The 248,226-nt window shown below is 26.3% G+C and overlaps 1 protein-coding gene and 64 non-coding genes across 65 annotated transcripts; 27 read left to right on the top strand and 38 right to left on the bottom strand.

The window, feature by feature from the left end:
- The first annotated feature begins 80 nt into the window (after positions 1–80).
- On the top strand, positions 81–162 carry Trnas-cga (transfer RNA serine (anticodon CGA)). Its single transcript has one exon. It is a non-coding gene; the product is annotated as a tRNA-Ser (tRNA).
- Positions 163–6,799: 6,637 nt separating this feature from the next.
- On the top strand, positions 6,800–6,871 carry Trnah-gug (transfer RNA histidin (anticodon GUG)). Its single transcript has one exon. It is a non-coding gene; the product is annotated as a tRNA-His (tRNA).
- A 9,452-nt stretch (positions 6,872–16,323) lies between these two features.
- Positions 16,324–16,395, bottom strand: Trnae-cuc (transfer RNA glutamic acid (anticodon CUC)). The gene has a single exon. It is a non-coding gene; the product is annotated as a tRNA-Glu (tRNA).
- Positions 16,396–17,334: 939 nt separating this feature from the next.
- On the bottom strand, positions 17,335–17,406 carry Trnah-gug (transfer RNA histidin (anticodon GUG)). Its single transcript has one exon. It is a non-coding gene; the product is annotated as a tRNA-His (tRNA).
- Positions 17,407–26,518: 9,112 nt separating this feature from the next.
- On the top strand, positions 26,519–26,589 carry Trnag-gcc (transfer RNA glycine (anticodon GCC)). Its single transcript has one exon. It is a non-coding gene; the product is annotated as a tRNA-Gly (tRNA).
- A 1,545-nt stretch (positions 26,590–28,134) lies between these two features.
- On the bottom strand, positions 28,135–28,220 carry Trnay-gua (transfer RNA tyrosine (anticodon GUA)). The gene is given in 2 exon segments: positions 28,135–28,170; positions 28,184–28,220. It is a non-coding gene; the product is annotated as a tRNA-Tyr (tRNA).
- Positions 28,221–31,372: 3,152 nt separating this feature from the next.
- Positions 31,373–31,445, top strand: Trnaf-gaa (transfer RNA phenylalanine (anticodon GAA)). The gene has a single exon. It is a non-coding gene; the product is annotated as a tRNA-Phe (tRNA).
- Positions 31,446–32,744: 1,299 nt separating this feature from the next.
- On the top strand, positions 32,745–32,816 carry Trnae-uuc (transfer RNA glutamic acid (anticodon UUC)). Its single transcript has one exon. It is a non-coding gene; the product is annotated as a tRNA-Glu (tRNA).
- A 727-nt stretch (positions 32,817–33,543) lies between these two features.
- Positions 33,544–33,615, top strand: Trnac-gca (transfer RNA cysteine (anticodon GCA)). The gene has a single exon. It is a non-coding gene; the product is annotated as a tRNA-Cys (tRNA).
- A 3,308-nt stretch (positions 33,616–36,923) lies between these two features.
- Positions 36,924–36,995, bottom strand: Trnac-gca (transfer RNA cysteine (anticodon GCA)). Its single transcript has one exon. It is a non-coding gene; the product is annotated as a tRNA-Cys (tRNA).
- A 727-nt stretch (positions 36,996–37,722) lies between these two features.
- On the bottom strand, positions 37,723–37,794 carry Trnae-uuc (transfer RNA glutamic acid (anticodon UUC)). Its single transcript has one exon. It is a non-coding gene; the product is annotated as a tRNA-Glu (tRNA).
- A 1,327-nt stretch (positions 37,795–39,121) lies between these two features.
- Trnaf-gaa (transfer RNA phenylalanine (anticodon GAA)) lies at positions 39,122–39,194 on the bottom strand. Its single transcript has one exon. It is a non-coding gene; the product is annotated as a tRNA-Phe (tRNA).
- A 3,812-nt stretch (positions 39,195–43,006) lies between these two features.
- Trnay-gua (transfer RNA tyrosine (anticodon GUA)) lies at positions 43,007–43,093 on the top strand. The gene is given in 2 exon segments: positions 43,007–43,043; positions 43,058–43,093. It is a non-coding gene; the product is annotated as a tRNA-Tyr (tRNA).
- Positions 43,094–44,926: 1,833 nt separating this feature from the next.
- Positions 44,927–44,999, top strand: Trnak-uuu (transfer RNA lysine (anticodon UUU)). The gene has a single exon. It is a non-coding gene; the product is annotated as a tRNA-Lys (tRNA).
- A 385-nt stretch (positions 45,000–45,384) lies between these two features.
- On the top strand, positions 45,385–45,466 carry Trnas-cga (transfer RNA serine (anticodon CGA)). The gene has a single exon. It is a non-coding gene; the product is annotated as a tRNA-Ser (tRNA).
- A 6,026-nt stretch (positions 45,467–51,492) lies between these two features.
- Trnal-uaa (transfer RNA leucine (anticodon UAA)) lies at positions 51,493–51,575 on the bottom strand. The gene has a single exon. It is a non-coding gene; the product is annotated as a tRNA-Leu (tRNA).
- A 2,181-nt stretch (positions 51,576–53,756) lies between these two features.
- Trnav-cac (transfer RNA valine (anticodon CAC)) lies at positions 53,757–53,829 on the top strand. Its single transcript has one exon. It is a non-coding gene; the product is annotated as a tRNA-Val (tRNA).
- A 309-nt stretch (positions 53,830–54,138) lies between these two features.
- On the bottom strand, positions 54,139–54,210 carry Trnac-gca (transfer RNA cysteine (anticodon GCA)). The gene has a single exon. It is a non-coding gene; the product is annotated as a tRNA-Cys (tRNA).
- A 725-nt stretch (positions 54,211–54,935) lies between these two features.
- Positions 54,936–55,007, bottom strand: Trnae-uuc (transfer RNA glutamic acid (anticodon UUC)). The gene has a single exon. It is a non-coding gene; the product is annotated as a tRNA-Glu (tRNA).
- Positions 55,008–64,175: 9,168 nt separating this feature from the next.
- Trnaf-gaa (transfer RNA phenylalanine (anticodon GAA)) lies at positions 64,176–64,248 on the bottom strand. Its single transcript has one exon. It is a non-coding gene; the product is annotated as a tRNA-Phe (tRNA).
- Positions 64,249–66,705: 2,457 nt separating this feature from the next.
- Positions 66,706–66,791, top strand: Trnay-gua (transfer RNA tyrosine (anticodon GUA)). The gene is given in 2 exon segments: positions 66,706–66,742; positions 66,756–66,791. It is a non-coding gene; the product is annotated as a tRNA-Tyr (tRNA).
- Positions 66,792–68,317: 1,526 nt separating this feature from the next.
- On the bottom strand, positions 68,318–68,388 carry Trnag-gcc (transfer RNA glycine (anticodon GCC)). The gene has a single exon. It is a non-coding gene; the product is annotated as a tRNA-Gly (tRNA).
- Positions 68,389–70,850: 2,462 nt separating this feature from the next.
- Trnaa-cgc (transfer RNA alanine (anticodon CGC)) lies at positions 70,851–70,923 on the bottom strand. Its single transcript has one exon. It is a non-coding gene; the product is annotated as a tRNA-Ala (tRNA).
- A 5,025-nt stretch (positions 70,924–75,948) lies between these two features.
- On the bottom strand, positions 75,949–76,021 carry Trnav-cac (transfer RNA valine (anticodon CAC)). Its single transcript has one exon. It is a non-coding gene; the product is annotated as a tRNA-Val (tRNA).
- Positions 76,022–78,196: 2,175 nt separating this feature from the next.
- Trnal-uaa (transfer RNA leucine (anticodon UAA)) lies at positions 78,197–78,279 on the top strand. The gene has a single exon. It is a non-coding gene; the product is annotated as a tRNA-Leu (tRNA).
- A 6,039-nt stretch (positions 78,280–84,318) lies between these two features.
- Positions 84,319–84,400, bottom strand: Trnas-cga (transfer RNA serine (anticodon CGA)). Its single transcript has one exon. It is a non-coding gene; the product is annotated as a tRNA-Ser (tRNA).
- Positions 84,401–91,377: 6,977 nt separating this feature from the next.
- On the top strand, positions 91,378–91,451 carry Trnai-aau (transfer RNA isoleucine (anticodon AAU)). Its single transcript has one exon. It is a non-coding gene; the product is annotated as a tRNA-Ile (tRNA).
- A 7-nt stretch (positions 91,452–91,458) lies between these two features.
- Positions 91,459–91,530, top strand: Trnad-guc (transfer RNA aspartic acid (anticodon GUC)). The gene has a single exon. It is a non-coding gene; the product is annotated as a tRNA-Asp (tRNA).
- Positions 91,531–93,841: 2,311 nt separating this feature from the next.
- On the bottom strand, positions 93,842–93,914 carry Trnar-acg (transfer RNA arginine (anticodon ACG)). The gene has a single exon. It is a non-coding gene; the product is annotated as a tRNA-Arg (tRNA).
- Positions 93,915–96,978: 3,064 nt separating this feature from the next.
- On the bottom strand, positions 96,979–97,050 carry Trnad-guc (transfer RNA aspartic acid (anticodon GUC)). The gene has a single exon. It is a non-coding gene; the product is annotated as a tRNA-Asp (tRNA).
- A 7-nt stretch (positions 97,051–97,057) lies between these two features.
- Positions 97,058–97,131, bottom strand: Trnai-aau (transfer RNA isoleucine (anticodon AAU)). The gene has a single exon. It is a non-coding gene; the product is annotated as a tRNA-Ile (tRNA).
- Positions 97,132–100,333: 3,202 nt separating this feature from the next.
- Trnac-gca (transfer RNA cysteine (anticodon GCA)) lies at positions 100,334–100,405 on the bottom strand. Its single transcript has one exon. It is a non-coding gene; the product is annotated as a tRNA-Cys (tRNA).
- Positions 100,406–101,121: 716 nt separating this feature from the next.
- Trnae-uuc (transfer RNA glutamic acid (anticodon UUC)) lies at positions 101,122–101,193 on the bottom strand. The gene has a single exon. It is a non-coding gene; the product is annotated as a tRNA-Glu (tRNA).
- A 1,288-nt stretch (positions 101,194–102,481) lies between these two features.
- Trnaf-gaa (transfer RNA phenylalanine (anticodon GAA)) lies at positions 102,482–102,554 on the bottom strand. Its single transcript has one exon. It is a non-coding gene; the product is annotated as a tRNA-Phe (tRNA).
- A 2,456-nt stretch (positions 102,555–105,010) lies between these two features.
- Trnay-gua (transfer RNA tyrosine (anticodon GUA)) lies at positions 105,011–105,096 on the top strand. The gene is given in 2 exon segments: positions 105,011–105,047; positions 105,061–105,096. It is a non-coding gene; the product is annotated as a tRNA-Tyr (tRNA).
- Positions 105,097–111,807: 6,711 nt separating this feature from the next.
- Positions 111,808–111,880, bottom strand: Trnaa-cgc (transfer RNA alanine (anticodon CGC)). The gene has a single exon. It is a non-coding gene; the product is annotated as a tRNA-Ala (tRNA).
- Positions 111,881–118,137: 6,257 nt separating this feature from the next.
- On the bottom strand, positions 118,138–118,210 carry Trnav-cac (transfer RNA valine (anticodon CAC)). Its single transcript has one exon. It is a non-coding gene; the product is annotated as a tRNA-Val (tRNA).
- A 2,945-nt stretch (positions 118,211–121,155) lies between these two features.
- On the bottom strand, positions 121,156–121,238 carry Trnal-uaa (transfer RNA leucine (anticodon UAA)). Its single transcript has one exon. It is a non-coding gene; the product is annotated as a tRNA-Leu (tRNA).
- Positions 121,239–125,877: 4,639 nt separating this feature from the next.
- On the bottom strand, positions 125,878–125,959 carry Trnas-cga (transfer RNA serine (anticodon CGA)). The gene has a single exon. It is a non-coding gene; the product is annotated as a tRNA-Ser (tRNA).
- Positions 125,960–126,344: 385 nt separating this feature from the next.
- Trnak-uuu (transfer RNA lysine (anticodon UUU)) lies at positions 126,345–126,417 on the bottom strand. Its single transcript has one exon. It is a non-coding gene; the product is annotated as a tRNA-Lys (tRNA).
- Positions 126,418–129,431: 3,014 nt separating this feature from the next.
- Positions 129,432–129,503, top strand: Trnag-ucc (transfer RNA glycine (anticodon UCC)). Its single transcript has one exon. It is a non-coding gene; the product is annotated as a tRNA-Gly (tRNA).
- A 1,192-nt stretch (positions 129,504–130,695) lies between these two features.
- On the top strand, positions 130,696–130,767 carry Trnam-cau (transfer RNA methionine (anticodon CAU)). The gene has a single exon. It is a non-coding gene; the product is annotated as a tRNA-Met (tRNA).
- A 1,178-nt stretch (positions 130,768–131,945) lies between these two features.
- On the top strand, positions 131,946–132,017 carry Trnae-cuc (transfer RNA glutamic acid (anticodon CUC)). Its single transcript has one exon. It is a non-coding gene; the product is annotated as a tRNA-Glu (tRNA).
- Positions 132,018–138,631: 6,614 nt separating this feature from the next.
- Positions 138,632–138,703, bottom strand: Trnae-cuc (transfer RNA glutamic acid (anticodon CUC)). The gene has a single exon. It is a non-coding gene; the product is annotated as a tRNA-Glu (tRNA).
- Positions 138,704–141,453: 2,750 nt separating this feature from the next.
- On the bottom strand, positions 141,454–141,525 carry Trnam-cau (transfer RNA methionine (anticodon CAU)). Its single transcript has one exon. It is a non-coding gene; the product is annotated as a tRNA-Met (tRNA).
- A 1,175-nt stretch (positions 141,526–142,700) lies between these two features.
- Positions 142,701–142,772, bottom strand: Trnag-acc (transfer RNA glycine (anticodon ACC)). The gene has a single exon. It is a non-coding gene; the product is annotated as a tRNA-Gly (tRNA).
- A 3,580-nt stretch (positions 142,773–146,352) lies between these two features.
- Positions 146,353–146,425, top strand: Trnak-uuu (transfer RNA lysine (anticodon UUU)). Its single transcript has one exon. It is a non-coding gene; the product is annotated as a tRNA-Lys (tRNA).
- An 11,385-nt stretch (positions 146,426–157,810) lies between these two features.
- Positions 157,811–157,893, bottom strand: Trnal-uaa (transfer RNA leucine (anticodon UAA)). The gene has a single exon. It is a non-coding gene; the product is annotated as a tRNA-Leu (tRNA).
- A 2,184-nt stretch (positions 157,894–160,077) lies between these two features.
- On the top strand, positions 160,078–160,150 carry Trnav-cac (transfer RNA valine (anticodon CAC)). Its single transcript has one exon. It is a non-coding gene; the product is annotated as a tRNA-Val (tRNA).
- Positions 160,151–170,215: 10,065 nt separating this feature from the next.
- Trnag-ccc (transfer RNA glycine (anticodon CCC)) lies at positions 170,216–170,288 on the top strand. Its single transcript has one exon. It is a non-coding gene; the product is annotated as a tRNA-Gly (tRNA).
- Positions 170,289–172,755: 2,467 nt separating this feature from the next.
- Positions 172,756–172,826, top strand: Trnag-gcc (transfer RNA glycine (anticodon GCC)). The gene has a single exon. It is a non-coding gene; the product is annotated as a tRNA-Gly (tRNA).
- A 1,546-nt stretch (positions 172,827–174,372) lies between these two features.
- Positions 174,373–174,458, bottom strand: Trnay-gua (transfer RNA tyrosine (anticodon GUA)). The gene is given in 2 exon segments: positions 174,373–174,408; positions 174,422–174,458. It is a non-coding gene; the product is annotated as a tRNA-Tyr (tRNA).
- A 2,365-nt stretch (positions 174,459–176,823) lies between these two features.
- On the top strand, positions 176,824–176,896 carry Trnaf-gaa (transfer RNA phenylalanine (anticodon GAA)). Its single transcript has one exon. It is a non-coding gene; the product is annotated as a tRNA-Phe (tRNA).
- Positions 176,897–178,175: 1,279 nt separating this feature from the next.
- Positions 178,176–178,247, top strand: Trnae-uuc (transfer RNA glutamic acid (anticodon UUC)). The gene has a single exon. It is a non-coding gene; the product is annotated as a tRNA-Glu (tRNA).
- A 726-nt stretch (positions 178,248–178,973) lies between these two features.
- On the top strand, positions 178,974–179,045 carry Trnac-gca (transfer RNA cysteine (anticodon GCA)). Its single transcript has one exon. It is a non-coding gene; the product is annotated as a tRNA-Cys (tRNA).
- Positions 179,046–182,375: 3,330 nt separating this feature from the next.
- Trnaf-gaa (transfer RNA phenylalanine (anticodon GAA)) lies at positions 182,376–182,447 on the bottom strand. The gene has a single exon. It is a non-coding gene; the product is annotated as a tRNA-Phe (tRNA).
- Positions 182,448–183,173: 726 nt separating this feature from the next.
- Positions 183,174–183,245, bottom strand: Trnae-uuc (transfer RNA glutamic acid (anticodon UUC)). Its single transcript has one exon. It is a non-coding gene; the product is annotated as a tRNA-Glu (tRNA).
- A 1,278-nt stretch (positions 183,246–184,523) lies between these two features.
- Trnaf-gaa (transfer RNA phenylalanine (anticodon GAA)) lies at positions 184,524–184,596 on the bottom strand. The gene has a single exon. It is a non-coding gene; the product is annotated as a tRNA-Phe (tRNA).
- A 2,365-nt stretch (positions 184,597–186,961) lies between these two features.
- Trnay-gua (transfer RNA tyrosine (anticodon GUA)) lies at positions 186,962–187,047 on the top strand. Its single transcript is given in 2 exon segments — positions 186,962–186,998; positions 187,012–187,047. It is a non-coding gene; the product is annotated as a tRNA-Tyr (tRNA).
- Positions 187,048–191,995: 4,948 nt separating this feature from the next.
- On the bottom strand, positions 191,996–192,066 carry Trnag-gcc (transfer RNA glycine (anticodon GCC)). Its single transcript has one exon. It is a non-coding gene; the product is annotated as a tRNA-Gly (tRNA).
- Positions 192,067–194,533: 2,467 nt separating this feature from the next.
- On the bottom strand, positions 194,534–194,606 carry Trnag-ccc (transfer RNA glycine (anticodon CCC)). The gene has a single exon. It is a non-coding gene; the product is annotated as a tRNA-Gly (tRNA).
- Positions 194,607–199,612: 5,006 nt separating this feature from the next.
- Trnav-cac (transfer RNA valine (anticodon CAC)) lies at positions 199,613–199,685 on the bottom strand. Its single transcript has one exon. It is a non-coding gene; the product is annotated as a tRNA-Val (tRNA).
- A 9,376-nt stretch (positions 199,686–209,061) lies between these two features.
- Trnas-cga (transfer RNA serine (anticodon CGA)) lies at positions 209,062–209,143 on the bottom strand. Its single transcript has one exon. It is a non-coding gene; the product is annotated as a tRNA-Ser (tRNA).
- Positions 209,144–209,529: 386 nt separating this feature from the next.
- Trnak-uuu (transfer RNA lysine (anticodon UUU)) lies at positions 209,530–209,602 on the bottom strand. The gene has a single exon. It is a non-coding gene; the product is annotated as a tRNA-Lys (tRNA).
- Positions 209,603–244,095: 34,493 nt separating this feature from the next.
- On the top strand, positions 244,096–246,153 carry LOC145850092 (translation initiation factor eIF2B subunit epsilon-like). The gene has a single exon (XM_082955238.1). The coding sequence runs from the start codon at positions 244,096–244,098 to the stop codon at positions 246,151–246,153; it is 2,058 nt and encodes a 685-aa protein (XP_082811364.1).
- The last annotated feature ends 2,073 nt before the right edge of the window (positions 246,154–248,226 follow it).

The raw sequence follows: 248,226 nt of genomic DNA, 5'->3' as shown, positions 1-248,226 counted from the left end.
TACTTAGTTTCTTAATATGATTTGTTTTGTATTGAAAACTACTTAACTTTATAAGCTAAAAATGTATGTTTTAATCACGAGCTGCGATGGCCGAGTGGTTAAGGCGTTGGACTCGAAATCCAATGGGCATTGCCCGCGCAGGTTCAAATCCTGCTCGCAGCGTACTATATTGTTCTGGAATTGCTGTAGTATATAATTTATGTAAATATAAATAGGGCTTTTTTAATTGATAAAAGGTGTATAGATTTTTTTCCTTTTACTTTTAGTATTTTAAAGTGGGATGACTTTTCACTTAACTTAAATACAAACTTGCGTCTAAAATCATTTCAAAAATTTTTTAGATATAGTTTTTAAATTCACGACGACCTACATAAATTTTTTTCTACAAAATTTGAATTTTTCTTTTAAATAGTTTCTTTATAAAAATTGCCGGTTTAAACAAAAAAACTACTTGATGTTTATCAAAACAATCGGCTTTATAGTTATTTAATGTTTTAAAGTTATACGAAAACTACGTAACCAAAGTGTTGTTTATTCAAAGGTTTAATAGATTCTTACAGTATTCTAATAAAAACTAAATTTTAAGTTTTGGAATATTCTAATATCTTTAATTTTATATCTAATAAAAAACTAAACAAATCAAAAAAACCAATAAGCTAAAAAAAAATTATAAATTTTTACAGTTGTTGTGGTCTAAAAGTTCTAAAATTTTAGAGAATAAAAAAATAGTTTTTTTATTTTTCCAAACTTTTATTGATAAATGGCGAATCAACTGAAAGTTGTTATGGAGTGATTAGATAGCACTGATGCTCACCGTTACATCATCGACGCTTGTGAAAGTAAGTTACAACTCGAGCATATAAAATTAATTTTATGCATTATATCGGTATGTATTTCAATTACAAAATTTTTAATTTAAAGAAATACTTAAAGAAAAAAACGCAATAAACACTTTTTAAAGTTTGCGATGATAAAACGTAATTTCTTAAACTTTTTCGTGTGTGTTGTGGTTATTTAAAATAATTAATATCAGTGACATTTTAAATACTCACAGTACTACGTTTTTACAATATAATACGTAAATAAAATTTATTGAAATTTAATACAAATAATTGATATTCATTTGAAAAATTGTTCTTTAAGCCTTGGTTTACCACTGGCTGTCAATAAATTTTATTCAAAAAACTTTAAACATAATCCTTAGTCGAGTATAATACTTTATTGATCATAAATAAAGTACAAAATTCAAAGTATTTCATTACAACTAGCATTTATTAGTCAGGTATTAATGTTTTTTACTATATTTCGCTCAATTTTGTTGTAATAATTTATCTTATTTGTTTTCATTACTTAAAAAAAACGTTTTATTTTTTTCTTAATTTTATGTTTTGTTTTTCTGAAAGGATTAAAAAATATTTTTTCATGTTTCTTTTTTTTTTGTAAGTTTTCAGTTGATAAAGTGTTTGAACTTTGAAATATTTAATTAAGCTTTCAGTGCTCATGAATTTGGCTTATACTGAGTTCAAACAAATTAAAAATTTGAAAAAATGATTCAATACTAAATTCTGTAAAACTATGTTTCAAACAATTATTTAAATACAAACATAACAGACATACTGCGAGTAAGCACGCATTAATATTTTTTAGTTCAATTACTTTTCAACTTAGTTTTTATCGGCTCTACATGTTGTCGTATTAATGCATGAGTAATATAAAAATGTTAGTTCAAGAACATTTTAAAAAGACTTCAAATAATATAGAAAAAACTGAAATCACTAGCACAGAAAAATCACTTTGCAATTGCAGAAACAAAAACCTATGCCCACTCAAAAACAAATGCCTCAATAAAAACGTAATTTATAAAGCTACGGTTACCACAAAATATTAAATACAGCAACACGTAGGAAGCACTGGGGGGCTTTTAAAACAAGGTGGTATGGCCATATTAGAAATTTTAAAGTCCACAAGGAAAGCGGTGAACTGTCGAAATATATTTGAAAGTTTAAAAACAAAAATACTGATTACTTCATTAACTGGAAAATTTTACATCACATTGGAGAAATAAGGAATCCGTAGAGAATCTGATGACTTGTACTGATGAGAAGATTGAAATAGCGAACGCTTATGGGGAAACTTGATTAAATAAAAATAAAGAGTTAATACGTTTATGTTTTCATTTTAAAAAGCTTTATTTCTGAACTTAAGAAAATTTGATAAATACTTCACTATTTTCTATTTAGTGTAGCTTTCAAATTTGCACGAGAGTACAAAATTGCACGAGGGTACAAAATTGCACGAAGATACTTTTGCACGAAGACACTTTTACACGACAGGATGAAATTGCACGTAATAAATTTGCACAAAGACACTTTTGAACGAAGGGTAACTTTTGCACGAAGAAATTTTTGCACTTAATACTTATTAAGCATTAATGCAAAGTAAGACTTGAATTACCATTTTAAATTATATATTAAAAATGCAGTAATGTTAACGCGCTGATCTTTGAATCCAAAGGTTCCGGGTTCGAATCCTGGCAGAGATGCATGTTTTAAGTGATAATAATTCTTATTAGTTGTAACTTATACTTATATGTTCTACTTAAGATGAAAAATATCATTATATACGTAAAAATGATTTTAAAAAATAACTAATTCAAATTATGCATTATAAATATATAAATTATTTATCATTAGCTTTAAAATCTACTAACTTTACAGTAGTAAACGGATTATCAAACTACAAAGCAATATAATTAAGAGTTTGATAATACGTTTAACGGTGTAGCTGCTAAAGTGTTAAAATAATTTTAAAAACTTAACAGCATCAAAAAGTTTAAAATATATATATATAGCACTAAATCTTCAAGTAATAAGTTTTAAGTGACATAAACGTGCTTTAATAGTTACGTCTTAAGGCTTACTTATATGTTTATATATGCAAAGTAACGTCTGATAACATAGCTCTACATGGTCTAGTGGTTAGGATTCCTGGCTTTCACCCAGGCGGCCCGTGTTCGATTTTCGGTAAGGGAACCTTTTTGTTTAAATAGAAAATTAGAAATTGGTTTTTAAACGGTATTGTATATTTCGTTTTTAAACTAAAAAAATATATGAACACATTTATATAGTTGTTCGTACCTTAAATACATGAAATTAAATACAATAACAAATTAAAAATCCTGATTAAACGTTAAATTTAAACAAATTTCAAACTGTTTTTTTTTAATTTTATACAAGTTTATTCGAGCAGGAAAAATTCAAGCAGGAACAACTCGAGAGGGAACAACTCGAGCAGGAGCAAATCGAGAGGGAACAACTCGAGCAGTAAAAACTCGAGCAGGGGCAAGCTCGTTTTTAAGTTACTTGCGTGTTTTTCTTTTTTTTTTATATTACTAGTTAGACAAGTCCTAAAATCAAGTTGGTAAATTAAATAATTAAGTTAGTAAATTTATGGTTAGGTAAATACCAGGGGCGTAGCGTGGGGAGGGACACTGGCGCATGCGTGCTACCCAAAAAAAGAAAAATATAAAAAAAAAGAATGTAATATCTTTATCCTTTATAGTTTATTTTTTCTGCTTAATTTGCCTTTTTTCAACTATTTTTATCTAGTATTCAAAAAATTAAACGAAATTTTGAATACCGATTAGTGATAAGTTAGGAAAGTATATGTTAATACTCAATATACTGATTCGGTGCGTAATTGCAAATGCGCACCGATGTTGATGAAAAACTACATAAGGAAATATTTTATAAGTTTATTAACTTCATAAGAATTTAGACTCAAAAAGCACGCAATTAATATAGCGCACCGCTGTAGTATAACCTTATGGCAGATTATTTTTCTACAAAAAAGTTTACAAAAATACGTCACGCAAAAAGAAAAATTAAACAATTTTACAAATTTTATTTTATGCTTTATTGTTAAGACTACTGCTAGTTTTCTGAACTTTATTTTTGTAAACATACAAGAAAAAGCGTGTCGGCCTATGAGAAATAAACTTTGTTTGTGATTTTTATTTTAAACAAATATAATTAAATAAATTAAATTTAAAAACTATACCTTTAACTATTTTACAAAGTTGTAATAAACTGTAATAACAGTTATAAAGTTGGTCTATTTTAACTTCTGTGTAACTTTATTAAAATTATGTGCAATGAGGCGTTATTATCACTGTTGTATTGTATATTAAAGAGATTGATATTTTTTTCGTAAATAAAACAGATACTTTAGTTTTATTGAATATATTAATTTTTAAAGATATAAAGTTTACTATAAGTAATAAAAAATAATTTATTTAGTAAGTTTACATTTTTGCAAGTATAAGTAATTCTAATGAAATTTATACGTTTATTTAATTGTTTAATTTTGTAATATATAAATATTTTTTAAAACAGTTAACGAACTTATTTTACTTAATAAATTTATTTCAATTATATTACTTATAAAAAGTTTTTTTATATCTAATTACAAAAGTTTTAGTTTAGAGGATTTTATGAGAAATAAATTTGCGCACCCCCTGACCAAAATACCACGCTACGCCACTGGTAAATACATAAACTTACATGTACATAAATAAAAATAAAAGTAGCTACAGTTGTTAAGAAACGGTTTTAATATACAAAGGTATGAGATATGTGTTTTTTTTAAATCAAAAAATTACTTAGATAAACTAGCATATTAATTTTTTTTTTCTGAAAAATTTGCTATTTTTTCGTATTACCTTTATAGTTTTAATATAAAAGTTTCAAACTAGGGGATTTTTTAACCACGCGACGCCAATGGAACATAGCATACTAAGTAAATTTCATCAAATTAATTGCAATGTTAATTCTAACTAATTTAATTTAACTGAAAAAAAATCAAAAAAAGATTGTTAAACTTTTGTAAGACAAGTGTTTTACAGTTTTGAAGTAATAAACATAAGTTTAATGTATGCGATATATATTGTCAACATAATTATGTCAACTATAGATAAAATAGGATTTAAACTTTTATAACAAAGTTAGCTATAAACTGTGTTTTAACAATTACAAATAAACTGAAACTAATTTCAAATCGATAGTTTTTATAAACTTTAGCAAATTTAAAAGACCTGATACCAAGCTTAAATTTGTAAATTGTATTTTAAAATTAAAAAAAGTTAGTTTTGAAATTTATTAAACTAAGTTAAATGTACGCTTATTGTGTTAAAGTTTAATTTATAAAAATTTCTATATAAAAAACATTTCAGCTGTTTAAGTTTTTACCTTATGTAGCTGGTTTACATTTTAGTATGTAGTAACCTTAACTGCTTAAAAAAAATCTTATAGTTGTTATGAAAATTAGGTAAATAAAAAGGCAACAAATTAGCTAAGTTTTAAAACTTTGTTTGAATAGACCAATTCAAAAGATAAATACAAAACAATACTTTTGCATGTTCAGTTTACTAATAGTTACGTTTGCGTTTATAAACTATTTATTCAACGAATTCTACAAGCGTCGATGGTGTAACGGTTAGCATTCGTGCCTTCCAAGCACTAGTTCCTGGTTCGACTCCCGGTCGACGCACTTCTACTTTTGTTTTTAATGGACTATTTCAAATGATAACTACTTTATCTTTTTTTAATTAGTGAATACAACTTCGAAAAATTTCAAACATATACCTTTAGTATTATTATTTTACTCCATTTTATAAAGATCTTGTTTTAGGCCTAAAACTTTTTCAATATAGTTTCTTATGGTTTAGATTTAGATAGTTTTAACTTATTAATCAAAAAATTTCTAACATTGAAAAGATATTTTAAAATATACAAACTAGAAATAAGCTTTAGTGGTTAATGTTTAAAGTTGTAACTTAGTTACTAAAGTTATAGATATTTGCAATTTATTTTAGTAATCAAGTAAATTAACTGACAAAACGCTAATGTTGTTTTCAAAACTTAGAAAAAAGTTAATTTAGTTTACTGAAATTACAAGTTTAAATGTGTATTAGGCTAATACAGTAAGATTAAGCTAAAAGTTTAAACTCAATTATGGTATAAAAGTTGTAATTATCCTTTTTCTAAGCACATAATTATAAGTTTTTTAACCCTTAATAGTACTTTGCAATCAGTACTTATTATAACATATACATGAAAACATTTATTTGTATGAATTAAAACTAACAAAAAGTTTACAACACTTGAATTAGTTCAGTTGATTAGCAAAGTTAAAAGCTTATTTATCATTTAGTAACAACATTAATTTTTATGATGTTTACTGCTGTTTAAAATTAGAAAAACCTCTCAGTTTCATTAAAAAAAGTTAAAGTTTTATTTAAGATTATTTTTTTTTTGTATAACGTAAGCTGAAATATATTTTGGCTGTTTTCAAAGAGTAAAAAACAAGAATAAAAATAAAATAATATATAGATGTATGATATTAGATAGTTAAAAATCAACTTCAGTTTAGGAAACTGATAAATATATAAGACTAAAATAGCTTTTGGTCATAACATGTTGCAATTTAAGTTATTTTAAATTTTACCATAAAAATAATAAATATAAAGCTTAAAAAGCTTTATAACAAACTAAAATTTAAGCTCAAACAGTTTTACAACATAAGTTTAAATTAAAGTTTAAATAGCAAGGCAAATAAGTAAATTTTAAGTAAGTTTAATTGCATCAACAAAAGTATATAAGTAAGCATTAAGCTTAGAGCAAATCTTCAAGTATACATACGCTATATGAAGCAGTTACAAACAGCAGAGTGGCGCAGCGGATGCGTGCTGGGCCCATAACCCATAGGTCGATGGATCGAAACCATCCTCTACTACCTTCTTGCTGTAATCGTATAGTGGTTAGTACTTCACGTTGTGGCCGTGACAACCCAGGTTCGAATCCTGGTTACAGCATTTTTTGTTACTGCAATATAAAATTTTATTATTATTAGTTTATACGAATATATATATAATAAATTTGGTCAACATAAGAAAAAATTATAATAATAATATTTATTTACATAGTTATGAGACTTATTCAAAAAATTTCAATTTGTTATAGTTTTATAAGTAATAAAAAGCTCTTGTCTTAAAAAATAGTTTTAGATTAAAACTCTGCTTCACTTTAACTCCTTATATTATATTTGCTTTAACATATTTTGTTATAGAATTTTTTTTTGTATCTTTAAAACGCTTGTTCATAAATAACATACATAAGTTAGCTTAAAATAATAACAAAGAGCATAAAGGTTTACCACATACATGATTTAGTAGTTTTGATTACTAATATATGCACTAAAGTTTAAATGTAATCAACAGTAATATGTTATATTTTTTCGAATTGAATAAGGGTAGATCATGTTTTAGTTTAAATAGTTTTCTAGTTGAAGAGAGTGATTTTTTAAGGTAGATTAGTAATATATGTTTTACTCTAGCTAAATAAAATAAAACGTTACTATGCAAACAAACATTATTTGAAAAGCAAGTTTAAATGTTTCAGAAAAATTAAGTAATACACATAGTTTAAGACAATTCAAAACACAAATACAGTATTTCAATTATTGAGCAAAATAGAGTAATAATGAAATAAAAACTTTTACACATTAAATATGTATTAGACCAGGGGTCAGCAGGCAGTTGGTGCTCGCGGGCCAAATTTCAAGTTTCAAAAAACTTCGCAGGCCGCAGTTTTAGTTTTAGTTATATTTAAATAATCTTCTGGTTTTAGTTTTAGTCAAACTTTTAGTTAACTTTTAGTAAGTTTATTATTTAGATTTGCTTTTATTTTTACATAGACTATTTATAAAAAAAAAAGGATTTACATTTACATTGACTAATATATTTAATTCTTAATATACTATGTACTATTTTTTTCAGTTAATAGTTTAACTTAATATTTACTTAACTTTTTATAAAAACCAAGCTTGAATTACTTTATGATTGACTTTTATACATTCTTTTATGTTATCAACTAATTTTTCATATAAAAAACTGTTAATTATTGAAAATAAATTTTAAGTTTTTAAAAATTTGCACTCTTTTAAAAATTCAGTAATTAGTTTACATAAAAATAAAACCTATTTGTATTGAAGAAACCTAAAACTTTTTTTTTACATAATTATTGCTCGAATTATTTATTACTAATTAACTAGTCTTTTACATAGTTGTCACTTTAACAACTAAAAATGTTTGAGTAATATAAAACCAGTCTAAGTTTACTAAAAGTTAAAAAAGCTTAAAAATTGCTGTTGGTCAAGCTTAAATAACTAACTAAAATATTATCATTATTAAAAAGTACAAAATATGTACGTAGCCTAGAATAAATTACAATAATTAAATTACACTACAATCATAAAACTATTATGAGTACTGATAGATTTACTTAAAGTACTTGAAAAATAAGTTTCACACAGACCTGAAATTTCAACAATGTCTTAAACAGGTTTAATTTAGTCTGAGTACACAAAATTCTAAACTAGGCATTTTTTTTTGCAATCCTGTTTATATCAAAGTTTACAAAAATAACGAAGTTTATTAAAAGATTAAATATGAACAAAAAAATAAACGTTATAAGTCAGCTTGAATGTATATTTAAGTTTTTAAAATATTTATAACGAAAAAATGAAAAATTATTAACCCTTTAATAAAAGGAAGTTTTTTTTTAGCATTATAACAAATCTTTATCGCAATAAGAATTTTGCATTTATAAATAGTAAATGTGAAATATAAGACGAACTATAAAAATATAAAAACGTTGGTTAGGAGTTATTGCAAGAAACGAAAAAATGCTTACGTCAGTTTTACATGGTTGCCATTGATCAAGCTGAGAAAAAATTCCTGACTTTTCCTGACTTTTTCCTGACTTTTTACCAAAATTTTTTTGACTTTTCTAAATCAAACTCTTAAATTAAATTTATTCTAAAATACATAATCTAACACCTGAAACTATATAAAGCTTTCAATCTAATTTTAATACAGGTTATAAACAACAGTTTTTTGCTGAATTCTATCATCAAACTTCCAGTACATCACTTAAACCATCTGTGTATGATTGATGTTTGTAATAAACAGCTTTATTAGCAAAATACTTGTATTTTTACCTTATTCACACAGCTTGTCTAAAAAAAGACACAATTTTTTAGCATTTCCTAGCATAAATGTATCTAGATAAACAAACGACATATAAGGAACTTTTACAATTAAAACCTTGATTCTAAAATTATGCTAGATAAACTTTTGTGTATATATCACAGTTTCACTATGGAAGTGTCCTTGCTACAGATCATCAATACTAAAAAGCTCTACAAAATCTGCTTGTTCAAGTAGGGTACTTGTTCAATATGTTGATAGAAAAAATTTGCAGTTTTATAAAGGATATTTTACTAACTTATACCAGATAAAGGCATTGGAAATAAAATTAAATATTTTTGTAAATTTCTAGGAAAATTTTGGAATTTTTTTCTGACTTTAATGGATTTTTAATTAATTTTTACCATTTGAAGGCTTTGGAAAAGAAGGAATTTCGTAAATTTAAACTGAAAAAATCTGACTTTTTTTTTATTTTATCAAATTTCCTGACTTTTCCTGACTTTTTTTCAAAACCCCCCATGTTTTCCTTACTTTTCCTGAATTTTGTCATTTTTTAAAATTTTTCCTGACTTTTCCTGATTTCCTGACTTTTCCTGACCGAGTGGCAACCCTGGTTTTAACAAAGCGCATGATTATCTTCAGTAACTACAGACTGATCAGAAAATTTTTTCAAGGCATTTATAAAGTAGCAAAAGTAATTAATTAAAAGGAGATACCGTTTGAACTGAAAACATTTTAAAACATTTGTCTTAGTAACTTAATTTGGTACTACAAAAAAAACAAGTTATCTATGAAATGTGGTGCCATATAATGACACTTGAAACAAAGTCAAAACTTTTGGAGTTTCAGATAAACGAACCTTTGAAACATAAAACTAATAACAGATTTTGACTTTTTAGATGCAAATAAAACCCACATACAATTTTTTTTTTCTACAATTTTTTGACCTTCAATAGTTATAAATTAAATTTAGATTCTAAAAAACTTACACAAAAAAATTTAAGTTAAAGTCTAACGCACATTTACAATCAAAGTTTTCTGCGTGCAATAGCTTGATTGGAGTTGTTTTTTTTTTTTTTGTAAATTAAGTTGTATCCTAAGTTATCAAATAACGCAAAAAATGACAAAAGAATTAATAATGAAATTAATGAAGGGAAGGATCATTTGAATCACATACGAAAAAATTATATTGTTCATTTCTGCATCTGTAGCTATAAAAGAAAAAAAACATTACTGTGCATTACATGGAAAGCATTTGCGTTTAGTTTGTTATATAAATAATTAAATAAATGTTATATAAACAACCTACTGCATCCAAGCACTTCCTTTTTCAGCTAAAAATTTACAGATGCAATAAGAAAGTTATTGTGAAACTGATACAAAATCACTTATCAGATGCTAATCTGTCTTTTTAACAATTTCAAGTCAAAGCAATATAGTTTTTTAGTTGTTTTAAAGTGTTATTCAGGGACTTAAAACGATATTAATCAATCTAAACCAAATTCCCGAAAAAAAATTCACCAAAATTTATTTTTGCTCAGCGGGCCATATTTAGTAGCTCGCGGGCCACAGAAATTTCTCTCGCGGGCCGCATTCCATTCAAAAAAACAACGTGCTCGCGGGCCGCAGATTTACCCTTCGCGGGCCGCATTTGGCCCGCGGGCCGCAGTTTGCCGACCCCTGTATTAGACCGTGAAAGTGGTTAGAACTTCAAAAACTTTATCTTGATGTATTTGAGAAAAGTTTAATTATATTAAACAAAAGTTCTTTAGAAGCCATTTAAATAAAAATAATCTTTGCTAAAATGTTTTAATTAAAGCTTACTTTTTTCAGTTCAAAGTATCGTATAAAACAATTCACTTAAAACACTCTGCATGCAAAAAAACATAGGATTATAAACGTGAAAAGTTGTTTGTAGACGTCCTCCCAGGTGGTCTATTGGTTAGGATTCGTGGCTCTCACCCACGCGGCCCGGCTTCGATTCCCAGTCTGGGAACATTTTTTAATATGTTGAAATAGCCTAAGTTAAAATTAATTTCTTTAATATTTTCTACCTTATAATGAAAACTTGTGAACTTAATTATAAAAGTTGCGGATGCTTTCGTTAATATATTTCATTAAGAACTTTAACATAGCGGTTCATTAATTAATACGTGACTAATTGGACTTATGTGAACGCAAAAAATATATACTTAAACTGTTTTGAGCAGTATAGAATTTTAAAAAAGAAGACAGTAATACTTAAACAAATTAGACAATTTAAAATAGTGACTTATGTTTTACTATTTTAAGCACAAAGTTTTAGAAAATTAAAAAAAAACAGCTTTAATGCTAAGTATTAATAAAACAAAAAGTCTTATTATCAAAAGTAAAGGAAAACACACTTTATTAAAAGTTAATAACAAAACTCGTCCTCGGGTGGGCTCGAACCAGCAACCTTTCGATTAACAGTCGAACGCGCTAACCGATTGCGCCACGAAGACTTGTTTGATCTACACTTATACTGTATATAAATTAAAGTTTTCTCGCTTAACATGTGCGTTATTTAATTACAATTATGTACTCAGTTGCTGAATTTAAAACAAATCTGAATTCTTTAATATGAAGTTTTCGAGCATATTTTGAATAATTCAGTAAACTAACCGTTTTGTTAAAATTAGTAATTTTGAAAAAAAATCTTTTTTAATATATAAAATAAGTATTTATTTTTTACAACTACAGTAAAATTACATAACTCTACTTGATATGAAATTAGATTTGAAAATTGTTTTATCTTACTACTTATCTACTACTTATCTTACTTAAGACTATCTTAAATGTTTAATCTAAATAAAAACTACTTTGAAATTTTAATATCAATATGTCAATTACTATAAAACACGAGCTTAAACATTTTTTGAATACTGCGGTTTGTGTGTATATAAATTGTTTTTTTGATATATATTTAATGTTGTGAAGTTTAATATTCTTATTTTAGATAGAGATTTTCGTTTTAGAATTTAAATTTTGACACTAAAGTTTTTAAATTTGTAGATTATTATAACTTTGATTAAGTTGGGTATGCGACTCGATTACCGAGAGGTTTTTTTGCGTATCCAGGTCCTTGAACCAAAAAAAATTGAGCAATTTTTCGTTTTTGTTCAATAAACCAATAATTAAGACCATCTGGAAAATATTTTACACTTGCATGAACAACATTAAGAAAAAATTTAAAAGTATAACCATAAATACATAAAAATAAAATCAATGAGGAAAAAAAAAACTTTACAAACAAAATGCAAGTTTGAAAAACATTATGAGTAAATGATAATAGTTAAATACAAGGCACTAAACATTCCGCCAGAAACGATTGAACTGTCGACTGCTGGTTTGTAAGACCAGCACTCTGCCACTGAGCTATGGCGGCTGCAAGTAAAACTACTTTTTAGTATTTCTAAACCGTACAGTTTTATTACGTGACAATGTAAATGATTTATTTTTCTCATCTTGCAGACAAATTTTTAAGTTTTGTAGCAACAATTTACGTAGTAATTTAGGTTTCAGCAATTTATTTATAATGCTGCTAGTTGAAATTTTCTTGACCTATTTGATCGCAACTAACAAATAATCTGAATTATATTTTTCATTATTCACATTATAACACAGATAAAGTGCTTCAATAATTAATTTAAATTTTCATTTGATAGTTAATTAAAAAAATATTTAAACAAAAACAATATAAAATTAAGCTACAGCTGCATGTCAAACATTGAAACAATAATAAAAAACCACAACAAAAAAGCAATAAACAACAATAAAGTAAATAAAGATGAATCATGTAACTGCAGAAAGAAAGAAACTTGCCCGCTAGAAGGAGAGAATGTAGGGCAGAAAATGTAGCTTACCAGGCAACAATAGAAACAGATAATTTAAGAAAAGTATACATTGGACTAAGTGCTAATCAACTAAAAAAACGTATATCTACACAAAACAATAAAAAGCAATCCAAATGACAAAAACTACCTCCAGTATAAACAAGCAACTGAACTCTCAAAATTAACCCATCAATTAAAAAGTGAAAATAAGAAATACAATATAAGTTGGAAAATATTACAAAGGGAAAAAAAATCTAAACTAGGAATTATGACACGCAGATTGTGCTAAAAAGAAGCTTTATTAATACTAAAATATGGTACAAATTGCATCAACAAAAGAACGGAATTAATGAACTCATGCAGAGACAGAAACAAATTTTAAATAATAAACTGGAAAGCAGACAAAACTTAAACCAAAGTATAATTATAGTACTAAATAGGTTATTTTTCTTGATTTTTTTATTGATTTTTTGTTGACAATCGGCTTAAATTAAAAAAAAAAGTTTTTTTAGATAGTTCAAAATTCAACTAAGATAAAATTTTAGACTTTTTTTAGATAGTTCTTAAATCCGTTTAAATTTTTACTGTTATGTTAACTTAACACAAATTAGATTTTGAAATCTTCAGTGACTTAGAGTTTTATTAATATTTTGTTGACTATTGACTTAAAATCACAATTTTAGACAATTCTTAATTTCATTTAGATAAATTTCAAGGTATAAATATTAAATAAATAAATAAATAAATAAATAAAACTCTGAACTAAGTTTTTTTCTTTGACTCATTATATTAATATTAATTCAATTCGTTTAAAGAAAAACTAGTACTAATTTTACCTAAATATACTCTGACATACTTGAATTTTCAAATATGCAACATTTTAGATTTTGTTATGTTTATATTCTTCACGCATGAATAAGTTTTTAAATAACAGTATAAATAACTAACATTGTTATATGCAGTTTAATATTTTATTTTTTGCTTGAAAAGGTCGCAATCTCTTGCCACCGAAACCGGTCGCGATTAAAATATACAATTTGCATAAATCTATTTGAAAGACATTACTATAAACACAAGTGAACAAGCTCATGTTTTATAGTATTTGACATATTGATATTAAAATTTCAAAGTAATTGGTACTTAGATAAAACATTTATGATAGTCTAAAACAGTGGTCGTCAAGGTGTACACTAAATTTATTTTGGGGTGCACGAAACTTTTAGGGTACACAAAACTAATTTAGGGATACACAAAATTTTTAGACTACAAAAAAAAATCCAGTTTTTATTATAATATTTATTTAGTTTAAGCGACATTAAAGTATTAAATAAAACATTTTAAGAGTACTGGTATTTATTAAATAATTGCAGAGATGTGTTCAATTAATAAGTATGTAAGATATAACCATATAAATAAATTATCATTGTGCAAACAAGGTAAACCAAATAGAAAGGTTCATTAAAAACAGGATTTAATGATAAATTAGCGTTTTAGTTGTTAGAAGGTTTGCATGTAAATATAAGCTGAGTTAACACTTTAAAGGAAAAATGCATTGGTAAAAGTTTTTACGCAGTGACACCACTAGTAGCATTTATTAAAATCATGTCTTGGGGTTCACCGATTTTATTTTTTGCATTTTGGTGTACACAGACTTTGATTAGCTTGATTTTAAAACTGTACGGTTTAAAAATACTAAAAAGTAGTTCTACTTGCAGCCACCATAGCTCAGTGGCAGAGTGCTGGTCTTATCCTCTCTGGCGGAATGTTTAGTGCTTTGTATTTAACTATTATCATTTACTCATAATGTTTTTCAAACTTGCATTTTGTTTGTAAAGTTTTTTGTTTCTTCATTGATTTTATTTTTAAGTATTTATGGTTATACTTTTAAATTTTTTCTTAAAGTTGTTCATGCAAGTGTAAAATATTTTCCAGATGGTCTTAATTATTGGTTTATTGAACAAAAACGAAAAATTGCTCAAATTTTTTTGGTTCAAGGACCTGGATACGCAAAAAAACCTCTCGGTAATCGAGTCGCATACCAAACTTAATCAAAGTTATAATAATCTACAAATTTAAAAACTTTAGTGTCAAAATTTAAATTCTAAAACGAAAATCTCTATCTAAAATAAGAATATTAAACTTCACAAAATTAAATATTTTTTCAAAAAAAAAATATATATCAAAAAAAATTATTTATATACACACATGTATCTAACATTATAGACATATTAAATTTATTTTGAACTTTACGTCAAAAGGTAGATTTTATATCTGAAATGATTTTAATTTTAAAATTCATCAATAGTTCAAGCAAATATTTTAAGCTTTTATATGATTTAAAAATGAGAAAAAAAAATTAATAAATTTGAAATTTTTCTCTTTTTTAAAAGTATGCTTAAGAATTTATACTCTATTATCAACTTATTTCAATTTATTATAAAACAAGCAAAAATAAATCAAAGCTATAACGTTAAAAAAATTAATAAATAACAAAGTATATAAAAAATAATACTGCAGTATTCAAAAAATGTTTAAGCTCGTGTTTTATAGTAATTGACATATTGATATTAAAATTTCAAAGTAGTTTTTATTTAGATTAAACATTTAAGATAGTCTTAAGTAAGATAAGTAGTAGATAAGTAGTAAGATAAAACAATTTTCAAATCTAATTTCATATCAAGTAGAGTTATGTAATTTTACTGTAGTTGTAAAAAATAAATACTTATTTTATATATTAAAAAAGATTTTTTTTCAAAATTACTAATTTTAACAAAACGGTTAGTTTACTGAATTATTCAAAATATGCTCGAAAACTTCATATTAAAGAATTCAGAATTGTTTTAAATTCAGCAACTGAGTACATAATTGTAATTAAATAACGCACATGTTAAGCGAGAAAACTTTAATATGTAAACTGTATAAGTGTAAATCAAGCAAGTCTTCGTGGCGCAATCGGTTAGCGCGTTCGACTGTTAATCGAAAGGTTGCTGGTTCGAGCCCACCCGAGGACGACTTTTGTTATTAACTTTTAATGAAGAGTGTTTCCTTTACTTTTGATAATAAGACTTTTTGTTTTATTAATACTTAGCACTAAAGCTGTTTTTTTTTAATTTTCTTAAACTTTGTGCTTAAAATAGTAAAAAATAAGTCACTATTTTAAATTGTCTAATTTGTTTAAGTATTACTGTCTTCTTTTTTGAAATTCTATACTGCTCAAAACAGTTTAAGTATATATTTTTTGCGTTCACATAAGTCCAATTAGTCACGTAGTAATTAATGAACCGCTATATTAAAGTTCTTAATGAAATATGTTAACGAAAGCATCCGCAACTTTTATTTTATTTTATTTTTAAGATTATTTTATATTATTTATTTTAAAGAAATTAATTTTAAACTTAGGCAATTTCAACATATTAAAAAATGTTCCCAGACCGGGAATCGAACCCGGGCCGCGTGGGTGAGAGCCACGAATCCTAACCACTAGACCACCTGGGAGGACGTCTACAAACAACTTTTTACCCTTATAAACCTATGTTTTTTTGCATGCAGAGTGTTTTAAGTAAAATGTTTTATACGATACTTTGAACTGAAAAAAGTAAGCTTTAATTAAAACATTTTAGCAAAGATTATTTTTATATGAATGGCTTCTAAAGAACTTTTGTTTAATATAGTTAAACTTTTCTCAAATACATCAAGATAAAGTTTTTGAAGTTCTAACCACTTTCACTGTCTAATACATATCTAATGTGTAAAAGTTTTTATTTCATTATTACTCTATTATGCTCAATAATTGAAATACTGTATTTGTGTTTTGAATTTTCTTAAACTTTGTGTATTACTTAATTTTTCTGAAACATTTAAACTTGCTTTTCAAATAATGTTTGTTTGCATAGTAACGTTTTATTTTATTTAGCTAGAGTAAAACATATACTACTAATCTACTTTTAGAATTCACTCTCTTCAACTAGAAAACTATTTAAACTAAAACATGATCTACCTTCATACAATTCGAAAAAATATAACATATTACTGTTGATGACATTTAAACTTTAGTGCATATATTAGTAATCAAAACTACTAAATCATGTATGTGGTAAACCTTTATGCTCTTTGTTATTATTTTAAGCTAACTTATGTATGTTATTTATGAACATGCGTTTTAAAGATACAAAAATATTTTCTATAACAAAATATGTTTAAGCAAATATAATATAAGGAGATAAAGTGAAGCAGAGTTTTAATCTAGAACTATTTTTTAAGATAAGAGCTTTTTATTGCTTATAAAACTATAATAAATTGAAATCTTTTGACTAAGTATCAAAACTATGTAAATAAATATTATTATTATAAATTTTTCTTATGTTGACCAAATTTATTATATATATATTCGTGAAAACTAATAATAATAAATTTTTATATTGCAGTAATAAAAAATGCTGTAACCAGGATTCGAACCTGGGTTGTCACGGCCACAACGTGAAGTACTAACCACTATACGATTACAGCGAGAAGGTAACAGAGGATGGTTTCGATCTATTGACCACTGGGTTATGGGCCCAGCACGCTTCCGCTGCGCCACTCTGCTGTTTGAAAATGCTGCATATAGCGTATATATACTTGAAAATTTGCTCTAAGCTTAATGCTTACTTATATACTTTTGTTGATGCAATTAAACCTACTTAAAATTTACTTATTTGCCTTTCTATTTAAACTTATGTTGTAAAACTGTTTGAGCTTAAATTTTTTGTTTGTTATAAAGCTTTTTAAGCTTTATATTTATTATTTTTATTTTCAGACCTATTTACAACAACTGAGGATCTCCTATAATCAAGTATAGGAGTGAAACATTGTTTTGATTGTAATAAACTGTTGAAATAAATATTGGTTATTATTTTTATGGTAAAATTCAAAATAACTTAAATTGCAACATGTTATGACCAAAAGCTATTTTAGTTTCAATATTTATCAGTTTCCTAAACTAAAACTTGTTGATTTTTAACTATCTAATATCATACATCTATATATTATTTTATTTTTATTTTTGTTTTTTACTCTTTGAAAACAGCCAAAATATATTTTAGCTTACGTTATACAAAAAAAAATTAATCTTAAATAAAACTTTAACTTTTTTTAATGAAACTGAGAGGTTTTTCTAATTTTAAACAGCAGTAAACATCATAAAAATTAATGTTTTTACTAAATGATAAATAAGCTTTTAACTTTGCTAAGCAACTGAACTAATTCAAGTGTTGTAAACTTTTTGTTAGTTTTAATTCATACAAATAAATGTTTTCATGTATATGTTATAATAAGTACTGATTGCAAAGTGCTATTAAGGGTTAAAAACCTTATAACTATGTGCTTAAAAAAAGGATAATTACAACTGTTATACCATAATTGAGTTTAAACTTTTAGCTTTACCTTACTGTATTAGCCTAATACACATTTAAACTTGTAATTTCAGTAAAATAAATTAACTTTTTTCTGATAAGTTTTGAAAACAACATTAGCGTTTTGTCAGTTAATTTACTTGATTACTAAAATAAATTGCAACTATCTATAACTTTAGTAACTAAGTTACAACTTTAAACATTAACCACTAAAGCTTATTTCTAGTTTGTATATTTTGAAATATATTTTCGATATTAGAAATTTTTTGATTAATAAGTTAAAACTATCTAAATCTAAACCATAAGAAACTATATTGAAAAAGTTTTAGGCCTAAAACAAGATCTTTATAAAATAATAATACTAAAGTTTTATGTTTGAAATTTTTCGAAATTGTATTCACTAATTAAAAAAAGATAAGGTAGTTATCATTTGAAATAGTCCATTAAAAACAAAAGCAAAAGTGCGTCGACCGGGAGTCGAACCCGGAACAACTGCTTGGAAGACACCAATGCTAACCGTTACGCCATCGACGCTTGTAGAAATTGTTGAATAAAAAAATTATAAACGCAAGCGTAACTATTAGTAAACTGAACATGCAAAAGTATTGTTTTGTATTTATCTTTTGAATTGGTCTATTTAAACAGTGTTTTAAAACCTAGCTAAATTGTTGCCTTTTTATTTACCTAATTTTCATAACAACTATAAGAGTTTTTTTTAAGCAGTTAAGGTTACTACATACTGAAATGTAAACCAGCTACATAAGATAAAAACTTAAACTGCTGAAATGTTTTTTGTATAGAAATTTTTATAAATTAAACTTTAACACAATAAGCGTACTTTTAACTTTGTTTAATAAATTTCAAAACCTAACTTTTTTTAATTTTAAAATACAATTTACAAATTTAAGCTTGGTATCAGGTCTTTTAAATTTGCTAAAGTTTATAAAAACTATCGATTTGAAATTAGTTTCAGTTTATTTGTAATTGTTGAAACACAGTTTATAGCTAACTTTGTTATTAAAGTTTTAAATCCTGTTTTATCTATAGTTGACATAATTATTTTAAATACCACATAAGTTAAACTCATATTTATTACTTCAAAACTGTAGAACACTTGGTTACAAAAGTTTAACAATCTACATTGATTTTTTTTTTAGTTAAATTATTTAAATTATAATTAATATTGCAATTAATTTGATGAAATTTACTTTAGTATGCTATGTTCTAGTGGCGTCGCGTGGTCTTTTGGTTAGGTGGTGCTGCAGATTGAAATTGTCAAATTAAAAAAACCCGTAATTTGAAACATTTAGATTAAAATTACAAATATAGTATGTAAAAGTAGCAAATTTTTCAGAAAAAAAGTTGAATATGGTTGGTTAAATAATAATAATGTAATTAAATAAAAAAAAACCACATATCGCATACTTTTGTATATCATAACTGTTCTTTACAACTGTAGCTACTTTTATTTTTATTTATGTCCATGTAAGTTTATGTATTTGCACAATCATAAATTAACTAACTTTATTATTTAATTTACTAACTTGATTTTAGGACTTGTCTAACTAGTGATAAAAAACAAAAAAAAAATGCAAGTAACTTAAAAACGACGTTGCCCCTGCTCAAGTTTTTACTGCTCGAGTTTTCCCTGCTCGATTTGCCCCTGTTCGAGTTATTCCTGCTCGAGTTGCTCCTGCTCGAGTTTATTCCTTCTCTAGTTGTCCATGCTCGAATTGTTCCTGCACGAGTTGCTCCTGCTCGCATAAACTTGTATAGAATTTTTTTAGATTGAAGTTTGTTTAAATTTAACGTTTAATCCAGCTTTTTAATTTGTTATAGTATTTAAGTTTATGTATTTAAGGTACAAACAACTATATAAATGTGTTCATATATTTTTTTAGTTTAAAAACGAAATATACAATACTGTTTAAAAAACAATTTCTAATTTTCTTTTCAAACAAAAGATTGCTTCACCGGAAATCGAACCCGGGCCGCCTGAGTAAAAGCCAGGAATCCTAACCATTAGACCATGTAGGACTATTTTGTCAAACGTTACTTTGCATATAGAAACTTATAAGTAAGCGTTATGACGTAACTATTAAAGCACGTTTATGTCATTTAAAATTTATTACTTGAAGATTTAGTGCTATATGTATATATTTTAAACTATTTGATGCTGTTAAGTTTTTAAAATTATTTTAACACTTTAGCAGCTACACCGTTAAACGTATTATCAAATACAATTATATTGCTTTGTAGTTTGATAACCCGTTTACTACTGTAAAGCTAGTAGATTTTAAAGCTAATGATAAATAATTTTTATATTTATAATGCTTAATTTGAATTAATTATTTTTAAAAATCATTTTTACGTATATAATGATAATTTTCATCTAAAGTAGAACATATCAGTATAAGTTACAACTAATAAGAGTTATTATTACTTAAAACATGCATCTCTGCCAGGATTCGAACCCGGAACCTCTGGATTCAAAGATCAGCGCGTTAACGATTACTGTATTCTTAATATATAATTTAAAATGGTAATTCAAGTCTTACTTTGCATTAATGCTTTATAAGTATTAAGTGCAAAAATTTCTTCGTGCAAAAGTTACCCTTCGTTCAAAAGTGTCTTTGTGCAAATTTATTACGTGAAATTTTATCCTCTCGTGCAAAAGTGTCTTCGTGCAAAAGTATCTTCGTGCAATTTTGTACTTTCGTGCAAACTTGAAAGCTACACTAAATAGAAAATAGTGAAGAATTTATCAAATTTTCTTAAGGTTAGAAATAAAGCTTTTTAAAATGAAAACATAAACGTATTAACTCTTTCTTTTTATTTAATCAAGTTCCCCCATAAGCGTTCGCTATTTCAATCTTCTCATCAGTACAAGTCATCAGATTCTCTACGGATTCCTTATTTCTCCAATGTGATGTAAAATTTTCATATTAAAATTTAAAATTTTTATATTACTCATGCAACAATACGACAACATGTAGAGCCGATAAAAACTAACTTGAAGAGTAATTGAACTAAAAAATATTAACGCGTGCTTACTTGCAGTATGTCTGTTATGTTCCTATAAAAAATAATTGTTTGAAACATAGTTTTGCAGAATTTAGTATTGATTCATTTTTTCAAATTTTTAATTTGTTTGAACTCAGTATAAGCCAAATTCATGAGCACTGAAAGCTTAATTAAATATTTCAAAGTTTAAACACTTTATCAACTGAAAACTTACAAAAAAAAAAGAAACATGAAAAATTTTTTTTTAATCCTTTCAGAAAAACAAAACATAAAACTAAGAAAAAAATAAAACGTTTGTTTTCAAGTAATGAAAACAAATAAGATAAATTATTACAACAAAATTGAGCTAAATGTAGTATAAAACATTAATACCTGTCTAATATATGCTAACTGTAATGAATTATTTTGAATTTTGTACTTTATTTATGATCAATAAAGTATTATACTCGACTAAGGATTATGTTTAAAGTTTTTTGAATAAAATTTATTGACTGCCAGTGGTAAACCAAAGCTTAAAGAACAATTTTTCAAATGAATATCAATTATTTGTATTAAATTTCATTAAATTTTATTTACGTATTATATTGTAAAAACGTAGTACTGTAAGTATTTAAAATGTCACTGATATTAATTATTTTAAATAACCACAACACACACGAAAAAGTTTAAGAAATTACGTTTTATTATCGCAAACTTTAAAAAGTGTTTATTGCGTCTTTTTCTTTAAGTATTTCTTTATATTAAAAATTTTGTAAGTGAAATACATACCGATATAATGCATAAAATTAATTTTATATGCTCGAGTTGTAACTTACTTTCACAAGCGTCGATGGTGTAACGGTGAGCATCAGTGCTTTATGACCCTACGTCCAAAATTGACCCTTGGTGCAAAAGTATCTCCGCGCAGTTTTGTGCCATCGTGCAATTTTGTCTTCGTATAATTTTGACCCTTTTCCACTATTTTAACTTATACAAGCAAATTTTTAAACCAACAAAAGTAACTAATTTAAAAACTTCAAATTAATAGAGCTATAAGATTTTATATGCCTAAGTAATAATTACGTCACAATACAACAATTGAATTTTAAACAGTAAAAGCAGTAATTAACCTAGTGTTTTAGTTACAAGAGTTTTTTTTCTTGTTGTTCACGAATCTTATAAGCATGCTAATTGTAAGTATATTTTTTGTTTATGTTTTAAAATTATATTATTATTAAGTAGCTTACATTTTACTAACCTTAACATAAACTAACCTGGCGATATACTGATTTTCCGAAGTTGACAACTAGTTTTCGATACTTATACTATGTTTGAATAAGTAACCATATAGCATCTGAAAAATTTAACTGTTAACATAATGTTAATATTACAATCATTAATTTAAACAAATTTAAATTTAAACAAACAGGTTAAAACAAATAAGCTTAAGATTTGAAAAGAAAGTTTTTTTTTTCTGTTTTAGTTAAAAATATTTGGCTTACGCTGAGTTATATTTTGAGCGAACGTTCAAATTTTATAATTACATCAAAAGAGCCTTAAGTTCTAAGGTATAAATATAAATTGAATTTTAAAGTATTATTTTACTTTTCTTAAAAAAGTAAGAAACTCAAAAATCGTATGTTGTACATAGAATATATCAGTGCTATATAAAACATGAACCAAAGATAAGTTGGTGTAGTAAACAATTTGAATTATACATTCTTGGAAGTCACTAAAAACAACATCACTATAAACCACAATGTTTTATATACGTACAAAATATAGTCTACATGAGTGGCCGGTTAACTCAGTTGGTTAGAGCGTCGTGCTAATAACGCGTTTCGATCCCCGTACTGGCCATATATTTTTTATCAAAATGAATTAATTATTATGATTAATTGTTATTTTTAATCGTCATTAAACTATTTATTTAGTAAACAATTTTAGCTGCTTTAATTTTACTTAATCATAAATTATTAATTTAATTTTTGTGTTTTTCACTCTAGCTATAAAATATTACAGTTTTTATAATTTCACTATATATCATATGAATTGAACGTTACAAAAAATTTATAAAAATAAAAATTGTTAAAAAAATGTGAAGTTCTAAATAAACAAGCAACTTCTTTTTGACTATAAAAGTTTTATTGGAGTAAAATTAAAATCTTAGTATTAAAATTAATTAAAATCTTGCAAAAGTGTCTTCGTGCATATTTGACCCGTTCACATACTTGTTAGCTATATACAAAGCTTCAAGAATTAAGTTGGTTATGTTTATAAATATATTAGGAAAAATAAATTATAAAGAATATGACACTACCAATAAAACTTATCAATATAAAAGTATATAAAAAAGAAAAACAATTCATATACTAAACTTCATGACTAAAATTTAATACCGTTATTTATGCATAATAATGTATCTATAAAATATATTTTAATTAGTAGACCAGAATGTGTGAATAAAAATGAATTTTATTTTTAGGAAACTATCTAACAACTACTTACATAAATTAAAAAAAAATATTACTTTAACGTAACTTTAAAAGCATTATTTATAAATAAATTGATAACAATTGTTAACTGGTAATACACAATAAAAGAAATCAATGAGAGCTGGAATTGAAATTTATCAAATATATAGCTGTAACAAGACTTTACTGCAAGTGCCCGGCTAGCTCAGTTGGTAGAGCGTTGGACTCTTAATCCAACGGTCGTGGGCTCGAGCCCTACGTTGGGTGTGGTTTCTTTTTGTTTTTTGGTGAATGAACTATCTTTTGATAATAACATTGTTTTAATACAGCTGATTTTGTGTTTTTAATTTATTTTTTTTAATATCAAACAGAATCTAAAACAACATATTGTTTAAGCAGGGTCAACAGAACAATATTTATGAATGTATATTAAAAAGAAAATAGGTACAATTTATGACCTGTTTTTTAACGATATGTTCTAGTAAATATAACTACTAGTTAACTTTAAATGGTAGTACATAATTAAGTAGGTGAGCTTGATTTTTGATTTTTGACTTGACTACTAAACCATGAAAAAAATGCAGTTATGTAAAAATTAAAAACAAGAGTATTAGTACATTCCAACAAATAACTAGCTAATCGATTTTTTTTTTTGGATATCTGATCAAGACTCTTGTATCTAGTCATGAAAATAATTACTGAATTAATTGCTTACTACTTGATTCAAACTTTATAATTTCAAAATAAAGTACAGTTAAAAATTGTATATTTACATCAGTAGTCATTCTACTATTTTTATTAAAGTTTCATAAAGCTTGCTAAAATTAGTTTGAAATTATTCATTTCTACTTAAAAAATTTACATCATTCCATTCTTACATGCAAAATATTTCACTACTGTACCAAAAATACAAAAGTGCGTCGACCGGGAGTCAAACCCGGACTAGTGCTTGGAAGGCACCAATGCTAACCGTTTCACCATCGACGCTTGTTTCAAGTCGAAAAATTACTGTATATAAACCCAAATGTCGAGGCAAGTAAATCTGTAGCGCACTCGAATGCTAGCATATGTTCGTTCAAGCGTTAATTTTTTTGCCCTTAGCTCGACAGAATGTGCTATTATATTTCGCTGCAAATTTTAAACGTGTTTTTGCACGATAGCTTTGACGCTCGTTGAAAATAATCACGTGGTTTAGTAAACTGCAAACTTATAGAGAAATTTTGCTTGTCGGTCGTTGAATTTTAATTTACGTTGTTCGTTAGCTGTTGTTTAAAACTAATTAGTGAATTTCTTGACGTCGTATTTAAGTTTTAGCTACTATGGTTTTTTAAAAAATTGTTTATAATATAGAACTAACGATGAAGGGTGTTAATAACTAATCAAAAATTAAATATTTTCCTACAGCTTTCTTTAGGTGAAAAAGAATACCTTAATAGCTTACGCTAGCAAGAATAATTATTATATACTACATTTCAGATGAATCATAAACAAATACTTGTTGAATTTTTTTTTTCAAATATAAGTACCAAATTCTCATTAGCTACAAAAATTACTAATTTCATTAAGTTATGTTAATTTTAAAGCTATGGCTTAAATTTTCTTAATTTAGTAAAGTATAAATAAAAGTCTCATTCTCATAGGCACTATTTAATTTATAATCTAATAAAATAGCTTTATATGAATTAAATGTTAATTAAAGATTAATCGTACTTATGAAAGGATTCTATCAAATATTTTTTATTATAAAATTTCAACTACCATAACCTTACGATTTTTAATGGGATCAGAAGATTAAACTAGGCTAAATAATTTTATCAAAGTATAGTCTTGAGCAATTTGTAGAATAGTTTACTGAACGACAAAAAATAAAATACCAAAAGTGTTTGGTCCTAGGACCTGGTGCACGAAAAAACGTTTCTGTTATCGAGTCGTTCACTACAAATAGAATACAATTAAGGACCTTTCCAAATAAATACATTTAATAAAAAAGAAATAATTCCCTGGTTTTATTGGTCATCATCGTGCTTACACAAACGTAAAAAAAGGATATACCTATTAATGTTTCATTCACAAGTTTTACTTACTGCTTATGGTATGTTTGAATGCAAACATTTTAATTGTCTAAATTGACACGTTTAAAAACATTATCAATTTTTAGTTTTGTTTTTTTTAACAACCGGCTTCTAAAATGTTTGACAAAGTTCGATATCAAAGTGACAACTTGGTTTTAACAAAATTTAAGTAAATTTAATATTTTTACAAAATTTCTCAACTTTTTTCTACTAAGCTTAAGTAGTTGCAACTGTAAATTTGTTTCAGTTTTTAACCAAATAATGTCTATTATTATTTAAATAAACGAAAATAAAATGGTAAATTAGTTTTATAAATAAATAAGCTAGTTTTAAATTGTGATATACAAATTTTGGTTAGTGTTACTATCAAAATTTTCTAGTTTGTACATGAATTGTTTTACTGTAATAAAGATAAAATAACATTTTTAAAATAAATATTCTATTTAAAAATGGTTATAATTTAAAAATGAACAAAAACTAAATATTTAGCCGCTAATAAAATAGTTAAAAAAAAGTAAATACTAAAATGCACTAATATTCAAGTCGCATAAAATCAAAGCTAAATGAACACTTGATTGTTTATATCATCACAACAGTTGCTACTTTTGATAAGCAAATGCAGATACGCTGCATTTGATAACCACTTGGATTATATACCATAAATTTTGAAGTCGAACAAGCATTGTTGGTTCAGTGGTAGAATTCTCGCCTGCCACGCGGGAGGCCCGGGTTCGATACCCGGACAATGCACTTTTGCTTATTTGATTGAATATTGTCTTAATTTAGTTTGTTTTATTTTTTCTTATCACATCCGAGATACTGAATTATTTAAAAAAGATTTTCTTTAAATTTATTTTTAACAAAAAAAAGGAAAATTTTATAATTTACTTTTTTAAGTTTTTTAACGAGTTTCCCCTAAAAATTTAAAATTTATTATTTTGGTTTTTTATTAAAAATAACGAGTTGTTTTATACAACAATAATAACCAGCTTAACAGTTTTGTTTATTTTTAATTACTTACTGCTTAATTTTTCAAACTATAAACCAGAGAACAAATTATAATTGTATGCTTTTTGAGCTCGTACTTTAAACACAGCCAAAAAAGTGCAAATTTATCTGAATTATTGTCCTTCATACTAAAGCTAAATCTAAATTACTAGTTATTTAATATATAAACCAGAGTCTCTGTAGTCTATTAAGTTTTTAAATGACTTTCGATTTGGCATAGAAATTATTGAAAGTCATGATTTTAGTTTTTCTTCCTGGTCTTATTATATCACCTCCAGTTGTAAACTATGCCATAAATAATTTTCTATGATAACTTTATATAAACTAAAATGTGATCCAAGTTTAAGTGTTTTTGAATCTAAATAAATCACAGTTTCACTGTTTTTTATTTTCTTTTAACAACTAAAATTTAGTCCGGCTTTTTTAAAATAATTTTTATTAATTTTTCAACTGTGTTGTACATGATTAAGAAAATCATGTTTTATTTAATGCATTTGAATAACTTGCTTGGTGTGTTTATTAACTTTGTACTAATTCGTATTAGTTTTTATATATTTTAACTAAAAATGTTTAAAACTAAACTTCTTAACACTTATTTAAAGAAAAAAGTTTTTCTTAAGAATAAGTTACACTTTCTACACAAACTTTTTACTTAATCAAAAAGTTCGAACTTAAGCGGCAGAATTTTTACATTTAAAATTAAGTATCAAGGTTATTTGTTATTTTTAGCATTGCCTTTTTGTTTTTGTAATCATAAAACAATGATAGATCAATCGGCTTTTGTTGGTTACCATTAATATATAAATGGTGCAAGTTTCAATATTAACGACAGAACTAACTTAAAAGTATAACAATTATTTCAATAAATTCTTCTAGATATTTGTTTTTTGAAAATAAAAGATGACAACAATTAAATGAATTATTTTTATAATACTGCCTTTAAATACTTCATTAATAATTTTTAACAGTAATGTAAGTTTTATCACTAAAAATTTATTTCGTTAAAGAAAAAACTGGTATAAAATAAAGAGTTTGCCTGTTTTGAAAAAAAAAATTGAACTACTAATTATTATTGTGTTTAGATATTTGATGTTTTATATATTTATCTAGAAATTCAGTTGTTAACAAACTATTTAAATTATAACATTATTTTTTAGTAAAATAATTCTTTATAAAATGATATTTCAAGAAATAGTTAAATTTGTTGATTTTAAAAATAAAAAATGTCAAATAAAACATTATTTATACTAATCACGAAAAACATAAAGTTTGATGAAACTAAGTAAATCCTTCGAGCCGGAGTCGAACCAGCGACCTATGGATTTCTAACAACTGGCTACAGTCCACCGCTCTACCAACTGAGCTATCGAAGGCGCTGAAATAAAGCACAAATTTGTGTTTATTAACGTTAGTGTTTGAAGCACTTGTGCACTTAACAATTGATTTTGTTTATAAGGTACATCAACACGGCATATTTTAACATAAGTATGCTTTTAAAGTTGACATTTTTTTGATTGCTTTTATCAACTCACTAGTATGGCCTTATGCGCTTCTACTGTTAAGTTAATATATGCGTACCAATTGAAGTCTTTAAAGCTTAAAAATTTCTAAATACCAATTTACAAACAATATTTTTGAAGTAGACTTTTATAATAATTTTTAATGCGTACCAACTGAGCTACCGAAGGTTGTTATAGTAACCATGATTGTTTTTTCTATATACTTAAATAATAAATGCATACCTTTACAATTTTTTTTAAAGAAGCTTGTAAAAACCGAGAATAATATAAAATTAAATTAGCTTGTTTACATGTGGTTTAAATTGTAATTGTAACCTATCATAGTTCTTAAATCTAAGTTTTTGCACAATTTTATTTGTAAACAGATAAATCTGTTTTATATGCTTTTATGACTAAACAAAAATTAAATAAAAATTTTAAAATTGTAAAATAAATATTTTATAGATACATTCTAAACTTATGTAAAACAAGTATTACTTTTAATTTAGATTAAAAATATCAAATTTAATAAAAGCTACCATAAAATGTAGGAAAAAGTGTTTACAATAAAATTGAAATTGTTTACACTTTTGAATTTTTTTTATAAAAAATGAACTAATAAATGTTTATAAGTTAATAAATAAATGTTGCAGTGTTAAAATTTACATATATTACAATTAACAAGTCATATTTTTAAACGGTTTAAAAAAAGTTAAATTTAAATAAAACAGTAACTGATTTTATAAACAAAAAGTAAAGTAAGACTTATTTTCGTAATAAACAAATACAAATAAAACTATATAAATGTATTAAAGTATTAGTAAATAAATTTACACTAAACCTTCAAAGTACAGTAGACTACCGCTTAAGTACGCAAATTGAACCCGACCAAAAAGTGCGTACTTAGCAGGGGTAGTGCGTACTTTTTGACGACATAGTATAATATGAAATTTAGTTGTTTGTTTTTTTTCTTACAACTAGCCACCAAATAATTAAGCCAAATAAACAAGTCTTTTTATTTTAATTAACAGTTAATACATAATTCTAATCTGGAAAACTTTTTAATAATTTTAAAATGATTTATTTTTTCTATAAAAAAATTCTACATATTTAATACATACATTTAATATAGAAAGTTAATTTCAGTCAATGATATAAAAAAGAATATTAAGCCATATTTTCCATATTTTGTTTTGTTAGAGGGAAAGTACCAAACTACATTGTGTTTACCAAACATTTTCAAAACATCAACGTGTGTACATTTAAATTAAATTTTGACTTTACTATGCAAAGGAGGTAGATGTTGAAGACCTTGTACACCTGTTCAACGAAATGAAAGTTGAAATAAATCATCAACTAATTGAGCAGTTCGTGCGAATTGACGACAAAAACAGCCCAGAGTATGCTGAAGCAATTGCGATTTAAAATCAACAGGCAATTGATGATATATAAAAAAATTAGAATTTTTTTGTCTTTCTGGATACGTGCGTACTTAAGGTGGGGTGCGTACCAAAAAAAGTGCGTACTTAATTGGTAGTATACTGTATAATACGACTTTTTGGAATTAATTTCAAATAAAAATACGGAGATGGGTTTGAACCCACGCGTGCAGATCACAAACTGTTATGACGTAATTATAGAGTAGTTTTTTTTTAAAGAATTCCACACAATGAAAACTAGAAATTTTAAAATACAATTTAAATTATAAACATACCCTAAAGAGTTAGTATGTCACAAACTGCATATGTCACAACAGTTTTGTGACGTAATAATGGAAACGTTAATTAATGCATTATAAACGCTACGAATCGCTTGTAATCACATGGGGGTCTGGCTCAGATTGTAGAGCGCTCGCTTAGCATGCGAGAGGTACCAGAACTATGCCCGGCTCCTACACATTTAAATAATGGTTACAATATATACTTTTATCTTATTTGATTTTTTTTTAACAATTTAGCTAAAATAAATGAGAGCACAACACTCTTTATTATTTTACTTGTTTATTTTTTTTGTTTAATATGTAAAAAATACTAATCATTAGTAATAAAACAAGACCTTACTTTTAATACACAGCTTATTGCAGATCTTATTAGAAAAAAATCAGCTCATTGTTTTAATTATACATAATTTTTAAGAACTTATATTTGTCTGAACAAGTTTAATAAAGTTTTTAATAACTTATGATTACTTAATTCATTTTTAATTTTGCAAAGTCAAACATGATTTATTTAATAAAAAATGATTTAGTAAAATTAAATATGATTTAAGATATTCAAAGTGTAATAAAAACCGAAAGGTTTTTTCGTACACTAGGTCCTTTGATTAAATATTTTTGAGTGCTTTTTTTGCCGTTCCATAAACTATATAGTAAAATCAAACATGACTTAATTTAGTCCAGCATTATTTAGTAAAACTAAACGGATTTAATTGAGTCATACATGATTCAGTAAATTTATACATGACTTGGTTTAAAAAAATTCTGATTTAGTTGATTACAACATATTTTAGTTAGGTCAAACATGATTTAGTAAATCAAACAAGATTAAGTAAAGTATAAGTCATACAAAGGTTAGTGAAATCAAACATGATTTCGTAAAATAAAACTTGATTTAGTAAAATTTAACCTGATTTAGTTAAGTCAAATTTGATTTGATAAATTCAAACATGATTTAATAAAATTTAACCTGATTTAGTAAAGTCAAAACTTTAGTAAAGTGAAAAAATATTTTTTAAAGTCTGACACGATTAAGTAAAGTCATACATTATTTAGTTTAAAACATTTGTTAGATTCTGATTTAGATAATTGAAATATTTTCTAGTATAGTTAAACACAGTTTAGCAAAGTCGAACAAAATTTGTTCCTTTTCTACTTATGTTTTTATAATAAACAAATTGTCTGAAAATAATTTAGTTTATGTAAAGCAAATACTTTTCATGGGTGAATTGAAATAGCGAAAAGGTTGATGTAATTCAGTATTTGAATTTGTATGATGAATATAGACGTTACAAAATGTAATTTTCCACAAGCCTCGATAGCTCAGTCGGGAGAGCGTCAGACTGAAGATCTGAACGTCCCTGGTTCAATCCCGGGTCGAGGCATGCCTTTTACCTACTTAATATGTACTTACCTTTTGTTCATGTTAAAATCACTTTACTTTATATAATGATTTATTTAACATAGTTGTTTTGTTTCTTAACGTATATATTTTTTCAACGTTATGTAGTTGTGCTTTTTTATGATTTATGTTACAATGGTTGTGCTTTATGCATTACAATCCCCAAGGTCTGAGTTAGGAGATTACTTTTACTAACTAAATATAAATTAAATGCTAAATATAAGGAGTTGTAAACTTTTTAATACTATATATCATATTAAAGTTAGAGTCCAGAACACCTTAGTAACAACTATCTTAAAAACTAAGTATGTATAAGTATCAGAGTGATTAGTTATTATGCACTGCTAAATATATATAATACAAGTAAAAACTGTGATAACAAAGTTTATTCTAAGAAAAGCAATCAAATAAACTCACTAAAGAAGCAACTGAACAACATAAGAGTAACAAGAAAACAATAATACTCTCTGGCGCTAATGTGTGTGGCAAGAATATAGGCAAAAAATAACAAAAATAATTTTTTGTAGCATAAGTTACTTAAGTAAGTTTTAGTTATTTGTAAATTACATTTGTTTATTTTATCAAGTTAAGTTTTACTAAGTTTGAAATATGTTCAACATTAACTGTAAGTTTTAAGAGACTGAAATAAAATTTAAAAGTTGTTGAGTTAGAATTTAAAATGTTTAAGCGACTTTAAAAGTAGAAAAAGCTTAAATATTATAAAACTTTTTCTAAATGTAGTTTGAACAGATAAAAAAAAGCTTTATGATAATCTTTTTGAATAATCACTCAGTTTATAAACAGAAAGGTTGTAATTATTTTATTAAAAGTAAGAGGGACTTAACATTTATTTTCTTGAAAAGTATAAAGTAAAGTGTATAAGTATTTATACAAATAAACTGCAATGCGCTTTAGTAAGACTTTAAAACATATATGTATACATATATTGTTAGGAATGATTTTTTTAAACGAAAAATTTTGTCAAAACTTTTTTTTAAGTTTATGTTTCAATAATTTACAAAACTAAACTAAGTTAAGTTAGCAACATATAATAAATAACTTACTGTTTATAAAAAAGAACATTTTGATTGTTATGAGTACTTAAAAATATTTAAAAAATTTTAAAACTTAACATACAAATAGTTTGAAATATAAAGATATAGCACAAAAGTTTCAAGTAATAAAGCTCACAGAAGTTTAAGTTACATAAACGTGCTTTAATTGACACGTCATAACGCTTACGTATACATATATAAATGCAAAATATTTCTCTTCACCGTAGTCCTACATGGTCTAGTGGTTAGGATTCCTGGCTTTCACCCAGGCGGCCCGGGTTCGATTCCCGGTGTAGGAACCTTTTATTTGAATAGAAAATTATAAGTTAGGTTTTAAGCTGTGTAACAAATTTCGTTTATAAACTACACAAATCTATGAACACCTTTATGTAACTTTTTGTACTTAAAATACATGAAATTAGATAAATTAAGAAATTAATAAGTTGGATTAAACGTTAGCTTTAATCACATTTTAAATAAAATAGGTTCTTAAAAAAAAATCTATTTAAGTTTTACATATATACATCATAAAATAAACTTAATTAAACTAATTAGTAAGTAAGCATTCTTGAAAAAAATATATAGTGCTAAAGAAGTGTTATGTTCGATACTTTAGATGTTTAAGTTCTTATAAAGTTAAATTATAGTTCAATAAACCTAAAACGTATACAAAAGAGTGATTGTTTTTATTTAGTATTGTAAACTACATTAACGTTACTACCTTTCAAAATGTTATTCATTCATTGTTGTAAAATAAAAAAATTCGAAAAATTATTTCAAATATAGTGTTTAAATAACTGAAACTAAATAAAAGTTAACTTTTTTTTTGTTAAATATTGATTTTTTAGTGAAAGGAAAAAGTTTTAAAGTGTTTTAGTAAGAGTTTGTCGTAAAGGTTTAAAAACTATTGCAAAAGGATTATTCAGCTACAAAAAAATAAGTCGAATTCAATCAGTTGTTAACAGTTTTGCTTTAGGCAACGCTGACAAACTGTTTATAATTTGTTCTGTATTAATATGGATGTGAGGGGATATAGCTCAGTGGTAGAGCAATCGACTGCAGATCGATAGGCCCTTGGTTCAAATCCGAGTGTCCCCTCCTCTTCAACTAAAACAAAATAATAATTTTGATGTCGAATAGTTAAGCTTGATGACTAATAGTTTTGCTTCATTCTTAATTTTTTTTATGATGTTGAATAATTTTGCTTGATGCTTAATAGTTTTGGTTGATAATTAACAGTTTATGCTTTACGCAAGAAAACTTTGCTTGATGTTGAACAGTTAGGCGGTGTGTCTATACGACTATAAATTAGTAATATATTAATCAACAGCCGTACAACATTTGCAATAGGCTTACAGAAAAGCCTCTAGACTGTAATATTAAGATCTTTTAAAGTGTTTGTATTTTAACATATTAAATAATTTTTTTCGATTAACTATTCATTTCTTCTAGTATTTAAACTTTTATGTTATGCTTTTAATACTCCGAGTATGTTATAGTATGTACTCCGAAGTTATCTAAAACTTTTAAAGATAATTAAGTTATTACAAAAATAAAATAAAAGACCTTTCTGATTGCTTAACTAGTCAAAAAAAAAACGTAAACAAGGTTTTGATTTAGTTTCAAAAAATAAGTGTTAAAAAATAAAACTGAAACCAATTGCTTTAGTGTATGCAACTTTAGTAATATTGTAATAGTAGTGCTACAATGGTTAACTCAAAGGTTACAAAAAGTGTTGTAATATCAGTAATTTATATTACCTTACAAGAATAATTTAAAAAGTATTTTCTACTGTTGCAACTTTAGGTTCAATAACTACGTCAGAAAAATTATGTATGACTGTTTTATTTATAAACGCTACAATTTCAATATTGACATGAGCCTGGCTAGCTCAGTCGGTAAAGCTTAGGACATTTTATCCAACGGTCAAGGGTTCAAATTTCTGTCAGACTAGTTGATAAATATTTTTTTAGAAAATAAATTAAGTTTACAATTGCAATTTTTATTAACTATTTATGTTTGCCTACGCATTGTTTGTTATAGAAATTGATCATTTTCTTCTACTTACTAAATAAATATATCTTTCTTTGTTGAGTTTATTCACAAACTAGTTAAAAGAATGATAAAGTCTGTAATATAAAACATAACTAAAACTAGGTAAATACTTCTACATCTCCCCCAAGATTTTATCTACTAAGGAGATAAAACGATAAATTTACCTAGTGAAACAAAAAAAAATTTAACACAATTTGTTACAACTTAAAAACATTTTTCAGGTCTAAAATTCAACGAAATCAAACTCAGAAAGACAAAAATCATTTCAAAATTTACGATTAACTTAGTTCACTAGTAAATGATTTGTTAAAACAAACTACAACTTAAACAAACAAACTTTAACAAAAAATTTGAAGCTTAATCTTTACTTTTCTTAACTCAGTTGCTGAATACAAGCATTCAAAAACTTAATTGCTTCACCGATTTGAACTTTTCAGCTTTTAAGAACGAAACCACACGTCATTCATCTAACCATCTTGAAACTTCACTTAATTTGCTGATAAACATGTTTATCATATTTTGACTTTAAACAAAGTAGAAGGTGCATTACTGATAGCAATTAACACTGACGAGATACTGCTACACTTAATTTCCAAATACTCGATACCAATCAACAGTTCGAATTTTTGAAAGTCAATCTCTACGTCCTCATCCAAGATCACTTTGAATAGATGGCTGTTAGACTAGTCTGCTGCAAAGTCAACTACAAACTTTAGGTAGTCACCATTGGACTGAAACTCATTCATTAGACCATAAAACATTAATTTACAGTGAACATTCCAACTTTACAATAAATGAATATTAGCATCATCGGTGTCACGAAACTCTTGAAAAGCATCGTAAAGTCTTACAAGGAAACGCTGCAAATGATCCGATAATTTCACACACTCATCCCGGACACATTGTTGTTCGCAGTAAACTTTGGCGGTCTGTTTTCTTTCTGTAGAAAATATAAGTCAAGAAATTATAGATTAAAGCAAATCCGAGCAATTCCAGTTCAACATCAATTTTGAAGAAAACCATTAGTACAGAGGGAAATTACACAATGCTTATTCAAAAAAAATCTTTTTTCTATAAAAACACAGAACATTAAAACTTTTATTGAAATCTTTTTCTCAACCTAACAGAAAAGACAAACTTTTACAGTGGTATGTTTGCTTTTCGCAGATAAGGGATATTACTTAGAGATTTGCAAACAGGAGGGGTAAATCTTCTTAGAAACTTACGATTTTGAACAGTTAAGCGACCTGATCCATCAACCTTGACAACACACTGATGGCAGTCCTTCATTTTAACCACCACTTCACTATTCCCCCACTTGCTAGGAAAGTTACCTGTTTGATTTAGTATCACGACATGATCACCGCAATTCAGTGGTGGCAACGGTTTTGTGTTCTCACTTATATTTTCAATAGACTTAACAAAACAAATACTGAGAGATTCTTCCTTTTTATTCCAAACGTCACGCCACATTTTTGATATCTGCGGGTTTTTGTAAGTCATAACACTTTTTCTGACGTGAGGTAATGATTTCTTTAAATTTCGTCCCGATCCAGTGTGTAAAAGTACGTTTTTGTGTCCCTGTACCTCCTTTTTCTTCTTTGTGACGTAACTATTCAAACTTTCTGACGTAGTTATTGAACCTAAAGTTGCAACAGTAGAAAATACTTTTTAAATTATTCTTGTAAGGTAATATAAATTACTGATATTACAACACTTTTTGTAACCTTTGAGTTAACCATTGTAGCACTACTATTACAATATTACTAAAGTTGCATACACTAAAGCAATTGGTTTCAATTTTATTTTTAACACTTATTTTTTTGAAAATAAATCAAAACCTTGTTTACGTTTTTTTTTTGACTAGTTAAGCAATCAGAAAGGTCTTTTATTTTATTTTTGTAATAACTTAATTATCTTTAAAAGTTTTAGATAACTTCGGAGTACATACTATAACATACTCGGAGTATTAAAAGCATAACATAAAAGTTTAAATACTAGAAGAAATGAATAGTTAATCGAAAAAAATTATTTAATATGTTAAAATACAAACACTTTAAAAGATCTTAATATTACAGTCTAGAGGCTTTTCTGTAAGCCTATTGCAAATGTTGTACGGCTGTTGATTAATATATTACTAATTTATAGTCGTATAGACACACCGCCTAACTGTTCAACATCAAGCAAAGTTTTCTTGCGTAAAGCATAAACTGTTAATTATCAACCAAAACTATTAAGCATCAAGCAAAATTATTCAACATCATAAAAAAAATTAAGAATGAAGCAAAACTATTAGTCATCAAGCTTAACTATTCGACATCAAAATTATTATTTTGTTTTAGTTGAAGAGGAGGGGACACTCGGATTTGAACCAAGGGCCTATCGATCTGCAGTCGATTGCTCTACCACTGAGCTATATCCCCTCACATCCATATTAATACAGAACAAATTATAAACAGTTTGTCAGCGTTGCCTAAAGCAAAACTGTTAACAACTGATTGAATTCGACTTATTTTTTTGTAGCTGAATAATCCTTTTGCAATAGTTTTTAAACCTTTACGACAAACTCTTACTAAAACACTTTAAAACTTTTTCCTTTCACTAAAAAATCAATATTTAACAAAAAAAAAGTTAACTTTTATTTAGTTTCAGTTATTTAAACACTATATTTGAAATAATTTTTCGAATTTTTTTATTTTACAACAATGAATGAATAACATTTTGAAAGGTAGTAACGTTAATGTAGTTTACAATACTAAATAAAAACAATCACTCTTTTGTATACGTTTTAGGTTTATTGAACTATAATTTAACTTTATAAGAACTTAAACATCTAAAGTATCGAACATAACACTTCTTTAGCACTATATATTTTTTTCAAGAATGCTTACTTACTAATTAGTTTAATTAAGTTTATTTTATGATGTATATATGTAAAACTTAAATAGATTTTTTTTTAAGAACCTATTTTATTTAAAATGTGATTAAAGCTAACGTTTAATCCATCTTATTAATTTCTTAATTTATCTAATTTCATGTATTTTAAGTACAAAAAGTTACATAAAGGTGTTCATAGATTTGTGTAGTTTATAAACGAAATTTGTTACACAGCTTAAAACCTAACTTATAATTTTCTATTCAAATAAAAAGTTCCTACACCGGGAATCGAACCCGGGCCGCCTGGGTGAAAGCCAGGAATCCTAACCACTAGACCATGTAGGACTACGGTGAAAAGAAATATTTTGCATTTATATATGTATACGTAAGCGTTATGACGTGTCAATTAAAGCACGTTTATGTAACTTAAACTTCTGTGAGCTTTATTACTTGAAACTTTTGTGCTATATCTTTATATTTCAAACTATTTGTATGTTAAGTTTTAAAATTTTTTAAATATTTTTAAGTACTCATAACAATCAAAATGTTCTTTTTTATAAACAGTAAGTTATTTATTATATGTTGCTAACTTAACTTAGTTTAGTTTTGTAAATTATTGAAACATAAACTTAAAAAAAAGTTTTGACAAAATTTTTCGTTTAAAAAAATCATTCCTAACAATATATGTATACATATATGTTTTAAAGTCTTACTAAAGCGCATTGCAGTTTATTTGTATAAATACTTATACACTTTACTTTATACTTTTCAAGAAAATAAATGTTAAGTCCCTCTTACTTTTAATAAAATAATTACAACCTTTCTGTTTATAAACTGAGTGATTATTCGAAAAGATTATCATAAAGCTTTTTTTTATCTGTTCAAACTACATTTAGAAAAAGTTTTATAATATTTAAGCTTTTTCTACTTTTAAAGTCGCTTAAACATTTTAAATTCTAACTCAACAACTTTTAAATTTTATTTCAGTCTCTTAAAACTTACAGTTAATGTTGAACATATTTCAAACTTAGTAAAACTTAACTTGATAAAATAAACAAATGTAATTTACAAATAACTAAAACTTACTTAAGTAACTTATGCTACAAAAAATTATTTTTGTTATTTTTTGCCTATATTCTTGCCACACACATTAGCGCCAGAGAGTATTATTGTTTTCTTGTTACTCTTATGTTGTTCAGTTGCTTCTTTAGTGAGTTTATTTGATAGCTTTTCTTAGAATAAACTTTGTTATCATAGTTTTTACTTGTATTATATATATTTAGCAGTGCATAATAACTAATCACTCTGATACTTATACATACTTAGTTTTTAAGATAGTTGTTACTAAGGTGTTCTGGACTCTAACTTAAATATGATAATTATAGTATTAAATATTAAATAATAATTATAGTATTAAAAAGTTTACAACTCCTTATATTTAGCATTTAATTTATATTTAGTTAGTAAAAGTAATCTCCTAACTCAGACCTTGGGGATTGTAATGCATAAAGCACAACCATTGTAACATAAATCATAAAAAAGCACAACTACATAACGTTGAAAAAATATATACGTTAAGAAACAAAACAACTATGTTAAATAAATCACTATATAAAGTAAAGTGATTTTAACATGAACAAAAGATAAGTACATTTTAAGTAGGTAAAAGGCATGCCTCGACCCGGGATTGAACCAGGGACCTTCAGATCTTCAGTCTGACGCTCTCCCGACTGAGCTATCGAGGCTTGTGGAAAATTACATTTTGTAACGTCTATATTCATCATACAAATTCAAATACTGAATTACATCAACCTTTTCGCTATTTCAATTCACCCATGAAAAGTATTTGCTTTACATAAACTAAATTATTTTCAGACAATTTGTTTATTATAAAAACATAAGTAGAAAAGGAACAAATTTCGTTCGACTTTACTAAACTGTGTTTAACTATACTAGAAAATATTTCTATTATCTAAATCAGAATCTAACAAATGTTTTAAACTAAATAATGTATGACTTTACTTAATCGTGTCAGACTTTAAAAAATAATTTTTCACTTTACTAAAGTTTTTGACTTTACTAAATCAGGTTAAATTTTATTAAATCATGTTTGAATTTATCAAATCAAATTTGACTTAACTAAATCAGGTTAAATTTTACTAAATCAAGTTTTATTTTACGAAATCATGTTTTATTACACAAACCTTTGTATGACTTATACTTTACTTAATCTTGTTTGATTTACTAAATCATGTTTGACCTAACTAAAATATGTTGTAATCAACTAAATCAGAATTTTTTAAATTAAGTCATGTATAAATTTACTGAATCATGTATGACTCAATTAAATCCGTTTAGTTTTACTAAATCATGCTGGACTAAATTAAGTCATGTTTGATTTTACTATATAGTTTATGGAACGGCAAAAAAAGCACTCAAAAATATTTAATCAAAGGACCTAGTGTACGAAAAAACCTTTCGGTTTTTATTACACTTTGAATATCTTAAATCATATTTAATTTTACTAAATCATTTTTTATTAAATAAATCATGTTTGACTTTGCAAAATTAAAAATGAATTAAGTAATCATAAGTTATTAAAAACTTTATTAAACTTGTTCAGACAAATATAAGTTCTTAAAAATTATGTATAATTAAAACAATGAGCTGATTTTTTTCTAATAAGATCTGCAATAAGCTGTGTATTAAAAGTAAGGTCTAGTTTTATTACTAATGATTAGTATTTTTTACATATTAAACAAAAAAAATAAACAAGTAAAATAATAAAGAGTGTTGTGCTCTCATTTATTTTAGCTAAATTGTTAAAAAAAATCAAATAAGATAAAAGTATATATTGTAACCATTATTTAAATGTGTAGGGGCCGGGCATGGTTCTGGTACCTTTCGCATGCTAAGCGAGCGCTCTACAATCTGAGCCAGACCCCCATGTGATTATGTAGGACACTTATGCAAAATCTATTTTCCCTTATGTGTCCAAATTTTGATAATTTAAAGAAATTAATGTTTTTCACTTGATAATATGTTTTTCCTTTAAAAAACAACAAATAAATATAGTAAAACTAATTTCCTAAAAAACTATTTTTCACAAACAAAATAAGTGCTAGTTAAAATGATTTTTGTCTTTGATTTCTTGATTGAACTGGAAATAGCTTGTTTATGGGTGTGGCTAAGGGAAAATGAGAGAATAAAATGATAGATCAAGTGATCTACAGTCCAAAGTCCAGGAAAATGAGAGAATCAAATGAGAGATCGCGTGATTATCGGAAATTCTAGAAAAAGATTCGAAAAACTATAAATACGCCCAATCAGAGCGTGAAGCAGGTCATTTACCTCGAAACAAGCACGAAGCGACACTCTGCTGCTCGCAAATTTGAGCGTTAGCCGCCATCTTGGAAAATCTAGCTAAACTTTGGAAAAACTTTCTCTTGGCGCTCTGAACATTAGTCGCCATCTTGGAAAAGCTAGATGACACCCGAGAAAACCTTCTTATTCAACAACGTCGACGGGGCGAACAACTCGATTTGAGTTGTTAACGTGCCATACTCATAAGCCTACGCATACTGTAGCAGACAACTTCTTTGGATCAATTTGAACACTGAATTCCACGATTGAGTCCTCAGCGTTCAAGGAAACAAACTTGAACATTTATCTTATCGAGCAAGCCCACACAGTCTGTGGCGTCAACCTTAGCTACACTTCTACGAACAAGTTGTTTTCGTACTTTTAAATAATTCTGTCGTAATATTTATACATATTTATACTATCGTATCTACTTACTATTGTACTTGTATTGTAATATTCATACATATTTATATCATCGTGCCTATTTATATTGTATTTTATCGCCACGCTCCGATTACGCAAAGGAAACGAAAGAAGATCAAGCCACGTTCATCAAGACTCTGTAAACGAGATCTACCAACGTCGAGTGCTAGAAACTGAGTGACCAGAGACCAGTGACACGTCAAGAAGGGAATCCAGAGCACGTTTTCCTTCTTATTGTTAACTTTAAGTGTTTAGACTTATTGTGAGCTGTCATTGCGTTTATTTGTACATAATAAAACAACATTACTTAGTTTTATTATATTTAGTTACATAAATTATATAGTTATGTCCATAAAACCCCTAAAAAAGGCATTAGTTTTGAAAGTGCCACGCACACATTCGTGCACCGAAATGAGTTGTTCCGAGACTACTGCTAACCTGGAATCTGATGAGATTGTCGAGCCTGAGACCGAGGCAATTTCGAAGGAAATCAGTGAGGCTCCAAGTCCGGGTAACAATAATTACAAGCGATTCGTAGCGTTTATAATGCATTAATTAACGTTTCCATTATTACGTCACAAAACTGTTGTGACATATGCAGTTTGTGACATACTAACTCTTTGGGGTATGTTTATAATTTAAATTGTATTTTAAAATTTCTAGTTTTCATTGTGTGGAATTCTTTAAAAAAAACTACTCTATAATTACGTCATAACAGTTTGTGATCTGCACGCGTGGGTTCAAACCCATCTCCGTATTTTTCTTTGAAATTAATTCCAAAAAGTCGTATTATGCTTTGAAGGTTTAGTGTAAATTTATTTACTAATACTTTAATACATTTATATAGTTTTATTTGTATTTGTTTATTACGAAAATAAGTCTTACTTTACTTTTCGTTTATAAAATCAGTTACTGTTTTATTTAAATTTAATTTTTTTTTTAAACCGTTTAAAAATATGACTTGTTAATTGTAATTTATGTAAATTTTAACACTGCAACATTTATTTATTAACTTATAAACATTTATTAGTTCATTTTTTATAAAAAAATTTCAAAAGTGTAAACAATTTCAATTTTATTGTAAACACTATTTCCTACATTTTATGGTAGCTTTTATTAAATTTGATATTTTTAATCTAAATTAAAAGTAATACTTGTTTTACATAAGTTTAGAATGTATCTATAAAATATTCTTTTTACAATTTTAAAATTTTTATTTAATTTTTGTTTAGTTATAAAAACATATAAAACATATTTATCTGTTTACAAATAAAATTGTGCAAAAACTTAGATTTAAGAACTATGATAGGTTACAATTACAATTTAAACCACATGTAAACAAGCCAATTTAGCTTTATATTATTCTCGGTGTTTACAAGCTTCTTTAAAAAAAATTGTTAAGATATGCATTTATTATTTAAGTATATAGAAAAAACAATCATGGTTACTATAACAACCTTCGGTAGCTCAGTTGGTACGCATTAAAAACTATTATAAAAGTCTACTTCCAAAATATTGTTTGTAAATTGGTATTTAGAAATTTTTAAGCTTTAAAGACTTCAATTGGTACGCATATATTAACTTAACAGTAGAAGCGCATAATGCCATACTAGTGAGTTGATAAAAGCAATCAAAACAATTTCAACTTTAAAAGCATACTTATGTTAAAATATGCCGTGTTGATGTACTTAATAAACAAAATCAATTGTTAAGTGCACAAGTGCTTCAAACACTAACGTTTATAAACACAAATTTGTGCATTATTCCAGCGCCTTCGATAGCTCAGTCGGTAGAGCGGTGGACAGTAGACCAGTTGTTAGAAATCCATAGGTCGCTGGTTCGACTCCGGCTCGAAGGACTATTTTAGTTTCTTCAAACTTTATGTTTTTCGTGATTAATATAAATAATGTTTTAATTGACATTTTTTATTTTTAAAATCAACAAATTTAACTATTTCTTGAAATATCATTTTATAAAGAAGTATTTTACTAAAAAAACATGTTATAATTTAAATAGTTTGTTAACAACTAAATTTTAGATAAATATACAAAACATCAAATATTTAAACACAATAATAATTAGTAGTTTAATTTTTTTTTTTCAAAACAGGCAAACTCCTTGTTTTATATTAGTTTTTTCTTTAACAAAATAAATTTTTAGTGATAAAACTTACATTACTGTTAAAAATTATTAATGAAGTATTTAAAGGCAGTATTTTAAAAATAATTCATTTAATTGTTGTCATCTTTTATTTTCAAAAAACAAATATCTAGAAGACTTTATTGAAATAATTGTTATACTTTTAAGTTAGTTCTGTCGTTAATATTGAAACTTGCACCATTTATATATTAATGGTAACCAACAAAAGCCGATTGATCTATCATTGTTTTATGATTACAAAAACAAAAAGGCAATGCTAAGAATAACAAATAACCTTGATACTTAATTTTAAATGTAAAAATTCTGCCGCTTAAGTTCGAACTTTTTGATTAAGTAAAAAGTTTGTGTAGAAAGTGTAACTTATTCTTAAGAAAAACTTGTTCCTTTAAATAAGTGTTAAGAAGTTTAGTTTTAAACATGTTTAGTTAAAATATATAAAAACTAATACGAATTAGTACAAAGTTAATAAACACACCAAGCAAGTTATTCAAATGCATTAAACAAAACATGATTTTCTTAATCATGTACAACACAGTTGAAACATTAATAAAAATTATTTCAAAAAAGCCGGACTAAGTTTTAGTTGTTAAAAGAAAATAAAAAACAGTGAAACTGTGATTTATTTAGATTCAAAAACACTTAAACTTGGATCACATTTTAGTTTATATAAAGTTATCATAGAAAAGTATTTATGGCATAGTTTACAATTAGAGGTGATATAATAAGACCAGGAAGAAAAACTAAAATCATGACTTTCAATAATTTCTAAACCAAATCAAAAGTCATTTAAAAACTTAATAGACTACAGAGACTCTGGTTTATATATTAAATAACTAGTAATTTAGATTTAGCTTTAGTATGAAGGACAATAATTTAGATAAATTTGCACTTTTTTGGCTGTGTTTAAAGTACGAGCTCAAAAAGCATACAATTATAATTTGTTCTCTGGTTCTCTGGTTAGTTATCAGATCTCTGAATTCTGTGATCCGAGTTCAAGTCTCGGTAGAACATAATTTTGCAATGAAACTTTATTTTGTTTTGGTACTTAATATAATGTTTTTTTTTCACTATATTATTGATTTCCGTGTGAAATATTTTTATTTAAACTTATTTAATGATTTCTTTGAATTAAACATTTAAATAAAACTGGAAAGTATTTTCTGCTAAAAGTGTTATTTTTCTTTTTTGAACAGCAGAAATAGTTTCACACTTGAACAGATAAATAACCTGTTGTACAATTTTCTACCAGAACTAAACTTAACTTATATAAATTAAAATATAAAGATAATTAGTAATAGTACTATTAATAGATAGTAATAGTGCTAGTATTACTACAATTCCTAATTCAAAGATTACTAACAATTTCGTATTACCATTAATTTGTAACAGCCTAAATACTAAATAAAAAATTTGAAAAGTATTTTCCATTTTGCAACATTAGTTTCAATAACTACGTCACAAAGTTTGAATTACTACGTCACAATGTATAACGATTTTAATTATAAACGCTATAATTTCAGTGTCGATGTGAGCCTGGCTAGCTCAGTCGGTAGAGCGTTGGACTTTTAATCCAACGGTCAGGGGTTCAAGTCCCCTGTCAGGCTCCTTTATGAACTATTTTTTAGAAAATTATTTAATTTTATCATCACAATTTAAAAAAAAATAGTTATGTTTGCCTATGCATTGTTTATTTTTTAAATTAATCATTTTTCATCTACTTACGAAGAATATACTTTGTTGAATATAATTACGAGTAAATTAGTATTGATATAAATTTATTGGTAGTTATTGTTGGATATAAGAACTAAATAACAAAACTAAAACATAACTAAATAACATTTAAATAACAAATTTTTGAAAAGTTTAGTCTTTTGTAACTATAAACTATATATACTTAAAAAAGCTTATTTACTTAGTTTCTTAATATGATTTGTTTTGTATTGACAACTACTTAACTATATAAACAAGAAAAGTATATTTCCAACGGGAGCTGCGATGGCCGAGTGGTTAAGACGTTGGACTCGAAATCTAATGGGCATTGCCCGCTCAGATTTAAATCCTGCTCGCAGCGAATTATTTTGTTCTTGAATTGCTGTAGTATATAATTTATACAAATACAGAAGTCACCTTTTTAATTAATAGAAGATGTACAGATTTTTATCATTAATCATTTTAGTATTTTAAAGTGGGATGAATTTTCACTTAACTTATATACAAACTTGAGTCTAAAAAAATTTCAGAAATTTTTTAAATAGAGTTTTAAAAGTCACGACGACCTCCAAAAAATTATTTCTACAAAATTTTACATTTCTCTTAAATATCTTCTTTGTAAAAACTACTTAGTGTTTATTAAAAAAATCGGCTTTAAAATTATTTAATGTGTTAAACGTATACAAAAACTGCGTAACCAAAGTGTTGTTTATTCAAGATTAAGAAATACTTATTTTTTTCTTGTTTTCGTGGTTATTATCATTTACCTTCTTTATATTTTTTTCAAGTGCCAAAGTGCACAATTTTAAACAAAAAATGCAGTTTATCTAAGACGCCAACACACGAAAAAGTGCACATTGCAATTGTTTTTTTATAAAAGTATAGGGAGGAACTTTTTAAACCACGAAAACATTTAGCAGCAAAAAATGAGCCCGATGAATAGGATTCTTGTTGACTTTTACTCTCTACATCTACAAAAAGCTTCTAACTAATGTTTCGCATTTTGCTCAAAGTAAGCTACAAATGTTTATATCGTGGATATACTGAATCTGTAGCCATTCTTATATTTACCTTTGTGTAAGAAAATGAAAATCTATCTTATGAAAAAGATTATTTTAAACAACTGCAGACAGCAAAAAACTTTCTTATAAGTTATGAGCAAGTAATTCTTTGAATTTATGTTGCGAATAAGTTGCTATGTGTAATGATACCGCAAAATTTCGATTTAAAAAACTAAGTTTAGTCAAAAAGAAAGTGATATTTCTTAAAATTTTTAGCAAATACTCTATACTAGAGGTTAAGAATAAATGAATAGTCTAAGGAAGCAGCTAATGTACTAGCAAATCATTTAAGGACTTTTTATTGCTTCGAAAAAAAAAAGCATTTTAATAAGGAAAGTAGAAAAATATTTGTTGAAAAACTGTTCAATTTGTTTTCACATTAAAATAACTCGTAATTGTTAAATTTTTTAAAACTAGCTACTAAACGTCAGTGTGTTATTGTGAAGATTGAAATAAAAAGTTTATTTTGTTAAAAAAAAGCTTCTTAAGTAGTCTTTAAACAAATGTATGTTTTAGCAAATAGGCATTTACAGCTGATTTTTCACTGAAACTTAATGTACTTGTGTAAAGGGAGTTAAGTTTTGCACATTTCTTATGACGTCATTTTCATTCACTTAAAAGTAACACTTAATTTCGTTTTGGCTATTTTAAGATGATTTTAAAATATTATCTTAGAAATTAAAATAATTTTTATCGATGCAGATATTTGATAAATACTTTAAAAATGTTTATAGGAGTAACTCTCATAGTTAATTTTAACAATTGTTTTAAAAACAAAATCGTTATTTATTTACGAAATGTGATTGTTATTTCCTTAAAGCTTTTTCAAGCCATTTGTTTTTAAATTGTGTAGCGAAAAGGAGTAATTGATTATTTTAAACATATTTTAAAACATCTCCTTCCTCTATTTGTTTACGAATTTAAATTATTTTATTCATTTGGGGTTTATTAAAAAACTTAATAGTTTTGTGATAATATTATTACAATTTAATTGTTTCTAAAACATTACACTTATTAAAAGTTACTTTACGAAAACAAAGTTTCTTTCTTAATATTATTAGTAAAACACTTGTTTTAATTATTGAAAAGTTTTAAAAGTTAAAGCATTTAAAATGTCTTTTAATCTTGAGTGACTAAATATAACATTTATTTTAAAAATATAAAACTAAATACATCTTAAAATATCAATGGACAACTACAACGAACAATCTAGTTCATGTCAGCCTATTATGACGTCACAGCCGTAAGTTTGATGAAGATCATCAAGTTCGATGTAATTAGATGAATTGATTCGTCACCAACTTAAACTTTTACTAAAGGTCATCGTCTGACTTAGCGGATGTTCGGACTCATTCATTCGGCGACAACTACCTTCCTATTTTTAACAAACACAAAAGTTATATGGACATTACACGTTAGTTTTTCGACAAGATGATAGGAAAAGAAGTGGACTTCAGTATACTGACTTTATAAAAATTTGAACTAACACAAACATATTAAGTGTTTTAGTTGTTGTAAAAAGTTTTAAAATATAATTCACTTATAACTTTGCATGTGCACTTATGTTATGTATATAAGTATTTTTTCAAGTCTTTTGATACTTTCTATAAAGTTTTTATTGTTTTAAATAGCAATATAAAAATAACTTAACTGGTGAAATGATTTTTTTAGTTTTTTTAGGAGGGGGAAAGAACCTAATATGAACTAAATTTCATAAATTATGTTTTAATTTTAAAATCTAAGAAACAAATTTTAACTTTAAAAAAAAAACAGGTTAAGCGAGTGTAGCAGTAATGCATGCTTCACTGCTTTCTTAATTGTATAAGAGAAGAGATTGCAAAAAAAAAGAATAATTTCTCAATGCTTAAATATGATAACTTTGAATAAACGTTGCTTTTGGTAGAATGGTGAGCCAACCAAAGCCACCTGTAATTCTTATTTAAGCTGAGTATTATTTAATCGACTATTATGTTATGTATTTTTTATAGTGTGTGTTTACTTTGTTTATATTATAATGTGTAATAAATTGTAAAACTAATTGAACAGTACTTAGGTAAATATCACATAGAGGTCCTATTTAGAATGTATTAGCAAGGTTAGCTTTTTATGGTAATACTTAGTTTATATGATGAGCCTTCAGGTCCTCTATCACTATACAGTTGTTGTAGTCTAAATGTTCTAAAATTTTAGAGAATAGAAACTAGTTTTTGTATTTTTCCAAAGTTTTATTGGTAAATGGTGAATCAACCGGAAGTTGTTATGGAGTGACTAGAAAGCACTGATGCTAACCGTTACACCATCGACGCTTGTGAAAGTAAGTTACAACTCGAGCATATGAAATTAATTTCATGGATTATATCGGTATGTATTTTATTAACAATGATTTAATATCAACAAATACTTAAAGAAAGAAACGTAATAAACACTTTTCAAACTTTGCAACTATAAAACGTAATTTCTTCAACTTTTTCTTAATATACGTGTGTTTTGTGGTTATTTAAAACAATTAAAATCAGTAACATTTTATATACTTACAGACTACAGTACTACGTTTTTACAAAAACAACAGAATAAAATTTATTAAAATTTTATAGAAATAATTGATATTCATTTGAAAAATTGTTCTTTAAGTTTTTGTTTACCACTGGCTGTCAATAAATTTTATTCAAAAAACTTTAAACATAAACCTTAGTCGAGTATAATACTTTAATGATCATAAATAAAGTACAAAATTCAAAGTATTTCATTACAACTAACATTTATTAATCAGGTATTAATGTTTTTTACTATATTTCGCTCAATTTCGTTGTAATAATTTATCTTATTTGTTTTCATTACGTGAGAACAATTTTTTTTTTCTTAATTTTATGTTCTGTTTTGTTAAAAGGATTTAAAAATGTTTTTTCATGTTTTTTTTTTAAATAATTTCTCAGTTGATAAAGTGTTTAAACTTTGAAATATTTAATTAAGCTTTCAGTGCTGATAAACTTGGCTTATACTGAGTTCAAACAAATCAAAAATTCAAAAATATGTTTCAAGACTAAGTTCTGATAAACTATGCTTCAAACAATTATTTTTAATAGGAACATCACAGACATACTGCGAGTAAGAACGCGTTAATATTTTTTAATTCAATCACCTTTAAAGTTAGTTTTTATTTATAATTGCAAGTTGTCGTATTGTTGCATGAGTAATGATGAGAAGATGAATATAGCGAATGCTGACGGGAGAACTTCTTTAAATAAAGGGAACGAGTTAATACGTTCATGTTTTGATTTAAATGATTTATTTCTAACCTTAAAAAAATTTGATATATACATCACTATTTTCTATTTAGTGTAGCGTTAAAGTTTGCACGAGCGTACAAAATTGCACGAGGGCACAAAATTGCACGAAGATACTTTTGCACGAAGAAACTTTTGCACGAGAGGATAAAATTGCACGTAATAAACTTGCAAAAAGACACTTTTGAACGAAGGGTCACTTTTGCAAGAAGAAATTTTTGCACGGGTTGAATTTTTTTTTTTTGTATTAAAATGATTTTTTTTTTATTATTATTTTATTTTACTTAATTTTTGTTTTATTATTTTTTTATTTTTATAACAACTTTTATTAGTAGTTTTTTTATTTTAATTTTTGCTATTACTTATACATTTATGTATAAGTACTTATATACTTACAAATATATAATTTATAATATATTATATTTATAATATAATATATATTTTAAGTTATATACTTATACATATAAAATAAGTATTACTTTATGCATTAATTTTTTTTTTGGTATTATGTTAATTTATCTTATAGTTTTCTTTTGCTTTATTTAACTCTCGTGCAAAAATGACCCTACGTCCAAAACTGACCCTTGGTGCGAAAGTATCTTCGTGCAGTTTTGTGCCCTCGTGCAATTTTGTCTTCGTGTAATTTTGACCTGTTCCCCACTATTTCAACTTGTACAAGCAAATATTAAAACCAACAAAAGTAACTAATTTCAAAATTTCTAATAAATAGAGCTTTAAGATTTTATATGCCTAAGTTATAATTACGTCACAATACAATAATTGAATTTTAAACACTAAAAGCAGTAATTAACCTAGTGTTTTAGTTACAAGAGTTGTTTTTTCTTGTTGTTCACGAATCTTATAGGCATGCTAATTGTAAGTATATTTTTTATTTATGTTTTAAAATTATATTATTATTAAGTAGCTTACATTTTTCTAACCTTTACATAAACTAACCTGGCGATATACTGATTTTCCGAAGTTGATAACTTTAAGCTATAAGTTTCATTTTGTTTTTGTTTTCTTACACATAAACGCAAGTTTTGAATAAAGTATAGCCTAATGTCTTCTTACATGTTTATATTGAAAAAAAATTACAGTTTTTTTCGAGTGATGATCTCGTTTGATTTAGTTCAAACAGGTGAAACATTACTAAATTTAAATTTTGAGTTGAAGATATTTATCAAAAAGAAATATTAGGAAACAATTTATTCGGTCGAATTTTACAAATAGATTATTTCCAAGCCAACCAATTACCTCTAATGCAGTTGTAATAAGAAGTCCACGCCGACACACGAACCCGTAATCTTCTGATTAGGACTCAGACGCCTTATCCATTAGGCCACGCAGTCGGTTACGTGGTATCCAACTATCGCGTTCATATAAGTAAAACTTTGTAGCCTGTCGGCCCAATGTAGGTTAAATAACAAATAATTAGAGCAAGATGTAATAAAACTATTTATCAACAAATGTAGAAAACCGTAGATTCAATTAGCAAAAAATATTTTATTTATACTCTATTTATTTTTGAAACTTATCTATTGTTTAAACTGCATTTAGTTTAATTATGTATTACTACGCTTAGTTTTTTGTAAAATCACTCAAGTTATTCCATGCATTATAAACTAAATATACTATAAAAATTATCTATGATTAATAAAGTTTTTTTTTTTTAACTTTCATACGTATTCAACCCTCTAAATATGGTGTTTTAGTTTTTAAAATGTTAATTAAAATCACTACTATAACTTAAGGTAACAGTCAAAAGAAAACGAGCTTAAACTTTTTAGTTTACTTTTAGAAACGTCTTTATAGTAAGTTAATAGCATAAAACACGTTATGATGCGTAAAATAGGATAAAAACTTAAAAACTTTCTCAACTAAACATAAAAACTACAAGCTTCTAAAACTATGAACTTATAAAGTAAATTGTAAACACTTAAGTTAAATAAATAAAATTTATAAGGCTTTTAAGCCAAATGTTTTTTTAGTTCAAAACTTACAGTTATAAAAAGAAAAATAATAATACTACATGTAATAAATACTGGATGTGGGGTTCGAACCCACGCGGACAATCGTCCATTGGAACTTAAGTCCAACGCCTTAACCACTCGGCCAACCCAGTAGTCGAAGATAAACTGAGTATTCAAATTATATACTACACTATACGTAGCTTTTTTGAATTATAACAGGTAGATTTAAATTCAATTAGAATTCAAATAGAGTTCTGTAGATTATCTTGAAGTTTTTGATTTTACAAAACTGAATAAATACACTTTTTAAATATAGTAATTTTAATTCAGTTTATAATACTTAAATAAAAACAATCACTCTTTTGTGTATGTTTTAGGTTTATTGATTTATAACTTATTTTTTAATGAGTTTAACAACTAAACTATCGAACACTACTTAAAACACTTTTTTTTTTTCGTTGATCCTTACTTACTGTTTTATCTAATTAAGATTATATTATGTTGAATACATGTCCACCGGAAGTCGAAACCGAAACTAGTGCTTGGAAGGCACCAAAGCTAACCGTTACACCATCGATGCTTGTATTGAAATGGAGAAATTACTGTATACAATCTCAAATGAAAATGCAGCTAGCTCTGTACTGCAGTCAAATGCTAGCATATGTGCGTTCAAGCGTTAATTTTTTTGCCGTTAGCTCGACAAAATGATCTATAATAATGCGTTGCAAATTTTCAACGCGTTTTCGCTCGCTAGCAGAATTATACACAGTTTATCTGCTAGTTTAAGCGGTAAACTCTCACGTGGTTAAACGCTTATGGCTATAAACTTGATGTTTATTTGTAAAAAATGTTTATTTCAAGTCGTGCAATTTATTTTGTAATTGCATTTGTTTTTATTTGTATGTATCCATACGTGTGACCAAAGAATATTAAGTTTATGATTTTATTAAAATTAATATTTTTAAATCTAAGTATGTTTTGATTAAATGATGACTGAGAAAATAAATTGAGGTGTTTATAAATGATAAAACTAACTGTAGAAATAAACTGCTAAATATACTATAAAATTTTCTAGCTAATGAAAATTTGTTATATAAATTTATAAACTGATTTAAGTCGTGGATAAGTAATAAATTTACATATCACTATACTACAACTAAACAAAGTATGACAATAAATAAATAACTAAAACTCAATAGTCACTTGCTTGTCCTAAAAGTTAAACTAAAAAGTTTTACTGATTGTAATATAAATAAAGTTTTAAGTTTTATAAACTAAGTCTTCTTTTGATTAAAATTAATACTAGTTTGAGTACTACTTGATGTTTACAACAACTTTCAATTAATTAAATACTTCTGTTTTGTCACATAGTTGTACATTTATGTTTTGCTAGCTAGTAAAAAGTTGGAATATTTTGTCAAAGCTCATAAGTATATATTTTACACTAATACCAAAATTCTAAATTAATTAAACAGAGAACGTTTATTCTAACAAAGTTTGCACTCTTAAAAATACTACATGATTGAAAATTTAAAAACCTTTCAAATTATTTAAACATTTTTTTCATTTCCTAGTTGTCAGCATAATAATAAAACTTCTATATTTTTTGAAACAATATTGTTAAAAACGAAAAAATGTATATTTATAGCTAAGTGAGATTCAAATGTTAAAACATATAAATCTAGTTTTAACTATTTCTAAGGGTAGACCTTCAGCTAATTTAATTTAAATTAAAACCAATCTTGTAGCAATTACTTCTATATATCAATATAAGTTTCATTTAGGCTAATAATTTGCTAAGTATATTTAATTAAAGTCAAATTTTTAACTTAAGCAACACAATTGTATTGTACAGCATTTTTTACTTTGTACTATTGAATATGTTCATAAGCTTTCAAAGATAATCAGACCATATGCTTTCGGTAAACTGAAAACGGATTCGTCCTTATTAGGACTCATCAGTCAGTCACAACCGAAAAACCTATAGCCTTCTATCTACAAACGGTTTATCATGTTTTCACATGAAGCAACCATTTGATGGCATTGATCAGTAACTTCAGCATTGTTTTTTGCTGTACAACGTTCAATACATTGTCCACTAGGCAAGACATCTGGTACGCTCGTATCAATCAACAAAAACTGATGATCAGATGGAATGACTGAAGTCTGATGATCAACTCTTTTGTTAAACTTGAGCTTTTCTCACGGCACACGATAGTCCAGGCTTCTGCACTGCAGACTTTCGCCGATATTTTCGTCGTTTGAAGCTTTCAAAGAGAGTCAATTCAAGGTACAAAAAGTTTATATACGCAATATTACGCTTACTGCCAAGTGTTTCAGTAGTGTAGTGGTCATCACGTTCGCCTCACACGCGAAAGGTCCCCGGTTCGAGCCCGGGCTGAAACATTTTTACTTTCATTGTACAAAAAGGTTTCATTTTTGTCAAACTTTTTTATTAAGTGTTTCGCTTATATTGCATGTAATTAAAAAGTATATTTTTGTTTGTAAGCTGGAAGTTTAGTAAAATTTTCTATCTTTTTGGTTCTGGTTTTATTTGTTTTCAACTTTTTAAGTGATTTATTTATTGATTATTGTGAATTTGATTTTATATAATTTTAGATCTTCTAGTTTTATTTAATAAGTGAACAGCTTAATTATTCGACATCAAGCTTAATTATTCGACATCAAAAAATCTATTTTGTTTTATTTGAGGGGAGGGGACACTCGGATTTGAACCAAGGGCCTATCGATCTGCAGTCGATTGCTCTACCACTGAGCTATATCCCCTCGCATCCATATAAATACAGAACAAATTATAAACAGTTTGTCAGCGTTGCCTAAAGCAAAACTGTTAACAACTGATTGAATTCGACTTATTTTTTTGTAGCTGAATAATCCTTTTGCAATAGTTTTTAAACCTTTACGACAAACTCTTACTAAAACACTTTAAAACTTTTTCCTTTCACTAAAAAATCAATATTTAACAAAAAAAAGTTAACTTTTATTTAGTTTCAGTTATTTAAACACTATATTTGAAATAATTTTTCGATTTTTTTTATTTTACAACAATGAATGAATAACATTTTAAAGGTAGTAACGTTAATGTAGTTTACAATACTAAATAAAAACAATCACTCTTTTGTATACGTTTTAGGTTTATTGAATTATAATTTAACTTTATAAGAACTTAAACATCTAAAGTATCGAACATAACACTTCTTTAGCACTATATATTTTTTTCAAGAATGCTTACTTACTAATTAGTTTAATTAAGTTTATTTTATGATGTATATATGTAAAACTTAAATAGATTTTTTTTAAAGAACCTTTTTTATTTAAAATGTGATTAAAGCTAACGTTTAATCCAACTTATTAATTTCTTAATTTATTTAATTTCATGTATTTTAAGTACAAAAAGTTACATAAAGGTGTTCATAGATTTGTGTAGTTTATAAACGAAATTTGTTACACAGCTTAAAAACTAACTTCTAATTTTCTATTCAAATAAAAGGTTCCTACACCGGGAATCGAACTCGGGCCGCCAGGGTGAAAGCCAGGAATCCTAACCACTAGACCATGTAGGACTCGGTGTAAAAAATATTTTGCATTTATATATGTATACGTAAGCGTTAAGACATGTCAATTAAAGCACGTTTATGTAACTTAAACTTCTGTGAGCTTTATTACTTGAAACTTTTGTGCTATATCTTTATATTTCAAACTATTTGTATGTTAAGTTTAAAAAATTTTTAAGTACTCATAACAATCAAAATGTTCTTTTTTATAAACAGTAAGTTATTTATTATATGTTGTTAACTTAACTTAGTTTAGTTTTGTAAATTATTAAAACATAAACTTATAAAAAGTTTTGACAAAATTTTTCGTTTAAAAAAATTAAAAAAATCATTCCTAACAATATATGTATACATATATGTTTTAAAGTCTTACTAAAGCGCATTGCAGTTTATTTGTATAAATACTTATACACTTTACTTTATACTTTTCAAGAAAATAAATGTTAAGTCCCTCTTACTTTTAATTAAATAATTACAACCTTTCTGTTTATAAACTGAGTGATTATTCGAAAAGATTATCATAAAGCTTTTTTTATCTGTTCAAACTACATTTAGAAAAAGTTTTATAACATTTAAGCTTTTTCTACTTTTAAAGTCGCTTAAACATTTTAAATTCTAACTCAACAACTTTTAAATTTTATTTCAGTCTCTTAAAACTTACAGTTAATGGTGAACATATTTCAAACTTAGTAAAACTTAACTTGATAAAATAAACAAATGTAATTTACAAATAACTAAAACTTACTTAAGTAACTTATGCTATAAAAAATTATTTTTGTTATTTTTTGCCTATATTCTTGCCACACACATTAGCGCCAGAGAGTATTATTGTTTTCTTGTTACTCTTATGTTGTTCAGTTGCTTCTTTAGTGAGTTTATTTGATTGCTTTTCTTAGAATAAACTTTGTTAGCACAGTTTTTACTTGTATTATATATATTTAGCAGTACATAATAACTAATCACTCTGATACTTATACACACAGTTGCCAGAATTTTATAGCTATTTTTGCCCTTATATAATTTTCAATGAAAACTTGACATACAAAATATTTTAACCGTTTGGTATCTCCCAAGAGCTAAGTTTGACTTACTTCGAATATCAATGAATGCTTAGCTTACTATTAAAAAGTTATAGTATAGTGATTTTCTCACAAATTTAAAGTATATGAAAGTAATCTTTTTCATGACTAAATACTTAAACTAAAGCCTTTGCATCAGAGCAGAGCAAATTCCTATACTGTTTTTTAGGTGATTGAAAAGCTATTTTCAAAAATTATAATTTTTAGTTTATAAAACTAATAATTATTTCTAAATGGAGAATTTTGTGAGTTAGCACATTCGGTTAAATGTGCAAGTTATGAGTTTGCACTGCTGCTTAAGTTTGCATTTTAAGAAATTGTGTTAATACTATTTTTCTATTTTTTGCTAAGTAAATTAAACTTGAAAACTGTTTTTTTTAAATGTAGTTATTTTTAATTCATTAACTTCTATTTAATATACTTGAACGAAATATATCAAAAAATATTATGATACAATGCTAAAATTACATTAACATTAAATGGTCTAATCAACAAAAAACATTCGCTAGTTTGCAATTTTAGCGATATTTTAAAACTAAATTTATATAAGTAATCAATACTTATGCTTTTAAAAACAAAAAAATCCCTAAATACTTTTGTTTCTTTATTAAAAACTTACTTTATTTGTAAAAAATATTGCAATCAATGTTTACATTTTTATCAATACCTAAACTTTTTACATTACCTTTAACATTTATAAGCTCTCAGTAAAAAAAATAAGGCTTTTTCATAATTAACATTTTTATAACATGTGAAAGTCATGTAAAAGTTTTAAATGCTTAACTTAAAAAAAAAATTGTAAATTAACCCTATAGACAGTAAAATATATTTAAAAACATCAGTATACATAGAAGAATTTTTATTAAAATTTAAGCTGGTCTTATAATATTTTTTGTTCATCATAACAATGAAAAATATAAGGATTAAAGCTATTGAAAATAGATACTTTTATTGGTACTTATTAAAACTGAATCATAGAAAATAGAATTTTCGATTATAGGTTATTTTTTATTGATTATTTTTTAGATTTGAAAAAAAAATTCAAATGGTATAAGTTAATCTATAAAAAACGCTTTAAAAAAGACTAGTAAAAACTAAAGCTTTTTTACAAATAAAAATCAAAGAAAAACTAAATGTCAATATATATACTGAAAAAGTTAAGAAACAATTTATTATTTGTAACTTAGCAAAACTAAAAGTGTGAATACACCCTAAAAACAGTAAAACCTATTAAACAATGAAAGATACATAAAAGCTTTATTTTTAATTTGAAGCTGGTCTTATAATCCTTTATGTTCATCATAAAAATGAGAAAACATTTGGATTAAAGCTATTTTAAAAATTACTTATATTAGTATTTATTAAAATTATTAATAAAATATATGTTATTTACATTCTTGTTCTAATAGTTTTATGTCATTAACTTAGTGAAAATGAAAAAAATATCAAACAACATCAGTAAATATACTTTGAATTGTAAAAAAGTTGATTAAGAATAGTATCTACACTGGTATTCATAACAGTTAAATTTTAACCAAAATGTATAGCTTAAAATTATAGTTTTAAAAATTCAATTAAAAACTTTCGGTGTGTAATAAAAAAAGCTAACTTTTATCCATACTTTTAAAAATAAATAAAATCGATGGGAAGATATAGCTTAAAATACTTTTTACACTCATATAAAATTGAATATCAAAAACTAAAACATTAATTGAAAGATTACACACTTAACCTCCAATGTACGAGGTAAAAAGTGTAATTAGTTTAAAGCATTCATATATTACCAATGATGTAACAAAAAAAACAGAGATTTAAAAAAAAAAAATTAATATTAAATGTTTTAAAACATTACATGAGCTTCCTTATGTACAAAAACTAACAATAAGGTATGTTCCTTTAATCTAATTAATTTAAAATTTACTACACAACATTTTTGATCATATAGTATATATGAATTCTGTCTTAAAAGTTTTTTTCTGAGATTAAAAAAATTAAACTATATGTTTCAAATAACTTACTACAATACAACTCTCAAATAAGTTTTAAATAACTAAGCTTTAAAAAGCATTTTATATTGCAAGCTTGAGTAATTTTGTTTGTTCTACATAAATATGAAAATCAATTAAAACAAAGCATTTTGAAATCAATTTTAAACATAAACTTTGTCAAATGTAGTTTTATAAAAATAAGAATAAAAAAACACTAAATAATAACCTTTTTGTCGATATTAAAGTTGACTTAAAAAGTAAAGAAACTTTTAATGCAATCAAAAACTAAATTGCTTTAAACAGTTACTTTTTTTAGAGTCACCTACTTCTTTAAAAAAGCTTAAAGTAGCATCAAAGTTAAAAGAAAATTCACACAAGAAGGAACTTTCTTTTGAAAATTTTACCTTTTCAACATAAAACTCGTTTAAATTTTTTATGTTTGATTTGTTATTAACATGTACAAAACAAAAACAGCAAAATTATATCTTTTTGTTCAATTTAAAGTAGATTAACACACTCTTATAGTTTAATACAACAAAAAAATAGATTTAAACAGGATATTTTAAGCACTTTTTAAGTTAAAAAACAATACTTTATCTAATTGTTAAGATTTTTACACAAATCAGTGATTCATAAAACTATAATTCTAATAAAATGATAAAACAATAGAAGAACATGTTCTTTGTTAAAAATAAATTAAGTTTAAATTTTTAGAAAAAAAACTGTGTGTTATAAAACTACAAATATGTACTAAACTAATTAATACAAACATCTCTAAAAAGTTTCCATTTCCTAAAAACTCAGATGAATAAAACATTAAGAACAAACTATTTCAATATATCAAGTATACCTAGCTCTGAAGTTTGTGATTTTACACTTAAATCTTAATAACGATTTCAAAACCTCTAGGAAACACAACAACTTGTTCATAATAATACATACTGTTATCTTTAATTACAAGACATGTATAAAGGTAATTTAAACTTTTTTACAGAGTTTAAAATTTTAGCTTAACTTTAAAAATACTTTTAGCATTGAAACATATTTTAAAAAACAAGTTTCAAACCTCTTGAATTATATTATTGGGTAGTTGAAGCATCTACTGTGGGTCTGCTGTTTTTTGAATTGAACTTTTTAATTTTGGACAAAGAAGCTAATTTGAGGTTTCTATCCAACCACTTTCATTGGTAGTATTTTTCATATCAACCTACAGAATATAAAAAGTAATTATGCTCCCGTTAATATATATATATATATTGGTTATGAAAAGTGCATGAACAAGGGCATTTTAAGTAGACCAACTAAAGTCAAAAATTAAAGTCAAGCTATATACAATTTATTCATATAATTTTTGAATTTGTGATTAAAGAGATTTTGATAATAATGTTTAAATGTTCGAGATGATCAACAGAACTAGAATTGACTATTTTCTAAAATTGTTTCATAAGAAAAGCGTTACAATTTATACGTATAATTGTTGTAGCTTGTTTTTACTTAATTTGCTTTAAACAACTTTTACTACTTTTTAATTTAGGGTAAATTTACAATTTATAATAACAAGGTTTTTTTGTAAAAAAAACTGTTACTTGGTTAAACCCATTCATATTACATAAGACTCTAAAGATAATTTTCAAAATGATTACAAATAAATAATAATTATATATAATATCATTACAAATTTAGAAATTAAATACTGAAAAATTAAATAAGAAATTAAAATCTTTCTACTAAGAAACTAGAAGAACTTGATTAAATTCTAAAAAAAATAACTCTTTACAAGCAGAACCAATATTACATAATGTTAATAAATTTGGTGTATAAAAAATAGTTACAACTTTTGGATGCTTACCAAAATAGCTGATTTCGCCAGCCTTAACAGTGGCCTTGTCAACAAAAAGGGAACTATAAGTCATCTCCAATTTTCTTTTTGAGTATTCCTTGCACATGGGCCAAAGGTCATGTTTCATTACAGCTGTTTGCAAACACTGTGTAACTGATGTTGAAGAAGTAGAAGGAACCTATTATAGATGTATTAAGTTTTTTTTAAGCAGAAACTTAAAGTATATAAAGACTTTTTATTAACTGGGTCAATTTTTTTTCTCCTTGCAACACAGAAATTTAAAGTATACAGTTTTTGTATTTAAAAAACAGCAAACGTCAATTTTTATGATTTAAGAACTGGACTTTTAAACGCCTTAATGAAAAAGATATATTGTTAATTTAATATTAAAATATTGTAACAATTTGTTAAAAACTTTCACTTAAAATTTTATATTAGAACTCTAACAAAAAAAAACTTTTTTTTATAAGTGATAAACATTAATTAATGAATTTTTTTTTTCAAAAAGTGTTCCTGATATTTAAATATTTAATTATGTTTTTAGCTGTGTACAAAGTGGAACAAAAATTATATAACATCTAGGTACATCATCTAATCAACTAACATTTGCTAAATGCTTGGCAGATTTTGCATGAGTTTTTAAGCAATGTGATTTTGCTCTAAGGCGTTTCATGCAAAAATTACATTTTGCAAAATAAATGCTTGTGGGATCCGGTAAAATCCAACCTAGGATGTAAAATAAGAAGAATATGTATATAAAATTTTAATAGAGTCAATAATTAAAATTACTTTCAAACTCTGGATTACTATTCCATTTATTGGAAAATTTTTGCTTTTTAATCCAGCTAGGATCACTTATTTGTACAGATATCATTTTACAACTGAAATGAGCTAAAAAAATAACACTGTAGTTAGTACAAAAATCTTTAAATTTATATTTTATTTAATCATGATTATTATGTGTTTAAAAGTATTAAATATTTAATTCTACAAATGGGTGGGTCACTAGTTTTTGAGAAATTTCATCCAGATATTGAAAGTACACAGTCTATTTTTAGACTGAAGTTAAGGTTAAAAACTGTGTTAAGTTATATAACCAACATTAAAAGTATACTGTTAAGCTACTTCAAATGTGTTAAAAAAAAATATGAGAGATTCTTCATGTCAAACCAAAATTTTACTACTTAATATGTAAAAATTGTTAACATTACAGGTTTTCTAGTAATTTGTTTTGAATATTCAAGGTTTTTCCAGGATTCTAGATTTTTTTACCACTCTGTCAAAAGTTTATCTTTATGTTTTACATAATTTCTATAATAGTTCATTAGTTGGGTATGTTGTACATTCCATACCACTTGTTAAAATATTTTTAATAAACAGGGTAGCCAGTGATTTAAAAAAAATTTCTTCCTGGTTATCTGATTTCGTTCTACATTTTAATTTTTAAGTACAAGTTTAGTTGTTTTTTTAAGTATAAAATTAAACTAAAGGTAAAAAAATAATGAAAAGATACTATACAGCTACTTGATATAAATGGGTTTTTTATTAAACAAAAATATGAAAAATATCTAAACATATTATCAGTATATAATAGTTCATTTTATAAAGAACTTGTTTAAATTTTTAATTTAAAATTCATGGTAAAATGGGGAACTGAATAAGTTTTCTTTTAAAAAAATTTGAGAAAATTTTATAAAGTGTGTTGTACCTTTATAATCAAATTGAAAAGTATTTTTAAAAACAGTGTAAAATTAAGTGCAGGAGCACAAATTTAGAAAATCAATATAGTATGACAAAGTGTTAGTAGCCTCCTAAAACAGATCAAACTTATTTTTAAACTGGAAGTATTTTAAAAATCAAAGTAAATTGTATGTATAAAAATATAACAACTAATCCAACACTATGCAAAATAATTAAATCTATTGTTTCAATCAATATTTTCCAACCACCATACAAAACAACAAACCGAACAAAACAGTTGCAAATGTTTCAAAATGACATTAAAAATTCAAGAAGTGATTTTTGTAATTTTTTTGAAAATAATTTAAGGGCATGGGGCATATAATCATAAAACACTTTTTTTCACAATTTTATCTTACTTTATATATTTTTACTAAGCTACAAAATGCTTTTTACAGCTTTTAAAAATTCAAAATAATTTTTGAGATATAGCCAGTCAAAGTAAGAGGCAAAAATAGGTTCCTTACAGGAGTTGCAGACTAAAACTGCAAAAATAGACTATTTCACTAAAAATTTATCTTCTCCTACGTTTTTTGAGATTAGTTATTTTGAAAATCTGGGCCAGAGAGAACCTTGAACCCACTAAACACATTTAACTTTGATTATAAAAACTAAAATGTGCAATATTGTATCTATAGGTAGAATTTAAAAAACAAATTTACCACTTGTGTATCAAAGCAGATCCTTTCTATCTTTTTTTATAAAAATATCATTTAAAGACTATCCTTTTGAAACAGTTAGTATTTTATAATCTTAAACTAATATATCTACCAAAAATTCAACTTCCAAACTTCATACAAATTTTATCTTAAATATAAGTCCATTAGCAACCAGAGAAAAATCACATTTTCAATTTATAACTTAAAATTTATTAAAAAAAGAAAAAGAAAACATGTGAGGCTCACAACTAAGGTCGATGGATCGGTGTGCAGAAGGACCTTTCAGTCATGGGCTGCGCACTATTTGCTTGTGACTAATACTTTGAGCTAAATTTAAAAGCAATAATAAGTAAAAAATAAACAAAAACCTTAACAACTATTTATAAATTCAATAAAAACAATGGTAAGCACTTCTTTTAACCCATTACTGCCAATATTGACCATGGAAACTATAGTCTACCATGGGCTCCACCCACACTGTGTCCTACCCTAGATTTTGATTTTTACATCATTTAAATTTTACTTTTCCCTTTCTACAAGAGCAACCAAAAAAATGCATAAAATAACTCAAAAATTAATAAAAGGAAAGAGTTGGTAAATTCACTACAATAGAATATTTAGTATAATCATAATACTTAAGAGCACCATGTATTTTAAATATTGTCTATAAAAATTTTGTATATGTATGTAGGTAAAAATTTTAAATATTTGCTTAACTTTTTATTGATTTGTAAACTTGTTTTATTGAATAAAACAATTAACATGTCCAACCAGCATAAAGTTTGTTTTAATTTAAGTAAATTAAATGAAAAACGTAAAAAAATATCTAAGTGCAAAAAAGAGTTAAAAAATTTTCTTTTTCACGTTGTTTATGTTTACTTATAGACTAATATTCAAGGAGTTTTAGTTTGAAGTTAATAAAGTTAATTTTTAAGATATAATACGTATAAAATGAAGTGATAAAATACTTTCTATCAAAAGGAACAGACATTTTTTAACTAATATACTATGAATTGAGCTGTTTGATTTTTTTCTATAAGGTGAATAAACATCAGTCTCAAACTCTACTCCTTATTTTATTCAAACAATGAAATTATTTTAATTATTTTAAACTAACAAACAAGATTATTATTAACTTAACCTTTTTAATGACAGTTTTTAATTAGATTTTTAAATATTTTTTTAAGGAAAGAACTGATTGTAATAATTTTACTTTTATCATTCAACAAGAGTTTGTAAACAAAATTTAGAGCTAAAAATTAAGTTAATTTAAAACTCATTTTGGTAAAAAAATTCATTATCATACATGAATTTCATTTTACTAATTATTTATGCTGTTTTACTCTTTATAAAAGGTAACTTTAGAGCAAAAAGCTATTACTAGATGAGCTAAATGTTAGAGTCATCAGAAACAAAAAATTTTAAAGCTTTAAAAAAAGGGGGTTTTATTAATTCTAAAGGCAATTTTTTTATCAAAATGGCAATATTTTTTTCCATAAGCTTATAGTTTAAAATCACTAATCGCAATTATTTAAGGGCTAAAAGCTAATTTATTACCACCTTCCAAAAAAGCTATTTTTTTACTAAGATTTATAGCTTTATAGCTACTTATGGTAACTGTGCTTATACATACTTAGTTTTTAAGATAGTTGTTACTAAGGTGTTCTGGACTCTAACTTAAATAAGATATATAGTATTAAAAAGTTTACAACTCCTTATATTTAGCATTTAATTTATATTTAATTAGTAAAAGTACTTGAAAAAATATATACGTTAAGAAACAAAACAACTATGTTAAATAAATCACTATATAAAGTAAAGTGATTTTAACATGAACAAAAGATAAGTACATTTAAAGTAGGTAAAAGGCATGCCTCGACCCGGGAATGAACCAGGGACCTTCAGATCTTCAGTCTGACGCTCTCCCGACTGAGCTATCGAGGCTTGTGGACAAAATATTTTGTAACGTTTATATACATCATACAAATTTAAATACTGAATTACATCAACATTTTCGCTATTTCAATTCACCCATGAAAAGTATTTGCTTTACATAAACTAAATTATTTTCAGACAACTTGTTTATTATAAAAACATAAGTAGAAAAGGAACAAATTTTGTTCGACTTTACTAAACTGTGTTTAACTATACTAGAAAATATTTCAATTATCTAAATCAGAATCTAACAAATGTTTTAAACTAAATAATGTATGACTTTACTTAATCGTGTCAGACTTTAAAAAATAATTTTTCACTTTACTAAAGTTTTTGACTTTACTAAATCAGGTTAAATTTTATTAAATCATGTTTGAATTTATCAAATCAAATTTGACTTAACTAAATCAGGTTAAATTTTACTAAATCAAGTTTTATTTTACGAAATCATGTTTGATTTCACTAACCTTTGTATGACTTATACTTTAATTAATCTTGTTTGATTTACTAAATCATGTTTGACCTAACTAAAATATGTTTTAATCAACTAAATCAGAATTTTTTTAAACTAAGTCATGTATAAATTTACTGAATCATGTATGACTCAATTAAATCCGTTTAGTTTTACTAAATCATGCCGGACTAAATTAAGTCATGTTTGATTTTACTATATAGTTTATGGAACGGCAAAAAAAGCACTCAAAAATATTTATTCAAAGGACCTAGTGTACGAAAAAACCTTTCGGTTTTTATTACACTTTGAATATCTTAAATCATATTTAATTTTACTAAATCATTTTTTATTAACTAAATCATGTTTGACTTTGCAAAATTAAAAATGAATTAAGTAATCATAAGTTATTAAAAACTTTATTAAACTTGTTCAGACAAATATAAGTTCTTAAAAATTATGTATAATTAAAACAATGAGCTGATTTTTTTCTAATAAGATCTGCAATAAGCTGTGTATTAAAAGTAAGGTCTTGTTTTATTACTAATGATTAGTATTTTTTACATATTAAACAAAAAAAAATAAACAAGTAAAATAATAAAGAGTGTTGTGCTCTCATTTATTTTAGCTAAATTGTTAAAAAAAATCAAATAAGATAAAAGTATATATTGTAACTATTATTTAAATGTGTAGGAGCCGGGCATAGTTCTGGTACCTCTCGCATGCTAAGCGAGCGCTCTACAATCTGAGCCAGACCCCCATGTGATTACAAGCGATTCGTAGCGTTTATAATGCATTAATTAACGTTTCCATTATTACGTCACAAAACTGTTGTGACATATGCAGTTTGTGACATACTAACTCTTTAGGGTATGTTTATAATTTAAATTGTATTTTAAAATTTCTAGTTTTCATTGTGTGGAATTCTTAAAAAAAAACTACTCTATATTTACGTCATAACAGTTTGTGATCTGCACGCTTGGGTTCAAACCCATCTCCGTATTTTTCTTTGAAATTAATTCCAAAAAGTCGTATTATACTTTGAAGGTTTAGTGTAAATTTATTTACTAATACTTTAATACATTTATATAGTTTTGTTTGTATTTGTTTATTACGAAAATAAGTCTTATTTTACTTTTCGTTTATAAAATCAGTTACTGTTTTATTTAAATTTAACTTTTTTTTAAACCGTTTAAAAATATGACTTGTTAATTGTAATTTATGTAAATTTTAACACTGCAACATTTATTTATTAACTTATAAACATTTATTAGTTCATTTTTTATAAAAAAAATTCAAAAGTGTAAACAATTTCAATTTTATTGTAAACACTATTTCCTACATTTTATGGTAGCTTTTATTAAATTTGAAATTTTTAATCTAAATTAAAAGTAATACTTGTTTTACATAAGTTTAGAATGTATCTATAAAATGTTTATTTTACAATTTTAAAATTTTTATTTAATTTTTGTTTAGTTATAAAAGCATATAAAACATATTTATCTGTTTACAAATAAAATTGTGCAAAAACTTAGATTTAAGAACTATGATAGGTTACAATTACAATTTAAACCACATGTAAACAAGCTAATTTAATTTAATATTATTCTCGGTGTTTACAAGCTTCTTTAAAAAAAATTGTAAAGGTATGCATTTATTACTTAAGTATGTAGAAAAAACAATCATGGTTACTATAACAACCTTCGGTAGCTCAGTTGGTACGCATTAAAAACTATTATAAAAGTCTACTTCCAAAATATTGTTTGTAAATTGGTTTTTAGAAATTTTTAAGCTTTAAAGACTTCAATTGGTACGCATATATTAACTTAACAGTAGAAGCGCATAAGGCCATACTAGTGAGTTGATAAAAGCAATCAAAAAATTTTCAACTTTAAAAGCATACTTATGTTAAAATATGCCGTGTTGATGTACTAAATAAACAAAATCAATTGTTAAGTGCACAAGTGCTTCAAACACTAACGTTTATAAACACAAATTTGTGCATTACTCCAGCGCCTTCGATAGCTCAGTTGGTAGAGCGGTGGACTGTAGCCAGCTGTTAGAAATCCATAGGTCGCTGGTTCGACTCCGGCTCGAAGGACTTTATGTCTTTCGTGATTAATATAAATAATGTTTTATTTGACATTTTTATTTTTAAAATCAAAAAATTTAACTATTTCTTGAAATATCATTTTATAAAGAAGTATTTTACTAAAAAAACATGTTATAATTTAAATAGTTTGTTAACAACTAAATTTCTAGATAAATATACAAAACATCAAATATTTAAACACAATAATAAATAGTAGTTTTTTTTTTTTTTTTCAAAACAGGCAAACTCCTTATTTTATATTAGTTTTTTCTTTAACGAAATAAATTTTTAGTGATAAAACTTACATTACTGTTAAAAATTATTAATGAAGTATTTAAAGGCAGTATTTTAAAAATAATTCATTTAATTGTTGTCATCTTTTATTTTCAAAAAACAAATATCTAGAAGACTTTATTGAAATAATTGTTATACTTTTAAGTTAGTTCTGTCGTTAATATTGAAACTTGCACCATTTATATATTAATGGTAACCAACAAAAGCCGATTGATCTATCATTGTTTTATGATTACAAAAACAAAAAGGCAATGCTAAGAATAACAAATAACCTTGATACTTAATTTTAAATGTAAAAATTCTGCCGCTTAAGTTCGAACTTTTTGATTAAGTAAAAAGTTTGTGTAGAAAGTGTAACTTATTCTTAAGAAAAACTTGTTCCTTTAAATAAGTGTTAAGAAGTTTAGTTTTAAACATGTTTAGTTAAAATATATAAAAACTAATACGAATTAGTACAAAGTTAATAAACACACCAAGCAAGTTATTCAAATGCATTAAACAAAACATGATTTTATTAATCATGTACAACACAGTTGAAACATTAATAAAAATTATTTCAAAAAAGCCGGACTAAGTTTTAGTTGTTAAAAGAAAATAAAAAACATTGAAACTGTGATTTATTTAGATTCAAAAACACTTAAACTTCGATCTCATTTTAGTTTATATAAAGTTATCATAGAAAAGTATTTATGGCATAGTTTACAATTAGAGGTGATATAATAAGATCAGGAAGAAAAACTAAAATCATGACTTTCAACAATTTCTAAACCAAATAAAAAGTCATTTAAAAACTTAATAGACTACAGAGACTCTGGTTTATATAATAAATAACTAGTAATTTAGATTTAGCTTTAGTATGAAGGACAATAATTTAGACAAATTTGCACTTTTTTGGCTGTGTTTAAAGTACGAGCTCAAAAAGCATACAATTATAACTTGTTCTCTGGTTTATAGTTTGAAAAGTTAAGCAGTAAGTAATGAAAAATAAACAAAACTGTTAAGCTGGTTATTATTGTTGTATAAAACAACTCGTTATCTTTAATAAAGAACCAAAATAATAAATTTTAAGTTTTTAGGGAAAACTCGTTAAAAAATTTAAAAAAGTAAATTATAAAATTTTCCTTTTTTTTGTTGAAAAGAAATTAAAAAAAAATCTTTTTTAAATAATTCAGTCTCTCGGATGTGATAAGAAAAAATAAAACAAACTAAATTAAGACAATATTCAATCAAATAAGCAAAAGTGCATTGTCCGGGAATCGAACCCGGGCCTCCCGCGTGGCAGGCGAGAATTCTACCACTGAACCAACAATGCTTGTTCGACTTCAAAATTTATAGTATATAAACCAAGTGATTATCAAATGCAGCGTATCTGCATTTGCTTATCAAAAGTAGCAACTGTTGTGATGATATAAACAATCAAATGTTCATTTAGCTTTGATTTTATGCGACTTGAATATTAGTGTATTTTAGTATTTACTTTTTTTTAACTATTTTATTAGCGGCTAAATATTTAGTTTTTGTTCATTTTTAAATTATAACCATTTTTAAATAGAATATTTATTTTAAAAATGTTATTTTATCTTTATTACAGTAAAACAATTCATGTACAAACTAGAAAATTTTGATAGTAACACTAACCAAAATTTGTATATCACAATTTAAAACTAGCTTATTTATTTATAAAACTAATTTACCACTTTATTTTCGTTTATTTAAATAATAACAGACATTATTTTGTTGAAAACTGAAACAAGTTTACAGTTGCAACTACTTAAGCTTAGTAGAAAAAAGTTGAGAAATTTTGTAAAAATATCAAAATTTACTTAAATTTTGTTAAAACCAAGTTGTCACTTTGATATCTAACTTTGTCAAACATTTTAGAAGCCGGTTGTTAAAAAAACAAAACTAAAAATTAATAATGTTTTTAGACGTGTCAATTTAGACAATTAAAATGTTTGCATACAAACATACCATAAGCAGTAGGTAAAATTTGTGAATGAAACATTAATAGGTATATCCTTTTTTTACGTTTGTGTAAGCACGATGATGACCAATAAAACCAGGGAACTATTTCTTTCTTATTAAATGTATTTATTTGGAAAGGTCCTTAATTATATTCTATTTGTAGTGTACGACTCGATAACAGAAACGTTTTTTCGTGCACCAGGTCCTAGGACCAAACACTTTTGGTATTTTATTTTTGTCGTTCAGTAAACTATTCTACAAATTGTTCAAGACTATACTTTGATAAAAATATTTAGCCTAGTTTAATCTTCTGATCCCATTAAAAATCGTAAGGTTATGGTAGTTGAAATTGTATAATAAAAAATAGTTGATAGAATCCTTTCATAAGTACGATTAATCTTTAATTAACATTTAATTCATACAAAGCTATTTTATTAGATTATAAATTAAATAGTGGCTATGAGAATGAGAATTTTATTTATACTTTACTAAATTAAGAAAATTTAAGCCATAGCTTTAAAATTAACATAACTTAATGAAATTAGTAATTTTAGTAGCTAATGAGAATTTGGTATTTATATTTGAAAAAAAAAATTCAACAAGTATTTGTTTATGATTCATCTGAAATGTAGTATATAATAATTATTCTTGATAGCGCAAGCTATTAAGGTATTCTTTTTCACCTAAAGAAAGCTGTAGGAAAATACTTAATTTTTGATTAGACTATTAACACCATTCATCGTTAGTTCTATATTATAAACAAGTTTTTTAAAAACTATAGTAGCTAAAACTTAAATATGACGTCAAGAAATTCACTAATTAGTTTTAAACAACAGCTAACGAACAACGTAAATTAAAATTCAACGACCGACAAGCAAAATTTCTCTATAAGTTTGCAGTTTACTAAACCACGTGATTATTTTCAACGAGCGTCAAAGCTATCGAGCAAAAACACGTTTAAAATTTGCAGCGAAATATTATAGCACATTCTGTCGAGCTAAGGGCAAAAAAATTAACGCTTGAACGAACATATGCTAGCATTTGAGTGCGCTACAGATTTACTTGCCTTGACATTTGGGTTTATATACAGTAATTTTTCGACTTGAGACAAGCGTCGATGGTGTAACGGTTAGCATTGGTTAGCCTTCCAAGCACTAGTTCCGGGTTCGACGCACTTTTGTATTTTTGGTACAGTAGTGAAATATTTTGCATGTAAGAATGGAATGATGTAAATGTTTTAAGTAGAAATGAATAATTTCAAACTAATTTTAGCAAGCTTTATGAAACTTTAATAAAAATTGTAGAATGACTACTGATGTAAATATACAATTTTTAACTGTACCTTATTTTGAAATTATAAAGTTTGAATCAAGTAGTAAGCAAGTAATTCAGTAATTATTTTCATGACTAGATACAAGATATTGAAAAAAAAATTCGAGTAGCTAGTTATTTGTTGGAATGTACTAATACTCTTGTTTTTAATTTTTACATAACTATATTTTTTTCATGGTTTAGTAGTCAAGTCAAAAATCAAAAGTCAAGCTCACCTACTTAATTATGTACTACCATTTAAAGTTAACTAGTAGTTATATTTACTAGAAAATATCGTTAAAAAACAGGTCATAAATTGTACCTATTTTCTTTTTAATATACATTCATAAATATTGTTCTGTTGACCCTGCTTAAACAATATGTTGTTTTAGATTCTGTTTGATATTAAAAAAAATAAATAAAAAACACAAATCAGCTGTAATAAAACAATGTTATTATCAAAAGATAGTTCATTCACCAAAAAACAAAAAGAAACCACGCCCAACGTGGGGCTCGAACCCACGACCGTTGGATTGCGAGTCTAACGCTCTACCGACTGAGCTAGCCGGGCACTTGCAGTAAAGTCTTGTTACAGCTACATATTTGATAAATTTAAATTCAAACTCTCATTGATTTCTTTTATTGTGTATTACCGGTTAACAATTTTACAGTTCGGTTCATGTTTTATATAATACTGATATATTCTATGTACAACATACGATTTTTGAGTTTCTTACTTTTTTAAGAAAAGTAAAATAATACTTTAAAATTCAATTTATATTTATACCTTAGAACTTAAGGCACTTTTGATGTAATTATAAAATTTGAACGTTCGCTCAAAATATAACTCAGCGTAAGCCAAATATTTTTAACTAAAACAGAAAAAAAAACTTTCTTTTCAAATCTTAATCTTATTTGTTTTAATCTGTTTGTTTGAATTTAAATTTGTTTAAATTAATTATTGTAATATTAACAATATGTTAACAGTTAAATTTTTCAGATGCTATATGGTTACTTATTCAAACATAGTATAAGTATCGAAAACTAGTTGTGATTAAAATTAAGAAACTTAATAGTTAACCTTAATTAATTATTTTATAAAAGTACTTAGCTTTACTTAAATAAGCAACAACACATACTGCAATTTTTTTATTATCTCTAAATTATGTTTTAAAGTAGTTTCTGTGTAGTCTAGCAACAATAACAGTCTAATTTAAACTAGTAAATAAGTTACTTGTTTGAATTACTTTGTTTTTGTTGTCAGTTACAAAAACAAAAATATTTACAAATTTTTTTATACCTCCACATATTTTTGTTCTGTTATAAATTGTTCAGTTAAAATTTTATTAAAGCTTATTACACACATTTTCTAGTCTAGTAGTAGCACAAAAGTTTAATGATTTTCGAGTAATCTTATAAAAATAAATTAATACTAAAACAATTTACGTTTCATAAAATGGTATATTATTTAAATGCATGATGAAACTTGTATACTAAATTGATAAATAAATGCTATTTTAAGTATAAAATAATTTTTATTTAATATAAATAACAAATGTTTTTCAGACTTCAAGTAAAGCTTTCAAGCTGTAACACTTTAAACACATGAAAGTTAAGTTAAGTATGTAAGTTGTTAATACACAATCATGTAAACTTGTTTACTAAAATCACCTGTAGGTTAAAGAAGTCAACGTGTAGTATTTTTGAAAATTTTGTTGTTTTTTAAATGTTGATAAATAATAAAACCTTTTTAATTAGGTTATGCTTATATTTGATATATGTATTATTTTCTTACCTAAGTTACAAAACTAAAGTGGTATAAAATGTAATAGTGTTTATAGTTATTTTAAATAAATTATCTATTTTAAAGCTTTTTAGTAAGCTTTTAAAAACTGCTTAAATTAATATTTTCAGATAAGTGCAAAATTACATTTATTTTTAATACTTCTTAAGTATTTTAAAGACTGTGAAGCGATTATCTTACTTGTAAAAAATATAATTAGAATAGTTTAAGGTATCTTGAAGTGCAGTGTTCTAACTTATAGTTGGTAACAGGGGCGTAGCGTGGGGAGGGACACTGGCGCATGCGTGCCACCCAAAAAACGAAAAGAAGTAAAAAAAAAGAATGTAATATCTTTATCCTTCATTGTTTTTTATTTCTGCTTAATTTGCCTTTTTCAACTATGTTTATCCAGTATTCGAAAAGTTAAGCGAAATTTTGAATACCCATAAAAACAAGTTAAAGAAATTACCCAATATACTGCTTCGGTGCGCAAACGAAAATGCGCACCGATGTTGATGAAAACCTCCATAAGGAAAAATTCTATAACCTCATTAACTTCATAAGATTTTAGACTCAAAAAGTACGCAACTAGTTAGTGCACCGCTGTAGTATAACCTTATGGCAGCTTATTTTTCTACAAAAAATTTAAAAAAATACGACACGCTTAAAGGAAAATTAAACAATTTTACCAGTTTTTTTTAATGTTACAATAAAGTTTAAGACTACTGCTAGTTTTCTGATCTTTATTTTTGTAAACATACAAGAAAAAGCGTGTCGGTCTATGAGAAATAAACTTTGTGCGGATAATTATTTTAAACAACACAATCAGATGAATTAAATTTAAAAAACATATCTTTAACTATTTTACAAAGTTGTAATAAACTGTAATAACAGTTATAAAGTTGATCTATTTTAACTTCTGTGTACTTTTATTTAAATTATGTGCAATGAGGTGTTCTTATCACTGTTTTATTGTATATTAAAGAGATTGATATGTTTTTCGTAAATAAAACAGATACTTTCGTTTTATTGAATATAATCATTTTTAAAGATATAGGGTTTACTGTTAGTAGTAAAAACAATTTTTATTTAATAAGTTTACATTTGTGCAAGTATAAGTAATTGTAATGAAATTTATACTTTTTTTTAATTGTATAATTTTGTAATGTATAAGTAATTTTTACAACAGTTACTTCGAACTTATTTTACTTATTGACTTTTTTTTCAACTTTTTTACTTATAAAAAGATCTATTTATAGCTTATTACAAAAGTTTTAATTTAGGTTTTTTTTTGAGAAAACAATTGCGAACTCCCTGACAAAAATACTTCGCTACGCCACTGGTTGGCAAGATTATAAATGCAATACAGTCTCATTTACCAAGTGGCCCGTTAATCTGTAGTTGTAATTTTTCAGAGTGAGGGAAGTCCTGGATTCAAATCCCAGGCTGGTTATACTTTTTGATAGTATAAATTGTATTGGTTAGTAGTGTAAACTTCTACTTATTTTTACTACTGCGTATTACTTCTTACTTTAGTAAGAACATTAAATAGTTATCAGCTTAAGTCTTGTTTTACTTATCTATATTTTTAAAACTAATTTTATAACACGTTATTAATAAAAGTCTTAAAACAAAATTTCTCAACTAAATTTAAATAACAGTGCAACTAAAATCTTTTATCATCTGTGAATGTTGTAAATCAATTCAATTTCTCAAAACAGTTTTCGAAAATAAAAACAATATTAAACAATAATGATAAGCTCTTAGTTATTTATATTTCAAGTATTATTTGATTAGAGTGAAACCCTTTTGTAAAATCATAACAACTTGAACAGTTTTGTTTTAAGTTTTATACAAATTACGAAATGCAAGAATGTAGAAGCAAAAAATAACTATAAATTTTTAGGTTAAAACTGTAATTAAACCTTACTAAACTAGTACAGCTAAAATTGTTTAGTAGTAAAGAAAATGGAAACTTAAAGTTGAATATACATCGTTGATTACATAAAAATAAACTTAACTTCACGTTAACATTAAACTTCAGTAACTATTTTTTTTTTAATTTATATGTAGTAAATATTAAGATATTTGAAGTTCTAAAGTGATTACAGCGTTTACAAAATGTATAAAGTAAAATGTTTTTAAGCAAAAAATTTTTTGTGTTAGTTTAGAATATGTACAAATTAAGCAACAGTTATAAATATAAAACAAGCTCATGTAGTAATATTTAAAACTAAAAGTTGCTTTGTAACTTATGTAATGAAAGGTTTTTATTTTTTCATTGTTTTATTAATTATTTAAACTTTAGTTTAAGCAAGGCACTAAATATAAATTAATGGTACGCTACTAAATTAACGTAGTAAAAATATAAGTAAATAAAAGACAACGCTTTATGTTTTAATCAAGCAAGTTATAGGTTTTTGTATTACAATACAAGAAAATAGCAAAAATTTTAAGTTTTTATGGTCTAATTTAAACAACAAACTAGTAAAAATTTGACAGTGTCGTACTAATTAGATAAATAAAGCTTAATAAATGTTTTAAAAACAAAAATTCCAAACAGTATTACGACTCAGTGTTTTATATAAAAGTCATAATATCATTTATTTCTTGAATTAGTTAATTATAATTTATAAATTACATATAAGAATGCTATTATCTACCTTTAATAAAAATAGATTGCTTTTAAAATTATCTATACATTTTATCATATTGAAATTTTTAAATACCGAATATCTTTTGTAACAGTTTTTTATTAGACTTTCATGAGTCGTAACTTATTTATAAAACCAATTTTATTTAAATAAAAATATGTATAGTGAGAGAACCAAGATAAATATAAAATTAAATACCTAAAGCTACATGAAACACTTAGTGATTACGTAAAATGCTTTAGAATTGCTGTTATGACAAGTTTATTAAATTTAAATATTTATTAAAACAACTCAAATACACTTGCTAACGAAATAATTTCGCAGAAAAACAACAATTTGTTCACTACTTTTTTTATTCAACTGACGCACGTTTCTCCGTGTTAATGAAGTTAAAAAGTTTTTACGGATTTATCTAAAGCTTCCAAGTAACAGTTTTCAAAGTTACTTGGAAAACTTTGATAAACCCGCAGAACTGTCTTAATTTTTTTTAAACAGAGAAACGTCCGTCAGTTTAATAACGAAAAGTAGTGTAAAATTAAGTACAACACAAAGTTTATAAAAAACAACTTATGTAAATCTACTAAATTGTTTTCTTAAGTAAAGTTGTACTTTTCAAATTAATATTCTCGTTTATAAACATTGACTTCTACGAACCTAACAATAAAAGATTTTTTCACAATTTTTAGACTACTTATTTGTAAACATAAGGTATCTTTGATATTAGTAGATTTTTTTCTTTTTTCTGCAAATAGTTTATCTGAAGCTATAAAAAAAAATAAGTATGTGTAATAAAAAAAAACTTGCTTGTTCGATATTAATATTTGTTTTGTCATCGATGTAAAGAAATGCAATGTTTTATTTTAACTATGTTTTTCAACTATAAAAGTTGACATACCTTTTGTATCAAAAATATTAGCTGTTCACTTATTATATAAAACTAGAAGATCTAAAATTAGATAAAATTAAATTCACAATAATCAATAAATAAATCACTTAAAAAGTTCAAAACAAATAAAACCAGAACTAAAAAGAAAGAAAATTTTAATAAACTTCCAGCTTACAAACAAAAATATACTTATTAATTACATGCAATATAAGCGAAACACTTAATAAAAAAGTTTGACAAAAATGAAACCTTTTTGTACAATGAAAGTAAAAATGTTTCAGCCCGGGCTCGAACCGGGGACCTTTCGCGTGTGAGGCGAACGTGATGACCACTACACTACTGAAACACTTGGCAGTAAGCGTAATATTGCGTATATAAACTTTTTGTACCTTGAATTGACTCTCTTTGAAAGCTTCAAACGACGAAAATATCGGCGAAAGTCTGCAGTGCAGAAGCCTGGACTATCGTGTGCCGTGAGAAAAGCTCAAGTTTAACAAAAGAGTTGATCATCAGACTTCAGTCATTCCATCTGATCATCAGTTTTTGTTGATTGATACGAGCGTACCAGATGTCTTGCCTAGTGGACAATGTATTGAACGTTGTACAGCAAAAAACAATGCTGAAGTTACTGATCAATGCCATCAAATGGTTGCTTCATGTGAAAACATGATAAACCGTTTGTAGATAGAAGGCTATAGGTTTTTCGGTTGTGACTGACTGATAAGTCCTAATAAGGACGAATCCGTTTTCAGTTTACCGAAAGCATATGGTCTGATGATCTTTGAAAGCTTATGAATATATTCAATAGTACAAAGTAAAAAATGCTGTACAATACAATTGTGTTGTTTAAGTTAAAAATTTGACTTTAAATATACTTAGCAAATTATTAGCCTAAATGAAACTTATATTGATATATAGAAGTAATTGCTACAAGATTGGTTTTAATTTAAATTAAATTAGCTGAAGGTCTACCCTTAGAAATAGTTAAAACTAGATTTATATGTTTTAACATTTGAATCTCACTTAGCTATAAATATACATTTTTTCGTTTTTAACAATATTGTTTCAAAAAATATAGAAGTTTTACTATTATACTGACAACTAGGAAATGAAAAAAATGTTTAAATAATTTGAAAGGTTTTTAAATTTTCAATCATGTAGTAGTTTTAAGAGTGCAAACTTTGTTAGAATAAACGTTCTCTGTTTAATTAATTTAGAATTTTGGTATTAGTGTAAAATATATACTTATGAGCTTTGACAAAATATTTCAACTTTTTACTAGCTAGCAAAACATAAATGTACAACTATGTGACAAAACAGAAGTATTTAATTAATTGAAAGTTGTTGTAAACATCAAGTAGTACTCAAACTAGTATTAATTTTAATCAAAAGAAGACTTAGTTTATAAAACTTAAAACTTTATTTATATTACAATCAGTAAAACTTTTTAGTTTAACTTTTAGGACAAGCAAGTGACTATTGAGTTTTAGTTATTTATTTATTGTCATACTTTGTTTAGTTGTAGTATAGTGATATGTTAATTTATTACTTATCCACGACTTAAATCAGTTTATAAATTTAAATAACAAATTTTCATTAGCTAGAAAATTTTATAATATATTTAGCAGTTTATTTCTACAGTTAGTTTTATCATTTATAAACACCTCAATTTATTTTCTCAGTCATCATTTAATCAAAACATACTTAGATTTAAAAATATTAATTTTAATAAAATCATAAACTTAATATTCTTTGGTCACACGTATAGATACATACAAATAAAAACAAAAGCAATTACAAAATAAAATGCACGACTTGAACTAAACATTTTTTACAAATAAACATCAAGTTTATAGCCATAAGCGTTAAACCACGTGAGAGTTTACCGCTTAAACTAGCAGATAAACTGTGTATAATTCTGCTAGCGAGCGAAAACCCGTTGAAAATTTGCAGCGCATTATTATAGATCATTTTGTCGAGCTAACGCCAAAAGAATTAACGCTTGAACGCACATATGCTAGCATTTGACTGCAGTACAGAGCTAGCTGCATTTTCATTTGAGATTATATACAGTAATTTCTCCATTTCAATACAAGCATCGATGGTGTAACGGTTAGCTTTGGTGCCTTCCAAGCACTAGTTACGGTTTCGACTTCCGGTGGACATGTATTCAACATAATATAATCTTAATTAGATAAAACAGTAAGTAAGGATCAACGAAAAAAAAAAGTGTTTTAAGTCGTGTTTGATAGTTTAGTTGTTAAACTCATTAAAAAATAAGTTATAAATCAATAAACCTAAAACATACACAAAAGAGTGATTGTTTTTATTTAAGTATTATAAACTGAATTAAAATTACTATATTTAAAAAGTGTATTTATTCAGTTTTGTAAAATCAAAAACTTCAAGATAATCTACAGAACTCTATTTGAATTCCAATTGAATTTAAATCTACTTGTTATAATTCAAAAAAGCTACGTATAATGTAGTATATAATTTAAATACTCAGTTTATTTTGACTACTGGGTTTGCCGAGTGGTTAAGGCGTTGGACTTAAGTTCCAATGGACGATTGTCCGCGTGGGTTCGAACCCCACATCCAGTATTTTTTACGTGTAGTATTATTATTTTTCTTTTTATAACTGTAAGTTTTAAACTAAAAAAAGATTTGGCTTAAAAGCCTTATAAATTTTATTTATTTAACTTAAGTGTTTACAATTTACTTTATAAGTTCATAGTTTTAGAAGCTTGTAGTTTTTATGTTTAGTTGAGAAAGTTTTTAAGTTTTTATCCTATTTTATGCATCATAACGTGTTTTATGCTATTAACTTACTATAAAGACGTTTCTAAAAGTAAACTAAAAAAGTTTAAGCTCGTTTTTTTTTGACTGTTACCTTAAGTTATAGTAGTGATTTTAATTAACATTTTAAAAACTAAAACACCATATTTAGAGGGTTGAATACGTATGAAAGTTTAAAAAAAAAAACTTTTTTAATCATAGATAATTTTTATAAAATATTTAGTTTATAATGCATGGAATAACTTGAGTGATTTTACAAAAAACTAAGCGTAGTAATACATAATTAAACTAAATGCAGTTTAAACAATAGATAAGTTTCAAAAATAAATAGAGTATAAATAAAATATTTTTTGCTAATTGAATCTACGGTTTTCTACATTTGTTGATAAATAGTTTTATTACATCTAGCTCTAATTATTTGCTATTTAACCTACATTGGGCCGACAGGCAACAAAATTTTACTTATATGAACGCGATAGTTGGATACCACGTAACCGACTGCGTGGCCTAATGGATAAGGCGTCTGACTCTTAATCAGAAGATTACGGGTTCGTGGACTTCTTATTACAACTGCATTAGAGGTAATTCGTTGGCTTAGAAATAATCTATTTGTAAAATTCGACCGAATAAATTGTTTCCTAATATTTCTTTTTGAAAAATAACTCTAACTCAAAATTTAAATTTAGTAATGTTTCACCTGTTTGAACTAAATCAAACGAGATCATCACTTGAAAAAAACTGTAATTTTTTTTCAATATAAACATGTAAGAAGACATTAGGCTATACTTTATTCAAAACTTGCGTTTATGTGTAAGAAAACAAAAACAAAATAAAACTTATAACTTAAAGTTATCAACTTCGGAAAATCAGTATATCGCCAGGTTAGTTTATGTTAAGGTTAGAAAAATGTAAGCTACTTAATAATAATATAATTTTAAAACATAAACAAAAAATATACTTACAATTAGCATGCTTATAAGATTCGTGAACAACAAGAAAAAACAACTCTTGTAACTAAAACACTAGGTTAATTACTGCTTTTAGTGTTTAAAATTCAATTATTGTATTGTGACGTAATTATAACTTAGGCATATAAAATCTTATAGCTCTATTTATTATAAATTTTGAAATTGGTTACTTTTGTTGGTTTTAATATTTGCTTGTACAAGTTGAAATAGTGGGGAACAGGTCAAAATTACACGAAGACAAAATTGCACGAGGGCACAAAACTGCACGAAGATACTTTTACACCAAGGGTCAGTTTTGGACGTAGGGTCATTTTTGCACGAGAGTTAAATAAAGCAAAAGAAAACTATAAGATAAATTAACATAATACCAAAAAAAAAATTAATGCATAAAGTAATACTTATTTTATATGTATAAGTATATAATTTAAAATATATATTATATTATAAATATAATATATTATAAATTATATATTTGTAAGTATATAAGTACTTATACATAAATGTATAAGTAATAGCAAAAATTAAAATAAAAAAACAACTAATAAAAGTTGTTATAAAATTAAAAAAATAATAAAACAAAATAAATTAAGTAAAATAAAATAATAATAAAAAAAAAATCATTTTAATACAAAAAAATAAAATTCAACCCGTGCGAAAATTTCTTCTTGCAAAAGTGACCCTTCGTTCAAAAGTGTCTTTTTGCAAGTTTATTACGTGCAATTTTATCCTCTCGTGCAAAAGTGTCTTCGTGCAAAAATATCTTCGTGCAATTTTGTGCCCTCGTGCAATTTTGTACGCTCGTGCAAACTTTAACGCTACACTAAATAGAAAATAGTGATGTATTTATCAAATTTTCTTAAGGTTAGAAATAAAGCATTTTAAAATGAAAACATGAACGTATTAACTCGTTTCCTTTATTTAAAGAAGTTCTCCCGTTAGCATTCGCTATATTCATCTTCTCATCATTACTCATACAACAATACGACAACTTGCAATTATAAATAAAAACTAACTTTAAAGGTGATTGAATTAAAAATATTAACGCGTTCTTACTCGCAGTATGTCTGTGATGTTCCTATTAAAAATAATTGTTTGAAGCATAGTTTATCAGAACTTAGTCTTGAAACATATTTTTGAATTTTTGATTTGTTTGAACTCAGTATAAGCCAAGTTTATCAGCACTGAAAGCTTAATTAAATATTTCAAAGTTTAAACACTTTATCAACTGAGAAATTATTTAAAAAAAAAACATGAAAAAACATTTTTAAATCCTTTTAACAAAACAGAACATAAAATTAAGAAAAAAAAAGCTTTTTCTCACGTAATGAAAACAAATACGATAAATTATTACAACGAAATTGAGCGAAATATAGTAAAAAACATTAATACCTGACTAATAAATGCTAGTTGTAATGAAATACTTTGAATTTTGTACTTTATTTATGATCATTAAAGTATTATACTCGACTAAGGTTTATGTTTAAAGTTTTTTGAATAAAATATATTGACAGCCAGTGGTAAACAAAAACTTAAAGTACAATTTTTCAAATGAATATCAATTATTTCTATAAAATTTTAATAAATTTTATTCTGTTGTTTTTGTAAAAACGTAGTACTGTAGTCAGTAAGTATATAAAATGTTACTGATTTTAATTGTTTTAAATAACCACAAAACACACGTATATTAAGAAAGAGTTGAAGAAATTACGTTTTATAGTTGCAAAGTTTAAAAAGTGTTTATTACGTTTCTTTCTTTAAGTATTTGTTGATATTAAATCATTGTTAATAAAATACATACCAATAAAATCCATGAAATTAATTTCATATGCTCGAGTTGTAACTTACTTTCACAAGCGTCGATGGTGTAACGGTTAGTATCAGTGCTTTCTAGTCACTCCATAACAACTTCCGGTTGATTCACCATTTACCAATAAAACTTTGGAAAAATACAAAAACTATTTTCTATTCTCTAAAATCTTAGAACATTTAGACTACAACAACTGTATAGTGATAGAGGACCTGAAGGCTCATCATATAAACTAAGTATTACCATAAAAAGCTAACCTTGCTAATACATTCTAAATAGGACTTCTTTGTGATATTTACCTAAGTACTGTTCAATAAGTTTTACAATTTATTACACATTACAATATAAACAAAGTAAACACACACTATAAAGAATACATAACATAACAGTCGATTAAATAATACTCACCTTAAATAAGAGTTAACAGGTGGCTTTGGCTGGCTCACCATTCTACCAAAAGCAACGTTTATTCAAAGTTATCATATTTAAGCATTGAGAAATTATTCTTTTTTTTTGCAATCTCTTCTCTTATACAATTAAGAAAGCAGTGAAGCATGCATTACTGCTACACTCCCTTTACCTGTTTTTTTTTAAGTTAAAATTTGTTTCTTTGATTTTAAAATTAAAACATAATTTATGAAATTTAGTTCATATTAGGTTCTTTCCCCCTCCTAAAAAAACTAAAAAAATCATTTCACCAGTTAAGTTATTTTTATATTGCTATTTAAAACAATAAAAACTTTATAGAAAGTATCAAAAGACTTGAAAAAATACTTATATACATAACATAAGTGCACATGCAAAGTTATAAGTGAATTATATTTTAAAACTTTTTACAACAACTAAAACACTTAATATGTTTGTGTTAGTTCAAATTTTTATAAAGTCAGTCTACTGAAGTCCACTTCTTTTCCCATCATCTTGTCGAAAAACTAACGTCTAATGTCCATACAACTTTTGTGTTTGTTACAAATAGGAAGGTAGTTGTCGCCGACTGAATGAGTCCAAACATCCGCTAAGTCAGACGATGACCTTTAGTAAAAGTTGAAGTTGGTGACGAATCGATTTATCTAATTACATCGAACTTGATGATCTTCATCAAACTTACGGCTGTGACGTCATAATAGGCTGACATGAACTAGATTGTTCGTTGTAGTTGTCCATTGATATTTTAAGACGATTTAATTTTGTATTTTTAAAATAAATGTTATATTTAGTCACTCAAGATTAAAAGACATTTTAAATGCTTTAACTTTTAAAAGTTTTCAATAATTAAAACAAGTGTTTTACTAATAATATTAAGAAAGAAACTTTGTTTTCGTAAAGTAACTTTTAATAAGTGTAATGTTTCGGAAACAATTAAATTGTAATAATATTATCACAAAACTATTAAGTTTTTAAATAAACCCCAAATGAAAGAAATAATTTAAATTCGTAAACAAATAGAGGAAGGAGATGTTTTGAAATATGTTTAAAATAATCAATTACTCCTTTTCGCTACACAATTTAAAAACAAATGGCTTGAAAAAGCTTTAAGGAAATAACAATCACATTTCGTAAATAAATAACAATTTTGTTTTTAAAACAATTGTTCAAATTAACTATGAGAGTTACTCCTTTAAACATTTTTAAAGTATTTATCAAATATCTGCATCGATAAAAAATATTTTAATTTCTAAGATAATATTTTAAAATCATCTTAAGATAGCCAAAACGAAATTAAGTGTTACTTTTAAGTGAATGAAAATAACGTCATAAGAAATGTGCAAAACTTAACTCCCTTTACACAAGTACATTAAGTTTCAGTGAAAAATCAGCTGTAAATGCTTATTTGCTAAAACATACATTTGTTTAAAAACTACTTAAGAAGCTTTTTTTTAACAAAATAAACTTTTTATTTCAATCTTCACAATAACACACTGACGTTTAGTAGCTAGTTTTAAAAACTTTAACAATTACGAGTTATTTTAATGTGAAAACAAATTGAACAGTTTTTCAACAAATATTTTTCTACTTTCCTGATTAAAATGCTTTTTTTTCGAAGCAATAAAAAGTCCTTATATGATTTGCTAGTACATTAGCTGCTTCCTTAGACTATTCATTTATTCTTATCCTCTAGTATAGAGTATTTGCTAAAAATTTTAAGAAATATCACTTTCTTTTCGACTAAACTTAGTTTTTTAAATCGAAAGTTTGCGGTATCATTACACATAGCAACTTATTCGCAACATAAATTTAAAGAATTACTTGCTCATAACTTATAAGAAAGTTTTTTGCTTTCTGCAGTTGTTTAAAATAATCTTTTTCATAAGATAGATTTTCATTTTGTTACACAAAGGTAAATATAAGAATGGCTACAGATTCAGTATATCCACGATATAAACATTTGTAGCTTACTTTGAGCAAAATGCGAAACATTAGTTAGAAGCTTTTTGTATATGTTGAGAATAGAAGTCAACAAGAATCCTATTCATCGGGCTCATTTGTTGCTGCTAAATGTTTTCGTGGTTTAAAAAGTTCCTTCCTATACTTTTATAAAAAAACAATTGCAATGTGCATTTATTGCGCTCGGTTGACGACTTTTTCGTGTGTTTGGGTCTTAGATAAACTGCATTTTTTGTTTAAAATTGTGCACTTTGGCACTTGAAAAAAATATAAAGAAGGTAAATGATAATAACCACGAAAACAAGAAAAAATTAAGTATTTCCTAATCTTGAATAAACAACACTTTGGTTACGCAGTTTTTGTATACCTTTAACACATTAAATAATTTTAAAGCCGATTTTTTTAATAAACACTAAGTAGTTTTTACAAAGAAGATATTAAAGTGAAAAAGTCAAATTTTGTAGAAATAATTTTTTGTCGGTTGTCGTGACTTTTAAAACTTTATTTAAAAAATTTCTGAAATTTTTTTGACTCAAGTTTGTTTATAAGTTAAGTGAAAAGTCATCCCACTTTAAAATACTAAAATGAAAAATGAAAAAAATCTCTACATCTTCTATTAATTAAAAAGGTGACTTCTGTATTTATATAAATTATATACTACAGCAATTCCAGAACAAAATAATTCGCTGCGAGCAGGATTTAAATCTGAGCGGGCAATGCCCATTAGATTTCGAGTCCAACGCCTTAACCACTCGGCCATCGCAGCTCCCGTTGGAATTATACTTTTCTAGTTTATATAGTTAAGTAGTTGTCAATACAAAACAAATCATATTAAGAAACTAAGTAAATAAGTTTTTTTAAGTATATATAGTTTATAGTTACAAAAGACTAAACTTTTCAAAAATTTGCTATTTAAATGTTATTTAGTTATGTTATAGTTTTGTTATTTAGTTCTTATATCCAACAACAACTACTAATAAATTTATATCAATACTAATTTACTCGTAATTATATTCAACAAAATATATTCTTCGTAGGTAGATGAAAAATGATTAGTTTAAAAAATAAACAATGCATAGGCAAACATAACTATTTTTTTTTTAAATTGAGGTGATAAAATTAAATCATTTTCTAAAAAATAGTTCATAAAGCAGCCTGACAGTGGACTTGAACCCCAGACCGTTGGATTAAAAGTCCAACGCTCTACCGACTGAGCTAGCCAGGCTCTCGTCGACACTGAAATTATAGCATTTATAATTAAAATCGTTATACATTGTGACGTAGTGATTCAAACTTTGTGACGTAGTTATTGAAACTAATGTTGCAAAGTAAAAAATACTTTTCAAATTTTTTATTTAATATTTAGGCTGTTACAAATTAATGGTAGTACGAAATTGTTAGTAATCTTTGAATTAGGAATTGTAGTAATACTACTACTATTACTTTTTATTAATAGTACTATTACTAATTATCTTTATATTTTAATTTATATAAGTTAAGTTTAGTTCTGGTAGAATTCACTTATTATAAATTATTAAAAACTTGTACAATAGGTTATTTATCTGTTCAAGTGTGAAACTATTTCTGCTGTTCGAAAAAGAAAAATAACACTTTTAGCAGAAAATACTTTCCAGTTTTATTTAAATGTTTAATTCAAAGAAATCATTAAATAAGTTTAAATAAAAATATTTCACACGAAAATCAATAATATAGTGAAAAAAAAAAAACATTATTTTAAGTACCAAAACAAAATAAAGTTTCATTGCGAAGTTATGTTCTACCGAGACTTGAACTCGGATCACAGAATTCAGAGATCTGATAACTAACCATTACACCATAGGATCGCACGTTAATATTATATTTTTTTGAATTTATAGCTACAAACACTATCAAACTTTTAGATAAGACACGACTTGTTTAAGTTTGTTTTACACTTAATTAAAGGGAATAAAAAGTATAGCCTTAACTACAATTATACATGTAATTTATAAAATAAGGCATGTAAAACAATTGATTTAAGGATTTGGGATTACTTTTTTAATTATACTTACACGTTAGTTTAAAAAATTTAGTTTTTGTAAAGAATAAAAAAACATAATTGTAAAATATATATAATATGAAGCTTTATTAATTTTTGAAATTTTTAGAATAAAATAAAAAACCAAGTATAGATAAGTTTATTTAAAAAAAATTAATTCTGTTTTTTCTATTTAGTTTGAACCGTTGAAAATAAAAAAAATTACAAACTAGTAATAAAAAAAATCAATCTAATTATGAAAATGATAATTTTTTTGTTAACATAAAAACTAAACTAAATTTTACTAGTTAGTTTTGGTTACTTATAAACTTGTTTAAGGCTAGTATAGTTAGGGAGCGGGTCAGAATGACACAGCGACAAAATGACACGGTGCGTCACCTTGGCACGGTGCGTCACTTTGGCACAGCGACAAAATGACACGCTGCGTCACTTTGGCACAGCGACAAAATGACACAGTGCGTCACCTTGGCACGGTGCGTCACTTTGGCACGGTGCGTCACTTTGGCACAGCGACAAAATGACACGGTGCGTCACTTTGGCACGGAGGGCCACTTTAGCACAGCGACAAAATAACACGGTGGTTAATAAGGGAGAGAACGATTTGTTGTGAAACTTCATTGGTATGGACAACGATCTTATTTTTCTAGGAAATTTTTCGGTTTCCTGTCTTCTAACCGGCTTTGTAGAAATAGCAACAATCACATTGATTAACTTTAAAAACAAAGACCGTAGGATTTTTTGATTGTGACTTCATAAAATAAAGTGAAACACGTAATGTTTATACCTTCTATTGTCCATCGTCGTACTTATAAACAACATACTCATTTTTAAGCAGTAGCAAGGTTTTAGATGTGCTTAATAAACAAAAAATAGTTGTTTGTATCAAACAACGTTCACAAATATGCAAAAGCAGCAACTTTTTTAACAAAATACGACTGCCAAAATTAAAGGGAATTTATTTTTGATTTCTTTCGATTGGAAAAACATAAATACAGTTTAGTACTAGAACTTGAAACGAGTAATAAAAATTAGAAAATGACTTGCCATTTTACGACTAGAAAGATAAAAACTCATATAAACATGTTTTTTAAACTTCCGCAATATTCTGATTTAAAAAATACATTCTACATTTTAGATCAATAATTCAGCACATCAATTCAATAAACTAGTAGATGTAAATACAGAGGAAAGTTTGTTTTATAAACTAAAGCTCAGACGTTAGCGAAAACAACTTTTCTGCTGTTGTAATTCTAAATTCTAATGCGGTTTTTATTTTACGTTTTTATGCTTAAAAAAATTAATACTTGCGCTCTTTTGGCGACTTAATAGGTTGCAATTTTGAACTAAAATACTGCATCCCCTGACGACCTACGTTAGTAGCAACATCTTCAAAAAATCATTATGCACTTGACTTAAAAGATCGAAATTTTGCGCCTCTACGCGATTTATGTTAGTTGCAACATATATTGTGCACTTACAAGTATAAAAATAATGCTCTTTCGCAAATAAAATTGTGCACCTAAGTACTAAAAATGCATAGATAAAAGTATAAGTACAAATAACCGCAAATAAATTAGTTTTTTAGCAAAACATTCCCTACATCAAGCATCTATATAAATAAAACTCAATAAACCACTAATACACACTTGTAATACAATTGTAGACTTGCTTAAACAAAATACAATGTTTCTCACTTTCATATAAGTAAAACTTCGCAAAATAAAACATTATTGCAATTGACATTGTCAAGATTTTAAACTCGTTAAAAAGTTGATTAGTAATTATTTAAATTATTTTTCGCTCCGTTTTTTAACGGATTAGGCGTCTGATTCCTATTAAAATATTCCTAAAGCTCAGACAACTCGTGGTCTCTAATGTCTAAATACAGATATTGGAGACCACGGGTTGCCCATGATAATTAGGTAAATAGAGCATCGCTTTCACCAATTACTTCCAATTGCCCCATACTTTCAAAATGTTGTCTATTTTATATCAAAATAATTTTTCTTTTCATCAGAAAGAAATTAACTCCTAAACAATATTGTTTAAAGATTTTAGAAAAAAGTTTTTAGAAATCCTAGAAAATGTATTTATTTTTACAAAAAACTCCGTTTTTTATTCGCAAGATTAAAATTAGAAAATTAAATATTTTTTTCATAACAGAGTTAAGACAAAACCGAGTTTTTTAAAACTTTGTAATAAAACTCAAGAATATCAAGTAGCAGAAAAGGTTAACTAGCAAATTAAAATCTGCTTTTACTGTATTATTACGAAATTTACTTACTGATTTTGTATTAAATATAAATGCTATTTAATTCCTAATATGCAATAAAATACTATTTTATCTGTCATACTCTAAGTTTAACTTTTTATATTTTAGACTAAAAAGTTTTGTAAAAATAAAAAAGACTTATATTATTAACTTTAATAGAATGGCTGCAGCTTTAATAAGAAGGCTGCAGTAGCAATGTTGTATGTATAACCTCTAGTGATTATATTTTTAAAGTGATAAATATATAAATGCGCATGAATGGTTGCATCAGACTCTTAATTTTTTCTCAACTGTTCATAATACTGTTTTTAACTTTTTTCATAAACTTAGGCTCCAGGACCGTTTATTTTAATTATTTGCTTTTAGACAAGTTTATTATAAATTTTCAATACAGAGTTTTAAGTATACATCCTAACTTATTAACTTTTGTTGAATATAAATATATATACATATTTAATATAAATGGCTAGTTACTACAAAAGCATCTGTATTTTAAAAAAATGGATTAAAACACGCATGACTTATTCTTACTACGAAATAACTCTGTATTAAATTAAATCTTAGTTATTTTTCATAACAATTCCTAATAATAATTAGTTAAAAGTTTAACAAAAAATACTAAATTTTATTCATTACATAAATGTGAATGGTGAAACGTAAAAATTAAAACTTAAGAATGTTTTTGTTTTTATACTATGACTTAAATTTAAAGTAATGTATCATATATAGTTTCAAATGTATCAAGCTACTATAGTTTTGAAAAAATATAATAAATCTTTTGTTTAACTAATTTTTATCAAAATTTTACATTTAAAAATTATATTACTGAAGAAGTTTAGTTTTGCTTATAAGTTTGTTAATCCATGCTATAGTAACGCACGGTGTCATTTTGTCGCTATGTCGAAGTGACGTATTGTGTCATTTTGTCGCTATGCCAAAGTGACGCACCGTGCCAAAGTGACGCACCGTGTCGTTTTGTCGCAGTGCCAAAGTGACGCACCGTGTCGTTTTGTAGCTGTGCCAAAGTGACCCTCTGTGCCAAAGTGACGAACCGTGTCATTTTGTCGCCGTGCCAAAGTGACCCTCTGTGCCAAAGTGACGCACCGTGCCAAGGTGACGCACCGTGTCATTTTGTCGCTGTGCCAAAGTGACGCACCGTGCTAGAGTGACGCACCGTGTCATTTTGTCGCTGTGCCAAAGTGACGCACCGTGTCATTTTGTCGCCGTGCCAAAGTGACCCTCCGTGTCGAAGTGACGCACCGTGACAAAGCAGAAGTGTTACTGTTACAATTATTAATTTCTTTATACTACCATTGTATTAGGTTATCTGACTTAACACTGTTTTTGTTTAAAAAATAATAATCTGCGTGAAAAATATGTTATACAGCGATAAAACTGCTCTTTTATGGCTAATACATAACTGACAAAACACTTACAAAAATATTAAAATATTATACAACCTTAAATTGTATTATACTACCAAAAGGCCTAAAAGTTCATCTAATGTTTTTTATTCTTAAATATAGAAAAATAACAAAACATTTAAAAAAAAGTTCAATATGGTGTATGAGTAAAAAATCTTTATAACTGATTTAAAAATCTAATATTAATTCAGTTGTTTTGGAAATTTTTTGGAAACCAATTTACTAGCTTAACTATTTTATTTCTAAGTTAGTTTTCTTTTCACATAGTTTTTCTTAAACTGATTTTATACACTGATTACAAAATTGGGTTATAGATCTGTTGATTAAAATTTCATGCAGTTTTTTAAGTTGTATATAAAACTTACTTTAAGTATAAGTAAAAGGTAAAGTAAATGCATCTAGAAATTTTTTCAAAACAAAACATAACTTATAATTTATATTGGTTTCCTTCTTAGAGAGATTTTTTTAATTTAGATTTTTAGCTGTTTTTAAACTTGTAAAGTTTTAAAGTTAATCTAAATAAATTAAAAAAATTTCAGTTCAATTAAAGGTCAGTTATAGTAGAGAACTTTTATTTTCTCATTTCAGAACATACTATTAACCATTTTATATTGTGTTACACTGAGTTGCACAGTAGTGTGACTTTATACTTACTTTAAAAGTAGTTTTTTGTACTTTGATTACTTTGTTAAACAGTTGGTATAGAAAAGCATTTTTTGAATCACTTATTTTTTACATTGCATGCAAAGATTTTAGCATGTTTAAATTGAAGTAAAGGCTTATTCTAACACTTGCACACTAATGCACAGAGTTAGGGTTTTATATTAAGATAATATTTAGCTATCAAAAAAATATAATCATAGACAATTTTTTGTGTTAGTAAAACCTGTTGAAAAACTCAAACTTACGAATTGTTATATCTATCACCAAAATCAGTTACCTGATGCAGAAAATGAACAAATTTATTTTTTTGTACTACCGTTGTAATATTAAAAATATATTTGGAATTTAAGAATGCTTACAAAAATGTATTTTTGACATTACTGCTTAAATGCCTATCAAAGCCTAAGTGAAATGCTTTTAAATTTATGCTTTAAGAAACTCTATCGTATTATATTAAATAATTGTGTGGGTTTGAAAAGTACAATGTTATTTTTCTGTGATAAAGATAGTAATTTAAACTAACTTATTTAAAAGTTTATACTTTCAAAAACTTTTTTTTTCTTGAATTAAATTCAAACTCAGTAATTAGTAAATTGCTGTAGTTTTTGAAATTAGATTTCTTGTTGAGTTTATATTATATAAAATATTTATTTAAGCACCACTTATTTAAAACTCCTCTAAATACTTCTGAAGTTTCTCATGGATATGACTTATGAGCAGACTTATGCTGTTTATATTTGTCAAGATTAAAGTTGACTATTTTGATAACCTTAATTTTTTTTTTCCTCAAGTAACCTGTTTTTACTTTTCAGTTTAATTTAAGGTTTAAATTTATCTATCCAGCAAATAGTATAAAATATTTACAGCTTTAAGTATTTATAACTTATTATGTTTGCTAGATATATAAATACAACTAATATTTATAAATGTTTATATATTTTTTTATTCTTAATGTTGTTTAAATGCACTTCAAAAACTCTAAAAAAACATTACGTTTATGCTTAATAGACATAACATTTCAATCAACTTCTGCATATTTGCAAATTTTAAGTAAACTTGAGATTTTATTTCTATTAATTCAATAAAAGTAAATGTAAAGCTTAATAACTTGTAAAAATAAGCATACCAATTGTTCATAAAACATTGTTATTTAAACTTCATGCAACTATAAAAACTTTATTTGTTCGAAGTAATAGAGAAACAAGTAATTAAAACAACAAAACAAAACAAAAAATGTTAAGGAATTAATGTGTTTTCCTCAGAGACGTAGTCGCGCAGTGTTGATCACGACGTAACAATCGAAACTTCCAGCTTTATAAACTAAAAATTTGCAAGTATTTATGTGTGGCCGGTTAGCTCAGTTGGTTAGAGCGTCGTGCTAATAACGCGAATGTCGCGGGTTCGATCCCCGTACTGGCCACATCTCATCCTCGTTAGTATAGTGGTGAGTATTCCCGCCTGTCACGCGGGCGACCGGGGTTCGATTCCCCGACGGGGAGCTTTTTTATTTTGCTAAAACTTTAGTTGATATTAATGATGACGTAACTGTCATAGTTATTGTGTAAGTAAATAAATTAACACTAATATAAGCTAAATAGACGTTTATAAAACGAACAAATTTAATAAAAACTGTTTTGAACTTCAACCAATGTGATTTTTCTTATTAACTATTCTAGAATAAAACTGTTATAGTTTACTCAGCAGTGGTTAAAAAGTTTGTTTATAACTTGACAAAGGTTTATAACTTGATAATTGTTGTAACAAATAAACCCATTTGTTTTTATAAATACGTAAATAAACTTAACTTTTATAAACTCAGAAAGCTAAATATTATTTCTATAAAATAAATCAAGTTTATTTTATTATTAAATTAATAGTTACGTGTTAAAAGCATATAGTAAACTTTGTTATTTTTTAAAACTGTAGCAAAGATATACATGTATAAAAATAAGATGTATGAAATAACTTAACTATAAGTAATTTTATTATTTACAGGTTTAGAAAATATAAATATCATTCCTATGTAATTAAATTTATCGGTCGAGCGGTCTAAGGCGCTGGATTAAGGCTCCTGTCTCTTCGGAGGCGTGGGTTCGAATCCCACGGCTGCCATCTTTTTTATTAACTTTTATCCAATGTTTTACAGTAAATTTGGTTTAATCGTCATTATGTTATATGCTTAGACATAAATAAACTTTAAAGAAATGTATATCTAATATTTTCGTTGTTTAATACTTAGTTAAACCGAAAATTATGATTATTTAAAACATAACTACGGACGATAAGCTGATTTTAGCTTGTTAAAGAAAGACCTTACCTAGTAAAATTAGAAAACAGATTAAAAAACGAATCGGGGAACACATTCTTATATAGAAATAAAATTTTCTTAAACATAAAACGAGCATAACAAATTTAATATTTTGTTCATTAATCAAAAACTAAATATATTACTAATTACACTGACCTTAACCTCTTGCAAGAGTGATGCAATGTGCGAAAATGACGCTTTGTGCAAAATGACTCTCGTGCAAAAGCGACAATTTGTCTTATATATATATATAATAAAACAAACTTTTATATACTGCTTCGTTTAACTACCAGGTTTCGGTGAGCATGAGTTGACCTTTTCAAATAACAACAAGACAGTAAATAATATTTAGACAATGGCTGTAAATTTGATCCGAACATATTGATGCGTAAAAACATAAACAAAAGAATTTTGATACTAAATGTTCAAATTTAATGAAAAATGCATAGTTGGGTAAATTTAATATAAGTATTAATTACTGAAAATGAAAGTTTTTTTAACTTAATGTAATAAAAAAATTTAAAATAGAAAAAGTTTAAGGGAAAGGAAAAAAAAAACTTTATTACTGAAGGTGGATACAACTTAACACTTATAGCTGTAGTATTACTTGACGAATGTAATTAAATTTGTTCTAATTATGACCTGTTGTAGTTTTATATACTGAAAACGCGTTACAGCACTGAAAAAAGTGAAGTTATTATCTCACGCGCTCATTATAAATTTATATACGCTAATATGATTAATTATGATGTGTATCGAGTACTTTTAAGACTCTTGATCTTTCAAATTTGTTTACAACAAAGTTAACAGTACAAAGTTGAAATAATTAGGTCTTGTAGTTTGTAACGATGATTTGATGTCATAATGGTCTTATCAACAGCTCAAAGTCCAAAACTTGAAAATACATTTTCGACATAAAACTCATAAAAGTTACTTCAATATATGAACGTTTTTGATACTTAAGTAGTCCATTGGTTTACAAAAACATCTACTTTTTAAATTGTAATTTAAGTTATGCCTTATTGTTGAAGATAACTATATTTCAATATGTGCTTACCTTTAATTGTTCAATACTGCATAATTACGACGAATTAATTTCTGCAGTTTTAAAAGGATTTCTTTTACAAATTAAACTTAATACAAACTACTGTAATTTTTTTATATTTTCAAGTTGAACATTATTGTTCAAAAAAAAACACTCTCAAGTCTTCTTAACAAGTAGTGATAAACATAAAACGTCTTAAAAATAAAAGAAAAATTTCTGTTTTTAGGTTTTGTAGATTTACATGCTATTTATCCCTGCAAGGTGAGCTTTAAAGTGTTACTAATTCGCTTTATTTGCTTTATCAGACAATAAATTTTGTCTTTTAGTTACGTGCTGAAAACTAAAAATGTTCATGTAAAAATTTGCTTTATTATTTATTACAAAATGTTTGCGTTTTAAAATTTAACTATTAAGACAAACTCTCAAAGTGTTTATGTGTTTACAAACTAAAATAAATTGACCACGATGGGACTCGAACCCACAATCTTCCGGTTCGTAGCCGGACGCCTTATCCATTGGGCCACGCGGCCGGTCGATGATGTTCTCATAATAGCGTATATAAATTTATAATGAGCGCGTGAGATAATAACTTCACTTTTTTCAGTGCTGTAACGCGTTTTCAGTATATAAAACTACAACAGGTCATAATTAGAACAAATTCAATTACATTCGACAAGTAATACTACAGCTATAAGTGTTAAGTTGTATCCATCTTCAGTAATAAAGTTTTTTTTTTTCCTTTCCCTTAAACTTTTTCTATTTAAAATTTTTTATTACATTAAGTTAAAAAAACTTTCATTTTCAGTAATTAATACTTATATTAAACTTACCCAACTGTGCATTTTTCATTAAATTTGAACACTTAGTATCAAAATTCTTTTGTTTATGTTTTTACGCATCAATATGTTCGGATCAAATTTACAGCTATTGTCTAAATATTATTTACTGTCTTGTTGTTATTTGAAAAGGTCAACTCATGCTCACCGATACCTGGTAGTTAAACGAAGCAGTATATAAACATTTGTTTTATTATATATATATTAGACATAGTATCGCTTTTGCACGAGAGTCATTTTGCACAAAGCGTCATTTTCGCACAATGCATCACTCTTGCAAGAGGTTAAAGTCAGTGTAAGGTATACGTGCAAAGTGAAGACGAGCAAAAGTGAAACGTCATGCAAAAGTTACGCCTTGCAAAAGTTTTCATTCGTGCTAAAGTGACACATTGTGCAAAAAAAAACCTTTAAAAAGTGACGCTTTTTTGACACACCAACCCAATTTTTTAACGTCTAGCAAAAATTTCTTACGTCATAAATAGTTAATTATCAACCAAAATTATAAAGAATCAAGCAAAAGCATTGAGCACCAAGCAAAATTATTCAGCATTAAGCAAAATTGATCATCATCAATCATAATTAATAAACACCAAGCAAAATTGTTATGGTTTAAGAAACTTTATAAATATCAAACAAAATTACTAAACATCAAGCATTATTGGTCGAAATCAAGAAAACTGTTTAATTTTTATATTATTTAACTATGTTAACAAAAAAGGGGACACTCGGATTTGAACCAAAGCGCCTATCGATCTGCAGTTAATTGCTCTACCACTGAGCTATATTTCCGTACATATGTAATGAAACAAAGCATATTATAAACAGTTTATCAGCGTTGCCTAAAGCAAAAATATCAACAAATGATTGAACGCGACTTTTGTAATTGTATAATCTTATTACAACATTTCTAAACCATTAAGATAAGTTCTTACTAAAACACTTTAAACATTTTTCCTTACACTAAAAATTAAAATTTAACAAAAAAAAAGGTTCTTTCTTATGTTTCGGTTTTTTAAACACTATATCAAAATACTTTTTTGAATTTTTTGATTTTACAACAATTAATAAATATTATTTTTTAAAATTAGTAAATTTAAAGTAGTTTATAAAACTAAAAAAAACATTACTCACTCTTTTGTATAGGTTTCAGGTTTATTGATTTATAACTTATTTTTCTAATGACTTAAACAACTAAACTATCGAACACTACTTTAAACACTATTTCTTTTTTTTCTGTTAATGCTTACTTACTAATTAATAAAGTTTGTTTTGTGTTGTATATATATTAAACGTAAATAGACTTTTTCAAGAACATTTTTAGATTTAAACGTGTTTAAAGCTAATGTTTAATCCAGCTTTCTAAATTGTTATTGTATTTAATTTCATGTATTTTAAGTACGATCAATTATTTAAAAGTGTTCAGAGAATTGTGTAGTTTATAAACGAAATAAGTTACACCGTTCAAAAACCATTTTCTAATTTTCTATTCAAACATAAAGTTCCTACATAGCATAAAAAAATAAATTAAAAATAAATTTTTAATAAATGTTTTTTTAATATTTTCGTAGAATATTATTTAGTTATATTTTACTTAACTTTATTTAATTAGTAATATATTTAGTTTTTGATTAATGAACAAAATATTAAATTTGTTATGCTCGTTTTATGTTTAAGAAAATTTTATTTCTATATAAGAATGTGTTCCCCGATTCGTTTTTTAATCTGTTTTCTAATTTTACTAGGTAAGGTCTTTCTTTAACAAGCTAAAATCAGCTTATCGTCCGTAGTTATGTTTTAAATAAGCATAATTTTCGGGTTAACTAAGTATTAAACAACGAAAATATTAAATATACATTTCTTTAAAGTTTATTTATGTCTAAGCATATAACATCATGATGATTAAACCAAATTTACTGTAAAACATTGGATAAAAGTTAATAAAAGAGATGGCAACAGTAGGATTCGGACCCACGCCTCCGAAGAGACTGGAGCCTTAATCCAGCGCCATAGACCGCTCGGCAATGCTACCTTAACACATCTCCGCCGGGACTCGAACCCGGAACCTCTGAATTAGAAGACCACCGCGCTATCCATTGCGCTACACAGACGCTTGTGGATATTGGCACGGCACGGTTTATAATTTCAAATTGACTATTCGTGACGTAATAATTGAAGCATTTAATATATATGCAAAGCAAACATAGACTAATTGAGATAAATTTAATTACATAGGAATGATATTTATATTTTCTAAACCTGTAAATAATAAAATTACTTATAGTTAAGTTATTTCATACATCTTACATTTATACATGTATATCTTTGCTACAGTTTTAAAAAATAACAAAGTTTACTATATGCTTATAACACGTAACTATTAATTTAATAAGAAAATAAACTTGATTTATTTTATAGAAATAATATTTAGCTTTCTGAGTTTATAAAAGTTAAGTTTATTTACGTATTTATAAAAACAAATGGGTTTATTTGTTACAACAATTCAAACTAATTATCATAAAAACCTTTGTCAAGTTATAAACAAACTTTTTAACCACTGCTGAGTAAACTATAACAGTTTTATTCTAGAATAGTTAATAAGAAAAATTACATTGGTTGAAGTTCAAAACGGTTTTTATTAAATTTGTTCGTTTTATAAACGTCTATTTAGCTTACATAGTGTTAATTTATTTACTTACACAATAACTATGACAGTTACGTCATCATTAATATCAACTAAAGTTTTAGCAAAATAAAAAAGCTCCTCGTCGGGGAATCGAACCCCGGTCGCCCGCGTGACAGGCGGGAATACTCACCACTATACTAACGAGGATGAGATGTGGCCAGTACGGGGATCGAACCCGCGACATTCGCGTTATTAGCACGACGCTCTAACCAACTGAGCTAACCGGCCACACATAAATACTTGCAAATTTTTAGTTTATAAAGCTGGAAGTTTCGATTGTTACGTCGTGATCAACACTGCGCGACTACGTCTCTGAGGAAAACACATTAATTCCTTAACATTTTTTGTTTTGTTTTGTTGTTTTAATTACTTGTTTCTCTATTACTTCGAACAAATAAAGTTTTTATAGTTGCATGAAGTTTAAATAACAATGTTTGATGAACAATTGGTATGCTTATTTTTACAAGTTATTAAGCTTTACATTTACTTTTATTGAATTAATAGAAATAAAATCTCAAGTTTACTTAAAATTTGCAAATATGCAGAAGTTGATTGAAATGTTATGTCTATTAAGCATAAACGTCATGTTTTTTTAGAGTTTTTGAAGTGCATTTAAACAGCATTAAGAATAATAAAATATATAAACATTTATAAATATTAGTTGTATTTATATATCTAGCAAACATAATAAGTTATAAATACTTAAAGCTGTAAATATTTTATACTATTTGCTGGATAGATAAATTTAAACCTTAAATTAAACTGAAAAGTAAAAAACAGGTTACTTGAGGAAAAAAAAATTAAGGTTATCAAAATAGTCAACTTTAATCTTGACAAATATAAACAGCATAAGTCTGCTCATAAGTCATATCCATGAGAAACTTCAGAAGTATTTAGAGGAGTTTTAAATAAGTGGTGCTTAAATAAATATTTTATATAATATAAACTCAACAAGAAATATAATTTTAAAAACTAAAGCAATTTACTAATTACTTAGTTTGAATTTAATTCAAGAAAAAAAACGTTTTTGAAAGTATAAACTTTAAATAAGTTAGTTTTAATTACTATCTTTATCACAGAAAAATAACATTGTACTTTTCAAACCCACACAATTATTTAATATAATACGATAGAGTTTCTTAAAGCATAAATTTAAAAGCATTTCACTTAGGCTTTGATAGGCATTTAAGCAGTAATGTCAAAAATACATTTTTGTAAGCATTCTTAAATTCCAAATATATTTCTAATATTACAACGGTAGTACAAAAAAAATAAATTTGTTCATTTTCTGCATCAGTTAACTGATTTTGGTGACAGATATAACAATTCATAAGTTTGAGTTTTTCAACAGGTTTTACTAACACAAAAAATTTTCTATGATTATATTTTTTTGATAGCTAAATATTATCTTAATATAAAACCCTAACTCTGTGCATTAGTGTGCAAGTTTTAGAATAAGCCTTTACTTCAATTTAAAAATGCTAAAATCTTTGCATGCAATGTAAAAAATAAGTGATTCAAAAACGCTTTTCTATACCAACTGTTTAACAAAGTAATCAAAGTACAAAAAACTACTTCTAAAGTAAGTATAAAGTCACACTACTGTGCAACTCAGTGTAACACAATATAAAATGGTTAATAGTATGTTCTGAAATGAGAAAATAAAAGTTCTCTACTATAACTGACCTTTAATTGAACTGAAATTTTTTTAATTTATTTAGATTAACTTTAAAACTTTACAAGTTTAAAAACAGCTAAAAATCTAAATTAAAAAAAATCTCTCTAAGAAGGAAACCAATATAAATTATAAGTTATGTTTTGTTTTGAAAAAATTTCTAGATGCATTTACTTTACCTTTTACTTATACTTAAAGTAAATTTTATATACAACTTAAAAAACTGCATGAAATTTTAATCAACAGATCTATAACCCAATTTTGTAATCAGTGTATAAAATCAGTTTAAGAAAAACTATGTGAAAAGAAAACTAACTTAGAAATAAAATAGTTAAGCTAGTAAATTGGTTTCCAAAAAATTTCCAAAACAACTGAATTAATATTAGATTTTTAAATCAGTTATAAAGATTTTTTACTCATACGCCATATTGAATTTTTTTTAAATGTTTTGTTATTTTTCTATATTTAAGAATAAAAAACATTAGATAAGCTTTTAGGCCTTTTGGTAGTATAATACAATTTAAGGTTGTATAATATTTTAATATTCTTGTAAGTGTTTTATAAGTTATGTATTAGCCATAAAAGAGCAGTTTTATCGCTATATAACATATTTTTCACGCAGATTTTTTTTTTTAAACAAAAACAGTGTTAAGTCAGATAACCTAATACAATGGTAGTATAAAGAAATTAATAATTGTAACAGTAACACTTCTGCTTTGTCACGGTGCGTCACTTCGACACGGAGGGTCACTTTGGCACGGCGACAAAATGACACGGTGCGTCACTTTGGCACAGCGACAAAATGACACGGTGTGTCACTCTGGCACGGTGCGTCACTTTGGCACAGAGGGTCACTTTGGCACGGCGACAAAATGACACGGTGCGTCACTCTGGCACGGTGCGTCACTTTGGCACGGCGAAAAAATGACACGGAGGGTCACTTTGGCACAGCGACAAAATGACACGGAGCGTCACTTTGGCACAGAGGGTCACTTTGGCACTGCGTTGTGACGTAACTATTCAAACTTTCTGACGTAGTTAATGAACCTAAAGTTGCAACAGTAGAAAATACTTTTTAAATTATTCTTGTAAGCTAATATAAATTACTGATATTACAACACTTTTTGTAACCTTTGAGTTAACCATTGTAGCACTACTATTACAATATTACTAAAGTTGCATACACTAAAGCAATTGGTTTCAGTTTTATTTTTTAACACCTATTTTTTGAAAATAAATCAAAACCTTGTTCACGTTTTTTTTTTGACTAGTTAAGCAATCAGAAAGGCCTTTTATTTTATTTTTGTAATATCTTAATTATCTTTAATAGTTTTAGATAACTTCGGAGTACATACTATAACATACTCGGAGTATTAAAAGCATAACATAAAAGTTTAAATACTAGAAGAAATGAATAGTTAATCGAAAAAAATTATTAAATATGTTAAAATACAAACACTTTAAAAGATCTTAATATTACAGTCTAGAGGCTATTCTGTAAGCCTAGTGCAAATGTTGTACGGCTGTTGATTAATATATTACTACTTTATAGTCGTATAGACACACCCGCCTAACTGTTCAACATCAAGCAAAGTTTTCTTACGTAAAGCATAAATTGTTAATTAACAACCAAAACTATTAAGCATCAAGCAAAATTAGTCAACATCATAAAAAATATTAAGAATGAGGCAAAACTATTAGTTACAAGCTTAATTATTCGACATCAAAAATACTATTTTGTTATAATTGAAGAAGAGGGGACACTCGGATTTGAACCAAGGGCCTATCAATCTGCAGACGATTGCTCTACCACTGAGCTATATCCCCTCACATCCATATTAATACAGAACAAATTATAAACAGTTTGTCAGCGTTGCCTAAAGCAAAACTGTTAACAACTGATTGAATTCGACTTATTTTTTTGTAGCTGAATAATCCTTTTGCAATAGTTTTTAAACCTTTACGACAAACTCTTACTAAAACACTTTAAAACTTTTTCCTTTCACTAAAAAATCAATATTTAACAAAAAAAAGTTAACTTTTATTTAGTTTCAGTTATTTAAACACTATATTTGAAATAATTTTTCGAATTTTTTTATTTTACAACAATAAATGAATAACATTTTAAAAGGTAGTAACGTTAATGTAGTTTACAATACTAAATAAAAACAATCACTCTTTTTTATACGTTTTAGGTTTATTGAATTATAATTTAACTTTATAAGAACTTAAACATCTAAAGTATCTAACATAACACTTCTTTAGCACTATATATTTTTTTCAAGAATGCTTACTTACTAATTAGTTTAATTAAGTTTATTTTATGATGTTTATATGTAAAACATAAATAGAATTTTTTTAAAGAACCTATTTTATTTAAACTGTGATTAAAGCTAACGTTTAATCCAACTTATTAATTTCTTAATTTATTTAATTTCATGTATTTTAAGTACAAAAAGTTGTTCATAGATTTGTGTAGTTTATAAACGAAATTTGTTACACAACTTAAAAACTAACTTCTAATTTTCTATTCAAATAAAAAGTTCCTACACCGGGAATCGAACCCGGGCCGCCTAGGTGAAAGCCAGGAATCCTAACCACTAGACCATGTAAGAATATGGCGAAAAGAAATATTTTGCATTAATATATGTATTTGTAAGCGTTATGACGTGTCAATTAAAGCACGTTTATGTAACTTAAACTTCTGTGAGCTTTATTACTTGAAACTTTTGTGCTATATCTTTATATTTCAAACTATTTGTATGTTAAGTTTTAAAATTTTTTAAGTACTCATAACAATCAAAATGTTCTTTTTTATAAACAGTAAGTTATTTATTATATGTTGTTAACTTAACTTAGTTTAGTTTTGTAAATTATTGAAACATAAACTTATAAAAAGTTTTGACAAAATTTTTCGTTTAAAAAATTATAAAAATCATTCCTAACATTATATGTATACATATATGTTTTAAAGTCTTACTAAAGCGCATTGCAGTTTATTTGTATAAATACTTATACACTTTACTTTATACTTTTCAAGAAAATAAATGTTAAGTCCCTCTTACTTTTAATTAAATAATTACAACCTTTCTGTTTATAAACTGAGTGATTATTCGAAAAGATTATCATAAAGCTTTTTTTTTATCTGTTCAAACTACATTTAGAAAAAGTTTTATAATATTTAAGCTTTTTCTACTTTTAAAGTCGCTTAAACATTTAAAATTCTAACTCAACAACTTTTAAATTTTATTTCAGTCTCTTAAAACTTACAGTTAATGGTGAACATATTTCAAACTTAGTAAAACTTAACTTGATAAAATAAACAAATGTAATTTCGAATAACTAAAACTTACTTAAGTAACTTATGCTACAAAAAAATATTTTTGTTATTTTTTGCCTATATTCTTGCCACACACTAGCGCCAGAGAGTATTATTGTTTTCTTGTTACTCTTATGTTGTTCAGTTGCTTCTTTAGTGAGTTTATTTGATTGCTTTTCTTAGAATAAACTTTGTTAGCACAGTTTTTACTTGTATTATATATAACAGTACATAATAACTAATCACTCTGATACTTATACATACTTAGTTTTTAAGATAGTTGTTACTAAGGTGTTCTGGACTCTAACTTAAATAAGATATATAGTATTAAAAAGTTTACAACTCCATAGATTTAGCATTTATTTATATTTAATTAGTAAAAGTATTCTCCTAACTCAGACCTTGGGGATTGTAATGCATAAAGCACAACCATTGTAACATAAATCATAAAAAAGCACAACTACATAACGTTGAAAAAATATATACGTTAAGAAACAAAACAACTATGTTAAATAAATCACTATATAAGGTAAAGTGATTTAAACATGAACAAAAGATAAGTACATTTTAAGTAGGTAAAGGCATGCCTCGACCCGGGATTGAACTAGGGACCTTCAGATCTTCAGTCTGACGCTCTCCCGACTGAGCTATCGAGGCTTGTGGTCAAAATATTTTGTAACGTTTATATACATCATACAAATTCAAATACTGAATTACATCAACATTTTCGCTATTTCAATTCACCCATGAAAAGTATTTGCTTTACATAAACTAAATTATTTTCAGACAATTTGTTTATTATAAAAACATAAGTAGAAAAGGAACAAATTTTGTTCGACTTTACTAAACTGTGTTTAACTATACTAGAAAATATTTCAATTATCTAAATCAGAATCTAACAAATGTTTTAAACTAAATAATGTATGACTTTACTTAATCGTGTCAGACTTTAAAAAATAATTTTTCACTTTACTAAAGTTTTTGACTTTACTAAATCAGGTTAAATTTTATTAAATCATGTTTGAATTTATCAAATCAAATTTGACTTAACTAAATCAGGTTAAATTTTACTAAATCAAGTTTTATTTTACGAAATCATGTTTGATTTCACTAACCTTTGTATGACTTATACTTTACTTAATCTTGTTTGATTTACTAAATTATGTTTGACCTAACTAAAATATGTTTTAATCAACTAAATCAGAATTTTTTTAAACTAAGTCATGTATAAATTTACTAAATCATGTATGACTCTATTAAATCCGTTTAGTTTTACTAAATCATGCTGGACTAAATTAAGTCATGTTTGATTTTACTATATAGTTTATTGAACGGCTAAAAAAGCACTCAAAAATATTTAATCAAAGGACCTAGTGTACGAAAAAACCTTTCGGTTTTTATTACACTTTGAATATCTTAAATCATATTTAATTTTACTAAATAATTTTTTATTAACTAAATCATGTTTGACTTTGCAAAATTAAAAATGAATTAAGTAATCATAAGTTATTAAAAACTTTATTAAACTTGTTCAGACAAATATAAGTTCTTAAAAATTATGTATAATTAAAACAATGAGCTGATTTTTTTCTAATAAGATCTGCAATAAGCTGTGTATTAAAAGTAAGGTCTTGTTTTATTACTAATGATTAGTATTTTTTACATATTAAACAAAAAAAATAAACAAGTAAAATAATAAAGAGTGTTGTGCTCTCATTTATTTTAGCTAAATTGTTAAAAGAAAATCAAATAAGATAAAAGTATATATTGTAACCATTATTTAAATGTGTAGGAGCCGGGCATAGTTCTGGTACCTCTCGCATGCTAAGCGAGCGCTCTACAATCTGAGCCAGACCCCCATGTGATTACAAGCGATTCGTAGCGTTTATAATGCATTAATTAACGTTTCCATTATTACGTCACAAAACTGTTGTGACATATGCAGTTTGTGACATACTAACTCTTTAGGGTATGTTTATAATTTAAATTGTATTTTAAAATTTCTAGTTTTCATTGTGTGGAATTCTTAAAAAAAAAACTACTCTGTATTTACGTCATAACAGTTTGTGATCTGCACGCGTGGGTTCAAAGCCATCTCCGTATTTTTCTTTGAAATTAATTCCAAAAAGTCGTATTATACTTTGAAAGTTTAGTGTAAATTTATTTACTAATACTTTAATACATTTATATAGTTTTGTTTGTATTTGTTTATTACGAAAATAAGTCTTAATTACTTTTCGTTTATAAAATCAGTTACTGTTTTATTTAAATTTAAATTTTTTTAAACCGTTTAAAAATATGACTTGTTAATTGTAATTTATGTAAATTTTAACACTGCAACATTTATTTATTAACTTATAAACATTTATTAGTTCATTTTTTATAAAAAAATTTCAAAAGTGTAAACAATTTCAATTTTATTGTAAACACTATTTCCTACATTTTATGGTAGCTTTTATTAAATTTGATGTTTTTAATCTAAATTAAAAGTAATACTTGTTTTACATAAGTTTAGAATGTATCTATAAAATGTTTATTTTACAATTTTAAATTTTTTATTTAATTTTTGTTTAGTTATAAAAGCATATAAAACATATTTATCTGTTTACAAATAAAATTGTGCAAAAACTTAGATTTAAGAACTATGATAGGTTACAATTACAATTTAAACCACATGTAAACAAGCTAATTTAATTTTATATTATTCTCGGTGTTTACAAGCTTCTTTAAAAAAAATTGTAAAGGTATGCAGTTATTATTTAAGTATATAGAAAAAACAATCATGGTTACTATAACAACCTTCGGTAGCTCAGTTGGTACGCATTAAAAATTATTATAAATGTCTACTTCCAAAATATTGTTTGTAAATTGGTATTTAGAAATTTTTAAGCTTTAAAGACTTCAATTGGTACGCATATATTAACTTAACAGTAGAAGCGCATAAGGCCATACTAGTGAGTTGATAAAAGCAATCAAAAAATTTTCAACTTTAAAAGCATACTTATGTTAAAATATGCCGTGTTGATGTACTAAATAAACAAAATCAATTGTTAAGTGCACAAGTGCTTCAAACACTAACGTTTATAAACACAAATTTGTGCAGTACTCCTGCACCTTCGATAGCTCAGTTGGTAGAGCGGTGGACTGTAGCAAGTTGTTAGAAATCCATAGGTCGCTGGTTCGACTCCGGCTCGAAGGACTTTATGTTTTTCGTGATTAATATAAATAATGTTTTATTTTACATTTTAATTTTTAAAATCAACAAATTTAACTATTTCTTGAAATATCATTTTATAAAGAAGTATTTTACTAAAAAAACATGTTATAATTTAAATAGTTTGTTAACAACTAAATTTCTAGATAAATATACAAAACATCAAATATTTAAACACAATAATAAATGGTAGTTTATTTTTATTTTTTTAAAACACGCAAACTCCTTATTTTATATTAGTTTTTTCTTTAACGAAATAATTTTTTAGTGATAAAACTTACATTACTGTTAAAAATTATTAATGAAGTATTTAAAGGCAGTATTTTAAAAATAATTCATTTAATTGTTGTCATCTTTTATTTTCAAAAAACAAATATCTAGAAGACTTTATTGAAATAATTGTTATACTTTTAAGTTAGTTCTGTCGTTAATATTGAAACTTGCACCATTTATATATTAATGGTAACCAACAAAAGCCGATTGATCTATCATTGTTTTATGATTACAAAAACAAAAAGGCAATGCTAAGAATAACAAATAACCTTGATACTTAATTTTAAATGTAAAAATTCTGCCGCTTAAGTTCGAACTTTTTGATTAAGTAAAAAGTTTGTGTAGAAAGTGTAACTTATTCTTAAGAAAAACTTGTTCCTTTAAATAAGTGTTAAGAAGTTTAGTTTTAAACATGTTTAGTTAAAATATATAAAAACTAATACGAATTAGTACAAAGTTAATAAACACACCAAGCAAGTTATTCAAATGCATTAAACAAAACATGATTTTATTAATCATGTACAACACAGTTGAAACTTTAATAAAAATTATTTCAAAAAAGCCGGACTAAGTTTTAGTTGTTAAAAGAAAATAAAAAACAGTGAAACTGTGATTTATTTAGATTCAAAAACACTTAAACTTGGATCACATTTTAGTTTATATAAAGTTATCATAGAAAAGTATTTATGGCATAGTTTACAATTAGAGGTGATATAATAAGATCAGGAAGAAAAACTAAAATCATGACTTTCAACAATTTCTAAACCAAATAAAAAGTCATTTAAAAACTTAATAGACTACAGAGACTCTGGTTTATATATTAAATAACTAGTAATTTAGATTTAGCTTTAGTATGAAGGACAATAATTTAGACAAATTTGCACTTTTTTGGCTGTGTTTAAAGTACGAGCTCAAAAAGCATACATTTATAACTTGTTCTCTGGTTTATAGTTTGAAAAGTTAAGCAGTAAGTAATGAAAAATAAACAAAACTGTTAAGCTGGTTATTATTGTTGTATAAAACAACTCGTTATCTTTAATAAAAAACCAAAATAATAAATTTTAAGTTTTTAGGGTAAACTCGTTAAAAAATTTAAAAAAGTAATTTATAAAATTTTCCTTTTTTTTGTTGAAAAGAAATTAAAAAAAATCTTTTTTAAATAATTCAGTCTCTCGGGTGTGATAAGAAAAAATAAAACAAACTAAATTAAGACAATATTCAATCAAATAAGCAAAAGTGCATTGTCCGGGAATCGAACCCGGGCCTCCCGCGTGGCAGCCGAGAATTCTACCACTGAACCAACAATGCTTGTTGCAACTTCAAAATTTATAGTATATAAACCAAGTGATTATCAAATGCAGCGTATCTGCATTTGCTTATCAAAAGTAGCAACTGTTGTGATGATATAAACAATCAAGTGTTCATTTAGCTTTGATCTTATGCGACTTGAATATTATTGCATTTTAGTATTTACTTTTTTTTAACTATTTTATTAGCGGCTAAATATTTAGTTTTTGTTCATTTTTAAATCATAACCATTTTTAAATAGAATATTTATTTTGAAATTTTATTTTATCTTTATTACAGTAAAACAATTCATGTACAAACTAGAAAATTTTGATAGTAACACTAACCAAAATTTGTATATCACAATTTAAAACTAGCTTATTTATTTATAAAACTAATTTACCATTTTATTTTCGTTTATTTAAATAATAACAGACATTATTTGGTTGAAAACTGAAACAAATTTACAGTTGCAACTACTTAAGCTTAGTAGAAAAAAGTTGAGAAATTTTGTAAAAATATCAAAATTTACTTAAGTTTTGTTAAAACCAAGTTGTCACTTTGATATCTAACTTTGTCAAACATTTTAGAAGCCGGTTGTTAAAAAAACAAAACTAAAAATTAATAATGTTTTTAGACGTGTCAATTTAGACAATTAAAATGTTTGCATACAAACATACCATAAGCAGTAGGTAAAATTTGTGAATGAAACATTAATAGGTATATCCTTTTTTTACGTTTGTGTAAGCACGATGATGACCAATAAAACCAGGGAACTATTTCTTTCTTATTAAATGTATTTATTTGGAAAGGTCCTTAATTATATTCTATTTGTAGTGTACGACTCGATAACAGAAACGTTTTTTCGTGCACCAGGTCCTAGGACCAAACACTTTTGGTATTTTATTTTTGTCGTTCAGTAAACTATTCTACAAATTGCTCAAGACTATACTTGGATAAAAATATTTAGCCTAGTTTAATCTTCTGATCCCATTAAAAATCGTAAGGTTATGGTAGTTGAAATTGTATAATAAAAAATAGTTGATAGAATCCTTTCATAAGTACGATTAATCTTTAATTAACATTTAATTCATACAAAGCTATTTTATTAGATTATAAATTAAATAGTGGCTATGAGAATGAGAATTTTATTTATACTTTACTAAATTAAGAAAATTTTAGCCATAGCTTTAAAATTAACATAACTTAATGAAATTAGTAATTTTTGTAGCTAATGAGAATTTGGTATTTATATTTGAAAAAAAAAATTCAACAAGTATTTGTTTATGATTCATCTGAAATGTAGTATATAATAATTATTCTTGATAGCGTAAGCTATTAAGGTATTCTTTTTCACCTTGTAATGATATTAGCATCTCATTTTAATATTTTAAAGCTCGTGAATAAATATGGAATTTTTTGTAATAATAAAAACAATTTTCATTATTCTCAAAACAAGCTTTTGCAAAACAATTTTTATAACTCTTAAAACAATTTTCTAAAACAATAAACAATATTGTTTACTTAAAGGAGTTACATTTGTTTTAGTGCTTATAAAACGGAATTTGACTTGCAATTACAGTGCAGTAGCAGTAGCAGTTTCGGCAAGTGTGCTTTAAGTTAAAATGCATTTTAAACACGTTAGATTTAAGAACTAATATTTTCTTGTGTGTTTAACTTTAGTTCTCGTATAGAGTGATGTAATTGTATCTTTGTGTTGTTTAGTTTATGTAAATAAATATAAGTGTTGTTTTGATTGTTGTATTAATATACTATAATAATCCTATTACCCCTTTAACATCTCTGTATCGAGACATTGGAAACCATGTGTGGCCTGTATTTTAGGAATCTTCTGATATTTAGGAATTAGGTGCCTTATCAATTAAAAAACGCAGCGAAAAAAAAACTTTAGTTTATTACTAAACAACTTTTTAACGAGTTTAAAATTTTGACAGTATAATTTGCGATAATACTTTACTTTGCGACATTTCACTATGATAATAGTAAGAAAAATTGTGTGTATACTTTCTACTTTGAAACAGCAAGTCTACAATTATAATACAAGTGTGTGGTAGTGGTTTATTTAGTTTTGTTAAAAGTGAAGCTTGATGTCAAGGATTTTTTGCTGGAAGTACTATATAATTTTTGCGGTGATTTCTATGTATAGTTTTATATATGCTTTTTTAGTGCTTAGGTGCTTATTTTATTTGCTAATGAGCATAATATTTCTTCTTCTTAGTGCACAATATATGTTGCAACTAACATAAGTCGCATGGGTGCGCAGTATTTCGATCCTAAAAAGCTTAATCTTTTTAGCTAAGGGTATAATATAAGTTGCAACTAACATAAGTCGCATAGGGGCGCAGTTTTTCGATTATAAAAAGCACAGTCTTTTTACTCTAGTGCACAATGTTCTTTGAAGATGTTGCAATTTGCATAAGTCGTCAGGGGACGCAGTATTTTAGTGCAAAATTGCATTTTATAAGTTGCCAAGAGAGCGCAGTTATTATATTTTTCTAAGCATAGAGATGTAAAGTAAGAACCGCATTAAAATTTAGAATTACAACAGCAGAATTTTTCTTCTTAATAACGTCGAAGTTTTAGCTGATAATTATAGACTAATTTTCCTATGTGTTTACTACTACTAGTTTATTGTTTTGATCTGCTGATTGATTGTTCTAAAGTATAGATTGTATTTGCTATAAATCAGAATGTTATTGAAGTTTAAAAATGTGTTTGAATGAGTTTTCATCTTTCTTAGTCGTAAAATGGCAAGTTTCTTGCCACATTTTATTACTCGTTTCAAGTTCAAGTATAAAGTTGTGTTAAAATTTTCCCTTTGAAAGAAATCAAAAATAAACTCCCCTTGAATTTAGCAGTCGTCGCTTGTTAAATAAATTGTTGCGTTTGTATCTTTTTAACGTTGTTTGAAGCAAATTGTCGTTTGATAACCACAGTTTTAAGCACACCTGACACCTTGCTACTGCATGAAACTTTAAAAGTTTTGTTGTTTATAAGTACGACAATAAACAAAAGATTGATTGAAGATTTTGTGTTTATTCTATGACGTCACGATCAAAATTCCTGCTGTCATTGTTTCCGAAGCCAATCGATGTGATGTTTTTCTGATTCAGAAACCAGCTAGAAGACAGAAAGTCAAATGTTTCCTAAAAGAAACAAGACGTTGTCAATGATCCAATTGATGGTTCATAAGCCTCTATTAACAACCTGAGGATAACAGCCCGACGACGAGCCCGAGGACAACAGGCACAAGGACAAGAACCCCAAGGATAAGAAGCTGGAGGACAACTAAATGACTATCATTGTTACTTACTTTGTCTTTATGTTGTGTTTTATCTAAGTTTTTGTAGATTATGTAATTTTTGAGATAATAAGAAATACAGTTTCTTTTTCTTACTTTTTTTAAACCGGACTTTTGATAATGTCTAAAAAGCTTAAAGTTAAGTAGGATTTTAAGGATTTTAATTATTTTTTAATTAATTAATTTTACCAGGCTTTTAACGTTAAAATTGAAAATTTAAAAAGAAACAATGTAATGATATTAGCATCTCATTTTAATATTTTAAAGCTCGTGAATAAATATGGAATTTTTTGTAATAATAAAAACAATTTTCATTATTCTCAAAACAAGCTTTTGCAAAACAATTTTTATAACTCTTAAAACAATTTTCTAAAACAATAAACAATATTGTTTACTTAAAGGAGTTACATTTGTTTTAGTGCTTATAAAACGGAATTTGACTTGCAATTACAGTGCAGTAGCAGTAGCAGTTTCGGCAAGTGTGCTTTAAGTTAAAATGCATTTTAAACACGTTAGATTTAAGAACTAATATTTTCTTGTGTGTTTAACTTTAGTTCTCGTATAGAGTGATGTAATTGTATCTTTGTGTTGTTTAGTTTATGTAAATAAATATAAGTGTTGTTTTGATTGTTGTATTAATATACTATAATAATCCTATTACCCCTTTAACATCTCTGTAACGAGACAACCTAAAGAAAGCTGTAGGAAAATACTTAATTTTTGATTAGACTATTAACACCATTCATCGTTAGTTCTATATTATAAACAATTTTTTTTTAAACCATAGTAGCTAAAACTTAAATATGACGTCAAGAAATTCACTAATTAGTTTTAAACAACAGCTAACGAACAACGTAAATTAAAATTCAACGACCGACAAGCAAAATTTCTCTATAAGTTTGCAGTTTACTAAACCACGTGATTATTTTCAACGAGCGTCAAAGCTATCGAGCAAAAACACGTTTAAAATTTGCAGCGAAATATTATAGCACATTCTGTCGAGCTAAGGGCAAAAAAATTAACGCTTGAACGAACATATGCTAGCATTCGAGTGCGCTACAGATTTACTTGCCTTGACATTTGGGTTTATATACAGTAATTTTTCGACTTGAGACAAGTGTCGATGGTGTAACGGTTAGCATTGGTGCCTTCCAAGCACCAGTTCCGGGTTCGACGCACTTTTGTATTTTTAGTACAGTAGTGAAATATTATTGCATGTAAGAATGGAATGATGTAAATGTTTTAAGTAGAAATGAATAATTTCAAACTAATTTTAGCAAGCTTTATGAAACTTTAATAAAAATTGTAGAATGACTACTGATGTAAATATTCAATTTTTAACTGTACTTTATTTTGAAATTATAAAGTTTGAATCAAGTAGTAAGCAAGTAATTCAGTAATTATTTTCATGACTAGATACAAGATATTGAAAAAAAAAATCGAGTAGCTAGTTATTTGTTGGAATGTACTAATACTCTTGTTTTTAATTTTTACATAACTGTATTTTTTTCATGGTTTAGTTGTCAAGTCAAAAATCAAAAGTCAAGCTCACCTACTTAATTATGTACTACCATTTAAAGTTAACTAGTAGTTATATTTACTAGAAAATATCGTTAAAAAACGGGTCATAAATTGTACCTATTTTCTTTTTAATATACATTCATAAATATTGTTCTGTTGACCCTGCTTAAACAATATGTTGTTTTAGATTCTGTTTGATATTAAAAAAAATAAATAAAAAACACAAATCAGCTGTAATAAAACAATGTTATTATCAAAAGATAGTTCATTCACCAAAAAACAAAAAGAAACCACGCCCAACGTGGGGCTCGAACCCACGACCGTTGGATTGCGAGTCTAACGCTCTACCGACTGAGCTAGCCGGGCACTTGCAGTAAAGTCTTGTTACAGCTACATATTTGATAAATTTAAATTCAAACTCTCATTGATTTCTTTTATTGTGTATTACCGGTTAACAATTTTACGGTTCGGTTCATGTTTTATATAATACTGATATATTCTATGTACAACATACGATTTTTGAGTTTCTTACTTTTTTAAGAAAAGTAAAATAATACTTTAAAATTCAATTTATATCATACCTTAGAACTTAAGGCTCTTTTGATGTAATTATAAAATTTGAACGTTCGCTCAAAATATAACTCAGCGTAAGCCAAATATTTTTAACTAAAACAGAAAAAAAAAACTTTCTTTTCAAATCTTAAGCTTATTTGTTTTAATCTGTTTGTTTGAATTTAAATTTGTTTAAATTAATGATTGTTATATTAACATTATGTTAACAGTTAAATTTTTCAGATGCTATATGGTTACTTATTCAAACATAGTATAAGTATCGAAAACTAGTTGTGATTAAAATTAAGAAACTTAATAGTTAACCTTAATTAATTATTTTATAAAAGTACTTAGCTTTACTTAAATAAGCAACAACACATACTGCAATTTTTTTATTATCTCTAAATTATGTTTTAAAGTAGTTTCTGTGTAGTCTAGCAACAATAACAGTCTAATTTAAACTAGTAAATAAGTTACTTGTTTGAATTACTTTGTTTTTGTCGTCAGTTACAAAAACAAAAATATTTACAAATTTTTTTATACCTCCACATATTTTTGTTCTGTTATAAATTGTTCAGTTAAAATTTTATTAAAGCTTATTACACACATTTTTAGTCTAGTAGTAGCACAAAAGTTTAATGATTTTCGAGTAATCTTATAAAAATAAATTAATACTAAAACAATTTACGTTTCATAAAATGGTATATTATTTAAATGCATGATGAAACTAGTATACTAAATTGATAAATAAATGCTATTTTAAGTATAAAATAATTTTTATTTAATATAAATAACAAATGTTTTTCAGACTTCAAGTAAAGCTTTCAAGCTGTAACACTTTAAACACATGAAAGTTAAGTTAAGTATGTAAGTTGTTAATACACAATCATGTAAACTTGTTTACTAAAATCACCTGTAGGTTAAAGAAGTCAACGTGTAGTATTTTTGAAAATTTTGTTGTTTTTTAAATGTTGATAAATAATAAAACCTTTTTAATTAGGTTATGCTTATATTTGATATATGTATTATTTTCTTACCTAAGTTACAAAACTAAAGTGGTATAAAATGTAATAGTGTTTATAGTTATTTTAAATAAATTATCTATTTTAAAGCTTTTTAGTAAGCTTTTAAAAACTGCTTTTATTAATATTTTCTGATAAGTGCAAAATTACATTTATTTTTAATACTTCTTAAGTATTTTAAAGACTGTGAAGCGATTATCTTACTTGTAAAAAATATAATTAGAATAGTTTAAGGTATCTTGAAGTGCAGTGTTCTAACTTATAGTTGGTAACAGGGGCGTAGCGTGGGGAGGGACACTGGCGCATGCGTGCCACCCAAAAAACGAAAAGAAGTAAAAAAAAGAATGTAATATCTTTATCCTTCATTGTTTTTTATTTCTGCTTAATTTGCCTTTTTCAACTATGTTTATCCAGTATTCGAAAAGTTAAACGAAATTTTGAATACCCATTAGTGACAAGTTAGAGAAATTACCCAATATACTGATTCGGTGCGCAAACGAAAATGCGCACCGATGTTGATGAAAAACTCCATAAGGAAAAATTCTATAACCTCATTAATTTCATAAGATTTTAGACTCAAAAAGTACGCAACTAGTTAGTGCAGTGTAGTACAGTGCTTCCTCGCTAATCCGGCCAAATTGGGCAAGATTTTTTTGAAAATACGGCCGGATTTGCCTTTGGCCGGATAAGAACAAAATATCGCTTTTTTTACAAATTATCTACCTTAGTTATATTATGAATGTATATAACAAAACGTACTATAAAATTTCTGTTAATTTAATTTATTTTACTTTATTCAAAGAAAAATGAATTAAAGCAGACAAAACTAAACGAAACAAAATTTTATAAGTTCTAAATTAGTGGAAAAAAACTACACTGTTAACACTTTTACTAAATTAAGATTTTTTTGAAAAAAGAAAGAATGGAAGATTGTTTTACAGTGCTTTCTCGTTTCTTAGCAGAAAACTCACGGAGGCTTTTTCTAACAGTATTGGGCCAGTTATTGGACAACCCTATTCGCGTTCCTGACGAAACCAAATGTGAAGGGCGCTGTCTAGCTTGTCAAAGACGCCTCCCTCTACTTTTTTTGCCGTTTTAGCAGCTCCAATTAGTCCCAGCTCCTCCTTTTCGGCTTTAAACTTTTTGAACTTTTCTTCGCCTCTCAAAATGTCATTTAAAGTTGACTTACCAATGTTAAACTGGCTCATTAAAACAGCTTTAGGCACATTATTGTTTGCCATTTCGCAAACTTTTAACTTGTTTTCAATTGTTAGTTGAACGCGTTTTCGTTTCTTTGCTGTCTTAAACATTTTTTAACCAGATATGTTGATTGTAGTATATTAAAGTGTAACTTGCTTAGCAAAGACAAAAAATTGCAAATGAATAATAAACAAGTTTGTTACAACTGAGCGGGAAAAGTATGAAAAAAAACTTAAGATTATACAAATGATACTTTATAATGACGTAACAATACATTGCTTGCATACTTATAAAACGTAAATTGAATAATTTATTCGAAGTAAAATGAAGTTAAACGCTAAAAACGCTAAAGTAAATAAGTGACTTCTCGACTAAAACCGGCCGGATTAGCGAGGAACCGGATTAGCGAGGACCGGATTAGCGAGGAAGCACTGTATAACGTTATGGCAGCTTATTTTTCTACAAAAAATTTAAAAAAATACGACACGCTTAAAGGAAAATTAAACAATTTTACCAGTTTTTTTTTTATGCTACAATAAAGTTTAAGACTACTGCTAGTTTTCTGATCTTTATTTTTGTAAACATACAAGAAAAAGCGTGTCGGCCTATGAGAAATAAACTTTGTTTGTGATAATTATTTTAAACAAGTACAATCAGATGAATTAAATTTAAAAAACATATCTTTAACTATTTTACAAAGTTGTAAACAAACTGTAATAACAGTTATAAAGTTGATCTATTTTAACTTCTGTGTACTTTTATATAAATTATGTGCAATGAGGTGTTCTTATCACTGTTTTATTGTATATTAAAGAGATTGATATGTTTTTCGTAAATAAAACAGATACTTTCGTTTTATTGAATATAATCATTTTTAAAGATATAAAGTTTACTGTTAGTAGTAAAAACAATTTTTATTTAATAAGTTTACATTTGTGCAAGTATAAGTAATTGTAATGAAATTTATACTTTTTTTTAATTGTTTAATTTTGTAATGTATAAGTAATTTTTACAACAGTTACTTCGAACTTATTTTACTTATTGAATTTTTTTTCAAGTTTTTTACTTATAAAAAGATCTATTTATAGCTTATTACAAAAGTTTTAATTTAGGTTTTTTTTGAGAAAACAATTGCGAACCCCCTGACCAAAATACTTCGCTACGCCACTGGTTGGCAAGATTATAAATGCAATACAGTCTCATTTACCAAGTGGCCCGTTAATCTGTAGTTGTGATTTTTCAGAGTGAGGGAAGTCCTGGATTCAAATCCCAGGCTGGATAACTTTTTGATAGTATAAATTGTATTGGTTAGTAGTGTAAACTTCTACTTATTTTTACTACTGCGTATTACTTCTTACTTTAGTAAGAACATTAAATAGTTATCAGCTTAGGTCTTATTTTACTTATCTATATTTTTAAAACTAATTTTATAACACGTTATTAATAAAAGTCTTATAACAGAAATTTCTCAACTAAATTTAAATAACAGTGCAACTAAAGTCTTTTATCATCTGTGAATGTTGTAAATCAATTCAATTTCTCAAAACAGTTTTCGAAAATAAAAACAATATTAAACAATAATGATAAGCTCTTAGTTATTTATATTTCAAGTATTATTTGATTAGAGTGAAACCCTTTTGTAAAACCATAACAATTTGAACAGTTTTGTTTTAAGTTTTATACAAATTACGAAATGCAAGAATGTAGACGCAAAAAATAACTATAAATTTTTAGGTTAAAACTGTAATTAAACCTTACTAAACTAGTACAGCTAAAATTGTTTAGTAGTAAAGAAAATGGAAACTTAAAGTTGAATATACATCGTTGATTACATAAAAATAAACTTAACTTCAAGTTAACATTAAACTTTAGTAACTATTTTTTTTTTAATTTATATTCAGTAAATATTGAGATATTTGAAATTCTATAGTGATTACAACGTTTACAAAATGTATAAAGTAAAACAGTGCTTCTGAAATGGGGTTCCACGGAACCCTAGGGTTCCGCAACGTCTCTCAGGGGTTCCGCGAAGCCTTTCGAAATTAAAAAAAAAACATTTATTTATTTAAACATTTTATGTAAAATTGAAATTAGGAGTTCCGCGGAAAAGTTAAACTTTGGAAAAGGGTTCCGCCACTAGAAAAAGGTTCAGAAGCACTAAAGTAAAATGTTTTTAAGCAAAACATTTTTTTGTAAGTTTAGAATATGTACAAATTAAGCAACAGTTATAAATATAAAACAAGCTCATGTAGTTATATTTAAAACTAAAAGTTGCTTTGTAACTTATGTAATGAAAGGTTTTTATTTTTTCATTGTTTTAACAATTATTTAAACTTTAGTTTAAGCAAGTCACTAAATATAATTTAATGGTACGCTACTAAATTAACGTAGTAAAAATATAAGTAAATAAAAGACAACGCCTTATGGTTTAATCAAGCAAGTTATAGGTTTTTGTATTACAATACAAGAAAATAGCAAAAATTTTAAGTTTTTATGGTCTAATTTAAACAACAAATTAGTAAAAATTTGACAGTGTCGTACTATTTAGATAAATAAAGCTTAATAAATGTTTTAAAAACAAAAATTCCTAACAGTTTTACGACTCAGTGTTTTTACATAAAAGTCATAATATCATTTATTTCTTAAATTAGTTAATTATGATTTATAAATGACATATAAGAATGCTATAATCTATCTTTAATAACAATAGATTGCTTTTAAAATTATCTGTACATTTTTTCGTGTTGAAATTTTTAAATACCGAATATCTTTTGTAACAGTTTTTTATTAGACTTTCATGAGTCGTAACTTATTTATAAAACCAATTTTATTTAAATAAAAATATGTATAGTGAGAGAACCAAGATAAATATAAAATTAAATACCTAAAGCTTCATGAAACACTTAGTGATTACGTAAAATGCTTTAGAATTGCTGTTATGACAAGTTTATTAAACTTAAATATTTATTAAAACAACTCAAATACACTTGCTAACGAAATAATTTCGCAGAAAAACAACAATTTGCTCACTACTTTTTTTATTCAACTGACTCACGTTTCTCCGTGTTAATGAAGTTAAAAAGTCTTTACGGATTTATCTAAAGCTTCCAAGTAACAGTTTTCAAAGTTACTTTGAAAACTTTGATAAACCCGCAGAACTGTCCTAATTTTTTTTAAACAGAGAAACGTCCGTCAGTTTAATAACGAAAAGTAGTGTAAAATTAAGTACAACTCAAAGTTTATAAAAAAAAACTTTTATTAATCTACTAAACTGTTTTCTTAAGTAAAGTTGTACTTTTCAAATTAATATTCTCGTTTATAAACATTGACTTCTACGAACCTAACAATAAAAGATTTTTTTCACAATTTTTAGACTACTTATTTTTAAACATAAGGTATCTTTGATATTAGTAGATTTTTTTCTTTTTCTCTGCAAATAGTTTATCTGAAGCTATAAACAAAAAAATAAGTATGTGTAATAAAAAAAAACTTGCTTGTTCGATATTAATATTTGTTTTGTCATCGATGTAAAGAAATGCAATGTTTTATTTTAACTATGTTTTTCAACTATAAAAGTTGACATACCTTTTGTATTAAAAATATTAGCTGTTCACTTATTAAATAAAACTAGAAGATCTAAAATTAGATATAATCAAATTCACAATAATCAATAAATAAATCACTTAAAAAGTTCAAAACAAAAAAAACCAGAACTAAAAAGATAGAAAACTTTACTAAACTTCCAGCTTACAAACAAAAATATACTTATTAATTACATGCAATATAAGCGAAACACTTAATAAAAAAGTTTGACAAAAATGAAAACTTTTTGTACAATGAAAGTAAAATTGTTTCAGCCCGGGCTCGAACCGGGGACCTTTCGCGTGTGAGGCGAACGTGATAACCACTACACTACTGAAACACTTGGCAGTGAGCGTAATATTGCGTATATAAACTTGTTGTACCTTGAATTGATTCTCTTTAAAAGCTTCAAACGACGAAAAAATCGGCGAAAGTCTGCAGTGCAGAAGCCTGGACTATCGTGTGCCGTGAGAAAAGCTCAAGTTTAACAAAAGAGTTGATCATCAGACTTCAGTCATTCCATCTGATCATCAGTTTTTGTTGATTGATACGAGCGTACCAGATGTCTTGCCTAGTGGACAATGTATTGAACGTTGTACAGCAAAAGACAATGCTGAAGTTACTGATCAATGCCATCAAATGGTTGCTTCATGTGAAAACATGATAAACCGTTTGTAGATAGATGGCTATAGGTTTTTCGGTTGTGACTGACTGATGAGTCCTAATAAGGACGAATCCGTTTTCAGTTTACCGAAAGCATATGGTCTGATGATCTTTGAAAGCTTATGAACATATTCAATAGTACAAAGTAAAAAATGCTGCACAATACAATTGTGTTGTTTAAGTTAAAAATTTGACTTTAAATATACTTAGCAAATTATTAGCCTAAATGAAACTTATATTGATATATAGAAGTAATTGCTACAAGATTGGTTTTAATTTAAATTAAATTAGCTGAAGGTCTACCCTTAGAAATATTTAAAACTAGACTTATATGTTTTAACATTTGAATCTCACTTAGCTATAAATATACATTTTTTCGTTTTTAACAATATTGTTTCAAAAAATTTAGAAGTTTTACTATTATACTGACAACTAGGAAATGAAAAAAATGTTTAAATAATTTGAAAGGTTTTTAAGTTTTCAATCATGTAGTATTTTTAAGAGTGCAAACTTTGTTAGAACAAACGTTCTCTGTTTAATTAATTTAGAATTTTGGTATTAATGTAAAATATATACTTATGAGCTTTGACAAAATATTTCAACTTTTTACTAGCTAGCAAAACATAAATGTACAACTATGTGACAAAAGAGAAATATTTAATTAATTGAAAGTTGTTGTAAACATCAAATAGTACTCAAACTAGTATTAATTTTAATCAAAAGATGACTTAGCTTATAAAACTTGAAACTTTATTTATATTACAATCAGTAAAACTTTTTAGTTTAACTTTTAGGACAAGCTTACAAGCTTAAAGTGACTATTGAGTTTTAGTTATTTATTTATTGTCATACTTTGTTTAGTTGTAGTATAGTGATATGTTAATTTATTACTTATCCACGACTTAAATCAGTTTATAAACTCAAATAACAAATTTTCATTACCTAGAAAATTTTATAATATATTTAGCAGTTTATTTCTACAATTAGTTTTATCATTTATAAACACCTCAATTTATTTTCTCAGTCATCATTTAATCAAAACATACTTAGATTTGAAATATTTATTTTAATAAAATCATAAACTTAATATTCTTTGGTCACACGTATGGATACATACAAATAAAAACAAAAGCAATTACAAAATAAAATGCACGACTTGAAATAAACATTTTTTACAAATAAACATCAAGTTTATAGCCATAAGCGTTAAACCACGTGAGAGTTTACCGCTTAAACTAGCAGATAAACTTTGTATAATTCTGCTAGCGAGCGAAAACGCGTTGAAAAGTTTGCAACGCATTATTATATAGATCATTTTGTCGAGCTAACGGCAAAAAATTAACGCTTGAACGCACATATGCTAGCATTTGACTGCAGTACAGAACTAGCTGCATTTTTATTTAAGATTATATACAGTAATTTCTCCATTTCAATACAAGCATCGATGGTGTAACGGTTAGCTTTGGTGCCTTCCAAGCACTAGTTACGGTTTCGACTTCCGGTGGACATGTATTTAACATAATATAATCTTAATGAGATAAAACAGTAAGTAAGGATCAACGAAAAAAAAAGTGTTTTAAGTAGTGTTCGATAGTTTAGTTGTTAAACTCATTAAAAAATAAGTTATAAATCAATAAACCTAAAACATACACAAAAGAGTGATTGTTTTTATTTAAGTATTATAAACTGAATTAAAATTACTATATTTAAAAAGTTTATTTATTTAGTTTTGTAAAATCAAAAACTTCAAGATAATCTACAGAACTCTGTTTGAATTCTAATTGAGATAAAAAAAATATTTTTGAGTAAGATCTACAGTTTGAAAATCCGCTTTGCGGTGAAATATTGTAATTGTTTTTCTTTAAAATAATAAATTATTAATTATAAAGATTTTAAATCTATACATTTTTTTTTTAATTTAACTATATACTATCAATTTTTTGTCGATTGTTGCATAGTTTGTAATTTCAATACGTTTTTTGCAGCAAAACAGTTTGAAAATCTGTTTTACGATAAAACTGAGTAGCTTTAATTTTTTTAATAAATTCTAAAATTTTAAAGTTTTAATATTTTTTGAATTGTTTCTTGTCATAAATTAATTTTAACCAAGTATTCAATAATTAAAAAAATTTACTCACTAGATGTTATGTTTCTATCAATTAACTTTAATTGTTTTTGTGTATAATTGAGTTCTAAAGTTAAGCTAAGAAATATTTAAGTAAATAAAATGAAAAAAGTATAGTTTTTTTATACAGTTTGTCGACGTTTGTATATATAATATAATGCTAATTATAACTTACACAATCGTACGTTTTTGTATTTAGGTTGCAAATAGTTTTTTTTTTACTTTTGCTGAAAGTAACAAAATAATTTATTATATTTACTAGAAAATAAAGTACTGGACAGGAAAAGATGTTATCAAACTGTAATTAATAATTAATTACTTAAAAACTTTCTCAACTAAACATAAAAACTACAAGCTTCTAAAACTATGAACTTATAAAGTAATTTTTAAACACTTAAGTTAAATAAATAATGTTTATAAGGCTTTTAAGCCGAATCTTTTTTTAGTTCAAAACTTACAGTTATAAAAAGAAAAATAATAATACTACACGTAAAAAGTACTGGGTGTGGGGTTCGAACCCACGCGGACAATCGTCCATTGGAACTTAAGTCCAACGCCTTAACCACTCGGCCAACCCAGTAGTCGAAGTTTAACTGAGTATTTAAATTATATACTACATTATACGTAGCTTTTTTGAATTATAACAAGTAGATTTAAATTGATGAAACTAGCAATTTTTTTGGTAAACTGTACTAGCATTATAATGAATTTTTAATAAGTAAATATTAATCACTGACTAATTTGTTTACTTTTTCAAAACTTTAATTAAAACATGAATGCTTAGTTTTTCAATATTCGAAAAACTAAATTATTTTCTTTGCAATTAGAAATAAAACAAAAGTCACATCAACTTAAAAAAAAATATTTGGAGAGCCAATACAAAAGTTTTTCTTACAATTAAATAAAACCATTTGAACGTATGTACAATGTTAAAAATCAATTTTAATTTATATGTGATCATAGCAATATGTATAACAAAATAAAGTTGCAAGTAAGTTTTAGTTTATATGTGATTGGTGATAAAATAACACAAAACTAGTTTACTGTTCAAAGTATACTTTACATTCAAAATAGAGTTTACATTTAAAAGTGATTTTAAACGCATGACGTCCAAAGTTAAAATTAACGTTTGATTACTATACGCTATTTACCGAATCAATTCCAACCCGATCAAATCCCACCCGAATCAAATCCAACCCGATTAATTCCCACCCGATCAAATCTAACCCAAAAATTTTTCGTTTTTTTTAATGTTGAATTTCAGTTGTATTAAAGATGTAAAACTTTGTAAAAAAAATATTTGATTATTAATGCCATGATCAAGTATCGATTTTTATAAGAGGCATTTAAGCCCACAACTTCAACTTATTAGTATCTGTATAAGTTTTTGTTCGTTCAGAAATTCTTTTGTTTACAAAGTTTATTGATAATTTGTCTGGTTATTGTTATATATTCAATTTTTCATCTCTCCATTTTCAATAATGTTGATATTTTAGTTATTTTAAAAATGTAGAACTCAACGTTAAAAAAAAGTTCTAAGTTCTTTAGTGGGATTGATTTAGTTGAATCAATTTATATATAAGGAATTTAAGCCAATAACTTAAATATTGTAGTATCTGTGTCAGCTTTCGCTTTTGTTCGTAATTAAACTCTTTTATTTCTGAAATTGGTTAATAAAATTTGTAATTATAAATCTTTGGTTAATTATCATACTACATTCTTAATGAAGATAAATTTACAAAAGATAGGCCAATTTTCCTTGCCGGCCGTAATTACTTAAAAAAATCTAGTCATAAACGAACAAAAGTAGTTTAGGTCTAGAGTTTAATATAATAAGCATTAAAATAATTTTAAAATTTCAAAGTTCTTATTAAAAAAAACTATGTTGTACAGTACTATATTATTTTGTTGTTTTAAGTAGTTACAAAAACTAAAATATAATTAAGTGTCAATGTCAATTGTTTCAACTCGTACAAAAAAAAACTCATTGGACATAAATTAGTTAGCATGATAGAAAATGGTACCGATACTAAAAACTTAATTATTATTCAAACTTGATCTAGATTAAACTTTAGTAACAATGATAGCATTTTACAAGTAACAGACCAACTTTTTGTTGCTCGCAAGTCGTAATTATTTAATTATCGTAGTTATCAACAAAAAAAAAAGACATTAAACTAAAAACATGATAAAATAAGCAACAGTAAAAATTTTAGCTTAAATAAAAAAATCGTTTTTACCTTACTAATTTCATATTTCAAACGATTTTTAAAAATACAAAAAATAAAATTTTAATGTGAGTTCCAAACGTATTAAAATTTTTAATTTGTACAAGAATAAATATAATCGGGTTTGATAATATAGTGGGAATTGACCGGGTAGGAATTATGTGGATGGGAATTGATTCGGGTGGGAATTGATTCGTTTGGGAAATGATCGGGTGGGATTTGATTCGGGTGGGAAATGATTGGGTGGGATTTGATTTGGGTGGTAATTGATCCGGGTGGAAATTGATCGGGTGGGAATTGATCGGGTGGGATTTGATTCGGGTGGGAATTGATCGGGTTGGAATTGATTCGAGTGTGATTTGATTCGGGCGGGATTTGATCGGGTTGGAGTCGTGTGGGTAGGAATTGAGCGCGGGTTGGAAATGTTAGTATACCGAGAAATTAATCTTCTTTTTGCAATCTCTTCTCTTATACAATTAAGAAAGCAGTGAAGCATGCATTACTGCTACACTCCCTTAACCTGTTTTTTTTAAGTTGAAATTTGTTTCTTAGATTTTAAAATTAAAACATAATTTATGAAATTTATTATATATTAGGTTCTTTCCCCCTCTTAAAAAAACTAAAAAAATCATTTCACTGGTTAAGTTATTTTTATATTGCTATTTAAAACAATAAAATCTTTATAGAAAGTATCAAAAGACTTGAAAAAAATACTTATATACATAACATAAGTGCACATGCAAAGTTATAAGTGAATTATATATTAAAACTTTTTACAACAACTAAAACACTTAATATGTTTGTGTTAGTTCAAATTTTTATAAGTCAGTCTACTGAAGTCCACTTCTTTTCCTATCATCTTGTTGAAAAACTAACGTCTAATGTCCATACAACTTTTGTGTTTGTTACAAATAGGAAGGTAGTTGTCGCCGACTGAATGAGTCCGAACATCCGCTAAGTCAGACGATGACCTTTAGTAAAAGTTGAAGTTGGTGACGAATCGATTCATCTAATTACATCGAACTTGATGATCTTCATCAAACTTACGGCTGTGACGTCATAATAGGCTGACATGAACTAGATTGTTCGTTGTAGTTGTCCATTGATATTTTAAGATGTATTTAGTTTTATATTTTTTAAAATAAATGTTATATTTAGTCACTCAAGATTAAAAGACTATTTAAATGCTTTAACTTTTAAAAGTTTTCAATAATTAAAACAAGTGTTTTACTAATAATATTAAGAAAGAAACTTTGTTTTCGTAAAGTAACTTTTATTAAGTGTAATGTTTCGGAAACAGTTAAATTGTAATAATATTATCACAAAACTATTAAGTTTTTAAATAAACCCCAAATGAAAGAAATAATTTAAATTCGTAAACAAATAGAGGAAGGAGATGTTTTGAAATATGTTTAAAATAATCAATTACTCCTTTTCGCTACACAATTTAAAAACAAATGGCTTGAAAAAGCTTTAAGGAAATAACAATCACATTTCGTAAATAAATAACAATTTTGTTTTTAAAACAATTGTTAAAATTAACTATGAGAGTTACTCCTATAAACATTTTTAAAGTATTTATCAAATATCTGCATAGATAAAAATTATTTTAATTTCTAAGATAATATTTTAAAATCATCTTAAAATAGCCAAAACGAAATTAAGTGTTACTTTTAAGTGAATGAAAATAACGTCATAAGAAATGTGCAAAACTTAACTCCCTTTACACAAGTACATTAAGTTTCAGTGAAAAATCAGCTGTAAATGCTTATTTGCTAAAACATACATTTGTTTAAAGACTACTTAAGAAGCTTTTTTTTAACAAAATAAACTTTTTATTTCAATCTTCACAATAACACACTGACGTTTAGTAGCTAGTTTTAAAAAATTTAACAATTACGAGTTATTTTAATGTAAAAACAAATTGAACAGTTTTTCAACAAATATTTTTCTACTTTCCTTATTAAAATGCTTTTTTTTAGAAGCAATAAAATGTGCTTAAATGATTTGCTAGTACATTAGCTGCTTCTTTAGACTATTCATTTATTCTTAACCTCTAGTATAGAGTATTTGCTAAAAATTTTAAGAAATATCACTTTCTTTTTGACTAAACTTAGTTTTTTAAATCGAAATTTTGCGGTATCATTACACATAGCAACTTATTCGCAACATAAATTCAAAGAATTACTTGCTCATAACTTATAAGAAAGTTTTTTGCTGTCTGCAGTTGTTTAAAATAATCTTTTTCATAAGATAGATTTTAATTTTCTTACACAAAGGTAAATATAAGAATGGCTACAGATTCAGTATATCCACGATATAAACATTTGTAGCTTACTTTGAGCAAAATGCGAAACATTAGTTAGAAGCTTTTTGTAGATGTTGAGAGTAAAAGTCAACAAGAATCCTATTCATCGGGCTCATTTTTTGCTGCTAAATGTTTTCGTGGTTTAAAAAGTTCCTCCCTATACTTTTATAAAAAAACAATTGCAATGTGCACTTTTTCGTGTGTTGGCGTCTTAGATAAACTGCATTTTTTGTTTAAAATTGTGCACTTTGGCACTTGAAAAAAATATAAAGAAGGTAAATGATAATAACCACGAAAACAAGAAAAAAATAAGTATTTCTTAATCTTGAATAAACAACACTTTGGTTACGCAGTTTTTGTATACGTTTAACACATTAAATAATTTTAAAGCCGAATTTTTTTAATAAACACTAAGTAGTTTTTACAAAGAAGATATTTAAGAGAAAAAGTCAAATTTTGTAGAAATAATTTTTTGGAGGTCGTCGTGACTTTTAAAACTCTATTTAAAAAATTTCTGAAATCTTTTTAGACTCAAGTTTGTATATAAGTTAAGTGAAAAGTCATCCCACTTTAAAATACTAAAATGATTAATGATAAAAATCTGTACATCTTCTATTAATTAAAAAGGTGACTTCTGTATTTGTATAAATTATATACTACAGCAATTCAAGAACAAAATAATTCGCTGCGAGCAGGATTTAAATCTGAGCGGGCAATGCCCATTAGATTTCGAGTCCAACGCCTTAACCACTCGGCCATCGCAGCTCCCGTTGGAAATATACTTTTCTTGTTTATATAGTTAAGTAGTTGCCAATACAAAACAAATCATATTAAGAAACTAAGTAAATAAGCTTTTTTAAGTATATATAGTTTATAGTTACAAAAGACTAAACTTTTCAAAAATTTGTTATTTAAATGTTATTTAGTTATGTTTTAGTTTTGTTATTTAGTTCTTATATCCAACAATAACTACCAATAAATTTATATCAATACTAATTTACTCGTAATTATACTCAACAAAGTATATTCTTCGTAAGTAGATGAAAAATGATTAATTTAAAAAATAAACAATGCATAGGCAAACATAACTATTTTTTTTTAAATTGAGATGATAAAATTAAATAATTTTCTAAAAAATAGTTCATAAAGGAGCCTGACAGGGGACTTGAACCCCTGACCGTTGGATTAAAAGTCCAACGCTCTACCGACTGAGCTAGCCAGGCTCACGTCGACACTGAAATTATAGCGTTTATAATTAAAATCGTTATACATTGTGACGTAGTAATTCAAACTTTGTGACGTAGTTATTGAAACTAAAGTTGCAAAATGAAAATACTTTTCAAATTTTTTATTTAGTATTTAGGCTGTTACAAATTAATGGTAATACAAAATTGTTAGTAATCTTTGAATTAGGAATTGTAGTAATACTACTACTATTACTTTTTATTAATAGTACTATTACTAATTATCTTTATATTTTAATTTATATAAGTTAAGTTTAGTTCTGGTAGAAAATTGTACAATAGGTTATTTATCTGTTCAAGTGTGAAACTATTTCTGCTGTTCAAAAAAGAAAAATAACACTTTTAGCAGAAAATACTTTCCAGTTTTATTTAAATGTTTAATTCAAAGAAATCATTAAATAAGTTTAAATAAAAATATTTCACACGGAAATCAATAATATAGGGAAAAAAAAACATTATTTTAAGTACCAAAACAAAATACAGTTTCATTGCGAAATTATGTTCTTCCGAGACTTGAACTCGGATCACAGAATTCAGAGTTCTGATAACTAACCATTATACCATAGGATCGCACGTTATTATTATATTTTTTGTGAATTTATAGCTACAAACACTTACACGGTGCGTCACCTTGGCACGGTGCGTCACTTTGGCACGGAGGGTCACTTTGGCACGGCGACAAAACGACACGGTGCGTCACTTTGGCACGGAGGGTCACTTTGGCACAGCGACAAAATGACACGGTGCGTCACTTTGGCACAGCGACAAAATGACACAGTGCGTCACTTTGGCACGGAGGGTCACTTTGGCACGGCGACAAAACGACACGGTGCGTCACTTTGGCACGGAGGGTCACCTTAGCACAGCGACAAAATAACACGGTGGTTAATAAGGGAGAGAACGATTTGTTGTGAAACTTCATTGGTATGGCCAACGATCTTATTTTTCTAGGAAATTTTTCGGTTTCCTCTCTTCTAACCGGTTTTGTAGAAATAGCAACAATCACATTTGTTAACTTTAAAAACAAAGACCGTAGGATTTTTTGATTGTGACTTCATAAAATAAAGTGAAACACGTAATGTTTATACCTTCTATTGTCCATCGTCGTACTTATAAACAACATACTCATTTTTAAGCAGTAGCAAGGTGTTAGATGTGCTTAATAAACAAAAAATAGTTGGTTGTATCAAACAACGTTCACAAAGATGCAAAAACAGCAACTTTTTTAACAAAATACGACTGCCAAAATTAAAGGGAATTTATTTTTGATTTCTTTCGAATGGAAAAACTTAAATACAGTTTAGTACTAGAACTTGAAACGAGTAATAAAAATTAGAAAATGACTTGCCATTTTACGACTAGAAAGATAAAAACTCATATAAACATGTTTTTTAAACTTCAGCAATATTCTGATTTAAAAAATACAATCTACATTTTAGATCAATAATTCAGCACATCAATTCAATAAACTAGTAGATGTAAATACAGAGGAAAGTTTGTTTTATAAACTAAAACTCAGACGTTAGCGAAAACAACTTTTCTGCTGTTGTAATTCTAAATTCTAATGCGGTTTTTATTTTACATTTTTATGCTTAAAAAAATAATACTTGCGCTCTTTTGGCGACTTAATAGGTTGCAATTTTGAACTAAAATACTGCATTCCCTGACGACCTACGTTAGTAGCAACATCTTCAAAAAATCATTATGCACTTGACTTAAAAGATCGAAATTTTGCGCCTCTACGCGACTTATGTTAGTTGCAACATATATTGTGCACTTATAAGTATAAACATAATCCTCTTTCGCAAATAAAATTGTGCACCTAAGCACTAAAAATGCAGAGATAAAAGTATAAGTACAAATAACCGCATATAAATTAGTTTTTTAGCAAAACATTCCCTACATCAAGCATCTCTTTAAATAAAACTCAATAAACCACTAATACACACTTGTAATACAATTGTAGACTTGCTTTAAGAAAATACAATGTTTCTCACTTTTATTTAAGTAAAACTTCGCAAAATAAAACATTATTGCAATTGACATTGTCAAGATTTTAAACTCGTTAAAAAGTTGATTAGTAATTATTTAAATTATTTTCTCGCTCCGTTTATTAACGGATTAGGCGTCTGATTCCTATTAGAATATTCCTAAAGCTCAGGCAACTCGTGGTCTCTAATGTCTCAATACAGATATTGGAGACCACGGGTTGCCCATGATAATTAGGTAAATAGAGCGTCGCTTTCACCAATTACTTCCAATTGCCCCATACTTTCAAAATGTTGTCTATTTTATATCAAAATTTTTTTTTTTCATCAGAAAGAACTTAACTCCTAATTAATAAACAATATTGTTTTAAGATTTTAGAAAAAATTTTTAGAAATTCTAGAAAATGTATTTATTTTTACAAAAAACTCCGTTTTTATTCGCAAGATTAAAAATAGAAAATTAAATATTATTTTCATAACAGAGTTAAGACAAGACCAAGTTTTTTAAAAGTTTGTAATAAAACTCAAGAATATAAAGTAACAGAAAAGGTTAAGTAGCAAATTAAAATCTGCTTTTACTGTATTATTATGAAATTTACTTACTGATTTTGTATTAAATATAAATGCTAAAGCTTAAATTTGTAAATTGTATTTTAAAATTAAAAAAAGTTAGTTTTGAAATTTATTAAACTAAGTTAAATGTACGCTTATTGTGTTAAAGTTTGATTTATAAAAATTTCTATATAAAAAACATTTCAGCTGTTTAAGTTTTTATCTTATGTAGCTGGTTTACATTTCAGTATGTAGTAACCTTAACTGCTTAAAAAAAAATCTTATAGTTGTTATGAAAATTAGGTAAATAAAAAGGCAACAAATTAGCTAAGTTTTAAAACACTGTTTAAATAGACCAATTCAAAAGATAAATACAAAACAATACTTTTGCATGTTCAGTTTACTAATAGTTACGCTTGCGTTTATAAACTTTTTATTCAACTATTTCTATAAGCGTCGATGGTGTAACGGGTAGTATTGGTGCCTTCCAAGCACTAGCTCCGGGTTCGACTCCCGGTCGACGCACTTTTGCTTTTGTTTTTAATGGACTATTTCAAATGATAACTACTTTATCTTTTTTTAATTAGTGAATACAACTTCGAAAAATTTCAAACATAAAACTTTAGTATTATTATTTTACTCCATTTTATAAAGATCTTGTTTTAGGCCTAAAACTTTTTCAATATAGTTTCTTATGGTTTAGATTTAGATAGTTTTAACTTATTAATCAAAACATTTCTAACATTGAAAAGATATTTTAAAATATACAAACTAGAAATAAGCTTTAGTGGTTAATGTTTAAAGTTGTAACTTAGTTACTAAAGTTATAGATATTTGCAATTTATTTTAGTAATCAAGTAAATTAACTGACAAAACGCTAATGTTGTTTTCAAAACTTAAAAAACTTAAAAAAAAAGAAAAAAGTTTAACTGGTTTACTGAAATCACAAGTTTAAATGTGTATTAGGCTAATACAGTAAGATAAAGCTAAAATTTTAAACTCAATTATGGTATAAAAGTTGTAATTATCCTTTTTTTAAGCACATAATTATAAGTTTTTTAACCCTTAATAGTACTTTGCAATCAGTACTTATTATAACATATACATGAAAACATTTATTTGTATGAATTAAAACTAACAAAAAGTTTACAACACTTGAATTAGTTCAGTTGATTAGCAAAGTTAAAAGCTTATTTATCATTTAGTAACAACATTAATTTTTATGATGTTTACTGCTGTTTAAAATTAGAAAAACCTCTCAGTTTCATTAAAAAAAGGTAAAGTTTTATTTAAGATTAAATTTTTTTTTGTATAACGTAAGCTGAAATATATTTTGGCTGTTTTCAAAGAGTAAAAAACAAGAATAAAAATAAAATATTATATAGATGTATGATATTAGATAGTTAAAAATCAACTTCAGTTTAGGAAACTGATAAATATATAAAAATAAAATAGCTTTTGGTCATAACATGTTGCAATTTAAGTTATTTTGAATTTTACCATAAAAATAATAAACATAAAGCTTAAAAAGCTTTATAACAAACAAAAAATTTAAGCTCAAACAGTTTTACAACATAAGTTTAAATTAAAGTTTTTATAGCAAGGCAAATGAGTAAACTTTAAGTAAGTTTAATTGCATCAACAAAAGTATATAAGTAAGCATTAAGCTTAGAGCAAATCTTCAAGTATACATACGCTATATGCAGCAGTTACAAACAGCAGAGTGGCGCAGCGGAAGCGTGCTGGGCCCATAACCCAGAGGTCGATGGATCGAAACCATCCTCTGCTACCCTCTCGCTGTAATCGTATAGAGGTTAGTACTTCACGTTGTGGCCGTGACAACCCAGGTTCGAATCCTGGTTACAGCATTTTTTGTTACTGCAATATATAATTTTATTATTATTAGTTTATACGAATATATATATAATAAATTTGGTCAACTTAAGAAAAAATTATAATAATAATATTTATTTACATAGTTATGAGACTTATTCAAAAGATTTCAATTTATCATAGTTTTATAAGTATAATATGTTTTGGTTTTAAGAAAACAAATAGAGAATGAAATAAATAACAAATAGAATTTTTCTATTTGAATAAGATTTATTTAAGCACTGAAGAGGTCTTTGACCGAAACTTAGTTTGTAAAATAAATTTTTGAAAGAATAAATATATAGTTTTATAAGTAATAAAAAGCTCTTGTCTTAAAAAATAGTTTTAGATTAAAACTCTGCTTCACTTTAACTCCTTATATTATATTTGCTTTAACATATTTTGTTATAGAAAATATTTTTGTATCTTTAAAACGCTTTTTCATAAATAGCATACATAAGTTAGCTTAAAATAATAACAAAGAGCATAAAGGTTTACCACATACATGATTTAGTAGTTTTGATTACTAATATATGCACTAAAGTTTAAATGTAATCAACAGTAATATGTTATATTTTTTCGAATTGTATAAAGGTAGATCATGTTTTAGTTTAAATAGTTTTCTAGTTGAAGAGAGTGATTTTTTAAAGTAGATTATTAATATGTGTTTTACTCTAGCTAAATAAAATAAAACGTTACTATGCAAACAAACATTATTTGAAAAGCAAGTTTAAATGTTTCAGAAAAATTAAGTAATACACAAAGTTTAAGACAATTCAAAACACAAATACAGTATTTCAATTATTGAGCATAATAGAGTAATAATGAAATAAAAACTTTTACACATTAAATATGTATTAGACAGTGAAAGTGGTTAGAACTTCAAAAACTTTATCTTGATGTATTTGAGAAAAGTTTAATTATATTAAACAAAAGTTCTTTAGAAGCCATTTAAATAAAAATAATCTTTGCTAAAATGTTTTAATTAAAGCTTATTTTTTCAGTTCAAAGTATCGTATAAAACAATTCACTTAAAACACTCTGCATGCAAAAAAACATAGGAATATAAACGTGAAAAGTTGTTTGTAGACGTCCTCCCAGGTGGTCTAGTGGTTAGGATTCGTGGCTCTCACCCACGCGGCCCGGGTTCGATTCCCGGTCTGGGAACATTTTTTAATATGTTGAAATAGCCTAAGTTTAAAATTAATTTCTTTAATATTTTCTACCTTATAATGAAAACTTGTGAACTTAATTATAAAAGTTGCGGATGCTTTCGTTAACATATTTCATTAAGAACTTTAATATAGCGGTTCATTAATTACTACGTGACTAATTGGACTTATGTGAACGCAAAAAATATATACTTAAACTGTTCTGAGCAGTATAGAATTTCAAAAAAGAAGACAGTAATACTTAAACAAATTAGACAATTTAAAATAGTGACTTATGTTTTACTATTTTAAGCACAAAGTTTAAGAAAATTAAAAAAATCTAAACTAGGAATTATGACATGCAGATTGTGCTAAAAAGAAGCTTTATTAATACTAAAATATGGTACAAATTGCATCAACAAAAGAACGGAATTAATGAACTCATGCAGACACAGAAACAAATTTTTAATAATAAACTGGAAAGCAGACAAAACTTAAACCAAAGTATATTTATAGTACTAAATAGGTTATTTTTCTTGATATTTTTATTGATTTTTTGTTGACAATTGGCTTATATTAAAAAAAAAGTTTTTTTACATAGTTCTTAATTAAACTAAGATAAAATTTTAGACTTTTTTTAAATAGTTCTTAAATCCGTTTAAATTTTTACTGTTATGTTAACTTAACACAAATTAGATTTTGAAATCTTCAGTGACTTAGAGTTTTATTAATATTTTGTTGACTATTGACTTAAAATCCCAATTTTAGACAATTCTTAATTTCATTTAGATAAATTTCAAGGTATAAATATTAAATAAATAAAAAAATAAAAAAACTCTGAACTAAGTTTTTTCTTTGACTCATTATATTAATATTAATTCAATTCGTTTAAAGAAAAACTAGTACTAATTTTACCTAAATATACTCTGACATACTTGAATTTTCAAATATGCAACATTTTAGATTTTGTTATGTTTATATTCTTCACGCATGAATAAGTTTTTAAATAACAGTATAAATAACTAACATTGTTACATGCAGTTTAATATTTTATTTTTTGCTTGAAAAGGTCGCAATCTCTTGCCACCGAAACCGGTCGCGATTAAAATATACAATTTGCATAAATCTATTTGAAAGACATTACTATAAACACAAGTGAACAAGCTCATGTTTTATAGTAATTGACATATTGATATTAAAATTTCAAAGTAATTGGTACTTAAATAAAACATTTATGATAGTCTAAAACAGTGGTCGTCAAGGTGTACACTAAATTTATTTTGGGGTGCACGAAACTTTTAGGGTACACAAAACTAATTTAGGGATACACAAAATTTTTAGACTACAAAAAAATCCAGTTTTTATTATAATATTTATTTAGTTTAAGGGACATAAAAGTATTAAATAAAACATTTTAAGAGTACTGTACTGGTATTTATTAAATAATTGCAGAGATGTGTTCAATTAATAAGTATGTAAGATATAACCATATAAATAAAATATCATTGTGCAAACAAGGTAAACCAAATAGAAAGGTTCATTAAAAACAGGATTAAATGATAAATTAGTGTTTTAGTTGTTAAAAGGTTTGCATGTAAATATAAGCTGAGTTAACACTTTAAAGGAAAAATGCATTGGTAAAAGTTTTTACGTAGTGACACCACTAGTAGCATTTATTAAAATCATGTCTTGGGGTTCACCGATTTTATTTTTTGCATTTTGGTGTACACAGACTTTGATTAGCTTGACTTTAAAACTGTACGGTTTAAAAATACTAAAAAGTAGTTCTACTTGCAGCCACCATAGCTCAGTGGCAGAGTGCTGGTCTTATAAACCAACAGTCGACAGTTCAATCCTCTCTGGCGGAATGTTTAGTGCCTTGTATTTAACTATTATCATTTACTCATCATGTTTTTCAAACTTGCATTTTGTTTGTAAAGTTTTTTTTTTCTTCATTGATTTTATTTTTAAGTATTTATGGTTATACTTTTAAATTTTTTCAAAATGTTGTTCATGCAAGTGTAAAATATTTTCCAGATGGTCTTAATTATTGGTTTATTGAACAAAAACGAAAAATTGCTCAAATTTTTTTGGTTCAAGGACCTGGATACGCAAAAAAACCTCTCGGTAATCGAGTCGCATACCCAACTTAATCAAAGTTATAATAATCTACAAATTAAAAAATTTTAGTGTCTAAATTTAAATTCTAAAACGAAAATCTCTATCTAAAATAAGAATATTAAACTTCACAAAATTAAATATTTTTCAAAAAAAAATATATCAAAAAAAACAATTTATATACACACATGTATCTAACATTATAGACATATTAAATTTATTTTGAACTTTACGTCAAAAGGTAGATTTTATATCTGAAATGATTTTAATTTTAAAATTCATCAATAGTTCAAGCAAATATTTTAAGATTTTATATGATTTAAAAACGAGAAAAAAAAATTAAAAATTTGAAATTTTTCTCTTTTTTAAAAGTATGCTTAAGAATTTAGACTCTATTATCAACTTATTTCAATTTATTAAAAAACAAGCAAAAATAAATTAAAGCTATAACGTTAAAAAAATTAATAAATAACAGTGTATATATAAAATAATACTGCAGTATTCAAAAAATGTTTAAGCTCGTGTTTTATAGTAATTGACATATTGATATTAAAATTTCAAAGTAGTTTTTATTTAGATTAAAAATTTAAGATAGTCTTAAGTAAGATAAGTAGTAGATAAGTAGTAAGATAAAACAATTTTCAAATCTAATTTCATATCAAGTAGAGTTATGTAATTTTACTGTAGTTGTAAAAAATAAATACTTATTTTATATATTAAAAATTTTTTTTTCAAAATTACTAATTTTAACAAAATGGTTAGTTTACTGAATTATTCAAAATATGCTCGAAAACTTCATATTAAAGCAGGGGTCGGCAAACTGCGGCCCGCGGGCCAATTGCGGCCCGCGAATGGTAAATCTGCGGCCCGCGAGCACGTTATTTTTTTTGAATGGAATGCGGCCCGCGAAAGAAAATTTTGTGGCCCGCGAGCATGTAAAAGTGGCCCGCTGAGCAAAAATATGTTTAAAGTTAATTTTTTTGGGTAACTCGATTTAATTTGATTAGTTTGGTTTTAAGTCTTTGTATAACATTTAAAAATAATTAGAAGAAATTACTGCTTTAGTTTAAAAAAGTGAAAAAGACAGATTAGCATTCTAACAGAATATTTTTCTGAGTTTCATAATAACTTCTATTTACAACAGCAAGTTTTTATCTGAAAAAAGAGTGCTTGAATTTAATAAGTTAGTTATATTATACCTATTTATCAAATAAACTAAATGCAAATGTTTTCCATTTTGTACAAAAGTGATGCACAGTAATTAACTAAAGTGTCATTTCTTTATAGCTTAGATATTCTTTCCAATATTTTTATACCTAAGTTTCTTTTATATATTTTTTATTTGTAAATGTTATGTTTTAGTGTAAAAACATTTAAAATAACATAGTAATAAGGAAAAAAGGTTTATTTAAGTTTTATTTTGACACATTTTAATTTTTTAGAAGTTTTCTTTGCACTTAAACTAATTTATATGCACACCAATTTAAAAAATGCTCATATTTTAAACCACTTTTTGTAAATACTTTAGTTAGTTTAAGTTTAGTTTATGCATAATTTTCTAAGTTTGTTTTTTCTACATGTAATATCTAAATTTTTACAGACACAATTAAAACAATATATATGACATAAACTAATATAGTTTTTGTTAGGTATACATTTTCATTTTTCAAACATTGATTTTGTCAAACTAAGTTAACTTTTATGCTTTGCATATCAATAAACACATTTGCTGTTTTTTGGAGCTACCTGTTTAATATAAACTAGACTTAGGGATAGTTTATAAACATTGACACACACTCAGACTATCACTATTTGATGACTTCAAATCTCAGGCCAACTAAGTCATTTTATAAGTTTTTGGCTAGAACTGTTTTTTGTATACAAAAATATCAGGAATGTTTTTGTTAATTCAGGCTGGCTTTTTTGCTTAAAAGAGTGGCAAATTAAACTTATGATGTAAGTTTTGCTCTACCCAAAGTGTTAGTTTCACTTATAATATATGTTATAATATATTAAGTTCAAGCTTTGAAATTGAAAATTTATGTTTAAAAATTTTCGAAAAAAAATTGAATTTGAGAACTTTTGAAAAAGCCTGGAGTTTCAAACAATTTTTACATGTAAAGTAGTGAAATTTCGATTTGACACAAAAAATTTAGCAAATAAACATTTCTTTATTTAAAAATATACTAAAGTAGCTTAACAGTGTTTTTTGATATTGATATACTTTATAAGACACTTTTAAAACTTTAATTAAACTTTATACTAAAAATAAAAGAAGGAATTGTACTTCTAAAAACTTTTGGTGCATGGCACTTTTACTTGTAAAATTTCACCGATTGTTGTGCTTCGTGTTTGAACTAAACCAAGAAGTTATACTAAAGTGTCAAAGTTAAAAAAATATCTCTAATAAAAATTCTCAAATGAGCAATAGTTTTTCTATCAGTGCTCTCATCTTAACATATTGATTAAAGTCATAATTTGATTTATGTAACTTTATAACATTAATGCATTTCCTAAATAGGACTTTTTGTTGTCATTGAAGAAATAAACAAAAGTTTTTCATTACTGCCAACAAAAATTCTTTAAAAAAGTTTTCAATTATAAACTGTATCTCATTATTAATAATAAACTTTGTTACTTTATAACTTGCCTTAACAACTTTTTTCTGATATTTCTGTAGTTACTGAAGGTAATCATGTGCTTTGTTGGAACTGACTGGTGATTTTTTTTTATCGTTTCTCGCAATAACTCCTAACTAATGTTTTTTTTTTGTTGCTCGTCTTTTATTTTACAACTAATATTTTTAAATTCTTATTGCAGATAAAGAATTGCTGTAATGCTTAATAAAAAAGAGGTTTTTCTCTTCGCTAATGACTCAATTAAGTTTTATACTTTTGTTAAAAATGTTTAAGAAAGTTAATTGTCCATTCCAATTGACTTATATTTTTTTGACATGTAATTTGTTTACTGTTAATAACTTTCGTTATTTCTTTATGTTGTGAACTTTGTTTTAACTGGGTTGCTACACAAACAGGCTATTTTAAAAGCTTGAAAACTCAGATGTGTGTGAAACTTTTACTTCAAACACTTTAAATAAATCTTAGAATTCCCAGAATAGTTTTTATGACTGTAGTGTAGTTTACTAATTGTAGTTTTTTCTTGTTTTTTTACACTTTGTGTACTTTTTAATGATGATGATATTGTTACTAGGTACTTAAGCTTGATTTACAACGATTTATCACCTTTTTCAACTTTTAATTAACTTAGGCTGGTTTGATACAACTCAGACATTTTTGCTTCTTCAGAGACAACCATGTAAAAGACTAGCTACTAAAAAGATATTTTATTTAAGTATTCGAGAATTAATTATGTTAAAGAATTTGTTCTAGCTTTCTATAATACAAACAGGTATTAATTTTATTAAGTTAACTAATTACTAAATTTTTTAATGAATGTAAACTATTTAACACGCAAAAACTTTTTTTTGAAGTAAATATTCTTAGAAATATGAAAATAGGGGTTGATAATATAACAAAAATATAAAAGTAACTAATAAATTGCCTTTCAAGTTTGGTTTTCATAGAGAGTTAAATTGTATGTAAAATTACAAAAGTATTAAATTTGACTTAGTAAGTGCTTATGAAAGTACATAGTTTATTAACACTTAAGTATATTAGTCGATGTAAATTTTATTCTAATTTAATTTAATTTAATTTAAATAGTCATTTTATGTAGAGCTAAAAGTTATTTAAAATGATAAGGTGAATAAAAGTAAAACTTTTTTCTTGTGTGACTAAAACTAAAACCAAAAGATTATTAAAATGTCACTAAAACTAAAACTGCGGCCCGCGAAGACTTTGTAAACTTGAAATTTGGCCCGTGACCACCAACTGCCTGCCGACCCCTGTATTAAAGCATTCAGATTTGTTTTAAATTCAGCAACTGAGTACATAATTTTATTCAAATAACGCACATGTTAAGCGAGAAAACTTTAATTTATAAACAGTATAAGTGTAAATCAAACAAGTCTTCGTGGCGCAATCGGTTAGCGCGTTCAACTGTTACTCGAAAGGTTGGTGTTTCGAGCCCACCCGAGGACGACTTTTGTTATTAACTTTTAATAAAGTGTGTTTTCCTTTACTTTTGATAATAAGACTTTTTGTTTTATTAATACTTAGCATTAAAGCTGTTTTTTTTAATTTTCTTAAACTTTGTGCTTAAAATAGTAAAACATAAGTCACTATTTTAAATTGTCTAATTTGTTTAAGTATTACTGTCTTCTTTTTTGAAATTCTATACTGCTCAGAACAGTTTAAGTATATATTTTTTGCGTTCACATAAGTCCAATTAGTCACGTAGTAATTAATGAACCGCTACATTAAAGTTCTTAATGAAATATTTAACGAAAGCATCCGCAACTTTTATAATGAAGTTTACAAGTTTTCATTATAAGGTAGAAAATATTAAAGAAATTAATTTTAAACTTAGGCTATTTCAACATATTAAAAAATGTTCCCAGACCGGGAATCGAACCCGGGCCGCGTGGGTGAGAGCCACGAATCCTAACCACTAGACCACCTGGGAGGACGTCTACAAACAACTTTTCACGTTTATATTCCTATGTTTTTTTGCATGCAGAGTGTTTTAAGTGAATTGTTTTATACGATACTTTGAACTGAAAAAAATAAGCTTTAATTAAAACATTTTAGCAAAGATTATTTTTATTTAAATGGCTTCTAAAGAACTTTTGTTTAATATAATTAAACTTTTCTCAAATACATCAAGATAAAGTTTTTGAAGTTCTAACCACTTTCACTGTCTAATACATATTTAATGTGTAAAAGTTTTTATTTCATTATTACTCTATTATGCTCAATAATTGAAATACTGTATTTGTGTTTTGAATTGTCTTAAACTTTGTGTATTACTTAATTTTTCTGAAACATTTAAACTTGCTTTTCAAATAATGTTTGTTTGCATAGTAACGTTTTATTTTATTTAGCTAGAGCAGGGGTCGGCAGGCAGTTGGTGCTCGCGGGCCAAATTTCAAGTTTCAAAAAACTTCGCGGGCCGCAGTTTTAGTTTTAGTTACATTTAAATTATCTTCTGGTTTTAGTTTTAGTCACACTTTTAGTTAACTTTTATTAAGTTTTATATTTTATTTTTACATAGACTGTTTATTAAAAATAAAAAGGATTTACATTTACATTGACTAATATATTTAATTCTTAATAAACTATGTACTATTTTTTTCAGTTAATAGTTTAACTTCATATTTACTTAACTTTTTATAAAAACCAAGCTTAAATTACTTTATGAGTGACTTTTATACATTCTTTTATGTTATCAACTAATTTTTCATATAAAAAAATGTTAATTATTGAAAATAAATTTTAAGTTTTTAAAAATTTGCACTCTTTTAAAAATTCAGTAATTAGTTTACATAATAAAAAAACATATTTGTATTGAAGAAACCTAAAACTTTTTTTTTACATAATTATTGCTCGAATTCTTTATTACTAATTAACTAGTCTTTTACATAGTTGTCACTTTAACAACTAAAAATGTTTGAGTTATATAAAACCAGTCTAAGTTTACTAAAAGTTAAAAAAGCTTAAAAATTGCTGTTAATCAAGCTTAAATAACTAACTAAAATATTATCATTATTAAAAAGTACAAATTATGTACGTAGCCTGGAATAAATTACAATAAATAAATTACAATACAATCATAAAACTATTATGAGTATTGATAGATTTACTTAAAGTACTTGAAAAAAAAAATTTCACACATACCTGAGTTTTCAACAATGTCTTAAACAGGTTTAATTTAGTCTGAGTACAAAAATTTCTAAACTAGGCATTTTTTTTTTGCAATCCTGTTTATAACAAAGTTTACAAAAAAAAACGAAGTTTATTAACAGATTAAATATAAACAAAATAATAAACGTTAATAGTCAGCTTGAATGTATATTTAAGTTTTTTAAATATTTATAACGAAAAAATGAAAAATTATTAACCCTTTAATAAAAAGAAGTTTTTTTTTCAGCATTATAAGAAATCTTTATCGCAATAAAAATTTTGCATTTATAAATAGTAAATGTGAAATATAAGACGAACTATAAAAATATAAAAACGTTGATTAGGAGTTATTGCAAGAAGCAAAAAAATGCTTACGTCAGTTTTAACAAAGCGCATGATTATCTTCAGTAACTACAGGCTGATCAGAAAATTTTTTCAAGGCATTTATAAAGTAGCAAAAGTTATTAATAAAAGTTAAGTACTGTGCATTACATGGAAAGCATTTGCGTTTAGTTTGTTATATAGATAACTAAATAAATGTTATATAAACAACCTACTGCATCCAAGCACTTCTTTTTTCAGCTAAAAATTTACAGATGCAATAAGAAAGTTATTGTGAAACTGATAGAAAATCACTTGTCAAATGCTAATCTGTTTTTTTAACAATTTCAAGTCAAATCAATATAATTTTTTAGTTGTTTTAAAATGTTATTCAGGGACTTACAACGATATTAATCAATCTAAACCAAATTCCCGAAAAAAAATTCACCAAAATTTATTTTTGCTCAGCGGGCCACGTTTAGTAGCTCGCGGGCCGCAGAAATTTCTCGCGCGGGCCACATTCCATTAAAAAAAACAACGTGCTCGCGGGCCGCAGATTTACCCTTCGCGGGCCGCATTTGGCCCGCGGGCCGCAGTTTGCCGACCCCTGAGCTAGAGTAAAACACATATTAATAATCTACTTTAAAAAATCACTCTCTTCAACTAGAAAACTATTTAAACTAAAACATGATCTACCTTTATACAATTCGAAAAAATATAACATATTACTGTTGATTACATTTAAACTTTAGTGCATATATTAGTAATCAAAACTACTAAATCATGTATGTGGTAAACCTTTATGCTCTTTGTTATTATTTTAAGCTAACTTATGTATGCTATTTATGAACAAGCGTTTTAAAGATACAAAAATATTTTCTATAACAAAATATGTTAAAGCAAATATAATATAAGGAGTTAAAGTGAAGCAGAGTTTTAATCTAAAACTATTTTTTAAGACAAGAGCTTTTTATTACTTATAAAACTATGATAAATTGAAATCTTTTGAATAAGTCTCATAACTATGTAAATAAATATTATTATTATAATTTTTTCTTAAGTTGACCAAATTTATTATATATATATTCGTATAAACTAATAATAATAAAATTATATATTGCAGTAACAAAAAATGCTGTAACCAGGATTCGAACCTGGGTTGTCACGGCCACAACGTGAAGTACTAACCTCTATACGATTACAGCGAGAGGGTAGCAGAGGATGGTTTCGATCCATCGACCTCTGGGTTATGGGCCCAGCACGCTTCCGCTGCGCCACTCTGCTGTTTGTAACTGCTGCATATAGCGTATGTATACTTGAAGATTTGCTCTAAGCTTAATGCTTACTTATATACTTTTGTTGATGCAATTAAACTTACTTAAAGTTTACTCATTTGCCTTGCTATAAAAACTTTAATTTAAACTTATGTTGTAAAACTGTTTGAGCTTAAATTTTTTGTTTGTTATAAAGCTTTTTAAGCTTTATATTTATTATTTTTATGGTAAAATTCAAAATAACTTAAATTGCAACATGTTATGACCAAAAACTATTTTATTTTTATATATTTATCAGTTTCCTAAACTGAAGTTGATTTTTAACTATCTAATATCATACATCTATATATTATTTTATTTTTATTCTTGTTTTTTACTCTTTGAAAACAGCCAAAATATATTTCAGCTTACGTTATACAAAAAAAATTTAATCTTAAATAAAACTTTAACTTTTTTTAATGAAACTGAGAGGTTTTTCTAATTTTAAACAGCAGTAAACATCATAAAAATTAATGTTGTTACTAAATGATAAATAAGCTTTTAACTTTGCTAATCAACTGAACTAATTCAAGTGTTGTAAACTTTTTGTTAGTTTTAATTCATACAAATAAATGTTTTCATGTATATGTTATAATAAGTACTGATTGCAAAGTACTATTAAGGGTTAAAAAACTTATAATTATGTGCTTAAAAAAAGGATAATTACAACTTTTATACCATAATTGAGTTTAAAATTTTAGCTTTATCTTACTGTATTAGCCTAATACACATTTAAACTTGTAATTTCAGTAAACCAGTTAAACTTTTTTCTAAGTTTTGAAAACAACATTAGCGTTTTGTCAGTTAATTTACTTGATTACTAAAATAAATTGCAACTATCTATAACTTTAGTAACTAAGTTACAACTTTAAACATTAACCACTAAAGCTTATTTCTAGTTTGTATATTTTAAAATATCTTTTCAATGTTAGAAATGTTTTGATTAATAAGTTAAAACTATCTAAATCTAAACCATAAGAAACTATATTGAAAAAGTTTTAGGCCTAAAACAAGATCTTTATAAAATGGAGTAAAATAATAATACTAAAGTTTTATGTTTGAAATTTTTCGAAGTTGTATTCACTAATTAAAAAAAGATAAAGTAGTTATCATTTGAAATAGTCCATTAAAAACAAAAGCAAAAAATTCGTCGACCGGGAGTCGAACCCGGAGCTAGTGCTTGGTAGGCACCAATGCTAACCGTTACACCATCGACGCTTATAGAAATAGTTGAATAAAAAGTTTATAAACGCAAGCGTAACTATTAGTAAACTGAACATGCAAAAGTATTGTTTTGTATTTATCTTTTGAATTGGTCTATTTAAACAGTGTTTTAAAACTTAGCTAATTTGTTGCCTTTTTATTTACCTAATTTTCATAACAACTATAAGATTTTTTTTTAAGCAGTTAAGGTTACTACATACTGAAATGTAAACCAGCTACATAAGATAAAAACTTAAACAGCTGAAATGTTTTTTATATAGAAATTTTTATAAATTAAACTTTAACACAATAAGCGTACATTTAACTTAGTTTAATAAATTTCAAAACTAACTTTTTTTAATTTTAAAATACAATTTACAAATTTAAGCTTTAGCATTTATATTTAATACAAAATCAGTAAGTAAATTTCATAATAATACAGTAAAAGCAGATTTCAATTTGCTAGTTAACCTTTTCTGTTACTTTATATTCTTGAGTTTTATTACAAACTTTTAAAAAACTTGGTTTTGTCTTAACTCTGTTATGAAAATAATATTTAATTTTCTATTTTTAATCTTGCGAATAAAAACGGAGTTTTTTGTAAAAATAAATACATTTTCTAGGATTTCTAAAAAAATTTTTCTAAAATCTTAAAACAATATTGTTTATTAATTAGGAGTTAATTTCTTTCTGATGAAAAAAAAATATTTTGATATAAAATAGACAACATTTTGAAAGTATGGGGCAATTGGAAGTAATTGGTGAAAACGACGCTCTATTTACCTAATTATCATGGGCAACCCGTGGTCTCCAATATCTGTATTGAGACATTAGAGACCACGAGTTGCCTGAGCTTTAGGAATATTCTAATAGGAATCAGACGCCTAATCCGTTAATAAACGGAGCGAGAAAATAATTTAAATAATTACTAATCAACTTTTTAACGAGTCTAAAATCTTGACAATGTCAATTGCAATAATGTTTTATTTTGCGAAGTTTTACTTAAATAAAAGTGAGAAACATTGTATTTTCTTAAAGCAAGTCTACAATTGTATTACAAGTGTGTATTAGTGGTTTATTGAGTTTTATTTAAAGAGATGCTTGATGTAGGGAATGTTTTGCTAAAAAACTAATTTATTTGCGGTTATTTGTACTTATACTTTTATCTCTGCATTTTTAGTGCTTAGGTGCACAATTTTATTTGCGAAAGAGGATTATGTTTATACTTATAAGTGCACAATATATGTTGCAACTAACATAAGTCGCGTAGAGGCGCAAAATTTCGATCTTTTAAGTCAAGTGCATAATGATTTTTTGAAGATGTTGCTACTAACGTAGGTCGTCAGGGAATGCAGTATTTTAGTTCAAAATTGCAACCTATTAAGTCGCCAAAAGAGCGCAAGTATTATTTTTTTAAGCATAAAAATGTAAAATAAAAACCGCATTAGAATTTAGAATTACAACAGCAGAAAAGTTGTTTTCGCTAACGTCTGAGTTTTAGTTTATAAAACAAACTTTCCTCTGTATTTACATCTACTAGTTTATTGAATTGATGTGCTGAATTATTGATCTAAAATGTAGATTGTATTTTTTAAATCAGAATATTGCTGAAGTTTAAAAAACATGTTTATATGAGTTTTTATCTTTCTAGTCGTAAAATGGCAAGTCATTTTCTAATTTTTATTACTCGTTTCAAGTTCTAGTACTAAACTGTATTTAAGTTTTTCCATTCGAAAGAAATCAAAAATAAATTCCCTTCAATTTTGGCAGTCGTATTTTGTTAAAAAAGTTGCTGTTTTTGCATCTTTGTGAACGTTGTTTGATACAAACAACTATTTTTTGTTTATTAAGCACATCTAACACCTTGCTACTGCTTAAAAATGAGTATGTTGTTTATAAGTACGACGATGGACAATAGAAGGTATAAACATTACGTGTTTCACTTTATTTTATGAAGTCACAATCAAAAAATCCTACGGTCTTTGTTTTTAAAGTTAACCAATGTGATTGTTGCTATTTCTACAAAACTGGTTAGAAGACAGGAAACCGAAAAATTTCCTAGAAAAATAAGATCGTTGGCCATACCAATGAAGTTTCACAACAAATCGTTCTCTCCCTTATTAACCACCGTGTTATTTTGTCGCTGTGCTAAACTGGCCCTCCGTGTCAAAGTGACGCACCGTGTCATTTTGTCGCTGTGCCAAAGTGACCCTCCGTGCCAAAGTGACGCACCGTGTCGTTTTGTTGCCGTGCCAAAGTGACGCACCGTGCCAAGGTGACGCACTGTGTCATTTTGTCGCTGTGCCAAAGTGACGCACCGTGTCATTTTGTCGCTGTGCCAAAGTGACCCTCCGTGCCAAAGTGACGCACCGTGTCGTTTTGTCGCCGTGCCAAAGTGACCCTCCGTGCCAAAGTGACGCACCGTGCCAAGGTGACGCACCGTGTAATTTTGTCGCTGTGTCATTCTGACCCGCTCCCTAACTATACTAGCCTTAAACAAGTTTATAAGTAACCAAAACTAACTAGTAAAATTTAGTTTAGTTTTTATGTTAACAAAAAAATTATCATTTTCATAAATAAATTGATTTTTTTTATTACTAGTTTGTATTTTTATTTATTTTAAACGGTTCAAACTAAATAGAAGAAACTGAATTAATTTTTTTAATATAAACTTATCTATACTTGTTTTTTTATTTTATTCTAAAAATTTCAAAAAGTAATAAAGCTTCATATTATATATGTTTTATAATTATGTTTTTTTTTCTTTACAAAAACTAAACTTTTTAAACTAACGTGTAAGTATAATTAAAAAAGTAATCCCAAATCGTTAAATCAATTGTTTTACATGCCTTATTTTATAAATTACATGTATAATTGTAGTTAAAGCTATACTTTTTATTCCCTTTAATTAAGTGTAAAACAAACTTAAACAAGTCGTGTCTTATCTAAAAGTTTGATAGTGTTTGTAGCTATAAATTCACAAAAAATATAATATTAACGTGCGATCCTATGGTGTAATGGTTAGTTATCAGAACTCTGAATTCTGTGATCCGAGTTCAAGTCTCGGTAGAACATAATTTCGCAATAAAACTTTATTTTGTTTTGGTACTTAAAATAATGTTTTTTTTTCCCTATATTATTGATTTCCGTGTGAAATCTTTTTATTTAAACTTATTTAATGATTTCTTTGAATTAAACATTTAAATAAAACTGGAAAGTATTTTCTGCTAAAAGTGTTATTTTTCTTTTTTGAACAGCAGAAATAGTTTCACACTTGAACAGATAAATAACCTATTGTACAATTTTCTACCAGAACTAAACTTAACTTATATAAATTAAAATATAAAGATAATTAGTAATAGTACTATTAATAAAAAGTAATAGTAGTAGTATTACTACAATTCCTAATTCAAAGATTACTAACAATTTTGTATTACCATTAATTTGTAACAGCCTAAATACTAAATAAAAAATTTGAAAAATATTTTCCATTTTGCAACATTAGTTTCAATAACTACGTCACAAAGTTTGAATTACTACGTCACAATGTATAACTAATTTAATTATAACCGCTATAATTTCAGTGTCGACGTGAGCCTGGCTAGCTCAGTCGGTAGAGCGTTGGACTTTTAATCCAACGGTCAGGGGTTCAAGTCCCCTGTCAGGCTCCTTTATGAACTATTTTTTAGAAAATTATTTAATTTTATCATCTCAATTTAAAAAAAAATAGTTATGTTTGCCTATGTATTGTTTATTTTTTAAATTAATAATTTTTCATCTACTTACGAAGAATATACTTTGTTGAATATAATTACGAGTAAATTAGTATTGATATAAATTTATTGGTAGTTATTGTTGGATATAAGAACTAAATAACAAAACTAAAACATAACTAAATAACATTTAAATAACAAATTTTTGAAAAGTTTAGTCTTTTGTAACTATAAACTATATATACTTAAAAAAGCTTATTTACTTAGTTTCTTAATATGATTTGCTTTGTATTGGCAACTACTTAACTATATAAACAAGAAAAGTATATTTCAAACGGGAGCTGCGATGGCCGAGTGTTTAAGGCGTTGGACTCGAAATCTACTGGGCATTGCCCGCTCAGATTTAAATCCTGCTCGCAGCGAATTATTTTGTTCTTGAATTGCTGTAGTATATAATTTATACAAATACAGAAGTCACCTTTTTAATTAATAGAAGATGTACAGATTTTTATCATTAATCATTTTAGTATTTTAAAGTGGGATGACTTTTCACTTAACTTATATACAAACTTGAGTCTAAAAAGATTTCAGAAATTTTTTAAATAGAGTTTTAAAAGTCACGACGACCTCCAAAAAATTATTTCTACAAAATTTGACTTTTTCTCTTAAATATCTTCTTTGTAAAAACTACTTAGTGTTTATTAAAAAAATCGGCTTTAAAATTATTTAATGTGTTAAACGTATACAAAAACTGCGTAACCAAAGTGTTGTTTATTCAAGATTAAGAAATACTTATTTTTTTCTTGTTTTCGTGGTTATTATCATTTACCTTCTTTATATTTTTTTCAAGTGCCAAAGTGCACAATTTTAAACAAAAAATGCAGTTTATCTAAGACGCCAACACACGAAAAAGTGCACATTGCAATTGTTTTTTTATAAAAGTATAGGGAGGAACTTTTTAAACCACGAAAACATTTAGCAGCAAAAAATGAGCCCGATTAATAGGATTCTTGTTGACTTTTACTCTCAACATCTACAAAAAGCTTCTAACTAATGTTTCGCATTTTGCTCAAAGTAAGCTACAAATGTTTATATCGTGGATATACTGAATCTGTAGCCATTCTTATATTTACCTTTGTGTAAGAAAATTAAAATCTATCTTATGAAAAAGATTATTTTAAACAACTGCAGACAGCAAAAAACTTTCTTATAAGTTATGAGCAAGTAATTCTTTGAATTTATGTTGCGAATAAGTTGCTATGTGTAATGATACCGCAAAATTTCGATTTAAAAAACTAAGTTTAGTCAAAAAGAAAGTGATATTTCTTAAAATTTTAGCAAATACTCTATACTAGAGGTTAAGAATAAATGAATAGTCTAAGGAAGCAGCTAATGTATTAGCAAATCATTTAAGCACATTTTATTGCTTCTAAAAAAAAGCATTTTAATAAGGAAAGTAGAAAAATATTTGTTGAAAAACTGTTAAATTTGTTTTTACATTAAAATAACTCGTAATTGTTAAATTTTTTAAAACTAGCTACTAAACGTCAGTGTGTTATTGTGAAGATTGAAATAAAAAGTTTATTTTGTTAAAAAAAAGCTTCTTAAGTAGTCTTTAAACAAATGTATGTTTTAGCAAATAAGCATTTACAGCTGATTTTTCACTGAAATGTACTTGTGTAAAGGGAGTTAAGTTTTGCACATTTCTTATGACGTTATTTTCATTCACTTAAAAGTAACACTTAATTTCGTTTTGGCTATTTTAAGATGATTTTAAAATATTATCTTAGAAATTAAAATAATTTTTATCGATGCAGATATTTGATAAATACTTTAAAAATGTTTATAGGAGTAACTCTCATAGTTAATTTTAACAATTGTTTTAAAAACAAAATTGTTATTTATTTACGAAATGTGATTGTTATTTCCTTAAAGCTTTTTCAAGCCATTTGTTTTGAAATTGTGTAGCGAAAAGGAGTAATTGATTATTTTAAACATATTTCAAAACATCTCCTTCCTCTATTTGTTTACGAATTTAAATTATTTCTTTCATTTGGGGTTTATTTAAAAACTTAATAGTTTTGTGATAATATTATTACAATTTAATTGTTTCCAAAACATTACACTTATTAAAAGTTACTTTACGAAAACAAAGTTTCTTTCTTAATATTATTAGTAAAACACTTGTTTTGATTATTGAAAACTTTTAAAAGTTAAAGCATTTAAAATGTCTTTTAATCTTGAGTGACTAAATATAACATTTATTTTAAAAATATAAAATTAAATACATCTTAAAATATCAATGGACAACTACAACGAACAATCTAGTTCATGTCAGCCTATTATGACGTCACAGCCGTAAGTTTGTTGAAGATCATCAAGTTCGATGTAATTAGATGAATCGATTTGTCACCAACTTAAACTTTTACTAAAGGTCATCGTCTGACTTAGCGGATGTTCGGACTCATTCAGTCGGCGACAACTACCTTCCTATTTGTAACAAACACAAAAGTTGTATGGACATTAGACGTTAGTTTTTCGACAAGATGATGGGAAAAGAAGTGGACTTCAGTAGACTGACTTTATAAAATTTTGAACTAACACAAACATATTAAGTTTTTTAGTTGTTGTAAAAAGTTTTAAAATATAATTCACTTATAACTTTGCATGTGCACTTATGTTATGTATATAAGTATTTTTTCAAGTCTTTTGATACTTTCTATAAAGTTTTTATTGTTTTAAATAGCAATATAAAAATAACTTAACTGATGAAATGATTTTTTTAGTTTTTTTAGGAGGGGGAAAGAACCTAATATGAACTAAATTTCATAAATTATGTTTTAATTTTAAAATCTAAGAAACAAATTTTAACTTAAAAAAAAAACAGGTTAAGGGAGTGTAGCAGTAATGCATGCTTCACTGCTTTCTTAATTGTATAAGAGAAGAGATTGCAAAAAAAAAGAATAATTTCTCAATGCTTAAATATGATAACTTTGAATAAACGTTGCTTTTGGTAGAATGGTGAGCCAGCCAAAGCCACCTGTTAACTCTTATTTAAGCTGAGTATTATTTAATCGACCGTTATGTTATGTATTCTTTATAGTGTGTGTTTACTTTGTTTATATTGTAATGTGTAATAAATTGTAAAACTTATTGAACAGTACTTAGGTAAATATCACATAGAGGTCCTATTTAGAATGTATTAGCAAGGTTAGCTTTTTATGGTAATACTTAGTTTATATGATGAGCCTTCAGGTCCTCTATCACTATACAGCTGTTGTAGTTTAAATGTTCTAAGATTTTAGAGAATAGAAAATAGTTTTTGTATTTTTCCAAAGTTTTATTGGTAAATGGTGAATCAACCGGAAGTTGTTATGTAGTGACTAGAAAGCACTGATGATAACCGTTACACCATCGACGCTTGTGAAAGTAAGTTACAACTCGAGCACATGAAATTAATTTCATGGATTATATCGGTATGTATTTTATTAACAATGATTTAATATCAACAAATACTTAAAGAAAGAAACGTAATAAACACTTTTCAAACTTTGCAACTATAGAACGTAATTTCTTCAACTTTTTCTTAATATACGTGTGTTTTGTGGTTATTTAAAACAATTAAAATCAGTAACATTTTATATACTTACTGACTACAGTACTACGTTTTTACAAAAACAACAGAATAAAATTTATTAAAATTTTATAGAAATAATTGATATTCATTTTAAAAATTGTTCTTTAAGTTTTGGTTTACCACTGGCTGTCAATATATTTTATTCAAAAAACTTTAAACATAAACCTTAGTCGAGTATAATACTTTAATGATCATAAATAAAGTACAAAATTCAAAGTATTTCATTACAACTAGCATTTATTAGTCAGGTATTAATGTTTTTTACTATATTTCGCTCAATTTCGTTGTAATAATTTATCTTATTTGTTTTCATTACGTGAGAACAAACTTTTTTTTCTTAATTTTATGTTCTGTTTTGTTAAAAGGATTAAAAAATGTTTTTTCATGTTTTTTTTTTAAATAATTTCACAGTTGATAAAGTGTTTAAACTTTGAAATATTTAATTAAGCTTTCAGTGCTGATAAACTTGGCTTATACTGAGTTCAAACAAATCAAAAATTCAAAAATATGTTTCAAGACTAAGTTCTGATAAACTATGCTTCAAACAATTATTTTTAATAGGAACATCACGGGACACGTTCAAAATCCACCCGCAATCAAAATCCACCCGCGATCAAAATCCACCCGATCAAAATCCACCCGATCAAAATCCACCCGAGTCAAAATCCACCCGATCAAAATCCACCCGGGTCAAAATCCACCCGATCAAAATCCATCCGAGTCTAAATCCACCCGAGTCAAAATCCATCCGTTCAAAATCAACCCGGTTCAAAATCCACCCGATCAAAATCAACCCGGTTCAAAATCCACCCGATTAAAATCAACCCGATCAAAATCAACCCGAGTCAAAATCCACCCGATCAAATTCCACCCGGTTCAAAATCCACCCGGTTCAAAATCCACCCGATCAAAATCAACCCGAGTTCATTTTTTTTCGAAATAAGAATTAATTTCTAATAAAATTTTGTAATATTGAATAAAGTTATATGTTTAAACAACTATGGTATAAAAAAGAGTAAGTATTTATAAAGAAAGAAATTTTAATTTATTTAATAAAATAATTAAAAAAATAAGTTAAACAATATAATTAAACAGCATTAAAAAAAAATTCATAGTAGCTTTACAAGTATTTAAAATGTTTATAATTTATTAATGTTAGTAGTGTTGGTGTTACTTTTAAAAAAAGAAGTTAAAAAAAAAATAAAAAAAGAATTACGCTCAGTTTCAATCCATTTAAACTTCCTTCTAATTTAATTTCCCAAAGTCAATCATAATTAAATAAAAATATTTACTAAGGATAACTCATAGTAAATTAAAATATCAAAACTATAGAAGTTTATAAATTAGAAGAATCTTTAATAACATTTATTAAGCTAAAGAAAATTACAAAAATCAAATACCAAATAATGTAAATTGATGGAAAATGTTAATTAAATGTTACAAAAAGAAAATTAAAATATTAATCTAAAATTTTTGAGCTTTTTTTTTTTGATGTAAAAAGTTTTGTGTTTTGTGCTTTACTTAAATTTCAAAATAGTATTACTTACAATATTTTATTATATAAAAAATTTCAACTAACAGTGTTTATAAAAAATAAAATATAGATAAAGAATAATATAAAATTGCTACGTGATAATAAAATAAAAATCCTTTGTTAAATTTGGAAAAACTATCACCTATTAATTATATTTTAAACATTATTGTTTTCGACGTGGAAAAGACGTTAAAAGATATTTTTGGTGTGCGACTCGATAACTTTAAGGTATGTTCGTGCAAGAGGACTTAGGACCAAATATTTTGAGCGCTTTTATTTGTCGTTTAGTAAACAATTTATTGACGTTTCTTTTATTAGTAATTTTTAAAAACAGAACATAAATTTTAATATAAAAATACGAAAACTAATTTACTAAAAATATAAATGAGGAATATGTAAGAAATCAATAACTGTTTTAAAACAATTTTATTGTTTTCTATCTAATTTTTGTTACAAATATTTTTTAGTTATTTTTTTTAATTTATACAATAATTTTAGCTGCTATTATCGTTTTTTCAAAGTGTTTAAGTTAATTGAATTTTATTTTATTAAATGTTTTTTTTATAAACCATCTATTTTTGAAAAAACTAAAAATTGTTTCGTCTAAAGTAACTAAAGTTATAAGTTATTTTTAATTAGATAACAACTTAATTTGCTAGTTTTTAACTAATAGTACAAATTAAAAAGCTAAACATTTTTCTATGAATTCTAAAGTCCTTTACATAAAACAAATATCGACTCTACAATTCATTGAGTTTGCTCAAATAGCTTGTAAATTGCAACTAAAAAAATTAGTAGTTAGACTTGAGCTAGGGAAATTATATACTTTAGAATTGTAGTAGTAAACAAATAAGTTGAGTTTTTTAGAAATGACACTATATTTATAACAAATATTACGAAAAAAAAACTTATAACATTTTTAATTTATTATTAAAATGTTCTATTTTTACATAAGTTCATTAAAAAAAGTATGTATTTCAGACAAGAGAGTTTAAATTCAAGTATAAGTTATTTTTATGAATTTTTGTACCAGACTGTATCAACTTAAACAATCGTATTATTAATTTTATTAATAGGTTAAGGCCAGTTTTGAAAGTGATTAATTGAGTGGTTTTATAAAATTTAATCTCTTTTGGTTAACGTTTAAATTTTAAATTTAAAATTTTCTAATCTAAAACTTTTAATTTACATGCGATAAATTTTCTTGAATTAATTTCCGACAATTTAAGTTAAAAGCTATAACTGCATGTTTTTAATTAATTAGTTGTAAACGTTTTGTGTTTTTTTTATAAATATAAAGTTGCATAGAAATTGTAATTAAGTAAGATAAATTATTATTTACTGTTCAATATTATATTGTTAATTGATATTTTTTAATTCATAGAAACGGAAATGTTATTATTTACCTTTTTTTTTTTAAATATAATCTTCATATAAAAAAAATCCATTTGTTAAAACTTGAGAAATTTTAAGTAATTTAATTAAAAATGAAACAATATTAAAATTAAACAAAATTTTATATTGGTTATAACGAATTTAAACGGTAAAGACAACTATTGTTATAACAAATTTTTTAGTAGACAAATTAACTTTAAAAGCGTGAAAATTTTGTCTAACAAATAAAACCGAAAATTAATAAATATTTAATTTAAAGTTAATATTGAAAAATCTTTAAATGGCAATACAGTAAAGGTAACTATCTAAAGTAAATTAGTGACCTTTTCTTAACAAAGAGAACTTTTATAGATAAATATCTTGTTAAGACCTTTCACATAAAAAAATTATATTAAAAAAAACACAAACTAAATGAATTTTAAACGTTTGCCTTTTACTTTTTTTGTAATTAAAAGTAACGAAGATGCAGTTGGATTTAATCAGAGTCGGCAGACAATTGTTTATCTCGGGCCAAATTTCATGTTTCAAGTTTTTCCGCGAGCCGTTGTTTTATTCAATTTTTGTTTTTAATCTGTTTTAGTCACGTTTATCTACTTAAAGGGATCAGGCCTGGCATATTTAAAATGTATATTTTTTTCTAAAGTCGAAAACTTTTTTTTTTTTAAACTTGTGTCATATTATTATTTCTATTATTATTTACAAGGTGTAGATCATTAAAAACAGGTGTAGATCATTATGTACACTTTTTATAATCAATTTCTATTATTTTATTTGTATTTTCTTTTTAGTAGTTAAAAAAAATCTTTTTTTATTTAATGCACAGCATATCACGTATTTAAAATTTTAGTGATTTTGTTAAACTAGTTAAAATATAAACAAATATTAATACTTTCATTTTAAACAGTGTAAGTTTTTCTTTTAAAACCTTTAAATACCTTAATAATCTATCTAAAGTTTTTCGGGTTGCAACTTTTTGAAACAAAAAAAGTACAACAGTTACTTCAACCCAGTCACCGTGTTTTTAAAAGTTAAAAACATGTAAAATTGCCAATTAAAAAAACTTTGCAATATTATATAAGTAATTTATCCAAGTACGTAAGCTTTTGTTGTTTAAAAGGAAAAGTAAAGTCTAAACTTTAAAGAAAAACTTCTAGATTTACTATCTGTCTTTTTTCACATCTAAGACTTAAGCATAATAAATGATTTTTAAATGATATTCAGAAACTTAAAAACAAACTATTATAATTTCTTTTTCTTTTTTGAAAATTTCAATTTAAATTTTGTTTTGTTTAGTTGAACAAATTTACATGCTCGAGGGCCGCAGTTTGCTGACCCCTAAATTAAATGGATTAATTTGTAGTATAAATGGTAGCTTTCACTTGTAATACTCAGTTTTTATAAAAATTATATCGTGTGACGTATTTGTTTAAAAATTACTTAAAAGTTCTAAATTATTAAATTTTATACCTAGAAACAGTAAATTATAATTGATTGTCGTGTAATTGTGATTGAGATAATACAAGATTATTTTTTCTGGCACATCCTTTAGTTTTCTAAAAGTTTTAACATAGTCATATTTGTATAGTAAAACTTTAATTTGTTTATCCTGACGTTGTTAAACTTTTATTAGCTCTTATAGTTATACTTATATCAAAAACAACAGTACCTTTAAAAGCTGCTTGCCGGCTGTAGCTATTCAAAATTATATTCAGTAATCAAAAAAACAAAAATATTTTTGTCAAAAATTCCTTATAATAAGCAAAAATACCAAATAACAACTCAAAAAACCTCACAAAATAAGTTCAATCTGTAGTACAGTTTTTATATTCTTAAGTCAATTTATAAGGGACAAAAATACAAGATTTTATAAGTGTTTTTTAAATAAAACTTGTTTAAGATTGGTACTTTAGAGTGGTGAGATTTGTTTAAATGATACTTGATTTAAAAAGAAATAAATAAACAAGGTGCTTGTTTCGATTCGGTTGGATTTTGACTTTGGTTGATTTTGTGTCGGTAGGATTTTGACTCGGGTTGATTTTAACTCGGATGAATTTTGATCGGGTGGATTTTGACTCGGGTGGATTTTGATCGGGTGGATTTTGACTCGGGTTGATTTTGATCGGGTGGATTTTAAACCGGGTGGATTTTGATCGGGTGGATTTTGAAACGGGTGGATTTAGAGTTGGGTTGATTTTGATCGGGTGGATTTTGAACCGGGTGGATTTTGATCGGGTGGATTTTGAAACGGGTGGATTTAGAGTCGGGTTGATTTTGATCGGGTGGATTTTGATCGGATGGATTTTGAACCGGGTTGATTTTGATCGGGTGGATTTTGATCGGGTTGATTTTGATCGGGTAGATTTTGACTCGGGTGGATTTTGATCTGGTGGATTTTGACCCGGGTGGATTTTGATCGGATGGATTTTGAACCGGGTGGATTTTGATCGGGTGGATTTTGAATGCGGGTGGATTTTGATCGGGTGGATTTTGAACGCGGGTGGATTTGATAGTATACCAACATCACAGACATACTGCGAGTAAGAACGCGTTAATATTTTTAATTCAATCACCTTTAAAGTTAGTTTTTATTTATAATTGCAAGTTGTCGTATTGTTGCATGAGTAATGATGAGAAGATGAATATAGCGAATGCTGACGGGAGAACTTCTTTAAATAAAGGAAACGAGTTAATACGTTCATGTTTTCATTTTAAAATGCTTTATTTCTAACCTTAAGAAAATTTGATAAATACATCACTATTTTCTATTTAGTGTAGCGTTAAAGTTTGCACGAGCGTACAAAATTGCACGAGGGCACAAAATTGCACGAAGATATTTTTGCACGAAGACACTTTTGCACGAGAGGATAAAATTGCACGTAATAAACTTGCAAAAAGACACTTTTGAACGAAGGGTCACTTTTGCAAGAAAAAATTTTTGCACAGGTTGAATTTTTTTTTTGTATTAAAACGATTTTTTTATTTATTTTTATTATTATTTTATTTTGATTAATTTATTTTGTTTTATTATTTTTTTATTTTTTTAACAACTTTTATTAGTTGTTTTTTTATTTTAATTTTTCTTATTACTTATACATTTATGTATAAGTACTTATATACTTCAAAATATATTATTTATAATATATTATATTTATAATTTATAATATAATATATATTTTAAATTATATACTTATACATATAAAATAAGTATTACTTTATGCATTAATTTTTTTTTTGGTATTATGTTAATTTATCTTATAGTTTTCTTTTGCTTTATTTAACTCTCGTGCAAAAATGACCCTACGTCCAAAACTGACCCTTGGTGCGAAATTATCTTCGTGCAGTTTTGTGCCCTCGTGCAATTTTTTCTTCGTGTAATTTTGACCTGTTCCCCACTATTTCAACTTGTACAAGCAAATATTAAAACCAACAAAAGTAACTAATTTCAAAATTTCTAATAAATAGAGCTATAAGATTTTATATGCCTAAGTTATAATTACGTCACAATACAATAATTGAATTTTAAACACTAAAAGCAGTAATTAACCTAGTGTTTTAGTTACAAGAGTTGTTTTTTCTTGTTGTTCACGAATCTTATAAGCATGCTAATTGTAAGTATATTTTTTGTTTATGTTTTAAAATTATATTATTATTAAGTAGCTTACATTTTTCTAACCTTAACATAAACTAACCTAGCGATATACTGATTTTCCGAAGTTGATAACTTTAAGCTATAAGTTTTATTTTGTTTTTGTTTTCTTACACATAGACGCAAGTTTTGAATAAAGTATAGCCTAATGTCTTCTTACATGTTTATATTGAAAAAAAATTACAGTTTTTTTCAAGTGATGATCTCGTTTGATTTAGTTCAAACAGGTGAAACATTACTAAATTTAAATTTTGAGTTGAAGTTATTTTTCAAAAAGAAATATTAGGAAACAATTTATTCGGTCGAATTTTACAAATTGATTATTTCAAAGCCAACGAATTACCTCTAATGCAGTTGTAATAAGAAGTCCACGCCGGGACACGAACCCGTAATCTTCTGATTAGGAGTCAGACGCCTTATCCGTTAGGCCACGCAGTCGGTTACGTGGTATCCAACTATCGCGTTCATATAAGTAAAACTTTGTAGCCTGTCGGCCCAATGTAGGTTAAATAACAAATAACTAGAGCAAGATGTAATAAAACTATTTATCAACAAATGTAGAAAACCGTAGATTCAATTAGCAAAAAATATTTTATTTATACTCTATTTATTTTTAAAACTTATCTATTGTTTAAACTACATTTAGTTTAATTATGTATTACTACGCTTAGTTTTTTGTAAAATCACTCAAGTTATTCCATGCATTATAAACTAAATATACTATAAAAATTATCTATGATTCAAAAAGTTTTTTTTTTAAACTTTCATACGTATTCAACCCTCTAAATATGGTGTTTTAGTTTTTAAAATGTTAATTAAAATCACTACTATAACTTAAGGTAACAGTCAAAAGAAAACGAGCTTAAACTTTTTTATTTTACTTTTAGAAACGTCTTTATAGTAAGTTAATAGCATAAAACACGTTATGATGCGTAAAATAGGATAAAAACTTAAAAACTTTCTCAACTAAACATAAAAACTACAAGCTTCTAAAACTATGAACTTATAAAGTAAATTGTAAACACTTAAGGTAAATAAATAATATTTATAAGGCTTTTAAGCCAAATCTTTTTTTAGTTCAAAACTGACGGTTATAAAAAGAAAAATAATAATACTACACGTAAAAAATACTGGATGTGGGGTTCGAACCCACGCGGACAATCGTCCGTTGGAACTTAAGTCCAACGCCTTAACCACTCGGCAAACCCAGTAGTCAAAATAAACTGAGTATTTAAATTATATACTACATTATACGTAGCTTTTTTGAATTATAACAAGAAGATTTAAATTCAATTAGAATTCAAATAGAGTTCTGTAGATTATCTTGAAGTTTTTGATTTTACAAAACTGAATAAATACACTTTTTAAATATAGTAATTTTAATTCAGTTTATAATACTTAAATAAAAACAATCACTCTTTTGTGTATGTTTTAGGTTTATTGATTTATAACTTATTTTTTAATGAGTTTAACAACTAAACTATCGAACACTACTTAAAACACTTTTTTTTTCGTTGATGCTTACTTACTTTTTTATCTAATTAAGATTATATTATGTTGAATACATGTCCACCGGAAGTCGAAACCGTAACTAGTGCTTGGAAGGCACCAAAGCTAACCGTTACACCATCGATGCTTGTATTGAAATGGAGAAATTACTGTATACAATCTCAAATGAAAATGCAGCTAGCTCTGTACTGCAGTCAAATGCTAGCATATGTGCGTTCAAGCGTTAATTTTTTTGCCGTTAGCTCGACAAAATGATCTATAATAATGCGTTGCAAATTTTCAACGCGTTTTCGCTCGCTAGCAGAATTATACACAGTTTATCTGCTAATTTAAGCGGTAAACTCTCACGTGGTTTAACGCTTATGGCTATAAACTTGATGTTTATTTGTAAAAAATGTTTAGTTCAAGTCGTGCATTTTACTTTGTAATTGCTTTTGTTTTTATTTGTATGTATCCATACGTGTGACCAAAGAATATTAAGTTTATGATTTTATTAAAATTAATATTTTTAAATCTAAGTATGTTTTGATTAAATGATGACTGAGAAAATAAATTGAGGTGTTTATAAATGATAAAAATAACTGTAGAAATAAACTGCTAAATATATTATAAAATTTTCCAGCTAATGAAAATTTGTTATTTAAATTTATAAACTGATTTAAGTCGTGGATAAGTAATAAATTAACATATCACTATACTACAACTAAACAAAGTATGACAATAAATAAATAACTAAAACTCAATAGTCACTTTAAGCTTGTAAGCTTGTCCTAAAAATTAAACTAAAAAGTTTTACTGATTGTAATATAAATAAAGTTTCAAGTTTTATAAACTAAGTCTTCTTTTGATTAAAATTAATACTAGTTTGAGTACTATTTGATGTTTACAACAACTTTCAATTAATTAAATATTTCTGTTTTGTCACATAGTTGTACATTTATGTTTTGCTAGCTAGTAAAAAGTTGAAATATTTTGTCAAAGCTCATAAGTATATATTTTACACTAATACCAAAATTCTAAATTAATTAAACAGAGAACGTTTATTCTAACAAAGTTTGCACTCTTAAAAATACTACATGATTGAAAATTTAAAAACCTTTCAAATTATTTAAACATTTTTTTTATTTCCTAGTTGTCAGCATAATAGTAAAACTTCTATATTTTTTGAAACAATATTGTTAAAAACGAAAAAATGTATATTTATAGCTAAGTGAGATTCAAATGTTAAAACATATAAGTCTAGTTTTAACTATTTCTAAGGGTAGACCTTCAGCTAATTTAATTTAAATTAAAACTAATCTTGTAGCAATTACTTCTATATATCAATATAAGTTTCATTTAGGCTAATAATTTGCTAAGTATAATTAAAGTCAAATTTTTAACTTAAACAACACAATTGTATTGTACAGCATTTTTTACTTTGTACTATTGAATATGTTCATAAGCTTTCAAAAATCATCAGACCATATGCTTTCGGTAAACTGAAAATGGATTCGTCCTTATTAGGACTCATCAGTCAGTCACAACCGAAAAACCTATAGCCTTCTATCTACAAACGGTTTATCATGCTTTCACATGAAGCAACCATTTGATGGCATTGATCAGTAATTTCAGCATTGTCTTTTGCTGTACAATGTTCAATACATTGTCCACTAGGCAAGACATATGGATCGCTCGTATCAATCAACAAAAACTGATGATCAGATGGAATGACTGAAGTCTGATGATCAACTCTTTTGTTAAACTTGAGCTTGTCTCACGGCACACGATAGTCCAGGCTTCTGCACTGCAGACTTTCGCCGATTTTTTCGTCGTTTGAAGCTTTCAAAGAGAGTCAATTCAAGGTACAACAAGTTTATATGCGCAATATTACGCTAATGGCAAGTGTTTAAGTAGTGTAGTGGTCATCACGTTCGCCTCACACGCGAAAGGTCCCCGGTTCGAGTCCGGGCTGAAACATTTTTACTTTCATTGTACAAAAAGGTTTCATTTTTGTCAAACTTTTTTATTAAGTGTTTCGCTTATATTGCATGTAATTAATAAGTATATTTTTGTTTGTAAGCTGGAAGTTTAGTAAAATTTTCTATCTTTTTAGTTCTGGTTTTATTTGTTTTGAACTTTTTAAGTGATTTATTTATTGATTATTGTGAATTTAATTTTATCTAATTTTAGATCTTCTAGTTTTATTTAATAAGTGAACAGCTAATATTTTTGATACAAAAGGTATGTCAACTTTTATAGCTGAAAAACATAGTTAAAATAAAACATTGCATTTCTTTACATCGATGACAAAACAAATATTAATATCGAACAAGCAAGTTTTTTTTTATTACACATACTTATTTTCTTGTTTATAGCTTCAGATAAACTATTTGCAGAGAAAAAGAAAAAAATCTACTAATATCAAAGATACCTTATGTTTAAAAATAAGTAGTCTAAAAATTGTGAAAATTTTTTTTATTTTTAGGTTCGTAGAAGTCAATGTTTATAAACGAGAATACTAATTTGAAAAGTACAACTTTACTTAAGAAAACAATTTAGTAGATTAACATAAGTTTTTTTTTATAAACTTTGTGTTGTACTTAATTTTACACTACTTTTCGTTATTAAACTGACGGACGTTTCTCTGTTTAAAAAAAATTAAGACAGTTCTGCGGGTTTATCAAAGTTTTCCAAGTAACTTTGAAAACTGTTACTTGGAAGCTTTAGATAAATCCGTAAAGACTTTTTAACTTCATTAACACGGAGAAACGTGCGTCAGTTGAATAAAAAAAGTAGTGAGCAAATTGTTGTTTTTCTGCGAAATTATTTCGTTAGCAAGTGTATTTGAGTTGTTTTAATAAATATTTAAGTTTAATAAACTTGTCATAACAGCAATTCTAAAGCATTTTACGTAATCACTAAGTGTTTCATGTAGCTTTAGGTATTTAATTTTATATTTATCTTGGTTCTCTCACTATACATATTTTTATTTAAATAAAATTGGTTTTATAAATAAGTTACGACTCATGAAAGTCTAATAAAAAACTGTTACAAAAGATATTCGGTATTTAAAAATTTCAACATGAAAAAATGTACAGATAATTTTAAGAGCAATCTATTTTTATTAAAGATAGATTATAGCATTCTTATATGTCATTTATAAATTATAATTAACTAATTTAAGAAATAAATGATATTATGACTTTTATATAAAAACACTGAGTCGTAATACTGTTTGGAATTTTTGTTTTTAAAACATTTATTAAGCTTTATTTATCTAATTAGTACGACACTGTCAAATTTTTACTAGTTTGTTGTTTAAATTAGACCATAAAAACTTAAAATTTTTGCTATTTTCTTGTATTGTAATACAAAAACCTATAACTTGCCGGATTAAACCATAAAGCGTTGTCTTTTATTTACTTATATTTTTACTACGTTAATTTATTTAGTATCGTACCATTAAATTATATTTAGTGACTTGCTTAAACTAAAGTTTAAATAATTGTTAAAACAATGAAAAAATAAAAACCTTTCATTACATAAATTACAAAGCAACTTTTAGTTTTAAATATTACTACATGAGCTTGTTTTGTATTTATAACTGTTGCTTAATTTGTACATATTCTAAACTAACAAAAAAATTCTTTTGCTCAAAAACATTTTACTTTATACATTTTGTAAACGTTGTAATCACTTTAGAATTTCAAATATCTTAATATTTACTAAATATAAATTAAAAAAAATATAGTTACTGAAGTTTAATGTTAACGTGAAGTTAAGTTTATTTTTATGTAATCAACGATGTATATTCAACTTTAAGTTTCCATTTTCTTTACTACTAAACAGTTTTAGCTGTACTAGTTTAGTAAGGTTTAATTACAGTTTTAACCTAAAAATTTATAGTTATTTTTTGCTTCTACATTCTTGCATTTCGTAATTTGTATAAAATTTAAAATAAAACTGTTCAAATTGTTATGGTTTTACAAAAGGGTTTCACTCTAATCAAATAATACTTGAAATATAAATAACTAAGAGCTTATCATTATTGTTTAATATTGTTTTTATTTTCGAAAACTGTTTTGAGAAATTGAATTGATTTACAACATTCACAGATGATAAAAGACTTTAGTTGCACTGTTATTTAAATTTAGTTGAGAAATTTCTGTTATAAGACTTTTATTAATAACGTGTTATAAAATTAGTTTTAAAAATATAGATAAGTAAAATAAGACTTAAGCTGATAACTATTTAATGTTCTTACTAAAGTAAGAAGTAATACGCAGTAGTAAAAATAAGTAGAAGTTTACACTACTAACCAATACAATTTATACTATCAAAAAGTATAACCAGCCTGGGATTTGAATCCAGGACTTCCCTCACTCTGAAAAATCACAACTACAGATTAACGGGCCACTTGGTAAATGAGACTGTATTGCATTTATAATCTTGCCAACCAGTGGCGTAGCGAAGTATTTTGGTCAGGGGGTTCGCAATTGTTTTCTCAAAAAAAAAACCTAAATTAAAACTTTTGTAATAAGCTATAAATAGATCTTTTTATAAGTAAAAAAGTTGAAAAAAAAGTCAATAAGTGAAATAAGTTCAAAGTAACTGTTGTAAAAATTACTTATACATTACAAAATTAAACAATTAAAAAAAAGTATAAATTTCATTACAATTACTTATACTTGCACAAATGTAAACTTATTAAATAAAAATTGTTTTTACTACTAACAGTAAACTTTATATCTTTAAAAATGATTATATTCAATAAAACGAAAGTATCTGTTTCATTTACGAAAAACATATCAATCTCTTTAATATACAATAAAACAGTGATAAGAACACCTCATTGCACATAATTCAAAATAATATCAAAAATAATATCAAAATCCACCCGCGTTCAAAATCCACCCGATCAAAATCCACCCGCATTCAAAATCCACCCGATCAAAATCAACCCGGTTCAAAATCCACCCGATTAAAATCAACCCGGGTCAAAATCCACCCGATCGAAATCCACCCGAGTCAAAATCTACCCGATCAAAATCAACCCGAGTCAAAATCCACCCGATCAAAATCAACCCGGTTCAAAATCCATCCGATCAAAATTCACCCGATCAAAATCCACCCGAGTTAAAATCCACCCGATTAAAATCCACCCGGTTCAAAATCCATCCGATCAAAATCAACCCGACTCTAAATCCACCCGTTTCAAAATCCACCCGATCAAAATCCACCCGGTTCAAAATCCACCAGATCAAAATCCACCCGGTTCAAAATCCACCCGATCAAAATCAACCCAACTCTAAATCCACCCGTTTCAAAATCCACCCGATCAAAATCCACCCGGTTTAAAATCCACCCGATCAAAATCAACCCGAGTCAAAATCCACCCGATCAAAATCCACCCGAGTCAAAATCCACCCGATCAAAATTCATCCGAGTTAAAATCAACCCGAGTCAAAATCCTACCGACACAAAATCAACCAAAGTCAAAATCCAACCGAATCGAAACAAGCACCTTGTTTATTTATTTCTTTTTAAATCAGGTATCATTTAAACAAATCTCACCACTCTAAAGTACCAATCTTAAACAAGTTTTATTTAAAAAACACTTATAAAATCTTGTATTTTTGTCCCTTATAAATTGACTAAAGAATATAAAAACTGTACTACATTTGAACTTATTTTGTGAGGTTTTTTGAGTTGTTATTTGGTATTTTTGCTTATTATAAGGAATTTTTGACAAAAATATTTTGTTTTTTTGATTACTGAATATAATTTTGAATAGCTACAGCCGGCAAGCAGCTTTTAAAGGTACTGTTGTTTTTGATATAAGTATAACTATAAGAGCTAATAAAAGTTTAACAACGTCAGGATAAATAAATTAAAGTTTTACTATACAAATATGACTATGTTAAAACTTTTAGAAAACTAAAGGATGTGCCAGAAAAAATAATCTTGTATTATCTCAATCACAATTACACGACAATCAATTATAATTTACTGTTTCTAGGTATAAAATTTAATAATTTAGAACTTTTAAGTAATTTTTAAACAAATACGTCACACGATATAATTTTTATAAAAACTGAGTATTACAAGTGAAAGCTACCATTTATACTACAAATTAATCCATTTAATTTAGGGGTCAGCAAACTGCGGCCCTCGAAGTGTAAATGTGTGGCCCTCGAGCATGTAAATTTGGTCAACTAAACAAAACAAAATTTAAATTAAAATTTTCAAAAAAGAAAAAGAAATTATAATAGTTTGTTTTTAAGTTTCTGAATATCATTTAAAAGTCATTTATTATGCTTAAGCCTTAGATGTGAAAAAAGACAGATAGTAAATCTAGAAGTTTTTCTTTAAAGTTTAGACTTTACTTTTCCTTTTAAACAATAAAAGCTTACGTACTTGGATAAATTACTTATATAATATTGCAAAGTTTTTTTAACTGGCAATTTTACATGTTTTTAACTTTTAGAAACACGGTGACTAGGTTGAAGTAACTGTTGTACTTTTTTTGTTTCAAAAAGTTGCAACCCGAAAAACTTTAGATAGATTATTAAGGTATTTAAAGGTTTTAAAAGAAAAACTTACACTGTTTAAAATGAAAGTATTAATATTTGTTTTTATTTTAACTAGTTTAACAAAATCACTAAAATTTTAAATACGTGATATGCTGTGCATTAAATAAAAAAAAGATTTTTTTTAACTACTAAAAAGAAAATACAAATAAAATAATAGAAATTGATTATAAAAAGTGTACATAACGATCTACACCTGTTTTTAATGATCTACACCTTGTAAATAATGATAGAAATAATAATATGACACAAGTTTAAAAAAAAAAAAGTTTTCGACTTTAGAAAAAAAATATACATTTTAAATATGCCAGGCCTGATCCCTTTAAGTAGATAAACGTGACTAAAACAGATTAAAAACAAAAATTGAATAAAACAACGGCTCGCGGAAAAAATTGAAACATGAAATTTGGCCCGAGATAAACAATTGTCTGCCGACTCTGATTAAATCCAACTGCATCTTCGTTACTTTTAATTACAAAAAAGTAAAAGGCAAACGTTTAAAATTCATTTAGTTTGTGTTTTTTTAATATAATTTTTTTATGTGAAAGGTCTTAACAAGATATTTATCTATAAAAGTTCTCTTTGTTAAGAAAAGGTCTTTAATTTACTTTAGATAATTACCTTTACTGTATTGTCTATTAAAGATTTTTCAATATTAACTTTAAATTAAATATTTATTAATTTTCGGTTTTTAACAATTGGACTTTTTTTATATGAAGATTATATTTAAAAAAAATAGTGGTAAGTAATAACATTTCCATTTCTATGAATTAAAAAATATCAATTAACAATATAATATTGAACAGTAAATAATAATTTATCTTACTTAATTACAATTTATATGCAACTTTATATTTATAAAAAAACATAAAACGTTTACAACTAATTAATTAAAAACATGCAGTTATAGCTTTTAACTTAAATTGTCGGAAATTAATTCAAGAAAATTTATCGCATGTAAATTAAAAGTTTTAGATTAGAAAATTTTAAATTTAAAATTTAAACGTTAACCAAAAGAGATTAAATTTTATAAAACCACTCAATTAATCACTTTCAAAACTGGCCTTAACCTATTAATAAAATTAATAATACGATTGTTTAAGTTGATACAGTCTGGTACAAAAATTCATAAAAATAACTTATACTTGAATTTAAACTCTCTTGTCTGAAATACATACTTTTTTTAATGAACCTATGTAAAAATAGAACATTTTAATAATAAATTAAAAATGTTATAAGTTTTTTTTTCGTAATATTTGTTATAAATATAGTGTCATTTCTAAAAAACTCAACTTATTTGTTTACTACTACAATTCTAAAGTATATAATTTCCCTAGCTCAAGTCTAACTACTAACTTTTTTAGTTGCAATTTACAAGCTATTTGAGCAAACTCAATGAATTGTAGAGTCGATATTTGTTTTATGTAAAGGACTTTAGAATTCATAGAAAAATGTTTATCTTTTTAATTTGTACTATTAGTTAAAAACTAGCAAATTAAGTTGTTATCTAATTAAAAATAACTTATAACTTTAGTTACTTTAGATGAAACAGTTTTTAGTTTTTTCAAAAATAGATGGTTTATAAAAAAAAACATTTAATAAAATAAAATTCAATTAACTTAAACACTTTGAAAAAACGATAATAGCAGCTAAAATTATTGTATAAATTAAAAAAATAACTAAAAATTATTTGTAACAAAAATTAGCTAGAAAACAATAAAATTGTTTTAAAACAGTTATTGATTTCTTACATATTCCTCATTTATATTTTTAGTAAATTAGTTTTAGTATTTTTATATTAAAATTTATGTTCTGTTTTTAAAAATTACTAATAAATTGTTTACTAAACGACAAATAAAAGCGCTCAAAATATTTGGTCCTAAGTCCTCTTGCACGAACATACCTTAAAGTTATCGAGTCGCACACCAAAAATATCTTTTAACGTCTTTTCCACGTCGAAAACAATAATGTTTAAAATATAATTAATAGGTGATAGTTTTTCCAAATTTAACAAAGGATTTTTATTTTATTATCACGTAGCAATTTTACATTATTCTTTATCTATATTTTATTTTTTATAAACACTGTTAGTTGAAATTTTTTATATAATAAAATATTGTATGTAATACTATTTTGAAATTTAAGTAAAGCACAAAACACAAAACTTTTTACATCAAAAAAAAAAGTCAAAAATTTTAGATTAATATTTTAATTTTCTTTTTGTAACATTTAATTAACATTTTCCATCAATTTACATTATTTGGTATTTGATTTTTGTAATTTTCTTTAGCTTAATAAATGTTATTAAAGATTCTTCTAATTTATAAACTTCTCTAGTTTTGATATTTTAATTTACTATGAGTTATCCTTAGTAAATACTTTTATTTAATTATGATTGACTTTGGGAAATTAAATTAGAAGGAAGTTTAAATGGATTGAAACTGAGCGTAATTTTTTTTTATTTTTTTTTACTTCTTTTTTTAAAAGTAACACCAACACTACTAACGTTAATATAGTAAATTATAAACATTTTAAATACTTGTAAAGCTACTATGAATTTTTTTTTAATGCTGTTTAATTATATTGTTTAACTTATTTTTTTAATTATTTTATTAAACAAATTAAAATTTCTTTCTTTATAAATACTTACTATTTTTTATACCAATAGTTGTTTAAACATATAACTTTGTTCAATATTACAAAATTCTATTAGAAATTAATTCTTATTTCGAAAAAAAATGAACTCGGGTTGATTTTGATCGGGTGGATTTTGAACCGGGTGGATTTTGAACCGGGTGGAATTTGATCGGGTGGATTTTGACTCGGGTTGATTTTGATCGGGTTGATTTTAATCGGGTGGATTTTGAACCGGGTTGACTTTGATCGGGTGGATTTTGAACCGGGTTGATTTTGAACGGGTGGATTTTGACTCGGGTGGATTTTGACTCGGGTTGATTTTGATCGGGTTGATTTTAATCGGGTGGATTTTGAACCGGGTTGATTTTGAACGGGTGGATTTTGAACCGGGTTGATTTTGAACGGGTGGATTTTGACTCGGGTGGATTTTGACTCGGATGGATTTTGATCGGGTGGATTTTGACCCGGGTGGATTTTGATCGGGTGGATTTTGAACCGGGTAGATTTTGATCGGGTGGATTTTGACCCGGGTGGATTTTGATCGGGTGGATTTTGACTTGGGTGGATTTTGATCGGGTGGATTTTGATCGGGTGGATTTTGATCGGGTGGATTTTGATCGCGGGTGGATTTTGATTGCGGGTGGATTTTGAACGTGTCCCGATAAGAACACCTCATTGCACATAATTTAAATAAAAGTACACAGAAGTTAAAATAGATCAACTTTATAACTGTTATTACAGTTTATTACAACTTTGTAAAATAGTTAAAGATATATTTTTTAAAATTTAATTCATCTGATTGGACTTGTTTAAAATAATTATCACAAACAAAGTTTATTTCTCATAGACCGACACGCTTTTTCTTGTATGTTTACAAAAATGAAGATCAGAAAACTAGCAGTAGTCTTAAACATTTATTGTAGCATAAAAAAAACTTGTAAAATTGTTTAATTTTCCTTTAAGCGTGTCGTATTTTTGTAATTTTTTTGTAGAAAAATAAGCTGCCATAAGGTTATACTACAGCGGTGCACTAACTAGTTGCGTACTTTTTGAGTCTAAAATCTTATGAAGTTAATGAGGTTATAGAATTTTTCCTTATGGAGTTTTTCATCAACACCGAATCAGTATATTGGGTAATTTCTCTAACTTGTCACTAATGGGTGTTCAAAATTTCGTTTAATTTTTAATTTAACTGGATAAACATAGTTGAAAAAGGCAAATTAAGCAGGAATAAAAAACAATGAAGGATAAAGAGATTACATTCTTTTTTTTACTTCTTTTCGTTTTTTTGGGTGGCACGCATGCTCCAGTGTCCCTCCCCACGCTACGCCCCTGTTACCAACTATAAGTTAGAAAACTGCACTTCAAGATACCTTAAACTATTTCAATTATATTTTTTACAAGTAAGATAATCGCTTCACAGTCTTTAAAATACATAAGAAGTATGAAAAATAAATGTAATTTCGCACTTATCTGAAAATATTAATTTAAGCATTTTTTAAAAGCTTACTAAAAAGCTTTAAAATAGATAATTTATTTAAAATAACTATAAACACTATTACATTTTATACCACTTTAGTTTTGTATCTTAGGTAAGAAAATAATACATATATCAAATATAAGCATAACCTAATTAAAAAGGTTTTGTTATTTATCAACATTTAAAAAACAACAAAATTTTCAAAAATACTACACGTTGACTTCTTTAACCTACAGGTGATTTTAGTAAACAAGTTTACATGATTGTGTATTAACAACTTATATACTTAACTTAACTTTCATGTGTTTAAAGTGTTACAGCTTGAAAGCTTTACTTGAAGTCTGAAAAACATTTGTTATTTATATTAAATAAAAATTATTTTATACTTAAAATAGCATTTATTTATCAATTTAGTATACTAGTTTCATCATGCATTTAAATAATATACCATTTTATGAAACGTAAATTGTTTTAGTATTAATTTATTTTTATAAGATTACTCGAAAATCATTAAACTTTTGTGCTACTACTAGACTAAAAAATGTGTGTAACAAGCTTTAATAAAATTTTAACTGAACAATTTATAACAGAACAAAAATATGTGGAGGTATAAAAAAATTTGTAAATATTTTTGTTTTTGTAACTGACAACAAAAACAAAGTAATTCAAACAAGTAACTTATTTACTAGTTTAAATTAGACTGTTATTGTTGCTAGACTACACAGAAACTACTTTTAAACTTAATTTAGATATAATAAAAAATTGCAGTATGTGTTGTTGCTTATTTAAGTAAAGCTAAGTACTTTTATAAAATAATTAATTAAGGTTAACTATTAAGTTTCTTAATTTTAATCACAACTAGTTTTCGATACTTATACTATGTTTGAATAAGTAACCATATAGCATCTGAAAAATTTAACTGTTAACATAATGTTAATATTACAATCATTAATTTAAACAAATTTAAATTTAAACAAACAGATTAAAACAAATAAGCTTAAGATTTGAAAAGAAAGTTTTTTTTTCTGTTTTAGTTAAAAATATTTGGCTTACGCTGAGTTATATTTTGAGCGAACGTTCAAATTTCATAATTACATCAAAAGAGCCTTAAGTTCTAAGGTATAAATATAAATTGAATTTTAAAGTATTATTTTACTTTTCTTAAAAAAGTAAGAAACTCAAAAATCGTATGTTGTACATAGAATATATCAGTATTATATAAAACATGAACCAAACCGTTAAATTGTTAACCGGTAATACACAATAAAAGAAATCAATGAGAGTTTGAATTAAAATTTATCAAATATGTAGCTGTAACAAGACTTTACTGCAAGTGCCCTGCTAGCTCAGTCGGTAGAGCATTAGACTCCCAATCCAACGGTCGTGGGTTCGAGCCCCACGTTGGGCGTGGTTTCTTTTTGTTTTTTGGTGAATGAACTATCTTTTGATAATAACATTGTTTTATTACAGCTGATTTTGTGTTTTTTATTTATTTTTTTTAATATCAAACAGAATCTAAAACAACATATTGTTTAAGCAGGGTCAACAGAACAATATTTATGAATGTATATTAAAAAGAAAATAGGTACAATTTATGACCTGTTTTTTAACGATATTTTCTAGTAAATATAACTACTAGTTAACTTTAAATGGTAGTACATAATTAAGTAGGTGAGCTTTACTTTTGATTTTTGACTTGACTACTAAACCATGAAAAAAATACAGTTATGTAAAAATTAAAAACAAGAGTATTAGTACATTCCAACAAATAACTAGCTACTCGATTTTTTTTTTCAATATCTTGTATCTAGTCATGAAAATAATTACTGAATTACTTGCTTACTACTTGATTCAAACTTTATAATTTCAAAATAAAGTACAGTTAAAAATTGTATATTTACATCAGTAGTCATTCTACAATTTTTATTAAAGTTTCATAAAGCTTGCTAAAATTAGTTTGAAATTATTCATTTCTACTTAAAACATTTCATTATTCCATTCTTACATGCAAAATATTTCACTACTGTACCAAAAATACAAAAGTGCGTCGACCGGGAGTCGGCCCGGAACTAGTGCTTGGAAGGCACCAATGCTAACCGTTACACCATCGACGCTTGTCTCAAGGCGAAAAATTACTGTTTATAAACCCAAATGTCAAGGCAAGTAAATCTGTAGCGCACTCGAATGCTAGCATATGTTCGTTCAAGCGTTAATTTTTTTGCCCTTAGCTCGACAGAATGTGCTATAATATTTCGCTGCAAATTTTAAACGTGTTTTTGCTCGATAGCTTTGACGCTCGTTGAAAATAATCACGTGGTTTAGTAAACTGCAAACTTATAGAGACATTTTGCTTGCGTTGAATTTTAATTTACGTTGTTCGTTAGCTGTTGTTTAAAACTAATTAGTGAATTTCTTGACGTCATATTTAAGTTTTAGCTACTATGGTTTTTAAAAAAATTGTTTATAATATAGAACTAACGATGAATGGTGTTAATAGTCTAATCAAAAATTAAGTATTTTCCTACAGCTTTCTTTAGGTGAAAAAGAATACCTTAATAGCTTACGCTATCAAGAATAATTATTATATACTACATTTCAGATGAATCATAAACAAATACTTGTTGAATTTTTTTTTTCAAATATAAATACCAATTTCTCATTAGCTACAAAATTTACTAATTTCATTAAGTTATGTTAATTTTAAAGCTATGGCTTAAATTTTCTTAATTTAGTAAAGTGTAAATAAAATTCTCATTCTCATAGCCACTATTTAATTTATAATCTAATAAAATAGCTTTGTATGAATTAAATGTTAATTAAAGATTAATCGTACTTATGAAAGGATTCTATCAACTATTTTTTATTATACAGATTCAACTACCATAACCTTACGATTTTTAATGAGATCAGAAGATTAAACTAGGCTAAATATTTTTATCCAAGTATAGTCTTGAGCATTTTGTAGAATAGTTTACTGAACGACAAAAATAAAATACCAAAAGTGTTTGGTCCTAGGACCTGGTGCACGAAAAAACGTTTCTGTTATCGAGTCGTACACTACAAATAGAATACAATTAAGGACCTTTCCAAATAAATACATTTAATAAGAAAGAAATAGTTCCCTGGTTTTATTGGTCATCATCGTGCTTACACAAACGTAAAAAAAGGATATACCTATTAATGTTTCATTCACAAATTTTACTTACTGCTTATGTTATGTTTGAATGCAAACATTTTAATTGTCTAAATTGACACGTCTAAAAGCATTATTAATTTTTAGTTTTGTTTTTTTTAACAACCGGCTTCTAAAATGTTTGACAAAGTTAGATATCAAAGTGACAACTTGGTTTTAACAAAATTTAAGTAAATTTTGATACTTTTAAAAAATTTCTCAACTTTTTTCTACTAAGCTTAAGTAGTTGCAACTGTAAATTTGTTTCAGTTTTCAACCAAATAATGTCTGTTATTATCTAAATAAACGAAAATAAAATGGTAAATTAGTTTTATAAATAAATAAGCTAGTTTTAAATTGCGATATACAAATTTTGGTTAGTGTTACTATCAAAATTTTCTAGTTTGTACATGAATTGTTTTACTGTAATAAAGATAAAATAAGATTTTTAAAATAAATATTCTATTTAAAAATGGTTATAATTTAAAAATGAACAAAAACTAAATATTTAGCCGCTAATAAAATAGTTAAAAAAAAGTAAATACTAAAATGAACTAATATTCAAGTCGCATAAAATCAAAGCTAAATGAACACTTGATTGTTTATATCATCACAACAGTTGCTACTTTTGATAAGCAAATGCAGATACGCTGCATTTGATAACCACTTGGTTTATATACTATAAATTTTGAAGTTGCAACAAGCATTGTTGGTTCAGTGGTAGAATTCTCGCCTGCCACGCGGGAGGCCCGGGTTCGATTCCCGGACAATGCACCTTTACTTATTTGATTGAAAATTGTCTTAATTTAGTTTGTTTTATTTTTTCTTATCACATCCGAGAGACTGAATTATTTAAAAAAGATTTTTTTTAATTTCTTTTCAACAAAAAAAAAGGAAAACTTTAAAATTTACTTTTTTAAATTTTTTAACGAGTTTCCCCTAAAAACTTAAAATTTATTATTTTGGTTTTTTATTAAAGATAACGAGTTGTTTTATACAACAATAATAACCAGCTTAACAGTTTTGTTTATTTTTCATTACTTACTGCTTAATTTTTCAAACTATAAACCAGAGAACAAATTATAATTGTATGCTTTTTGAGCTCGTACTTTAAACACAGCCAAAAAAGTGCAAATTTATCTAAATTATTGTCCTTCATACTATAGCTAAATCTAAATTACTAGTTATTTAATATATAAACCAGAGTCTCTGTAGTCTATTAAGTTTTTAAATGACTTTTGATTTGGTTTAGAAATTATTGAAAGTCATGATTTTAGTTTTTCTTCCTGGTCTTATTATATCACCTCTAATTGTAAACTATGCCATAAATACTTTTCTATGATAACTTTATATAAACTAAAATGTGATCCAAGTTTAAGTGTTTTTGAATCTAAATAAAAAACAGTTTCACTGTTTTTTATTTTCTTTTAACAACTAAAACTTAGTCCGGCTTTTTTGAAATAATTTTTATTAATGTTTCAACTGTGTTGTACATGATTAAGAAAATCATGTTTTGTTTAATGCATTTGAATAACTTGCTTGGTGTGTTTATTAACTTTGTACTAATTCGTATTAGTTTTTATTTATTTTAACTAAAAATGTTTAAAACTAAACTTCTTGACACTTATTTAAAGGAACAAGTTTTTCTTAAGAATAAGTTACACTTTCTACACAAACTTTTTACTTAATCAAAAAGTTCGAACTTAAGCGGCAGAATTTTTACATTTAAAATTAAGTATCAAGGTTATTTGTTATTCTTAGCATTGCTTTTTTGTTTTTGTAATCATAAAACAATGATAGATCAATCGGCTTTTGTTGGTTACCATTAATATATAAATGGTGCAAGTTTCAATATTAACGACAGAACTAACTTAAAAGTATAACAATTATTTCAATAAAGTCTTCTAGATATTTGTTTTTTGAAAATAAAAGATGACAACAATTAAATGAATTATTTTTATAATACTGCCTTTAAATACTTCATTAATAATTTTTAACAGTAATGTAAGTTTTATCACTAAAAATTTATTTCGTTAAAGAAAAAACTAATATAAAACAAGGAGTTTGCCTGTTTTGGAAAAAAAAAATTAAACTACTAATTATTATTGTGTTTAAATATTTGATGTTTTGTATATTTATCTAGAAATTTAGTTGTTAACAAACTATTTAAATTATAACATGTCTTTTTAGTAAAATACTTCTTTATAAAATGATATTTCAAGAAAAAGTTAAATTTGTTGATTTTAAAAATAAAAAATGTCAAACAAAACATTATTTATATTAATCACGAAAAACATAAAGTTTGATGAAACTAAAATAATCCTTCGAGCCGGAGTCGAACCAGCGACCTATGGATTTCTAACAACTTGCTACAGTCCACCGCTCTACCAACTGAGCTATCGAAGGCGCTGGGGCAAAGCACAAATTTGTGTTTATAAACGCTAGTGTTTGAAGCACTTGTGCACTTAACAATTGATTTTGTTTATTAAGTACATCAACACGGCATATTTTAACATAAGTATGCTTTTAAAGTTGAAAATTTTTTGATTGCTTTTATCAACTCACTAGTATGGCCTTATGCGCTTCTACTGTTAAGTTAATATATGCGTACCAATTGAAGTCTTTAAAGCTTAAAAATTTCTTAATACCAATTTACAAACAATATTTTGAGAGTAGACTTTTATAATAGTTTTTAATGCGTACCAACTGAGCTACCGAAAGTTGTTATAGTAAACATGATTGTTTTTTCTATATACTTAAATAATAACTGCATACCTTTACAATTTTTTAAAGAAGCTTGTAAACACCGAGAATAATATAAAATTAAATTAGCTTGTTTACATGTGGTTTAAATTGTAATTGTAACCTATCATAGTTCTTAAATCTAAGTTTTTGCACAATTTTATTTGTAAACAGATAAATATGTTTTATATGCTTTTATAACTATACAAAAATTAAATAAAAATTTTAAAATTGTAAAATAAATATTTTATAGATACATTCTAAACTTATGTAAAACAAGTATTACTTTTAATTTAGATTAAAAATATCAAATTTAATAAAAGCTACCATAAAATGTAGGAAATAGTGTTTACAATAAAATTGAAATTGTTTACACTTTTGAAATTTTTTTATAAAAAATGAACTAATAAATGTTTATAAGTTAATAAATAAATGTTGCAGTGTTAAAATTTACATAAATTACAATTAACAAGTCTTATTTTTAAACGGTTTAAAAAAAATTAAATTTAAATAAAACAGTAACTGATTTTATAAACGAAAAGTAAAGTAAGACTTATTTTCGTAATAAACAAATACAAATAAAACTATATAAATGTATTAAAGTATTAGTAAATAAATTTACACTAAACCTTCAAAGTATAATACGACTTTTTGGAATTAATTTTAAAGAAAAATACGGAGGTGGGTTTGAACCCACGCGTGCAGATCACAAACTGTTATGACGTAATTATAGAGTAGTTTTTTTTTTAAAGAATTCCACACAATGAAAACTAGAAATTTTAAAATACAATTTAAATTATAAACATACCCTAAAGAGTTAGTATGTCACAAACTGCATATGTCACAACAGTTTTGTGACGTAATAATGGAAACGTTAATTAATGCATTATAAACGCTACGAATCGCTTGTAATCACATGGGGGTCTGGCTCAGATTGTAGAGCACTCGCTTAGCATGCGAGAGGTACCAGAACTATGCCCGGCTCCTACACATTTAAATAATGGTTACAATATATACTTTTATCTTATTTGATTTTTTTTAACAATTTAGCTAAAATAAATGAGAGCACAACACTCTTTATTATTTTACTTGTTTTTTTTTTGTTTAATATGTAAAAAATACTAATCATTAGTAATAAAACAAGACCTTACTTTTAATACACAGCTTATTGCAGATCTTATTAGAAAAAAATCAGCTCATTGTTTTAATTATACATAATTTTTAAGAACTTATATTTGTCTGAACAAGTTTAATAAAGTTTTTAATAACTTATGATTACTTAATTCATTTTTAATTTTGCAAAGTCAAACATGATTTAGTTAATAAAAAATGATTTAGTAAAATTAAAAATGATTTAAGATATTCAAAATGTAATAAAAACCGAAAGGTTTTTTCGTACACTAGGTCCTTTGATTAAATATTTTTGAGTGCTTTTTTTGCCGTTCCATAAACTATATAGTAAAATCAAACATGATTTAATTTAGTCCAGCATGATTTAGTAAAACTAAACGGATTTAATTGAGTCATACATGATTCAGTAAATTTATACATGACTTACAGTCATACAAAGGTTAGTGAAATCAAACATGATTTCGTAAAATAAAACTTGATTTAGTAAAATTTAACCTGATTTAGTTAAGTCAAATTTGATTTGATAAATTCAAACATGATTTAATAAAATTTAACCTGATTTAGTAAAGTCAAAAACTTTAATAAAGTGAAAAAATATTTTTTAAAGTCTGACACGATCAAGTAAAGTCATACATTATTTAGTTTAAAACATTTGTTAGATTCTGATTTAGATAATTGAAATATTTTCTAGTATAGTTAAACACAGTTTAGTAAAGTCGAACAAAATTTGTTCCTTTTCTACTTATGTTTTTATAATAAACAAATTGTCTGAAAATAATTTAGTTTATGTAAAGCAAATACTTTTCATGGGTGAATTGAAATAGCGAAAATGTTGATGTAATTCAGTATTTGAATTTGTATGATGTATATAAACGTTACAAAATGTTATTTTCCACAAGCCTCGATAGCTCAGTCGGGAGAGCGTCAGACTGAAGATCTGAAGGTCCCTGGTTCAATCCCGGGTCGAGGCATGCCATTTACCTACTTAAAATGTACTTATCTTTTGTTCATGTTAAAATCACTTTACTTTATATAGTGATTTATTTAACATAGTTGTTTTGTTTCTTAACGTATATATTTTTTCAACGTTATGTAGTTGTGCTTTTTTATGGTTTATGTTACAATGGTTGTGCTTTATGCATTACAATCCCCAAGGTCTGAGTTAGGAGATTACTTTTACTAATTAAAAATAAATTAAATGCTAAATATAAGGAGTTGTAAACTTTTTAATACTATATATCTTATTTAAGTTAGAGTCCAGAACACCTTAGTAACAACTATCTTAAAAACTAAGTATGTATAAGTATCAGAGTGATTAGTTATTATGTACTGCTAAATATATATAATACAAGTAAAAACTGTGCTAACAAAGTTTATTCTAAGAAAAGCAATCAAATAAACTCACTAAAGAAGCAACTGAACAACATAAGAGTAACAAGAAAACAATAATACTCTCTGGCGCTAATGTGTGTGGCAAGAATATAGGCAAAAAATAACAAAAATAATTTTTTGTAGCATAAGTTACTTAAGTAAGTTTTAGTTATTTGTAAATTACATTTGTTTATTTTATCAAGTTAAGTTTTACTAAGTTTGAAATATGTTCACCATTAACTGTAAGTTTTAAGAGACTGAAATAAAATTTAAAGTGTTTAAGCGACTTTAAAAGTAGAAAAAGCTTAAATATTATAAAACTTTTTCTAAATGTAGTTTGAACAGATAAAAAAAAACCTTTATGATAATCTTTTCGAATAATCACTCAGTTTATAAACAGAAAGGTTGTAATTATTTTATTAAAAGTAAGAGGGACTTAACATTTATTTTCTTGAAAAGTATAAAGTAAAGTGTGTAAGTATTTATACAAATAAACTGCAATGCGCTTTAGTAAGACTTTAAAACATATATGTATACATATATTGTTAGGAATGATGTTCTTTAATTTTTTAAACGAAAAATTTTGTCAAAACTTTTTATAAGTTTATGTTTCAATAATTTACAAAACTAAACTAAGTTAAGATAACAACATATAATAAATAACTTACTGTTTATAAAAAAGAACATTTTGATTGTTATGAGTACTTAAAAATTTTTAAAACTTAACATACAAATAGTTTGAAATATAAAGATATAGCACAAAAGTATATACAAGTAATAAAGCTCACAGAAGTTTAAGTTACATAAACGTGCTTTAATTGACACGTCATAACGCTTACGTATACATATATAAATGCAAAAAATTTCTGCTCACAGTAGTCCTACATGGTCTAGTGGTTAGGATTCCTGGCTTTCACCCAGGCGGCCCGGGTTCGATTCCCGGTGTAGGAACTTTTTATTTGAATAGAAAATAAGAAGTTAGTTTTTAAGCTGTGTAACAAATTTCGTTTATAAACTACACAAATCTATGAACACCTTTATGTAACTTTTTGTACTTAAAATACATGAAATTAAATAAATTAAGAAATTAATAAGTTGGATTAAACGTTAGCTTTAATCACATTTTAAATAAAATAGGTTCTTTAAATAAATCTATTTAAGTTTTACATATATACATCATAAAATAAACTTAATTGAACTAATTAGTAAGTAAGCATTCTTGAAAAAAATATATAGTGCTAAAGAAGTGTTATGTTCGATACTTTAGATGTTTAAGTTCTTATAAAGTTAAATTATAATTCAATATACCTAAAACGTATACAAAAGAGTGATTGTTTTTATTTAGTATTTTAAACTACATTAACGTTACTACCTTTTAAAATGTTATTCATTCATTGTTGTAAAATAAAAAAATTCGAAAAATTATTTCAAATATAGTGTTTAAATAACTGAAACTAAATAAAAGTTAACTTTTTTTTTGTTAAATATTGATTTTTTAGTGAAAGGAAAAAGTTTTAAAGTGTTTTAGTAAGAGTTTGTCGTAAAGGTTTAAAAACTATTGCAAAAGGATTATTCAGCTACAAAAAAATAAGTCGAATTCAATCAGTTGTTAACAGTTTTGCTTTAGGCAACGCTGACAAACTGTTTATACTTTGTTCTGTATTTATATGGATGTGAGAGGATATAGCTCAGTGGTAGAGCAATCGACTGCAGATCGATAGGCCCTTGGTTCAAATCCGAGTGTCCCCTCCTCCTCAAATAAAATAAAATAGTATTTTTGATGTCGAATAATTAAGCTTGATGACTTATAGTTTTGCTTCATTCTTAATATTTTTTATGATGTTGAATAATTTTGCTTGATGCTTAATAGTTTTGGTTGATAATTAACAATTTTTGCTTTACGCAAGAAAACTTTGCTTGATGTTGAACAGTTAGGCGGTGTGTCTATACGACTATAAATTAGTAATATATTAATCAACAGCCGTACAACATTTGCACTAGGCTTACAGAATAGCCTTTAGACTGTAATATTAATATCTTTTAAAGTGTTTGTATTTTAACATATTAAATAATTTTTTTCGATTAACTATTCATTTCTTCTAGTATTTAAACTTTTATGTTATGCTTTTAATACTCCGAGTATGTTATAGTATGTACTCCGAAGTTATCTAAAACTTTTAAAGATAATTAAGTTATTACAAAAATAAAATAAAAGACCTTTCTGATTGCTTAACTAGTCAAAAAAAAAATACGTAAACAAGGTTTTGATTTATTTTCAAAAAATAAGTGTTAAAAAATAAAACTGAAACCAATTGCTTTAGTGTATGCAACTTTAGTAATATTGTAATAGTAGTGCTACAATGGTTAACTCAAAGGTTACAAAAAGTGTTCTAATATCAGTAATTTATATTAGCTTACAAGAATAATTTAAAAAGTATTTTCTACTGTTGCAACTTTAGGTTCAATAACTACGTCAGAAAGTTTGAATAGTTACGTCACAATGTATGACGGTTTTATTTATAAACGCTACAATTTCAATATTGACATGAGCCTGGCTAGCTCAGTCGGTAAAGCTTAGGACATTTTATCCAACGGTCAAGGGTTCAAATTTCTGTCAGACTAGTTGATAAATATTTTTTAAGAAAATAAATTAAGTTTACAATTGCAATTTTTATAAACTATTTATGTTTGCCTATGCATTGTTTGTTATAGAAATTGATCATTTTCTTCTACTTACTAAATAAATATATCTTTCTTTGTTGAGTTTATTCACAAACTAGTTAAAAGAATGATAAAGTCTGTAATATAAAACATAACTAAAACTAGGTAAATACTTCTACATCTCCCCCCAGATTTTATCTACTAAGGAGATAAAACGATAAATTTACCTAGTGAAACAAAAAAATTTTTTAAACAATTTGTTACAACTTAAAAACATTTTTCAGGTCTAAAATTCAACGAAATCAAACTCAGAAAGACAAAAATCATTTCAAAATTTACGATTAACTTAGTTCACTAGTAAATGATTTGTTAAAACAAACTACAACTTAAACAAAAAAACTTTAACAAAAAATTTGAAGCTTAATCTTTACTTTTCTTAACTCAGTTGCTGAATACAAGCATTCAAAAACTTAATTGCTTCACCGATTTGAACTTTTCAGCTTTTAAGAACGAAACCACACGTCATTCATCTAACCATCTTGAAACTTCACTTAATTTGCTGATAAACATGTTTATCATATTTTCGACTTTAAACAAAGTAGAAGGTGCATTACTGATAGCATTAAACACTGACGAGATACTGCTACACTTAATTTCCAAATACTCGATACCAATCAACAGTTCGAATTTTTGAAAGTCAATCTCTACGTCCTCATGTAGTCATTATTTGAATAGATGGCTGTTAGACTAGTCTGCTGCAAAGTCAACTACAAACTTTAGGTAGTTACCATTGGACTGAAACTCATTCATTAGACCATAAAACATTAATTTACAGTGAACATTCCAACTTTACAATAAATGAATGTTAGCATCATCGGTGTCACGAAACTCTTGAAAAGCATCGTAAAGTCTTACAAGGAAACGCTGCAAATGATCCGATAATTTCACACACTCATCCCGGACACATTGTTGTTCGCAGTAAACTTTGGCGGTCTGTTTGCTTTTCTGTAGAAAATATAAGTCAAGAAATTATAGATTAAAGCAAATCCGAGCAATTCCAGTTCAACATCAATTTTGAAGAAAACCATTAGTACAGAGGGAAATTACACAATGCTTATTCAAAAAGAATCTTTTTTCTATAAAAACACAGAACATTAAAACTTTTATTGAAATCTTTTTCTCAACCTAACAGAAAAGACAAACTTTTACAGTGGTATGTTTGCTTTTCGCAGATAAGGGATATTACTTAGAGATTTGCAAACAGGAGGGGTAAATCTTTTTAGAAACTTACGATTTTAAACAGTTAAGCGACCTGATCCATCAACCTTGACAACACACTGATGGCAGTCCTTCACTTCCACCACCACTCCACTATTCCCCCACTTGCTAGGAAAGTTACCTGTTTGATTTAGTATCACGACATGATCACCGCAATTCAGTGGTGGCAACGGTTTTGTGTTCTCACTTATATTTTCAATAGACTTAACAAAACAAATACTGAGAGATTCTTCCTTTTTATTCCAAACGTCACGCCACATTTTTGATATCTGCGGGTTTTTGTAAGTCATAACACTTTTTCTGACGTGAGGTAATGATTTCTTTAAATTTCGTCGCGATCCAGTGTGTAAAAGTACGTTTTTCTGTCCCTGTACCTCCTTTTTCTTCTTTGTGACGTAACTATTCAAACTTTCTGACGTAGTTATTGAACCTAAAGTTGCAACAGTAGAAAATACTTTTTAAATTATTCTTGTAAGCTAATATAAATTACTGATATTAGAACACTTTTTGTAACCTTTGAGTTAACCATTGTAGCACTACTATTACAATATTACTAAAGTTGCATACACTAAAGCAATTGGTTTCAGTTTTATTTTTTAACACTTATTTTTTGAAAATAAATCAAAACCTTGTTTACGTATTTTTTTTTTGACTAGTTAAGCAATCAGAAAGGTCTTTTATTTTATTTTTGTAATAACTTAATTATCTTTAAAAGTTTTAGATAACTTCGGAGTACATACTATAACATACTCGGAGTATTAAAAGCATAACATAAAAGTTTAAATACTAGAAGAAATGAATAGTTAATCGAAAAAAATTATTTAATATGTTAAAATACAAACACTTTAAAAGATATTAATATTACAGTCTAAAGGCTATTCTGTAAGCCTAGTGCAAATGTTGTACGGCTGTTGATTAATATATTACTAATTTATAGTCGTATAGACACACCGCCTAACTGTTCAACATCAAGCAAAGTTTTCTTGCGTAAAGCAAAAATTGTTAATTATCAACCAAAACTATTAAGCATCAAGCAAAATTATTCAACATCATAAAAAATATTAAGAATGAAGCAAAACTATAAGTCATCAAGCTTAATTATTCGACATCAAAAATACTATTTTATTTTATTTGAGGAGGAGGGGACACTCGGATTTGAACCAAGGGCCTATCGATCTTCAGTCGATTGCTCTACCACTGAGCTATATCCCCTCACATCCATATAAATACAGAACAAAGTATAAACAGTTTGTCAGCGTTGCCTAAAGCAAAACTGTTAACAACTGATTGAATTCGACTTATTTTTTTGTAGCTGAATAATCCTTTTGCAATAGTTTTTAAACCTTTACGACAAACTCTTACTAAAACACTTTAAAACTTTTTCCTTTCACTAAAAAATCAATATTTAACAAAAAAAAAGTTAACTTTTATTTAGTTTCAGTTATTTAAACACTATATTTGAAATAATTTTTCGAATTTTTTTATTTTACAACAATGAATGAATAACATTTTAAAAGGTAGTAACGTTAATGTAGTTTAAAATACTAAATAAAAACAATCACTCTTTTGTATACGTTTTAGGTATATTGAATTATAATTTAACTTTATAAGAACTTAAACATCTAAAGTATCGAACATAACACTTCTTTAGCACTATATATTTTTTTCAAGAATGCTTACTTACTAATTAGTTCAATTAAGTTTATTTTATGATGTATATATGTAAAACTTAAATAGATTTTTTTAAAGAACCTATTTTATTTAAAATGTGATTAAAGCTAACGTTTAATCCAACTTATTAATTTCTTAATTTATTTAATTTCATGTATTTTAAGTACAAAAAGTTACATAAAGGTGTTCATAGATTTGTGTAGTTTATAAACGAAATTTGTTACACAGCTTAAAAACTAACTTCTTATTTTCTATTCAAATAAAAAGTTCCTACACCGGGAATCGAACCCGGGCCGCCTGGGTGAAAGCCAGGAATCCTAACCACTAGACCATGTAGGACTACTGTGAGCAGAAATTTTTTGCATTTATATATGTATACGTAAGCGTTATGACGTGTCAATTAAAGCACGTTTATGTAACTTAAACTTCTGTGAGCTTTATTACTTGTATATACTTTTGTGCTATATCTTTATATTTCAAACTATTTGTATGTTAAGTTTTAAAAATTTTTAAGTACTCATAACAATCAAAATGTTCTTTTTTATAAACAGTAAGTTATTTATTATATGTTGTTATCTTAACTTAGTTTAGTTTTGTAAATTATTGAAACATAAACTTATAAAAAGTTTTGACAAAATTTTTCGTTTAAAAAATTAAAGAACATCATTCCTAACAATATATGTATACATATATGTTTTAAAGTCTTACTAAAGCGCATTGCAGTTTATTTGTATAAATACTTACACACTTTACTTTATACTTTTCAAGAAAATAAATGTTAAGTCCCTCTTACTTTTAATAAAATAATTACAACCTTTCTGTTTATAAACTGAGTGATTATTCGAAAAGATTATCATAAAGGTTTTTTTTATCTGTTCAAACTACATTTAGAAAAAGTTTTATAATATTTAAGCTTTTTCTACTTTTAAAGTCGCTTAAACACTTTAAATTTTATTTCAGTCTCTTAAAACTTACAGTTAATGGTGAACATATTTCAAACTTAGTAAAACTTAACTTGATAAAATAAACAAATGTAATTTACAAATAACTAAAACTTACTTAAGTAACTTATGCTACAAAAAATTATTTTTGTTATTTTTTGCCTATATTCTTGCCACACACATTAGCGCCAGAGAGTATTATTGTTTTCTTGTTACTCTTATGTTGTTCAGTTGCTTCTTTAGTGAGTTTATTTGATTGCTTTTCTTAGAATAAACTTTGTTAGCACAGTTTTTACTTGTATTATATATATTTAGCAGTACATAATAACTAATCACTCTGATACTTATACATACTTAGTTTTTAAGATAGTTGTTACTAAGGTGTTCTGGACTCTAACTTAAATAAGATATATAGTATTAAAAAGTTTACAACTCCTTATATTTAGCATTTAATTTATTTTTAATTAGTAAAAGTAATCTCCTAACTCAGACCTTGGGGATTGTAATGCATAAAGCACAACCATTGTAACATAAACCATAAAAAAGCACAACTACATAACGTTGAAAAAATATATACGTTAAGAAACAAAACAACTATGTTAAATAAATCACTATATAAAGTAAAGTGATTTTAACATGAACAAAAGATAAGTACATTTTAAGTAGGTAAATGGCATGCCTCGACCCGGGATTGAACCAGGGACCTTCAGATCTTCAGTCTGACGCTCTCCCGACTGAGCTATCGAGGCTTGTGGAAAATAACATTTTGTAACGTTTATATACATCATACAAATTCAAATACTGAATTACATCAACATTTTCGCTATTTCAATTCACCCATGAAAAGTATTTGCTTTACATAAACTAAATTATTTTCAGACAATTTGTTTATTATAAAAACATAAGTAGAAAAGGAACAAATTTTGTTCGACTTTACTAAACTGTGTTTAACTATACTAGAAAATATTTCAATTATCTAAATCAGAATCTAACAAATGTTTTAAACTAAATAATGTATGACTTTACTTGATCGTGTCAGACTTTAAAAAATATTTTTTCACTTTATTAAAGTTTTTGACTTTACTAAATCAGGTTAAATTTTATTAAATCATGTTTGAATTTATCAAATCAAATTTGACTTAACTAAATCAGGTTAAATTTTACTAAATCAAGTTTTATTTTACGAAATCATGTTTGATTTCACTAACCTTTGTATGACTGTAAGTCATGTATAAATTTACTGAATCATGTATGACTCAATTAAATCCGTTTAGTTTTACTAAATCATGCTGGACTAAATTAAATCATGTTTGATTTTACTATATAGTTTATGGAACGGCAAAAAAAGCACTCAAAAATATTTAATCAAAGGACCTAGTGTACGAAAAAACCTTTCGGTTTTTATTACACTTTGAATATCTTAAATCATTTTTAATTTTACTAAATCATTTTTTATTAACTAAATCATGTTTGACTTTGCAAAATTAAAAATGAATTAAGTAATCATAAGTTATTAAAAACTTTATTAAACTTGTTCAGACAAATATAAGTTCTTAAAAATTATGTATAATTAAAACAATGAGCTGATTTTTTTCTAATAAGATCTGCAATAAGCTGTGTATTAAAAGTAAGGTCTTGTTTTATTACTAATGATTAGTATTTTTTACATATTAAACAAAAAAAAAAACAAGTAAAATAATAAAGAGTGTTGTGCTCTCATTTATTTTAGCTAAATTGTTAAAAAAAATCAAATAAGATAAAAGTATATATTGTAACCATTATTTAAATGTGTGGGAGCCGGGCATAGTTCTGGTACCTCTCGCATGCTAAGCGAGTGCTCTACAATCTGAGCCAGACCCCCATGTGATTACAAGCGATTCGTAGCGTTTATAATGCATTAATTAACGTTTCCATTATTACGTCACAAAACTGTTGTGACATATGCAGTTTGTGACATACTAACTCTTTAGGGTATGTTAATAATTTAAATTGTATTTTAAAATTTCTAGTTTTCATTGTGTGGAATTCTTAAAAAAAAAACTACTCTATAATTACGTCATAACAGTTTGTGATCTGCACGCGTGGGTTCAAACCCACCTCCGTATTTTTCTTTAAAATTAATTCCAAAAAGTCGTATTATACTTTGAAGGTTTAGTGTAAATTTATTTACTAATACTTTAATACATTTATATAGTTTTATTTGTATTTGTTTATTACGAAAATAAGTCTTACTTTACTTTTCGTTTATAAAATCAGTTACTGTTTTATTTAAATTTAATTTTTTTTAAACCGTTTAAAAATAAGACTTGTTAATTGTAATTTATGTAAATTTTAACACTGCAACATTTATTTATTAACTTATAAACATTTATTAGTTCATTTTTTATAAAAAAATTTCAAAAGTGTAAACAATTTCAATTTTATTGTAAACACTATTTCCTACATTTTATGGTAGCTTTTATTAAATTTGATATTTTTAATCTAAATTAAAAGTAATACTTGTTTTACATAAGTTTAGAATGTATCTATAAAATATTTATTTTACAATTTTAAAATTTTTATTTAATTTTTGTATAGTTATAAAAGCATATAAAACATATTTATCTGTTTACAAATAAAATTGTGCAAAAACTTAGATTTAAGAACTATGATAGGTTACAATTACAATTTAAACCACATGTAAACAAGCTAATTTAATTTTATATTATTCTCGGTGTTTACAAGCTTCTTTAAAAAATTGTAAAGGTATGCAGTTATTATTTAAGTATATAGAAAAAACAATCATGTTTACTATAACAACTTTCGGTAGCTCAGTTGGTACGCATTAAAAACTATTATAAAAGTCTACTCTCAAAATATTGTTTGTAAATTGGTATTAAGAAATTTTTAAGCTTTAAAGACTTCAATTGGTACGCATATATTAACTTAACAGTAGAAGCGCATAAGGCCATACTAGTGAGTTGATAAAAGCAATCAAAAAATTTTCAACTTTAAAAGCATACTTATGTTAAAATATGCCGTGTTGATGTACTTAATAAACAAAATCAATTGTTAAGTGCACAAGTGCTTCAAACACTAGCGTTTATAAACACAAATTTGTGCTTTGCCCCAGCGCCTTCGATAGCTCAGTTGGTAGAGCGGTGGACTGTAGCAAGTTGTTAGAAATCCATAGGTCGCTGGTTCGACTCCGGCTCGAAGGATTATTTTAGTTTCATCAAACTTTATGTTTTTCGTGATTAATATAAATAATGTTTTGTTTGACATTTTTTATTTTTAAAATCAACAAATTTAACTTTTTCTTGAAATATCATTTTATAAAGAAGTATTTTACTAAAAAGACATGTTATAATTTAAATAGTTTGTTAACAACTAAATTTCTAGATAAATATACAAAACATCAAATATTTAAACACAATAATAATTAGTAGTTTAATTTTTTTTTTCCAAAACAGGCAAACTCCTTGTTTTATATTAGTTTTTTCTTTAACGAAATAAATTTTTAGTGATAAAACTTACATTACTGTTAAAAATTATTAATGAAGTATTTAAAGGCAGTATTATAAAAATAATTCATTTAATTGTTGTCATCTTTTATTTTCAAAAAACAAATATCTAGAAGACTTTATTGAAATAATTGTTATACTTTTAAGTTAGTTCTGTCGTTAATATTGAAACTTGCACCATTTATATATTAATGGTAACCAACAAAAGCCGATTGATCTATCATTGTTTTATGATTACAAAAACAAAAAAGCAATGCTAAGAATAACAAATAACCTTGATACTTAATTTTAAATGTAAAAATTCTGCCGCTTAAGTTCGAACTTTTTGATTAAGTAAAAAGTTTGTGTAGAAAGTGTAACTTATTCTTAAGAAAAACTTGTTCCTTTAAATAAGTGTCAAGAAGTTTAGTTTTAAACATTTTTAGTTAAAATAAATAAAAACTAATACGAATTAGTACAAAGTTAATAAACACACCAAGCAAGTTATTCAAATGCATTAAACAAAACATGATTTTCTTAATCATGTACAACACAGTTGAAACATTAATAAAAATTATTTCAAAAAAGCCGGACTAAGTTTTAGTTGTTAAAAGAAAATAAAAAACAGTGAAACTGTTTTTTATTTAGATTCAAAAACACTTAAACTTGGATCACATTTTAGTTTATATAAAGTTATCATAGAAAAGTATTTATGGCATAGTTTACAATTAGAGGTGATATAATAAGACCAGGAAGAAAAACTAAAATCATGACTTTCAATAATTTCTAAACCAAATCAAAAGTCATTTAAAAACTTAATAGACTACAGAGACTCTGGTTTATATATTAAATAACTAGTAATTTAGATTTAGCTATAGTATGAAGGACAATAATTTAGATAAATTTGCACTTTTTTGGCTGTGTTTAAAGTACGAGCTCAAAAAGCATACAATTATAATTTGTTCTCTGGTTTATAGTTTGAAAAATTAAGCAGTAAGTAATGAAAAATAAACAAAACTGTTAAGCTGGTTATTATTGTTGTATAAAACAACTCGTTATCTTTAATAAAAAACCAAAATAATAAATTTTAAGTTTTTAGGGGAAACTCGTTAAAAAATTTAAAAAAGTAAATTTTAAAGTTTTCCTTTTTTTTTGTTGAAAAGAAATTAAAAAAAATCTTTTTTAAATAATTCAGTCTCTCGGATGTGATAAGAAAAAATAAAACAAACTAAATTTGGTATACTATCAAAATCCACCCGCGTTCAAAATCCACCCGATCAAAATCCACCCGCGTTCAAAATCCACCCGATCAAAATCCACCCGGTTCAAAATCCACCCGATCAAAATCCACCCGGGTCAAAATCCACCCGATCAAAATCCACCCAATTTAAAATCCACCCGATCAAAATCAACCCGAGTCAAAATCCACCCGATCAAAATCAACCCGGCTCAAAATCCATCCAATCAAAATCCACCCGATCAAAATCCACCCGAGTTAAAATCCACCCGATTAAAATCCACCCGGTTCAAAATCCACCCGATCAAAATCAACCCGGTTCAAAATCAACCCGGTTCAAAATCCACCCGATCAAAATCCACCCGATCAAAATCAACCCGGTTCAAAATCCACCCGATCAAAATCCACCCGGTTCAAAATCCACCCGATCAAAATCAACCCGACTCTAAATCCACCCGTTTCAAAATCCACCCGATCAAAATCCACCCGATCAAAATCCACCCGGTTCAAAATCCACCCGATCAAAATCCACCCGGTTCAAAATCCACCCGATCAAAATCAACCCGACTCTAAATCCACCCGTTTCAAAATCCACCCGATCAAAATCCACCCGATCAAAATCCACCCGGTTCAAAATCCACCCGATCAAAATCCACCCGATCAAAATCCACCCGGTTTAAAATCCACCCGATCAAAGTCAACCCGAGTCAAAATTCACCCGATCAAAATCCCCCGAGTCAAAATTCACCCGATCAAAATTCATCCGAGTTAAAATCAACCCGAGTCAAAATCCTACCGACACAAAATCAACCAAAGTAAAAATCTAACCGAATCGAAACAAGCACCTTGCTTTATTTATTTCTTTTTAAATCAAGTATCATCTAAACAAATCTCACCACTCTAAAGTACCAATCTCAAACAAGTTTTATTTAAAAAACGCTTATAAAATTTTGTATTTTTGTCCCTTATAAATTGAACTAAGAATAAAAAAACTGTACACAAATTCATAAAAATAACTTATACTTGAATTTAAACTCTCTTGTCTGAAATACATACTTTTTTTAATGAACATATGTAAAAATAGAACATTTTAATAATAAAAAAAAATGTTATAAGTTTTTTTTCCGTAATATTTGTTATAAATATTTTAATTTTTAATATTTTTGATATGTCATTTCTAAAAAACTCAACTTATTTGTTTACTACTACAATTCTAAAGTATATAATTTCCCTAGCTCAAGTCTAACTACTAACTTTTTTAGTTGCAATTTACAAGCTATTTGAGCAAATTCAATGAATTGTAGAGTCGATATTTGTTTTATGTAAAGGACTTTAGAATTCATAGAAAAATGTTTAGCTTTTTAATTTGTACTATTAGTAAAAAACTAGCAAATTAAGTTGTTATCTAATTATAAATAATTTATAACTTTAGTTACTTTAGACGAAACAATTTTTAGTTTTTTCAAAAATAGATGGTTTATAAAAAAAACATTTAATTAAATAAAATTCAAATAACTTAAACACTTTGAAAAAAAGATAATAGCAGCTAAAATTATTGTATAAATTAAAAAAAATAACTAAAAAATATTTGTAACAAAAATTAGATAGAAAACACTAAAATTGTTTTAAAACAATTATTGATTTCTTACATATTCCTCATTTATATTTTTAGTAAATTAGTTTTCGTATTTTTATATTAAAATTTATGTTCTGTTTTTAAAAATTACTAATAAAAGAAACGTCAATAAATTGTTTACTAAACGACAAATAAAAGCGCTCAAAATATTTGGTCCTAAGTCCTCTTGCACGAACAAACCTTAAAGTTATCGAGTCGCACACCAAAAATATCTTTTAACGTCTTTTCCACGTCGAAAACAATAATGTTTAAAATATAATTAATAGGTGATAGTTTTTCCAAATTTAACAAAGGATTTTTATTTTATTATCACGTAGCAATTTTATATAATTCTTTATCTATATTTTATTTTTTATAAACACTGATAGTTGAAATTTTTTTATAATAAAATATTGTATGTAATACTATTTTGAATTTTAAGTAAAGCACAAAAAACAAAACTTTTTACATCAAAAAAAAAGCTCAAAAATTTTAGATTAATATTTTAATTTTTTTTTTATAAAATTTTATTAACATTTTCATAAATTTACATTATTTGGTATTTGATTTTTGTAATTTTCTTTAGTTTAATAAATGTTATTAAAGATTCTTCAAATTTATAAACTTCTATAGTTTTGATATTTTAATTTACTATGAGTTATCCTTAGTAAATATTTATATTTAATTATGATTGACTTTTGAAATTAAATTAGAAGGAAGTTTAAATGTATTAAAACTGAGCGCAATTCTTTTTTTATTTTTTTTTAACTTCTTTTTTTAAAAGTAACACCAACACTACTAACATTAATAAATTATAATCATTTTAAATACTTGTAAAGCTACTATGAATATTTTTTTAATGCTGTATAATTATATTGTTTAACTTATTTTTTTAATTTTTTTATTAAATAAATTAAAATCTCTTTCTTTATAAATACTTACTCTTTTTTATACCAATAGTTGTTTAAACATATAACTTTATTCAATATTGCAAAATTCTATTAGAAATTAATTCTTATTTCGAAAAAAAATGAACTTGGGTGGATTTTGATCGGGTGGATTTTAAACCGGGTGGATTTTGATCGGGTGGATTTTAAACCGGGTGGATTTTGATCGGGTGGATTTTGACTCGGGTTGATTTTGATCGGGTGGATTTTAAACCGGGTAGATTTTGATCGGGTAGATTTTGAACCGGGTTGATTTTGACTCGGGTGGATTTTGAACCGGGTTGATTTTGACTCGGGTGGATTTTGAACTGGGTTGATTTTGATTGGGTGGATTTTGAACCGGGTTGATTTTGATCGGGTTGATTTTGATCTGGGTTGATTTTGAACTGGGTTGATTTTGATCGGGTGGATTTTAATCGGGTGGATTTTGACTCGGATGGATTTCGATCGGGTGGATATTGAACCGGGTTGATTTTGATCGGGTGGATTTTGACTCGGGTTGATTTTGACTCGGGTTGATTTTGATCGGGTTGATTTTAATCGGGTGGATTTTGAACCGGGTTGATTTTGATCGGGTGGATTTTGATTCGGGTTGATTTTGAACGGGTGGATTTTGAATCGGGTGGATTTTGACCCGGGTGGATTTTGATCGGGTTGATTTTGAACCGGGTGGATTTTGATCGGGTGGATTTTGAACCGGGTAGATTTTGATCGGGTGGATTTTGACCCGGGTGGATTTTGATCGGGTGGATTTTGACTCGGGTGGATTTTGATCGGGTGGATTTTGATCGCGGGTGGATTTTGATTGCGGGTGGATTTTGAACGTGTCCCCTAAATTTAGACAATATTCAATCAAATAAGTAAAGGTGCATTGTCCGGGAATCGAACCCGGGCCTCCCGCGTGGCAGGCGAGAATTCTACCACTGAACCAACAATGCTTGTTGCAACTTCAAAATTTATAGTATATAAACCAAGTGGTTATCAAATGCAGCGTATCTGCATTTGCTTATCAAAAGTAGCAACTGTTGTGATGATATAAACAATCAAGTGTTCATTTAGCTTTGATTTTATGCGACTTGAATATTAGTGCATTTTAGTATTTACTTTTTTTTAACTATTTTATTAGCGGCTAAATATTTAGTTTTTGTTCATTTTTAAATTATAACCATTTTTAAATAGAATATTTATTTTAAAAATCTTATTTTATCTTTATTACAGTAAAACAATTCATGTACAAACTAGAAAATTTTGATAGTAACACTAACCAAAATTTGTATATCGCAATTTAAAACTAGCTTATTTATTTATAAAACTAATTTACCATTTTATTTTCGTTTATTTAGATAATAACAGACATTATTTGGTTGAAAACTGAAACAAATTTACAGTTGCAACTACTTAAGCTTAGTAGAAAAAAGTTGAGAAATTTTGTAAAAGTATCAAAATTTACTTAAATTTTGTTAAAACCAAGTTGTCACTTTGATATCTAACTTTGTCAAACATTTTAGAAGCCGGTTGTTAAAAAAAACAAAACTAAAAATTAATAATGCTTTTAGACGTGTCAATTTAGACAATTAAAATGTTTGCATTCAAACATAACATAAGCAGTAAGTAAAATTTGTGAATGAAACATTAATAGGTATATCCTTTTTTTACGTTTGTGTAAGCACGATGATGACCAATAAAACCAGGGAACTATTTCTTTCTTATTAAATGTATTTATTTGGAAAGGTCCTTAATTGTATTCTATTTGTAGTGTACGACTCGATAACAGAAACGTTTTTTCGTGCACCAGGTCCTAGGACCAAACACTTTTGGTATTTTATTTTTGTCGTTCAGTAAACTATTCTACAAAATGCTCAAGACTATACTGGGATAAAAATATTTAGCCTAGTTTAATCTTCTGATCCCATTAAAAATCGTAAGGTTATGGTAGTTGAATCTGTATAATAAAAAATAGTTGATAGAATCCTTTCATAAGTACGATTAATCTTTAATTAACATTTAATTCATACAAAGCTATTTTATGAGATTATAAATTAAATAGTGGCTATGAGAATGAGAATTTTATTTACACTTTACTAAATTAAGAAAATTTAAGCCATAGCTTTAAAATTAACATAACTTAATGAAATTAGTAAATTTTGTAGCTAATGAGAATTTGGTATTTATATTTGAAAAAAAAATTCAACAAGTATTTGTTTATGATTCATTTGAAATGTAGTATATAATAATTATTCTTGATAGCGTAAGCTATTAAGGTATTCTTTTTCACCTAAAGAAAGCTGTAGGAAAATACTTAATTTTTGATTAGACTATTAACACCATTCATCGTTAGTTCTATATTATAAACAATTTTTTTAAAAACTATAGTAGCTAAAACTTAAATATGACGTCAAGAAATTCACTAATTAGTTTTAAACAACAGCTAACGAACAACGTAAATTAAAATTCAACGCAAGCAAAATGTCTCTATAAGTTTGCAGTTTACTAAACCACGTGATTATTTTCAACGAGCGTCAAAGTTATCGAGCAAAAACACGTTTAAAATTTGCAGCGAAATATTATAGCACATTCTGTCGAGCTAAGGGCAAAAAAATGAACGCTTGAACGAACATATGCTAGCATTCGAGTGCGCTACAGATTTACTTGCCTTGACATTTGGGTTTATAAACAGTAATTTTTCGCCTTGAGACAAGCGTCGATGGTGTAACGGTTAGCATTGGTGCCTTCCAAGCAATAGTTCCGGGTTCTACTCCCGGTCGACGCACTTTTGTATTTTTGGTACAGTAGTGAAATATTTTGCATGTAAGAATGGAATAATGAAATGTTTTAAGTAGAAATGAATAATTTCAAACTAATTTTAGCAAGCTTTATGAAACTTTAATAAAAATTGTAGAATGACTACTGATGTAAATATACAATTTTTAACTGTACTTTATTTTGAAATTATAAAGTTTGAATCAAGTAGTAAGCAAGTAATTCAGTAATTATTTTCATGACTAGATACAAGATATTGAAAAAAAAATTCGAGTAGCTAGTTATTTGTTGGAATGTACTAATACTCTTGTTTTTAATTTTTACATAACTGTATTTTTTTCATGGTTTAGTAGTCAAGTCAAAAATCAAAAGTAAAGCTCACCTACTTAATTATGTACTACCATTTAAAGTTAACTAGTAGTTATATTTACTAGAAAATATCGTTAAAAAACAGGTCATAAATTGTACCTATTTTCTTTTTAATATACATTCATAAATATTGTTCTGTTGACCCTGCTTAAACAATATGTTGTTTTAGATTCTGTTTGATATTAAAAAAAATAAATAAAAAACACAAAATCAGCTGTAATAAAACAATGTTATTATCAAAAGATAGTTCATTCACCAAAAAACAAAAAGAAACCACGCCCAACGTGGGGCTCGAACCCACGACCGTTGGATTGGGAGTCTAATGCTCTACCGACTGAGCTAGCCGGGCACTTGCAGTAAAGTCTTGTTACAGCTACATATTTGATAAATTTTAATTCAAACTCTCATTGATTTCTTTTATTGTGTATTACCGGTTAACAATTTAACGGTTTGGTTCATGTTTTATATAATACTGATATATTCTATGTACAACATACGATTTTTGAGTTTCTTACTTTTTTAAGAAAAGTAAAATAATACTTTAAAATTCAATTTATATTTATACCTTAGAACTTAAGGCTCTTTTGATGTAATTATGAAATTTGAACGTTCGCTCAAAATATAACTCAGCGTAAGCCAAATATTTTTAACTAAAACAGAAAAAAAAACTTTCTTTTCAAATCTTAAGCTTATTTGTTTTAATCTGTTTGTTTAAATTTAAATTTGTTTAAATTAATGATTGTAATATTAACATTATGTTAACAGTTAAATTTTTCAGATGCTATATGGTTACTTATTCAAACATAGTATAAGTATCGAAAACTAGTTGTGATTAAAATTAAGAAACTTAATAGTTAACCTTAATTAATTATTTTATAAAAGTACTTAGCTTTACTTAAATAAGCAACAACACATACTGCAATTTTTTATTATATCTAAATTATGTTTAAAAGTAGTTTCTGTGTAGTCTAGCAACAATAACAGTCTAATTTAAACTAGTAAATAAGTTACTTGTTTGAATTACTTTGTTTTTGTTGTCAGTTACAAAAACAAAAATATTTACAAATTTTTTTATACCTCCACATATTTTTGTTCTGTTATAAATTGTTCAGTTAAAATTTTATTAAAGCTTGTTACACACATTTTTTAGTCTAGTAGTAGCACAAAAGTTTAATGATTTTCGAGTAATCTTATAAAAATAAATTAATACTAAAACAATTTACGTTTCATAAAATGGTATATTATTTAAATGCATGATGAAACTAGTATACTAAATTGATAAATAAATGCTATTTTAAGTATAAAATAATTTTTATTTAATATAAATAACAAATGTTTTTCAGACTTCAAGTAAAGCTTTCAAGCTGTAACACTTTAAACACATGAAAGTTAAGTTAAGTATATAAGTTGTTAATACACAATCATGTAAACTTGTTTACTAAAATCACCTGTAGGTTAAAGAAGTCAACGTGTAGTATTTTTGAAAATTTTGTTGTTTTTTAAATGTTGATAAATAACAAAACCTTTTTAATTAGGTTATGCTTATATTTGATATATGTATTATTTTCTTACCTAAGATACAAAACTAAAGTGGTATAAAATGTAATAGTGTTTATAGTTATTTTAAATAAATTATCTATTTTAAAGCTTTTTAGTAAGCTTTTAAAAAATGCTTAAATTAATATTTTCAGATAAGTGCGAAATTACATTTATTTTTCATACTTCTTAAGTATTTTAAAGACTGTGAAGCGATTATCTTACTTGTAAAAAATATAATTGAAATAGTTTAAGGTATCTTGAAGTGCAGTTTTCTAACTTATAGTTGGTAACAGGGGCGTAGCGTGGGGAGGGACACTGGAGCATGCGTGCCACCCAAAAAAACGAAAAGAAGTAAAAAAAAGAATGTAATCTCTTTATCCTTCATTGTTTTTTATTCCTGCTTAATTTGCCTTTTTCAACTATGTTTATCCAGTATTCGAAAAGTTAAACGAAATTTTGAATACCCATTGGTGACAAGTTAGAGAAATTACCCAATATACTGATTCGGTGTTGATGAAAAACTCCATAAGGAAAAATTCTATTACCTCATTAACTTCATAAGATTTTAGACTCAAAAAGTACGCAACTAGTTAGTGCACCGCTGTAGTATAACCTTATGGCAGCTTATTTTTCTACAAAAAAATTACAAAAATACGACACGCTTAAAGGAAAATTAAACAATTTTACAAGTTTTTTTTATGCTACAATAAATGTTTAAGACTACTGCTAGTTTTCTGATCTTCATTTTTGTAAACATACAAGAAAAAGCGTGTCGGTCTATGAGAAATAAACTTTGTTTGTGATAATTATTTTAAACAAGTCCAATCAGATGAATTAAATTTAAAAAACATATCTTTAACTATTTTACAAAGTTGTAATAAACTGTAATAACAGTTATAAAGTTGATCTATTTTAACTTCTGTGTACTTTTATTTAAATTATGTGCAATGAGGTGTTCTTATCACTGTTTTATTGTATATTAAAGAGATTGATATGTTTTTCGTAAATAAAACAGATACTTTCGTTTTATTGAATATAATCATTTTTAAAGATATAAAGTTTACTGTTAGTAGTAAAAACAATTTTTATTTAATAAGTTTACATTTGTGCAAGTATAAGTAATTGTAATGAATTTTATACTTTTTTTTAATTGTTTAATTTTGTAATGTATAAGTAATTTTTACAACAGTTACTTTGAACTTATTTCACTTATTGACTTTTTTTTCAACTTTTTTACTTATAAAAAGATCTATTTATAGCTTATTACAAAAGTTTTAATTTAGGTTTTTTTTTTGAGAAAACAATTGCGAACCCCCTGACCAAAATACTTCGCTACGCCACTGGTTGGCAAGATTATAAATGCAATACAGTCTCATTTACCAAGTGGCCCGTTAATCTGTAGTTGTGATTTTTCAGAGTGAGGGAAGTCCTGGATTCAAATCCCAGGCTGGTTATACTTTTTGATAGTATAAATTGTATTGGTTAGTAGTGTAAACTTCTACTTATTTTTACTACTGCGTATTACTTCTTACTTTAGTAAGAACATTAAATAGTTATCAGCTTAAGTCTTATTTTACTTATCTATATTTTTAAAACTAATTTTATAACACGTTATTAATAAAAGTCTTATAACAGAAATTTCTCAACTAAATTTAAATAACAGTGCAACTAAAGTCTTTTATCATCTGTGAATGTTGTAAATCAATTCAATTTCTCAAAACAGTTTTCGAAAATAAAAACAATATTAAACAATAATGATAAGCTCTTAGTTATTTATATTTCAAGTATTATTTGATTAGAGTGAAACCCTTTTGTAAAACCATAACAATTTGAACAGTTTTATTTCAAGTTTTATACAAACTACGAAATGCAAGAATGTAGAAGCAAAAAATAACTATAAATTTTTAGGTTAAAACTGTAATTAAACCTTACTAAACTAGTACAGCTAAAATTGTTTAGTAGTAAAGAAAATGGAAACTTAAAGTTGAATATACATCGTTGATTACATAAAAATAAACTTAACTTCACGTTAACATTAAACTTCAGTAACTATTTTTTTTTTAATTTATATGTAGTAAATATTAAGATATTTGAAGTTCTAAAGTGATTACAGCGTTTACAAAATGTATAAAGTAAAATGTTTTTAAGCAAAAAATTTTTTTTGTTTTTTTAGAATATGTACAAATTAAGCCACAGTTATAAATATAAAACAAGCTCATGTAGTAATATTTAAAACTAAAAGTTGCTTTGTAACTTATGTAATGAAAGGTTTTTATTTTTTCATTGTTTTATTAATTATTTAAACTTTAGTTTAAGCAAGGCACTAAATATAAATTAATGGTACGCTACTAAATTAACGTAGTAAAAATATAAGTAAATAAAAGACAACGCTTTATGGTTCAATCAAGCAAGTTATAGGCTTTTGTATTACAATACAAGAAAGTAGCAAAAATTTTAAGTTTTTATGGTCTAATTTAAACAACAAACTAGTAAAAATTTGACAGTCTCGTACTAATTTGATAAATAAAGCTTAACAAATGTCTTAAAACAAAAATTCTAAACAGTATTACGACTCAGTGTTTTTATATAAAAGTCATAATATCATTTATTTCTTAATTTAGTTAATTATAAGTTATTAATGACATATAAAAATGATATAATCTATCCTTAATAACAATAAATTGCTTTTAAAATTATCTGTACATTTTTTCATGTTGAAATTTTTAAATACCGAATATCTTTTGTAACAGTTTTTTATTAGACTTTCATGAGTCGTAACTTATTTATAAAACCAATTTTATTTAAATAAAAATATGTATAGTGAGAGAACCAAGATAAATATAAAATTAAATACCTAAAGCTACATGAAACACTTAGTGATTACGTAAAATGCTTTAGAATTGCTGTTATGACAAGTTTATTAAACTTAAATATTTATTAAAACAACTCAAATACACTTGCTAACGAAATAATTTCGCAGAAAAACAACAATTTGCTCACTACTTTTTTATTCAACTGACGCACGTTTCTCCGTGTTAATGAAGTTAAAAAAAATTTACGGATTTATCTAAAGCTTCCAAGTAACAGTTTTCAAAGTTACTTGCAAAACTTTGATAAACCCGCAGAACTGTCTTAATTTTTTTTAAACAGAGAAACGTCCGTCAGTTTAATAACGAAAAGTAGTGTAAAATTAAGTACAACACAAAGTTTATAAATAAAAACTTATATTAATCTACTAAATTGTTTTCTTAAGTAAAGTTGTACTTTTCAAATTAATATTCTCGTTTATAAACATTGACTTCTACGAACCTAACAATAAAAGTTTTTTTCACAATTTTTAGACTACTTATTTTTAAACATAAGGTATCTTTGATATTAGTAGATTTTTTTCTTTTTCTCTGCAAATAGTTTATCTGAAGCTATAAACAAAAAATAAGTATGTGTAATAAAAAAAAACTTGCTTGTTCGATATTAATATTTGTTTTGTCATCGATGTAAAGAAATGCAATGTTTTATTTTAACTATGTTTTTCAACTATAAAAGTTGACATACCTTTTGTATCAAAAATATTAGCTGTTCACTTATTAAATAAAACTAGAAGATCTAAAATTAGATAAAATTAAATTCACAATAATCAATAAATAAATCACTTAAAAAGTTCAAAACAAATAAAACCAGAACTAAAAAGAAAGAAAATTTTACTAAACTTCCAGCTAACAAACAAAAATATACTTATTAATTACATGCAATATAAGCGAAACACTTAATAAAAAAGTTTGACAAAAATGAAACCTTTTTGTACAATGAAAGTAAAAATGTTTCAGCCCGGGCTCGAACCGGGGACCTTTCGCGTGTGAGGCGAACGTGATGACCACTACACTACTAAAACACTTGGCAGTAAGCGTAATATTGCGTGCATAAACTTGTTGTACCTTGAATTGACTCTCTTTGAAAGCTTCAAACGACGAAAAAATCGGCGAAAGTCTGCAGTGCAGAAGCCTGGACCAGACATGTTAAAAAGCTCTGCTTTGTTTACTCAAGCGTGAAATTACTAACTTAAAACAAACCAAAAATAAAACACTTCATTGCTGAATTACCATAGTAACTTTTAGCATTTTAACATCTCTGGCCTGGACTATCGTGTGCCGAAAGAGACAAGCTCAAGTTTAACAAAAGAGTTGATCATCAGACTTCAGTCATTCCATCTGATCATCAGTTTTTGTTGATTGATACGAGCGTACCAGATGTCTTGCCTAGTGGACAATGTATTGAACGTTGCACAGCAAAAAACAATGCTGAAGTTAATGATTAATGCCATCAAATGGTTGCTTCATGTGAAAACATGATAAACCGTTTGTAGATACAAGGCTATAGGTTTTTCGGTTGTGACTGACTGATGAGTCCTAATAAGGACGAATCCGTTTTCAGTTTACCGAAAGCATATGGTCTGATGATCTTTGAAAGCTTACGAACATATTCAATAGTACAAAGTAAAAAATGCTGTACAATACAATTGTGCTGTTTAAGTTAAAAATTTGACTTTAAATATACTTAGCAAATTATTAGCCTAAATGAAACTTATATTGATATATAGAAGTAATTGCTACAAGATTGGTTTTAATTTAAATTAAATTAGCTGAAGGTCTACCCTTAGAAATAGTTAAAACTAGATTTATATGTTTTAACATTTGAATCTCACTTAGCTATAAATATACATTTTTTCGTTTTTAACAATATTGTTTCAAAAAATATAGAAGTTTTACTATTATGCTGACAACTAGGAAATGAAAAAAATGTTTAAATAATTTGAAAGGTTTTTAAATTTTCAATCATGTAGTATTTTTAAGAGTGCAAACTTTGTTAGAATAAACGTTCTCTGTTTAATTAATTTAGAATTTTGGTATTAGTGTAAAATACTTAGATTTAAAAATATTAATTTTAATAAAATCATAAACTTAATATTCTTTGGTCACACGTATGGATACATACAAATAAAAACAAAAGCAATTACAAAATAAAATGCACGACTTGAAATGAACAGCTTTTACAAATAAACATCAAGTTTATAGCCATAAGCGTTAAACCACGTGAGAGTTTACTGCTTAAACTAGCAGATAAACTGTGTATAATTCTGCTTGCGAGCGAAAACGCGTTGAAAATTTGCAACGCATTATTATAGATCATTTTGTCGAGCTAACGGCAAAAAAATTAACGCTTGAACGCACATATGCTAGCATTTGACTGCAGTACAGAGCTAGCTGCATTTTCATTTGAGATTATATACAGTAATTTCTCCATTTCAATACAAGCATCGATGGTGTAACGGTTAGCTTTGGTGCCTTCCAAGCACTAGTTACGGTTTCGACTTCCGGTGGACATGTATTCAACATAATATAATTTTAATTAGATAAAACAGTAAGTAAGGATCAACGAAAAAAAAGTGTTTTAAGTAGTGTTCAATAGTTTAGTTGTTAAACTCATTAAAAAATAAGTTATAAATCAATAAACCTAAAACATACACAAAAGAGTGATTGTTTTTATTTAAGTATTATAAACTGAATTAAAATTACTATATTTAAAAAGTGTATTTATTCAGTTTTGTAAAATCAAAAACTTCAAGATAATCTACAGAACTCTATTTGAATTCTAATTGAGATAAAAAAAAAATATTTTTGAGTAAGATCTACAGTTTGAAAATCCGCTTTGCAGTGAAATATTGTAATTGTTTTTCTTTAAAATAATAAATTATTAATTATAAATATTTTAAATCTATAAATTTTTTTTAAATTTAACTATATACTATCAATTTTTTGTCGATTGTTGCATAGTTTGTAACTTCAATACGTTTTTTGCAGCAAAACAGTTTGAAAATCTGTTTTACGATAAAACTGAGTAGCTTTAATTTTTTTAATAAATTCTAAAACTTTAAAATTTAAATATTTTTTGAATCGTTTCTTGTCATAAATCAATTTTAACCAAGTATTCAATAATTAAAAAGATTTACTCACTGGATGTTATGTTTCTATCAATTAACTTTAATTGTTTTTGTTTATAATTGAGTTCTAAAGTTAAGCTAACAAATATTTAAGTAAATAAAATGAAAAAAGTATAGTTTTTTTTTATACAGTTTGTCGACGTTTGTATATATAATATAATGCTAATTATAACTTACACAATCGTATGTTTTTGTATTTAGGTTGCAATTTTTTTTTACTCCTGCTGAAAATAACAAAATAATTTAATCTACTTACTAGAAAATAAATTATTGGACAGCAAAGATGTTATCAAACTATTAGTAATAATTTATACTAAAAATTTACTTCAATAAAAACAAAAAGGTGTCTAGTTTGGGCTATCTTCAATATATCTTAAAGTTCTAACTATTTTTTTAAAATATGCTACTTATAAGTATAAGTAAATTAAAGATTGATAAGTTATTTACTTAAACTTGAGAACACTTCTATAAACATTATTATAAGTAAGATAAATATTTTAAGTTTTTTAAGTTTAAGTTGTTTACATAAGACACTTAAAATGTAAAAAGGTTACTTTTTAAGTTAAAGAGTATTGCTAAGTTTCCAATTTTAGCGTATAGTAATCAAACGTTAATTTTAACTTTGGACGTCATGCGTTTAAAATCACTTTTAAACGTAAACTCTATTTTGAATGTAAAGTATACTTTGAACAGTAAACTAGTTTTGTGTTATTTTATCACAAATCATATATAAACTAAAACTTACTTGCAACTTTATTTTGTTATACAAATTGCTATAATCACATATAAATTAAAATTTATTTTTAACATTGTACATACGTTCAAATGGTTTTATTTAATTGTAAGAAAAACTTTTTATTGGCTCTCCAAATATTTTTTTTTTAAGTTGATGTGACTTTTGTTTTATTTTTAATTGCAAAGAAAATAATTTAGTTTTTCGAATATTGAAAAACTAAGCATTCATGTTTTAATTAAAGTTTTGAAAAAGAAAACAAATTAGTCAGTGATTAATATTTACTTATTAAAAATTCATTATAAAGCTAGTACAGTTTACCAAAAAAATTGCTAGTTTCATCAATTTAAATCTACTTGTTATAATTCAAAAAAGCTACGTATAATGTAGTATATAATTTAAATACTCAGTTTATCTTCGATTACTGGGTTGGCCGAGTGGTTAAGGCGTTGGACTTAAGTAACTATGGACGATTGTCCGCGTGGGTTCGAACCCCACATCCAGTATTTTTTACGTGTAGTATTATTATTTTTCTTTTTATAACTGTAAGTTTTGAACTAAAAAAAGATTTGGCTTAAAAGCCTTATAAATATTATTTATTTAACTTAAGTGTTTAAAATTTACTTTATAAGTTCATAGTTTTAGAAGCTTGTAGTTTTTATGTTTAGTTGAGAAAGTTTTTAAGTTTTTATCCTATTTTACGCATCATAACGTGTTTTATGCTATTAACTTACTATAAAGACGTTTCTAAAAGTAAACTAAAAAAGTTTAAGCTCGTTTTCTTTTGACTGTTACCTTAAGTTATAGTAATGATTTTAATTAACATTTTTAAAATTAAAACACCATATTTAGAGGGTTGAATACGTATGAAAGTTTAAAAAAAAAAACTTTTTTAATCATAGATAATTTTTATAGTATATTTAGTTTATAATGCATGGAATAACTTGATTGATTTTACAAAAAACTAAGCGTAGTAATACATAATTAAACTAAATGTAGTTTAAACAATAGATAAGTTTCAAAAATAAATAGAGTATAAATAAAATATTTTTTGCTAATTGAATCTACGGTTTTCTACATTTGTTGATAAATAGTTTTATTACATCTTGCTCTAATTATTTGTTATTTAACCTACATTGGGCCGACAGGCTACAAAGTTTTACTTATATGAACGCGATAGTTGGATACCACGTAACCGACTGCGTGGCCTAATGGATAAGGCGTCTGACTCCTAATCAGAAGATTACGGGTTCGTGTCCCTGCGTGGACTTCTTATTACAACTGCATTAGAGGTAATTCGTTGGCTTGGAAATAACCTAATTGTAAAATTCAACCGAATAAATTGTTTCCTTATATTTTTTTTTGAAAAATAACTTCAACTCAAAATTTAAATTTAGTAATGTTTCACCTGTTTGAACTAAAACAAACGAGATCATCACTCGAAAAAAACTGTATTTTTTTTTCAATATAAACATGTAAGAAGACATTAGGCTAAACTTTATTTAAAACTTGCGTTTATGTGTAAGAAAACAATAACAAAATAATATTTATAGCTTAAAGTTATCAACTTCGGAAAATCAGTATATCGCCAGGTTAGTTTATGTTAAGGTTAGAAAAACGTAAGCTACTTAATAATAATATAGTTTTAAAACATAAACAAAAAATATACTTACAATTAGCATGCTTATAAGATTCGTGAACAACAAGAAAAAACAACTCTTGTAACTAAAACACTAGGTTAATTACTGCTTTTAGTGTTTGAAATTCAATTATTGTATTGTGACGTAATTATAACTTAGGAATATAAAATCTTATAGCTCTATTTATTAGAAATTTTGAAATAAGTTACTTTTGTTGGTTTTAATATTTGCTTGTACAAGTTGAAATAGTGGGAAACAGGTCAAAATTACACGAAGACAAAATTGCACGAGGGCACAAAACTGCACGAAGATACTTTTGCACCAAGGGTCAGTTTTGGACGTAGGGTCATTTTTGCACGAGAGTTAAATAAAGCAAAAGAAAACTATAAGATAAATTAACATAATACCAAAAAAAAAATTTAATGCATAAAGTAATACTTATTTTATATGTATAAGTATATAATTTAAAATATATATTATATTATAAATTATAAATATAATATATTATAAATTACATATTTGTAAAATAGTAATAGTAAAAATTAAAATTAGAAACCAACTAATAAAAGTTGTTATAAAAATAAAAAATAATAAAACAAAATAAATTAAGTAAAATAAAATAATAATAAAAAAAAAATCATTTTAATACAAAAAAAAAAAATTCAACCCGTGCAAAAATTTCTTCTTGCAAAAGTGACCCTTCGTTCAAAAGTGTCTTTTTGCAAGTTTATTACGTGCAGTTTTATCCTCTCGTGCAAAAGTGTCTTTGTGCAAAAATATCTTCGTGCAATTTTGTGCCCTCGTGCAATTTTGTACGCTCGTGCAAACTTTAACGCTACACTAAATAGAAAATAGTGATGTATTTATCAAATTTTCTTAAGGTTAGAAATAAAGCATTTTAAAATGAAAACATGAACGTATTAACTCGTTTCCTTTATTTAAAGAAGTTCTCCCTTCAGCATTCGCTATATTCATATTCTCATCATTACTCATGCAACAATACGACAACTTGCAATTATAAATAAAAACTAACTTTAAAGGTGATTGAATTAAAATATTAACGCGTTCTTACTCGCAGTATGTCTGTGATGTTCCTATTAAAAATAATTGTTTGAAGCATAGTTTATCAGAACTTAGTCTTGAAACATATTTTTGAATTTTTGATTTGTTTGAACTCAGTATAAGCCAAGTTTATCAGCACTGAAAGCTTAATTAAATATTTCAAAGTTTAAACACTTTATCAACTGAGAAATTATTTAAAAAAAAACATGAAAAAACATTTTTTAATCCTTTTAACAAAACAGAACATAAATTAAGAAAAAAAAGTTTGTTCTCACGTAATGAAAACAAATAAGATAAATTATACAACGAAATTCAGCGAAATATAGTAAAAAACATTAATACCTGACTAATAAATGCTAGTTGTAATGAAATACTTTGACTTTTGTACTTTATTTATGATCATTAAAGTATTATACTCGACTAAGGTTTATGTTTAAAGTTTTTTGAATAAAATTTATTGACAGCCAGTGGTAAACCAAAACTTAAAGAACAATTTTTCAAATGAATATCAATTATTTCTATAAAATTTTAATAAATTTTATTCTGTTGTTTTTGTAAAAACGTAGTACTGTAGTCTGTAAGTATATAAAATGTTACTGATTTTAATTGTTTTAAATAACCACAAAACACACGTATATTAAGAAAAAGTTGAAGAAATTACGTTCTATAGTTGCAAAGTTTTAAAAGTGTTTATTAAGTTTCTTTCTTTAAGTATTTGTTGATATTAAATCATTGTTAATAAAATACATACCGATATAATCCATGAAATTAATTTCATATGCTCGAGTTGTAACTTACTTTCACAAGCGTCGATGGTGTAACGGTTAGCATCAGTGCTTTCTAGTCACTCCATTACAACTTCCGGTTGATTCACCATTTACCAATAAAACTTTGGAAAAATACAAAAACTATTTTCTATTCTCTAAAATCTTAGAACATTTAGACTACAACAACTGTATAGTGGTAGAGGACCTGAAGGCTCATCATATAAACTAAGTATTACCATAAAAGGCTTACCTTGCTAATACATTCTAAATAGGACCTCTATGTGATATTTACCTAAGTACTGTTCAATAAGTTTTACAATTTATTACACATTACAATATAAACAAAGTAAACACACACTATAAAGAATACATAACATAATAGTCGATTAAATAATACTTAGCTTAAATAAGAGTTAACAGGTGGTTTTGGATGGCTCAGCATTCTACCAAAAGCAACGTTTATTCAAAGTTATCATATTTAAGCATTAAGAAATTATTCTTTTTTTTTGCAATCTCTTCTCTTATACAATTAAGAAAGCAGTGAAGCATGCATTACTGCTACACTCCCTTAACCTGTTTTTTTTTAAGTTAAAATTTGTTTCTTAGATTTTAAAATTAAAACATAATTTATGAAATTTAGTTCATATTAGGTTCTTTTCCCCTCCTAAAAAAACTAAAAAAATTATTTCACCAGTTATGTTATTTTTATATTGCTATTTAAAACAATAAAAACTTTATAGAAAGTATCAAAAGACTTGAAAAAAATACTTATATACATAACATAAGTGCACATGCAAAGTTATAAGTGAATTATATATTAAAACTTTTTACAACAACTAAAACACTTAATATGTTTGTGTTAGTTCAAATTTTTATAAAGTCAGTCTACTGAAGTCCACTTCTTTTCCCATCATCTTGTCGAAAAACTAACGTCTAATGTCCATACAACTTTTGTGTTTGTTACAAATAGGAAGGTAGTTGTCGCCGACTGAATGAGTCCGAACATCCGCTAAGTCAGACGATGACCTTTAGTAAAAGTTTAAGTTGGTGACGAATCGATTCATCTAATTACATCGAACTTGATGATCTTCATCAAACTTACGGCTGTGACGTCATAATAGACTGACATGAACTAGATTAATCGTTGTAGTTGTCCATTGATATTTTAAGATGTATTTAATTTTATATTTTTAAAATAAATGTTATATTTAGTCACTCAAGATTAAAAGACATTTTAAATGCTTTAACTTTTAAAAGTTTTCAATAATCAAAACAAGTGTTTTACTAATAATATTAAGAAAGAAACTTTGTTTTCGTAAAGTAACTTTTAATAAGTGTAATGTTTCGGAAACAACTAAATTGTAATAATATTATCACAAAACTATTAAGTTTTTAAATAAACCCCAAATGAAAGAAATAATTTAAATTCGTAAACAAATAGAGGAAGGAGATGTTTTGAAATATGTTTAAAATAATCAATTACTCCTTTTCGCTACACAATTTCAAAACAAATGGCTTTAAAAAGCTTTAAGGAAATAACAATCAGATTTCGTAAATAAATAACGATTTTGTTTTTAAAACAATTGTTAAAATTAACTATGAGAGTTACTCCTATAAACATTTTTAAAGTATTTATCAAGTATCTGCATAGATAAAAATTATTTTAATTTCTAAGATAATATTTTAAAATCATCTTAAAATAGCCAAAACGAAATTAAGTGTTACTTTTAAGTGAATGAAAATAACGTCATAAGAAATGTGCAAAACTTACCTCCCTTTACACAAGTACATTAAGTTTCAGTGAAAAATCAGCTGTAAATGTTTATTTGCTAAAACATACATTTGTTTAAAGACTACTTAAGAAGCTTTTTTTTAACAAAATAAACTCTTTATTTCAATCTTCACAATAACACACTGACGTTTAGTAGCTAGTTTTAAAAACTTTAACAATTACGAGTTATTTTAATGTGAAAACAAATTGAACAGTTTTTCAACAAATATTTTTCTACTTTCCTGATTAAAATGCTTTTTTTTTTTCGAAGCAATAAAAAGTCCTTAAATGATTTGCTAGTACATTAGCTGCTTCCTTAGACTATTCGTTTATTCTTAACCTCTAGTATAGAGTATTTGCTAAAAATTTTAAGAAATATCACTTTCTTTTCGACTAAACTTAGTTTTTTAAATCGAAAGTTTGCGGTATCATTACACATAGCAACTTATTCGCAACATAAATTTAAAGAATTACTTGCTCATAACTTATAAGAAAGTATTTTGCTGTCTGCAGTTGTTTAAAATAATCTTTTTCATAAGATAGATTTTCATTTTGTTACACAAAGGTAAATATAACAATGGCTACAGATTCAGTATATCCACGATATAAACATTTGTAGCTTACTTTGAGCAAAATGCAAAACATTAGTTAGAAGCTTTTTGTAGATGTTGAGAATAAAAGTCAACAAGAATCCTATTCATCGGGCTCATTTTTTGCTGCTTAATGTTTTCGTGGTTTAAAAAAATCCTCCCTATACTTTTATAAAAAAACAATTGCAATGTGCATTTATTGCGCTCGGTTGACGACTTTTTCGTGTGTTGGCGTCTTAGATAAGCTGTATTTTTTGTTTTAAATTGTGCACTTTGGCACTTGAAAAAAATATAAAAAAGTTAAATGATAATAACCACGAAAACAAGAAAAAAATTAGTATTTCCTAATCTTGAATAAACAACACTTTGGTTACGCAGTTTTTGTATACCTTTAACACATTAAATAATTTTAAAGCCGATTTTTTTAATAAACACTAAGTAGTTTTTACAAAGAATATATTTAAGAGAAAAAGTCAAATTTTGTAGAAATAACTTTTTGTAGGTCGTCGTGACTTTTAAAACTTTATTTAAAAAATTTCTGAAGTTTTTTTAGACTCAAGTTTGTATATAAGTTAAGTGAAAAGTCATCCCACTTTAAAATACTAAAATGAAAAATGAAAAAAATCTGTACATCTTCTATTAACTAAAAATGTGACTTCTGTATTTATATAAATTATATACTACAGCAATTCCAGAACAAAATAGTTCGCTGCGAGCAGGATTTAAATCTGCGCGGGCAATGCCCATTAGATTTCGAGTCCAACGCCTTAACCACTCGGCCATCGCAGCTCCCGTTGGAAATATACTTTTCTTGTTTATATAGTTAAGTAGTTGTCAATACAAAACAAATCATATTAAGAAACTAAGTAAATAAGTTTTTTTAAGTATATATAGTTTATAGTTACAAAAGACTAAACTTTTCAAAAATTTGCTATTTAAATGTTATTTAGTTATGTTATAGTTTTGTTATTTAGTTCTTAAATCCAACAATAACTACTAATAAATTTATATCAATACTAATTTACTCGTAAATATATTCAACAAAATATATTCTTCGTAAGTAGATGAAAAATGATTAATTTTAAATATAAACAATGCATAGGCAAACATAACTATTCTTTTTTTAAATTGAGATGATAAAATTAAATCATTTTCTAATTAATAGTTCATAAAGGAGCCTGGCAGGGGACATGAACCCCTGACCGTTGGATTAAAAGTCCAACGCTCTACCGACTGAGCTAGCCAGGCTCACATCGACACTGAAATTATAGCGTTTATAATTAAAATCGTTATACATTGTGACGTAGTGATTCAAACTTTGTGACGTAGTTATTGAAACTAATGTTGCAAAATAGAAAATACTTTTCAAATTTTTTATTTAGTATTTAGGCTGTTACAAATTAATGGTAATACAAAATTGTTAGTAATCTTTGAATTAGGAATTGTAGTAATACTACTACTATTACTTTTTATTAATAGTACTATTACTAATTATCTTTATATTTTAATTTATATAAGTTAAGTTTAGTTCTGGTAGAATTCACTTATTATAAATTATTAAAAAATTGTACAATAGGTTATTTATCTGTTCAAGTGTGAAACTATTTCTGCTGTTCAAAAAGTTCAAATAAAAATATTTCATACGGAAATCAATAATATAGTGAAAAAAAAACATTATTTTAAGTACCAAAACAAAATAAAGTTTCATTGCGAAGTTATGTTCTACCGAGACTTGAACTCGGATCACAGATTTCAGAGTTCTGATAACTAACCATTACACCATAGGATCGCACGTTAATATTATATTTTTTGTGAATTTATAGCTACAAACACTATCAAACTTTTAGATAAGACAAGACTTGTTTAAGTTTGTTTTACACTTAATTAAAGGGAATAAAAAGTATAGCTTTAACTACAATTATACATGTAATTTATAAAATAAGGCATGTAAAACAATTGATTTAAGGATTTGGGATTACTTTTTTAATTATACTTACACGTTAGTTTAAAAAGTTTAGTTTTTGTAAAGAAAAAAAAAACATAATTGTAAAATATATATAATATGAAGCTTTATTACTTTTTGAAATTTTTAGAATAAAATAAAAAACCAAGTATAGATAAGTTTATATTAAAAAAATTAATTCTGTTTTTTCTATTTAGTTTGAACCGTTAAAGATAAAAAAAATTACAAACTAGTAATAAAAAAAATCAATTTAATTATGAAAATGATAACTTTTTTGTTAACATAAAAACTAAACTAAATTTTACTAGTTAGTTTTGGTTACTTATAAACTTGTTTAAGGCTAGTATAGTTAGGGAGCGGGTCAGAATGACACAGCGACAAAATGACACGGTACGTCACCTTGGCACGGTGCGTCACTTTGGCATAGAGGGTCACTTTGGCACGGCGACAAAATTACACGGTGCGTCACTTTGGCACAGCGACAAAATGACACAATGCGTTACCTTGGCACGGTGCGTCACTTTGGCACGGAGGGTCACTTTGGCACAGCGACAAAATGACACGGTGCGTCACTTTGGTACGGAGGGTCACTTTAGCACAGCGAAAAAATAACACGGTGGTTAATAAGGGAGAGAACGATTTGTTGTGAAACTTCATTGGTATGCACAACGATCTTATTTTTCTAGGAAATTTTTCGGTTTCCTGTCTTCTATCTGGTTTTGTAGAAATAGCAACAATCACATTGATTAACTTTAAAAACAAAGACCGTAGGATTTTTTGATTGTGACTTCATAAAATAAAGTGAAACACGTAATGTTTATACCTTCTATTGTCCATCGTCACCTTCTATTGTCCATCGTCGTACTTATAAACAACATACTCATTTTTAAGCAGTAGCAAGGTGTTAGATGTGCTTAATAAACGAAAAATAGTTGTTTGTATCAAACAACGTTCACAAATATGCAAAAGCAGCAACTTTTTTAACAAAATACGACTGCCAAAATTAAAAGGAATTTATTTTTGATTTCTTTCGAATGGAAAAACTTAAATACAGTTTAGTACTAGAACTTGAAACGAATAATAAAAATTAGAAAATGACTTGCCATTTTACGACTAGAAAGATAAAAACTCACATAAACATGTTTTTTAAACTTCAGCAATATTCTGACTTAAAAAATACAATCTACATTTTAGATCAATAATTCAGCACATCAATTCAATAAACTAGTAGATGTAAATACAGAGGAAAGTTTGTTTTATAAACTAAAACTCAGACGTTAGCGAAAAAAACTTTTCTGCTGTTGTAATTCTGAATTCTAATGCGGTTTTTATTTTACGTTTCTATGCTTAAAAAAATAATACTTGCGCTCTTTTGGAGACTTAATAGGTTGCATTTTTGAACTAAAATACTGCATTCCCTGACGACCTACGTTAGTAGCAACATCTTCAAAAAATCATTATGCACTTGACTTAAAAGATCGAAATTTTGCGCCTCTATGCGACTTATGTTAGTTGCAACATATATTGTGCACTTACAAGTATAAACATAATGCTCTTTCGCAAATAAAATTGTGCACCTAAGCACTAAAAATGCATAGATAAAAGTATAAGTACAAATGACCGCAAATAAATTAGTTTTTTAGCAAAACATTCCCTACATCAAGCATCTCTTTAAATAAAACTCAATTAACCACTAATACACACTTGTAATACAATTGTAGACTTGCTTAAACAAAATACAATGTTTCTCACTTTTATATAAGTAAAACTTCGCAAAATAAAACATTATTGCAATTGACATTGTCAAGATTTTAAACTCGTTAAAAAGTTGATTATTAATTATTTAAATTATTTTCTCGCTCCGTTTTTAAACGGATTAGGCGTCTGATTCCTATTAGAATATTCCTAAAGCTCAGGCAACTCATGGTCTCCAATGTCTCAATACAGATATTGGAGACCACGGGTTGCCCATGATAATTAGGTAAATAGAGCATCGCTTTAACCAATTACTTCTAATTGCCCCATACTTTCAAAATGTTGTCTATTTTATATCAAAATAATTTTATTTTATCAGAAAGAAATTAACTCCTAATTAATAAACAATATTGTTTTAAATTTTAGAAAAAAGTTTTTAGAAATCCTAGAAAATGTATTTATTTTTACAAAAAACTCCGTTTTTTATTCGCAAGATTATAAAACCGAGTTTTTTAAAACTTTGTAATAAAACTCAAGAATATAAAGTAGCAGAAAAGGTTAACTAGCAAATTAAAATCTACTTTTACTGTATTATTATGAAATTTACTTACTGATTTTGTATTAAATATAAATGCTATTTAATTCCTAATATGCAATAAAATACTATTTTATCTGTCATACTCTAAGTTTAACTTTTTATATTTTAGACTAAAAAGTTTTGTAAAAATAAAAAAGACTTATATTATTAACTTTAATAGAATGGCTGCAGCTTTAATAAGAAGGCTGCAGTAGCAATGTTGTATGTATAACCTCTAGTGATTATTTTTTTAAAGTGATAAATATATAAATGCGCATGAATGGTTGCATCAGACTCTTAATTATTTCTCAACTGTTCATAATACTGTTTTTAACTTTTTTCATAAATTTAGGCTCCAGGACCGTTTATTTTAGTTATTTGCTTTTAGACAAGTTTATTATAAATTTTCAATACAAAGTTTTAAATATACATCCTAACTTATTAACTTTTGTTGAATATATATATATATACATATTTAATATAAATGGCTAGTTACTACAAACGCATCTGTATTTTAAAAAAATGGATTAAAACACGCATGACTTATTCTTACTACGAAATAACTCTGTATTAAATTAAATCTTAGTTATTTTTCATAACAATTCCTAATAATAATTATTTAAACGTTTAACAAAAAATACTAAATTTTATTCATTACATAAATGTGAATGGTGAAACGTAAAAATTAAAATATAATAAATCTTTTGTTTAACTAATTTTTATCAAAATTTTACATTTAAAAATTATATTACTGAAGAAGTTTAGTTTTGCTTATTAGTTTGTTAATCCATGCTATAGTAACGGACGGTGTCATTTTGTCGCTATGTCGAAGTGACGTATTGTGTCATTTTGTCGATATGCCAAAGTGACGCACCGTGCCTAAGTGACGCACCGTGTCATTTTGTCGCTGTTCCAAAGTGACCCTCCGTGCCAAAGTGACGCACCATGTCGTTTTGTCGCAGTGCCAAAGTGACGCTCCGTGTCATTTTGTCGCAGTGCCAAAGTGACCCTCCGTGCCAATGTGACGCACCGTGTCGTTTTGTCGCTGTGCCAAAGTGACCCTCTGTGCCAAAGTGACGCACCGTGTCATTTTTTCGCTGTGCCAAAGTGACGCACCGTGTCATTTTGTCGCCATGCCAAAGTGACGCACCGTGCGAAGGTGACGCACCGTGTCATTTTGTCGCTGTGCCAAAGTGACGCACCGTGTCATTTTGTCGCCGTGCCAAAGTGACTCTCTGTGCCAAAGTGACGCACCGTGCCAGAGTGACGCACCGTGTCATTTTGTCGCTGTGCCAAAGTGACGCACCGTGTCATTTTGTCGCCGTGCCAAAGTGACCCTCCGTGTCGAAGTGACGCACCGTGACAAAGCAGAAGTGTTACTGTTACAATTATTAATTTCTTTATACTACCATTGTATTAGGTTATCTGACTAAACACTGTTTTTATTTTAAATAAAAAAAATCTGCGTGAAAAATATGTTATATAGCGATAAAACTGCTCTTTTATGGCTAATACATAACTGACAAAACACTAACAAAAATATTGAAATATTATACAACCTTAAATTGTATTATACTACCAAAAGTCCTAAAAGTGCATCTAATATTTTTATTCTTAAATATACAAAAATAACAAAACATTTAAAAAAAAGTTCAATATGGTGTATGAGTAAAAAATCTTTATAACTGATTTAGAAATCTAATATTATTTCAGTTGTTTTGGAAATTTTTTGGAAACCAATTTACTAGCTTAACTATTTTATTTCTAAGTTACTTTTCTTTTCTCATAGTTTTTCTTAAACTGATTTTATACACTGATTACAAAATTGGGTTATAGATCTGTTGATTAAAATTTTGTGCAGTTTTTTAAGTTGTATATAAAACTTACTTTAAGTATAAGTAAAAGGTAAAGTAAATGCATCTAGAAATTTTTTCAAAACAAAACAGAACTTATAATTTATATTGGTTTCCTTCTTAGAGAAATTTTTTTTAATTTAGATTTTTATCTGTTTATAAACTTGTAAAGTTTTAAAGTTAATCTAAATAAATTAAAAAATTCAGTTCAATTAAAGGTCAGTTATAGTAGAGAACTTTTATTTTCTCATTTCAGAACATACTATTAACCATTTTATATTGTGTTACACTGAGTTGCACAGTAGTGTAACTTTATACTTACTTTAAAAGTAGTTTTTTGTACTTTGATTACTTTGTTAAACAGTTGGTATAGAAAAGCATTTTTTGAATCACTTATTTTTTACATTGCATGCAAAGATTTTAGCATGTTTAAATTGAAGTAAAGGCTTATTCTAAAACTTGCACACTAATGCACAGAGTTAGGGTTTTATATTAAGATAATATTTAGCTATCAAAAAAATATAATGATAGACAATTTTTTGTGTTAGTAAAACCTGTTGAAAAACTCAAACTTATGAATTGTTATATCTGTCACCAAAATCGGTTAACTGATGAAGAAAATGAAAAAAATTATTTTTTTTGTACTACCGTTGTAATATTAGAAATATAGTTGGAACTTAAGAATGCTTACAAAAATGTATTTTTGACATTACTGCTTAAATGCCTATCAAAGCCTAAGTGAAATGCTTTTAAATTTATGCTTTAAGAAACTCTATCGTATTATATTAAATAATTCTTAGGGTTTAAAAATTACAATGTTATTTTTCTGTGATAAAGATAGTAATTACAACTAACTTATTTAAAGTTTATATTTTCAAAAACTTTTTTTTCTTGAATTAAATTCAAACTTAGTAATTAGTAAATTGCTGTAGTTTTAAAAATTAGATTTAATAAAAATTAGATATAAATTTATAATGAGCGCGTGAGATAATAACTTCACTTTTTTCAGTGCTGTAACGCGTTTTCAGTATATAAAACTACATCAGGTCATAATTAGAACAAATTCAATTACATTCGACAAGTAATACTACAGCTATAAGTGTTAAGTTGTATCCATCTTCAGTAATAAAGTTTTTTTTTCCTTTCCCTTAAACTTTTTCTATTTAAAATTTTTTATTACATTAAGTTAAAAAAACTTTTATTTTCAGTAATTAATACTTATATTAAACTTACCCAACTGTGCATTTTTCATTAAATTTGAACACTTAGTATCAAAATTCTTTTGTTTATGTTTTTATTCATCAATACGTTCGGATAAAATTTACAGCTATTGTCTAAATATTATTTACTGTCTTGTTGTTATTTGAAAAGGTCAACTCATGCTCACCGAAACCTGGTAGTTAAACGAAGCAGTATATAAACGTTTGTTTTATTATATATATATTAGACATAGTGTTGCTTTTGCACGAGAGTCATTTTGCACAAAGCGTCATTTTCGCACAATGGATCACTCTTGCAAGAGGTTAAGGTCAGTGTAAGGTATACGTGCAAAGTGACGACGAGCAAAAGTGAAACGTCATGCAAAAGTTACGCCTTTCAAAAGTTTTCATTTGTGCTAAAGTGACACATTGTGCAAAAAAAAAACCTTTAAAAAGTGACGCTTTTTTGACAAACCAACCCAATTTTTTAACGTCTAGCAAAAATTTCTTACGTCATAAATAGTTAATTATCAACCAAAATTATAAAGAATCAAGCAAAAGCATTGAGCACCAAGCAAAATTATTCAGCATTAAGCAAAATTGATCATCATCAATCATAATTAATAAACACCAAGCAAAATTGTTATGGTTTAAGAAACTTTATAAATATCAAACAAAATTACTAAACATCAAGCATTATTGGTCGAAATCAAGAAAACTGTTTAATTTTTATATTATTTAACTACGTTAACAAAAAAGGGGACACTCGGATTTGAACCAAAGCGCCTATCGATCTGCAGTCAATTGCTCTACCACTGAGCTATATTTCCGTACATATGTAATGAAACAAAGCATATTATAAACAGTTTATCAGCGTTGCCTAAAGCAAAAATATTAACAAATGATTGAACGCGACTTTTGTAATTGTATAATCTTTTTACAACACTTCTAAACCATTAAGATAAGTTCTTACTAAAACACTTTAAACATTTTTCCTTACACTAAAAATTAATATTTAACAAAAAAAAAAGGTTCTTTCTTATGTTTCGGTTTTTTAAACACTATATCAAAATACTTTTTTGAATTTTTTGATATTACAACAATTAATAAATATTATTTTTAAAACATTACTCACTCTTTTGTATAGGTTTCAGGTTTATTGATTTATAACTTATTTTTATAATGACTTAAACAACTAAACTATCGAACACTACTTTAAACACTATTTCTTTTTTTTTCTGTTAATGCTTACTTACTAATTAATAAAGTTTGTTTTATGTTGTATATATATTAAACGTAAATAGACTTTTTATAGGATGTAATGTGGCCAGTACATGAATCGAACCCGCGACATTCGCGTTATTAGCACGACGCACTAACCAACTGACCAACTACTTGCAAATTTTTAGTTTATAAAGCTGGAAGTTTCGATTGTTACGTCGTGATCAACACTGCGCGACTACGTCTCTGAGGAAAACACATTAATTCCTTAACATTTTCTGTTTTGTTGTTTTAATTACTTGTTTCTCTATTACTTCGAACAAATTAAGTTGCATTAAATTTAAATAACAATGTTTTATGAACAATTGGTATGCTTATTTTTACAAATTATTAAGCTTTACATTTACTTTTATTGAATTAATAGAAAAAAAATCTCAAATTTACTTAAAATTTGCAAATATGCGGAAGTTGATTGAAATGTTATGTCTATTAAGCATAAACGTAATGTTTTTTTTAGAGTTTTTGAAGTGCATTTAAACAGCATTAAGAATAAAGATATATATAAATATTTATAAATATTAGTTGTATTTATATATCTAGCAAATATAATAAGTTTTAAATACTCAAAGCTGCAAATATTTTATATTAGCTATCCTATTTGCTGAATAGATAAATTTAAACCTTAAATTAAACTGAAAAGTAAAAACAGGTTACTTAAGGAAAAAAAAATAAGGTTATCAAAACAGTCAACTTTAATCGTGACAAATATAAACAGCATAAGTCTGCTCATAAGTCATATCCATGAGAAACTTCAGAAGTATTTTGAGAAGTTTTAAATAAGTGGTGCTTAAATAAATATTTTATATAATATAAACTCAACAAGAAATCTAATTTTAAAAACTTCAGCAATTTACTAATTACTAAGTTTGAATTTAATTCAAGAAAAAAAAAGTTTTTGAAAGTATAAACTTTAAATAAGTTAGTTGTAATTACTATCTTTATCACAGAAAAATAACATTGTACTTTTCAAACCCTAAGAATTATTTAATATAATACGATAGAGTTTCTTAAAGCATAAATTTAAAAGCATTTCACTTAGGCTTTGATAGGCATTTAAGCAGTAATGTCAAAATACATTTTTGTAAGCATTCTTAAATTCCAAATATATTTCTAATATTACAACGGTAGTACAAAAAAAAAAAATTTGTTCATTTTCTGCATCAGTTAACTGATTTTGGTGACAGATATAACAATTCATAAGTTTGAGTTTTTCAACAGGTTTTACTAACACAAAAAATTGTCTATGATTATATTTTTTTGATAGCTAAATATTATCTTAATATAAAACCCTAACTCTGTGCATTAGTGTGCAAGTTTTAGAATAAGCCTTTACTTCAATTTAAACATGCTGAAAACTTTACATGCAATGTAAAAAATAAGTGATTCGAAAAATGCTTTTCTATACCAACTGTTTAAGAAAGTAATCAAAGTACAAAAAACTACTTTTAAAGTAAGTATAAAGTCACACCACTATGCAACTCAGAGTAACACAATATAAAATGGTTAATAGTATGTTCTGAAATTAGAAAATAAAAGTTCTCTACTATAACTGACTTTTAATTGAACTGAGTTTTTAAATTTATTTAGATTAACTTTAAAACTTTACTAGTTTAAAAACAGCTAAAAATCTAAATTAAAAAAAAATCTCTCTAAGAAGGAAACCAATATAAATTATAAGTTCTGTTTTGTTTTGAAAAAATTTCTAGATGCATTTACTTTACCTGTTACTTATACTTAAAGTAAGTTTTATATACAACTTAAAAAACTGCATGAAATTTTAATCAACAGATCTATAACCCAATTTCGTAATCAGTGTATAAAATCAGTTTAAAAAAAACTATGTGAAGAGAAAACTAACTTAGAAATAAAATAGTTAAGCTAGTAAATTGGTTTCCAAAAAATTTCCAAAACAACTGAATTAATATTAGATTTTTAAATCAGTTATAAAGATTTTTTACTCACACACCATATTGAACTTTTTTTTAAATGTTTTGTTATTTTTCTACATTTAAGAATAAAAACATTAGATGCACTTTTAGGCCTTTTGGTAGTATAATACAATTTAAGGTTGTATAATATTTTAATATTTTTGTTAGTGTTTTGTCAGTTATGTATTAGCCATAAAAGAGCAGTTTTATCGCTATATAACATATTTTCACGCAGATTCTTTTTATTTTAAACAAAAACAGTGTTAAGTCAGATAACCTAATACAATGGTAGTATAAAGAAATTAATAATTGTAACAGTAACACTTCTTCTTGAAATTTACTATATTTGACACGTCATAATACAAAATTAGTTACTTCAAAAAAATATATTAACGAAATGGGAATACTTATCATATTTAAAGTTTAAGTTTGTTATACTAAGTATAGCCTTGTAATAGGTTCTTATTTAAGTATAAATCAAGAAATCTATATTTTTAATAAGTTTGTATTTATAGATGTTAGTGTTTTTATTTGTATTACAAGAAGACACTATAGAGGTATATTTGTAAAACAATCATTTTTAAAATACAAACAGGTACAATTGTATGTAACATATAAATGTATACTTGTATTTGCTTTCATTTTAAAAACACCTGAGTAGATAAAATACAAATAAGTGTTTATTGTTTATTTAGGAATGTGAATATCAACAGACAAATATGTAGGGACGTGTTTAGTGTTTCTGTGTAAATACATCTTGAAAATCTATAAAGGAAAAATATATTTCAATAATAATAAGGTATGTATTGAGGGTATAGCAAAATAAGATAAATTTATACATCCGAAACCGGCAATAAATCATGTAAAGGTGCAACTGAAAGAAAGTTCAAATCAAGTTACTATGAGAACAAAGCTTCTTTTCCTAATGTTGGTAAAAATAAGTTAAAAAACACAACAGTGATAGCAAAGTAGTTATGGAAACTAAACGAAAATAATATTAAATATTTACTTAAATGGAATAGTATCGGATCTGTGAAAATAAGACCAACCATATTAGTATGTGTAACCTATGCAATTTAAAAACTTCATATTACATTATCAAATAAAAAACAGTAAACAAAATAAATGAAGTCTTTATTCGATGCCCACATTATTTAAACGATTTTTTATAAATCATCATTTTACAAATATGTTTAAGGCACTAAACACCTCATTTCAGTACTAAATTGTACAACAAAATATGATTTGCAAACAAAGTATAATAAATTTTACTTTATTTATATTAAATATAAAAATTCCAACTTTATTTGCTTATTTTTAGTTTGGTGAAATAGTTTTATTAACCATTATATCGTATTTAAAATTTATACAAAACTATTTTCATCATGTGTATTTATTTATTTATGTAGTTAAATAAAAACATATATTTTATATCTGTTTTATATAAATATCGCTTTTGTTTATTTTCTGAGAATTGAAAAAAGTTGTTTAATATACGAAACATATGTACAAACCGCTATTACTATCTAACAACAAACTTTTAATAAAATTACAAAAGTAGAATTATATATAAAAAGTAATTTAGTACAGTCTATAATTCATGTAACTAACAATTGTTTTATTAACTTTTGCAATAAATTCAGATAGTAATTCATAACAGAATTGCAGTTTGATAATCTATTCACCAGTTAAACTTAGTAACTATTTGAATTCGTAAAAAAGTATTTGTTACTTATTTAATTCTATTTTAACCATATATTTAATTACAGACTTTGAAACATAAAGTTTATAGGTTATCAATTTTTAATATTTTATTTGTTTATGTCGTTATCCTATCTTTTTTAGACTTACAATTTATAAATTCATTAATTTGTATGTTTTTAAGAGCAAATTTATTTTTATGGAATTTTATTTATAAGGTTTTATTATTAATTTCTTACGTGTTAAAACGTGTTCAAGCCTCGTATTAATGATGCGTTTAATTTCCGAATACGTGTTCACCATGAACTTACAGTTTATACAAATCTAAAAGTCAATAATTTTAGTTAATTTTTACTTGTTCGGCAGCAGATTAAACCAACATAAATTTTGTTACTACGTTCAGATTAACTTAGTTGATGCAGTACTAACAAAAACTTGTTTTTTTCAAGTTAAACTTCTATTTTTTTATCAAACAATAGCTTTAAGTAAGGGTTAAGATATACAAAAATTTTATACAAAAACTTCTAATATTAGCCTTTTCACTAAAGCAAAAATGCTCAAGTTTTTGATTTATAAAAATATAATAATTTAATTTCAAGCTACAGTTACAAGAGTATGTTACAAATACAACCTCTTACCAGCTATTAAACAACTAGTTTTAATATTACGAAAAGTAATTATAAAGACGTATTTTTAAAATATTTACATAAAAACGCATGATATTTAAGATACGCTTAATAATAATGAAAATATAATGTTATATAATGAAAATGTTGAATAAATCATCATTAAACTTTTTACATTCAATCAATCAATTTGTGTTGTGTGTAAATTTTGTATTAGAAGAAAAAAACCGAAAAATAATAAAAAACGAAAATTGTATAAAATACTGCATTTTTTGTTAAAACTTATGAAATAATATATAAAATATTTGCAAATATTAAGCAACTTTAGGTTCGAAATAAAAAGTAAAAAATATCTTTCAATCATTAGAAAATGGATAAATATATAAAAACTCTTTTTATTTTAAACTCAACATCCGTATTGATTATTTTTACATTTGGTGTTCTCCAGTGGCGTCGCGTGGTATTTTTTTTAGGTGGTGCAGAATTTAAAAAAATATCAATTGTTTTAATAAAAATATGTTTTTACTGTCAAGTTTGAAAACAACTGAACTTTTGCTACACCTGAAGATAAGCTTTGCTCTTAAGGGCATAGGGGGGATGAAACAGTTTGATCTTATTTTATGTAGTTTTTACTAAGCTACAAGATGCTTTTTACAGAATTTAAAAATTCAGTATATGTTTTAAGATATAGCTGGTCAAAGTCAAAGGCAACAAAAGGTTCATAATGGGAGGCACAAACTAAAACAGTGTTTAAAAAAATGTTTTATCCCCCCCCCCCTTTATGCCCTTAACATCTACTTTAGAATTATTTTACTGAAATTACTTTATACAGTTTTAATTTAACTACAAGTCATCTTTTATCAATATAAAAAAAATTTAAAATTTTTGAGATATGGTAATTCACAGTCAGAGGTACAAATGAATCCTTATTTTTATAATATAAACTCAAACAACAAATAAATCAAATCACTAAAATCATATCTTTTTTTTATAAGTTGGCCTCAAAATCTTTAGATGTTTCTTTTATAAAACAAAAAAAAATTGCAAAATTAGATATTTAAAACACCAAGAAAAAAAAAAGTTATAACAAAAGTTTTTTTTTTGTATATATAAAAATATATATTGATACTTAAAATTTAAACTTCTCTTCAACAAAAGTATACAGTTTAAAAAAAATTAGGATAAAAAATTAAATTAAAAATTGTTTTAAAAATGATGGAGAATATAGGTTTTCAGTAAAATTGTATTTTTTGCTGTTTTGGTTTGCTCCTTGTATAATAAACCATTGTTCTCTCCTGCTTTGACTGGTTGTAACTAAAAGTTTAATTGGAAATTTCAAGTTTATTAAAGAGTAACTATTAGCTTTCTGAAAAAGTTAAAACAAGAACAACATGTAAAAAAGTGCCTATACACCCTCCCCCCTTACTCCTCACTAATTTGCACATTTTTTTTTACAAACACTAACATTTTTATTAACTTTTTTTCTAATTTTAATGTTTTTTGTTGGAGGTTTAAAATTCAATAGTTTTTTAAGGGTATCTTTTTTTTATTTAATATTTATTTGTTTTTCATTTTGATGACAGTATTTTTCTCAGGAGCTCAACTTTTTTAAGTTTAGTTGTGAGGCTGTTGAACTTTTCAAGAATTTTAAAGATAGTTTATAAATATGTAACCATTATAGAAGTAAAAGTTTGGTTAGTTAGTTTTCATGTGGCCATAGGGGTAAAACACTTATTTTTTAATTTTAAATAACCTTGTTATTTTCAGAGTATAAATTAAAACTGCTTTAGTCAGCCTGAATATTTTTCTAATTTGGTCTGTTTTAATTTATCTTGGGTCATCTATTGAGATCTTAATTGGCTAAGATTTTTTTCTGGCTAAGATTTAAAAAAAGTCTGAAAACGTTCTGCTTGAATAACTTCATCGCGGCTAATATTGGCTAAAGTAAAACTTGGCGAAGATTTTTTTCTGGCTAAGATTCAAATAAATTAATAAAATTAATAAAAAGCTAAAGTAACAATAAAAAGGCTTACAAACTGATGAAAATTTAAAAGCAAAAAACATAAATAAAAAAACTCAGTTTTAACTAATTTAAAGCTCGAACTAAAAAATTAAATCATAACAATTTTTAAAAATTTCTAAACAAAAAACTTAAGTTTTTAAACCTTATTAAAAAAAATACTGTTGATGGTTATTATTTATTAAACTAAAAAAAGCTTTGAGAAAAGTCATATCACTATTGACGATTTTAAAAATAGTAATAAAAAAAGTAAAGTATTTTACGAAGTACCTTTTATACATTAAATTTCTATTATTAAAACTTCGCGAGTAATTGTTTTAAGAACCTTGCATATGAGGCAATCGAGTCATACACTATTGATGAATTTAAAAATAGTATTAAAAAAAGTAAAGTATTTTACAAAGTACCTCTTATACATGAAAAAACTAACATTAAAACTTCGCGATATCTGTAAAAGTATATGTTTTAGAGCATAAAACTGTTATTGCATGTAGAGTTTAAAAAGTAAGAACTTTATACAAATTACTATTTTAAGATAATAGAGTTTTTTTTTTCTAAATTTTAAGAGGTCAATTATATCAAAGTAAAAATAATAAAAATAATTTGTTTCCATACGCCATTTTTTATAAACTAAGCTACATATACTTGTATCCTTTGTTTGATATAAACGTTTATTACCTAACTTTTATAAGTTAAGGTTTTAAATCTCTATATATTGTATAACTGAACACATAATTTAGTTTCTAAACAACTTAACAACTATTTTAAGTAAACATTAAAACTTTTAATAAAATATATATAACTGTTACATGAACTTAAGTTACATTATCTAATCAGTACAGCCGTTGACAACTTTAAATTTAAATTCGACGAATTTAATTAAAATTTAATCGCGGGCATATTTTATTTAAAGTATTTTGAATAATTTATAACGCGAATTTGGAAAATATGTTATTAAAATTACCTCTGTTACATGGATAATCTGCGTTTAAACTTAGTGCTGTATTAAAAAGAATTTGTTCAAGAACTAAACACTGTCCATGAATTATCATAACTTCCACAGTTATACTTGAAATCTTGTTAAACTATGTAAAATCGTTCTTAAATGTTACCTAACTTTACCAAAGAAACAAAATGTTTTCATATGTTGTACTTAAATAGTTATAGTCTTTTTAAAATTACCTTTTTTACGTGAATGATCGGCGTTTAAACTTAGCGCTGTAACAAAAAGCATATTTTTAAGAGCTTTACACTGTTATTCCAAGGTTCATAACTTCTATGTTTTTACTTGAAATCTTGTCAAACTTTGTAAAATCGTTTTTAAATGTTAACAAAACAACCCATTTAAACTAAATTTGTATATATATTGTACTTAAAAAGTTATGGTCTTTTTAAATTTACCTTTTTACGTGAATGATCTGCTATTAAACTTAGCGCTGTAACAAAAAGCATATATTTAAGAACTTAACAATTTGTTTCTAGGGTTCATAACTTCTATGTTTTTACTTGAAATCTTGTCAAACTTTGTAAAATCGTTTTTAAATGTTAACAAAACAACCCATTTAAACTAAATTTGTATATATGTTGTACTTAAAAAGTTATGGTCTTTTTAAATTTACCTTTTTACGTGAATGATCTGCTATTAAACTTAGCGCTGTAACAAAAAGCATATATTTAAGAACTTAACAATTTGTTTCTAGGGTTCATAACTTCTATGTTTTTACTTGAAATCTTGTCAAACTTTGTAAAATCGTTTTTAAATGTTAACAAAACAACACATTTAAACAAAATTTGTATATATATTGTACTAAAAAGTTATGGTCTTTTTAAAATTACCTTTTTACGTGAATGATCTGCTATTAAACTTAGCGCTGTAACAAAAAGCATATATTTAAGAACTTTACACTGTTTTTCCAAGGTTCATAACTTCTATGTTTTTACTTGAAATCTTGTCAAATTTTGTAAAATCGTTTTAAATGTTAACAAAACAACCCATTTAAACAAAATTTGTATATATATTGTACTTAAAAAGTTATGGTCTTTTTAAAATTACCTTATTACGTGAATGATCTGCTATTAAACTTAGCGCTGTAACAAAAAGCATATATTTAAGAACTTAACACTTTGTTTCTAGGGTTCATAACTTCTATATTTTTACTTGAAATCTTATCAAACTTTGTAAAATCCTTTTTAAATGTTAACAAAACGACCCATTTAAACAAAATTTGTATATATATTGTACTTAAAAAGTTATGGTCTTTTTAAAATTACCTTTTTACGTGAATGATCTGCTATTAAACTTAGCGCTGTAACAAAAAGCATATATTTAAGAACTTAACACTTTGTTTCTAGGGTTCATAACTTCTATGTTTTTACTTGAAATCTTGTCAAATTTTGTAAAATCGTTTTTAAATGTTAACAAAACATCCCATTTAAACAAAATTTGTATATATATTGTACTTAAAAAGTTATGGTCTTTTTAAAATTACCTTTTTACGTGAATGATCTGCTATTAAACTTAGCGCTGTAACAAAAAGCATATATTTAAGAACTTAACACTTTGTTTCTAGGGTTCATAACTTCTATGTTTTTACTTGAAATCTTGTCAAACTTTGTAAAATCGTTTTTAAATATTAACAAAACATCCCATTTAAACAAAATTTGTATATATATTGTACTTAAAAAGTTATGGTCTTTTTAAAATTACCTTTTTACGTGAATGATCTGCTATTAAACTTAGCGCTGTAACAAAAAGCATATATTTAAGAACTTAACACTTTTTTTTTAGGGTTCATAACTTCTATGTTTTTACTTGAAATCTTGTCAAACTTTGTAAAATCGTTTTTAAATGTTAACAACCTTTTTCACATGAATGATCTGCGTTTAAAACTTAGCTCTGTTTGCATAAATAGTAGTTTTAGAACTTTATTTTTTTGTATATCATGTAACATTATTGATTATTTTGAATAACCTTTGTATTTTTATCTAGCTTTGCAAAGTCTTTCATTAATAAAATAATACTTTTATAGAACACTCTTTGAGAAGTTTTTTTTTCATTTAAAACACAAAACTAAAAACACAAAATTGCAAAAAACTCTTGATCATCAATCAAATAAACATAGATTACTATAAACCTGATACAAACTTTAAGTTATAATTTATGCTATTTAAACGAAATAAAAAACAGAAAAATGTTTAAAAATAGTACTATCTTCTCGTTTTGCACATATTGCAAATCCACTTTTTAGTCTTAGGTGGGTTCTTTGTTAAACCTAAGCATTCAAAATGAAACCAACGCCTACATTCTTTTCTTTCGCAGAAGATCTTAATGTAATTTCAATATTAAATAACCAGAGTATATTGTATACATTTATTTATAATACCAAAAAATAAGTTATCGGTATGTTTACTGCAGTTTTAAAGTGTTGAACAAATAATCAAAACAATAAGGTTGATTATGAGCAAGTTTTTAAGCAAAATAAAATTACACATTTTGAATATCAAATTAAGTTGAATAAACTTAGGGGCCTCCTTTAAAAAACAACTTCTGTGTAAGCTAATTTTTTTAGTTTAAAAGTTTGTGATGATGACAAAACACTATAATCCATGTTATTTATTTTTAGTTTCAAGTAAAGTTTATACTACTTAACATGTAAAAGTTGTTTGAAGTACAGGTTTTTAAAAAAAATTCTTTTTTTTATCTCAAATTCTTGGTTTATCCAGGTTTTTTTTCGCCCAATTTACTTATTTCCAGGGTTTTCCGGATTTTTTCACTATTCCAGGATTTTTGACAACCCTGTAAATAGTTTATTGACTGTAAAAGTATTTAGGTATACTTTTATGCAAGTAAAAAAGCATATGGATTATTGTTATAAAATCTATTGAAGGATATAAATGATATTTGTGTGAATAAAAAAAAAATACATTAAGTTTTCAACTACAAACTCTATTGAAAAAACGTAGGTGATAGAAATATCAGTAACAAAATGTTACCTTATCATTCAAGTTTTTTTCTTTACATTTCTGAATAAACATATCAATTTTTCCTTGTTGAAAATTCTAAAAGAAAAGTAATTTGATAGTTTTAACTTATACATTATAATAAAAAGCTTTAGTAAGACTAATATTAGAATAATACTTGAATCAAAAATAAAAACCTCTTCTTTCTTTGCTTGTTTTTCTCTATCTTCAGACTTTTTAGAAAGCTTCATCAACTGGTAAGAATATATATACTATTTTATTAGAAGTGTACTTAAAAAGACAAGAAGAAAATGATACCATAAAATTAGTAAGAAATTATAAAAACAAAGATTGTTAAAATATTTATTGAAATATAACTAACGTCTAGGTCAATAACTTCACTATTGTTCTGTTTGATGATTTTTTTTGTTCCTAAAAAATAAAATTGATATGAATATGAGTATTTAGCTTTGATGTTTTGTACACAGTTTTGGATCGTAATCAACGATAGTACGTCGAAAATATATTCAAAAAATTTGGGGTCAACCGGACCCCGTGAAATTTTGAATGTTAAGTTAAGGTACAGGACGTTAGTCTTTAGCTTTTATATTTTATACTCAGATTCGGATCGTACTCAACGATAGTACGTCGAAAAAAAAATTCAAAAAATTTGGGTTCAAGCCGACCCCGTGAAATTTTGAAAGCTTAATTAAGGTACAGGACGTTAGTTTTTTGCATTGTAAATTTATACACAGATTTAGATCGTACTCAACAATAGTACGTCAAAAAAAAATTTAATAAATTTGGGGTCAACCGGACCCCGTGAAATTTTGAATGTTAAATTAAGGTTCAAGATGTTAGTCTTTAGCTTTGTAATTTTATACACAGTTTTGGATCGTACTCAACGATAGTACGTTGAAAAAAAAATCAAAAAATTTTGGGTCAACCGGACCCCGTGAAATTTCGAATGTTAAATTAAGGTACAAGACGTTAGTCTTTAGCTTTGATATTTTGTACACAGTTTTGGATGGTACTTAACAATAGTACGTCGAAAAAAAGTTTAATAAATTTGGGGTCAATCGGACCCCGTGAAATTTCGAATGTTAAATTAAGGTACAAGACGTTAGTCTTTAGCTTTGATAGCTTTGAAGTACAAAATTTTTAGTCCTACTTAAATAACTTAAAAAAGCTCCAGCTTTAAACTCTAAAAACTAAATATATCATTAATTTAGTTCAAAATATACATTAGTTACGTCACAATGTTAGAAACAATGTTACTCAAAAATTTTCTATGCAAGTTTAAAGTAGTTATATTAATTCCAGCTAAATAGCAATTTATCAAGTTATAAATTTAATTCAAATACCTTTGTTCATGGTAGTATGTAAGTCATTTACTTTATTTATCACTTTAAGCTGATTGTATTTTAAAATCTAGTAGTTTTAACTTCAATACCTAAGTTAAAGTTTTCAATTTATTTAGTAGTTCTAGTACATACAATTTTCATGTTTAAGACTCTAAACTTTCTGAATATCATAAGTTACAATTTCTAATTTACCTATGTTTTTTTAAATTGTTTTTAACTTAAAGAAGCAGGATTTGATTAAGTTTTGTTCATTTTTTTTTGCTAATTTTTCAAATTAGGCAGATTCTTGTTGTGAGAGACAATTAGCTACATTTTATTAATAATATGATACTATGTTCTGCTTTTAGATAAAATCTATGAGAGATACTTGTTGCAAAAGTATATCTAATAAACAAGATTTATTTTCAGCATAGTAAATTGATAAAACGTATTATGAATATTGTTTTTCAAAGTAACAAAAACTTTGTTAGTGCTGCCAAAGAAAGTGATTTTTTTAAAGAAGTGGATAACAATTTACACAGAGCGTGTATGTTAATATCAAAAAAAGCAGCTCCCCGAGCAAATAAGGACAGACATAAAAGAAACTGTTTAAGACTAAATAGATATTGGAACACATATAAAAACGAGATACAACAAAAATATGTAATTACAATTACTTAGTATAGTTTTATAAGTTTTGTAGTTGTTTAATTTAAAGTAATGAGTTTTTGTTTATTCTTTAAACTTTCAATGTTTTGGAGTTTAAGTAATAGTTATTATTTTAATGTTGTAAATGAGAAAATAGACAATAATAGCTAACATTTAAAGTTAAATAACATAACACAGTTTAATTTTTGCAGAGAAGTAGCAGTATTAATAAAAGTGATTCTAGTAAGGTTAGTGTGATAAAATAGTTATTTTTTACTAAGAGCTAAATTTTATGAGACTTTCCTTACATATAAAACCATGATAAAACAAAGCTTTCTAAACGTGGTGTTATAACAATTTCTTAGTAAAGGAAACTATTATTTGTTTATCTACTTTTACAACCTCTAGTATAAGTTAACTTCATTTTTCAGAAAAAAAGCCCTTGTAGTTCTACATTTTTTACAGACCAAAGAGACAATTTATATGATATTACTTTCCTATATAATAGTGATATTCGTAAAATTTTGTTAACATAGTCAGCAAGTTTTTAGAAATGACTTATTATAACCAGGTAGGTACAGTTTGCAGAGAGAAAGAAATTACAGAACTGAGATCAGGGCAAGGTACTGGTAAGAAATGATTTATTGTGTTTATTGTTAGAAGTGTTTTTTTAAAAGTTTAATAAATTTGAAAATATAAAATAACATTTGTTTTTAATTAGAAAAATGAAAACTTGAACTTATGCCTTTGATTTTTAAGTCATGTTTAACATAGTACAATTAGCAGTGGAAAAAGAAGTACAACCAGCTATCAATGGTTGCTTAGTTCATGGAGAAACATCACCATCAGTTCATAAAGAAATACCACTATCAGTTCATGAAGAAATACCACTATCAGTTCATGAAGAAGTATCACCACCAGTTCATGAAGAAGTATCACCCTCAGTTCATGAAGAAACATCAACATCAGTTCATGAAGAAATACCACTATCAGTTCATGAAGAAATACCACTATCAGTTCATGAACAAGTATCACCACCAGTTCATGAAGAAGTATCACCCTCAGTTCATGAAGAAACATCACCACCTTGTTCATGAAAGAGTATCACCATCAGTTCATGAAAGAGTATCACCATCAGTTCATGAAGAAGTACCACTATCAGTTCATGAAGAAGTATCACTGTCAGTTCACGAAGAAGTATCACCCTCAGTTCATGAAGAAGTTGATAAGTCGTTGAATAAAATGAATAGTTGCTAATATTGATTAAAATTATTAAAGTACTACAACAAATAAGGTTTTTTTTTACTGTACTGTCTTACTGATAGTGACTTATTTTTTTATAGATTATTGCAAATAAAGATAAAGAAGTTGAAGAACTAAAAAATAAGTTGAAACAATCAAATCTAAAGACTAACATATTGTACCTTAATTTAACATTCAAAATTTCACGGGGTCCGGTTGACCCCAAACTTATTAAATTTTTTTTCGACGTACTATTGTTGAGTACGATCTAAATCTGTGTATAAATTTACAATGCAAAAAACTAACGTCCTGTACCTTAATTAAGCTTTCAAAATTTCACGGGGTCGGCTTGAACCCAAACTTTTTGAATTTTTTTTCGACGTACTATCGTTAAGTACGATCCGAATCTGAGTATAAAATATAAAAGCTAAAGACTAACGTCTTGTACCTTAACTTAACATTCAAAATTTCACGGGGTCCGGTTGACCCCAAATTTTTTGAATTTTTTTTTTGACGTACTATTGTTGAGTACGATCCAAAACTGTGTACAAAATATCAAAGCTAAAGACTAACGTCTTGTACCTTAATTTAACATTCGAAATTTCACGGGGTCCAGTTGACCCCAAATTTATAAAAAAAAAATTCGACGTACTATTGTTGAGTACCATCCAAAACTGTGTATAAAATTACAAAGCTAAAGACTAACGTCTTGTACCTTAATTTAATATCCAAAATTTTACGGGGTCCTGTTGACCCCAAATTTATTAAATTTTTTTTCGACGTACTATCGTTGATTACGTTCCAAATCTGTGTATAAAATTACAAAGCTAAAGACTGTGCATCTTCACCAGTCCAAGTCTCAAATGTAGCTTCTTCACCAGTCAATACATCAGCTTCTTATTTAAAAGTTATTAAGACATTGATTTCTTGTTAATTGTACCAAAAATTAGTTGCTAAAATTAATTTAAGTTTATAAGGTAGTTTAACAAATGTCATTTTTAATTTTTTGTTTTAATGATAATGACTTATTTTTTCATAGATCATTGAGAACAAAGATAAAGAAATTGAAAAACTTGAAAAATCGGGTGATCATTTAAAAAGTATTAACCGCAGTTTAGTCAAAACGGTTTGTTAATTAAACATAAAACTGTTACAAAAGTTTCTATATCAAATATAATTTAGTTACAATTTATAAAAAACAAAATAAAACTTTATATACGTTAAAATGTAGTCAAATAAACTTAATTTCAGGATGAAAAAAAAAAACCAACGTAATGTAGAGCTTAGCAAAAAAAATTCTATATTAGAGATAAAGTTGGCAGAGCTGAATAAAAATTTTACAAAGTTGCAAATGAACGGTGTAGTTGTCAGTGTCTTTGTAAATTATAACTAAAGAAAAACATTTTACTTAAGAAAAATTAGTTTGATTAAAACTATTAAGAAAAATCTAATATCTTTAGGAATTTAGTGGACATTTATAACATATACAGATAACCAGTCAAAAACTGTAACATTTAATGTTATTTATTGTATTAAATAAACTTAATTTCAGTCTAAAAAACAAAGTGAGTTGAAAACAAAGCGCAACGAAGAACTTACTAGGAAAAATTTATCTTTAAAGAAAAAGTTTGCAGAGCTGGAAAATAGATGTTTTACTTTGAAAAAGAAGGGTGTCCATGTTAGTTAAACTTCGCCTTTATACCTAAAAAATAGTATACAAAATCAAGAACTTACACAAAAACAAATCTGTTTTACAGTTCAGCGAAACAAACTTACATGAAAGCGAATAAGATTTTACAACAACAATTGTTTGTAACGCCAATATTGAGCCAAAAAAAGTTAGTTTTAATTAAAAATGTTATGTTATCTCATATTAGTTTTGTAAAATTACTGAAATTGATTGATTATTTACAAATTTTATAAATAAACTTTATCAAATACAAACTTATAGTGCTACAAAGAAAAAGTTAAAATCACGGAGAAAGAATGGTTAAGTATTTTCAATAATAATAAGTTGGTTGTAGACAAAAAAAAAGATAAATACAAAATGATAAAAACTGATGGAGTAGAGGTTTGTTTTTGTAAAAGATGATGGTAACTGTATAAATTATAACTACTTAAAGTAAAGTTCTTTTTACGAAGCAGTAGCAGCTTGCTTTTACATACTTGTAGCAGTAACGTCTAAGTTACTTTTAAAAATAAAAAACTTAAAATAGTAGATTTAAATAGTAGAAGATTGAAATAGTAGAACAAAACATTTGGTTGTTAGTTTGAACTTTTTTCACATGAGTTAAACGTGTTTTTCAAAAATAAAATGCTTAAAATTCTACTTTCTATGAATTTAAAACCCTAAAATTATAAAGATTGTTAGAAGAAAAATTGCTGAAATTATAAAGCCATGCGTAAAAAACCGTCTAAGACACTGTTATTTTGTATTCAATGGAAATTATTTCCGCATGATATTCCATTGCACAACTACAAAAGAATGTAAAGTTGTATGGACAGTTTGTGTTTATAAGACGGAAATAGTCGTTGAAAGGTCGAAAACTCCTTATCACGATGAAGATCTAGGTGCTTCAATACCAAGATTAACAAAAAAAATTAAAGGTAAATAGTTCTTAAATTCTTACAATTTTTTTTTTAATCTTTATATTTTAAACAACCTAACATACAGAAAAAATAGCTGAGTTACTAGATGAAAACGACAGCATAGATTATGTTACAAGGACAATATCAAACAGATGTAATATTGAAAAGTATTCTGAATGTTTGTAAAATATAAGCAACTTTTTTTAAAACTAATGCTTGTACCCATAATGTTTAAAACATAGTTTTTGTAAATTAATAATGACAAACATATTAAGTTGTTTAGATTTAAAGTGTTAACAAAATATTTTTATAGGAAATTGTTCTGGTATGTACACAAATAAACAAGTAAGAAACGCTAAATACTGCATAAAACAAAAAAGGAAAGAAAATGAGCTGAATTACATAGAAAAAATTGCAGACTGACCCCAAATGTTCAAATTATTTTTACAACGTACAACTTTTGAGTACGATCTAAAGCTGTGTTTAAAATTTCAAAGCAAAACAATAACTTTTAATACCTTTATTTTATGTTACAAATTTGACGGGGTCCGACTGACCCCAAATGTTCAAATTATTTTTCCAACGTACAACTTTTGAGTACGATCTAAAGCTGTGTTTAAAATTTGAAAGCAAAACAATAACGTTTAATACCTTTATTTTATGTTACAAATTTCATGGGGTCCGACCGACCCCAAATTTTCAAATTATTTTTCTAACGTACAATTTTTGAGTACGATCCAAAGCTGTGTTTAAAATTTCAAAGCAAAACAATAACGTTTAATACCTTTATTTTATGTTACAAATTTCATGGGGTCCGACCGACCCCAAATTTTCCAAATATTTTTCCAACGTACAATATTTGAGTACAATCTAAAGCTGTGTTTAAAATTTCAAAGCAAAACAATAACGTTTAACACCTTTATTTTATGTTACAAATTTGACGGGGTCCGATTGACCCCAAATTTTCAAATTATTTTTCCAACGTACAACTTTTGAGTACGATCTAAAGCTGTGTTTAAAATTTGAAAGCAAAACAATAACGTTTAATACCTTTATTTTATGTTACAAATTTGACGGGGTCCGACTGACCCCAAATGTTCAAATTATTTTTCTAACGTACAACTTTTGAGTACGATCTAAAGCTGTGTTTAAAATTTCAAAGCAAAACAATAACGTTTAATACCTTTATTTTATGTTACAAATTTCATGGGGTCCGACCGACCCCAAATTTTCAAATTATTTTTCCAACGTACAATTTTTGAGTACGATCTAAAGCTGTGTATAAAATTTCAAAGCAAAAAAATAACGTCTAATACCTTTAATTTATGTTACAAATTTCATGGGGTCCGATCCGACCGACCCCAAATTTTCAAATTATTTTTTCAATGTGCAACTTTTGAGTACGATCCAAAGCTTTGTATGAAATTTTAAAGCATAATAATAATTTTTATACCCTTGTTTTAAGTTTATTATTATTATTAGTATTATTATATTTTTCTTTGTTTTTGTTAATTTTTTTTATTTTAAGTTGTAACAAAATAACCGCTAGTAGGTGCAATTACAGGTTATTATCAAATACCAACCCCTTTACTAAGTTTGTATAAAAATTTTAGTTGTTCCTTATGAAGTTGAATATTTTAAAAGTTGGTCAGAATTTCGCTTTGATATTCAACAAATTAGCAAAAGTTGGTCAAAAAGTTGGTCAAAAAAGACATCCATTTACTCATCCCATATAAAAAATGTAAAATACCCTTGTAGAGTATGTGGTAATGCATGTAAAAATTCTCAAAATAGTATAAAGTGTGACTTGTGTAATGTATGGACTCATTTTAAATGTTCAACTCTAACTCTTAATCAATTTGAATGTCATGTTGTCAATGAGGATGAAACTTTTTTATGTAAAACCTGTTATATTAGTGTATTTCAATTTTGTAATATTAGTAACACCGAATTACTTCTTTTAAACTATTCTCTCACTAATGAGAATGATATTTCAAACATTGATACTGATCCTATTGCTGCTTGTTCACAGTACACCTCTGCAGACACCCTAAAAAACAAAGCTATTAATAAGGAACTTAGCTTTTTACATGTAAACATAAGAAGCTTATCAAAAAACATATCCCTCTTAGAAGAATTAATGACTTCCTACAGAATGTTACCTGACATAATAGGGATCTGTGAGACCAAATTAAATAACAACAATATACTTGATTTGATAATGTTAAACAAATACTCATTCCATCATACAAATTCTTTTTCAAAAGCAGGAGGAGTTGGAATATATATTGACAACTCTATGACATATACATTAAGAAGTGATCTCATTTTCCATAGTCCTAATTACGAATCAATTTGGGTAGAATTATCAGTGGGAGTAAATAGTAAAAAAATATTAGTAGGGTTAATTTATCGCCATCCAGGGACCTCAGTTACAGAATTTACAAAACAATTTTCAGACTTTTTATCAAATATTACATTACAAAATAAAGATATCTGCATGTTTGGGGATATTAACATAAACTTACTCAAAAAAGATAAGGAACAATCAATTAAAAACTATTATGATGAAATTTGTAGCTTTGGTCTTACTAATGTGATTAATGTTCCAACCAGAGTTAGTAAACAGGGAGGGACATTGATTGATCATTTTTACTACTCCAACCCGCAAAAAATTCTAGACTCAAAAGTACTTTTATCAGATATTTCTGATCATTTCCCACTCTATGTAAAACTAAAATATTATAACCAAAGTAAGACTAATATAAATTCTAAAATTAAATTTTGCCAAGATTTTTCTAAAATTAATACTCAAAAACTAATAATTGATACTTCCAAAATTCTTAATAAATTTTAAATATATAAAATTATCAACTCTAAAGACTCAATACATTCAAAGTTTGAATGCTTTATAGATAAAATCAAAGAGATAAGTGATAAAAATATTCCTATGAAAAAACTTTCAAAATCTCAATTAAAACTCAAGTCAAAACCCTGGATTACAAAAGGTATTCTTAAATCTATTAGGCATAAAAACAACCTTTACAAAATACTATGCAGAAGTAACTTTAGTAACATGCACCAAGTAAAAGAATATAAAGTTTACACAAACAAGTTAACAAAAATTAAAACAATTTCGAAAAAAAAGTACTTTGAAATTAGACTTCAAAGCTGTAATAAAGATTCAGCAGAGACTTGGAAGGTAATTAATAATATTACAAACAGACAGAAAAAAACACATATTTTTCCTCATAAACTTGAAATAAATGAAAAATCTTTTGTTAATTCAGATGAAATTGTAAATAACTTGAACCTTCATTTTGCCAATATTGGAAAACAAACTTATTTAAAACAGGAAATTCATCCAAAGTCTTCTATTAATAGCCCAAAAAACCACTATAACAGTTTTGTCTGGTTTGATGTACATGAAAATTAAATAATAAGTATTATAAAAAATTTAAGTTCAGATAAAACTAGTGGTGTAGATAGTATATCTATTAAAATCTTAAAGAAAATAAATTATCATATAGCTCAAGTTATTAGTGAACTAACCAATCAAGCATTTCATGAAGGTAATTACCCAAATTGTTTAAAATTAGCTAAAGTTGTACCTATATTAAATCAGGTTCAAAAACACTTCCAGGAAACTATCGACTGATTTCACTTTTATCAAATATTAACAAAATTATAGAAAAAGCCATATATAGTTGCTTATACAAGTTTTTTACAAAGTTCAATATCTTAAATTCTTCTCAGTTTGGCTTTAGGGAGGGACACTCTACTACCTTAGCTCTTTCAGAGTTTGTGGAAAGAACATTGTCCTCCTTTGATAAGGGAAATGCAGTTTGTGCTGTTTTATTAGATTTGAGCAAGGCCTTTGACTGTGTGGATAGAAAGATTTTGTTAGACAAATTAGAATATATTGGAATAAATGGAAAAATGCATAATTTAATAAAATCATATTTAACAGAAAGAAAGCAATTTGTTAGTTTTGGAGGGCATGAATCAGATTGGGAGGGTGTAGAAGTAGGAGTGCCACAGGGTTCTGTTTTAGGACCATTATTGTTTTTGGTATATATAAATGATCTTCAAAACAACACCAGTCTAAATGTACTAAATTTTGCAGACGATACATTATTATATACCACATTTAAAAAAGACAATTACAAAACAGACACTGCATACCTTAATTCAGAACTAGATAATGTATCAAAAAGGTTAAAGGATAATAGGCTTAAACTAAATACTGATAAAACAAGGTACATGCTATTTCACTCTGGTAAAACAAAAGTTTGGAAAAACACAAGTTTACAAATAAAAATAGGTAATACATCCATATTAAAGGTAGAAAATTATAAGTATCTTGGTTTTACAATTGATAGTAACCTCAATTGGTCTGACCATATTGAAGCAGTAAAAACAAAGCTATTGAAAACAATAGGTATTTTATACAAAACGAGGTACTTTTTAAATCAAAATTCCTTATACTACATCTTTAATTCTCTTCTGATGAGTCATGTAAGATATGGTTTGTTGTGTTGGGGTAGGGCAAGTAAAACTAAAATTACTGAGATTGATAAACTCATTAATAGAGCATTAAGATGCATTCATTCCAAAGGTTGGAATGAAAGTGTTAAAAGTATAAAAATAGAAAAGAAAATATTAGATGTTAAAAATATGTTTAAGTATGAGGTAGGAGTTTTTATGCACAAATTTAAAAAAGATACTTTGCCAGTTAACTTTAAGCCTTACTTTACAAACGTTAATAAAATGCATAATCATCTAACAAGATTTGCCGAAACAAACTATTTTTTTCCCAGAATAAATAGTCTCTTTGGTCTTAAAACATTATCCTACCTTGGTTCTAAACTATGGGAAGAATTGCATAGAAACTTAATAGATCAGAGCTATCTTGGAGCATTTCAATATGGAATGAGAGAAAACTTACTTAAAAGACAATCAGAAAAACATCAAGCTTAATCTTTACCAACATTTAAACTTATATCTTAGTATTGGTGTTTGTCTTAATCTTTTTTTTGGGCTGATTGCTGTTGGTCTTATTAACTGGGTGAAGGTAGAGCTGGATTGGTATAGGTTTATTTTATTATTTTTATTGTTTTATTTATTATAATATATACTTTTTTAATTTGTTTCTTGTACATAAAATTTGATAGTATTGTTTTGTCCTCATTGACGGTGTGTGACTAAACGAGTAGATGTATTATTTTTCTTTGTTACTCTATTTTGTAGTTTTTTATTTACTATATATTAATTGTCAATTTGTTTCAGAAGATGGAGATTTTAAATTTTGAAGTAAAAACTTCATATTTTTTAGACATTCTGGTTATTTAATTTTATTTGTTAGAAATTAGTTTTAGGTTTACAAACAGTTTATTTAACTCAATTAAATACTTTTATTATTACTTTATTTTTTTCAGAATATTTGTGAACTTTTATTATTTTGTTTTTTAAATTTAGCTGTGTATTGTTAGAAGTGATTTTATTTTAAGTAGTTTAAACAAATTCCTTCAATTATTAGTGCTAGATTTTATTTTTTAAAACTGAATTGTTTACAAATCTATAAAACAGTTAGACAAAGTTTTTTTTTTTTTTTGCTCTATTTTTATTTACCTACAAACACATATACAAGAAATTTAAAGACACTTTTTTAAAATACATAGCGCTCTTTCAGTTTTATGACATTACTGAATATTTTATATATACTGACATTAATAACTCTCCCCATTTATTCAATTTTGAGATATCTGTTGCATTTTTTGTGGTTGCTCTTGTAGAAAGGGCAACAAGAAAAATGTGAATGTACATGATCATAAAAATAGAAATCTAGGGGAGGAGACGGTGTGGAGCCCATGGTAGACTATGGTTTCCATGGTCAATATTGGCAGTAATGGGTTAAAAAAGGGTGCTTACCATTTTTAAACTTAAAAAAAAAAAAAAAAATTTTGTATATGTAACAAGATATCAAGTTGCACTTGATTACTGTTTAGATTTGGTTGGAAGTTTTGAGCTAAAAGTTCATCCAAGGGTTAAGAGAAAGCTCGCAAGGTTAAGTTTTATACTGATGCAAGTTTAATACAGTTGACAAAAGGAGAAAATAAAGTGCAGACAAGAAACCCTGATGCAACATTAAGTTAGGGAATGTTATATATAAGCTGATACAACAGACAGATAGGGAGATTCTAGCCACAGCCTGCTGCAGTAAACGTGATAATGAAAAATAGACATTTATATTGTTTTCTTGTTTTATATAAAGTGTTTTTTGATTAGTGTTATTTTTATAAGTATTCCTTATTTACATTCTAAGTAGCTAAATTGTATTTTGTTTCATACATTCTTAAAGTATATTCTTGCTAGATTAAATCTTGTGTAAAGGTTTTGACCACATTTAAAGTATTTTCTAAATTTGATGTTCTTTATATATTTGTTAGTGTTTGCAATTGTTCTTTATATAAAATATGTTAACTCATGTCATGCCTAGTTTTATATAGAGTAGCCTAAGTATTATTAGTATCATTATTTAGTATAAGTTAAGTTTAGTATTAAAGGTACCTACATCTGTAGGTTACAATTGGCGTCCTCGTTTAAAGAATAACTAGTCTTTTAAATAACAGTTAAATATTACCAAGACACTATTTTACCCAAATAAGTTTTATTAGTGTATTACCTTTTATTTTGAAAGCAGTATTTATCACAATTTTATCTCACATTCCTATATTTTTGTTATTTTTTTATATACTGCATTTTATTTAGTAGTAGATATAGAAAAATTTTACAACAAATTGTGCATTTAATTTTTAAGAAGCAATACTTACATTTACCACATGCCCATTTAAAAGCCTTTGAGTTTGTAACCATAACCAGAATGAATAGGGGGTTAGCAAAACTAATAAGTCAAACTTGAACTGACTAAATTATTGTCCAAAAAGCAAAGTAGAACTGACAAAGTTTAGTCCAAAAACTCAAAATAGAACTGATAAATTTTGAGTCAACAAAGTCAAAACTGCACTGACAAAATTATTGTCCAAAAAGTCAAAGTAGTTTTGTCAAAATTATGAACAAAAAGTCAAAATTGAACTGACAAAATATTAGTCCAAACAGTCAAAGTAGGTCTAACAAAATTTAGTACAAAAAGTCAAAATGTAACTGACATAATTATTGTCAAAAAAGTCAAAGTTGATCTGACAAATTTTAGTACAAAAAGTCAAAAAAAAAAAACTAACAAGGTATAAGTTTATATAAGTCTTAAAAGTGGTGACCAATTTTATTTGAAAGTGAGTGATATTAGATTTATCTAAGGCTCTTAAATCTTAATAGCACAATAAAAAAAGAAAATATTTATTAATAACTAAGACAGCAAAGACCAGTAACATGCTGAAAATTTTTGGAGTTTGTATTATAGGGGTTTGCATAGGCATGAAATTTGAGTGTTTTTTTTGTATTTTTGTAATTTACCTGTTTTTCAATACTGCAATCTTTATAGTAGAATGTGACTCATGTTTAATATTGTTTTTGAAGTTAAATAAATTGTTGAAGCTAGTAAAACACATTATTATTTTTTTTTATTATCAAAAGTATAAAAGTTTAAGAACTAAATTACCATTTGTTAAAAATTGTTTAATTGTTTTGTTTTCTAATTTGCTTTAAATCTTGTATGGAAAACATGAGTAGTTTTGAGACCAATTCAAATTTTTAAATGTGTAATTTTTTTTTGTTTATGAAGAAAGGGTGTTTTTTATCTTCCAACAAAAAGGCAGAGGAGATGTAGAGTGACGATTCTCTTTCAACAGTGGAGAAGAGGAAGTGTAACAAGATATCAAGTTGCACTTGATTACTGTTTAGATTTGGTTGGAAGTTTTGAGCTAAAAGTTCATCCAAGCGTTAAGAGAAAGCTCGCAAGGTTAAGTTTTATACTGATGCAAGTTTAATACAGTTGACAAAAGGAGAAAATAAAGTGCAGACAAGAAACCCTGATGCAACATTAAGTTAGGGAATGTTATATATAAGCTGATACAACAGACAGATAGGGAGATTCTAGCCACAGCCTGCTGCAGTAAACGTGATAATGAAAAATAGACATTTATATTGTTTTCTTGTTTTATATAAAGTGTTTTTTGATTAGTATTATTTTTATAAGTATTCCTTATTTACATTCTAAGTAGCTAAATTGTATTTTGTTTCATACATTCTTAAAGTATATTCTTGCTAGATTAAATCTTGTGTAAAGGTTTTGACCACATTTAAAGTATTTTCTAAATTTGATGTTCTTTATATATTTGTTAGTGTTTGCAATTGTTCTTTATATAAAATATGTTAACTCATGTCATGCCTAGTTTTATATAGAGTAGCCTAAGTATTATTAGTATCATTATTTAGTATAAGTTAAGTTTAGTATTAAAGGTACCTACATCTGTAGGTTACATATATACAGTTACTTATTATTTTTTTTTTTAATTTTTTCATTTTTGGTTTAAAGTTAGCTCAAAGAATAGTTACAAGTAAATGGTGTGCAGCTCGATGACCGAAAGGTCTTTCTCCACACCAATCCATCGACCTTAGTTGTGAGCGTTCACATTTTTCTTTCTTTCTTTCTTAATGAAATATATGTTTTCAATGAAAAAATTAATTATTTGGTATGATATAATATACTAATATGTTAAGGCTATAGGTTGTCAAACATATTTTTACAAAAATTTACATTGGCTCCTGTTTAAAAGCTTGGTATCAATTGCAAGCTATATTATATAGAATTTAAAAAAGTAATAAAACTTTAATAATTTTGTAAAAAGTTTTTGATACAAATATATGAAGTGCTAACTTTTATTTTCTAATTTTATTGAAAAAAAAACTAAAATTCTGTCTTCTCTTAGATTTTCGAGCTAGAATTGTTATGAAATATTATTTATATAGCTAAAAAGACTTGGATTGTTTCAATTTTAAAAGTATTGAATAAGGAAACTTAAAATGAAAAAACAAAAAAAGGTGGTTGTTTTCAAATATATCTTTAATATTTTAAGATAAAAAAAAAGAAGCATTTTAAAGAATTAAATATTAGTTGTATACTTACTAAAAGTTAAAGAAAAATTTATAAAGAATAAAAAATATGGTCCTTGTTTCATATTTTTGGTTAACAAATTTTAAAATGAATCTACTGAGCTTACAAAGACTTTGATTGAGTCTTTAAACGATCAACTTGCAAAAACAAGATGGAACTCCCTATGGCCTTATGAGTTAGAAACACAATAAAAGTAGTGTTTTTGACAATGATAAGGTATTTTTTTTTATAATCTTTATTCCACAAAATTTATTTTGTAGTGATTTAATGACTTCAGATATGGATTTTGGCTTAATTAAAAAAATATACAAGAAATACAAAAGTTGCAAAATGATATTTTTTTGGCTGTCATACTAAGTAGTTCAACTTGTCACAATTTCACAAGGGGACAATTTTGCACAGGTTGAAATTTTTTTTAATTATTAACTTTAATCTATATTTTTTGCTATTACTATTAGCCCTAACCCTAAATTTTATATTAATTTTTTTTGGTTATTATAATTTTTTTTAAATTGTTTTTGTTTTCATTTATTTTTTAGATTAATAATTTTTATTAGGTATTGTTTTGCTATCACAACTACTTCTAACCCTTACCCACGGTTGGTAAATTTTTTATTTTATTTTTTTGGATTTTATAGTTTGTTTATCAAAATATTATTTTTTTCCTGTTGTTTTTTTGATTAGTAGTTTTTATTAAATACATTTTTTTCTATCACTGTACTATTTTCTACTAACCCTTACTCTCCTCACTCTGTAAGTTTTGTTTTCAATATATTTTTTTATATTCTTGTGCAAAAGTGACGCCGTGCAAAAGTGTCCTCTTGTGCTAAAGTGATGCTTGTGCAAAAGTGACCTGTTTCCACTCTAAGAATATACCAATTATGAAGTCAGGTTGTTTTAGAAAGTATAATTTTTCTTAGTTACTCAGCAAATATTTTGACAATGGAATTAATAAAAAAACTTATTTGTTCACTCAGTTTGTTATTATTTTCTGTATAACATTATAATTACCAATTTCATCAACCTCATTTTAAGAAATACATTTAAAGGATATAGTGTACAAACTTAATTGCTAGTATACAGCAGGTAATTGAATTAAAAAAAAACAAATATTAAACTAAAGTTTGATTTTAACTATAGTCAACTTACTATTGTTTATTAAACAAATAATTCTTAAGAAATGTACTTAAAACTTGTCATTTAAAACAATAGCTTCTGTTTAAAAAGAAGTTTGTAAATTAATTAAATTTCATTGAAGTAAGACAAAAGTTTATTAAAATGAAAATGAATTTTATACAATTAGTTTTAAGAGTTTACATGTTTGAGAATATAATTTTTTGTAAGAATGCTTTGATAAGAATATCATTTTAATGCATGAAAAGTGTTATAAATTGTAAACAAATAAACATAATCTTATAAAAACAAAATGTATAACAAAAGTGATCTACATAAAAAGGCAAAATAATTTTTTGGTTATAATACTTTTAGTTACATCAACTGAATTAACTTATTTATCCAATTAATTTAATAATCTACATTGATGAGTTGTACACATACAATTAGAACTTGTCTTCCTCAAAATAAATGATACTGTTTCTACCAAATTTGAAAACAAATAAGTATTTACTAGATTTTTTGTTTATATTCATTGACTTATTTATAAAAAATAAAGCTGTTCAACATAATTTTGAATTAAAACCTCACTATGATACCTGGAAAAGGAGACAGTTTCTATTAGTTTAAAAATTATATAAGTTATATCTTTATAGTTGATTAAAAAATAATGTTTCTTTTTTAATTAATTATGTGTAAACTATTATGAAACAACTACAGCTATTTTCTATAACATACTTTTAATAATGCCTGGCAAAGAAAAATTTATCTTATTTTCATCTTAATAATGATGATTTGCACATGTGCAATTAGAACATGCCTGTCCAAGTTAAAAATTAATTAGCATTTTAAGATTTATTTGATTTTTACTAATTGAATTATAACAATCACAGATATTTTGTTTATAGCCTAGATAAAACCTCATTTATAATGCCTGGCAAAGGAAAAGGAGGCGGTGGCTTCAAGCACAATGAAGTTCTCACCGGAGTTTTGCTGGCAGACGACTTCAGCAAGTCCTTCCACCCCATCACTCAAACAAAATGCCTCATCAAGCTGGCAAACGAGCCTCTGATCCACTACTCCCTCTCTCTGTTGCATAGGAGCGGCGTGGAAAAGATCATCGTATTCTGCAAGGACTCTGACCATGAAGTCACCAGGTACTTGAAAAGCTCCACCAAGTGGGCCAACCTGCACAAGCACGGCAAAATAGAGGTGCATGGGCCAAACCCTGACGTCAACTCTGTTGGGGACGTGTTCAGGAAACTGGACACCCTCAACATCAACGACGACTTCATATTTGTACCTTTTGACGTAGTCTCCAACACAGACCTCTCAGCAGCTTTGAAAGAGCACAAGCAAAGGAAGAGCACCCATCCTCTTGATAAAAATGCTCCTTTGCTGACGGTGGTCATGACTGACAACGTCAACACCAAGCACGAGCTTAGGCAGCTGGATGATGATGTCATAGTTGCCTACGGCACCAATGACCACAGGCTGCACCATTTTGGCAAGACCAAGTCCTCTCAAGGGGGTCAGAAGCTTCCCATGAGTCTTTTCAAAGAGTGCAGGAGGCTGACTGTGAACTACCAGGTTCTTGACTCTGGTGTTTGGATCTGTTCAAAGAACGTCATTGAAGTCTTTAGTGACAATTTTGATTACGAGACCCAAGACATCTTTGTCAAGAGGGTGATAGAGTCGTTTGAGTTCTTGAGAAAGGAGATTCACGCGCACCTGCTCAAGTCTGATTACTGCTGCAGGGTCAACAACCTGACGAGGCACCAACTGGTCCAGTGCGATGTCATCAATAGGAAAATCTACCCGCTCCTGCCTGAGACCTTCCACAGGTCAATGCGCGATGGAGAGTACAAGGTGGACATGAAAAGAGACTACTTGCACAGCTCTAGTAAACTGTCCTCTGCTGTGAAGGGAAGCTCTTTCATACTTGGACCAAAAACTAAAGTTGACTGCTCTGTCACTATGAATGAATCAGCAGTTGCTGGAAATTGCAGCATTGGAAGCTGCTCAGTCATTGAAAAATCAACAGTGATGGACAACGTTAAAGTTGGCAGAAACAGTGTGATTAAAAACTCCTTTGTTTGTGGCAGCGTTGAAATTGGAAGCAACGTCAAAATGGAAAATTGCTTGTTATGCTCAGGGGTAAAAATAGCGAATGACACTGAGGTGCCCCAGAACAGCATAATTGTCTATGACCAAGACAAGGAACCCACAACTTCTGTTGTTGGCAAGGGCGGCAGGGGGCAGCAGTACTCCTTGGCAGGGGACAGCTTCTACGAGGACACCTCAGAGTCCCAGAACACCGCAGACCTGGCCAACAAGCTGTGGGGACTTTCCATCGACAACGTGGACCTTGAAAGCGACGATGAGATCGATGAAGTGTCTTCGGATGAGAGCATGACTTTTGACAGTGATGACGACGGAGACCCCAACATGTTCTTGGTGAAGTCCGAACTTGAAAAGTTCAAGAGAGAGGTCGAGGAGACGATTGTGAGGCTGAGCGAGGAGCCAGAGGTCGAGGTCAGGAACTTGATTCAGGAGATCAATGCTTCCAGACACGCGTACAACGTCCCTTGGAGCGGGGTGACCACAACTGTTACGTTATGCATCATGGAGCACTTTGTGCAAAAGTACACTGGGCAAGCTCAAGAAGAGAGGAGGACTTTTGGCACGGTGCTGAAAGAAGTTGTGGACATGTGCAGTGGTTTGCTGCAGGAGTACATAGTAGCCAAGAAGGCGGACCAGGAAGCTCTTCAAGCCATCACAAATTTTTCCCAACAGAACCAGATCTTCTTGAAGGAACTGCCCAAGGTTTTGAACCTCATGTTCAACGAAGACATACTGCAGCCAGAGGCGATTGTCAACTGGTATAACGAGGACACTGACCACCCTGCCAGGCAGTGTTACAAAGACAACATAAAGGAAATCATCAGCTTTATTGAGCAGTCCTCTGAAGAAGAAGATTCTGATTAAAAAAAACTGATTAATTATAGATAATTTGTGTAAGACTGAGTTACTTGATATACCGCATGTAATAAAAGTTAAATCTCAAGAACGATCGTTTTAAGTTTTAATACAAAATAAGTAATAAAATGAAATATAAAACGTGTACTCAACCAAAATGCAGATAAATTCTGCATATTTTTTGTTTAGTTTGAGCTTAAAAAACCCGAGAATTTCATAACATTTGTTTTAAATTAAGTTTAAATTAAATGGTTTTTACTATATATTACTAGAAAGTAAAGTATAAGCAAATTTTAGTTTTTAATTTTCTTACTTAATAACTAAAATAAATGTTTGATAAATAACTTTGAAAGCATGTAATTTTCTAAGATATAAAAGTAATTGTAATATCTTTTCGTGTAAAAAAAAAATATGTGTGATATTTATATGAACTTATTGACTTACTGACAGTTTCATCTAGTCTACGTTTAACCTATATACCGTTTGTTCAACATAACTGTTTAATAACAGGTCAAAAATTGTCAGTTGGTTGTATATTACTATAATCTATCTGTAGTATTGCTTAGTTTCACTAATACTAGCAACCTAAAAAGTCATTATATCAGTTAGTTCACATTATTTTAGATTTCGTTGCAGTTTTCAAATACATTTTAAAAGTTTTTTTTAAGACTCAAACGCATTAAACTAAAGCAAGATAAGGAATAAACTTTCTTTTTGCATTTAATTTTTTTTATGTTGTTTTTGTATGCTTAAATGAAGTTATAGATAAGTAGTATTTCCTTACTTAAGAAGAGCTGAACAGTAAACTAGTCAGTAGTATATTGCTGAGTTAAGAAAATGACTACGAAAACTAGTATTCTTCAAGTTAGGAAGAAATTTTGTCTTTCTGATTATAAATAGAATAAAAAATTAAGGTTAAAGCAACACATCAAACACAGCTTAATTTATTTTGAACAGTTGTAGTTCATTTAGTTTTATACAAAGCTAACTTATGATAGAAAGTTTTATATCCAAAGTATTAAAACTGGCATGAGCTTTGAGCTTATTTAGAATCAATTAACGAAATAAATTTGCTATTTCTACAATATATTTTTAAAACATTAAATTTAGATAATCAAGTATATAAAGTCAAAATCAGTTGCAGTGATAAGAACATGAATGGCTCTGTCGGTAGAGCGTCAGGTTGGAACTGCAGACGTCATGGGTTCGAATCTTGGTAGTTACTTTTTTTTTCTCCTTCTTGTTAAATTTAGTTTTTACGTTGATTAGTTGAACAATACTTATTAGATGATTATCACATAATATATAATGCAATCATATAACTTTGTTCATTTTAAGTCACAAAAGTACTATTTTATTAAAGAAGCAAACCTACTAAGATTGACATTTGAACATCGTCGTTGTCTTTTGCCGTAGTTAACAATAAAACTTTTTGAAGTTTTGCTAAGCATGTCCGCTTTAGGAAGATACTTTATTACTAATTAAAGTAAAAAATATAATATAAAATAAGCAAAAAAAATATAAAATATTATATATTCTATTAAATTAAGCTCAAAAATCTAAAGTCCCCGTAGCACAGCGGAAGGAAGTTGCATCATTCAATCATTTAGTACTAGGTTCAAATCCCATATTGGACACATTTTTTATTAATTGTGTTTACTCTTAAATTTAGTTATTATGCAACGTAATGACTAAAATATGTTAAGAATTAAGACTATTAAAGCTGTATAAGTTTTAAACTTCGATCTAACAGAAACTTTTCTAACATGTTAATGAAAAAATAATCACTTTTAAAGCAGTTCAAACAATAGTCCATTTGTATATTATTGCTAAGTAAAAAACAAATAAGTTTTGAACACAAAAAGATAAAAAAAATAGAAAGTTGATTTTATATTTTAAAAGTTAGTATATGCGACTATGGAACGATAGTGTAGCGGTTGAAGTCTGTGCGTTGAAAACTAGCGATTTGGGTCACTTGTTGCTCCAATTTTATTTAACTTGATATACTATACAAGTAATTTATAAAATTTACGCTGTCACAAAGTTTTAATCAGAACTAAAATACTATTGTAATTATATTAA

This window comes from Thalia democratica, chromosome 2 (genome assembly GCF_965202585.1).
Source record: "Thalia democratica chromosome 2, ktThaDemo2.hap1.1, whole genome shotgun sequence".
NCBI classification, from domain to species: Eukaryota; Metazoa; Chordata; class Thaliacea; order Salpida; family Salpidae; genus Thalia; species Thalia democratica.
Note: the sequence above shows the minus strand (reverse complement) of the source record. Positions and strands in the feature narration are given on the sequence as shown.

Excerpts from the sequence above, each read along its gene's own strand:
- LOC145850092 (XM_082955238.1), top strand. The coding sequence starts at position 244,096 with ATGCCTGGCAAAGGAAAAGGAGGCGGTGGCTTCAAGCACAATGAAGTT.